This window comes from Neolamprologus multifasciatus, chromosome 9 (genome assembly GCF_963576455.1).
Source record: "Neolamprologus multifasciatus chromosome 9, fNeoMul1.2, whole genome shotgun sequence".
Classification (NCBI taxonomy): Eukaryota; Metazoa; Chordata; class Actinopteri; order Cichliformes; family Cichlidae; genus Neolamprologus; species Neolamprologus multifasciatus.
The window spans coordinates 14,062,286-14,350,643 of NC_140447.1; the positions used below are offsets into that span (position 1 = coordinate 14,062,286).

Below are 288,358 nucleotides of genomic sequence, written 5' to 3' on the forward strand. Positions count from 1 at the left end.
AGCTGTGGCTACAATGTAGCTTGCCATGGCCAGTGTGTGAATGGGTGAATGACTGAATGTTGTGTAAAGCGCTTTGGGGTCCTTAGGGACTGAGTAAAGCGCTATACAAATGCAGGCAATTTACCATAGAGCTGAGAGGGACAAGGAAAGAGAAAAACTTCAGAGGGCGTTTGTAGATATAGTGAAGGGGGGCATGCAGGGGAGATGATCCGCTGTGGTGATCCCTAAGCATTTAGGTAGTCAAATGGCGACCCAATCTCTCCAGAGAAGAGCACACTTTGTAGGTATATTTGCTTTACTTTGACAAGTAATCATGCCACTAATTATTATAGGTTGTAAGTTTTTTGTTATCTTTTATTTTGATTTCATTTTAATGTTGCTTTTCATTCAGTTAGTTTCAGCTAGTTCCCAAAGTAGGTTTGATGGTTTCAGTTCAGTTTTTATTGTTTGGAAAATGTTTAGTTTTAATCTTTTGAAGTATTATTGGTTTTAGAAAATATACACTACAGGAAGGATTTAGAAAAAAATCAGTGTAGATATTATAACATAAACAAAACTTTGTGAAAGCAGTTGACATACAGACATACAGAGTCCCAGTAAACCTGGACATCAATGGCTCATTTTATTATTTTCCAAGTTCATTTCAGGTCGTTTTATTTAGTTCAAAAATCTATTATTGTTGAATTTGATCCTGCTTTTATTTTGAAAACCCCCGCCTCAAGTGCCGACGTGCTTTGCGCAAGCTTTACGCGGATGGAGTGAAAATAATTGACAATAAACACATATCGTATGCCCCCGAAAAAGTGAAGGCGTCTTGTGCAGGAGTCGAAGCTTTCACATCATCAATGATTCATTTCAATCCGGAAGGTGTCGTTTGAAGCTTTGTAGTCGCTGACAGCTGTTTCGACCCGGGGGGGAAAATGGAGCATATCCGAACGCCAAAGGTAGCTAACGTTTCTTGCTAATTGCAAATGGATGGGATACAGTCGGCAGCTGGGCCTTGTCTGTTTGCGATTTTGTTGGAAGGCTCGAGTCAGGCTCCGTTTTCTGGCCATCAGTGTTCAGAGTGAATTTGTGTGAATCGACGTTATAGCGTAACGGCTAGCAGGTGTCGCCAACGACTCCAAATGTCAGCAGACGTGACGAGCATCAATGAGCTGTTTGTTTTTCCCGTTCATCAGGAAGATCGGCTTCCTCTATCTAATTTTACTACTTGCACGCTCTGCTATTTATTGCGACAGATATCCACTGTTAGTACAGCCACTGAATTCAGTATGATTGAAGAAGCAAGGAAAAGCCGGGCCATATCCAGCACAGACTCGCAGGGCTGACTTGGACTATACCTCAAATTGGGCGATCGCAGTTTTATCATAAGCGTAAAACGCCAAAACAGTGAGCTCACTGCCTGGGCTAAATCACTCCCAATAGACCAGATTTAAAGGAAAGCAATCAGCTGAAAAAGGCAAGACTCGAGGAGTGCTGCAGTACGAGTTTAGCCCTGCCAGGCCTGTACTGCCAGGACACACAGCAGTATCTGCAAGAGCTGATCCTTTTAACCCTTAAATCATCGATCCTTTCAAATCTAATCTACAAAACAACCAACAACAGCCAACAGTCCTAGTACATACTTCATAATCTTCATAATTCCTCTTAGTCTGCCATATGGTGGCTCGGTGTGCTTAATTTTATCTAACGTCTCTGTTTTTGATCATATTAGGAAGCAGTATGACACGATTCTTGAGGTTCAATGACAGTTGTGCTATTTGTCAGTGGGAAAAAACAAAGAAATGCTGAGATCTGGCATGTAGACAGACGGGGAACACCCATGCAGAATGGGTGTTCCCCATTTGTCTCCACACCTTTCAGTGGTTTGTCTGGTTTAAAAGTCAGAGATTATTATTTACTGTTATAGTGTTTAAAACGAACAAAGAAAACAAGCTGCTTGTTGTAGCAATCAGGGTAGTTTAAGTTGCATAGGCATGTAACAGGATGAAACACAAATCCTAACATTAACTTCCCTATAAGATGGTATGAGGTCTCTGCCCTCCCTCGGTCTTCCCTTTCTCTCTAACCTGCTCTCGGGCACACACACAAAAACAACTGATTTCCTGTATGTTTCAAGAAGCTGACATATGACAGAGCCGCAACCCGCAGGTTGCCGAGCGACCGAGAGAGGCTTGATCGTTTCATCATATCTCAGCAAACGGAAACAAAGTGGAGGATGTCTGAGTCAACCGGAAACGGCTAATGTGATGAATCATGGATTCGGACAGCTAGTGCTAACAGCACTGCACAGTCCAAAAATCAGTGACTTTCCAAATGCACTTTGGCTATAGAATGAAGGTGACAGGAGCTTTTATTTTGATATGTTTTGCCTCTGCGATGCAGGAGGCAATAAAATAGATGCAACAGTGCAGAGCAAAGTCCAATGGTGATATTATTTGTGTTTGTTTTATATTGTTGTGACATCAGTCTCATAAAGATCTTTAGTAACACTTTAAAAAGATTGTGCTGTATAAAACTGGTTTTATTCATTTATTTATTTTTTCTAGGATGTAAACCAGAAGCACATTAAAGGTTTTTTTAAAACCTGTTATAGCTATTAGACCTAAGCCTTCTTCCTGTGTGAAAACTCGTGACTTGAGTAAATATATTACTCATTATATCTGCTATTCTGTTTGGGCGTTTGCGGTATTAGTGCAAACAGTTGCTACACTTTCACTGTTGCAGCTACTGAATATAAATTTTTGAGAAGGAAGTAAAAACAAAATGAACTGTGTTTGACTTTAAGCTAGATAAGATTGTTTAATTAAGAGGCAGGTGGTTTATTTATTAAGGCAGTGGCAGCAAATGTCACTTGTGACTGCACTTATTAAAATTAAACTGGCAGCTGATAGTGAGGACCAGGTGGCCAGGATTAATTGGTGTGCTAGCCAGAACTGGTGCCAGTAATTTTTCTGTCAGGTGTCAACCCTGCTTGCAAGATGCCATCGTTGTAGACTCAGTGTATCCAGCAAGAGACGCAAAGGGTGCTCCTGATTATTTAGATATTACCACTATGTGCATCTGTTTTTGTAGGTGGAGCAGGTGCGGCTGTTGGATCGCTTCAGCAACAAATCCGTTCACGGCACTCTGTACCTCACAGCCACGCATCTCATCTTTGTGGAGAGCAACTCTAACAACTCGGCCTCTGCTGGACAGGAGGTCTGGGTGAGTAGTTTTGTGCCAACTATGCTGCCCATTAATGCAGGTTTCAGAGTGCTTGCATATGGATGTCACCTCTGTGAATGCACTGTTGTGCAGAGGCATAACTGGAGGATAGCAAGTGCTCACAGAACTTTTACCTCCTGTTGCCAGTTTTCTATAAATTGATGGTGCAGTTTCACGCAAACCAAGTGTGCTCTTTAGACAATTTGGGCCTGTTTTTAGTCTACTAATGAATATTTATTACTCTGCAAATGTTTTTAATACACTCCTGTTACGGCTCCTAGCCTTCGTGCAGGTTTGTTCTGTGTGTGTGGTTTAAAACCCCCCTTTTCTAGGTTTTGTGTCTAGGGGTATGATTCTTGCTGGGGTTCAGATCCTGAACGAGGCCCCTATGTGTGTGACATAATAATAAATTAGGTGAGTCTAAGTCAGTATCAGTGGTGTAAAGTGGTGCATGGATGAGCTGGCAAGTGTATGAGACCTGGTGTGCAAGGAAAAAGCAAGTTAAGATAACCCAACGAAAGAACCAAACGAGGATGCAGATGCATGAAGACAGCACAGGCACCATCACAGGACTGGAGTAAAGCGCCAACAGGAGTGGAGACCGGCAAGACCTAGAGAGGTAGGGTCTTAAATAGCATCTCCTGAATCTCCACCCAGGTAACTCATGGAACCCAAAAACCACACATTTGCAGAGCAAACCCGCATGAAGGCCTGGGGCCATAACAACTCCATCACTGAAGGAACCGGTGCAGTGCAATATTGCCATTGGCTGGTGGCAAAGTGATTCCTGTAGATGCCAAGACCTGGGTGGCATATGTTTTGAGCTCTCAAATCAAAACCAGAGGAATATATGCAAATGAAGGGCAAAACATACAGAAACTGGAAGTTCTGCCACATAAAGAACCATTAATGTGACCACTACAGGGAAGCCTGCAACCAGACAGTTTGTTTGCATGCGATTTGGGAAGGAGAGAAAGATTATGAAAGTTAATGTGTGGTAAGAGGAAGAGATAGAATTTCAAAATGTGCACACGTAGTATTTGTCTGTGTGTGTTTTTCTTCCTGCTCCTGAAAGAGGATCGCTGTCAGTGCACTGTAAGAACTAGGTTAGTAACATCTAGCAGCAGCATTCTGGTTTGCTGATGGACTTATTTGTGCTGCAGTAGCGGCAAAGTGGTGGTGTTGGGTTATGCGAGAATTATGGGCGCGTGTTGCAATGAGCCTAGAGCAGGCACTGAAGATAAGAGGCTATTTAATATTGAGAAATTAGCTGCAACCGTTTAGAGCTCAGGATTTCAACACATGACTTGCAAGATTTTATTTCCCATATTGAGTTGTGATTTGTCAGAATGACTTCATAGCATCAACTAGCCCTGTGTAGTTGGTTTTACATTGTACATTTGGCATATACATACTTGCTGGAATGGTATTACTTCTGAGTGTGCACAATAGTGTTGCACTGTATGAATCCTGTTTTTTTTTTTTTTTGTTTAGTTTTTTTAAGCACTAAGCATTTAGTGACTGGCCTACATGCCTTGTGCAGCAGAATCTGGGCCGTGACCTCTTTCCCACCATCCTTCCTGTTTTATGTGCATTACTTCCCTATGTGTGTCTGGCTCAGCGCTGTGTGTGCTGTAGAGTAATTTCAAAGTAACCGTGTGTGGTGTTTGTGTGTATCATAAAATATTAAACAGCATGTGAGTTACTGCCTTTCTCAACAGCTGGTGAGATCAGCAATTAGCCTGTGTGTGTATGTGCACGTGCGTGCGTGTCCCACTAGTCATTACCAATGCTGATCCATGTGCATCTTTATGATTTCTCTTGGTTGTGATACTCACAATGCACTCATGAATATGGTGATGTGTGGCATCTGACTCTCATGCCCTCTATACTTCTGGGTGATATTAAAATAATTCATGATTGAGCTGAGCTTTTTATAGCGCTCTTCTGTTTAAATGCATGCTCTTGAACCCGATCCCCCCCCCCCCCCCCCCCCAAACTAGATCCCTTTAATAATCCAAATCTTATCTGTTCTTCATTATTTTCATATTGCAGATAACACTCTCACTGTCCACTCGTGTTCAGGTGTTCATTAATGCAAATGTCTAGTCAGCTAATCACAAGGCAGCAGCTCAGTGCATTTTGGCATGTGGGATTGTCAAGGTGGGCTGCTGAAGTTCAGAATGAACATCAGAATGAGGAAGAAAAGTGATTTAACTGACAATGAATGTGGTTGATGTTGCCAGATGGACCGGTCTGAGTATTTCAGAAACTGCTGATCTACTGGGATTTCTCCTCAAAGCCATCTCTAGGGTTTACAGAAAATGGTCAGAAAAAGAGAAAATATCCAGTGAGGAGCAGTTTTCTGGGAGAAAATGCTTTGTTGATGCCAGAGATCCCAGAGGAATGGCCAGGCTGCTTTGAGCTGATAGGAAGGCAACAGTATCTCAAATAACCGCTTGTTACAACCAAGCCGTGCAGGAGGGCATCTCTGAATGCACAACATGCGACTTTAAAGCCACAGCAGCAGAAGACCACACTCCTGTCATCTAAGAACAAATAACTGAAGCTACAATTCACACAAGGCCACCAAAATTGTACAACAGAAGACTGAAAAATGTTGGCAGATCTGATGAGTCTGCAGCATTCAGAGGGTCGAGTCAGAATTTGATGGAAATGACATGAAAACATGAATCCATCCTGCCTTTTATCAGTACTTCAGGCTGGTGGTGTAATATTGTAAGGGATATTTCTTGGCACTTTGGTCCCTTTAATACCAACTGATCTTCATTTAAACTTTGCAAGTCTTTAGTAGTTTATTGAGCCTCTTTAAATATGAAACCATTCTCTAAACTGAGGTTTCTAAAGAGTAAGGCTTTAATTTTGACACACGTGTTTTTTAAAGTGTGCATATACAATGAGTATCCCAGAGTTGAAGAAAAACATTTGTATAACACACACAGAATATATTAGTATATGTGTATGTTTTCTAAAATATATAAACAGCACCAGGCTTTATTAACAATACGCTAATGTCATTGTTGGATAGTGTACTTTGTTTAAATTAGTGTATATCGACCCAGCCACTGTAAATCACCAGCCTCTCTTCTTTTTGCCTCCTCTTTCCTTGTCTGCAGATTTTGCACCATCATATAGCCTCTGTGGAGAAGCTGTCCCTGACCACCTCCGGCTGTCCACTGGTAATTCAGTGTCGCAACTTCAGGGTGGTTCATTTTGTTATACAGAGAGAAAGAGACTGCCACGACGTCTACAGCTCACTGCTTCGTCTTCTACGGCCAGGTCGGCTTCACTTTCTATTCGCTTTGGGCTTTTCTCCTATCCACTTAATGCCTAAACAGAGATACATTGACATATTAAATAGTGCTTTCTCATCTGTCTGTGTTTAATGGGTTTCTCTCTGGTTTTCTTCTCTGCGCAGTATGCTATGAAGAGCTTTATGCTTTCTCCTACAACCCCAAACAAAATGACCAGCAGCGAGAGGAAGGATGGCAGCTCATCGACTTAGGGGCGGAGTTTGAGAGGATGGGCGTCCCCTGTGACCAATGGCAGCTCACTGATGTGAACAGGGACTACAAGGTAGGTAGTAAAATCCAATGAAGTCCTCTGCCCACTATAAACTGTATTTATTTACAGATTCTAAACATTGGTACCATCACTGTGATAGTAGTAGTATTTGTGATAGTATTTATATATTATTTACTATAAGTTGACTTATAGTATTTCTGTGTATTGGTCATTACATGTCTGCATTATGGCTTTAAAAGTGCCAGAAGAACATACTCAGAAAGGGATGTAACTCCAAACTCAAACCACACAGCTGCAAGAGTTAATGTGGAGGCTGAATGTATTTCATCTGAACTGTTATAATAGCAAATACCCAAATGTTTCCTTTAGGAATAATCCAGTTACCGTAAGATCAGGAGCCAAGCAGCCAAGGGCTCACAGGCACAGATATAATATCAAAAATACATAATCGTGAAAATAAGTTATTTTAAGAAATAAGTGGGCCCCTAAAAGAGGTAAACTGAACAGATCTCTACTCAGAAATAATTTAAAAAATAATATCATAATTCAACAAACTCACTGGCCCAAATCAGAGACAGCTCGACCTCTGTAGCGACTGAGTAAACACAAAAGAGGAAACCACTGGGACAATAACTGAATTTATTTAAATGGATAAAAAACATTCCCGCCATGTGGTCACAGCATATGGCAAAGTCCATTAGGCTGGCCTCTGCACTTAAACCAGCTCCACCCTCAGCTTCGTCAGTTGCTCAAACAGGGATAGGCTGGAGTAGCAGATGAAAACAGGAAAAAAAGAATTACTGCAGCTTATACAAGTCACTGACAAAATCATGTAAACCTAAAATGTGCAACATTGTTTAGTCTTTAGCTTTGTGTCATAATGTATTAAAACAAATTAATCCGAAAATTAAACTAATTGATTGTCAAATAACTTAATTGCAAACGAAGTTAATGTGAAAATGAGGTGGGCGTATGAAAGCTTACTCTGTATCTGATTTAAACATATATTACATAATATTACCAGAGTATTTTAGTTGTGTGGTTGTTGACAGCACCGCCACAGTGGTACAGTCTGGATTAGGGCTGTTCGATAGAACATATATATCGGATGACGATATAAAAACGTCTATCGTTTCATTTTACGCTATCGTTTGTTTCGTGGTGTCGCAAAATAAGCTGTTTACGGCAATATTTTTTTTTTTTACCGTTTTGATGGTCACTGTAGTGGCTATATTAATTTCTTAAAGTTCTCTCTTTCTCTTATATTTCATATAACCACACTACAGACGGACAAGCGCCTGTTTTTATGCGTTGTTGTTAGCAACAACGACGGTAACAGCATCGCGTGTCCGCTTGTTTATGTTCGACATAAACCTTTCACAATAAAGCTCAAGATCCTGCTGAGACTTTTCAAAATAAACTGAATCACGTGAAAGATGCAGAGTATTTACGGATGAGAATTAAAAAAGAGCCGCCAGGTGCTAAAAAATAAACATTAGACTCAAACATTAGAACAGGCTTTTCCCCGCAGCTCGCTGTGTAATAAATACCCAGAAAGAAAACGACGGCCGTTACAATTTATGTCTAAAAATGTATAGTTTCATGCATCGGTTAAAACACTCGACTCCAGCTACATGACGCGCAGCTGGAAACACTTCCCGCAAGTCGAGCTGCCCGAGATTCACAGAATTTACAGAAAATGTTACATTTTTGTGATTTATATCGTTATCGGACGATAGAATTCTTATATCTTTTTTGGTCATATCGCACAGCCCTAGTCTGGATTCAGCTGGCATTCAAGTGATATCACACAGGCTGTCATTATTTGGGTTTAATGACAGCCTGTTAACATTATATCCAGGGGTGCACATAAGGGGTCCGCAGGTGCGCATTAGCTGTCAAAATAAAAGACACGCACCAGATAAGAAGTTGCAACGCGCTTTTACGTACATAAGATTTTCTGGAGGAGGACAGACATAAGTTTAGAACTCTAAAAGCTGTCGAAGAAGCAAGCTCCTTTAAGCAATTACTTTGGTGTTCCTCCACCTCCAAAGAAATGTCAGAAGGAGTCCGAACCGCAAAAGAAGCGCGTATTCTCGGAAAAGTGGTTGCAGGAGGTGAGCTGGCTTCAAACAAATGATGAATGCACAGAGATGTGGTGCAGAATATGCCGTGAAAATCCCACTCTAGCGGACAAAAACAGTGCTTTTTATATGTACGAACGCTCGTTGCAACTTCTTATCTGGTGCGCGTCCTTTATTTTGACAGCGAATGCGCACCTGCGGACCACTTATGTGCACCCGTGATTATATCACAGAAACCAGTTCGACGTTACCACATCTTAAACACATTGTGCGCTGTGGTCCAGAAGAGGGTGCTGGAGCTTCACTGTTAGTTAGCTCCAGCCTTAATGTGATGGACTACAGAGTCTTTGAGTCAAAAGTAAGAATTTGTCTGTAAAGAAGAAGAGCAGACCCCGGCTCACAGGCAGACTGTATATCATGTGCCTTTATAGATTGTAACATAGTAGCACGAGGCATTCACAAGGTACTGCTGTCTGAACATGGATATTAGTACATTTTTAATTTTTATTTTAGTTAATGGATTTTGTTTGTGACTCTTTTCAGGTGTGTGAGACATATCCACGGGACCTCTATGTTCCTGTCACCGCCAGTAAGCCTATCATTGTGGGGAGCTCCAAGTTCAGAAGCAAAGGACGCTTTCCTGTCCTCACTTATTTCTACCAAGAGAAGAAGGTACTTTAAAACTGTGATCATTTACATACGCCAATATTTGTCTTTGGTCCAGTTTCGTTATTTAGCTCTCCTTGGTTAGCAAGTTGTTGAGTAGTTATTGAGCAAGATCAGAAGTCCAAATCTTAATATTCCTAAGGCAGTACAAGCAAAATGGAAATGGGATTGCTTAAATTGAAAATAGGGTCAACTCTCTCGGTTATATCAAAGTGCAAATATCATGGGAATGAACCAGTGGGATTATATATTGACACGTGCAAAGTTGAGTTGCTTGGCCAAAGGTGGATTTACAGCAAAGCTCATAAAATGTCTAATATGGAAAGGATTTGTACTCCGCTTAACAAATTTGCATGACATCTGCTCATTCGATTTTTTTTTTTTTTTGGTGTGTTTGTGTATGGATGGAAATTTTGACCTTTCACTGGCATTAGAAGAAACATCACCACGTTACAGAAATAATTAGTAACCAAGGGTCTGTGAAATTTGATGGAATAGCTGCACTTTTTTTTTTTCTTTCTTTAATTTTCTCGAACAAAACGTCAGCATCGCTGATGAACAAACCTTGCTTCCAAAGCAAGCGAGGGAAAGAACTTCCACACCCGAAATGTGCAGCATATTTTGAATTGTGATTTTCAGGTGAAACAACATTTAGGTGAGATGAGAAGTTAATAACCTAACATTCTGGAGAATCTTCTTGTGTCAACTAGAAACACCTGACTTTTAGGGAAACAATGTAACTACTCAATGGCATTAACATCTAAGTAGTTACATTTATGGTGTTAGGTTAACCAAAAAAGTTTATGAGGCTCATGTAGTTGTTCCATTATAGCCAACCATTAGAAGGAAGTAACACAGGCTCAGGTGTCCTGGTTTTAAGGTTATATTTAGATTTTTTTAACTTCTCGTTTTTACCAATGTACTCTCTTTACCCTGACAGGCAGCAGTGTGTCGTTGTAGTCAGCCCCTCTCTGGGTTCAGTGCACGATGCCTCGAGGATGAGAGCATGCTGCAGGCCATCAGCAAAGCCAATCACAACAGCCGATTTCTTTATGTCATGGATACCAGGCCAAAGGTAAGGTGGTGACGGCCAGGCAGTTTCTCAGAATAGCAAGCGTTGTTCATTAACTTTTTTAAAATTTCTTGTACGTGTAAATGTGTTGTTGTTTTTTTCTTTTTTTTCTGTCCTGCAGCTGAACGCGCTCGCTAACAGAGCAGCAGGTAAAGGCTACGAGAATGAGGACAACTACTCCAACATCCGCTTCCAGTTTGTTGGCATTGAAAACATCCACGTGATGCGGAGCAGCCTGCAGAAGTTGCTAGAAGGTTAAACATCTGCTACAGACAGAGGATTTAAAAAAAGAAAGAAAAGATGTTTAAAAAAAGGCTTTTTTTTAAATGAATGTCAGTCAGTGCACAGTTAATCTCAAATTCCTTTGATCTCTTAGTGACTGGGACTCGGTCACTTTCCATGAGTGACTACCTGGTGGGACTAGAGAGTAGTGGCTGGCTTCGGCATATAAAGGCGATAGTAGATGCTGCTGTCTTTCTCACCAGGGTAAATGTTTTCTGGTTATACTTCCTTAACTATATTCTTTCTGCTAATCAGAGGTGGGAGCTGATAAAAAGTCATTGTTGTTTTAAAAACCATATTTCTGTGCCATCTGTCTGTTCTCTTAATCCCAGGCGGTGACAGTTGAAGGAGCCAGTGTTTTGGTTCACTGCTCAGATGGATGGGACAGAACTGCCCAGGTCTGCGCCCTAGGGGCGCTGCTCATGGACCCTTACTATCGTACTATTAAAGGCTTTATGGTACCAGCCACAGACACGTGATGTTGAACATGCAGATACTCAGATGCTCCATGTTCTCTACTCTTCACTCTTTGTTTTTCTTCTAGGTACTGATAGAGAAAGACTGGATCTCTTTCGGTCACAAGTTTGCAGACAGGTGAGGTTTCAACTGGAAAATGTGAAGCACTGCATTTGCTCCAGTTTACAGTCACAAGTTTATATTATTCTATACTTGGATTGTATGCTCTCAGGTGTGACCAACTGGACGGGGATCCGAAAGAAGTGTCTCCTATTTTCACTCAATTCCTCGAGTGCGTTTGGCAGCTGACTGAGCAGTTCCCACAGGTGAGTGGGAGAGTGCGAGCTACGTGAGATTTATATTTATTTCCTATGTTTTTTTTGCTTTTATTTATCCACAACTCTCCGCTTAGGCGTTTGAGTTCAGCGAGTGGTTCCTGCTGCAGATCCACGAACATGTTCACTCCTGTCAATATGGAAACTTCCTTGGTAACAATCAGAGGCAGAGAGAAGAGTTGCAGTAAGTCAAAAACACAGATTTATGTAACCGTCGACGGTTGAAATACTTTCTAATGTCAACTGTGAAATCTATCAATCTGTCAAGACAATCTCTTTAAAAGATCTGTGCGTCACAAAAGCCACACCTGGATTTGTTGTCACTGAGTTTGCAAATAACAAGAAGTGATAAAAGACATATAATGTGTAATCCTTCTTTTTAGTAGAAGACAAATAGATTAATTACTATACTGTGAGCTTCTGTATGTGTGTGTGTGAACCAACCATTGGCCAAACCATTGGACTATGTCGATATGCTCCATGTGTCTAACTGCTGTTCTGGGTTGCAGACTAAGAGAGCGGACTCACTCCCTGTGGGCATTTCTAATGACCGAAAAACGAAACCACCTGAATCCGTTCTACAGCCCTGCGTACTCCGAAGCACATCCTGTGCTCGAGCCCTCCACCCTGCCTTATCATTTCAAGTCAGTACAGCTTGCTCCCCTTTTGGTTGCTGCTTATATCTATAAGTAAACCCTAAAGGATCTTATCTACATGTGTAACATTGTGATCACCAGGTTCTGGAGGAGTATGTACCATCAGTTTGACCGGTCCATGCACCCTCGTCAGTCTATCCTGAAAACCATTTTGACTCTGAAGGAGAACAGCCGCAAGGCAGAGAGCACGCTGCAAGCACTGGAATCTGTGAGCACATTATTGCACATTGTCATATTCCTAAATTTTAAGCTTGATCTTAATTTTGAGTATTTAAATGACTGCATGAGTATTTTTAATATATAGTATTTAGTATTTACAGTATAGTATTTGTATTTGAGTATTTAGATGCACTTTATGTTTGGAATATGTTGTTTTATATACTTAACTGTTGTATCATTCAGAGGCTGCAGCAGCTTGGTGTAGTCCCGGTTGCAACATCCGACCCCCTCGCACCTCCTCCCACAAGAGATCAGCTCTCCAACTCCCACAGCCTCCCGCCACGTCCCGACTCCCTCATTCTGGGAGCGCCCATCAACCACAAAGAAGTGCAGCGTCACGAGGAAGAGGATGAGCAGGAGGAGGTGGGTGAGGAGGCCACTGAGAGCACAGATACAGAGCGGACAGTAGAGGGCAGCAGTGGCACCGAGAGCAGGAAGCAGAGTTATGGAGAACTGGAAGGGACGTATAACAGTGATCTGGTCAAAGAAGAGCCAGCTGTTGTCAGCCTGGAGTTTGGTGTAGCACGTATGACCTGCTAAAACCAAAAAAACAGGGATTGTGGGAGACTGAGGGACATGAGCAACTAAGTAAGAGAGCATACTGAAACTGTGTGTGTGTGTGTGTGTGTGTGTCTGTGTGGGTGTGTGAGAGAGAGAGTGGGAAGCTGTTGCTCTGTGTGGATTATGTGCTGATTTACGCAATGGTCCTGAATGGGCTGAATGGATGAAGTTGTGTGTCTGTATAGTCTAAAATCTCTATGGAAAGCCTCATTATTATGTCATATACTGCACTTACAGTGGGGGAAAAAAAGCTTGTTTTTTTTTTTTTTATTAATGAATGTTGAAAAAGCACTATAAAAAATTAATGAATCGGGTAAGAAAAATAAATGAATCAAAAAACAAAGAAAAAAATGTCGTGTCTTGTAATTTGTACAGTCACGTTGTGCATTTTTGAAATACGTGGCCTTGATATTCTTCACACAAAAATGCAGAAAATCCCAGTTTTGGCTCATGAAATGTTTCATTTCATCCAAAGGCTGAAATCCAGCCTAATCTGATCATGTTGGTGAGCTGACATTCCTCTGGTCTGAGTGATTTAAAAAATAAATAAAATCACAGTGTAGAGAAAAAAACATTTGTTTGAAACTGTTTGCTGACAGAATAGACAGTTTGTTGACGTCGTTTCCAAGGAAATGCACATCAGGTTATGTCGTGGGCAACACCAGAAGGTTTCAGAGGGATTTTCCATTATGACCTACCTACAGAGTAAATTTAACACGGACGTATATGTCACCTGTGCATTTCCGCCTTAACTAGACTGCTATAATTTGTTGCTCTTCTTGGTGCTTCTGCACTTCGGTTGGGAAAAGGATGATGAATCATGTGTGGGGCAAATACCAAACTTGAAGTTGAGTATGTTTACATAAATACAGGAAGAACTCCAGGACAATGAAGCCTCTTTCAAAACACTTTGGTCAAAATCAAGTATCTGCTAGAAAAGCCCCACATCTTGCCAACATCATTTCTAACTCAAACCTGACACTTTAGAAATGATTATTTTAGAAATAATAAATAAGCCCGATGAACAGAAACTGTGTTGCTGTCAAAATAATGTACAATATTGAATATTTAACAACCCCAAAGCTGTTCAGCTGATCAACTACCAGCTGTTGTTCCCATCGATCCTTTAATCCTATTTCTCTTCTCGCATCGATCAGGTGATCTTTCTTACTAATGCTTACTGATGCTGATTCCCAAATCCTACTGGTTGTATCTGCCATGTCAGTGACTTATTATTTATGACAGCTGACCTTGATTAAAGGTCACCGGCACATAATAAACATAGCATGCATGCAAGGTTAAGTTCTGTGGGTTTGGATAGCTAAATACTGTTAAATTCAACAATAACCATAAAACTGATTCCCCTAACTTATTTGTGGTCTTTCTGCTTGAGACGTTTTGAAGCTCAACAAAAACCATGACATAGCAGTTCTCATAAGTAAAAAGAACTTCCTGCATCTGGCAAGTTTAGTTTCTGCCATGAATCTAAATAAAATGATGTGGAATTATTTATTTATTCATCAGAAAAAATGTCCTTGGGGCTGGATGTTGTTCGACTTTGATTTGTTTTGGGTTAGATTCACTGGAGTTGTGGCAATTCAGCACAATTTTTTTAGGCTCAGCTTGTTTTGCCATGAGTCATTACGCTTTTTTTTTCTTTTTCTTTCAAGAACATATTCTATATTAGTTCCTGAATAATCATTATTGGAGCTCAGAAAGGATTTGATCTTGGATTAGATTTAGCATACAAGCAAATGCCCAACCCAATCAGTTTGCTGCACAAGAGCAAGATGTAAAACTTGGTTTAAATGAAGTTACACACAGTTCATGTGTGTATTTGTCTGCCCTGCAAGCTCTTTTCATCCTGCTGTGTTACATCCAGCCAGCTTGCTTCTAAATTCTTTATGGAATTCAGACTAGTAGCTTTTGCAGTGAGCTTGTTCCTTCTTAAACGCCACTCAGTCCACAGCCCTCAGATGCCGTGGGACTAAATGTAGCAATAAATTGAGGTCTGTGTTTACTTTCAGAAGCCAATTAGACAAAGTGAGCACTGGCCCTTAGACAAATCAGTGTCTATGAGCGAATAAAGTCATTATTCAGCTGTAACAACTTGGAATAGAGAGAGGCTGGCAGTGCAACGTGATGTGATGTGTAAACCCACTGTGCCACTTTACTCTAAAGCTCCATAATATATGAACTGAAAAAAGAAAGGGCACAATAACTGACGTGTAAAGTGCCTCTATATGAAGATAACTAAAAACAAAGGGGACTTGATCTACTTTAATTCTCTCTTTTCTTCTCTTCTTAATTTTTGTTCACATTTTCTAACTGATTATTCAAAAAGACCTTAAAGGTGACCAGTTATTTCCATGAATGACTTGAATGTGTAAAAGAAGGACCTTGTTTATGGTTTAAACAAGTAAAAAGTGCAACAACAACAACAAAAAAACCCCCCACTGCATTAGAGCATCAGAGCTTTTATATGACTCGGCCCCTTTTTGGAATGTGGATAAACAGTAAATCATGTTAATCCACAATCAGCTCTAAGTTTTCTCTCTCTCGTGTTAGAATGGTCTTCCTGTAGCCTACTTGTGCATATTACCTTACATTAAACATTGAGAAGTCGCTTCCAGAGACAAGCTGCCGAGGGCTCTCCCAGGGCTGTGAATCATTCAGATGAGTAGCTTATTGCACGGCACTCTGGTAGAACACTTTACTGGACAAGGAGGAAATACTGTACTTACAATCAGGGCCAAATAGTCTACATATCGGCAGAGCATATGCTATATACATGAGCACAGTATGCATGTTGTATGTGCATGTTTTGTTTTTTGGTCTGTGTGGAAAATTGGTTTACGCCATTGCCCTGTATATAACATGTGACTAAAATCTCTGATGATTGTATTACTGTTAGGACATGAATCTATTTTTATGTATCAGGCTGACACACAAGTGCAGTGTTTCGAACAAGGCAGTGGCAGCCCAGAATATATCAACGGCATTTGTAAATTGACTACAGCACTTGGCTATTTATGCCCTTGTGTAATTTATTGTAGCCATTCTCTGTCATATGACACAGCTTCTATGGCCTTTTTCAGCTTTCCAATATAGCCACTGTACATTTCTGTATAATTATTTTGATGAATGCATTTGAAATAGGTATGTTTTACAGTGGGCTGTGGTGGCGCCACACAGCTGTTAGCCGGACAGTGTTATTTACATGGGGGTTGGACAGATACTGATGTCTCCCAGAAAGTTTATACATTTCATTTTTAATCATTTTTATTTACATGTTTTTGTCATAATTTGTAGAGTGTAGAAGTACACTCCAGACCAGGGGTGTCAAACATAAGGCCCCGGGGGGCAGAATCTGCCCAGCAAAGACTTCAATCCGGCTTACTAGATGACTTTGGAAAATGTGAAAGGGAACAGAAATTTTGGACTTTTAATTGTATTTTCACAATTTTTAAAGCTTTTCTGACTGATAAAGACCTCCCATATAGCTACACAGAAGTAATTAAGTTATAGATTTCTGTAGTTTTCTTTTGCACTGATAGATTGCTTTCTGGTGAAATAGAGGTTATTTTTTTTAATATAAGATATCTCTGGGATTACATTTGCACACTGGCAGGAAGGGCAGTTTCACTGGTGCAGCCAACAAAAGATCAAAATAAGCTGTATGTAGCCTGCGATGTAAAGAGTTTGACATCCCTGCTCTAGACCGTCGTTTCTGGTAAGTTTTATTTTGGGTCAAACTGAATGAAATAATAAGGGAATGTGGTATTTGAGTGTTCAGATAAAGTCGGATAGTGCTATGTAGTATTTAACCTCCTAAGACCCAAACTCGTTCGTGGCATGCATTTTTAATTTCTCTTTGCTATTTGGGCTGATTGGGACCTGATGAATGTAAAAACAAAGAATTAACAGATTTTTTTATTTTATCAGATTTTTGTTTCTGAGAAAAATGAGGTGCTCATAAGAAGGCATTTGTTTTAAATTTTGATAGAACAGGCAGTATAATGTCCTCATAAGTGGTATTCAGGCCCTTGTAGAGCAAAATTTTTAGTATTTTGGTCTAGACAACCCAAAATGTGATGTGGACACCAGGTCCTAAGATGATAAGAATCAATTAATTTAGCATTTATATGATGCAACTCCATTTCTATGAGTTTGTGCAAAGTTGCTACTTGTTGTATGTGGTGGCCAGAGGTATAACCACGCTTTAGCCTCAGCCTCTGACAGTAGGACAGCATAAATTATAACGGTAATGAAAATCCCCTCCAGATCTGTCATCTCAGCAAGCCACAGCGACTACAGATCCAGAATAAATGAGTCTAAATGAATAAAAGGAACATTTTTACTCCAAACAGTCGAATAACTTGCCTCAAAAAAGTAATTAATGTACAAACATTTTGACCCTGACATATTCCGAAAAATTGATAATTACTGCATGATTGCATTGCAGGGAACATGTATAACTTTTATATACTTTGGGTTGCTTTTTCTGTGTGATAAAGTTTTTGCAGTGTTTTGAGTGTAAAAGTGTCTGAGCTCTCTGGGTTTAGGCAGCTTAATAACATTTAGTCCTGCTCCCTGTTGATTACCAAAGTAACAAAAGAGCACAAGCAGTAATCCTTGGGGGTTTAATTTTCATTAACACACAAACAGGAACATGTGTGTATGCACACACACAGACACACACTGTAGCTTAGTTTAATCCAGAGCTGGAAGACCCCCTGTGCTGACACAATCTGACCGATAGAACCCCTAATAATGATGATAAAGACTATGTGGTGTGTATGTGTGCCTGTGCCAGGCAGCTAACCACTGATGTATGATCAGCCACACCTGTGTCTTGTGTGTGTTACTAGTCTTTGTTAAACCTCTTGCTTGGATCCTGTTGTGCTGTTTTCACAGATGTGGAACTTGAAAGGAAAGTGGGTAGATTGCTGATTGTATTGTTCTCACATTTGAAAAGATTCCTGTAGTTACTGATATGTACTACGTCTGACTGACAGCTAAAACTATTGTGGTTTGTTATGTGAACCTACAGTCATGACCACATCAGAGCTACTTCTTTGTTGGTGTCCTCTATGATCCGCAGATAACAAAACGCTCAGTGAGATTACTGATAAGATACGTGACTTATTATTATTCAAGTGAGGCAAAGTTCAGACACTCTGTGGGGATATTCTGGTTTCTTTTTCTCCTACATGTGAAACTGAAGCAGGAATCCCATAGATGACTTTCTAAAATAATAAATGTGTTAAAGCAGGAGCCTAAAATAGCATAATGTGTTTTAATGTAATGACCTTTTGCATTCTTTTTATATTTATCACATACCAAGATTAAAAGTCTTAATATGTGACCGATTTAAAAAGACTGACGTGGACTGAACGAAGATGATGTCATGACTGTGACACTATCAGGCAGTTCAAGATGGATAATAAGGATACACGCTCTATTTAATTAGGTTATTTACACCCTGATGTGAAGACACTGAAACTCTTTACAAAATTTAAAGCACTATTTAGCTTTGTTGACAGAAATGCATTTCCTTGAAATGATTTACATCTCTTTCACAACTTCTGCCTGGTAATGGGTGTACACACAATGTAAATTTCACATAACAACACACAGTCTGTTTTTCTTTTCTTAGCAAGACAAATTAGGCATTTAAAAAAAAAGTATTTGCATCCTGAGGCTCTTTCCTCACAGAGGAATGGAAAAAAAAGACATTCAGCTGCTACTTGTGGGCACTGTGCAGTGGAAGCACACTGACGTAAAAGAGGAACCATATTAACAGACAAAACAGTGAGAGACATGAGAGCGAGAAAATGTCCTCCAACTGTCCCACTTAATGCTCAGCTTCGCTCAGGGGGCTGAAATGGGAACCCTTTTTAGAGAGGGTGGGGGCACGGAGTAGGAGGGATAATAGGGTGTGGGCTTCTTGTATTGCATGTGTGAATCTGCCTTAGCCGGTACAAGTGGACTGAAAAGAATAATTAGGTTGCAAGGAGAGCACATGTTGCATTATCCAAGCACCAAACTAACCAAACCAGTTCAATATCCACAAAAGGCTCTGGACAAAAGTTCTTTTACACTTGCATACAAGCCCCATGCTTTTACAAATGGCCTCATATATATGTGAGTGTGTGGGTGTGTATTGCTTTCCTATGTCCTCCATTTAAATGCAGTTATACAAACTGCTCGATAAGTCCGATATGGTCTAATGGTCTCCATTGTGGAATATAGTAACATTGTCGTAACGTGTGCATTTGCTTCAATAATTTACTGATGTTTAAAGCACTGTAATAATGTACACTGCCACTCTAAGAGCTAAGCAAAATCCTTTGTCTCATTATGCGATAACTGAGCTCCCTCATCAGTCTCCACTCATCAATCCACCTGCCATCTGCTGCTTAGACTCAGCTTCAAGTCCATGCAGCAGCCAGCTGACCTGCTAGCACTGCTGTAGGGCATTCTGCTTGAACATCTGATGTACCTGAACACATGCATAGCGGGTGACTGACTGGCAAGTAGACAGGCTGGCTGACTGACTCTTGGGGACATATTATCTTTCTTATTGGTGGTGGTGGTGGTGGGTGGGGGGGGGGAGCATAGGGATGATATGCTTCGACGCTTCACTCTGGGGAAGCCCTCAAAAAGTGTTTGTGTGGGTGTGAGCATGTCTCTAGATTTGTGGTTGTGTGTATTGGGCTCATGAATGCAGACATTGTTTGATAGCAGTGGGATGGAAGAGGAGAGCCTGTGCTCACAGTCACTGTGGAGGAGGAGGAGGAGGAGAGAAAAGGAGAAGGGGAGGGAAGGGAAGGAAGGTTTGTAAGTGGGTCGGGATAACAGGGAGATTCATGGGGGGTTGGGAGCACCCCCAGTGGATTGCACTCAGAAAAAAGGAGAACTGGGTGGATCTACGGTAAATGGTGATTATGTAATTTGTTCAGATATACAAACTGATTGCCATTCTCCAAAAAAACAAACAAACAAACTGAGATGTGGAATAAAAATGATTTCACTCTTTATTATTATAATTTTTTTATTTGAATGTATAATACCCTAATTCATTCACAATTTTACTTATTAGTACAAATGCATTTTGATAATAAAACTGGAACACTTGTGCACTTTGTAAAGACACGACAACAATGAACAAAAGTCAGCAAGTTGATCCACTGCCACAAGGTTTCCTTCTAGTTTGTGAACAGTTAATTGTTCTACATGCCTGCAGAAACTCTGCTGGTTGCCAAGGTATGCTCTAAAACTATAACTAATGTGAAAGGAAAGAGTGTACTGTGGGCTGCATAATTGGTGACACAAAACCACAAACACAAGGAAACTGAGGATGACGTGATGACAGTTATATGTGGCATCACAGGGCTCAGACACCTGGCCCTGTGTGTCCATATGGAAGAGGCCTCAAGGCCATATGGCTTATATGTGTGTCTCAAACTCTGTTGAAGGCTGTGCTATTTGTGTTTGTATGTTTGTCTATTTGTAAGTTGTGAGGGGCCTAAATCTTATTGCAGAGTCACTTGTAAGTCATTTAAGTTGTGGGTGAGAAATTGGTTGTGACTGGGAGGTTAAGACCTCCGTGTCCCTTGAAATAACAAAAGCATGACTGCACTGACATTTCTAAATCCATATCCTGGTCTAAGCCCGCTCATACTGTTGATCAGCAGGTCTTGTTTTTGAGTCCACTAATTTGCACTTGTGATGTGCTTAGTTTCATTTACTTTGAACTTTCCACCCTCACACTCCAATTTAGCCAGTCTAATAAGCCCGGGTGAAGGGAGAAGGCTAATTCTGATCAATTTACAATGTAAAGCTACTGTTTACCCAAAGCTCTGACTTACCTGACAGGAACGATATAACCAGAAATTAATGTCCACACGTGCAAAAGTTCTGTTTTTAGTGGGCAGCATCATTGTCAGTTTTCCCACATCTGTGGTCCATGTCCTACAAACAGCTTGTATAAAGATTAGCCTGTGATCTGTCCTAATAATTGGCTATTCAACCGAGCTGCCATTAAAGAAGCCCTCATAAACATATTGAACTCATGTCTAATCCTTTATAATGCATCAGCAGATCAGTGCTTGCTTCATTGCTACCCTGGAATGGGTTTGTACAAACACAGAGACGTGGACACATGCACACACGGTGCACACACACACTGATGGATGCGGTGAATTTTGGGCTTCGGAAATACTCAATAGTTAAAAGGAAAGACCAACCAGTGCATCGGTGACAGGCAAGGTGGAAGCAGAGAAGAGGAAAAGGGGTTGGGGGAGGGAGTGGAGGAGAGACGCTGGCGCCCCGCCAACGTTGACGAAAGCTGCTTAGCCCACCCAGTTGCCATGGATACAGTGAGGAGCAGCATGTGTGTTTGTGTGTGCGGCTGTGTGAGAGAGAGCTAGAGAGAGAGAGAAAGAGAAAGAGGGAGGGAGGGAGGCAGACAGAGAAAACCAGCAGGCAGGCGTTAAAGCAAGTCAGAGTGGGAGTGAAAGAGCACCAGACAGCAGGGTGGAGGGAGAGAGAGAGAGAGGGTGAATGTGTGTGCGCCAGAAAGAGAGAGGATAAAAAGGTAGCTAAAGAGCTCGAGGGAGACGATAGAGTGGGAGCAATAGAGTACTAGATAATGGAGGTGCACTCAGAGTGTGTGGAGCCTCCTGTGGCCCCTCAGTGTGACCCCCAGCCTACAGGGAAGATCAACAAAGCTGCCTTCAAACTCTTTGGGAAGCGGCGCACTGGATCTGGAATGGCCAGCTTCTTTTCCTTCAGGAACAAAGGGGCTACAAACAGCGGAAACAACGGGAATTCTGACAATGGAAATTCTTTGAATGGAAACAGCTCAGGGGCATCGGCGGAACTTGTGAGGAGCAAAACCCACGATGGACTAACGGGCTCTAATAACGACGCTGATGGACAGAGAGGGGAGGGACTTGCAGGCCTGGAGGTGGGGCCGGTGAGGTCTCTGAGCAAATCGCTGAGTTTCTTCTCTCTTCTCCGACGCGGGAGTTTTAGGTCGAGTGAAAACGGAGGAGCAGGACTTGTCAGAAGAGGAAGGGGCCTGAAAGGATTTTTCAGCAGCATGCGATGGAGACGTAAAGACAAAACAAATGAGGGCGATGGAGAAGAGGCGGAGGCGAAGAAGGACAAGGACGGAGAAGCTGCTGATGCTGAAAAGGTAAAGGACATTACTCTAACCCTTGAACCACCTCCCCATAACCACCAAGCAGACTGTGGGGATGCAGAAGCAGGACCCAACCTCCAAGCACTAGAGACTCCCACCACGAGTGTTACCATGACACCTCCACACTGTGTTGCCATGCCAGGGCCATCTGGTGAGCCAGACTCTCCCTTTCCCTACACGCCCATTGACTCACCACTGCGACCACCCATCCAAAAGCCAAAGCCTCAATTTCCAGTCTCACCCCCTCCCTTGCTACACCCCCTTTGGATCGCTGCAGCACTGGTGACCCACCATCAGAGCCCTCTGTGGACCGACTCTGCTCCCTCCTCTTCACTGACGTCACGTCCCTCAAGAGCTTTGATTCTCTCACAGGCTGTGGTGACATTATTGCAGATGCCGATGAAGAGGGCCCAGTGGGTAATGGGGGCAGTGGTACCAGCAGCAGTAGCAGTGGGGGAGGAGGAGGTAGCGTGGGAGTGGGTATTGGGAGAGTTGTTGGTATCACCAGTAGCATCTCCCCATCTAAACCCCCTTTATCTTCTCAGATGTCCCAGCCCATGTTCTCTGTCTCCCCAAACTCTGCACCTGCCTCCCTCCCTGCCCGGACCAGGGCACAACCTCAACCACAACAGCACCCACCCGGGAGTGGTGTGGTGGCCTACATGGGTGGAGGTGAAGAAATGGCAAGTCCAGAAGGAGTGGACGATGCAGACATGCAGGGACTCTGGCACATGTTGCCTTCCACAGGAGACAACTCCCCTGCATTGCCCCGATCGCATCAACCTTCCTCCTCTACCCCTACTTCCACTTATCCCCCTCGCACCAACCCTGCTAGCAGCTACCTTCCCTCAGCTTCCAGGAGTTCAGATAGAAAGGTACCACAGGTGAAGGCGCTGGGACTCAGTAAGATTCCAGTAGTTGGTGGAGCGGGAAGCCGGGCAGCTAAACCCCCTCTCCCTCACGCACATGGTCGTCACCCTACATCGCCAGGTGAAAAAGAGCTGCTTAGTGACGAGGGCTACTGGGACACACCGTCAGCAACACCTACAGCAACACCTGATGAAAGTGGGCTGCAGCATAACCAGAATATGGCCCTATCACGTGACAGTTGCTCTGGAGACCACCTGTATGACCTCTACAATGATCCTGAAGAAGAAGCAGAGGATCAGGGGGGAGATGAAGATCCAAACAGCTCGCCCTCTCCGTCCACTGAACACAAAACGAGCCCCATCTCCCAAGCAACTCTGCCTTCCTCCTCCTCCTCTTGCTCCTTCCGATCAATGAAAGGCAGCGCCAGCCTTCCTCGAGAATCCAAGATCCCGGTAAGCAGCAAACCAACCACACCCCCTCACTCTGCAAGCCAGTCAGCCCTGTCGTCCATCCTAGAGGCTGAATCAACTCCACCAAAGACGCAACCGCCTCCTCCGGCTCGCACCAGAATCCCAGTATCCAAGGTGCCAGTTCGTCGTTCTGGAAACAAATCTGGCGGCACAGCCAGAGGGACTGCCCACAAGAAGTAGCTTCTGTCACATGGGTGATTTTCCCCTGGACTGGAGTGCACATTGCTATACTGCAGCTTACGTAGAGCCAAATGTTTCCCCAGACAAAGAAAAATGTTGAGCTGTACAGTCAATGGCCTAGGAATTCCTCTCAAATCTTTAAATCTCTCATTCCTTAGGCGTGTTGGCTCACGAACAGCTACATTAGAGTAAGTGCTTTGTTCACCTGAGAAAGTCACTAGGAAACTTGAAAAAGCTAGGTTAACATTTTGCAACCCTCCTTAAACCTTTGGGGGTTGACTGTTGACAATCTGTTAACTATACGACCACCACTTTGACAGAAAACAAAAGCAGAGCACCTTTTTTTCTTTTATGTTTTCCTTTTAGATTTCCACAATTAGTTTAACTCAATCTGATAGTAAGGACCTAATCTAATCAACATTATTATTATTATTATTATTATTATTATTATTATTATTATTATTATTATCTAATCTGTAACACGTACCTCCTAATTCTCTGATTTTAGAGCCAAAGTTTTTGATTTTGTCATAGTTTGGAAAAGTCCCAACAGTTTTCCTCCATTTTTCTTTTGGTTGCTGTAAATGTTTTTTTTAACATGGTCTTTTGCTGACCGCACACTGGTTTTAAAACTATACATGAACTCTGAACTGCTTTTATTACCTACTTTGCAGCTACAAAGCTATCCTGCAGAAGGTCACACTGCATCTCATACTTTTTAAGATCGATTAGCGGATTTCTTTTTTCTTTTTTTAAAATCCATTTGGACTAACTTTGGCTTCAGCCTTTGTACTTGGATCTCGCTCACACCCGAGTGCTTCACTGGAAGTACATTCACAGAATGTTAATCTCTGGGATTTACAAATGTTTAAATACCAATGGAAACCTGCAAAACTATCGCAATACATCAACCTGGAGGGATCCCTTGCACTAAGGCTTCGTTGTCTGCAAACACACACGCACATGCAGAATCATACACACACACACATACACATTTCTTCTCGCTCTCTGCATGTAGTGCCGCATATCAAGGCACAAAGGTCAGGGAACATCATCTAATGCTGAAGGATCTGACACATGCGCACTGCTCAACCTTTGGCACTGTATTTGTAGCTACACTGGATAACTTTCTTCTCTACGAACACATGCACAAACACATTTTTTCTAGCTAGTACTTTCTTCTTCACTGGATTTCGTACTGTTTTTATAGACTTTCCCTTTCTGCAATCATACTGCACGGATCCTTAACTGTGACAGCACCAGCTTTCTAACACTCTGCCTTGTCTTCTTTCTGTTACTCTCTGTTAGCATACTGTATAGGCTAATGTGGATGGATGACAAGTGCCAGTTTAGAGAACTAGGATATTATACATAGCAAAATTTGGGAACTAATGCTAAATGATCGACCTCGCCCCTTCTTCTCCTGGCTATGAATAAAACAAAACAAAACAAAAAACAATGTATAGCCTAATTTCACGAGCCACCACAGCTGCGAGTGAATGTGAATGTAGCTTGACATTGTAATGGATATTTGTGAGAACATAGTTTTCTGTGTTCTACTATCCTCTTTGTCCCTCTTTTGTGGGGGCAAGACAAACTGGATTTGACTCTTTTCTAAGTCCCCTGTGGCTTGCATTGCAAAACGCCGCTTGTTTTAGAAATAAGAGGGTGTGTTGCAGTCCTAGAAGGCCTTTGTTAGTGATACAGTGCAATCAGTTAAAAGGGAGCAGGTTGGTCCCTTATAGGGATTTCCATAGAATTTTCATAGGATATGCCAAGTGTAATGTAATCATTCCCACAGAAGCTATCAGTGACACTTGAGTGTCATTCTCGTTCTTTAAGCCATCTCATCTTGTTTAGAGTCTAATGATTGATCCATGACACTGCTCCGGGTTCAGATATCTTTTCAGCCTCCCTATGGTGTAGTGTAGGCGACCATGGAGTAACCTGATTCCGAGACTGCAGTAGGAACTCTCCTAGCCAAATAAAAGGGCGCCCTAGAGGTCACCTGGGAAGCAGCAAGTGATCATATCGGTTCACATTTTCCCTTTCTTTAGCTTTAGACCTTTAGCTGATTGCTGATTGAGAAAGATGTTTTTTCTAAGTAAAGTATTTTTTTGGTTGATGTTATTGGTTGGCAAGATTTTACTTGGATTCCTTTAACAGTCAGATTCTGTAGAACTGAAAAATGACAGGTCATTATGCAATCAATGTCCACCAGGTTTTGTTTAAATATAGAACATCACTCTATCCAACATGTCACTGTTTCTTAGCTTCATCCAGGTATGACATGGCATGATACAACTGTTGCACTGGGATACACTCTTACTCCTGAGGTCACCATGTTTCCATCATGGGCTCACCAACACCAGACTATTCTTTGCAGGCACACACTTCTCTTTTCTTTTCTGGGCCTTTATGTGATCATTTGCTCTGATGAAAAGCAGATCCCCCCCCCCCCCCCCCCTTTATGTTTCTATCTGTTTATATTGTGAAAACCTCATTACATTTTTAATAAAGAAAACTGTATTTGCGCTGATAGATGAGCCCCTGACTCTTTGTAAGCACATTTACACCATCATAGGAGTTATGTCCTTTTTGTGTTTGGAGAAAAAATAAAATGGAGGTTGAATTCCACTTCTCTCATCCCACCCCTCATGTCCTGGTGTCTTAAATCCCTAAGGATCAGCCTGAGTGAGAAAAGGTGATGCATTGAGTAGAATGTAGCTTTAGTTTTTGGATATTGTTGTGGTCTGGCACTTAGGGAGAGGTCATTCTGGGTTGGGGATTACAGGTTATCAATAAATCCTATTGATTGCTGACATGAAAGCCCGACAGATGTGTCACTAGCTACTGTTGGTGTCTGTTGGGGAAAGAAAGGAGACAGACAGGCACGGTGATGACAAAGAGAGACAACTCATGCATGTGGATATGAGACCCGTGTGTGTCCTGAATAGATGAAAAGTATAGTCGCATTTTTTTCAAGAATGGCTCATGTTGCTAGAAAAAGCTTATATGTTGTGGTTTATCCATGTGAAGTAGGAGGAGGATTTGGTGCAGTGCGAATCCCCTTTGTAATGGTGCAGCAATTCCCCCTCCCTCTTTATCCAGCTCTCTACACTCCGAGGTTTATGTAAAAGCCTTACGTAAGACCATAACACTCACTTGTACCAGCCCACCACATCAAAGCCAGGGATGCTGACAGTAAGAATGGTGCGTAATGTTGCATGTGTGTGTTTGTATATATCTGTGTCAGCTGATCTCATCAGTAATCTGCTGTTTGGCTGCTCGATGTGGACAGTTGTTCTCAGTGTGAGCCATGTTTGTGCTTATTTGTTTTCGGCCATAAATCTGGTAAAAGAGTGCAACAGAGAGCACTGAGTTTCTGATGAACAATGGGGTTCTTATTCAAACCAGTGAGGAAGAGAACAAGGGAAGGACTCATGGTGAAAAGCAAAGAATAAGTGGCAGAATAAGATTTATTGTGAGTATGTGAATGGGTTTGAAGAGCTTCAGTGCTCTTAAATGAAGCTTTTATTTAGCTGGTATAACTTCTGATGATCACCAGCCACAAGTATCCACTTGTCACTGGCCACTTCTACAGCTTGCTAGTAGTCCATGCCAGTCTCCTGTTCCACCACATCCCAAAGGTGCTCTATTGGATTGAGCTCTGGTGACTGTGGCGGACATTTGAGTACAATGAACTCATTGTCTTGTTCAAGAAGCCAGTTTGAGATGATTTGAGCTTCGTGATATGGTGTCTTATCCAACTGGAAGAAGCCATCAGATGACGGGTACACTGTGATCACAAAAAGTAGACATGGTCAGCAACAAGCTGTGCCATTCAAATGACAATCAGCTGGTTCTTAGGAGCCAATATGCAATAAAAATGTGCAATAAAAATATCTCAGACAACACCACCAGCAGCCTGAACTGTTGATACAAGTAGGATGGATCGATGCTTTCAGTTTGTTTACAATAGATTCTGACCCTACCATCCAAATGTTGCAGCAGAAATCATGATTCAGCAATTTTCCCCCCTAATTTTCTACTGTCCAGTTTTGATGAACCCTAAAATTCTTTCCATATATGAGTGGCACCCGGTGTGGCTTTGGTCTTTCGTAGCCCATCTGCTTTAAGGTCTGGTAGTGGATGACCAGTAGTTTTGCTCTAATAGATTTAGACCTACAGTTTGCTTGTAGGCAAAATATTCTAGCACGGGCTGTAGTAAATAACAAATAAGCATTTACTGCTGTCATAGTACTGTAAGTAAAAGTACTACCAGTTGAATATAACAAAAAAGATGAAAATGAAAGACTACACTACCTATCTGGTGGTAAAGAAAAAAAATTCTAGCACAGACAGAGAAAAATGAAGGCCACTAGTATTTACAAAAACACATCTTGATGGTAGGTAGGCTTTCCTGGCCTTGATAAATGTGTGTGAGTGCATGTGTGTACAACGGAGCACCATTCAAAAGCTGTACCCCACATTCTGCATGGCAGCCTCTCCACAGTTGTTCCCATAGTAACTCCACTAGGTCAACCAATAGAAAGAGGGGGCTGGGCAGGAAGGAGGATGGGAGTCTGTTTGGGGGGTGGGTGCTGACACAGTGTGTGAAAGATGTGATTGGAGTTGAAGTGCTGCAGTAAGAAATGCATACAAAGACAATAAAACACCAAGTGAAGCCTTTAGAAAAATGGAAATGCAATAAATTTGAATGTGTGTGACCTTCAGCACACAACACATCTTTGCATCACTGGATTTCAACTTTGCATCCCCATGTGAAGCCTCCTCTCACTACTATTTTTCGCCTCTTCACAGGTGTTAGTGTCATTTTGTCCTCTGTCCCTCTTCACTGTTCAGTCTGCCTTTTGAGTGACACTACAGTTCATCTCAGGGCAAGACTGTGCAATCTTCCTTTTATTAAGAATCCATGAAGCGCAAAGATTTTGACTCTTGAAATGGGCACATCTGTTTGGTACACCGTAAAGACGAGAAGATCCAGTACAGTATGACACTAGTACAGCTGTAACCTTCAGAATGTGTAAGTCTAGTTTATTCCTCAGGACGCCAGACAGTCCTGGATACCAAACAATGTTAAGCATCACATGGTTATGACACCAGTAAGTTCTTTCTAAAAACAGCATGTGCTCGTCTAGAGTGATAAATTCTGTTTTGAAATAAAACGGAAAATGTGATTAACTTGCAAACTGAATATGACCGTGTCAGGCATGAAGCAAAATGATTCAAAATTTAATTATGAATCAGAAGATAAATATTGAGAATATTAAAATGTAAGGTCAGACACAGCAATACAAAGTACAAAGATTTGAAATTTTTACTCAATATTGAATTAAAAATTATACTAAACTGAGTTTATGCTAAAACCTTCCTGAGATTACCATCTTATACTAACTCAATTCTCAAAATAAATTTCCCTAAAAGCATTGATATAATATATAATATAATATACAATATGATGACCACATTAAAATAATCAGTCTAACGTAGTGAATCCATAGATGTATCTAGACATGTATAGCTCTACTTAAGCATTATTGGTATTTTGTGAAGAGCAGGTGTATAAAATCACCCAGACACATAGACTGCTTCTACAAACATCTCTAAGAGGATGGGTCACTCTCAAAAGTTCAGTGAATTCCAGTGTAGTTCTGTGATAGGCTGCCACCTGTACAACAAGTCCAGTCGTGAAATTTCCTCACTAATAAATATTCAGTCAACAGTTAGTGATAATATAACAAAACTGAAGTGATTGGGAACGACAGCAACTCAGCCATGAAGTAGTAGGCCATGTAAAATAGTGGGGTTAGCAGATGCTGAGGCATAAAGTGTGCAGAGGTCGCCAACTTTCTGCAGAGTCAGTCACTGCTGACCAAACTTCATGTGGCCTTCAGATTAGCTCAACAACAGTGCATAGAAAGCAGCCGCATCTGAGCCTTAGCAGTGATGTAAAGCATGTCGTCACTGGACTCTAGAGCAGTGAAGACGTGTTCTCTGGAGTGACGAATCACGCTTCTCCACCTGGCAATCTTATGGACGAGTCTGGGTGTGGCAGTTGCCAGGACACCAGTACTTGTTGGCCAAGAGTCAAGTTTGGTTAAGGAGTGGTAATAGTGCTCCCAAATTTGTAAGAACAGTTTGGGGATGGCCCCTTCCTGTTCCAGCATCACTGCACCAGTGCACAAAGCAAGGTGCTTAAGGCATGGATGAGTTTTTTGTGGAAGAACTTGACTGGCCTGCACAAAGTCCTGACTTCAGCCACGTAGAACACCTTTGGGATGAATCAGTGACCCTTAGCCTGACCTTCTCATCCAACATCAGTGTCTGACCTCACAAATGTGCTTCTGGAAGAATGGTCAGAAATTCCCATAAGCACATGTCTAAACCTGTGGAAAACCTTCCCAGAAGAATTGAAGCTGTTATAGCTGTAAGACGAATGGGATGTCACTCAGGTTTATGTGAACATGTGAAGTTCAAGTCCATGTGAACAGGAGTGGACTGGTAATCTGGTGCACTTTTGGGCTGATGGGTCAATTGAAGGTCCACTGCACTACAAGCACTGGCAGCAGGCCATTTGTTCGCTGTCATGTATATATCTATAGATAGATAGATAGACAGGCATATAAAAAAAATGGGTTCAGTAGGCGCTTAGAGTCAATTTATTGGATACACCTTGGTAGAACCAGGTTGGTTTCCCTGGGCTGGCAACATTCAGAGGTTTTGATCCACAATGACCTTTGCCAACACATTGTTGCAGTAAATTTGTCAGCTGTACAGTAATGATGGAAATCTTCTGTTCAACCACATGCCAAAGGTGCTCTGTTGAATTAGTGCTTGTCGAGGAATGTGAGTACAGAAAATGCATTATCATGCTCAAGAAACTGGTTGGACAGAATCTGAACTGTGTGACATGGTGTGCTATCTTTCTGGGAAATGGGAGGAACCAGGGTTTTAATAGTTTTGCAATTTTCATTAGTTTTTATTTTTATTTAGTTTTGACTTCAGATGTTCAATTTTATATCAGTTTTAATTCGTTTTTACCAATTGTTTGCTAGTTTAGTTTAGTTTTTATTTTTTTTGAAAATCCTTAGTTTCAGTTTAGTTTTGATTAGTTTCAGTTATAGTTTTAGTTGTGTTTGCAATAATTAAGTGTAACAAAATCCCAGTTTCATCATATCAGTCATTCTCTTCTGCTCATCCTTGGGTATGTTGCTATTCCAGCTACCATACCCTGCACCCTGGACAAGTCGCCTGTCTGTCGCAGGGCTAACATGCAGAGACAGACAACTCACATTCCCACCTATGGGTTCTTTAAATGAATAAATAAATAAATAAATAAATAAAGGCAGATGAACAACCATTAATACCAGGCAACTATAAAATGTATATCTTGGCCCCAATGAGACTATTAACTCTTGCAGCACCGGGTGTTCGTAATTTTGGTTAAAGTGAATTGATAAATTTTTTGAAGGCAATTGACTCACACAGTTATATAGATATCCCCGTCCTGTTGTCTCGGGATGCATCACGCTGCCTTGCCTGGGGTTAGCTTCTGTTTTCTGGGGATGAGGGTTGAGTGTGCTCCCTTACCTTCTCAAGGTAAGCTAGGTTAGCCTTCTGGTGTGAGCTTTTCAAGTGCACTTTAAGGTTTGTGGGATTTTTTTCCCTTTAGAAATGTCCCTCATAATTTGTCTCTTTCCACTACAAGACACTTGCTTTATCCAAAACACAGTCATATTCGAAGTAATCCCAAATTGGACTCTGGCTCCCGACTTTTCCTGACATGATTCTGCGCGTGGACGGAGCAGCAACACAGACGACTCGACTAACGTACTTGCCACCTGCTGGCATAATTAGACAGCAAGAAAAAAATCTGGAAACTAAACTTCATTTTCACCCTTGACTATTGTATGACACGCACACATCAATGAAAACTAAACACATTTTTGCTATAAATTCAGTTAATTTTAGTTAGTTTTGTGAACACTCATTATAGTTTTAGTTAGTTTTCCTGCTGAAATTTTTCTTGTCCCTAAGTGTGCTAAGAAAATATCCCACACCATTACACCACCACTAGCTGCCTGTAAAGTTGACACAAGGTCAAATGGATCCATGCTTTTATGTTGTTTATGAATTGAAATTCTGACTCTACCATCTGTCATTTCATTTTATGATGAAAATAAACTCCATAGTATACAGTCTCACTTGTGAAGTAATTGAAATCCAAATGCTCTAAATAGACACTATTAGCACAAACACTGAGCAGACACAGCGGCCATGGCTGCCTCTGTTGGTGCCAAATGGCAACTCCTGAGGCTTAAAAATGAAGCCAGTGTTGGAATTAATCTACTTGTTTATTAGATTTAAATATTAAAAAATATATAAATGATATAATGGGTGCTCTATAACATTGATTTGAACTGAACTGAATTAACTCACTCATTCATTCATTCATCTGAGACAGCAGTTTTAGTGTTCTTATCTTCTCTAAGAATATCTAATATACAGTCCACAGTGTCCCATTTATCATGCTCGTTGATAGGTTCTTAAGCATTAAATTTAAACCTTTTTTTCACCTTCCTTTAGTTACTTTACTTTCTACCTCTTAGATATAGCGCACAGTGATAACACACTTTTAAAAATATGTGTATATGTATATATATGGTATATTTATGCTTATATCCTTACTCTCATTCCCCTTATTGTATCTGTAACATGCAACTTCTGTTGGTGCTGTGCTACTGGAAACTAAATTTCCCGTAGGAACCCACCCGAGGGATTAATAAAGTTTCATCTAATCAAATCTAAACTGGTAGGTTACTTATCAGCTGATCAAACCCAGCCAGAAGACATTACACTTCTTGTTATTTGCTGTTTACAAAACAGCTGAAATCATCACTTATAATTGCTTATACTTTGCACAGTTCAAAAAAAATAAAGTAGAAACAATGGAATTTCCCTGTTTGTCCCAGTGCAGCAAATAAAAAAATGTAAAGAAAATGAGTTGCATGAATATTCAGAACAGTTCTGAGATCAAACACCAATGAATCACTGGCCGCCCAAGAGAGTTAAATTGCATTCAGGCAGATCATTCAGGAGAGCCGATATCTACAGTGATAAAAGTGTACAAGATATCCTTCTCAATGCTCTTTACTGTGTATTTGAGGGAATTGATGCCATCCGCATTCATGGTCCAATGTGTTTGAAACAGTTTATCAGGATTCTTTGGATTTGGGTCATTGTGCGCGTCTCTTTGATGTTTGATCATCCTGTACCTGCCCGTCAGTAAGTCAGGTCGAGAAACCTGCATTCCATGTAAGACTATTCGTTTGTAGATATCATCGTCCTCACCACCCCAACCCCAGTAAGTGTTTGGGAACCCATTAATTTTCAAGTACTGATGTTTGTACAATGAAGCGACCCCACCAAAGAAGGTCTTATAGGGTAAGTCGAAATTAAATTTGTCCATGCCTATAGCCAAGTGTCGTGGATTGTCAAAACATCTGTAGAGGTTACGGTCATCTAGGGGAACCAGGTCTACGTCAGAGAAGAGGAAGCAGTCATAATCATATTCCTTGAGCGCTTCGACATATCCTGCATTCATCAGTTTAGCCCGATTGAAGACTCCCTCTCCATCCTGGTTGATGACATAGACTCCGTAGTCCACAAGCTGTCGCTTCAGTATAGGATGCAAGTAATAAAGCCAGTGCTTCAAATGCTCATGCCGATTCCGGAATGGGATGATGATTGCCACCTAAAGACATGACAATAACTTTTATTTTAACATTTGAAAAATTAGCCCGTGATTCACAAATAATTTGATTTGATTGATTCTAGGGTAGCTTTGCATGATTCAGTATTATCTCATACTAGGTGACAGTTCATCCTCTCTCTAGCTCTGTTTGCCTTCCCTTCAAGACTGCTTTCTTTTGGCTGGGAGCAAACCACAGGTGTGTTTGCTTGAAATGACCATATTAGGGTCACTGGGATCCAACTGTAGAAAGAATTGTCTGAAATGGAATGTTTGTAGCTTTCTGAAGCTTGTGCTTTTAGCTCATGATAATTGTGCGCATACAATGACAGACCTCATTATTTAAATGTGACGTTTAATATTAGCATGTATGTCACATGTTATCCTTAAAGGCTTAAAAAAGCATGACGTTTTTTCTGAGTTTATTTCAAATGATACTGAATCAAATGAAGCCAAATAAAGAAATCTGTGAGTGAGTTAATCATTATATGATATATATGATACCATTTTATCTCTATATATTACCTCTAATTTCTCTTTTGGTTGGGTAAAATCAGGTTTTATTTGATCATTTACACCTGTTTAAGTATTGAAAAAAAATATGAAAAAAGAGTGCCAAAAACATGTAAAAATAAATACACAAACAAATAAATAAATCCTTACATAAATAGTAAATTTAAGGAAACTTTTTCCCTTAAATGCAAGTTGCTATCAGTTGCTGTTTCTTTCTTTCCTCTCTTCTTCTCAAGTAATTCACCTACCTTCTGCTTTGCAACACAGTCTTGTGGCTTGAACCTTCCTCCTTTTTGAAGGAAAGGACTGACTTCCTTTCTCACATGTTCCCAAGTCCTTCCGAAATCAAACTCAACGAGGAGTGGACCTATGAGATCTGGGGGGTTGTCAGGGCAGGGGCCCAAAGTTAAGCTGACATCAGATGGTGTCGGTGCCATCTCACTGCTTTTGTTTGAGGCTTCGATCTTCTTCGCCAACAGCTTCGCGACTTGCTCCTTTACTATCCCTGAAAATGTTTTGTTTCCCAGTGTCAAAATATGTGTCCCAGGAACAATAACCACAAAGCTTCTTCTGGAGTAGAATAAAACCAGCACAAAACATGTGACACTAACAAAAGAAAAAAGTGCTAGAAAATTAAATAATCTTTTGACGTTTCCTGCCATCTTTTATCTTGAGTATACTCAGCGGCTCTAATCTCCCTTGTTACAGCTCAGTTGCCAGCATATCTGTGTGTTTGCAAGTCAAAGGTATTTCAAACAAAGAGCAACCCAACCGGTTTTTGTTTTTGCTGTACGACTTCCTTGTTCACGTCACCTTATCAGGATAGGCCTCGCACCTGTGGTTATTAATTAAACATGACATCTTTTGACTAATTTCTCCAGTGTACAAGACCCTATTGACTGTTTCATACCTAATTTGTTTGTAATGTGAAAGTAGATTACTTCCTGGCTTTCTGAGTAATTCAGTAAGAGAGCACTAGTACATTTTCCTAACATCACTTTCTTTAATGTATATCTTACCTCCAAGCAATTTCAGATGACCAACAAAGTAATGTAGTGACAAGAATTAGTGATTATTATGGGAAAGGTTTAATTAAAATAGTAAGTTCTGTTTGAAAATACGGATATAGTGATATTGGGGGAAAAGAAATCTCTGAAAAGTGGTTAAAGTGTGCCCTCTCCTGGTTTGAATAATAGTGTTTAAGTTTGAGATCTGTCTACATGTGGTAATTTCTGTAATCCTCTGGATTGTTGCTGATAAGTATCCAATGCTCTAGATAACTGTCATCAGAAATTAAGAAACTGTTTCTATATAATTGGTGACAATAGTCATGGAACACTGTCTCATATTGTTTGCAGCAGGAACTCCTTACAGATGAATGATGGGTCCTCTTTAGCAAAGTAATATTGGAACTGTTGGCAGGTTATGTATGTTTAGGATTGTGATTTTATCAGCAAAGCATAAACCAGCCTTTAATGACGTTGTTAGTACACTCGGCTCCTTGTTTTCTGAATGATAACATGAACAAAGTCCAGCTACTGTATATTTACATTTGGACTTACTGACATCAGTAAATAAAGCTTGCCCAGAAAAGAAGAAGTCAGTGTTTAAGTCATGGGACCAACTTAAATAGTGAACAGAGGCCATGCTCATCTGAAAGCATAAAAATATTCCAACTGACTAATAATAAAACATAAACGGATGAAATGCCACAGTGTTGAACTGATCCGATGATTGTCTCAAGAACACAGCTCCGTCCTTCCATCTCAAATCACCACAAGCATTCTGTTTTGTTTTGTTTTTAACTTTTATTGCCAAAAATAACAAGGTAATTCACACCAACAACATGACCTGAGACCAAATCTGCAGCATATAATGGTGAGGGTTATTCAAAAACTTAATTTAAAAGAAAAAACATATATACACATATACATATACATACATACATACAATACCTAAGCACAGATGTAACAATGTTAAGGCTTGAGAGTCCTTTCAAGATATTTTATAATTAGTCTCCATTTTTTCTCAAAGGTTGGCACTTTTAGTTATAGTTGAGCTGTTATCCGTTCCATCGTATAGACATGTCTAGTTTTCAGAAGCCACTGGGCAACTGTGGGTGTTTCTGGTTTGAGCCAGTGAATTGTTATCATTTTTCTTGCAGTCATGAGGAGGAGATGCAGGAGAAAGTGCTGCTCATAGGAGAAACCATCAGGAAAGATATCCAACAAAAAGATCAGAGGATCCATTGGGAGGTTGACTGACAATATGTTTTGTATAATGTTCTTGACATCCATCCAGTACTGTTGTATGTAAACACAGTCCCAAAAAATATGCGTCTGGTCCCCCACAAACCCAGACCCAACATTTATCACTGACACTACTTTTGGATAGAAAGGTTTTCAGTGGAGTTCTAAAAAATCTTAATTTAACCTTCCAGTCAAATTCCTTCCACATTTGATTATCCACCCCTCTATGGCAGCCACAACAGATACTCTCCCATGTGACATCATCCAACATTATATTGAGTTCCATTTTCCATTGTTGTTTTATATTGATGGTATTATCAGACATGTCAATCAGCAGTTTCTGGTAGATCAAAGACACTTGGTTTTTCAATGTACCTGACTTGTCAAGCAGTTTTATAAAATGGTTTTCCAACCCGATTGGTTCTCTTCTAATATTGTCCCAGTCTTTATGCTTTGTAATGTAGTCCCTTAACTGTAAGTAATGGTCCCCTGGGGATAAAGCATATTTAGACCTTAGCTGGGCAAAACTTTTAAGAGTATTCTTTTCAAACAGCTGATTGACTGTAATCAATCCTTTCTCCGCCCGCCTCTCAAAACTCCGATCTGACAACGATGGAAGGAACTCAACATTTCCATTTATGGGAACCGCTCGAGACATGGTCAAATTCCCTTTTAACATTTTTAACACTTGGTAACCCATGGGTCAACTTGGTTGACCCATGAGTTAGTTATTTTAATCTTTTTCCGTGATTGTGGGTTGAGAAATGGGAGACTCCAAAGTGAGATACCTGGTAATGAATACTCTTCCATAGATACCCACTGCATTTCTGAATCATGAATAATCCAGGCAGCCATTGATTTTACTTGAGCTGCCCAATAGTACATTCTGAAGTTAGGCAACTTGAGGCCCCCTTTTTCCTTTCCAGACATTAACATTTTGAGTCTGACCCTTGGTCGTTTATTCTGCCCGATAAATTTAGATGTAATGCGTTCTAATAATTTGAATGCAGACTGTGGGATCAAAATGGGTAGGTGCTGAAATAGGAATAATAGGCGTGGAAGAATATTCATCCTTATACATTCAATCCTCCCCATAAAAATGAGTGGGAGTAGGTTCCATCTGTCCAAGTCCCCCTTAATCTCCTTGAACCACAAGCATTCTACTCGACTTCTACTCGACCATTTTCATATATCATATAATTTCAAAGATTTTTTTTGTGTGTGAAATGGTCCATCCACCCACTTCCAGGCAGCTTTTTGGCACAGTGAAATCTACCGCCATAATCAAACATGAACATGTCAAAAACTATTAAAGATAAAAGCCTGAGAGTTTTACTGCCCTTTCTTACTATCAGAATGAATCAGGATCTGTGATTGTTGCTCAATCTCAAGTTGTACCACCGAAAAACAAACAAATAAATAAATAAAACAAACCAACCCACCACCCCCCTAACCCCCAAATATCTTTAAAGATATTTGGTTGCTTTCTTTTTCTACATTCCTTTTACCAAATGCAGAACAGAAATAGCCCAACTTTTGCATCCTTAATGTAAGCTTTTGGAAGTATCCTTCTACATTTTAAGTTTAATGCATTACTGTTACACACAGGACATATGTTACATGTTTCTGTTTTTTCTCACAGAGTTAACCTCCTAGGTTATGGAATAAAAACAGAGCCCTGACTTGTTAAATGAACTGAATGCTCTCCCCGTGACCCCACTCACTGGCAGTATATTGAAGAGTAACATTGAAAGACTGGAAGAATACGTTTCAATCCAGTTCAAAATCAGCTGAGTGGAAAGACAGGCACTGTTTTGAAATGTAAGCAGATCTCCATTGCAGTAGGCATTCTCTGGTCAGCTGATTTGAAACTGCCACGTCTTAAACAAGCCCACAGACCTTTGGGAAAAAATTTTGCTTCACAGAGTGAAATCAGATACTTGATTCACAATAACAGCACAATTAGCAATCAGTTCTAGTTCAGCAGTTGAAGCTGGAGCTGGCATCATCAAAGAATCCATTATAACCTTTCAGCATATTGTTATTGAAGTGGTCTGAGAGGGAAGTAGACTCTTGCGCCTCATCTGGGGTGAGTTTTTAGGGCTCAGAAGATCTAGCCTATGAGTGAAAACGCTGAGCAGCCACGTCTTTAAAAACAAAACAAAAATGGTAAACAGTGTAAAGTAGTATAAAAACTATCAATGCAGATGTGGTGGCACATCTTTAACCTGCTAAAGTGACTTTTTCAATCCTGTGAAACTAAAACACTGCAGTGACCATTACACCGTAAATGTGTGCTGACCTTCCCGCTCATCTGGTGGGAGGAGCTTAAAACAGAGAGGAGAGAGCTGCAGGAGGGCTGGGCATAGACTGCTAACCTCCTTATTTTGACTTTTTGAACTTGGTTTTTGTTCCTGTTGCAGCTTCAATATAAAAAGATTTTCTTTAATTAAAAGTCGTTGTTTTTCATATTTTGTGCTTCTTGAAAAAATGGCTTTGAACTCTGATTCTTGATGATCGCTTGTCTATAGCATTTTGTTTCAATTTCAACCGGGAAGAATGAGAAGACAACGCAGATGGGCTGATTTTGTTTGACAAAAGCAAATGTTTGCATGACAAAGGCATTCAAATACCGAAAGGCCAGTGGCAAAAACAAATAGGAGCTGCAAGGCGACCAGAGGGCTCCACAAAAATGATCCAAAATACGAAGAAGAAAATATCAGTTTGTCAGCACCATGAACAAATGAATACTTTAACATCAACACGTACTGGTCAATTCAATTGGTCAATTGGAAACAATGTATTTGCAGGGTTCTTTTTTAATCAGTTGATTGTTTTAATACAACTAAACAACATTTTCAGATATGGACAGATATGGACAAAAACCTCCAATATTTTCGCCCAGTTTTGTTGTTTGTGATTTTTGACAAACCTTTATGCAATAAACGTAAACAGTACACGTAATTTATGTATTTCTTTTCCTACTATATGAGGTGTGAAAAGTTATCCTGAACCTAACCGAGTAGTCAAAGAAATCACAAAAAATCAATAAATAAAAATTGGTGAGCCTTTGTGAATTGTGGCCTCATCTTCCTAATCTTGCCCATCAGGAGTGGCACCAGATGCGGTCTTCTTCTGCTGTTGTCCATCTGATTTCAAGGTTTGATGTGTTGTGCATTCAGAGATGCTCTTCTGCATATCTTGGTTGATATTTGAGTTACTGTTGCACTATCAGCGTGAAGCAGTCTGGACATTCTCTGTCACCTAAGTCACTTACGTCACTTTCTTCCGCTTTGATTTGTTTCTTTGATTCTTGATTTTATCTTTATCTTGATCATAACCAAATGCATTCCCTTGCTGACTTTCTGCATTGGCTTACTAGAACTGATGTGTTCCAATGTGGATTTTCCTATTTTTTTAAAAGCAAACACCAATTTTAATTGACAATGCAGATTATTTTGTGGAAAAATTAAATAGCTCCAATAAATGATCATCCAACTAAACCGCATTTTCATTCCCCCCCAGTTCAGTTCAGTTACATTTTATTTATATAGTGCCAATTCACAACAACATATCAGGGCACTTTATCATCATAAGTAAAAGAACTTTAAATGTCATAGATTGAAACCTGATGATATAGCAAGCGTTTTGCTTTTGTGGGAAAAGGGGGGGGGACCTCCCTTTGAACAATAAGAAACCTCCAGCAGAACCACAGTAAGGGCGGCCAGCCAACTGCCTCCACCAGTTATGCTGAATGAAAGGGAGAAAATAAGAGCATAGAAAAACCACAAACAAAGCAAAAATTGAGAGGGAGAGAAGATGAAAAGGTAATGACATACAGTAATTACAAAGACAGCAACAGAGAGGAGTGTAGATCATATCCAGTACTGGTCATCTTACTTCAACTCAATATCCTGGCAGTAATCACATGCCTCTGACTCAGCTTTTGTCTTGGCAGGGAAATAAAATCTTGTCAGGAACAGCAGAAATAAGGGTGGAAAATTTAAATGTCTCAGAATAGCTAGCTATATTATGCTGAATTTAATTAGCCAATTGCCAAAAGTGTATTCTTGACAGCACTAATGGTCTGTGTTCCCAAGACCTTTTGACTATAGTAGATATTAACTTGCAGCTATGAAATTGAGTAAGACTGAAAAAATCTAAACAAAGCACAATGACATTTTTTCTTTCCTTTTTGTTCTTTTCAATTTTTTTTCACCTTACACTGTGCTGCACTCTGCAGTGCTCAGACGTTAACAGCACAGAGATCAGAGTTTAATATGTTTGTGGCAGCTAACACAACACACAACCATCAATGAAACAACAATGATTAGGATGGTTTATTGTCAATAAATGTTCCTGATAAAAAAAATTTCAGGGCAGGAGCAAGCATTTGCTTTAATGACTGCTTTCATTTCAGTTAAACCAAGTTAAACTAAACTCGATTAAAAACGTTGTAAACAGTGACCTCTGGTGGCTGTTATGTACAGATGCCATTCTATAATAGTCAAGACTGTTTCAAACCATAAACTATGTGGCTATTATTGTTGTTTTTAATATTTTACTTATGTTTTTTTTGACATATTATTTTTTGTTTTAATAAAGTCCTTAGTTGTGAATTGAATGCATGCCTCGGGCTCATCTAAATTGTTAATGCTCTGCTGGCTTTTGATTTCTGGCTAGAAATCATATATTTAGCATGATGTGCTGGGCCACACAGCGCAACAAGGGTTTAACCACGTTCATTTAAATGCAAGTGTTGCCCCATGGAAATATCTGTCTTTTTTTAATGCAAAATGAGGCACTGGTTGCCGTGATCACCCTTCTCCACGTGTCTCCAACCTCAAGAACTGTAAAAAAAAAAAAAAAAAAAAAAAAAAAAAGAACACTGATGTTCCTCTATGTTAGCAGTTGATGGGGCTCTAAAAGGGAGTCCGTCTCTATAAAACCCCATCTAAAATTCCCAATTTTACAGTACAAATTTGTAGTGTTATTGTTGTTGTTATTAGTGTTAAGTGTTATTGTCTATGGTTTCAACCAACAACAATTCTAATGTTAACTCTTAAAAGAGGACTCTTTTATTTTGGTAGTCTCCCTCTCTTGCCCAATGCAAGGAATGCATACTCCTTTGCACACACCACAAAACTGATTCACTTATTTATATGCTTTTTTGATTTATTTGCTTCTTTTTTATTGCAGGCTTAAAATGCTTGTAACAGTAGTTTTGTTTAGTTTAGTTTTTTTCAAAAGTACTTTAAATGTGAATAGCAGATATTTAACTACCAACTCTTATTGGTGCTTACTGGTAACTGATGTTCCCTCACTACCCAATTTTCCCAGGACTTAGTGGATGTGCCTTTATACTCTATATTATATATTTACAATGATTCCAGTCATAAATAAAACGTTTTGTTGAAGCTTCAGCTGAACTTGCTGAGCTTTCATATTCAGTCAAAGTCGCTTTAAATGCCTTTTGTTAGATAAAGAATGAGGAGACTCACCTAAACAGCAGGGAATTAAACAAAGGACTCACTTAAAAAAAAAATCCCAGTGTCCTATAAGTGTATATTTACCTAGCTGTGAATTTAATCTTTCTTATTTCTTTGAAAAACTGCAAGTGTTAAGTTTTATGCGGTTGTGACATCACTGGTGCAGACAGTTTCCTTGCACTACAGATGAATATTGAAGCAGGCTCAGACTTCAGAGTTCAACCATTCTTTTTTTTTTCTTTTTGTGTGTGTGAAAACAATAGTGCAAAAAGTACTTAAAGTATGTGCAGTTATGTATATTACCACTAGATGGTACTAATGTACCACCAATAAGGAATAAGCCCATTAGGAACGTTATCCTGTGCCAGTCATGTTTCATTTCAGATAGTGATAAATTGACACACTCCGGCCTTAAACCATTCTTCAGACCTAATTTCAATGATATCAGTTTCTTTTCATTAATAAAAAAAATATAAATGAATTGAAACTACAAAGTAAATACAAGTACATACAACCAAACGGAAATGTGTGCATGCTACTGCATTTTTCTTCTTCTTGTGCAGCTCTGTTTTTAACCACACTTTTGGATAAATGGGCTGTTGTTCACACAGAAACCTGATCCTGAGGCATTTATAGATGGAACCCAGCTTTGGTCTTAATATCTTAATTTTTTTTTCCCAAATACTTCCCACTGGCTGGTCATTTTTGCTGCTACCACCGACTCCAGTTTCAGAATAAGAACGATGCTTACTGAGACACATTTTGATTTTATATTCAGACAAGTGGGCATGTTGGATTTACAGCCAACTCACACTGAGCTAGCAAACTAGTGAACCCCTGTGAATATAACCACACAAGTCTTTTTTCTGGCACCGAGGCATCCCTTTGGAAGTGGGAGGACCTGCTTGTTTTGGACCCAAATTTTACTTAGCATGCATACTTGTGGTGTCAGAGAGGCATTTATGCAAACCTGCATAATCTCTTAATTAAATATTTGGTTATATTTTTTAAGAGAAATACTTTGGAATTTTTGGTTTGAATGTTAAGGTGGTGCCAAACAATTGTTCTTTGGCACCATATAAGTAAAATAACACATTCATCCATTGTTCATTTGCAACACTTCGGGGACTTTCTCACTAAATTTTTATACAGGTCAAACCAAACCAATTGGATGCTAAAATGCTTGCAACATGGACAGGACTGAGCCAAATGTTTCTGAGAACAGAATAAAATATAATGTATGTTGTGGTATATTAGCAAATATACAGATACATATATAACTTTTTAAAAAAAATGTTGCAGCCTGAAATGTCCTAGTGTAACACCTCGCAGAATATCCAGAGCTCAAGAGGCATAACAACATGTCCACATACACCCCCACTATCAGAAAATTTGAATACACTGCATACACAGATTCTCTGCAGTCATAGACACACACACACACACACACACACACGCACACACATACACACACACACACACACACACACACAAACACGCGCACACGCACATTTATACTCAACCACCGCTCTTAAAACAGCCCTAGTTACAGCCTAGAGAACTCAGCAGTTTAGTGAAACATGATGCCCAAACCACAAAAGTGTGTGTTTGTGTGTGTGTGGTTTTGAGTGGTCTCAGCTGTGTGGGGCATACTGCAATGACAGCCAATCAGAGCTAATTCAAAATCAGAGTGGTTTTGACGGCTCCATGGTCTACCCGAGGGAACAAAGCGCTTTATATGTGTGTGTGTGGGTGTGTGGGTGCGTGAGTGTGTATCTGAACACACCTCTTCAACCTTACTCTGCACTCCACCTGCTTCTGATTGCCAAAATGGCCTGATAAAAATCAGTTTTTTGGATGTTTTCAGCATTTGCATTCCACAGCCTTTATTCCAGAGTTGAAAATTTATGGAAACGTATAGAAATCATTTGAATTTGAAATGAAAGCAATCCATTAATATGCTGTAATTTAAAAAAAATAATCCCAGGTACTTATTAAAGCTCATTATCGTGTCTAAAACACAGTTTAGAGTTGCCAGCTACCAATTTTAATTTCCCGTTAACATTTTCCTGATGATAATCTGCTGAATTCTGTGGTTTAAATCAACCTTACCTCCCAGCCAAACCAAAGTTTGAACCTCCTTCCACTTCATTTCTACTTACAATCTACAACTACAGAAAGTTGGGAACACACCACACAGTATTTTTTCCCCTTAATTTGAATTTTCATGTTCTTACCTATATATAATTCGTCTAGTTTAATTCTCAATTAAAAATACTATATAAGCATCAATGTGGGGTGGTCCATGGAGGCAGAGAAGGTTGTCAATTCTACATTTTGAAAGGCAAAAGAAAAAAAATAAAGAAAAAAAAACACTAAAAGTAATAATAATTTAGTTTGGATTGCTTTTTTTAATGGCTAATGCTTTTAATGTTTTTTGCTTTAAAAGAAACAAACTATCAGTTAATTTGCATTTAACATGGGTTAACAGCGACCCCTGCAGGAGAGGCAGGAAAAAAGGGCATTTCCTCTGAAGCTGTGATGGGAAGCAGAAAAGAAATGGCTCAAGCTGTCAAGCTTATTTATTTATTTGTATCACAGTAATCTGTAATTGGCCATAAAGCATATAAATGGTCCCCCAGTAGAGCAATAACCAATCAACAAGAAAAATTTCGAAAACCAAGCCTTTATTTTTACTGTGAAATTATGTACCTTTGTCAAAATTATATTATTTTATGTAAATAAAATATGTAATGTAATAGTTTTTAACACAATATAAACAAATCACGTTTTATTCACTCATTTTCTTTTTATATTGTTACAAGCTGCTTGTTTTAGGCAACCTAGGTTTTGCTGGCAGCCTTGAAAGAATTTTAGGGAACTAAATCCCGGCATGACTGATTAGGAAATGTTTCGATTTGTGACAAAATTTTTACTGACTAGGCTTCCACTAGATTAAAGGATTCAAAGAAGACAGTCACATTTCATTTTAATTTTTATTTTGGTAACTATGCAACAGCAGGACTCACAGCACCAATGAATTTTTGGTGGGTAAAATGCAGAAATCTTTACTATCGAATCAAATATCAATACAGTGGCACCAAATATTGATAAATTTATTGAACAGATTGCCCCTGCAAACCTGTGATCACCCCAAAAAACTGTGAACTCTTATGCTATGGTTGTGTAACCAAATTACAGTTCAAAGAGGATTTTTTCTCCGCTGGTGGTCTAACCTGTGACGACAAAGAAATCCTTGACAAATGCTTGGCAAAGGTGAATTAGTGCATAAATAAGGTGACAGCTATTACTACAATACTTTCATTTTCATTCAGATTAGTAAGGGATGTCACTGAGTTCGATATTTAGGGCTCTATTACGAACATGTGGCTTGTACAAAAACTGCTGCACTATCTGAAAATGATCTTTTAATGCATGCTGACATTCCTGCCAGTACTGCCCAGTGCACTCTGGGACTTGGGTTTTCAGGTGGCATACTTCTGACCAGTCGCTCTTTGTCACAAGTGTGCCACTCTACCACGAACATTTCTATTACAGCCATTTGCAGTGTTTAAGAGAAAGCTGAGTTGGGAACTTCTTTTCTTTAAAAGTTAGAGAAACATCTGCCTTACAGTGAGTCACGGGGGCCGGGTGTGAGGATCTAGTGAAGGAAAAATGACAAGCACCATCCTCTGCTCCTCGTATCATCCGTCGCTCCCGTTTTCTATGTGACAGAAAGCTGGTGTTCTCCCAATAGGCCCAGGGGCGATGTGTCAGTAGCAAGTGCAGAATGAAGGAGAAGCGCTCAATTAGGGCCCATTGACGTATGGTTTTCACACCTACCTGTAACTATCTGCTTCTCCCATCCCTGATTGGTAGCGCTGTGGAGGCTCTCTCGCTCGCTCCCTTGTTTGCTCAGGCACACACTTGCTGCCTCAAACAGCTGTCTCACTCGCTGACACACTTGTTTGCTCATTTCCCTCTTCATTAAGGCTTGTCCCCTCCATCTTAGGTAAGATAGACCTCCAAACTCATTTATTCGCCTGCCACCATTTGGAAACATAGTCCTGCCTATTCTGCCCTGCTCAATGAGAATCTCAATGAGTGTGATGGAAATTGATGTAATGGTTGCAGCAGACTTTATAAAAGGAAAAGAAAAAAAGCAGTAACAAATAAGATTGCTAAAATTCTTTTTAAAAATAAGTCTATTTTTGTATAAAATAAATAAAATAGTTTATTTAAATGTGCTAATTTTATTTCTTGTTAACCTCTTAAGCCCCAACGCCCCCTGATACGGGGGCAAAAAGCAGGAGACCAGGTAGGCTTGGGGCTTAAGAGGTTAAGAGATAGATGAACTACTGTTACATTTGTATGAAAACCAGGCAACTTTTCATACAACCTCCTTCAAATAAAAATAATTCTGGGGCACAAGAGAGACAATGTGATTTGAAGATGTGCAGAGAAGAGATAGTAGATGCTCTGGACAAAAACAAGAAGGAGGAAAACCACAGAGAAGGTTTGTGGATGTAGTGAAGGATGATTGGTGTGACAGAGGAGCATGCTAGGATGGGTGATCCCTAAAGTGAACAGATAGAAGAAGAAGACACCACCCTAAATGCTGATGAGTTTCAAACAGGCCCAAACAGGGCATACATTAACTTAGAGATATATAGTAATCCAATGGTTTGTATTTTAGCTTGTTATCAGAAATGATATCGACTTTATTCTCCTTCTAATTCTTGAAACTGCCAATAATATTTTCCCAAAATATGTCAATCCACTCTTTCTTCTTAACTCTGGAGATTGACCTGGACATTTAATCAAAATCAGACTACTTTATTGATCACAGGATATTCTAATATCGGAAAAGTGAGTGTCTGTGATTAGTTTTGTATCAATTTTGAAACTTTTTGCGTTTTGTATGCCCCCCCCCCCTTCTTTTACTTCCTGCAAGGTTAAAGGCTTTCAAGAGATCATTGCTTCACGTTGCTAGCTGCTTTCATTATGAATGACATGTTTTGGAAAATAAAAGGTTCCAGTGATGGAAGTTATGTTAGATGGTGTCATTAGCTACTTTTTACATTTAGACTTGATTGGCTACAAAGAACATCCTGCTGCAATGAAAAACCAAAGTAAATTACATGTAAGGTAAGGACCTGTGCCTGCTTTCTGCTGTGCTCTATGTAAACTCCACGCGACTCATGGTTAGCTAGATTGTTGCCTTGCTATTTTTGACTTATATATAAGCTACTCTTACGTGTCTTGCATTTGCTATTAAGTACAAATATAATGATGTATTTTCCAGAGGTTTTAGTCTTGAATATATTTCTAGCGGAATAGCTGGACTGTGCCTTAAACGAACGGGCTAATAGCCGCTTTTTTGTGTGTGTGAGAAAATCCTGCAGCGTGGCTCGCTGTGAAAGGTTTTCTGGTGTTTAGTGGATTCTGTCAGTGCGGACTGCTGACCCCCCCCCCCCCCCCCCCCCGCACACACACACACACACACACACACACACACTCACACACTCACACTCGTGTCTGTCTGCACTGAAATTGAATGTTGTCGTCCCAAAACAGCATGTGGCCTATGCAAGTGAGTATAGCACAGATGTTTGTCTTCATGGTGGGTTTATGCACAAATGTGTTGCTTTTTATTAAAATTAAAAATGCAGCTGAAGACAGTGACTGCTGAAAACTGAGAACACTTTTAACTTGAATCCATGCACTATTATACACGCACTGTATGCTTCATTATGTACACCTTGTTTAATACCAGATTGGACTCCTTTTTGTGTTAAGAAATATCATAAATGTTTGTGGCAAACAATTAACAAGTTGCTGGAAACATTCCTCAAATAACTTCATCCGCCTGACACAATGCCACACAGTTGGTGCAGATTTTTTGGCAGCACATCCATGATGTGAATCTCCTATTTCACCACATCCCAAAGGTGCTCTGCCACAGAGAGATGTGGTGTCTGTGGAGGTCAGCAGCAATACTCAGGCAAGTGTCTAAAGGAATCTCAGTTGGTATTAATTGTGCCCAGAAAATATCCTGCACTTCAGATTCTCATTGCATATGACTTGTGAATGTGTTGCCATGAGGAGCTGGCATGATTGTTTGTAATGTGGAAGATGAAAATAGCACAGACATAGCACTGTCTACAAAATACAGTATATAATGAGCGATGTTGGGCAATTAATTATATAGTTACTTCTCAAAAAAATTTACTGAGTTTTGCAAACAACAAAGTTTTTTGCAGCTGTTTACCTAAAAATGCAGCCAAGGCGTTTTTTTAAATAAACATTTTAAACTATTTACAGAACAATCAGCAGTTCTGCATCAAATTTGATGCCACACAAATTATTTGTGCCACTCCAAAAAATAATTTCTGTCCACTATGAGATAAAGGAGAACAACAGCCTGATACCTGCAGGCCTGACAACAGGAGATGTATCAGTGCTGTAACACCTGTAACATTCAGCAGTCGCCTCATTGTTCTGACACACACAACAAAATTATTGACTACACTACACACTAACTACACAATATTTGCGCTAAACGTCTCAAATCTCTCACATCTCAAAACACCGCCGTCACTCCTAAAACTTCCTCCCGTTTCTTAACAACTAAATGCCATGTTGCCATATAATTTTTTGATTGGTCGGCATGGTACATTTTTCGACCAATAGGAAAGGGTGGGGTTTTTTTTTTGGTTTTGTTTTTGCTCAAGAGCGGAGAGTGTTTCGATCGTTTTCCTTATAATACACAGTTTTTACCGTTTCTTCCCGCAGTAAATATAAACAACGATAGCATTCAGGAAGAAAACCAAACATTACATGTAATTTTATCATAACTTTTACGTGGCCTATCAACACAATTTAAAAACTGGTATAAAGTCCACACGTTTTCCGTCAATTGTTCCGTCTGTCCTGCTCACATTTCCAATGGTTGTACACGTTGTCATTAACAAAGCTTCACTCCACATCAGCCACGCCGCTTTGCTAGTTAAAACACCGGTGTCGGCACATAAGGACGCTGGAGAAATGCCAGGAGAATAACCTCCTCCTAAACGTCAGCAAGACTAAGGAGCTGATTGTGGGCTTCACTATAAAGCAGGCGAGGAATTACAAACCCCTCATCATCAGTGGCACGCCAGTGGAGAGAGTGGACAGTTTCCGATACCTGGGTGTCCACATCACTCAGGACCTGTCATGGTCCTGTCACATCAACACCCTGGTTAAGAAAGCCCGTCAGCGTCTCTTCTTCCTCAGAAGACTTAGAGACTTCCATCTGCCACTGAGAGTGCTCAAGAACTTTTACTCCTGCACCATCGAGAGGGTCCTGACGGGAAACATCTGCACCTGGTTTGGGAACAGCATCAAGCAGGACAGACGAGATCTGCAAAGAGTGGTGCGCTCGGCCGAACGCATCATTCAATCAGAGCTCCCTGACTTGCTGTCCATCTACACCAAGCGGTGCAAGACCAAAGCTAGTAAGATTATGATGGACCTCTCCCATCCCAACAATGGACTCTTCTCACTGTTGAGGTCTGGGAAGCGCTTCCGCTCCCTTAAGGCCAAAACAGAGAGAATGAGGAGGAGCTTCTTCCCCCAGGCTATTCGGGCCCTGAACCAGGTGTAGGACTGGACTCTCCCACACACATCACATCACCACACGCACTCTGGTTTTTCTTCATGCACACTTCCTATAATTTATAATCTCTTTCTGCTATTTGCACATTTTTACTGTCAATTACTGTCAAAGTTAAATCTGTAAATGTTGTAATAACCTGTAAATTGTAAATACTGTAAAACCACTATCATCTAATGGTCGGGCATTGCAGAGCTACAAGCATTTCACCTCATGTGAAATGAGGTATATGGTTGTGTATGGTTGTGTGTGTGACACATAAAATTTGAATTTAAATTTGTCATAGCCTGTCAACGACATTGATTAGCTCGGTATATACGAATGTAAATTCTTATATACCGAATTGTTAAAGTTTCAATTTTAATTTCAATTCAGGTTAGATTTTTTTTGTGCGCAGAGACTGTGCCAGCAGTGCGCAATTGCACACGCGCGCAGCTTAAAGGTAACATTGGTGGCTATGTTCCCCAAACTTAGTGTTAAAATAAATTGAGGTTTTGGATGAAGCATTATACCCAAATTTGTTCCTAGTTTGGCCCAAAGACAAAGAAATGTATAAACCCCTTAGTGCTGTCCTATAGTGCACCAAGTATGCACATCTGTATTTGAGGAATCTGTACATCTTAGTTGTCTCTATTCTCTCATAGTCCTGAATTAATTTCAAATAATTACTGAGAAGAGTTTGCACACGTCTTATAAATGTCAGCCTTTAAATCATCTCAGGGTAGAAGACGAAACACAGGCTCTTGGTCTCTTACCTCCTTTATTCCTCCACTTCTCCCCCTGCTTGCATTCGTTCTTCTCCCCTTTCCTTCCTCTTGACATGTGTCATATTTTGGGCTTCTGCTCTCTAGGGATAAATGCCAGATTACATGGTGTAGTATTTTTATCCATAGTACATTAACCGGCAGAGCTTACAGCATCAAAGCCTCATAGTGTACATCACACAAGCATGCACACATATATAGACACACATGCATGCAGGCACACACTCCTATCAGAACTGAAACGGAGGGTGGAAAGTGCTCACTTTGATCACTCTTTCCTTCCTATTCCTAATTACCCTAGTGGCACACATAACATGAAAACACAGAATGCCCCGATGTCCCAGCATATAGTCGCACACACAAACACACATAGATACGCACACAAAGAATTTAAAAACATCATGAATTCTAAATACTTAAAAAAATGTGAATCAGTTGTAAAATATTTAAATGCCAAAACCTGAATAAAAGCAACGTGCATGGCATGTACAGATATATACATTACTTATTGTGAAATTAAGAGGATATTAATGCAAAAACTTATGATAAGATAATGCTCTAAAAACCAGTTATGGCTCATATTTGCCTTCATTTACATGCAAACAGACAAAATAAGTTAGTGTGTGAATAGAAGAGTCTTTAATCCCTCCCTGGGATTCAGATGATTATTTTTTTTAAACGTTTGTTATCAATGATGGATGAGCGCACCTCCAAAATGCGTGCGGAAGGACCAGAAGGCATCAAGAAGTACAGGGAAGAAATTTAGCAACATGTCAGAATATTTAAGGGGTCTGTTTTGTTGGTGGCAGCATAGACTGCACTCTGATATTTTGGTAATTTACTGACCTTGAAATTTGCTTTAACCAGCGTGTGTTTTATTGTTTTCGAGCCAAGCGGAAAGTCAAATGTGCACTAGTGAGAAGATTGAAGCAATCAGGGGGAAGGTTCATTCAGACGAGGCAATACAAAATGAGTTAGTGGTGTTCTGGTGGAAAACATTGTCTTATGCTGACATCTCAAAACTGGAAAAATAGTACTTTGAATCTTCTTTTTCAGTCAATTGATTTGAAGTAGGTGTAACACTACTAACACTGCTCTCTTTTCTCTCTTCTGATGTTTATTTATTGTATTTTGGATTATAGAAGCTCATTAGTCTTCCCCTTCTTCCAACCTTCGTGTTAATAGAAGTAACATTTTGTTTTTTGATCTCGAAATGCGTTATTTTGTGACACACTCTTTGTCTGACTGCAGATTCGGGGTGCTGTGAGATTACGTCGCGTTGCTCTGCCTCCTCCCGTTTGTTGTCCAAGTGTCATTGTGATGGCAGCATCACGAGATCGCAGATGTATTTAGGTAAGAATGAAATAAATTATAATAAATTAATTTTCTTGCATGGTGTGTTGCTGTTGTTTTAGGAACCCAAACAGTAGCAGGAACTTGGGATTCATGCACCCAAGACCTAGCGCTCTCATTTTTAGCAAATCAAGCTGCTCTGGTTTTCTAATATACTTAATTCAAACAGTAATAATAATATTCAATAATATATTTAGTTAAATAGTTTATTTCATAGCTGGTAATATATCATCTAGATAAAACAAATTTTGAATGATAATAAAAAAAACAGGGTCATGGCTTAGCACATAAATCGAATTAGTTGTGAATACATAGTATGCTATAATTTAGTCGAAATCCTCCTGTTACAGGAAAATCTGTTGGTTACTAGAACTCGTTTGTGGCGAAAAACACAAACACTTTTACAAACAAACCAGGCACGAGTCAGAAAAAAATGGAACAAAAGGGAAAAACCTCTCTCTCCAGTGCTTGAAAACTGCTCACCAGCTTTTAGCTAATCTCATTCAAATACACAGAGTTTCTCACCATCTCATCGGTTGCAAACAGGATCTGATGGGGGCCATTCAGCCTGCTGCGAACGCTGCCTTGTTGACCTTTGGGTGCTGTCAAGCGATCAATGAGGGGATATTTTGCTCAGTTTCCACCGCTGTTGGTAGATGTGTGAAGAGCCTCACCCTACTTCACGAGGTCATTTAGGAGAGAGCTTGGAGTGGTGGGGAGAGAGTTTGCGCCGTGTGTACGTGCGCGCGGTGCACTAAAGATCGCAGCTCTGGTGTTTGTGTGTTCACGGTAGGGGTTAGTTGCTCGTAGGGTAGATGTAGCATGAGTGAGTTGTCGAGAGGTTGAATTGGCCCTGCAGTACATACCGTTTAGCTGGAATCAATAAGGATCTATTCATTGAGTGCCTCACCCCAGGCTTGTGCGCCTCATCCAATAACAGGTGAAGAAAGCCTTTTGTGTGTGTGTGTGTGTGTGTGTGTTTGCCAGTGTGTATTTGTGTACTCTGATAAGCTTATAACCCTTGGGAAGAACATTGATCTTCTAGTTGACCTTTCACCCTTTCAGGTTGACTCTGGTATTATTTTAGGCCTAACTTGTAGGCTCTAATGAAACACAGGGCAATGTGTCTATTGCTCAACTGAGGCTTTATATTGTTATTAAAAACTTTATGCTGTCAGATGAAACCTGCACAACTGCAACTCTAATATAATTTTACAGTTAATATATTAGTGTTTGTGCAATTACTTTAAAGGAGTTATTTTGCATCACACTTTTGATGGGGTACAATTACAGAAAGGAGCAAGTGTTAGTTTGCTGCTGTTTATTGCGTGTTTTTTCCATAAATAAGAGGCATTTGAGGTTGAGTGGAGTGTTAATGTCTGTCTCTGTTTCTCCGTGTGGGGTACATACTCCCACCAGGGGTGGTTGACAAGAGATGACTGTGGCTTACCTCACACTGTGAGTGCTGCTCTTCTTTAATCTCTTTCTTTCTGTGTTTCTCTCTCCCCCATCTTAATTTCTCTCAACTCTGACACGTAAAAGCCTTCCCTCCCATCTAAACCACTGCATTAATCCTTCAGCAGGTCTTTGGGGGTATCGTGCTGTTTTTGGGCTCTTCTACTGACACAACGGTTTAGTATCATAATGGCTTGCAAACACCTGTCCAATTAGGCCGGTTATGATGCACCTCAAACTACTAGATGGATCCTGTGGCGTGGCACAGAGATTTAGCATAACGCACTAAATGCTTTTTGCTCTGGAAAGATGTTTTTGCAGTTTTGTGACAAATGTCTTTCTGTAAATCCAGGTTTAGTGAAGGGTAATTGAGGGGACTTCAGGAGTCAGCTGTCAGAGAAGGACAAAAGTCTTTCCGCTAAATTTAAAATGCAATGTCAGTTTGCTCTGTGTTACAAAAGTGGAGAAAATTACAGGCTGCCCAAGGTTTATGGGAGGGTTTTAAAAAAGCATGTTGGATTCAAAAGCATCTAAACTGTGGTTGAGTGGCTTAAAGATTTTTGTTTTATTTGAAAAGCAGCTAGGAGATACCAGACTGCACTACTGCTCAATGTCAGATTTTATACTTTGTATCCATATTGGATCTTCGCTCACGTTCCACTTGCACCTCAGGTGCTTTGAGGCTGAAGGGGATTCAAACTTCTGACAACTACTGGAGGAAGTACATCCCTTATATGTGTATAAAAGTTCTTAGACTTTAGTTTTAAGATTGTTTTTTAATTTCTCCTTTAAAGAAATGGCAATTGGTCCTAATATTAAGTGCTGATTGGTCAAACAATAGCAAGCATCCTTTTTAAAAAGCCTGTGCAAACATCGGCCAAAGTCAAGTCAAAAATACTTCTTAAAAGTGGAATAAAGTACAGAAAAAACAAACCAACAGCAAAGTTTGGGCTTTACTGATCTTGCAGTTATGAATTGTTTTCAGCTATTAACTCATCATCAACATTCCTACTGGAAATGCAAACCTACCAGAGGGGTATGAAGTGTGCCAAGAAATTCCACAACATTACCCCACCACCCGCAGCCTGAATTGTTGACAAAATGAATCCATGCATCCAAATTCTGACTCTATCATCCAAACGCTGCAGCAGAGACTGAAACTCAAAAGAACTTTCATTGTTCAGTTTGGGGAGCCCCCGCCCCCCCTTAGCCAACATTGTCCGGTGTGCTCTGGACAGTGTTGTTCCCTGTCTTGTTTACCTCTGCTATCAGCAAGTCGTTTTTGTCCGGAAAGCCAAATGATTACTTTGTGTAAACCCTAGAGAGTTCATGAAAACACCAGTAGATCACAGGCTAGTCTGGCACTGATAATCTTGTCAGCTGCTGTCCAGGGCCCTATGACAGCTTTTTGGCTTATGGCTGACCTGCTCAGCTTTGTGGGCTATGCTGGCTTTTGCCTTTATTTCCCAATGCTTAATGTGAATTTCAGCAGATCAGCTTGACCATGTCTACATACCTAAATGCTTTGACTTTCTATTGTGAGATTTTCTGATTAGAGATATCATTTAGCAATAACAGCAGTTTAGTGGTTGCATGTAGCTGGTAGGTGACTCTTCTGGATGCAAAAAGAAATCTGACTGTATAGAAGTCTTTAGGAAAACAACCTTAATATAATACAATATCCATTTAATGTATTATTTGATATCACGTGATTTTTATTTTGTAAATTATCAGTGTATGATTTAGATCTTGTACTTCACAGGTTGCAAGTGCATGAGCTAGCAGAGTCTCTCGGTTTCTCAGTCAGATCCATCCCTCAGTTATCACAAGGTTTCAAAGAACAACGATGGCGATGGCCAAAATGCTCAGCTTTAGGCTTCAAAATAAGTGTGACAGCACAATAGCGAAGTCTGTCCTTTATATACAGTTTGTCAGCGAAATACTTTGATTGTTTTGTGATGGCTGATAAGTTGTAAAATCTATGAAATGTGCACGTTTTAGAAGCGTAGCAGTGGAGAACACATGCAGCTAAAAACTCTTACTTAGTCAGTTCTCTCAAAGCTGAATTTATTAAACTGGAGCAGATCAGGAATCTAAAAAGGCTCTGAAAGCTTTACAGGCATTCACTCAGCGGCTGAACTTTATGTAAATGCTGTTTTAATACCAGACTTCCCTTTAAACGAGCCCCAAAACACCACTGTCAGTCTCACTGTAATCTCTTTCCGCTTCTAGCTTCATAAAAACCTTGAACAATCTTTCTTTGAGCTTTGTCCTGGATTAACTCATATTACCCTTTTTATAATTAATGGAATTTTGAAAAAATCTGTTTATTTCATTAGTTTTGTGTTTATGTTTCATGGACATCTACATGCTTGGCATTTTCTTTTTGTAAGCTCCAGTTCAAAGGTGACAGCCCCCTGCTTTTTGTCCTTGTTTCATCGTGTATCATCAAATGTATATTGTATGGCAACTTTCTTGGTTTGCGTTCATTAACAAGCTCTAAGGATTCGAATTGCCTCCACCTATATGTGCGCGTCTGTGCGGTTTCATGGTGCGCGCTGCAGTAAGTGTGGATGTGGTGGAGGCAGGCCGCTGGCACCGGTGCCGGTTTAGGAAGACATCACTCTCCAGGCCAGGCAGATAATGAAGCACAGTGTATGGCGACACAGAAAAGATGACTTATGAACATCTCTCTCTCCTTTTCTCTGACACTCATTTGCTCACTTGGTCATTCCTCCTCTCTCTCTCACTCTACCTCTTCCTCTGTCTCCATCACTTCATTACACACACACGCACGTACAATAGACGCAGACTGTTTCCCCCTTCAGCCAAACACATTCTGGTTTCCTGAGCATGATTAGAAGAAAATAGTTGTCAGGAAAGAGAGAGAGAGGGAGAGAGGGCTAGCGAGCGGGATGAATGGAGACATGAAGGGACATGTCACACCGTTCACAGAGCACTAGGTCTGACAGGAACCCTCAGGACATGGCACTTGTTTCAAGTGGGGACCAAATGGAGGTGGCACCAGGCTGTCAGTGTTCTCTAGTTAATTAGAAGACATTGCCTTTCTGGCTCAGAGAGGGCAGTTGGAAATCAGAGTTAATTACATCCAGGTTAGAACACTAGTTTGGCACCTCGAGTCAGCTTGTCACAGCTTATCTGATGCTGACCATAATGGCTTCATCCTATACATTCACAGTCAATGATGGCGGCGGCATGTCTGCACTCTTAAGTCTAATGCATGTACAAATTGGACATACTGGTTTTCACTGTAGTTAAGCTAAGTGGAAAATTCTAAACAGTTGTTACTTTTTGGATCTAATTAATGAGCTGCAGCTCTATTTATTTTCAAAAATGGCAGCGGTCCTGTTTAAAAGCAGAAAAATAAGCTGCACTAGCCGATATTCAATTTTTATAGAGAGGCCTTTGTTGGGGTTTCTTAATATGTTTTGTGCTTTTTCATTTTTTTAATGCCAAATTTTTGGAATGGGCTCTCAGCCCTGTCCTGAGATCTAAAACAGTCCATTGCAGTAACCCATTCTGACTCACAAAGTAGTATACGCTCAATGTGAGAACACACCCCAGAACGAACAAATACAAAGCCCCGAACACAGGAGAATGATAGTATTTCAGTTGCTTTTAGCTCATTTTGTTTGGCCACATGTTGAAAAATACATGTACAAGTCTCACATTTGGCCTTTTCAAACAAGTTCAGGGAAAATGCTTCTACTCTGTATGCGGAATCTTTCAACAACACCGTCACAGCGAACCACTCAGGGCCTGATCCTCATCTCTAAACACAAAGGAAAATGCCTGTCAAGTCTTGAAAGAAATCGTGTACCTGCATTTGAAAATCCATTAGGCAAGGCGGAAGCTGCAGTAACTGAGAGCAGTAGAAGCAGATGAAAGGGGTGACTCATTTGATGGTGCCACTGTGTGTTTTGAAGATGGAATATGGTCTGTAACTTAGCCGCATGGGTGAAAACAGAAAACTTTATGGACGTACGGTCACGTTTTTGGGTAAGCATGCACAGGCATGAGTGTGTGTGTATACTCTGGGTTGTAGGTACACAGATGCATGCACGTTGCCCCCCGTGGCTCAGACCCTCTGTCGAAACCAAAAAGCTACAGGAATGCGCACCCTGCTTGTAGCCAGGAAGAGAAGTGGAGGAGGGGGTAATCAAACAAGAGAGCACTTAAGGAGAAAACGGCAGGCTGTTATTCTTGAGCTGCTGTACCGCCCTCCCTTAAAAATAAAGGCCTGTTCTTTTCCTCTCTCCATCATCTTCCATTCAGTCTCCCCATCTTTTAGGCAAACCTAATTACCAGAAAAGCTCAGATTGAAAGGAAAGAGCTTATTGTTTTTTATACTGGATCTCCTGCTCTCCCTGTCTCTAGCGCTTTCTTTTCTTCTTTCTTTGCGTAAAACAGAAATATAAGCTCCGGCTTTTCACCATTTGCAGTGACTTGGGAGAGCCTCGCTTGTTTGAGATCACGGCACTTAATATCCATAAGAGGGAAAGGAAATTTTGAGAAACCTGGTTTTTAAGTTGGTCTCATCTGGTGCTACTCTCCTCTCAAAGCCACTCAAAGCCAAATGAAATCACTCAGGGGAAGATAAGTGAAGCTTGCAAATGACCAGAGAGAAGGGAGAGATCATAGTCCTTGCATCCGCTTCATTTCAGTCAGATTCGAGACACACGAATGAATAGGGCGAGTAATTTGGTATCAACAACTCGCAATTCTGTGTTCCATCTTTTTCTTTTATGTTTGTTTTTATGAATTTTCAGTCTTTTCCACAAGTTTGGTTGCACAGTTTACATAATTCTTAGGACAGTCATACATGAACTTTGTGATAGGCTTAAACTTGAGAATCCAAGTAGTAGAATTACACTCCTGGACTCCTCAATTGTCCTCTCATTTTCAGTTCTGACAAGCCGTTCCACAGTGATAGCCTACATATAACAGCTTGCTGTGGACACTAATGAGGCTATGTTTATTTTAATGCGCAATTAGAGGCTCAACTGAACCACATAAACTGAACAACTGGTGTCATTTCCCTAAGGGCGTTTTACACCTACAGTTCGTTTACTCTGCTCCAAATCAGCTAATGAGTTTGTCAACCTGTAGCTTATACTCATGCTTTGGTTTCTTTTCACACAGAGAAGACTCCAAGTGAACTTCAAGCAAACCAAAAATGCATTATTACAGACCACGTGACAACATTCATACCGCTTATTCGCCAGAATTGTTTGTATTGATGTATAGATAGTTTCCAGTACCATTTAAGTACCAGTTAATATTATGCTAAATTATTTATCATTAATAAATTAGCATAATATTAACTGGTACTTAAATGGTACTGGAAACTAAGTCCAGTTAATACATTATTAACTTTTACTGTAGATAGCTGCTAGGGATTTTGCTCTGTCCTAAGACCACATGGTAGTGCGGATAACTGCTGATGTGAGATGTGTCATCCTGCTCATGACTCATATGTTGCATTTGATTGGAACAAATATTCCTTCCTTGTCTTTGGCAGTTCATTAGGCATGCAGAAATAAACGCACAGATGTTGTTCTTTCGCTGATGCCTGGATGTCATTTGAATTTTTTTTCATTCAGTTCTTGATTGTTTTTGCAGGATGTCCAGCTAAGATACACACACACACACACACACACACACACACACACACACACACACACACACACACACACACACACACACAAGCATGCAAATCATTGGCTTGAATACCACGCACACACCCAGACAGTCAGCTGCATTTACATTCTCCCCAACCACATCCACCACATCCACAAAACATAAATTATTTCAGTCATGTTTTACGTTTCTAATTGCTGTAAGTATATATGTCAATGTATGGGACCGAGAAACCCATGTGCAGAAATAGAAATATACGTAGCAGATGCACCATAATAATTTTAATGACGTATTTAGGCCACATTAACTGTCTATGCAGCACTCGCCACTGTAAATGCACATTAGCATATATTATGACTTGGCTATGCAAATAAGCTGCATTAATTAGGGATAAAAAGTAATCTTTCCCTCTCAAGTAAGTTTTCTCAAGGCAAGTGGCACACTTGGCTGTCAACAGGGAATTAACTAAACAAAACCTCAGTGGAAAAGCAACTTTTCCTCATCTGACTAATTCCCAATGTTTTCTCAGTTAATAGTGTCATGATTAGTGCCTCACTCAGTGGTCTGAAAGCTCCGCGGCTGTGGACTCTTGAGCGGCTTCAAACCCGAGCTGAAACGGTAAATGTGATTGGACATTTCTGGGTTGGCTAGATGGCATGTTGGATTAGTTGCTGCATTAATTATGCTCTTAGACAATCAACAGCTAAGACTAAGGCTCTGCTTTGATACTGAGCTTCATTTCTACATTGCAGGAAGTATAAGTCCTTCTTGGATATGCGCTGAAACACCAGCGTTTTTAAATATAGTACTTCTTTTGCATACCAAAGAGACACATAAAACTTGTCAAATTAGTAATATTAGCTTGTGTGACTTATTTTTATTTTTCCAGAAGAACTTCCCCCCCACTCCCACTGTTCAAGCACACATCAGCTTTCAGCAGTAATCAAATGGACCTAATGGTATGTGACTTTATTTTTTACAAATCCCTCAACCTTTAGAAGGTACTATAACAAAAAACATGTTTAACATGTTGGCATTATTTTTTTTCTCCAGACTGTGACATCAGTGTTCCTGGTTGAACTAGTTTTATAGAGTTGTATAAAACTCGACAGGAGAAAAGCAAAAGGGGAGGTCAAGCAACAAGCTTACAAATTATACTGTAACTGTAACCTCAGCCTGAGAAAAAGGAGTAAATATGTCATAATTATGGAGATTACAAAATAAAAGAAGTTAAAAATGATACAAATATCTGCCATAGCAAAACTTGTTATTATTTTTATTTCAATCACCCGTGTTTAGTTTAGGCCAGCTGAATCTGTAATTTCTTTAATATAAGTTAGTAATTAAACATCTCCCCCAAAAAACCTACAGCTGGTGAAATTCTCACCTTGTAGTGATATACAAGTGGCCTCCAGGCTCTGTGACATCACTGCTGGGTTGGGTTACATGTACAACAAAGAACATTTCTAACCAAACAAATTCAGGCATTTTAATAAGGATGGGGATGATCAGATCAAAGATAGACTTGAAACTCTGAAAGAAAAAGGACAATAAAACACTGTTTGTGTTACTCTTTAAAAATCAGACCTTTAAACCTCATCAATGAGCAAATTTCAGCTAAAGATACCCAACCATAGCCTTTCTTCCCAGATGTTCCTCATGGTGCCCAGTGTCAGACATGATGGCAGCTCACCTCAAACTAGAGTGCATTCTTGATTATACAGGGTGCAGGCCGGGCTTTTTATAGAAAACCATTACTACAAGGGTTGGCTACAAGCTGAGTCCAATCCAACTTTACATTTGTGGACTATGCTCATTTGATAGCATGTTATTCTCATCTGTTTGTACATTTAGAGACTGTAAGGTGTTCTTCGTCTGTCTTAAATTGTTGTTAATTTACACCTTCAGCATTTTTCCAGACCTTTCCTGCCTTGAAATAGGCAAAATTTTATTAACATAGTAGGTCTTTTCCGGTCTTAAAGAAGGGCTTCCAATCTGGTATTATATTGTTTTCTTCTTTGTAAAATCAGTTGCTCTACTGCCAGTAGGCTGATCCATGTGATGGTTTGTGATGATGCTAACGCTTCCCCTTTCATGTGAACACGCTTGTAGCTAGATTGTTAAACCCTGTGTTAATTTAAACTGCCTTCATGTGATCTTTCTTGCTGGTATTAGGGTAAGCAAACTACATAATCAAAGGAAAGATATCCTTGCTATGCTGAATTTGCTTTTTAGAAGACGCTGTTATAGTGTTTCCCTACCTGGGCCTTTGTTCAAGCATTTCCTGGTTTGGTCACATGGTCATTATTGATTTTTTTTTTTTGGTCTTCTTTTTTATGCCACTGGCTACTGTGCATCACCTGGGATTAAGGTGGTGTGTGTTTGATTTCATGGAGTTATTATAGAGACACAGGGGGCTTGATGTAGTTTGAGGAGCCTATAGCTTACAAACATACACACACTAGCACATGCTGCTTGGTAGGCGCTGATTGTTTCAGATGATGGATGTCACACTTTCACCCGTCAACACAGCGCCCCTGCTGCCTTTAATTGCCCAATCAGAAGGCTGGAACATTTGTTATTGTAGGGCAGTTAGGGCCAGATGACAAACCATACACACACACAAACACACACACACACTTGCACAGTATCCACGTTTCTTTAATCATTTTTGTTTGATTGGAGGTGAACAATGCCTAAAAGAATACCAGGTGTCTGTACTTTTAGTATACACAGTGTTCCTGACAGTGTCTCGCTGTTGTCATAACACATTAAAATACTATGACACCAGCGAGTACATGTTCTCTTTGTAACGGTCCACTTTAATCTCAGGAACCGCAATCAGCATTTAGCAATGAAATGTAAAAGGGGGGATGTGGTGGTGACACGACTTCCTGACAAAACAACACATTTTGAGACAGATAAAAAGGATCGAAACACAGAGGAAAAAATCAAATCAAACCAAATTTGCTTTGGCTTCACACATTCTTCCTCGGCGATGTCTTGCCTTCACTGTTCAGCTCGCTGCCAAGATCTTTCCTTTGGGAAGTCAATAAACTCAACCAAATGTGATTTATATTGTCAAGCTATGAACTTTTATCAAAGTTATACAAGTTGATGAGATGCGTGGTCCTTGTTTAGCTCGTGTGAGTGGCATTCGTTGCAAAGATGTGGGAAAGAAGGTCTCACCACACAGAGGTATGACTGACTGTCAGCAAATGCTGTTCTCTGCATGAACAATAGAGGGCAGTATAATACTGGTGAAAAATAGATTTATACAATCCGTTGCTTCATATTTCTGTCTGTCTCTCATTTTGCCCCCTTCCTCAGTGCTCCTCACTTGATATCAGTTTTTTTTTCCTCAGCATTCAGTTTCATCTCCTTCTCTTTGTATGTCTGTCTTCCTCTCGCTGTGCACGCGCGCGCGCACACCGTGCAGCAATGCAATAAATATACATGCACACACGGAGGGTGACCCATGCACAAGTGTGAAGTAATCTCCAGTCTGATACACCCCGCTCAATTATGAGCTACAATGCGTGTAATTAGAAAAGAATAAAATGCATTTCAGTTTTCATTAATGAATTTCATTGATTGGTTCTGTCTCTTTTGTTCCTTGTTTTGATGAAGTTAACTTTGAGGGGAATAAACACAACACTTCCAGCGCAATCAGACCAGCTGCGGACGTGCTTGTGCGCTCATGTCTGTGTGTGTGTGTGTTTGCGAGTGCGTGTGTGTGTGTGGCACTGGCTGTGTGTGTTGTCTTTGGCGTGTCTTTTTAATCTGTCCAAGTGGAGAAAATAGAAACGGGCCCCACCACAAAGCATAAAATTGTAACGGAGAGAGGGAGAATTCAAATCAGAAAGAAAGAAGTAATAAATCATGGGACGAGACGGGGGGTGGGGGCGCGAGGGCGGGGGGGGTATAGCGAGAGACAGTGTTTTAAAAACAGCAACGAGTGGCGGTGAGGAGGCTAGAATAGATGAGGTGAGGGGAAAAGACATAATTGGTACTGTGTTTTGGGGACATCTTGCTGCAATACAGTAAAATAAACCACAGAAATATGAGTTGGAATAAGACAGGCTAAAACCAAATTGAGAGCACTCGTGTATATTTCGGACTACAGCAGTGTTAGAGACTCATGTGTTTGTTGGCAGGAGCGAATGCCAACTCTGCATGTATGTGTGTTTTCATGCCAGTGACCGTGCTTGGATGGCTGGGTGCACTTAATGCCCACACCTTTTGTTTTCATGCATTTTATGTTTGCCACAGCGTCTATGTGTGTGTGCTTGTGTGTGTGTGTGCATGCTTCTCAAGCTTTCCCTAGTGTGTGTGTATGTGTGTGTGTGTCTGTGTGTGCACAGTGGAACAGAGGCTCTGTGTCAGCAGTGGTGTGCCCTCAGTGAGCCTGTCTCTAATTACAGTCTAGGGTTTCAGCGTTCCAGCCCGTCCATCTCCCTGTTTAAACCCAGCTAAGGAAGCCAGGCCCCACTGAGCCAAGGTAAACCATACAGCTAATTAGACAGACTAGCTTCCATCTCTGTAGCAGAGGGGGAGGCAGGGGGTGGTGGGAAGGTGGAGTGTGATTCGAGAGAGGAAGACATAGGTGGAAGGACTTGGAAAGAGAAGGCTGGGAGAAAGAACAGAGGGAAAAGGAGGGGTACCGAGGGATGGTTAGATGATTTGGGAAGGAGGGGTGAGTTAATCTAGAGTGATGGAGAAAAGGATAAATGCTGGGAAGAAAGAGTGAAAAAAAATTACTTTATAGAGCATTAACTCCATGTCAGAAGTTAAGGGCAAAACGCTGCAGTATTAATAAGTTTTTGTCGCACAAATACCTCCAAAACACTTCATCAAACAAAATCTCATGCTAAGTTGTTTCTCTTTCATTTGCACATGTTCACTCACATGTGGGAGCATTGCGGGGGCTTGTGGAGAGGGGGGGGGGGCAGTTTAGACTAACACTGTAATGCTGCAAAAGGTGTTTTGACACCCTCCAGCACGTTTTGGAACCCAGCGGTAATTTGCATATTGTAAACAAATGTAAACGGGTGGGGGGTTGGCGTGGGAGGTCATTGGTCAACCTGGGGCAAGCTAATCTGCATAATTGGCTCCGGTGGTTCAAATTATAGCGTGTTGCTGCTTCTGCTGAGAGAGGGGAAGAGAGGGGGAGGAAAAGGAAGGGGTGCAATTATGGTCATATGCACCCAATGAAAAAAAATTATCCTTTTTCAGTTTTTTTTTCCCTTTTCTTCCTTTCCGTGCCTTTGCCTCTCCTCCCTGGCTTACTCTGACCAATAAGAGTGCTCCGCGCTGCCCGACAGCAATCAGAAATTCATCTCGCTCCACGACAGTGAAACCCCACCCCCCTCGCAGGGAGCGGGGGAGAGGGAGAAAGACCAAGAGAGGGAGAAAGCGAGGGCGACGGGAAAACGGATGAATGGAGGAGAAAGAGAAAAAAAAGAAGAAGGAAAGAGCGAAACAGAGAGTGCGAAAGCACGAGATGGCATCTAGACTTGCTAGTCTTGGCGGTGCAAAATGTGAGAGGGGAAGGCGCAGGGAGGGCGAGGATGGGAGAATAAGGGTGAGAGGCAGACGCTGGCTCTAGAGAAGGAGCTAAAATGAGAAGAGGACAGGGAGAGCGGAGAAATGGAGAGGAAAATAAGATGCTACTGCGGTGTGAGATAGGGTGACCGATCTGTTCTCTTCGCACCAAACACCATTTTCTCCTGCCTGTCCTGTCCTGAACGAGGAAAAAAAAAAGAGCCACATTTGCAGATTCTACCTTATCACTGAAATACTAGAAATCATGTGTCCATGTGTGCTGGGAGAGGTTGGATAAGGGCACAGTAAATAAATCATGGGGGGCTCATTTGAAGAAGGTCACCGGCTGGACCCTGCCAGCACACACACACACACACATGCACACACATAACCATGCGTGTTGACAGGCCCCTGCCCCTCATTTCGGGGTGCTCTGGGTGATTCTCCCAGCGTAATGGCTTCTACCCCATTTCCAGTCTCCTGTCTGAAAGAAATCACACACAGACCCTCCAACAGTAGCTCACACACTGACATACACACACCTGGCCAGTCGGGCATTGGGGAAAGGGAACGGATGGAAACAGTCGGGTAAATACATTCTTTTGTAGATATTTGGTGTTTGTCTGCGTCGGCATGCCGTTATACCGCATAGGTTTCTTATTATTTTTCTCGTCCTTCTAAATTGTACACAGTATTATATATTTCCAGTCTTAGCTGTGTGCTTTTGTTAGTTTCTCATTGTAAACCCGCTCTCATTCTTGTGCGTGTTTAAAGAGGCCATTGTGCGAGCTTGGCCCTCCTGAGCATAGGTCTTGTTTCTTCATAGCGCGCTGCTTTGTCAGGACAGAGCCCAGTAAGTACATGCAGAGGTACGGCGGAGATGCAGTTAAATTTAATGCACTGAACAGTGAGGTGAGTTGTGCTGTCAATCGGGATGTTGCAGAAGCAGTTAGATGGATTTTTCAGCACTTACTTGTCACACGTTAAGGCTTGAAGTGGAGGAAAGTTGACACCTTGAGGGATTTAAACTGGCTGCAGTGACTTATTGAAAACTCTCATGGTCCATTGAGTTGATTTATTCATGTATACTGGCCATGTCCTGTAGTCTACGGAGTTGACGTCCAACTTCTCTGGAAGCTAGTCTTCAAAATATCTTTGGCACTTCTGTCATAAATTAGGATGGGGACTGTATTCTAATAATGTACTAATTATAGGGAAGATTGCACATATTTGGATATTTCCAGGGCCAGTTGAGGCCTGCTGTGCATGAGACCTAAGCTCAGGGAGTGTTTCTTGGGTGTTAGTGTTGAATCGAAGCGCTATTAATAGGTTATAACTTGTTGATGAACTAGCATATATATATGTTTTTACTAGTTTGAGTGAGTGGGTGAGACACAGGGAAAGGCGAGCAAGGAGAAAGAGAGATGCATATACCTGTCTGGATTTCTATCTGTCTGTGGAGGGTGGTCAGTGGGAGGGTCTATCAATCATTCCCAATCATTTATATTCAGCAGTTCATATCACTTTACCACGATCGGGAGTGGAAGAGAGTCGGCTCATTTGCATAGGCAAGAGTAACTGTTCCAAAGCTGTGGGAGCAACAGAATGTGTGTCTATGTTGATGTACACGTTTAGTGTTTTTGTTCAGTGTGAGAAGCTTGGAATGAATACGTGTGTATGTGGTGACAGATGCAAACCCACTACCATCCATAAAAACAAGTCTTTTTGACAACTCCAGTGGCTTTTGTTGCATTAGGTTGCCACACAGCTGCTCTGTGACGCCACAGCGTGAATTTTTGAAATTGCAATTTAAAGACAGTCCAAAGTCTAAAATGAAAAATCTGAACTGTTTTCTGATCTTTTTTTTAGATTTCATATAAATGAAATTTGAAAAGAAAGAATAAAAAAAAACAATTAAAATGCCACAAAGTAATGTGGGGGATCTGTTTAATGCTAGATAATTGTTATGAGGCCCGTTATATTCTTTTGATAAGCTGAGGAAAAACAACAAAAAAAGGTCATGTTTTTGGTGCTTTTTGGCTTTTTTGGGGGAAAAAGTTTTACACTTAAGAATGAATGGAAAATGTGAGTTAAATGGGACACAACATAATCTCTTAACATATGTGGTGTAGTTGATTTTTTTGAGGATATAATTAGGAAATCATATAAGAAACATCTGATGAGAATCACGATTTAATAGCATGGACCATAAAACATAAATAACACTTGGATTTTTTTATTATAAGTGTTATTATATCTACAACTGCTTCATTTAATAGTTATGTCTTTATTAATTCTTTACCTATTAATTAGGCAAAGAAATAAGTGACGTCTTCAATCGTTTCGCTTTGTTCAAACAAAAGTAAAAAAATTCAGATGAATTTTTTTTAAATAGTCAAAGAAAAGCCGTAAATCTTTTTCATTTTGAAACAGGAAGCAGAAACCTCTGATTTTATTTCCTTAAATTGAGATAAAAATCATATATTGGTGTTTATTCTGTTTAAGTTGCGCTTATACTTATATATTTCAGAAAATCTCTCAATTTAATACACGTGTGTGACAAAATATGTTTGCCCCACTTCTCGTGGGCCATGCCACATAAGTCCATTTCCTAGAAGAAAAATGACCATGTTCACGATTCATGTTGAACGCATAACTGACACAGGCTTCATGCAGCTTGTAAAATAGCTTTCGCCCTGTCTGTAGTTTCCCAAATGTAACAGAAACGTGCTCTTCCCTGTGTCTTCATTTCTTCATCCCACACTGTCCTCCATTTCTGCCCGTTTCTCCCTGACTTTCTCAGTGTGTGACCTTGTGTTCCTTCTGTGTTAGTGTGTGGAAATTGGGCACACCTAACTGCAGAGGCTTAAGTATAATCATGTATTTAGCTTCAGAAATGTACTGACACACTGTTCCTCCCTGGAAAAAGAAAACTCCCAACATTAATTGAGGGATATTACTGTTGGGATCAATTTCCACGTTTTTTGACAGAGATACTCATTCCCTCAGACCTGAGCAAATATTTATGTCTGGGTGCAAAATAAGGGGAATGACACACACACACACACACACACACACACACACACACACACACACACACACACACACACACACAAAAGAATCAATATGAAATGATTTAGTATTTTTAAGTATATTTAAAAATGTCTGCAAATGAAATAAGTGCACACATATAATCCGTAATCAGTGATTTAAGTGTGATATCTCGATTCTTTGCTTGAATTATTTGGAAATATACGACAATATCATGACCGTGGTGTATAATAAAAACAGATCACACGATCCTGCTTTTGCAAGTTGACTCATTTCAAAAATTTTGAAACAAATAATAAAAAAATAAACAAATAAATCGCTGAACTATTTGGAAAAAATGCAGTTTTTTTACCCCCTCATTTGCATGCATCACTTAGATTTGTTCAAGTGGTAAGACTGCCAATAGGGGCCAGTGTGTAACCAAGTATGGGGCTTTGCTGAGGCTCGCATTCATTGGTGGACGAGAAAGAGAGAGAGGGAGAGAGAGAGAGAGAGAGGGAGAGAGACGGGCTAGGGGGAGCAGGTGGGGAGGATGGGGGCGGCGGGTGGGGGGGTATTGTTGGAGGGGGTTATTGTGAAATAGGAAACGGCAAACAAGGCGGTCTTTAACTCTGCTTATAGAATATGTTAAAGTGATGTCTGTGATGCGCCGTGTGAATTATTTGCCTTATCATAAAGTGCATTTATGACGCACACTCATAAATATGCATCTGGACGAGTGTTTTCAAAATTGAACCTCCCTCCTCCTTTCTCTTTTCCATCCCTCCCTTCATCCCTTTTTTTCGTGCTAACAACAGGAAAACAACATTTTTAAAATGCAACCCACCAGTGGATGTTTTGGAAACATTTCCTCTTCCCTCCCCTCGCCCCCCTCTCCTCCTCCACCTCCTCCTCCTCCTCTCTTCCGGTAAATCTGCTTATTGTATTATAATGTGGGATGATTTAAAAATGTTTGGAAGTCACAAAGTAATTAGGAAATTCCATGAATTGGTACGATTGCGCTTAAAACGGTGGTACTACAAGTACATACATTGACTGCCCCTCTCGCTCGCCCTCCCTCTCTCTTCCCCTCTCATCTTCATCATCAAAATCCTGTTTCTAATTTCTATGGATTTCCTGCCAGGAGCAGCCATGCCAAGAGCTGACCCCCTTAACTTGAACATATAATGTTCTTAATATCCAGATTAATATTTTTTCTTTAAGCTCTTTTCTACATGTGAAATTATTTCTGCAATCAACCACAAAAGCCAACCCCACCCGCACCCTTTGCTCTCAATTGTGGCCTGCCCTCCACAAAACACAACTTCTTATGCAGATGCTCTGAAAGCACCCACCACCCACTCAGCCTCCCGCAGCAGCACGGACACTCACCTCCCCCTGCTCTTGTCTCTTTGCAATTAGAAAGTAAAAGACTGCAATAAAGGTGGCGCTATATAGGAGGGCAGTTAATGAAAGAAAGGATTATGGGTAAAGGCAGCATCAAGGGGAGATTAGGAAAGGACGAACAGGCTTGCTGAGACAAAAGATCCTGCCGACAAGAGCTCTTTGGAGCGCACACTTCTTTTAAAAAAAAAACAAGAAACATAAATGAACACTTTTACACTTTTGCATCCAGGAACTCATATCTACAAACGCATTCATCAAAGCGTCCTCTAATATATATACAAAGTTGAGAGCGCCTCTGAATTCGAGGATTGCTGTCTTATGGAAAACTACATTTCCAGTGACACATTGTGGCATACAGATACCACAGTGAAAGATTAAACCAAGATGTTGTCACATAATCCATGTGAGCTTGGAATTAGAAGACCCCCTCACTGAGTTGAGAAGAGACTCAAGATACAAGGCATGAAACTTTTCACATCCAGAGAGCAGTAGTTGTAGGTGGGGCAGTGCAGAATCATCAACTTTAAGACAAAACAGGTTTAAAAAAACACAAAAAGCATACCTATTTTTTCACTTTACCAGCAGTTCTGTTAAAAAAAGGCCCGACTTTTATTAACATCACCTGGTTTGCGCTTTAAAAAACTACGTTTATGCTAGTGAAGGTGTCTTTTAAGGTTTCCAGAATGAAACCCTTACATGTCCACCAGCACTATGAGACAGGCATACGGTCTCTTTAAGTAGAGTGATAAGCACTTCGGCCTCAATACTGAACAGGGAGCAAATTGAAAGTGAAGATTGCCTTCCCATAGACTTTATCTTTTCCCACTAAAACAGGGAGCGGGCGGCTATGACTACACCTATTGATTTTGCAATTTCAGCAAATTAAGAAGGAGACAGCCAAGCCTATTAGAGATCTGTCTGTGGCAGGGCCTAGCAGGGCCGTTGTGGTCTGTGATGGCGATGCTAAAAGAAGGGGAAAGAAAGAATGTGTACCCGTCTTGGGGGGCGCCTGTCTAATTATGTTTTTTACACCTCTTAGCAGGATGTACATAAATAAGCACATGCCACTCATCTTTTGATTTCATGCTATATAATGTGTTATGAACAGCTGCCACAGCGGGCTGGCTGCCGCATAGATGTGTAAATATAACACAAGGCAATCAGGATGAATGAATTACCCACGCATGTGGCCAGCCTCAGGATTTCAGTAATAAAAGAAGCTAAAGGCCAATCTGTACCGCTCTAATATCCACAGTAATATCCACTGCCATATGAAGAGTGATGAGAGGAATAAAAATTTCTATAAGGGTGAGAGAAAGAGGTGCAATTCAATTATAAACATCAAATAGTGCACGTTCCTATAAGTGGGCTGCTGGTTTGGACATGCTATATATAGGCACGCGGCGATGCTTTGTCAGTGTTTTCGTTGCTACTTTCTCGCTGGGCTTGAACGCAACACGAGAAAGCCCAAGGTTTGTTCACCTTCCGAGAGGTCAACAGATTCAAACCATCCAAGTGCACTAATCCGTGATATACATTTATCGGTAGGAGGTGAATTTTTCTCAATTTTCAATCTGATTGTGTTATCAGCCTATATGACTTCCATATTGGAGTTTTAATATGGGAAATTCAATAGGAGCAGTGATGGATGGTTTCTCTGGTAAGGGCTGCACATTTTTCATACTGATAGGTTTTTGGGTCCTCAAAAAGAAAAAAAAAAGATGAAATATGAGGGTTTTTTTTATTGATCATTAGTCTCGAGCCTGCACCTGCTTCACCAATTTGTTTCCAATCAGAATTGGCATTAAGATTCATATTTGGCATCACGGCAGCAAGATTTTCTCATTATTCATTCAATAACGAGCAGGAATTACGAAGACAAAGAGCAATACGAGACGCCCAATTTGTCCAATTTCCTCCATTGTGATTATTTTTTAACATTTTTTTTTCCTCAGCCTGTTTTACATTGAATTTTAAACTGTTGCCCTCAGGCGTTAGGTGTGCATAGCAGAGGAGAAATGAAATTCTTGACCACTTTGCTTACTAAAGGTGCAAAATGGTTTTACAGTCTGCCTTGGGTTATAAAATAAGCTAATTGGGCAAAGTGTGAATTAATTCCTGTTTTCTGTGCCATGTAGGCGCTTGCTCTATACGTGCTAGGCAGGAACAGAAAAAGTGTCTGAGGAACAAGTGGGAAGGAGCGAGGAGTGTGAACGGGAGGGCTCGGCTGGCAACTCAACATGGGAATCGCAAGCTAATTCATTGATTGCCCCTTGGAAAAGACGGCTGCTAATTGTTAGGTAATTAACATGGCAAGCTGTAATTATGTTCGCCTAAGGACCCGATTAGTGTTTCTGCATGTCTTATGGGCGCTGAGGGGCTGTATCTGTGTGTGCGTGTGTCTAAGCCTATCTGTTGGCTCGGGGACAGATGGCACATTGTCAAAAGCTGACATGTTTTGTTTTCCCTGATGTGTGTGTGTGTGTGTGTGTGTGCGTGTGTGGAGAGAGAGAGAGAGACCTGTGTACAGAGAGACAGAGAGAGGAGACGAGCTGCGCCCAGGGACTTGTCCTTTTGTTTCAGCATCATTAATTAAGTGCTAATTGAGTGTAATTATTTACATCATCACACACGGCGAATGGAGATGTCAAGTGGCAGAGGCACAAAGGCAGTTGGTGGGAGGCTGGCAGCTGAGAGCCTCCAATCTGTTGATGCCTGCATGGTTACAACCCACTGGCAGCAGAGCAGGAACAATTAGCAACAAGCTGAAATCGGTGCTGTAAAATGTTTACACACGAGCGTGGCTTAGACTTGTAAAAGAAATTGTTTAAAATGAAAGCTTTAGAGGCAAAGAGAGAACAGGGGGAGTGATGAAGAGGAAAAGGAAGTGAGGCAGAGAGTGACATTGATCACTCTGGAGGAGAATGAGATGAGGCAGTATGTAGCGTGTTAACACCTACAGCTAATCAACATGACAGAGTTTAGACTTGCCCTAGAAACAACACGTGTACACACAAACACGCGCACTCATTTTCGCAACCTGACTGAGATAATAGCGCATATTTAAGTGTTTTCTTTACATGTGCACTCATTCTGAGTGTGTAGAAATATAAATATGCACTCATTTATGAGCAAGTCTGCATTAAAAAAAATCCCCTTGCTTCCACTCACATCCTCTATATCTTCATCAGAAAATCCCTGAACCTTGAATCGAATTTGGCAGCAGCTGGATTTCCCCTCCTCTGGTTTTGCTAAGACAAATGAACAGCAATGAATCTTGATCATTTGCCACACCTGTCTGCGCGTAAACATTCTAAAGGCCTCAAAAAACCCTGGCAGAGCCTCTATTGGTTTGATGATTGCGCCGAGCATGAAGAACACAGAAAGCTGAACAGCTGCACAGACCTCGGTAACAAAGACAAAGTGCGCCTCAAGACAAGAGAATGAATGTCACTTAAATATGAGTTAACAAAAGGTCACTTAACAACAAGCCCCGAATAAAACAAAACTCAGGCATCTTAGCGGACGTGCATCGTGCGGCGCTCTGGGAACAAAGTGTTTATTTTGAGGCATCGCAGTCAAGTAGCTGTGACATATTGCTGTTTTTAGACGTTAAATGTATTAAGAGGGAGCCAGCCTATATTGATGTTGTAAATCAATATTGCTGGATAGAGGGAACTAATGTTGTGGTATCAAGTGTTCCATTCAAAACTTTTATTTATTTATTTATTTTTAACCACATTTTAACAAGCTTTGTGCTAAAAAGAAACAGCATGCCATCACATAATGGTGTTTTGTTACTTTGTAGCTTTTAGGTTATATAATTCATGCGTGTGCTCTGTCAGGTTGGAGCACCAAATGAGGAAAAAGAAAATGCGTTGCTTAAATGCGCAGTAGTTTTGCCGAATGTTTCAGCTTTGCTGTTTGCTTAGACTTTTGATCAAGACTGAGACCGAATGAGGACTACTCCAAATTCAGCATCAGCCTGTGTGTGCATGTAGCCACTTGAGTTTGCGTGTGTTTGTGTGCGCATGTGCTTGAGCACGTAAGAGCTTAAGTGTGTGTTTATGGGTGTGTGAGTGTGCAGAGGGGGTTAAGCAGAGGGGTATTCTTGCCTCTGGTCAGAGGTGGAATTAATTTTAGCTGGCAGTCCCACGCTGCGGTCATTTGGTTTAAAGGGAGGTGTTATTATCCTGATTTGGCCGTAACGGCAGGGGATTGGACACCCGACTGGCAGCTAGACACTTTTAAAGACAAAGGGGCTGGAGACTGTGTCCTTTTATGAGGTGAGAGATAAATAAATGAGCAGAAAGCCAGCTAAACACGGGAGTATCAGAGAGTTACAGAGCAAGTGCTCGAATTTAAGTTAATCCCAAAATAATATCTGTTTTGACTTTTTCGTTTCCGAATTTGAAAGAATCTCAGCTTAAAAATGAGAGTTTAGTTTTCTGCAGGCCACCCTGCTCAAACGTATTGCAGTTTACATTTTTTCTACATGATCTGTTTAATGATAAATTGCAGCTGACACTGCAGAACAAACTTTGAATAATAAATAACAAAACACATCAATAGCTGCAATCAGATACTGAGCAATTTGGGATTAATGTGATTAATGTCGGTCACCAAGTGTAAACTAAAACGCAGAGTTTACGCCTACAAAGCCATGCGCACGAAGACACGAGCAGGCATGCGCATACATATACAATCCAGCGACAAGTTTAATAAGAGATGCTGGTTATAAAATAATTGCATTGTCTATTTTTCAGAATGAGCCTAAGCCCCCATTTCATTAAATCAAAGATCGATCTCCTGACAGAAATACCCAAATGACCACATTCCTCCCTTTAAATACCAGCCATCTGCCAAGGAGGGCCTTTTCAGCCTCCCAATCATTTGCATAACCAAAAGATTATTATTTTTCCCCTATGAAAGTTGAAATGACTGAATAATTATAATGTAGTGGATTAGAATGTGGAAAAAAAAACATGCCTTGATGTCAGAGAAGATTGCTGAGTAGTCACTATAATCGCTGCTTAGGTTTTTAATCAGAGTGAAATATGGGCCATAAATTATTGCCTTTCATGCAAACTTGTGTTTATGCACCGGCGCATCACAAATCTAATTTTTCAGCATTTTTAAGAGGCTTAAAAGATAGTTATTTTTGTGCAGGAGCTCTGAATTAAAAATCGTTCGAGTATACTTTCACTCGTGGGGATTATGTTCCATACTGTAAGGTTTTTGCCCGAATTACATTATAAACTTGAAATAACCTGCCCTTGCTTCAGCACAACTGCTTGTTTCATACATGCCAGCCAACTGAGATACAAACATAAAATACACGACATGGACCTTTAACTCGAAGCTCACATTGTGTAATACCTGGAAACCTTCATCTTAATATCCTGCAGGAGCGCGCTTTGCTATGCTGAACCTATTGCATCACGCTGAAATCTACAACTCATAAAAGTATGTGCTGTTAAATCTTAGCGCCGATGTTTCGGTACTGTACAGCAGTGTAGTGTCAAAACGAAGAACTCATACATTTATTTAAAATACCTCTCAGCCAGAAAGTGAAAGATAGTTTTAATATTACAAAACACCTCAGGATTCAGCTACTAAGATAAGATGCTCTGAGCCTTGAACAAAAAAACGGCACACATAAGTACAATCGGTTTATCTATGAGCTCCATTCTTGCTGCTCACGCGCTAAACACGGCAAAGTCTATGATGCCTGCACACCCCTTATCCTTAACAAAGCAGCAAAGCCAATGCATTGCGCTCGATCCTTCTGTAACGAATTCATACATCTATATCGACGCACCGGGAAACAAGACACCTGAGGAGAGAGGGATAAAGTTATGGACAGAGAGATGGAGGGATATATTTCTTTTTTTTCTTTTTTGTTTCGTTGGGAGTATTAGCAATCAGAGCCCCCACCCCCCCCCGCTCCCCTCTCATGTTCTTTACAGCTGCAAATTGCTTTGCCACCTCTTCCCCCAGCAGTCTGTCCTGCCAAATCCGCCCATGATGTATCATTATCGCAACTTTGGGTGGAAATCCATAGAATCAATAGGTTTGTCAGGGAAACTCACGCCTGGGATTGCTTACATGCTGTGAGGCTTGTTCATCTACTAGTCAGGCCTATCCTGCCACAGGCAACGAAAAAGGAAAAAAAAAAAAGAAGCCAACAACAAGCACATCGGTATATTCAAGATGTATCCAATCACCACATTCGTACAGAAAAATACGCAGGCCTGCATGCGCGTATGCAAACGATATGATGCGTAGTATCAGTTTCACAAAGGCGCAGATATACCCGCGCAGATATTTATGTTACCATCTATATTTGCCTGTGTATTCATCTGTCTTTGCTTCCCATCTGCCCTCATCTTTCCCCTATCTGTCTGTGCTGTACTTCATTAGTCGAGCTGGTCAGCAGGATCTGGATGGACGTCTCTTCCCATGTAATTACTGTCCGGTAAACAGGTCAGAAGGGTAGAGTCCAGCCACAGCTGCTGCAGCTTTCAGCAACTCACACACATATACACGCGAGTGCATGCACTCATGCACGCACAACCACACATGCAGTGGCTGTGGATCCCGAGCTTTCAGAGTGGTATTGATTGGTTGGGCTGTGACATCTCCTAAGCCATGTCACCCCTGTGAAAGAAGCCTCCAAATTGACCAATAATAAAGTGGTGGAAGTTGTAGTGGCACTCTCCTGGGAGCTGTCCGCGAGGACTGTGTCGCTGTGTTTGTGGGTGAGGCATGTGTCTGTGTATGCGTATGATTGTGTGGGCAGTGGATATACAATATATGTGTGTGCCCTCTTGCCTCGCTGGCTCCAGAGTGACCAAACGCCCTGTACCGCATTTGCACATTTTTGATTATTTGCTAGTGCTGTCGCTCAGATTAACAGCAACTTAAAATAAGAGCAGGAGGTAGCAGTAAGTGTAATCAAGTATTTGTACTGTGTATTTTCCTTTTATAGTATTACAGAAATAAGTTTTATAAATGGAAAAGACAATAAATCAGCTGCCAGAAGCACACTATTTATTATATTTATTACACACCAGAAACAACAGCTCTACGGTGATCATTGCAGCGTGGTATAATCCATATATATTTACCTACACATATGAAGAAAATATTTTTTAAAACTCTATAAATTACCTAATTATAAATGACCTTTTTGTAATGTCAGAAAAAAGACTTAAAATCAGCTTCAAAGTTACTGAATGTTGTGGCTGATAGTCATAGTCAGACAGTTGATGCATTGTCTGAGAGACCCTTACAGAATCTGGTCATCATAGACTTGAGCACTACTCAGATTTACATTCATGCAAATATAATCAAACACTCTGCATTTTGACACAAGCATTTATAATGTATAATGTGTATGTGTTAGCCCCCATAGGGAAATTACTCCTCTGCATTTAACCCATTCACCCAGTGAAGCAGTGGGCAGCCACCAATGTAGCGCCCGGGGAGCAGCGTGTAGAGACGGTACCTTGCTCAGGGTAGCTGTTCAGTGGAGTCGAACCCCCGACCTTCCGATCATGGGGCAACCACTCTACCTACTGAGCTATCCCTGCTAATCTATTATCTTGAATCGTCTCTGGTTGTTGCACTAACTAATGCACACACGACAGCACCGAGCTGCCCACATTATACAAATACACTTCTTTATACTCAGTTGAATGCATTCCTCTTGAAATTTGCAGGTATGAAAGCAATATATATGTGAACTTTCCATTTCCCGTACGATCTTGTTTCCACTCGGCACGTGCGGATAAAATGAGCTAATTTAGTAACTTTACAACCAGTTGCAAGAGTGAGAGCGAGTTTGAAATTTTACTTCAAAATGTGACCATTTGATCCTAAAAAAAGATTTCAGATGATGAAGCAGTCCTTAAATATGCATGATAATATCTGTCTGTGAAGAGTGCTGCTTCACAACTATTGTTATTTTTTAACAAATAGACTTTTTAATTTCATGTCGACTGTTGCAACACACTTTAATAGCCTCTTCACTTACTGACTCATTAATCTTCACTTTGAGAGAGAGAGAGATCAACCTTTATAGAATTTTTATTTACTAAAATTAGTGTCTGCATGTGTGTGTGTGTGTGTGTGTGTGTGTGTGTGTTTGTGTGTGCACAGGCGTTCCAACACCAGCCTCATTATAGCACCGCTTTATGCACAAAGACTGTGGGGTCACATTGATTTGACTCCCTGGAGTATTAGCATGGGATTACAGCAGTCAACAGGCCTTCATCAATGTGTGTGTGTGTGTGTGTGTGTGTGTGTGTGTGTGTGTGTGTGTGTGTGTGTGTGTGTGTGTGTGTGCACACATGTGTTTGAGAGAGTGAATGAGTAAGAGAGATGAGAGAGATGAACCAAGAGTAATTAGCGCACAGAATAGTCCGACATGCTGCGTCTTTGCCGTGGAGACTGTGTTTTCCGTGCGTGTGTGTGTGGCTGTGCGAGCGAGACAGAGGGTGAGTGTATTTGTGTGCCCTCATTAATTCTTTGTACTAATACAACTACCACCCTGCTTGAAGTGTTAGACTCTTAGAGAGCTTCTCATCTTTATGATTTAACACTTTGATCTCAGAGTTTGATTGCGTGTGGGTGGGAGCCAACTTAGTTAATGTTGAAGTCTCTTTGTGTTTGCTTGCCTCGTGTGCCATTAGGCTTGTGTACAATAACCTCTATGAATAAATGCATATCTGTGTTACATCTCCAACCTGTGTGTCACTGTGTGCGCTCTCAGCCGAATGGCAACTCAAAACAACTCACAATCAGTTTATCCACAGACTGTGTGTGTGTGTGTACGTGTCTGTGCGTCCTTGGTGTGTGTGTGCCTGTGTATATAATGACAGCCATTTCAAACACTTGGTGGATTACTCATCATCACAATTTGCATAACTTTGAAGTATTCATAGCATTAGTGAGGCAATTACAATAATTAACATGGGAATCCATGTCAATGGGCCACAGCCACGAGGCAAGTGCAATTACAGTTATGTTAATTAGGGTTTGATTAAGCTTTTAAAGAACAATCAGCTTATTTAACTGAACATATTCAAGAGGCTGTTGAGACATCCCCCCACCCCCCCACACACCCACACTTATGCTATCACACCACCTGATGCACATATGTGATATGCACATAGAACCCCCCCCCCCCCAACACACACACACGGTTTTATGCAGAAGCACCAGGTGTGCAGGGGTGGTGGATGTACACGCAGGACACCTTCGCTGATACTGAAGACAGGCCTGTACACACAGACGCACAAATCCATGCCCTGGCGCATACACACACATGGCTGCACACTCACTGTCCTCCCCCCTCCTCTTCCTCCTCCTTTTGTTTTGTCCGCCAGTCTTTCTGTCCAGACAAGAAGACAGGATGTGTTTTTTTTTTCTTTCATTGAACAAGAACAATTTGCTGTCTGATGTTGGAAGCCTCATTGTAGTGACAGGGCCTAAATTAAAGTGTGGGCTTATTAAAGCTTGTGTGTGAGTGTGTGCGCATGTGCTCCTGACACTGATCCGCCCAATAAACTCACTGTCCGTGACTAAGAGTGCGCTCGCAGCAAGACAGACACAATTGCCTGTTAAGTCAGTGTTGCTTTTATTGGGCCTCCCCGAACAATGCCTTGATGTGTGTCACGGCTCAAACCGAAATCAAGCCAAACTGAGATTATTTTAATGAATTAACATGCCCTCCTCTTCAATGTGAGGGCATTTCCTCATTGCCGATCTATGCGCACCTTTTCCACCTCGCAAATATGCATCGTACGTCTCTATTTTTCCTCTAAATTTGATTTTCACATCATTTTACGGCTCGTTTTAGCTCAAATGGAAAGGGATCTGGATTCTTTCTCTCTGGCTAGAGCCAGGACCTTTGGTCTTTTTAGTTCAGCGTGCCAAGTAGAATAAAACAGTGCTCTAAAACTCAATCCTACTTGACCCAAGTCTGAGGAGAGGTTGCTGAACTTTTTTTCAGAACACAAATGAGTAACTTAATCTTTTATCATGGGTCTGGGGCTCATTAAAATATATTGCTTCTTTTGTCCGGTGGGGACCTGCCAGATACATATCCATGACCTATTTTTTGGTCCAAACTCATAGTTAAGCCAAGTGTTTAAGTGTTTTAAGTGGACTCTTAAAAAATCAGGATTTCATTTTTTAAATGACTACAGTAGAATAGCAGTATATCAAAGCAAAAAACAAAAAAAAAGTCAAACTGTACGTCTTGTGGTTTGACTCAGTCTGGGTCAGCCAGCGGATGAATGTCACTCACTGCCCTGTCAGGGTCACTATAAAGCAAATAAAGTTCTGTTTTGGATGCTTTATAATAACCACTGACAAGAGAAGTACTGTTTATTTGTTATAACACAAACACACAGTCACGAATGCGCTATTACTGTACCCATACAGGCACGCTTAAACTCACATGATAAGCACCTTCATTGAGCTAAAATCCATCTCTGCTCGCAGGTTACCTTTTTAGATCACTTTAGCAAAACTGCATATGTGTGTGTTTGCTCGAGCCAGACTGAGGTATGTGGGTAAATGCTATATTTCCATACGTGTGCGTGGCTGTACATGCATGCATTTGTGTGTGTGTGCGTGTGTGACCGTGCGGTTGCGCAGCTATCATCATTACCCTAGTCAATACCCACATGTCCACGTATTGATCAGTCAATCGATGAGCGATGAAGGATCTCAGGCTGCAGAGAGCTTTGTGGATCTGTTTAGACTTTTACTGAGACCACACAGTGAGATCAGCTCAAGTTCAGTTAAAGATCACCTCCAGGGCAAGATTATTGGCTCTTAGGCAGTTTTACGGGCGGCATTGAATACACATCTGATTATAGCATTTCAAATAAAATACATATTACAGCATGTGTGTGTGTCTGTGTGCATGTTTTTTTTGTTTTTTTTTTAAAATAAAGTAGCTTTTTTAATATCTATTTGTTAGATTTATCCTCTGGAGAGAGATACTTGAGCACATTCCTAATCATTACATGTTATGTTTGCAAGCAAGCTGGTTTAATCTCCCTCTACAGGCTTGCTGATCAAAAATTTGTTGCAGTTGAAAGTGTAAATTATAAATCAGTTGCATGCATTTGTTCATTTTGTTTTGCTATTGAATCATCTTTATAGATTCTCCAAACTGCAGACAGAGAAACTAAATTATACTTAAACTTTTTGTTTACTGACAAAGGAAAGTATTTCATATACTTTAATGATACAGTATGAAATGACCAGATGTGCCTTTAAAAAACAAACAAACCATTGCCCTTTTTTTGACCACAATGACAAGCCACATGGTAAAGTAACAATGCCTGCTAGACTGTAACTTTGCACCAGTTGCCATGAGTTATGCGTGCTATACATAATTACTCCAGTCTTGTGATGCCCTGTAAATGTAAGTTCTCTGAATTGGAGAGGTCATGCTTATGTTACACCAGAGGCTCTTCGTCTTTTTCAGCCCACGCCAAAATTAGAAGTTTAGTCTCTCACCCTGAGGAGAAGGCTCATTAAAACATATTACTGCTCTTGACATGTGGAAACCACCAATGGTCTATTTAACTCTGAAGCCAGAGTTCATGAAACCAGTGGACAGTTTCTGTGCATAATTAATGTATTGAACATGTTGTATCCGTCTCTGTCTGCTTCCTGGTGAGTCTGATAATGTAAAGCACAAACTGTGAGTACATCCACAGGTGTATTTGCTATTATATGTCTCTTTTAATCCTACGCAGTAAATGCAGTCCTTAAAAAGTGGCTTTTTTTGTTCAAAGAACAAGAAAATTGTTGCTATTTGGTCATATGAATATTGTTGAATACATAATATTATGCTTTTAGAAACAAGATTCACAATTTAGGGATGTTATCAACAACCATTAATTAACATGCAAGCGGGATTAGTTTAAATCCTGAGTGAATAGTGCAATCGCCAGAAGCTTGAAAACAAAGCAGAACTACAACAGGAGCAAGTATGAGAATTTGAGTTATTTTCAAAGGGAAAAAAATTCATGTTTGCAACATGTAACTCTGTACTTCTAATGGTAACTGACTAATAAACATGTCAGGTGCCACAGGTGTCAAGTCATAAAAATGTTCCAGTTTTTCCAAAGCCACTGGAATCTTAAATGTCGGTGTTATATAGATATATATGTACAATATACACATACCACACATGTGATATGCGACACGTTGCACTGGACACTGCTAAGCATTGTTCAAGGTATGGGAGACGGACCGTAATTTTTTCAAAAACCTAACAAACAGTGTGGGAAAACAAAGTGAAACAAACTGCAAACACAAACCTTTCAAATATAAGACAAAATACTAACTTTTGATTTTTAAACACTTTTATTTTGGAGATTTTCAGCTGTATGATTGTATAAATAGATGTTCTGCTTCTGTGACTCACAAAAGTTTTGCATCAAATTATTATGGAAATTAAAAATAAGCAGGTCTTGCTGATGTTTTAGCATTTACTTTTTTAGACAAATAATAACTTTGCCTACCTAAATAGTGAGCAGTATTGTTCATGTAAATTATGCTCTACTGAATTCATAACCTGTACATTACTGTAATTAATCCACTTTTGGCAGTTGTGATTAATATAAGCGATCTTCCACCGATTATTTATACAAGATTGTTACTCCTTGCTTTCTTTTGTCTTGATTTTGATTTGATAGTGAGCAGTGACTCATTCTTGGTAGTAGCAAGCTAGCGTTTCCATCCTACACTTTTCTCCTTTTAAATGGCATCAGACACCCCTCAACCCATGCTTTCAGATTGCTTTCAGTTTTAAAACACCTTCTGTACTTGAAGTTTTGTTTCTTACTGATCTAATCCAGATAAAGCCGACCAAATGTCACTGTTTAACAGTTTCAAGTCCAAAAGAGCTCTCTATCAAGTAAATGCTCTTCTGAGGGTTGCTCTTGTTTTATTTTTGGTTTCTATCACTCTCACTCTTCACCTTCTATTCCTTCTCCAACAACAGGTCTCCTTTTTCTTTCACTATTTGTTTTTTTTTTTGTTAGTTTCCGCAGTTTCTCCGCTTGTTCCAGCGTCCACAATTTCAGCTACCTAGGGAAAGCTACTGATCGCTAAAGGGTACAACAAAAACAGCACCGTCTTTCTGATTTTTACCAAGAGATTTTGTATCCAATGGCAAACAGAACTTGTATAGTGAAAGAGAGAGGCTTATCCTTCTAACCATTCATGGTGTCATTATTCTACACACAGCACTCTGTGCAAACAATTTTTAAAATGCAATGTAAAGGAAAACTTCCTGTTTAATTTAATAATACGCAAAACATCACGTTAAGCCGCTAACAGACAGCTTGTCAGCAGCCCTGCAGCGCACACTGCACTCAGTGAACTGGAGTGCAGTGAAAACTGAACAACCCAGTAACATAGAACATGCATAACATTGTAGTCTATAAGCTTTGCTATTGCAACCCTGGGTGAGGTTGGCAGCCGGGACAGAAAAATAAGAATAGAAAATTGTTCTATGTATTTATGTCCATAAAATAACATAGACCACTCCACTGTTTCTATATTTAGTAAAATTATTTAATTCAATTCAATTTTATTGATTTAAGGCCAATTTAGGCCTCAAAATACTTTGTATTCTAAGGCAAAAACCCTCCAAAAATAATAATAGATTATTTTTTCAATAATCTATAGATGTAGAATTTTTATAATAGAAATGCATAAGTGTTGTAGAAATACTAAATGATTATATTTCCCCAGAGAACCAACCCACATTACAAAACTACTGAAAAAGAGTTTTTAAAACAATAAATAAATACACAATGTCCAGTTTTAAACAATTAACAATTTATTTAAAAGTAGATATCGTCATATAAAATTAGAAATTTAAAATCATTGATCTAATTGAGCTGCATTTACACCCCGTATTTTTTTGCGTGTATATATACAAAAGGGACGAGCTCTCCAGACTTTTCCCTAAACAGTTTACACAGAATTATTCGATGTCTGATGTTAACAAAGCATCACAGGGTACATTTCCATGACAGCATTGTACATAATGTGTGTCAACATAGTCAGCTTGTATTAAAAAAAGAAAAAAAGAAAAAAAAAAAGAAGCCTGGAGGCCTCTTATATTTTCTCCCTCTCCACCTTTCAATTTCTGCTCCCCCCAGTCCTCTTCACCATCACTCTCCCTTCTCCCTCCTCCACCCCTGCCCAGTCCCCTCCTCCTCCTCCTACATACCCCCAGGGTGTCCTGAGACCCTTCATTACTGTCGCCATGGTAACACCTCAACCATTTGACAGTGGTCCTGGACACTCCTCCCCACCCACCCATCTTCTTTTCCTGACTCCTTCTCTCCTTCTGTCCTTGTCTTTTACGCTTTTCCTTCATCTCACCCCCCCCTCTGCAAAAGTCCCTCCTGCTCCTCTCAAAACATGGCTTCCGGACAAAAATCACCAAATCACAGCGGCAAGTGGGGCATATGATGATGGGACGACCCCCTGAGGTTTTCCTTCTACCCCAACCACTCCTTAAATGGCTAGAGCAATCATAGCGTCCTAACACTTTGAAGTCAAGTCTCAATTCCACTCCTTTCACTTTCTTCGTCCGTCTGTCCGTCTTCCCGTCTGCCTGTCTCCCTTTTTCTTACACCCTTTCCTCAAGAGTCAAATTGGCCAGCTTGTGGGCCTATATTGCCGTGACAGAGGGATGTCGTGCGGACTATTTCTCAACCAAATCAGTCGGCATCCAATTAAACATGGGAATATTGATCTCACGCCTCATTTCTGAGGATTAGTATTCCCTTTGAAACATGCTCTGTTTGAAACACGGCCGTGATGAAAACGCACATGGACACACACACGGATACACACTCATAATATACATGCTGAGAGACACGGGCGCTGTTGGCTGTCTGCCCTCCAGGTGTGACACGATGATCAGCTGTCATTATGAGTTGCCTTCATGTTTGGACAGTTGACAATGTCAACATTAGGTTTAAGGCCCCTGTTGCTTCTGCGATGCCAAGTTCATGCTCGTACGCATGCATACTGTAGGTTCATATGCATACAAATACACACATGCGTGCACGCACACACACAGACTGGGTCAGATCAGTTCTCTCTGGCCACCTCTGTGCTTTGTAGCAATGTTTTAATCATGATCGGGTTTGTTTGTAATTATAAACACTCTGAGACACCCATATCAAAGAGCTTCATAGAATTCAGGCCTATGGGTATCCTTGGTTGCTTTTGAAAAATGCTTGCACACACACACACACACACACACACGCTTAAACACTTCACTTCAAAAGCAGACCCTTCTTTCTGAGATGTCTGTGCGGCTTTTGCATACACCTTGAAGGCCTCTTGCCCAGAGCCCCAAGGTCAACACAAGTTGTTTGTGCATGTCATATCGAGCCATCCCCTGGGTTCAGCTGCTTCAGAGGCCAGGTCCTGCTTGCTTTTTTTTTTTACACCACAAATGCCCGTCCTTCAAAGTCAACTCCCAACATCTGAGAGAAACGAGACTTTGAAAGCTAAAGTTAGAATCAGCGGAAATTAACAGAGTTTATTTTAAACAGAAAGCGGCTTCTTAATGGAAAGTTGGCAACTTATAGGTTAAGTGCTGGCGTTTCACGGGCATCTCTCGAAAAGAAGTCTCATTACTGTTTCAGATCATATTTAATCCCGCTGTTTACAGACTGACTCCCCAGACAAAATCGTGCAGTCCTCTAAAATGATGATGTTTTATCCGTCATCAGCAAACTCATCAGCAGAATGGCGACCTAAATATAACATCTTTTTGTTAAGATGCAGATGTTAATCTTCAGTTGAACCGATAAATCAAATATAACCATCCCGCCCAGACCTAATGATTATTTCAAACGCAAGCAGAGCACAAGACCAGAAACAAATCCGTTGTGGTATATTGTCTTCATTCATTTCATTCGGTATGTTTTTAAAAACCCTCTACCTACAGTTGCCATTTTATCGTAGTTATATCAATGCTTGCGCAGTGAAATGCAGCTTACTGAGCATTTCCTCAGCATAACCTCGAAATTGCTGTTCCACATCTGTATCCTAAGGTGTATGGAAACATACACAGATTAAAAAAAAGAAAGAAAAATGAAATGAAAAAATCCCCCCCCAAAATGAACGCGTAAGCATAAAATTCCAAGCAAAATGTAGTTTAAATTAAGTCAAAGTTTTCAAAGTGGTAATGTTATGCAATAAATAAATAATAATCTTTTCTATAACCAGGCTGCTACAGGCCATTTTTATAAAACTTTCAGAGAAGATTTTATTGACATGAAATGGATTGTGTGTTTGTGCGTATTTGTGTGTGGATTATGCAACACCGGACTGATCACAGGCAGGATATGATGAGTGTGTGGTGTTGCGTGTGGGTGTTCAACAATAATAAAATTATTGACTGTTGCATAACCCGCATAAGAGTTTTTGTGCTTCTCGTACTGAAGGATGGCGCTCACTCGTTTGATTACTTCGATTACTGTATTTATAGGAAACAGGGGCTCCTAAGACATGAACTGTTTGACCAAAGAAATTTAAATAAAACATTTGCCGAGGCAAAGTTGAAGACCTGCATCAAACTTCAACATGAATTATAAAACCGATGTCTTTGAAAACGACCTTGTACTTTCACTTTACTTTTTTCTCACTCTCGGTAAAGACCATGAAATGAAAGAAATATGTGTTGTTGTTGGGGCAAAGGAGTGCATGGTGTCTCCAGAGTCATTTTCATTCACAGATAAACACACGGCAGCATCGGTAAACAAGATTCACGGGGAAAGAGTGAGACACATTTGATAGTCATAAAGGATTTTTTCCCCTCAACGAGCAAAGATCAAATAAACTCTGTGTGTCTGAGGTGCCGCGTAGCCTCAAGCAGTGAGGCATAAATTTAGAACAAATCTTGTTTCTCTTACAAGGGTATTACTTTAATTTCTATGCTTGGGTAAAAAAGGGAAATGCGGGGGGCAAATTATGAAAAAAATAAATAAAAACAGCAGAAGAGTGCAAGTCGTCTTCCATCCATCCTTCCTGTGCATTAGAAAAATATGCTCTTATCCCAGTTCAAGTTGTCACCTCATATACCACCTGACCCCGCAGCTCCCTTCTAAAATCAGTTTTGGTTCAAAATGAAAAAGCAATTTTCCTTGGGTTTATAATCCTTAGTAATAGTCAACCATCATTTTTAATCTTTAGATGCATTTTAAATCCAAGCCGTAATGTCTTAACTCTCCGCCAAGGTCAAATATCTTAGCAAATAAGGCTTAAGCTTTGTTTTATATGAAAGAATTACATGATTAATACCAAAGAATTAATCACGTACTCTTCAGATCTCCCAGATTGGGTTTGTGCTAAAGGATTATGCTGTCCTACTTTTTCACATGGCACAAATTGACATGGAGGTTTGTTTAGTAAAGTACTGCTAAATACATTCTTTTGAACTATTTGGTTGAACAGAGCATTGATTGCAGACGTGATTGTAACTTTCGGGCCATTCCTCGCCCTTTAAAAGTTCAAATCTTATTACAGGAAAGACTTAAGAACGCCATCATTTGAAATAAAGGCAAATGTTCTTTGATATGTAATTTCTTTGCACATTGGCACATTAACAGTTAAGAAGAAACACACAAAAAGTACTGAGAACGCAAAAGTTGCACTACTGATAATGAACTCTTAGGCTGTCCATATGACTTTTAAAAGGAACATGCCACACTTAGTCACATCATATGACCTTGTAGTTTGTAATGCTCAGCATACAATAACACTCAACTTAACAATAAGTCCAATAAGTCACCTTGTTGTTCTGCTGAACTCTAAAGTGGATTTTTTTGAAAAAGCGGCTCCTGCCATCCGAGACGATCATATTCGAAATTTTCCTTTTAAGCGATGCCAGTAGACAAAACTGTAGCAGCCATTCTCCCTGCTGAATCAGTCATCATTGGAAAACTCCAAACCCAAATCATCAGCTGCCACCTCATGTTTCTCTATTTACGACCACCCAGGAAGGCCTCGCTTATTAATGCACACTTTTATAAACTGGACAGCATTTTCACTCCTCGGCCCCCTCCTCTACGTCCAAACAAACCATGATTTATAATTCCCATGATTTATGATCCATTGGAGTGCCGAAGTACCACCGTCTACTCAGCCATTCGTTTATACATGCACCCACTACAGATAAAGTAAAACTAGATGTAGATGCATTGGATGATTTCATTCAAAACCTGCTCATGTGTTTATTATGCACAATAAATCTAAAACCACTTGGAGTGTCAGAGCAATCTGTTGCCTCTGCTGCACTTTTATTGCCGGGCAAAATGATAAGTTGCTTTGTAAATTGCAGGGATAGCGACACATGCATATTAATGGGAGATTTCGGATGTCCCCGCATTTTGATCAATGCAAAATGAATAATTGCTGAATGTTTTGTGGCAAAACTTGAGTCACAGTTAGGCTATGGATATTTTACTTTCAGGACAAGAACAGACAGATATATTAGAGTCATTGTGCGCCAGCCTAGTTGAGTATCTTTTATTTTGAAGCATTAAACCCCAGACTTTTTAAAGCACCCTGATCGTCCAACTTCTACTTTCATTTTACACTTTCATGAAACATGTGAGATACATTTCAAGCAGTTAGTGTAAGTGCATGTGATTATCATATGAAAGGTTATGTTTGACCCCACGGAGTCGGTTGCATTTAGCATCCATTTGGAGATGCTCTACCCCTTTTGTTCTGGCTTGCCTTGGATATCACCTGGCTGTGACTGTGAGTCTAATGAATGTTGATGTCTCTATATGTGACAGATATTACACAATAAAAATGTTTCAGTAAAACTCGCTATGTGGGGTAATTGGTGCTGTTTAAAAATGCATCAGGTTCGGCATGGCAGCGTAGACACATTGCGCGCATACACGAGCATGCCCGTATACACACGCGCGCACAGTTGCACGCCAGGCACTTTCTGATCTGACCCGTCAAAACTCATTAAGGCTTAAAACATATTTCCAACTGACACCCGAAGTCTCCATTAGAAAACCGCCAATTACCGCTGAAAGATATCCCCCCACCTGCCTGCCACATTTGCATATGATTGGAGCGATCAGTTAAAATGAGAGCATTTTGGCGCTGCTCAAAAATTCACAGTAAGCCGCCAGATCAAGGGAAGAAGGGGGGGGGGGCGCTGGGGGGGCATAGTAATGTGAAGTCAGCGCTTTAACTGCAGGTTTAAAAGTTGCTTGGACTGCGGGGGTGAGAGTGGGGTTACGTCCTCAAAATCGTGGCTACAGATGCAAGTCGGGCAACGGCGCCCCTTCTTTGCGCGGCTCTCTCGGCGATGCACTGTTTTGCCAGCGCAGAGTGGATCTAAACATCTCTCATTTAAATACATTTGAATACAAGGACAAGAAATAATAGGCACTGAACATGTAGCACTATTGTCGTGGGAGTGTAGAGTGCAAGCATTGCAGATTTTCGCAATTGTGAATGTTTTAATGGCAAAGTTGTGCTTGTACAATTTTTTTTAATTTTTTGGACATGGCTTATGAGAGTTTGTCAGTGTGTGTGTGTGTGTGTGTGACGGAGAGAATGAGAAAAAAGAGAGAGAGAGAGAGGGATTTAGGGTGTTTGCATCAAGAAAAAGCAGCACTTATAGCCATTACAATCAAGATCATTCATGTGCAGCTCATATTTTCTGTATCGCTCTCTCCCTCTCTTTCTATCTCCTCTTTATTCTTTTGTCTCTCCCTCTGTCATGTTGATTGTCTGACCATCGCTGCCTTCATAAAGTTGTCTGGAGATGAGAAGTCAAGTCTTCAATCAGCGCGGAAGTAGGCCAATAGATGTGAATCCAAACATATGTCAATCAGAGACATAATCACCAAGCCTCTGGCTGAGGTGGGAACTGTAACAGTGGACCCTATGGATGCACATGTGCAGCCATTCTTTTAGAGTATATGCATTCATGCACAAAAGTATGGACGCAGCCAGAGTCACTTAGGGTCATTTCGATGGTTGATGATACATTTCTGATTAGTCTTATTTGTTTCTTCCAGTGGAATAAACTTTCTCAATACTTATTATATCCAGAAATCAAGTGTTTCAATGATAGTCTACTAATAGTAATGCGATATAATGTGCAGGCCTATGACATCATGCAACTTAAAGGTAAAATTAAAGGAAAACAAGCAACAAAAAAAGATCTGTTAGTGCTGCACAAATTAACCTTTTATGTAACAGGATGCCATATGTTGTAGTTCTGAAATGAAAGATATGAATGGAGACAAGCTCTGAAGAAAAAAAGAAAGGCCACTGAGCCAGCAGCTGCTATCTGGACATCATGTGTAGACTGAACTTAAATGGCTTTGGATGAGGTTGTCAGACTTTGGTAAATGTGAGAATATTCAAATATAAATATAATTGGTTGAGATAATGTGAAACGGGTTATCACCCACCCGTTGAGAAAAAAAAAAAAAAAAAGCTGGTGATGACATTGATTGCAAGGTGTGACACATTTTCTTTATATGCAACAGACAGTAATGACTGTGCCGATGGCAGGACGATCATTATCACTGTAATCATCATTGGTATAATCAGTACTGTTTTTAGTGGGAGATTGCTTTGAGCCTCCTATTGGTTGTTCAGGGTGTGATAGGGAGATGGAGGGACACACAACACGCACACACCCTCCCACCCACACCATACACAGACAGATAAACCCAGCGGCTCTAAACGAGGCTCTTCATTGTTTCCCATGTGATTAAAACTGAGTGCCGTTGAGTCTCTTATATTGTCATCAGCCTGCTTTTGTGATGTGTGCTGTATGTGTGTGTGTCTGTGTGTGTTTGCTCTCCCTGCAGTGGCTCTGCTCTAAATGAATGTCAGCTTGCCTTAGTCCAAGCATGGGCCCCAATGTGGCCGATCGATACTTCATTAGGCCGGGATTGTCTTGTGTCCATGCAACCTTGAAGCTGTTCCTTAATTACCCCGGCATTAAGACCCTGGACATCGCTACAGACCACGCTACACTGAGGATGGTCAGACCCAACAAAGCAGTGACACCCCACCACCACCTCCCCCAAAACCCTTCAACTCCCCCCTGACATCACCCCCCACCACCACCACCACACCATGCTGCATCAGATGCAAAAATGCTCACACATGCACATACATAGAAGAATATATAAGCATGCATCAACCCAGATGTATAGATGCTCCTTCATTCTCGCTTTCCATCTCCCCCCCCCACACACACACACTCACACACATATAGATAACCTTGAGGCTACTTGGAAGTAGGGTTTTTTTTGGGGGGTGGGTGATGTCAGGGGGGAGTTGAAGTTGAAGTGAGGGCAATGAGGAGTACACAGAAACAAAGCAGCGGCAAAAACAAATGCAGAATAATTATATGTTTTCCTGATAGTCACTGCAAACGAAAGAGCAAGGAAGAACACCACAGCACTATTTTCTGACGTTAGCGTTTTGATCAGTAGAAAAAGGTGTCGTTTCGCTTGCCATGCATCACAATATTTTCCCTTTTTTTCCCCCCAGTAGCCCTGGCTGCCTTGAAAAGTGAAAAAGTAATTATCAGTATCGTTTGATTTTAGTGTTTATGGGGGTAACCTACATCACTAACCTCTTTTTCAAGATGTGAAGCAGATGGCACACGAGATAAAATGCTTAAATGTCACCAGGCTTGGCATTTCAGCCGTGCATGTGTGTATGTATGTATTTATTTATATAAAGTGTGTAGGTGTGCGTCTCACGTCTGTGTCTGTCCATTCGAGTTTGCAAGTGTGTGTGTGTGTGTGTTTTGTGCTGAATGCCAGTCTAATCCTTACCATTCACTGAGAACAGAGATTTCTGGGAGGGGGAAGAGGGCGAGGAGTTGGGATTGTGGGGGGGGGGGAGTAGTGGGAGGAGTGAGGAAAAGATGATGTGGAGACAAGGAGGAGAAAGGAAAACATAAATAAATCATATCCCTTTCTTCTTGGGCGCTGAGTCAGAAATGGGTGAAATTTCTTACAAAGTTAGAAATACTGTACCGCTGTTAATGTAAGCAGGTGGAAGTAATATCGGCAAGAGTCGGGCACAGTGAGTGTGCATGAGAGGGAGGATGAAGAGAGATGAGAGGCAGTGGGATGCGTTCAAATAGATCATTACAATGAAAAGAGAAAGGGAAGGAGAGACAGGGAGACGACGAAGGAGGCAGAAGAGGAGGAAGTTGAGGAGCGAGGGAGAGGGTGAGATGTGGAAGAGGAGGCAGATGGGAGGTAGGGGGAGGGAGGAGGTGGGGTGCAGTCAAATGGCACTCATGACAAATGACATCCCCTGTCTCCCAGTCCCCTCTCCTCAGCACCATGATTTGTCATCTCCACTTCTGACATTTTTCATCGCACTATCAAATCACCCTGACAGAATGATATTTTCTAATTCTCCCAGCCTTGGAGCACGCCAAAAATAATGGCCTCCACATGCTATGCACACTCTTTCTCTGTTTCCCCTACCTCTCTCTTTATTTTCCATCCTCTGTCTCTCATAAACATCCGCTGATTCTTTAATAATGAAAATACAGCAGCACAAATGTATTGTAGGCAGGACTAGACTGGAAGCAATTGGCTTCTTAGAGTCATTGGAGTTGTTTTATTTAGGAGGTGGCACGTGTTACTGCTGTTTTCCAAAGGCGTACAGCTAACAGTTCGGATTTGTTGGTTTGCATGTGAGAATGAAAAATGAATATTAAAAAAAATGGAGGCTGTTTTTTTTTTTTCCTACCCAGGAGAAAAGTTAGCATTTTCTATAAGTGAGTAAACGAAAGAATAAAAAAACTTTCAGAATAAAAAGTGAGATATTTCTGCACTTGTAACCTGTTGTCATTTTCCTCAAAAGATATAAGTGAAATTAAATGGACTTTTTTTCTCCAATAGTTCTTTTGTGGTGCACATCGTGATAATCAGCGCGGTAATCCTTAATCTTTCTTCTGTGCTAACAGAACTTAGACAAGTCCCCACCTGCTGAGCCTTTGATTTTCCTGCGTATCACCCTCCATTGTTTTATTGAATATTAATAAGCACAGTGTCATATCTGCCGTGACCCACCTTTCCGATAATCCGGGACATGGCACCGCAAATGAGTTTATGGCTAATTCCGTCTCAGCAGGAGATCACTATCTCTTTAGCCCAAAGGCATACAAAGAAAAATAGGAATGCCTTTAAGTCTTCACATGACTGCTGGCTTTGGATCATAGTGATAATCAAACATTTACCATTTAGCATTATGGTGATCCAGTTTCATCTTAAAGGCAGTTTTTTGGAAGAATCAGAAGATGTGAATGTTGAGAACCAATATAATTTATAGAGATGATCATTTTCTCAAAATAACACATTATCCTTACTTTATTGTTGTCTTTTGAACCATTTACACTGTCAGATGAAACAAAACCATCCACCTATTTTCCACTGCTTTAATCAGTCTCTGTGTGCTTTTCCTGACTTCCCCATGTGCCTCTGTACTAGTTTTACATCAGGGGTAATTATGCTTTATCCTCCAAGGGATCAGCGTCTCGCGCTAAGCAGCACCAGGGTGTTGTTGTTTAATGTAATAAATGTCATGTATGCATGGCTTCACATGCGCTTCGTTAGCAGTTTAATGCTAACGATTAAGCATCACCAGTGCCTCCCAGCCAAATGGCAACATCTGCTGATGACAGAAGTGTTTAGCTGGAATCATCATGTGGAGAAAGATAAACATTGTTTGCGACACCTCAGCCTCTGCAACTGTGAAACTTTGGTTGTTATTTTAAGCTGTTAAGGGGAAATGATTCACATAGTAATATGCCATCTTTGATAAATACAGTTTTATATCAGTTTTATTATTTACTTGAGTCAATCACGACCAACTAGGAGGTGGAGTTTTAAATCATTATAGCTGAGGCCTATTAGGATTGCATGAGGCCTGTAGCTAGCTACAGACACACCACTAGGTAGGATAGGATACTACTATGTAGCTAGGATAAAAGACACACAGTTTTTGCTAGTCTGTGTATTTATTGCAAATTTGTATTGGTTGAAAGAGCATGTGTGTAAATACAGGATGAACAACAGAGGTTGAGAAATAGCTTGGTAGTCTGTTATGCCATGATATGCTAGTTAGCCACATGCTCATGTTGCTTATGTTAGCTAATCATGTGGGGCTTTTACTGTAATGCCTAGTAAAAACAGCATAGTCTGGGGAAAGCTATGTTCCTAAAGCTCATCTTCTCTCTAGAATGATCATAGCGTATATATGTTTGTCTGTATAGGCTATATCCATTCATGTTCGTGCTTCTCCAGTTCAGGGTCACTGGGAAGACTGGTGCCTATCTGAGCTGTCATTGGGCAAAAGGAGTAGACCGTGAATAGGTCACCGGTCTGTCGCAGAGCTGAAAGAGGGAGACAAACAACCCTATTCATTCACAGTCACATACACACCTATGGCCAGTTATTAATCACCGGTTTGCATCTATCTATCTATAAAAATACAAAAGCAGTCTGGCTGTTGGCTAACAGACCTTTGCTCATGAGCACATGAGCACAAAAGGTCACAGGGTCCACTTTACAAACATAAAACATTTAGAGTTAACTTGATTTTTTTTTTTCCTTGTTAGTCAACCCTTCGACTGTGCTGTTGTAATACAAAGTTTTATGCCAGCAACACGCTGAAACTGAGAGAATATTAAAGCAATTTCAACTCTGCCCGCTCCGAGATTGGGCCACAGTCAAAAGTAATACCAAAGCAGAAGAGATCAGTTTTCTATCATCTGAGAATTCTCTAAAGATGAAATAGGCCTCATAAATGAGTCTCAATGATAACTGGTGTATGGTAAATGATAGAGAGAAGATAATATAGGAAATTGGGCGAATAGTGTCTGGAGACTGAATCCATTCATTTCCAAGTAGAGATCTACTGTGGGCCCTGCTATTTTTTTTAAATGTACATTCTGTGCTTTGCTGCAGATTTCATCCCAACTCACACGTCAACCACTTACACACATAGTGTTTATGGTCAAGCACCCAAATATACATACACCGACATAAGGAAACGGAAGAGAGGCAGCGATTATGGTAAAGAGGCATAGCGGATACATCATAGGATGAAAGATCACATCCACCGAGCTATTGATGTGCTCTTGAGCAACACATTGGCAGCTTAGTATTCCGACTCTTTAGGTTGCTGTTGATAAGACCATCTGACTGAGTATAAAATGTTGGGGAGTGGGACACAAGGGGTGTGGGAGATAAGTGGAAGAGGGGGAACGACAGTAGAGTGGATAGATAGGATGGAGGTAAAGGAGGAAAGAGGAGAGAGAAGGAGGAGAGATTGATTTGGCCAGCCAGGAGATGACTGCTGATGAAGGCCTCTCATAGACAGATGGATACAGCGTCAGGTCCCCGCTCCTATAAACCCTCAGCCTAATCCGCCTCAAATTTCCCTCTGATTGCTTCTAAATTGCCTTCTCCCATAGTTTCCTGCTGATTTCTCACCGTGAACTCCTTCCCTCCCTGCCTGCCTCTCTGAACGGGGAATGATGTCTAGCCTGGTGAGCTGCTTCCTTGGGTTTGACCGAAGAATGTGCTACGAGAGCAATTGGGGAGGGTGTGAGGGGTGATGACTCCTGTGCCCTTGTTGTGTGTGTATGTGTATAAAAGTGTGTGTGTGTGCATGTGTCAGTCCCCTCATAAAACCAGTCTCAGGTCTTGTCATTAAAATGCATTATCATCCCACTGTGTCAAGAGAGGAGACAAATAGTCTTTCTCTCGGCCTGCTATCTCTGTCTCATTCTTATTCTCTCTTTCATATACTCCCCGACTCCATCTCTTCAGGGAAGTGTAGAGGTGGTGGCCACGGAGGAGGGTCTCTCTCTTTTTTTTCCTCGTGCATCCCCCCACTTTTTTGTGTCTTGCATTTCCTGTTTTATTTTACTCCCTTTATTCACTTTTTCTTATTGTGTCTTTTTTGCTTAGTTTTTGACTTCTTAGCCTTTCATTCCAGCATTCTCTTCCTCCATTGTCTCCATTTTTGTACAGCGTTTCTCTCTGCGCCCTCGCTTTAATGCAATGCATGGACTCGACAGAAATGTAATTCAGAATTATTCAAAACGGGGACACTGTTTTCTGTCCATGCCATGCGTGCCCCCACCTCAGCAGCGTGGTAATAAAGCTATAGCCTAACGCCCTCTGATTTGTTTGCCATTCGTTTATCATGTGACCTTTCCCTGCTACCATTAATACGGAAGGGGAGGGGGGAGATGGACAGAGATGGACAGGACGGGCAGACTGAAAGACAAAACCAGAATCAAAGAAGCATACATTTAGAGATGCAGAAAGAAAGGTCAAGTAAAGAGACAAACAAGGTAGGAGGGAGCTTTAGAGAGAATAGAGAGAGAGACTGAAGAGTGAGAAGGAATAAAATAGAGAGAGAGAGAGAGAGAGAGAGAGAGATAGCAGGGAAGGAGCAGAGAAGATTGCATTTTAGAATTACTGGCCAACACCTAACAATTTATGCCCTCATGCAGTGCTTGGCAGCAGCTGGAGTCTGCAAAGCCTGCGGTGAGTGTGCACAAGCGTGTGTTTGTGTGTGTGCATGTGTGTGTGTTTGCGTGCATGTGCATGCGTGTGTGTGTGTGTTGGAGAGAGAGAGTAAAGGTAAGCTACAATACTCTGTAGCGGCGAAGTGACATTATCAAGGGGCATTAACGAAAAGGTGTATCACTGCTGCTGTACACCGATATATGGTTTTATATAAGGCTCACATTGTGGCAACAACACTGTCCTGCAGGAAGAGCAGAGCGACAAAAAAAGAACCCAAAAGGGAAGACCTAGGCTATATCATATCAAAAATCTTCTCTGTCTTAACTAACCTTTTGATCCTAAGATGAACTTAACCAGGCACAACAGCCGTGTGGCATGAAAAACAGCTACTACTTGACTAAAACCAGAAACACATATGCTTACTTCCTGATTTGTGAAAAGTATAGTAACATAACAAATACGAAGCCAGATTCAAAGGAAAAAAACATGCAAATGAATGACATTAATTTTGTTTTATTTTGTGTGTGTGTGTGTGTGTGTGTATTTTTTCTGCTTTTTTTGTAAAATGGTGAGGTCACCACCAGACTGTGTGATCAACTCCACAAGGCCTGGCAGACAAAGACCTCAGCCCGGCCAAAACTGCACAACCCTCGGAGAACAGGCGCTAACACAAACCATTTGTAGTGCTGTTTTTTTATGAACAGTTAATCCATTACAGCATGAGATTGTAGTTAAGAAAACTTTGATCCTGTTGGGGGCAAATAAGGATACCGGTTATTTTGTCAGTTTGTTGATGGTTGAAAGGATTAAGATAAAGCGCAGTTCTTGCTCTGGGATGACCCCCGCATTAAAAAAAAAAGGGGGTTAGGAAAAACAGGAGAAACTGTATTAGTCATAACAATGTCTTGTTATACACGTTCATGCACGCACACTACGACGCAAACACACACGTAAACAACAGCCCCCCCCCCCACCCCACCCCCCACCCCCCCAAAGCCTGCTATCTGTCATCAGCCTAGAGTGAGCTTGCAGGTGAAAGACCACAGTGGGCAGTGGAGGTGGCGGTGGTGAGAGCCAAAAAAATTAAACCATCTACAGGGAGCTCCAGTCTGAGAATATGAACAGAAAAATGAAGGTGACATTTGAGAGAGGAGGGAGTGGGGGGGTATACTGGTGAGGCTGGAAGTGGGGGTGGGGGTGGGGGGATTTTAATAGGTCCCTGAGACACGAAGGGTGTGAGATGAGATGATGAAACCAGAGGATAGAGAGGAGGGAGGGCGGGAAGGCAGAGGGAGATTGTGTGTCAAAATGTGGATGTTTGGAGATTGGGCTTCCAACCCTGCCAAATGATTAAAATGTTCCCTCTGACATTCATATTCCCCTATCTAGATTCCTGCCTATGTACGTTGAGCTGCGTTGAATATAAATTGAGAGATGGCCCTATAGAATTTGATCTGAGAAACGTTCATGGCCGGAGATGCAATTTAGCTATGTGGCGTTTTGTGACAGTGTTAGCTTGATGAGAAAAGGGAAAGATAAGATTTTATTTTATTATACTTTCTCTTTTTTTTCTGAAGCCACAGACCAATCAGAGCCTCTTCTGACCATGTGTCTCAGCCTCAAATGATAACGCATTAATTTGGTTTAATTTTAGTAATTCAGACTCAAATGTTACCTGCTCTTTAGAAATACAATAATACAGTAATTTGTATTTATTTATTTTTAATTAGGCTCTGATTTGATCTGGCAGCTTTCTCAAACTTTATTTAGTAATATTTAATTAAATTGCTCGCACTGCACACAGCCACACGTATTTGCACTTATACTTACTCATGGATACACGCACGCACATAAACACACACTTGCGCACAGACAATAAATGCACAACAAAAGAAATCAGGGGGACCTCAGACATCAGAATCTCCCTGAGTCGCCATCCCTTCCCTTCCAACGCTCTAGAGATGAGGGTTGTCATGGTTACGGGGGCAGAAAAATCACCCCATGTCCCACCCCACCCCCCCTGACACACATCCACATATACACATATATACAGACACACACACATACATAAAGACACACCATTTTTCCCTTTTCTGTTTTTTTTCCCCCCCTTTTCCCTTCGGCTGTCCGGACATTGCTGATGTCACCGGTGAAACTATGAATTTAACATACAGGTCAGAGATGCATATCTGGGCCGCAGTAAGCCGTCAGGAGACGTAGAGGAAAAGGAAAAAAAAAATGGAACAAGAGCCTCGTTGGCTGACAGATAGACACAGCGTCCGAACGCCCTTGAAATTTAAAAGAGAAGGTAATAAAAAATGAGAGGAAAATTCTAAATTCAATCTCACCGAGATTTGCTTTGAGGATGCTCGCTTTTTGCTCCGCTTTCTCCTTTTCAGGTGCAATTAGACCTTTTCTCTGTAAGAAAAAAAAAGAAAATAAAGGCAGGCAAAAGGCAAAAATGAGAGAAACAAGGAGAGCTCTACTGAAAGGAGAGATGGATGGTGAAACAAAGCAAAGAGAGTAGAAAGAGGGGAGATTCTTTAAGAGTTGCTTTTGTTTTTGCTTTTGCTCTGTCTGTGGCATTATGAAAAGGACTTCGCTGAGCACTTAGAGGATTACAGTGCACTTGCTCCTGATAAATGTCTTAATTTCGATGTGATTTTTAAGCCATCAGCATAATTATTATTTTTCATTTTTCTTCCCCTTTCCAACTTGTTTTTAATGAAGACCCCTTTTCAATAAACAAATGGATATGCATTAAGGGGGGATGATGGGGCTTTCAAATATAAACCTCTCATGTTTATTAAGTGCTTCCATTACACCACATTTCTTCAGCAGAGCAGTTTTTTTCCCTCTCTTCTGGAAAATAGTGAGGAGGAAGTTTGAGCGGACACGTTGAGGCGCTGCTCATTTTTCATTCTTTGCTTTAACTTAATGCTCATTTGCATAAAGAAATACTTAAATAAATGAAATCAATAAAAGACAGAAGATTAAAGACGTAGATAAAAAAAAATGACTGGGAACAGTGTCGCACATCACGTTTGCTATTTCAGCAGTTTTAATTAATTAAGATCATATAATAATATTAATTGCTGAACAGTCAACATTGTTATCGCTCGCCTGTTAAAGGATATGTTAAATATGGGGATTGACAAAATTTACATCACTAATTAAAAAGCGTATTCCCTTTATTTATCAAATAAATAAAATGTTGAGACATTTAAACCCAGACGTCTAGCTTTTGGACTGTGCTGAGTGAACATACAAGACGATAAATTGATGCAGTCTGTCTGGACATTGTTCTCATATAATTGCAGTTTGATAACTCCGATTGACTATTGATCGGCACTGAGATTTGACCCCGGCAATAAATCCAGACCCCTGGTGGCCAGGACACTGCATCATTGAATCTGAAATATTTTATCCAGGGCTTAAGAGGAATAGCCACTTATTCTCCCCTTACACAGGTTTTTCTTTTTTTATGACAGCAGTGCTCTCATCTTTCCTCTTAAGTTTTACCCTTTTGTGACCTTTTGGAGAGACCAAACGTGTCTGCTTTATATATGGGCTTTCCTGCGATGACGGGGCGGCGAGGGAGGTTATGGACGGGGTGCATTAGCAAGTCCCCCCACCTCCCCAACCCACACCAAGCCAACCCACCATAGCAGAGTCTCCTACCCCAATCCCTACTCCGCTTCACTTCATTCATTTTGTTCGTCCCCTGCGGTCGGCCAGCAAGGCCTCTAAATCCTCCCTTTATTGTACACAGCGCGCACAAAGGCTTGGCCTGCTCTCTCATTTCCTTGATGTGCCTTTGGACAGCAGCGGTGGCTTTGTAGGCGTCGATGCAAGCATTTGCATAAAGGAGCTCCCCGGGACCGTTGAACAATCAACTCAACTGTTTCTGGTCAATCCAGAAGAATTACACATGATGTGTGACCACATGAACTAAATACTGGGGTTGTGGTCTCTGAGATTAAAGTTGTTTGAGATAAGCAGCACAAGGTGGCCAAAGACGTATGATTAGACAAGAGGAGCGAGGCTGACCCTCTTGATCTTTGGTTACGCGAATCGCCACAACCTCAGCTCGCTGTCTCTGCCTCACTCTCTTTCGCCTCACCTTCCTCTTCAAAACTAACAAAAGTGGGATTACCACGAGAGAGTGAAACAGAGAAAGAAAGACTGGGTTGAAAAAGAAAAAAGTCAGCGTGTTTATGGCTAAGTTAAGCTTTTTGAACCAGGGGAGGCGGGCGGGGAGGGCTTCCATCCTAAAATAGGCTCACTTCGGGCTGCGAGGCTGGTAATTATTGACCAGGAGGAGAGAGTGGCAAACAACACACTCATTACACATGGAGATTGCTTGCTCACCACTGAACACCAGAATGGCGATGCAAATTGGTGGCTGCCCCCTTTTTGTGTGGTCAAAAAATCTAGAGGGTCATTAGTATTTTGCTGGGGCCCGTTTAATGTTCCTGAGTTGCATGTGGGAGTCAAGCTGCCTTTGAGGAGGTGGCAGCGGCTAAAGGGAGGGGAGACGGTGGCCCTGGCGTCTGCTTCAAAGCCTTCACTCAATCTTTCATGTCTTTGCTCGAGAGGTGATGAGCATAATACGGGAGAACAGACACAAATATACGTTTCACTGGCGATCACCTCTTTACTGCAATAAATTTGTACTTTTATTTGGTAAGAAAAAAATACTCCGTACTAATGCAGTGTTTTCAGTTTTATTGGGGTTTATTTATTTCTAATAGCATATCTGCACAAGCTGCATATGCACAAACTTTAAAAAGCATGAAAATATACATGCACTTTATGCTATCAGGGTAGAAACGAATAAACATTTCAGACAAAGGTTTATTTTATTCAGAGGTTTGATAGATTATTTTTAGTTTAGTTAGGTGCATATTTTGCATGCAAACTTGAATATAATTAAATGATAACATGATATAGTTCTATCAAATTTTCTTGATCACAATTAATAATCAGTTTGGGTAAATAGAATAAAATAATACATTTTTAGATGATTTATCGAGTTGGTTGCTGGTGATAGACCGCATCATCTTCACCTGACTGTTTTCAATATTTTCTGTTATAATGCATCTTTACATACATTTATTTGGACACATATAGATATTAAAGTGTAATAAAATGTGCTGTTCCACCATATCTGTCACAATGGTTCTTTCATAATATTTGTAGATGTTTGCGTGTGCTCACAATGTAGCGCAGTCTTATATTTAATATGAATTTTGCACACACGCTGTCCTGCGTTTCTTTTCTGCTGGATTTTTTTTTTCTTGTACCTGTGTGGGCTTTCCAAGGATACAAGGAAACAAACACGATTCTCCAACAACAATGCACAGCTCTCTTTTCCTCCCCTTCACGTTGCATTCATTGCTTTTTATGAAAGGAGATTAACATCGCCTCTGCATTTTTTTTTCAATTCCCAAATGTTTATCAGGCAGATGAGAACCACAATAGTTGTAATAGCAAAGTGCCATTATTCATAGTCGATATTAGCTGTGTGACACTGTCGCTTTCGCTGCTGCTTTGGCGCTTGGTTTATTTCTTCCCATCAGGCACTGGGGTGTGACAGGGGGAAGTGTTGTTAGGACTGAGGTCCCTACAATGTCCCCTGATGTGGACAGACATTATAAATGACATCGCCCAATCAGATGCGAGATGGCGACCGGGGATGGTGTGTGTGTGTGTGTGTGGCAGAAAGAGAGAAAAAAGGCATGGTGAGGGAGGAGAAGATGAGAAAACACGGGGAGCCTCATTTGATGCAGTTAATGTGCAGATTTATGTAGAGGGACAGTGGTCAACATTCATAAGATCTTCTTTCCTCCCTCCTAGCCACCCCGCCCCCACCTCCACCTCCTCCCACCCCATTTCTTCCTATCCCACCCCTACTTCCCCCACAGGCTTTCTCTTTTCTCCTCTCCCCCTCATTCTCTCCCACTCTGTCACTCACCATCATTCCTCCCTTCTCTCCCCTGTTTTTCCCTCCTGTCCCTCATCTGTCTCTCCTGACTTCCTTTCCTTTCCTCCCTCCCTCCTTCCGTCTCCCATGAAAGGACTGAGATTGTTGTGGACTGCAGCACTCAGACCAATAGGAGGCATAGGTAGACCACAGAAACACAGACCGCAGCAAAGGCAGGGAGCCTTCGCTAGTTTGTTTCTATGTACAAAGCAGCCAGCATTTCTTTTCAAGACAAAGCAGGATGATGCATTTATCCTGTTTTGTCTGCACACCCCAAGGATGCATATTACAGTATGCAAAGCAGCACCACACAAACGAAGCTGCTTGATTGATAAGGCAATTTGCAGAACTCTTAAAAATAGGGGAAACTGTGAAGCTTAAAAATGCAGCGCTGCAGTCTGCTGCAGGGCTTTTTTTTCAGTGTGAATTGTATTTAAAAAAAAAGAGTCATATTTAACAATCCAGAAAAAAGAAAATCCTAAAATAGTTTGATTTTAATAATTTATTTGTAAATCATGATGGGCATTATATTGGTAAACATACTATTTTAATATTCATGTGAATAAGAATAGGGTCTTTTTTCCTCCTCGTTTTTAAATTAATTTCTTAATTAAAGCTTTTCCGCAGCAGTTAAATGATTATTGTAAGTCAAGATGTTTGCTCATCATCTGAAGAAAGCGTTGCATTTTCTTTTCTATGTGTTTTATAGGTAGCAGTTGCTCAAAGAAAATGCTCTTTTCATCTTCCTCGTCTTTGACAACCTTGACTATTAAACTTTTCTAATTCAGCCAAAGTTTAACTTGATAAAGAAGAAGAAAACAACAAAAACAACCTTTTTTTTTTTTATCCACAAAGGCTATGTAACCTCAATAGGAGTTCATGTAATGTTATTTTTTTATTTACTCTCAATTCCTTCATTTTAAGGGACCACTTTGTTTGTGCATTGCTTTATTTAACTTGAAGCATGTTCAGTTTGAGTTATGAACTATGTTCGAGAGCTACTGCTAAGTGGTTCGTGCTGGTGAAGCAGTTTGTAGGCAGAACTTTATTTTTTAGTTGAAAAACTTTTTGCTCCTGCTGTGATCTGAAGTGAAGTGAAGAAAAAAAAATCCAAAATTTAAAATGTCACAGTATCCCTTAAAGCATTCTGCATTATTTTCATTATAGTAGTGCAGAACCCACGCATGGCTTCATTTAATGATTGAATCAATTTATTTCTGAATTAACCCCACCCCCCCACCCGAAACCCAAACATACACTTACACATACACACCAGCTCCCTCCCTTCTCATCTCTCTGCCCTTCATACAGTATTTTCTCTCTTCTTCTACCTTTTTCTCCTCCCTCCAACTCTTTCTCTCTCTCTCGCTCTCTTTCCCAGTCGACTGAGTTTTCTGGGTAATCCCTCTCAATCATTACAGAGGCCCTTCACTCTTTGTGGAACTTTCTCACCCTCGCTGAGTCTCAGACTTCCATCCATTTTCCTTCTCTCATGTTTCCTCTCTCAAACCTGCCCTTGCACGCCTTCCTTTTCATTTCCAGGGTGGAAATAAACCACGAATCGTTTTTCTAATGCACTTTTTTATTTTAAAAAACTCAAATGGACACATATTACTTTAAGTCTTCCTTAAATGTACATTCTTAAAAATATATATATGCAGTATGAAAGAGTTTGCAAGAATAATATGTAAATTACTAAAAGACTGAGGGTTAAAAAGATGCAGAGACACCCAAAACACTTAATCATCAGATATTCATGCAGCAATGACGATGAAAAAATACTATATATCATATATGCTAAATCTTTACCTTTGTTTGAGGTTATTTCTGCTATATATTCCAGGATGAAGAAAAAAATGCTACCGAAAGCTAATCATACGAGTTCAGTTCCAAAGTGGGTTTCACTTTTATGCTAGCAATCATTTTGTCACACATTTTCAAACAGAGCATATCCTGTTTTGGAAAGAAACTCTTCAAGCTCAGTGTTTCTACCTGCAGCAGCAACCGTCTGTAGTTTTCTCTGTCTGAGAGCCTAAAGCTGTAGCTTTACAAGTGAACCTGCCAGTGTGATCTCAGACTGGCTGCACCCTGGGGCAAGGCAGAGGAGACTATACGTGCGTATGAGTGAATACACTATGCGTGTGTGTGTACAGTGTGTTAGAGCTGGCACAACCACCCCAGAAAAGCGCTCTCAAGACCCTTGATTCCATAGCTCAATATTATGATCTCTGAGATTTCTCTTATGCCAGGGTGGAACTTATGGATTTTGGGCATTCGCCTTGCAGCGCTATTAGCCTGCTATTTCCATACATTGTTCTTTGGCCTCTGGAGGAGAGGGGCTTTTTATTAGCCTTGCTGCTTTTTAGCTTCTCTGTCAAAAGACTGTAAAATTCGGAGAACTCGTTCAGTTTTATTGACGGTGGGCAGGAATATCAGTAACTTTAAATCACAAACTTTGCTAAAACGACTCAATCACACTACTGACTTTATAATGACCTCACATGTTATGGTATTTTTTAATTTCCTATGGCATCACTATCACATTTGTCTGATATCACCACAGGGATGTATTTCTTTGGTGTGAATTCCTCCACAGTCGTTCGTTTTAGCTCAGCCCTCGCTCCCATGTGTCACAACGGGCCTGCGCACATCTATTAAAACTGCGTCCAATGAGGACAATTTTCCGCTAATGCGCTCTTTTAAAAAATGGAATTACACAGGTGATACACTCGGTGAACTCCCACCCTTGCTGTTTACGAGCTTATGAGATGTGGATGTGTCCAGAGTAAAATGTGTCAAAGCTGAAACGTTAGCTGAACTTTTTTTCGCAGGCTACAAACTAATTTCCGCTTGTCCTCTTCTGCACCGCACTTTAGCGGTACTTTTGGAGTGCAGCTTAAAGATGTCATTGCAAAGTAGGAATTTGTGATTTTAAAGTTGACAAAGAGTTCCCTTTTATTCTAGTTAGGGGAATGATGGCTTGATTGACAGAGAAGCACTTGAAGGGCAATACAAAGATAGCTAGCTGGGACGGCTGGAGAGAGCGAGAGAGTTGCGCTTGCTAATTAAAAGAGAAGCAGCTGTCTTTCTTTCAGTTTCTGTTATTCCCTTGTTCCTGGGAGTATTAATGTTTTATTCAGGAGAAACATAACTACAGATGAAATTAATAAAATCAGGCTCTGCCTTTCCCTTGCTATCTCTTGGGGGGGTGGGAAATTCAAACGCTCGTTTCTCCCGGCTTTGAAAGTGCAAACTCAAAGTGCTCCGTGTACTGTAGTTTTCATTTCTTCATTTCCTGCATATTAAGTTCCTTTTCCCCTTTTGTTTCAAAGTGCATTGCCCTGAAAATAAAGATCAATTTTTCAGTGCAAGAGGCTTTGGAATTAGAGCAGTGTTTTCCACACTAGCAGAGTGATTTACTGTAGTTACTGCATTATTTTCACGGGCTGTGTTGTGTTGCGCGTACAAAATCTTTGTATCGCAAATAACAGACTGTGGAGCTTTTAGTCCTGTTTATGCAAGTCTACATGAGATAGAGGGTAAGTGCGATTATATTTCAGCATGCTGTGTCTGTGCAGACGTATTAAGCATGTTCTTGCACTTTTGCGAGTGTGTATGTGTGCATATGAATGTGTTTCATTTGACTATACATCCAGGCTCTGGGAGCATTTGCCTGTCTGATCACCTCATGTGAGTCTAAGAAGGGAAGCCATGCGCGACTAACACGCACTTCAGAGTTGAACTAATTGTGTCATTTTTAACATGAATCTGTGCTTGCCCACATTTTATTCACTCTCTTTCCTCTCCTTTTCCCCTGAGCCACACAATGAATGCAGAGTGTAGCAGGCCCTTGCATCCATCCAACTCTGGAGGAATTTTCAATGCTGCACGCAGGTGCATCATTTATTTCACCGCCCCGACGCTGGTGTTTAGATATGTGTGTGTGCATTAAACCTACCTTTGTGGGGACCAAATAACCTCACGTAATAAGATTAGGTGAAACAGCTAGTATTTGCTGTCAGTGCTTATTGAGGCCAAGTTAATTGTGAGATATTTCTAAAGGTAAAGTTGAGTGCTACGTTTATAGGTTATGGTTAAAATTAAGTTTGCCATTCGGGTTTGGTGTGTGGGGTTTCCCTTTGTGCACGCTAATACAGTTCTGCAGCACAAGTTTTATGTTATGTTATGGTTTTTGAAAGGCAGTAGTGCTCACAGTTTTGCATGTTTTATGTCATTGGGTAAAAAAAAAAAACATATCGCAAACTAGAGTCTGTCAATATTCAACAGCATAACAGAAGTATTCAGATTAGTGTCCTGCATATGGAAGATTCAAGGAAGCCGGGATGTGTGCCATTTGCTGTCAAACTCACAGTACACTGTGAGTGGTGGAAAATAAGAACAAGCAAACAATTCGCCGTTGAGAAATGGATCGTACAATATTGTAGTTTAGCTTCAAAAACAACACTAACGTAGCAATAATTTTCCAAAAAACATGAATTAAATTTGAAACCTACTTCAGATTTCTGTGTTATTCCATCTCTGTTTAAACAAGGTAATCTAGTGCAGTATGAAAGAGTTTAAAAGAGTAATGTTTCTTTAAATTGTCCATGACTCTAATGTCTTCAACCACTAACATATTTGTCAACAGCTATGTGTTTCACAGAATTAAAGCCAGCTGCTAAGAACATCGTGTTTACTCCCGTTACCAGTGAGTTTGGACGCAAGCAAACTTTGTCATTTTGGAAAATCAGAACTCTGTCGTGTTGTCGAGTTGAATGAAGAAGCACTCGTTTCCACTCCATCTACTTTTTCTCCACCTACTACCCCTTGCCAACGCCACTGGCGTAAGTTAAAATGAAGGTTGATGCCGGCTGTATGTGATGGTATTAGAAAATGTATAGACATGTAATTGTTTATGTGCCTGGAAGCTAATATCAGTGAAAGTAGAGTGACAGTAGGCAGCTAGAAAGGCTAGATTCCTGACTTTGGAAGGCTTTACCATATTTTGGGAGTTCACCGCTGAGTATTTATTTAGACAGTGAAAAGGAAAAATACAGAGCTGCGGGTGCACATTTTGTTTCCAGACACAGGGACATAACTGTCCAACTATTTCTTGGCAGTCACGGACACGTTTCAGTAATGCGTGTGTCATCTACACACTCACTAATCCCATTCTAAAAACAGCAACTGACTAACCCTAATATCAGCTAAAAACTCGCTCTTTTGCTTCTGCTGGGATCCTCTTCACTAAGATGTAACTGGTCAGTGGGGGTGGTTGTCTGCAGGGTTGTTTCTGACATTTTCCACTTAAAGTCTAATTTGCAGAAAACATAATTTTCATGTGAACAACAGGTACAATCACAGTTCACGTCAAAGAGTCAGTGAAACAGCTTGGCTGTGTTGCATGTGACAAAGTCCCACATTCATTTTCCCATCACTGTATTAAAAATGCGCACATAATGTTGGCAAGAAGGAGAAAAGGAGCAATAATAGAAGTCCTAGCAAGCACACTGTTTCGCTGTTGTTGAATCTAAGTACATTTGAGTGTTTGAAGCTATTGTTCACACTGCAGTAAGTACCGAGCCTTTTTTAATGGCAGTCTCTGTTTCTTAGCTCTGTGATCTCTCACTCCACTCAGCCAAAGCCAGGGAACCTTAATGGACTTCCTACTACACAAATAATGAGATAAGTTAAGACATTACAAAGAGCAAGACGGACATGTAAAAACAAAGAGAGAGTCGAGTACTCGGAGCTAATTCTGTGCAACTTCAATGCAGATTCTGGCATTTAAGTCCTGGAACAAATAAACAGACGCACAGATGCAGAAACACACGTGCACGTGCACTCGCACACAGACGCTGCTTACACATATTTTTACCTACCGAACAGCAAAGCACACACATGTGCACGATCACACATACACAAGCCAAGGCAGTGCTGTCTGGTTGATCAATAGTTTCCTGTGCTGGGGAGGGGTGATGACTGCAGACAGCAGTCAAAGCCCCGAGGACTAGAGGGTGACACCCCTTATCAACTGAGCAAGGTGAAATGTCAAACACTGGATCTGGAGCTCCCTCCCTCTCTCTGCACATCCCCCCCCCCCCACATTCGCTCGTTTTCTGTGAGATGCTCTTGACTTCCCTCAGTTGTTGCCTCCGATTCTGATTGTCTTTGTGAACTTCTTTCTCTGGATCTCTTTTTCTCAGGGTTTCCTCCAAATTTCTGGCTCATTCTCTTGTTCACCTTATTCTGAATCCCCGTCTCTCACTCTCTTTCATCAGTCTCTCTCACTGCTACTCTCAATAAATCAGTTTTTAACCTTTTTTCTAGCCTGACATATTATGGGATTCTGTTAATAGATTCCCTTCATGGCATCTGTTTCTAATTGTTTTTCTTTTGCATCAACCTTTTGCACCATCCTACAAATGCTCTTACAAAATGTTCCACTTTCCATTTCACTGATACCTCACCAGCTTGCACACAATAACTGCACCACAGCAGAAAAGCCTATTGAAAGGAACACAGTCATAAATATGAATTTGAATATGGCACAAATGTTTGTGGGGGTGTTTCAGTTGTAATCTGGTTTACATGCACTCTGCATGTCTTACTCTGTCCATTTCCATGGCCCTGAGCTTAATAACAACACTGTAGGATTAGTGCAGGGTGACTTCACACAATAACAAAAAAGAGGGGGAAAAACGCCACACTCGGATCCAAACGATGTAGGCAGCTTGAATACAGACACATAATTTTGTGTCAGTGAGGGAAATGATGCATTTTTCAAACTCAAAATCATTTGAATTTAATACAGTAGTAGATAATATGATAAAAGTTTTAAAAGAAGCAAATGACTCTTTAAAAATCATGTTAACGTCCTCCCTTTTCCCCCTGTGATTGGTAAACATTCCACAGTATCTCACCACCACAAACACATCTTCCTGTTCTGACCACTGAACAACATTTGGTTTTAATTCCTCATCTGGCAAAAGGATTATCATCCTCAGATTGGATTTATGATCTCAGTGCTCAGGCAGGTTTACGCAGCAACCATATGTAGAATTATCATTAGAGCCATAATCCCCAGCAGTGCACTCACACACAAAAACACCCCCTCCACAGTTAAATGCCCCATCGTTGATCATGATTGGCAGTTAGTGATTCTGGACTTCTGTGTGTTTTCCCTCAGTCAAAGCAAATTCCCATGCATGCTGTACGGATGGTGTGAAACATAAAAACAATGAGATAAGCAGGGGTGGAAAAAATAATATCCAGATGTTTGTTGTTGGAAGAGATAAAATGGAAAGGGGGTAAGATTATTTCTTTTATATTATTGTTATTGTTATTTTTAGTTCATTATCATTCGCTCAATCTCTCACACATCTATTTAGACTCATTTGCACCAAACTCCCCAATATTTGGCCCGAATATGAGGCCCGGTCATGTCACGAGCTAGGTCAAACTACCTGAATACCCCAGAGATAATTTCAAGGTGGCATAGAATTGATTTCACCTCATACATGTGGTAGTCTGCTTTGCTTTCCCTTTGTATTGTAATATCCACATATAGCCGATTTGGTATAATTTTATTATCATTACTCATTCTGCTACTATCTGTCATTCCAACTAAGAGAACTGAGTTGACCTCAGTGTGTTCAGTATTAACTTTCAGCTTTACTGAAAGTGTTACCTGATCGTGGGTCAGCATTGTTAAGCCACCGAGGTGTGTGACATCATTTGGAGGTCACAAATTAAGTGTAATAGCCGATGATAACATCATAACTGTAATAATCTTTCAAGTGAACTTCGGTCTCCAGCAATACATCTGCGGACTGTGAAACAGATGAGATGAACAGCTGCCGTAAAAAGCAAAGTATAGATTCCTTCCTATAGTATCTGATGAGCATTTACTGAGATTTTGCACAGTTAATTATAGAAATCATTTGGTAGCTCTCTGCACCAATTGCCAGATTATATTGTTGAGCAAACCTGTCACCTGTAAATGTATTTTTTATACGATCCCGTTGTTTTCGCAGTCTCGTTTCAGTGTCAGCATACACCCAGGCTATGGACAGCTCTTTTTGAATGAAGCACACATTATTCTTGGCTTGAGTGTGCGGCAGGTGCACAAAGCCCATGTCTGTCACACCAGAGAGTGATGTTTACATCTGCACACTTGTCTGTGATTAAGACTAGGGAACCAAAGCACTTTGGCAGAGGTCAGGATAAGACTGCGGTATAAGCATGTTGTGTCTCGAATAACTGCAAAGCTTTTCTAAATTATACTTGAACGTAATCCTAACCACAAAAAATCTATGGGCTTTATTCACAATTTTATTCAATCATCACTAATTATTAAACTCTGGCCCTCTTGTATAGTGCTTCTTTTTCTTTCAATGGCAGATTGCTGCCCCTGAGCTTGGTTGTGCCTCTTAAAAGGGAGTTTTTCCTTCCCACTGTCACCAAGTGCTTGCTCACAGGGGGTTATCTGATTGTTGTGTTTTACTTTACAATATAAAGCAAATGTTGACGTGATTAGGTGCCGTATAAATACAGTTGAAATAATTAAAAATATATATTTGATTTATAAGTGGTCACTTCAACTGTATAGCCAGTCAAATATATTTTCAGATGTTTCCAGCATCAGGCTATTTTCAAGTTGTTTATTGTGTTAATTACAATTAATGTTTCCACATTTCTTCACAATTAGATTTTTTTTTAACATTACCTTGGAAACTGATTAGAAACTGAGGATTAAATCAATGCAAGATCAAATGCAAGATCAAGACTTTTACCTCAATTTTAGTGCCCAGCTTGTTTCAAGGAAAGAACACCTGTTCCTAATCTTCCATGCAGTGAGTTCACATTACTGATTCATACTCCTCACCATCCTTCCTGATAAGTCATCATCAAGCCCACCCCCCCCCCCCCCCACAACCCTCACCCCACCTCTCTCTCCCTCTGCGACTCCCGCAGGCTTCGCCATCTCTAATCAAGGCCTAATGAGCCTAATTGGTCGTTAAAACTTGCCAGAGTATGACACAGCGGTACTACAGCGTCTGCCATATGGTCGGGTTTGGCCCGAGGCCCTCAAGCTGCCAACTGTTCCCCCCGTCACTGCCTGAATTTTGCTGCACTGACTGACAGCGGCTGCAATGGGAGTTTCTCTTCTGTTGATGATTCAGCACTCAGAAGACCACTCAGTGCAGCAGTGAGTGGAATATATATACTATACAGAAGTTAACTGTTGACTTCCTCAGCCACCTTCACCACATGGATATTAAACTGGAGCCAGATGAAAGTGCCGGAGATTTGTTTTTTTGTTTTTTTTAAATGGAAGATGGCGCAAAGTACCCACAAACCAAAATCTATGCATGATTGCAAGTAATAATAATTTTGTTGAAATCATTGGCCAGGTTGTCTTGTGGAACTGAAGAAGCAAGCTCAAGGGTGGACGAAAACTAAAAACTGTCGGTTAAATACGGTCACTTCTGGCTCCAGAAAAAAGATGGTGACAAGCATAATGCTAAACTCACTTCTAACAGTAGTTTACAGCGCAGCAGGTGATATCATGGTAGTATTTTGTATCATCCATGGTATGCCAAATATCCAGATTAAACAGAAGAACATGTCACATCATGTCAAAAGATGCAACCACTGAATAATTTAAATTTAGGATTTGTGTAAACACATTAAAAGTAGTTCTTTATTTTTCTTTTTTTTGCAGCAAAAAGCTTAGCCAGAGATCTGACAGCAAGCTTAACATAAATGGGCAATATCCTTTTTTAATTTGATGAATTTTCCATTGTTTTTTACACTTTTACTTTTCCACAACATTCATTCTCCCACCAGTGACCCTTGTTCCAGGGCGGAGAAATGAGTAGTAGCCTAATATTATATTTAGTAATATTTAGACATCCTATTGCCATCAGTGTGATGTGAGCTGCATCAGTAATGTGCTGACTTCACAGTGCTGCATGGCCCACTAATTAATTTGCCTCTGTATGCTAGGAGCTGTGAGGCCTGCTGCCCTCAGCCAATTTACTTGTGACCTTAATATGACCCTAGCACAGCGCTATGTGGCTTGGTTCTAGTGTCTGCGTAGGTGTTCGTGCGTGTGTGTGTGTGTGTGTGTGTGTGTGTGTGTGAATAGGTTAAGCATATTTTACCAAAACAAGGAAGCCCAGCATCTAACAAGAACTGATTATGTAAATGATGTGTTGGCAGCTCCAATACATCTGGGGTTTGAAGTGTGTGCACGTGCATGTGGGTTTGTGCATGGGTGTGTACGTGTTGCAATAAGGTTTGAGCTGATCCCATTTCTCCAACTGGCAGCTCTGCAAGCTTTTGGTCACCATATTGTGAGTGATGGACAGAACATTTATTTATTTAATGCAAGTTTCCAGTTGGAGCAGATATTTCAATTATTCGTGATTGCAGCAAAAGGTTACGCTCAAAGTTTTATTTTAATCATAGATAATAATAGAATAACCTTTTATTCTATTTTATTCTTTTTTATTCTTTTGTGGTGACCAACAAGAGTCATTGTTGGTCAGACGGGTTATAAACAAGCCAGTGGTTCAGCCAGATTGTCAAAACCGCCGCATTTTGCTGCAAGTCCAAAAACTCTTACACACCTGAAGTAAAGTCTTCAAACATTGTGCGCACATGGAAACTGTGCACACAACAGCTGCGGCAACCAGATTGAGATGAAAGCTGATTCTGGAATTTTTTCTGTAAACTGTGGTGGGTGTTTACAACAGAAAGTTTGGGTTATTATTGTGACATTTGGCTTACCAAGAGGTTTGTTTAAAACCTATTACACTGACCAGAATTTTTTTTTTCTTTTAAAGGAAGAAAAAAAATAAGACGAAAGGGAGAGAAATATTTTTTTTTTTTAAGGTGTCCATTACAGGCTCATTTTGTAAAATGTGTCTTGATCTCCTCCTTCTCTAACCCCACCCCCATTCTTCATATTCCCTAACCTCCGTTTCGCCAACTGATGTCTTCATCGGTGATAATTTTGGGTCCATGCAGAGTGCGGCCGATTTCCCTGCCAGTAGATATAACCTGATTGAAAGCAGCCAGCGTCTGTCAATACCGCTTGCTTGTATTTGCCTGCGTCCCGCCTGCCTCCAACCCAGCTGATTATTGGAGACCTCTCATGGCAGTATTGAGCTGCTGTCCCCACTCTTGTTACCTAGCTGATAGTTTCATTGTTTAAATGCAGATGGAGGTGGGCTATTGAACAACCAAGACACTCGGTCCTAATGGTAAACAAACAATCGGAGTGGCGTGCGGAGGGAAAGTGAGGTCAATAGAGTTGATTAATACACGTAAGGGGACACATAATGGACATTGCGATCCATATTTTCCACTGGCCACATCCTCTGTGATGTTCAGATGAAAGTTCTGAAAGATCGATAAATTGTCGGATATAGCAAAGGTGATTATGGATATACATGAAAGGGGGGGACGTTTACCTTCAGATAAGTGTTGAAATCAGTGAAAGTTATATGGAGCTTCTATATTGTATTTTCAATGGACTGTAATTACCCTGTGTTAGATATATCGGCTGTGGTTGGACCGTTATTGGAATTCAAAATGGCAAAACAGTAACTTCATGAGGGGAAAAGTGTAACGTTGCTTTTGAGGTAGCAGTGGATTAAAATAGCTTCTTGGCCTCTGTGCTGTCAGCCTCATCTGTACTTGGTACAGATGTTCATACAGTATATTATAGCTTGTCCATATTCTAAAATCACCATTTCCTTGATTGATATTAGATGTGCTTTCTCTTTACCAATCAGCCTTTAATAATACAATTTCCTTCTCTAGTGATTTTTCTGACATCACTCTCTTCTTCCTGTTTGGCCTTTCTTTCACCCTCCTCCGCTTATAATCTTTTAATTTGATTCATGTGTTTGTGTTCTCATCTAACAATATGACAACGTGAGTCAAGTTTCCCAGAAAAGCACACAGACATCTTTGTGTCAAATTATATGAAGACAACCCAACAATGCCGGCCTACTCAAAACCATATGTCTGGTTGCAAACTTAGACAAAAACGGAATTATGTCCTGTTTTTGATATCTGGCCCTGTCTTACAGAAGTTCAAGCAAATGTGAATGAATGGAGCATGAGTCTCATCTGTGATGTGTGAAGTTTGAAAAACATATACTTCTCTTTTCCACCTTGAAAGGCCTCGGTACAGGCTGACCCATACATCAAAATATATCAAAGGAAATCTTTTGATGGAACTTTAAAGTGAAAGGAGCCTTGTGATTGGGCAAGTGATGTACTGAAACTAAAAAACATAGTTCAAATGATGTTTCAGTGCCTTAGAGTTTAGTCCTCAAAAGCCAGGAAGCTTATGCCTCTAAGCTTATGGCTCGCATAAACCCAATTAACAGCTGTGTATTACCTGTATATGTGTTGGTTCTTTTGTGTGCCGCTTGACTATCTGAGGTCAAAGGTTTGGTTTACACAAAGCTGCAAGGGAACAAGATATAAACGCTGAGACAGAATAAGAAGTCATTTCTAGAAGCTTCCGTTGAAGAAATGGAGTGAGTTGACTAATACAAAATACTTTCTATAAACTGTATCTTAAGTTTACTAGCATTTTTTTTAAATGTCCATGCAAAGCATACTTAGGGCCAATTTGAATAGGATTTATTTCTCTAGGGAAAGTAGTGCGAGCTTAATATTACCACCCTAATCAGTTATTTTATTTCAGTCCAAGGCACGTGTGTGAGTAATTTTTCGCCCACTCCCCAGTAATTATCATAGCCAAAATTAGGTACTATTTTTCAGCAAACTCACCAGTCCTCCTGTAATTTAAATCATTTCTGGAGTGCTATCCCTGCATTTCCAGGTAGAATTAATGATTTTTAAAAATAAATGGTAATATCTGCTTCACTTGTCCTGTATTTTTTCAGCTCAGTGTGAAATTTTGTCTGAGAATTGGGAAAATTGAAAATGATTTTGACAGTCCGATGGAAACATGTTAACATCAGTGTATAGGTCTGTTTGCAAACTAAAGGCACGATGGGAAGAAATTAAAGCTGTCAGGAGAGCTACACCTCATTAAGCTCATTTACGGGCTTTTGCAGTGCCAGCTGCACGTGGGCACTATTTTCTTTCAAGCCATATTTTTTTAGCTTATGTTTCATTACAAACTGATGCAATTTCAAATAATGCCGAATTTCTTTAGTTAAGAAACAAACATCAAAATACATTGATTTGATTTATCTGATTTCTAAAGTGATCTATATGAACAGCCCGTTCTAACTCCTAACGCGTAATATACCGACGATTTGTCAGGTCCCGAGGCGTTCAATGTGAACTACGTGCCTGATTATGGATGAAATCGAATAGAATGACACTCCCACAGTAACACACGTTTCAGCCGTGTATTCCAGCCCTAACCCTAACCTTATACCTAACCTTATGTTAGCGTTTTCCAAAGGGATTTAAGTAAAATAAACGGACATGTGCAGATTGATTCCAAACGGTTCTCATGTTTTCTCATGTTTCCGAACTTGAAATATAGGGACGTGTTGGGTGGCCGAAAGCATAATATACCTACAATTTGTCACCTAGTGTAAAATGCTACACTTTGGAAGTGAAAACGTGTTGATATGAACCGTCTTCACTATTGTCCTTGCCTATTTTTTAAGTTTAATATCCCATGCTGAATAATGATCAGGATATACGCCCATGATGATGACATTGGTGATGTTAATGGTCAGAATTTGAATTTTAAACTATTGTTTTGGTCTTGGCTACCATAAGGTTTAACATAAAATTGAAATGTGGGCAACAATATCAAGATTGTCAGTTTTTCGCATTACACAGAAGAAATATGTAATAGGAATTTGCGCACGTTCGCATTTTTAACTTCTTACTTCACAGTAAGTCTGGGGTTTGAATCCTTTCTGTGTCAAGTTTACATGTTCTCCCCATGTCTGCATGGGTTCTCTCCGGTACTCCGGCTGCCTCCCACAGTCCAAAAATCACATGGGGTTGGGTTAACTGGTGATTCTAAACTGACCGTAGGCGTGAACGAGAGCGTGAATGGTTGTCTCTCTGTGTTAGCCCTGCGACAAATTGGCGACATGTCCAGGGTGTACCCTGCCTCTCACCATACGACAGCTGGGGCTGCAACCCCCCTGCAACCTGAATTAGATAAGCAGAAAAAAAATGGATGGATATTACCTTCTGTGCATGTAGTCTTTAAATTATGAGCATATTTTTTTAAAGTAGTTATTTACAGAGCAAGAATTACTCACCTCAGCCTGTAAATAAAGCACCCAGCAACTCTCCCAGGAATAAAGCTCATGTCTGGTGACCTATTAAAGGTTAAATCCTGTAAAAAGGTTAAACCTTTAAAGAATTATTTTCATTACTTTTTAGCTGTTACAATCACCCTCTTCCCTTATGGGAATCAGTGGATTAGTCTTTAGGTTGTGTGGGGTTTTTTTTCCTTTTACTGCTCTAATATCACCTCATGCTGTTGGGTTTTTTTCACACAGGCAGTTGACTAACAGAGGAAAATGAAGCATGCCGTATCCACAGGCCATCACGGGGATGCATGCAGGGTACAATTAACTTTCGCCGAAGTGATGGAACCACTTAGTGTACAGCAACTTCACATACTGTGCTGCCTTTTAACATTTCAAAGTTAATAACTGTTGCCATTTTAAAGTCTGCGGACAGCTGAGATACTTTTTCCACGCTTTTGCCCTGCCATTCTGTGTGTATCTGTGCGCTAAATAAGGTCAAGATATCAACCACAAAACAATAAATTTTCTTGACAACATAGGGACGGTTCAGAAACCAGTGCTGTGGCCAGAATTCAAATTGTATTCAAACATCAAAGCATGAAAACCCTGAATTGCACTTAAGCCCTTGTCTGCTGAACCTCATTTCAAGCTGAAATGTTTACTGTATGTCATCCATTTTACATCTTTAACCTCGGGCTTACGTCACGGGCGGACCCAAATGACTCTTGATCACATCCCTCTAAGTTCTCTTTTGAGTGTGCTTTGCAAATTTTACATCATAAGCTTTTTTTCCTTGACATTGACATTGCCTTTCAAAGTGCGTACCAACGTGCAACAGCTAATGGAGCCCTCATCTGTTTATTTGTTTGGCAGAGACGCACGAGTCGATTAATTCAAACAATAAAAACACAACCCCCATTTAACTCATTATCCCTCCATAGCCTGTTGTGATGTTCTCAGTGCCACATTTCCGTTTTCATTTGGCTCATTACTGTCTAAGTGGTGCCACAAATGGTCAGAATGATGTCACTGATATGAATGAAGACCATGGGAGTGATTGGTTTAAATGCCTCTGTGTAATTGAATTGTGTTAGCCAGATATGCAATTAAATTATGTTTACTTCACTGAATGGGCTTGTGTACAGAGTGTACTTTGTGTGAGTTGTGTGTGCAGTTGTGTGTGAGTGTGTGTGTGTGCGTGCATATGCTAGTGGAAGAAGAGGAGAGATAGAGCCAAGTTGAGCATCTACCTCAAAACATTACCAGGCAATTAAGCCAAAATAGAGGAGATCAAAGGTTGATTTACTCCAATTATATATATAAAAATGTAAATAAATAAATTTCTCACCCATGTCTAATGACTTCTAAGCATTCAGGTTTCATCTGCCCAGGATATAGGATAATCTGTCTTCATACCGATATTATGGGTGTTAATGGGGTTTTGGAATGATCACAGAAAATAAATACATTAAAAGAAAAATGAGAACATTAAAAGCAAGGTTTGACCATCTTATTAAGATCAGATGATGTAAAACTTTAATTTTAAATCAGCCATTTAGGAGTACAAGCACCATAGATTGGTAATCTGCCTATCTATGACCCATTTTACACTTTTAGGCACCTAATATCACCGGCTCCTGCATGTTTGTCCTTCAGTTTGGGTTACATAAAACTTGTGCTGCAGACATATATACGCATAAGAGACAGGTTGTTGTGCAAGCACTGATTTGCCAGCCCCCTCCACTGTCTCCCTGTCTTGCGCCTACAAGCGCGAGCTCGTACGAATCAGCGCACACGTGCATTGTGTGCTATCTGACTTGGCAGGCCCCTAACCATGACCAATTGGCGAGTGTGGAGCGCGGACAGTCGGATTATCTGAAGACACAAGCTCTGTCTCCCTTGGTTTCCATACTGTTGTTTCAGTCAGTCATTAGAATAACAATGACAACAATACATACGCTGCCATAAGCTGACATCCATCCAGCATGCTGTAGCTGCAGGGATGAAGTCAGGAGACCAAGTTTGTGTATATGTGCGCGTGTGTCTGTTTCTCCAGCAAAGAATGGACAAGATGTTAATCACATCCATCTTTGTCTTTGGAGACTATAATCTTTTATAAGAGCAACAATAGTGTGCGTGTTGGTGTTTGAGTGTGCGCGCGTATGTGTGTGTTGCTGTCTAATGATACAGCGGTGATGATGGCGGCGCGTGGCGTCCCTATCATGTGGCGAAAAATTGATTAGCCAAGGGTCACACACAGCAGAGCCCGAAGTGCGCGTTTGTGTGTGCGTCTCTGTAAATGCGTACTTGCGGGCGTGCTGGTGAGAGTTTTGCGGGTGTGTGCGTAAAATGTGTCGTCAGACCTCCTGAGCTGAATATCGACGTATTGATCAGACGCTTGTGTTGCTTAAAGCCATTTGCTCCGAGGGGAGTCCTTCTAACGTGCGCGTGGTCACAGACAGCCACGCACGCACACATATACCCAGAGCATGGGTATTGACAAGTGTGTCATCTTTTTTTTTTGTGAAGACAATTGCTGACAACCAGCGTTGTTTCTCGTCATATTGTGTCATTGTCTTATCAGACAGAGGCAGTGCGCCGCTACAAAGCACACCTGCCACACGCCCATTCATTGGGATGCTAATGCAAACTCTACAACATAATACCATTATGCAACATAATATCCTCATGGCCCACCTATTGGCCCTATACATGTGCTGCTGTATTGTTATAATGATGGCGTATCCCAGATGTTTCTGTCTCTTTGAGGGTTTAGAGTGAAGTAACAATAAGAGAAGGAGACATCTCAGCAAAAGTGTGAAGGATGAAACAATGAAACGAACCTGGCACGTGGTCGTAGCACATGCTATAGGCTTTTGTTTAAAAACTGATCTCTGGGCTTCAGAAATGACAAGGTGGGAGCGGCAGGTGGTCTTTTAGTTAAGATACCCAGGGGCTTTCCAGGCTCTGAATAGGCTTTTCAGGGTTGGGTACGCATGCAGAAAGCGCAGCCAGTCTTTATATAATAATACTTCTGCAACAGATTTGTTTTTGCCTTTTTCTTCTGTTTCTTTATGAGTTACACAGACAATTAAAGAATGATAAAAAAAACCTTAATGAACTTATAATTTAATGTCGCTGTTAAATTCAAATTAAAGGTTCATTGTTGAATAGCCTGCTATTACGGAGAGCAAGACAAGCAGTTTGAGATCCTTTGTTTTTAGATCGTGTAAAACAACTTTAAAACTGTAACACGTCATAATCATGTCCATTCTTCTATTTTCTTTCACTGTTATTAATGTCTACCACAGCTGTCACGGGGCAGAAGGCAGGGATCACCCAGAACAGGTCACCATTCTTTCTGAAGGCTGCCACAGAGCGCCATGGTCACTTTTCACACCTACTTAAAATCGCCACCTCAAACAGATACAGGGAGAATATTCAAATAATAGATTCAACCTCAGGAACTTCTCGCTGTGACACAACAGTGCTAACTACTGTGTAACCACCGCCACCCTATTTTATAATTTCATAATCATGTGTTAGATCAGATATTAATTATCATATATTTTAACTTCACAAAGAATAAAATATATTGATTAACAGCACTTAATGTAAGCTAAAACATTTATTATTCTATCACCAGGCTTTTGTCCGTTAAACATGTGGCGCATCTGACTGGCAAATGAACTCGATGATTCATGAGGTTACAGAACACAGTGTGACAAGTTATTAGTTATTTTAAAAAGGCTTATTGCTTGGTAGCAATAACAAAAAGAATCCTACAGAGGGATGAGATCACATTTGGGTAACAGAGTGCATGCTGCTACCTCCTGTTCCACTAACTATGAGAAGATACCGTAGGAGGAAGCAGCTACAACAGCCAAAAAACCCAAAGACCTGGGCCTCCTGGTTCTGGACTGTAAAACTAATATTAAATAGTATTATTAAAATCACCAGGAGATTTAACCTGACTGTGGTTTTTCAGTGAAAACATGCAAGCTTAGTTGGCTTAGTGCAACTTGTCTGTGTTAAATATATAAAGGGTAGTTGTGGATGGAAGTTGTGTTAGAGTTTGTGTTATTAATCCCATTTTAGCTGGTGAAACTGCAGCAAAGTATCTGTGGGTGCTCAGTAAACACTCAGCATATGGGGACAAAATAAAATATTACAATAATCAATATATGCAGTTAGCCTTTGAGCAACTTTTAAAAACACCATTCTTATTGCTTATGTCCAGATTTCTGCAAGTCAGGGCTAAACTTCTTTATCTGAACCAAATGTCACCAACATCATAACAATCATTTTTCAGTGACGCAGAGATATGAATGAGAAAATGAGAAAAAAAGATACAGTAAACTTGTTTGGAAACATAGTGTAACTGGACGTAAGGGCTCCTAAGTGAAACTCTCTAGTTTTAATTTGAACTTAACGCGTAGCTGTGAAAGCATCACCCTCTAAATTGCCTGCAGTAATCAAATATCACAGAATAAAAACAGTTAAAAGAAATCAATGGTTTTTAATAAGATCAGAAACAATCTCTTAAAACACAACATCAATCACACTCTGTCATTTCTGCCTCCCTCTGTGTTTACTGTATGCGTGTGTGTGTTCGTGCGTGCGTGTGTGTTTATGTGGACTGCCAGTTGATGAATAACCACCGAACAGTGCAATGATTCAGCATCATATGCACTTTATCAATCAAGCAGTGTCTGAGAAGCACAAATGCAATTAGCTAATGTGTTTGTCTAAACTCATCAGAGGATGCAATTAGCAAGGGGAAACAGATAACCTCACATAATCTATCAGAGAGCTCCAAGCAAAGGCACAGCAGAAAGGAGGAGGTTAGCAAGGGTGAGGGTAAGGAGGCGAGCTGATGGGAAAAGGACACATTTGTAATGTAAAAGAGATCATCTGTAAACAGAACAAAAGAATAAACTTTACTGGGTGGAAAAAGGTCTTATCTATTACACCTCACAATCCATTTCCTCCCCTTGGCCTCCTCCTCCTCCTCTCCCCTAGCCGTCTCTTTTTCTAATTACAACAGATGGCATTGAAGTGGCAGCCAGAGCATATTTCATCGGGAGGGAATAAAAGCAATTAGACATTCAATTTGGAGTGTAATTAATCCTACATCAAAGCCTTCATTAGTGATCGCTCGTTAGTGAAACATGCCTCTCTGAGAGGCCCAATAATAGCCCTCTTCGTCAGGGGATCAGCGCTAAGAGGGAAATCAAACAAGGTTAAACAAAAGCCATTGTTCCATTGGCAGAAAGACGAAGACAAATGAGGTGGTGAGGCTGGGGTTCGACTCACTGTTTTACACACGTTTTCCAACTCAAAGCTGTTTTTCCGGTTAAAGGTCTTAACTGTTAAAACTCTGGCTTAATGTGATTGCCTCCTATGTCAGTGCTTTAGTACTTGAGTTCCCTCTCAGGCCGGGATCACACGTAATGAATGTGAATGTGGTACTCTCTGGTGATAGCTCATTCATTCCGGGTGAGGGAGTCTGCTGCTTCGGCGTCGTTCTTTTGCGACTGCATTGTGTGCACATGATTTCCGTTGTTGTTGCTGTTTTGTATCATTGTATCATCTTAAAAATTGAATCCACATTTTTTGTTTCCCTACCTCTGACAAAAAGCCATGCCTGTCTTGCACACATCCTGGAACAAGCAAGCGATAAAGTCCACAGCCAGTCCTAGGAGCTGTACCTTTGGGGTTTCACTTGTACACAGTTGTGTTTAGATTCGAGTCTGTAGTTGTGCTCCTTTGTGTCGGCCTTGGTTGCTGCTGTCGCTGTTGAAGTAACTTGTCCCTTTCACTCTCTAGGTATTTGAGGTAATCTGTTGCTGCACTTTCAGTTTTATTCGCTATTAAGTGAATTTTTGCAACCTGTATAATATAAGCAACATATTGAAATTAGTGAGTGATATTGTGATACAGTTTGTGTCTATTACTTAAAATGTCTTGATGTATATTTATGTTAATCAGATGAGAAATGGCTAATAATATTAGTGAATTACATATCTTGCAAAAATAAAGTAGTGAATCAATGCCAGTCAGTGTTTGTGATAGCAGACAAATTAATAAATACTGTCATGCAAATTGTAGGAATGATTCAACTTGTCTCTAAGGCCTTTCAGTAATATTGATTGTATTTAAATCATACAGTGAGGTCCATAGTTGGTTGGATTCATACACATCTTTTTGTGGTTTTGCCTCTGTGCACCCCCCCCCCCCCCCCCAGTGTATTTCAAATCAATCAGCATGTGATTGAAGTGCAGATTTTAAGCTTAAATTCGAAGGTTTATCAAAAAATGTGCATGAGCTGTTTAGGAATTATAGCCATTTTTATACATAATCTCCCATCTTTAGGGCCTCAAAATCATTGTTTTTATAGTCACTGACTGCCTGCAGTCTAGAATCCATGAACATCACCAAGCACTGTGTTTCCTCACTTGAGATGCTCTGCCAGGCCTCTACTGCAGCCGTCCTCTCGTAGTGGGTCTGTCTTCGGTAACCAAAAAAACGCATTCTCTCATTTCTTTGCATTGAGAAACTCGAGTTGATTTTACAGTATGCTTTGGGTCATTATTTATTTGTGCTATGAAGCACTGTCTGATCTGTTTTGCAGTATTTGGCTGAATCTGAGCAGAGTATAGCTCTGTACACTTTCGAATTCATCCTCCTACTTCTATCAGCAGTCACCAGCAGTCATAAATGCCCATGCCATAACATTACCTCTACCACATTTGACAGATAATGCAGCATGCTTTGCATCATCCTTTCTTTGTCCATACTTCTCTTCCCATCATTCTGGTATCAGTTAATCTTGTTTCATCTGTCCAAAGAGTGTTTTTTCCCCTTCTTTAAGACATTTCCAGTAAATGTCCAATTAATCTGGCTTTCCTATTCTTGAGTGTAGCCAGTGGTTTTTATTGTTGTAAACCTTCTGTGTTTCCATTCAGGGTGGTGTCTCTAGACATTGACAATATTATGACTACCTCGTCGAGAGTCTTCCTGATTTGGTTCATGCTGCAAATGTTGCGGTCCTTTGTTTTAAGGATGTACCAGGTTGTTGTTTTTTTCTGTCTCTGATAGGTTTCTTTCGTTTTATCAATCTAATGATGGCATCCTTTAGTCCCATGTCTTTTGACTTTACCCTTTATAATTGCAGTGAAAATATGTGAAATGCAAACACTTTGAATCCACTTCTAATATTATATCTGCTTTGTAGGTCATGAAATAACAAGGAAACAGGCCACGAAACAGCTTATGTGTTAATTGTCCTTCTATTTTTGATCTGAAAATGTGAAACTGTATGAAGATGTTTATATTTCTTAAACCACATGACATAAAGCTGCACTTCAATTACATATTATTTTTTTATTTATGTATTTTTTAATTTAAAACCCACTGTGGTAGTGTGTGGAAGAAAGAAATGTGTAATTGTCTACAAATCTAGCTGTAGATATAGTACACGTGAGTGTCAGTGAACATGTTTCACGCTTTAATGGGACTAGTGAACAAAGCAAAGTTACCTTGGTTAATCATTACAACACACCTGAAAGTGCACATCACGTGAAGAAGGTTAAAGTCAAGATTGAACTCCTTTTGCACTCAAAAGCAAAAACACTATTACAACTTAAAGAACGCACCGTTAATCCTACTGTATCTCCTCTGCTACATTTGCTGTAAATTGTTTTCTTGAGCATTTTCACCAGCTTTGGTCAAGGCTGTTGTAGCAAAGCTGCCATTTATAGACTTCCACAGGTAGGAAAAGGAGTTTGTTACAGCCTGTATCTCTCAAACACAGATACTGCCATCATGGCGTGAAGCATCTTAAACGCAAGCTCCCTCTGTGGTTAGGTTGGGGTTACACCTATAAAGACTCTTTAAAAAAAATCATGGTCCAAACATGGTGTCATTGTTTCTAACCCATAAAATGGGTTGATTGATTGATTGATTTGATTTCTTTTCCTAGAAGAATGCTTTTGCTGGTGTGATTAACCAACTGGTTTAAATACGTATAGTTAGGTGGGGGCAATCGTGGCTCAAGAGTTGGGAGTTCGCCTTGTAATCAGAAGGTTGCCGGTTTGAGCCTCGGCTTGGACAGTCTCAGTCGTTGTGTCCTTGGGCAAGACACTTCACCCATTGCCTACTGGTGGTGGTCAGAGCCCGGTGGCGCCAGTGTCCGGCAGCCTCGCCTCTGTCAGTGCACCCCAGGGTGGCTGTTGCTACAATGTAGCTGCCATCACCAATGTGTGAATGTGTGTATGGGTGGATGAAGCGCTTTGGGGTCCTTAGGGACTAGTAAAGCGCTATATAAATACAGGCCATTTACCATTTACCAGTTATTATAATGAAGTACTAACTCGTAGCATTTTATCTAAAAGGTGGAGAAAGAATGAAAAAATACTATTAAAACTAGCTTCTTTTTTTTTTTTTACTTGTAATGTCTTTGTCACCCTTATTTTAATCTTTCATGCCAGTACAATGAAAAACAATCTGAGGTTGCTAAGGCTTAGAGTAATGTTAACTTTCACTGATAACTTGAAGGGTTCTGGTGTACAAATGCAGACACAGAAATACGACCCAAACCGAGCACCCCAAATATGATATTACAGGTGATATGATGAAACTGGGTGAAACATGCTCCAGGTACTGCATCCATTTTCTTGTATGCTGTTGTTTTGCGAGCTGTTTGCTTGCGCGCGACGCCAACAGGGGATTCAAATTCAACTCTGATCGGTGAGGAGATTCAGGTGAAGGGTCGCAACGAGGAAGAGTACCCACATGCAAAATTGACATGAGGAGGTGAGGAATGAGGGAAGAACGATGGGGATGAGAGGATGAATAAAACAAAGTCCATCTCTGGCTGGGGGTACCTTCAATAATTCTAAGGCTTCATTTACTCTAGAGGATGGTTTGTGCATGTGTGTGTGTGTGTGTGAACACTAGTGTATTTTCCCATGCATCTGAGAGTTTTTTGGTGTGTGTTTGTGCTGTCTCTGCACATGAGAGTAATACAATATCCTTACAGAGGGCAGTGCTTGCCGTGCCTGTTGCCCCAGACACACATCCACGATGAGCAGATGAAAAATGAATTAAAGAACAACAGAAGAAAGGCAGAAAGGGAGAATAAACAATGAGAAGGAGCTGTGGCTCCAAATAGTCGTCTAGCTAGTGCATATATGCATGGGTATTTGGATGTGCGTGTGTGTGTGTGTGTGTGTGTGCACGCACATGAGGGATGTCTTTATTTTATGATTTACGCTGTGCCCCACTTCTTAATGTATCGTGAGTGTGTGTGAATGTCTGTGTGTGTGTGTGTGTGTGTCCATTGAATATTTAGTGCTTTTGTCCTGACAGTGGCTATGGGGTGGACTAGTGTCTCACGAAGAGGATTCAGAAGTCTACCGGTAAGAAACTGTCAGGAAGATGTGCAGGATATATCCCTTCTTTATATATTCTTGCTACCTAAATATATAGAAACCAATCAGAACAGGCAATACTTAATAATATTTCAATGCTATAATACCAGCCACTGAAGAAAGACTGAAATCAGAAGATCAATAAGAGATATAGGGATTAAGAACAGATATTGTAATAATGATCGGATTGCAAAAGGCCCATAGACTCTTTCTAGTGAGATTGGTTTTGCAATATGTGACAAAAAAGAGAGTAAAAACTTTCAAGAAGTACCCAGACCTATTTTTTTTTTCATTTGTATTTCTAGAAGATTTTATGGGCACGCTGATGTGAAGAAATGATTGTAAATTATTTATGTGTGGCTGTGTGTAAGTTCTCAAAGCCCACAGTGCAATTAGACTGTAATTAATTTGGGCATGTTAGTTTGAAAGGGCATGTGCCTTAAAAATCATTCGCTTTGTGCGTTTTTGTTTGTTTTCCTCTCTCTTGTTGCCTGTTTGGTAGCAGCCAGGATTTAGGAGGATGCACAGTTTGTCATTTGACCAGTGAGACAGATACTAAGAGTTTTGGCTGTGACTTATTTGAGCTAATGGTCCAGAACATTGTGAGCACCCCCACACCCAGAGGCAATTTCGTAGGAGCACTGGGCCGGTACAAATGGCCTGTGGTATACCTTCGTGGTCAACACACACGGCAGGCCCGTATACGTGCACATGTCAGCGTGCATATACACCTACTCACAGATATACGCACACGCAATGCAGTCAAAAAAAAATCACACGTCTTCCAATGCACGCTATCAACGGAAGCCATACTGTCCAGTGTCAAAAATGTGATAAATTCCTCATATAGTTACATATAAACAAAGGATAGGGTGTAAGAGGAAGGAGAAATAATCAGACTGTCAGACACTGGCAGAGACAGCGTGAGATAGATAAAATGAAAAAAGAATAGGAGAAACATACAGAGAGAGACGGACAAGCATATCAAGAGAAACGAAATGAATACAAAAAGGAAGGTAAGATGAATGCAGCTGCAAGGCAGGTCTGGTGAAGTGGAAGAAACTTCCAGAAGAAGAAACACTGAGTATCTGTGATTAGACTGTCTGACTACATTTCTGCAGTGATTTGGTGGTTGAGAAGCACACTAATTCTCTTTGAAAAGTCCACTCCAGACTAGACACTTCAGCACAACATTTAGAATGTCTGAACTCTCAGCCAGAGACCAGGATGACTGGTCAATTATTTCCTGCTAGGGAGGACATACAAGTCAAGCTTTTACATTTGGTACGCAAAATCAAAGTGACACGAGGGCATGAACGCATACAAACACACGTACGCAGAAGTGTAGGATCTCCTGTTTTGCAAAGGACTGCGCTGCATGTGCAAAAAAATAAATTTGTAGGCATCAGTAAAAAAAGAACAAATATATATATAAATGGGAAACAGGTGCACTGATTTATCTGATGCATGTGCAAGCATACATGTTTAATACAGTATATCAGACAGGTTTCCACTTGAAAGTCAATATTTGGTATGACCATCTTTATTTTTACAAAAGCCTGAACGCTCAAACTTTCTTCTAATCTCTTTACGTAGTCTTCACGACATTTAAAGCTGTTCTTTGGATGTTGGCTGCCTGCTGTTCAGTTCTTTGTTAAGATGATCCCATACTGCTTCAATAATACTGAGGTCCGGGCTGTGGGGAGGCCAGTCCATGACTAATAGTGTCCCATTGTATGTATTTCTATCCAGGTTTGCATTTACTGCGTTGACAGAGTCTGATCATCATTGCTAAAAAATGAAGCAGTTGTCAATCAGATATTTTCCAGATGGTACTGCATGGCGTTCTAACATAAATAACTCATGAATTAACACATTAAACCACTAGTTATATTAAAGAACAGTTTTAGGACTCTCTTTTCTTCCTACCCTGCAATAGACCTGTGAAGTGTCCAGAGTATAGCCTGTCTTTGGCTCTCTGACAGCTCGGAGCGGTTCCGGCTCCCTTGCAGCACTGAATAAGCGGAAGAGCATGGACAGATGATGGATGGATAGATACAATTTTCACTTTCTCATGTTTGATCACACAGTATGTTTTCATATAAAATTCTCAACCCACAGACATTCAGACTTACCTAAAACCAGGATACAGTGATAAAGTGTCTTGCTGTGCCATGACTCAGACACAGCCAATCACCATGGCAGTAAGTGTGTGTGTGTGTGTGTGGATACTTCTCTTTCTTTTCTTTTCTTTTCTTTTAACTATCATCTCTTATATGTACAAATGGAGTAAAAGCCGGGTTTGTGCAATTCAGTAACCACATACTGAGTAGTAGTAGTAATGAAGGGGGCACATGTAGATAATGTTCTGCGAGCTCTGCTTTGTAGCTGCGAGTCTTAAAAACCTTCTAATGATTGAGGCAAATGTAAAACATGGCACACAGTCTAACTGGCTCGATTCGTTCTATCAATGACTTGGTGTTTCAGAAAGACTATTTTTACAAGTAGTAGTTTGTTTTAGATTACTTTAAAAAAAAACACACACACACAACTGTACAGTTACATAATATACACACTTCCCAAAACTCTGGTTATGCTTTCAATTCTCCATCGCTAGCCTCAAGAAACCAATGGAAAAAGTCCAAAGTTTTTTGAGCCTGAAGCGAGAGGCAGGCAAGACAAAAACGTGAAGTCAGTTTAGGTTTGTTGAATTTAACGTGCTTCTAATTTTGTTCTGGCCTGCACATTAGAGAATATAATTAACCAGGATAGGTTCAAATCACTGCAGGGTAAGTCCTTGCAATGGTCAGATCAGAGTCCAATGGACCCAGACTGAGTAGATGCTGTTAATTTTATTCTCATTTATTAGCACATATTTCCTGGAGGTATTTAGACTAACAAGGTTTCAGAGGGACTTGGCTGAGCTATATGTGGCCTGTCATTATTGATTTCACTGAATGCAGGCTGTGATGAGTACAATACACACTGCCGTGTTTTGCTGCTCATGAGAAATTAGTACGCTGTGGTCTTGTTCTGTGCTGGGAAACAATCGCGTTATGAGAGAAACAATGATATTGACTCATCGAAGCAGGTTGTGAAGTGTTTTGAAATTTGACCAGAAGAATGAATGAAGTGTAAATAACAAAAAAAGGCAAGTGCAACTGACACAGCTCCTTTAAAGAAGAATAGGTAATGTTGTAGAAATAGTCTGTTTTAAAATGATTAACTATTCATAAACCTAATCAAGGTGGTTTTTGTCAACAAAACCCGAAAACATGAAGTCAAAATTAAAGTTAAAAAAAGGTGTGCTGGATCTGCCTTTTGCTCTCCGACTTACACAATTACCATCCTTTTTATTAGCTTCAATCAGCTTTTTCATGCAGCAAAATACAATTTGACAACAATGGGAGGCATGAGGAAGAGAACAGATGCTTTATTCACCTTTAGTGGCGACTGGTCAGCTGGATTAAGCTTGCAGGGGCTCATCAGAACTCTTTTTACGGGTCTTTTGGACTTACTTTCAGACGTTTGGGGTCAAATTCTGGTCATCTCTAGTTTATTATGGATTAAGTTCTTGGATGCTTTTATTGCACTTAACAGGAAGGGTAAGTAGCACTATCTTGACTTTACCTGTCTCTCCTCTTTTCTATCATTTATGAACACACGGAGTAGAGAGGAGTGACGTGGACAGGGGAGAAACTAGCACTACTGTAAATGAAAGCAGAGCTGAGTCGAGACTCTCGTGCTGAGCTGAATTACATCAGGACATTCAACATGTTTTACATTTTTCAATGGTTATGCTTTTTTGTGTTTGTCTTGTCTTTGCACAAGGTGCAATAGAGCTGTAGCACGAGCTCTGCTTTAGAATTGCGCCTTCTGCAACTAACACATTGAAAACAAACACAAAAGATACTAAGAGAAAAAGAAAAATATGCTATTCAGGTCTCAAGCTAAAGCCTATTCCGCCTTGAAAGGACTTTCCTGCCATTCTTGTGTCTATTTTGCTTTTTGAATGTTACTTTGAGCAAGAATGCTTTAAATACGTAAAATATTGGCCACAAAGCAGCATTGTTCTGCTTATAGCCAGATTTTCAGCACATTTTTAACCTCTTGCAGTTTAGGGAATAAAAGCTTCTTTATTAAAATATGAGCTTTCTTGTGGCTAAATTACATTTTCCAATATATTTGGAAATTTGTGGCTCTGTAATATTTCCCAACTTTCATTTCTTTATTATTAAAGGGGATCTGCCTAGGGCCGTGAATTAACAACACCATAAGGCAGTCATTCCTGAGGAAACCACTGTACTACAGAAGGAGCACAAAACATTTTCTTTTTTGACAGTCGCACCAGCAGATGAGCATGCAAAGCAGCTTAGTTTCGAATTAAGTCAAGGAGATCTCCTACTTTCACTTGTGAAGAACCTTATCTTATCACGCTGCTATTTTGTCTGCTCTTACATTTACTCCCTTATCATTTATATATGTAACAACCATGTAAGGTAACAATTACTTGCTGGGCTGTCTGTGCAGGGGGGGGGGGATTTCAGGAATTCCCTGACTTTCAAATGCATGTGACAGGACACCAAAAACACAGAGCAATGACATAAAAGAAGTATCTGAAGTTCAGTTTATTCATTAATAACCTAAAGAATCAAACAAAAACTGTTTAAACATTTATTTACATCACTTTACGTTGTTGTTATGCTAGTTTAAACTAGCATGCACTGTGTACATACAGAAACTGAAATTACGTTTCATTACAGATTACATAGGTCAGATGTAGCACAATCAGATTAACGCAAATTAAAGACAAGTAAATAACAATAACACATGGCAAATTAAAGGCTATTTTACAAAAAAAAACCCTCAAATTTGGTTTGCTTTGGATTTCTATGTATTTAACCTACTCATGATACATACTCTGGAGCATCTAGTGTTTACTCTTTCTAACAAATAAATGTTAGCTTCTCTGTAAATGAAGTGAGGCTCCCCATATGTACTTGCCCTTACAAATAAAAACAGTGTATCAGTACTCATGTGACCCTCAGCATTCACAGTCTTGGCAAATTTTTTGTCATAATTGTAGAATATGACAAAAATAAAGACAGAAAGACCCAAGCACAAAGCCACAGTACATAATGCATGTCTGACAGAGTTATTAAAATGGTATCTGCAGAAAGCAGCAAGGAGTGGGCAGGCAGGTAAGTAATTGAGTGTTTCCGGAATAAATCCAATTGGAGCCAAAAAGGGCCGAGAGAATGTTAAGAGTTCAAAAGTCCAAAACTTGGGGTTTCCGATTGAGGGGAGACCGTGAGGGCGAGGAGCAGCAAGAGTGCGCAAAGGCAGCTGAAAACAAAGAGACTGTTAGACTCAGTGAGTGAGCCTAATGTTTCAACTGGAAGCCGCTGAGAAAAAGAGTGAAAGAGAGCAAACAAGTGAGAAGGAGAAAGGGCAGAAGGCGAGGGGAGAGTCCTAGACTTTGAAGACCATGACAATTTTAGCTGTTTACTTAAAGACAGTGGCACACCTCAGTTTCCTCCAAAGACTAAAACATGCATATCAGGTTAACTGGTCATGATAAAACTGGTCAATGGGGTGGATGCGATTGTGAATGGTTGTCTGTATTTCTGCCTTACTCGTGTTACAGAACGGTGACCTCTCCCTTTGCAGTGTCAGCCGCTATATGCTCGAGGCACTCCCTAACCCTGTTTGGTTTAAGAGTTGGGAAAATAAACGGATGGATTGGATGAATTCCAAAAGTTATGTTGCCCAAAACCTCAGATATGTTGCATAATGGTTTCTGTAAACCTGATGAACCAGCATTCACACAGGCTGTTTATTATGACTGCACAGCTGCGCAGGGATGAGCGACGATCTGGATGCTTCTGTTGTTCGCTTTTTTTCCCCCCAGGTGTTTATCAAACATCTGATGGCCTTTTCATGCATATAACCCGATGCAAAATAAATGTTTCCCAGGAGAAATGCCATGCTCTTCCCATATAAAAACAACACTGCGCCTTCCACACTCTCCACACTCTCTTTGACTACTGGCTTCCAATGTAGCTAAACCCAAGTTAAGTTCTGTGGTTGAGTGGCAAGTCTTGCTTTTAAGAGGCAATTTCATCTAATTATCTTATTTTCTACTGTGCATTATTAACACTTGGGACAAATTACTTACTTACTCTTAGTCAACTGTGGTGAAAAATGTGAACAACACAGAAGCCCCCTTTGCATTATGTAAAGTACTCGGGAAGTGGTCACTGATTTCTGTATGGGATCTTGTGGTATTAACACAAAGATCGCTCTTGTCCTCTGACAACTCTTAACAACCAGTGGACTATATTACCCCTTTTCAAAATATAGTTGATTTGCTGTGATGTGAAGTATGTTGTGATGTATTTCTACTCACAATAAGAGATAACTGATTTGGCCTTCAATACTTTTGTCTCTCTTGGGGTAGATTGATGACTGGAAACCATAATTCGATTAGTTCAGCATGGCTGTTTTTGTGGATGGTACCTTGTGTAGCTTGACAGAAGGAACCATCTGTAATATGACAGGCACAAGTTGAAGCTTTGTGATGCGTCACCTTTTACCATGGTTTAGTAGTTATAGAGCTAATATAGCAGTTAGGACAAACCAGACTCCACCTTTGGGTTGTCTACATTTACACATGGACATTAAGTGGACATTTTTAGTCCAAATGGTAAGAAAAAGAAAAAGAAGGAAAAGTAAAAGAAACACACTCACTAGCCTCACCTTACAACTTTCCATTAAAGTGAGCAACTCACTTCTTGTTTCCATCATGTTGGAAATTACTGATACTTTGCCCACACCACAGCGACTGATGGTTCGCAGTCCAACATGCAAACTGGATATAAAAGATGGACATAACCACTGGGTTGGAAGAGTAAAGCTTATGTGGAAATGCCTATGGTCAAATATTAGACCTCAGTGAGAGGTATTTTTCACTACTGAGTGCCACTCACCAGCTTCGCCTTCTCATACAAATATGATCACTTTTTGTTTAAGAAAAACAAGATGGCGAACTGCAAAAGACCAGCCTTGAGGCTTATAAATGGTCGTTCACTTCACTAACCAGTATGTGACATCATAGTGCCTGATTCCACTTGCTATATGTAGTGTACACAGCACTGTGATTATTAGGCCTGTAACCACTGATAGTTTAGATGAACCTCAACTTGAAAAACTCGATTACACCAGTATTCTTCTTTGATAGCAATCATTTTTCAATTGTCACCTATTGTTATGGAAGAATAATCCCTAACATGCTTCCCTTTTGTTGCATTAGAGTGATTGTTGTCTGCATTTTGGGGTTTATCTTTGTGTTTTTTCACCCTCGGCCCCGAAAGGTCATAGTACCTCATCCCGCTGACATTTAGAGCATTGATAATATTCCCTCACATATCAATTTCACCTATTTTCTCATCATTCTCGTTTCCCCCTAGCAGAAAATGGAATCATTTGTGCTTTCAGCAATTTGTTATTGATTGGGAGAGCTCTGGAAATAGAGGGTTGCCATTATGGCAATGCTGCAGCTACAGTTAAATTGAGTTTTAAGCAGGCCTGCAAATGTATCATTTCACAGCCATAACACAAAAGCTTTTAAATCCATGAACGTCAGGATGGATCAAATACCTAAAAATACCAGTATTCTCATCATATTGAGAGCTATTAGAATTTCTGCCGTTGAGAGGTTTTCGGTAATTCTGTACAATGTGACAGTATGTGGCTGCCTTTAACAGAAACTGCAGTTAAGATTGATTCTCTGACTAGCATCAGGCCTGTTGCTGCTGTTGTGCTATTGTGGGTTAAAAAAAACCCAAAACCCTGTGATTTGGCTATTGCTATCTTACTCTTGTTCTGTTCGGTCACTGTAGCTGCACTGAAAGAACATAATGAGTGTTTCCCCTTAGGTTAGGCTTTTACAAGCACAGCGCAACAGAGTACAGCAGAGAAAATTAGTTTTATATATGCATGTAGGGGAGTCATAATAACCACGTATTACCAGTAACCAATAACTGCAATTTTCTAAAACGAAATATCAATATCATGTCAGTAATGCAGTAATAAGTCACCTCTGTACACTTTTAGCAATTTGCCAAAAACGACAGCACACAACAAACAAGGATATGGATGAAACTGACTATTATCATATATATTTTTTAGTTTGTATAGACATTAAAATGATATTGTAACTCAATAAATACATCCGTGTACATATACAGATATACAGATGCTGGTCACAGGGAAGTGATGGACTACTTTCTCCAGCGCTTGACTTCTGCCCCACAGCCCTTCTTCCACTGCACTCAGGGGACAGTGCATCAGGCCTGGGCAGGAGAGACAGTAGGACTGCCTCAGGCTGGGTCTTGAACACATCATCCCAGCTCTGGTGCGGTTAGGATGCCAAAGAATCACAAGCATGCAGCACCTCTTCTTGCCATTCATAAATAATGCCCCTTCTAACAATGAATTAGTAATTACCCCAGATGTTTTATTTTTGTTGACCCAGAAGAAGAGGGGCTCGTAAATTAATAGCACCCCTTCCTTCCCAGGGCATACTCCTACTACTATTAAATCCCTAAAGAAGGGTTGCTAGCTTTTTTTTATGGCCTGTGAAGCTGTGACTGCCCCCCCCACCCCACCCCCCTGCACTTCAGCAGGTCGGGTGGCCCTATAACAATCCATCCCTGCAGCTCTGCAACCACTACCAATGTTCTCACTGTGTGGCATAGACACAAAGTTCTAACATTGAGGTTTTCATCATAGGCAGGCAGACACAATCTGTATTCTCTGCAGTGGCAGGGTTACATATTATGACAGTCATTTTTCAACTCAAGGTCACATGGCCGCCCATTGTTAACCTGCGGTGAGCAGAAATTATATGTCATTAAGTTTTGTTTGTCTAACAGTCCGATTTGTCTTATATGGTGTATCTTATCTTTGTCTTATAAGGGAGTCGTGCCAGGCATGGTGGCTTTGTTGTCATCAAAGCAAGAATGTCCTCGGCTCTGATGCGATCCTCAGTGAATGGCTTGCTAGTTGTTACCATGATACAAAATTGAGTACAGTTGTGATTTCCAATTAGTCTAATTGTATCAACAGGGTTGTTAATTAGGATTACGGCATCCTGAATGCTGGACCTGTTGGAGTGTATCTCTCTGCTCAATTGCACTGTGAACCCACATTGAAAATAATTACTTAAGGAATTAAGAATCTATGTGATTGGGACCAGGCTTTACCCCACCTTTTGCCCTGTGACAGCTGAGATCCAGTAGGATGGATGGATAGATGGATGTCTCCACAAAGACAGGAAATGAGATCTGTAACCAACTAAAAAATCACTGGAAAGACAATTACAGCAGGAGGTACAGAATGAGACTTGTTAGCACTAATTACAGTGGCCATTCTCTCTAAATGGTACCAATAAACGGTGCACTGCTGGCAAGTCCAAAAACATTTAAACAAGTTCTTCAGACTAGATAGTATGGCTGTCTATGAAAATTGCATTTCTGTGACAATTAAGAGAATGCAGCAAGCGTTGCATAGCATCAGCCTCTATTGATGCCTGATGCAAGAAAAAAAGGAAAGAAAACCTTTGTAATGTGAATTATGTGAGAACTAGTATGTAATTACGTACTTGTGCATGTGATTGTGTTTTGCTTTTGGCATGCCACCTTTCATTTAAGTATATCGTGATATCCGTGTATGTGGACCTATATATATGTACGTGTGTGTGTGTGTGTGTGTGTGTGTGTGTGTGTGTGTGTGTGTGTGTGTGTTTGTTGATGAGCAGAACAGTGCATTTCAATCATGGCTGTATCTTACCTAGCCCTTGCAGACCTTGTCTTACTTTCCTTTAAAGGTTAGCAGTGTGTGTTTGGTTGTTGACTGGGAGAAAGAGAGAGAGTAAGTGTGTATGTGTGTGTGTGTGTCAGAGAGAGGGAGAGGGAGAGAGAGAGAGAGAGAGAGAGAATGCCAGACTCTTAATGATCCCTCCAGAGAGGTCTTGCCGTGTGTGTGCAGCGCCGAGGCCCGAACAGGGAAACACGGGGAAATTAGCTATCTCTCTCAATAACCTCTGATGAAAGTCTGCCTCCTACCCAACTACTCTGTCACTGGCTCCTCAAGACAATAAGCCAATTAGACCAAACCCAGCAAAGGGGCAGGGCCTTGTGTGAGTGTGTTTTCATTGTGAAAATCTGTGAGCAAGAAGTCAGAGAAAAATGTAAGAATAAGAATGTCAGATTGTTCATCCTTTTATTTTTTTTAAAGGAGGTTGAAGATTTTAAAGTAAAAGCTGTGGAAAATTTGCTAAGTAGATTTTCATTTCTCCGCCTGCTACAGTGTTTTAATCTGAGTCAAGTTTCAAATCTTCAGTTCTTGGATTCAGACTTTACAAAAACCATGCAAACACCAAGTGGTGATTTCTAGGTTTTCTACTTTATCTACTATAGTTAGGTCCATACTTTGTTGAACAAAGACACAATTTTTGTAGTTTTCACTCGACCACAGTAGATTTTAAAGTAAACGGTCAGTTTCAGCTTAAATTCAAGAGGTTCTACAAAGCCCCTGCTTTTGAGAATTATAGTCAGTTTTATACACGAGCCAACATTTTAATAGATTCAAACCTAATTGGAAAACTGACTGACAAGCAGGCTGATAAAATGAATTCATTAGTGCACTGGTCAGCTCAGCAGTAGCAAAAGGTCTGAAAGACCACAGAAGACAAATAAAATGCATGATGACAGAATTATTTCCATGGTTAATTAAAAGACCTTACCGTATGGTGTATTCTATTAAATATTATATTAAAATATTTTTATATGAATTAGTATCAAGGGAATTAATCATTTAATTACCTCTAACAGTGATATCCAAAAACGGTGATATCTGAACGAAATTAAGTTCAGATAAATTGAACCTCATGCCTAAAGACACCCTCATGAGTTTTTTTGTAAACAACAGGATCATATTATCTCTTACTCACAAAGTTCCATGCTTGCTTGTATCTACAGTATATATTAGTGTAAGTTTACAAGATAAAAGTGGATAGGCTTTTACGACTTATACAAACACACAAATAAACACTGACTCTTTGAGTAATAGAATAAAGATTTGGCTTTTGATTTACTTTTATTTATGTTTAAAGTCGGTATGAAAATCATTAAGTCATTAGGAACAGTCACCGGATAGTGATGGGTGGGGAGGGAACACTGTAAGCAAAGCAGATGTGCAACAAGAGAAGCTCATGCCAAAACCAAGTTCTTGTTAGCTTGCCCCTCTATCCTTCTCTCCAGTAGCTGCTTGCCTAGAGCTTCAGCCATCATCGCCTTTAAAGTTTTATTCATTACTACCGTACCTGTCCTCAACGTGATTGACAAGAAGTTATAGAATCACCGACTGCATGAAAGACAAATATGCTCCTCTTCCTCCCGTGTTTAACTGACAGCAGAATGGATGCCACAGTGACTCCCCCGCTATACACAGCGTTATTATAGTACAAGACAAAGTTATGAATACTGACTGTATTAACTACCTTTGCAACATACCACTAGAAGTTTTATTTATCTACATTCTCTTTTAAATTTTTAAATGTTTAAAAAAATACATTGCACCTATAAAAAGCAAGATAATTACAGCCACGTTCCGAACAAGAAGTCATTTCTCTGCCTTAACAGTTATATTTTTACCTTTCTTGGCCCATTACTTGTTGATAAGTAGGATAGTGTGACACCATTAGTAGGGATGTGTATCATCTCACCATTACTCCACACTGTATTTTGGATCCAAAGAAGCAGATACAGCAGCACTGGCCCACTGAGCAGCAAGGAGATCCCATTGAATAATTACAAGAATAAGAAATATGTCATGGCATTTACAAACCAACATTTTGATTTTGAAACTCCATAATATATGGAGTAATATATTAAACAGGTTTAAGAAAATGACTGAAAATGATTAATCCCTTATAAATCTCTCCTGTTTGGTATTGGGATATGTGGAGTTGTTGATGTTTACTCCAGCAGTAATGCCTAATGTGTGTAATTTAGATAGCAGCATTGAGATTATTTGTCACTTTTTTTTTCAAATTACGCTCTTGCTTTTTCTGTCCCCCCCCCCCTTCCACCCCCTCTTTGACTCTGAGATATTGGCCTGTCTGTTCGTTCCATAACTCATACTTTACTTGTGATGCTCAATTAAACTGCATATATCAGGGGAGTTGATGGGTAGGTAGAACATTTGTAATCAAGCATATTTATTCTCTTTAATCACCCTGGGGACCTGGAGACCTCAGGAAGGCAGACGCACAAGGCTTCATGCAAATGCATATACGCGTATCCACACAGACATATACGCAAATCCTCAAGCAAACACACGTACCAGCGAAACAACACATGCACAACCATTTACACATGCCACAGCGCACGCACACGTACACACGAATATAAATACTTATCAAAAGCCGCTGCTGAACTCAATCAGGCCTCAGCTTGGCAGCCTTGACTCCATCACCCTCGCAACTCCCCCTCTGCGCCCTGGTCTCTCGACCCCAACCCCATATAATGACAGCACACTAGTTTACATATTAATGAATAGCTTCGTTTTTAATATGCTGCTCACTAAATCACGCATGGCAAGCCGACAGGCTATTAGTGCTTTGTACTCCTCTGGTGTATATTAAAAATATATGTGGTGATTTGTATAGGATACGCGCCTGTAGGTGTTTTTTGTGGGTGTATGTCAGCAAATGTTATGTGTATGTATGTCCTTTACAAGCATATTTGTCTTCCAGTGTGTAAAGGTGCACTGCCTGTTGTCGATCATTGTTGAGTTTCAAAACACGAACAGTCCTAGAAGGAGATTTGAGAATGGATGTTTGTGGTCATTTGCAGCTTTTCCGGGAACATATAAAGGGAAATTGCATTCATAAACTTAACATTCACTCTTTCTTTTACCTTGTTAGACCCACATGCAATCCTACATGCATGTTTACAGCAGGAGTTATTATTGTCAACTTAGACAAACAGTAATCGCGTGCAAATACACACCACTGTCAGTTAATCTCCGGTCTCTGTCAGTAATCACATATAGAAGAGTGAAAGGGATGTGAAAGGTAGGAAATAATTAAAAATATTCCCAGTGGCTGCTTTGAGACTGAGACTCGGTGTCACTTCACTTTTAATTAAGACCATGGAAACGATACACCGACGCTCATAAAAGCACACACAAACATCACGTTGTGCATTCACATGGCACCATTTGCGGACAGGCATATACACATTCATGCACACACTATTGCATACTTCCAGAGGGCAACAGGGGAAATAAAGGTTCGGTTTAAAGAGGGTTTAGAGCCATCCATGACCAAGAATAAGCCTATATTCAGTAAAAGTTGTGTGTATGTGCGTTTCTGGGCACACGAAAGATGCAATCTGCTCTTTTGTGACAAATCTATTTGCCTATAAGAAATGGAAGAATATAAGAGCAGGAAAAGCTGTAGAAATAGATATACTTAAACAATTTTTATTACTGCCGCAGACACAAATATGTTTATATAGCAGTAATACCACAATGTCTTGGTTGATGTTAACACAGAGTACACATGGTATGCCTGTAGTCACACATAAATGCATTTTAAAGAGCCGCTATTTTAGGTTTCTTGCCCAATTAAACACCTCGGGCCTTATAAGTGTTTTTGTTTGGATTTAGTGCCCAAAGAATAGTCTTCACATATGCCCACACGTGTAAAGTCCATTCACAGGATCATTATGTATAGGATTCTCCCTCATTTTCCATTGTATGACCACCATTAAGTACCCACTACATTATTGAGCTCCCATCTGCTAATGACAAAATAGACAAAGAGAATAATCAACACCCTTCTTTGCCTCTTCTGCTTTCTTCCTTCTGTCTATTGTGTATCAGCTCTCCCATCTCATTCTCCCCAGTCATTTGGATGAAATCAAGGGATCTTCATAATGTGTGCGTGGAAGCAGAGAGTTGTGTGAGTTGTGCGCTTACATTGTTCAAGAGTATGTATTTTCAAATGTGTTTGCCAGATATCCACCAACGTTTGCCTTTGTGTGTGTGTGCCGGTGTCCCTGCATGTGCATGTGTGTGTGTGTGTGCATGAAGTCCACAGACAAAATGCAATAATTGAAGGCCCTCCTGCCGATTTCACACAATCAACGTGGCCACACTGGAGGTGATGAAAGTGAATCAAAGATTGAAGGGAGAGTTGCTTTTAAAAAAGGCTTTCAGAGCCCCCTCCCCATCCCTCAATTATCCCCACAATGCCTTATTAATACTATACCCACCTTCACTGCATCGCACCCTTTTTATTTCTTTCACTGCTTTCCACATCAGAGCCGCACAGTGTTATGTTCACAGTACTTAGTGCGTTCATATCTTAATATCTGACCAGCTCTCCCTCATTGCTTTTCCTTTTTTCCTTCCTTCCCCCTGAATCCGTCCTCCTCTCCAACCTTGTCCTTCATATTTTTTAAAACCCACTGCCCTTTGCCTTCATATCTGCCCAGATCTCCGTCACTGTCACCCCCCTCTTCTGTTCTCCTTCGCTTCCCTCCCCTTTACTTCGCCCCCTTCCCTCCACCTTTTTTAATCCTTTTTAATGAAACAGAGGACCCTGCTGCCAGTGGAGGTGATCCTCATTCGCCAGTCCCAGTGTGCACTGATTGTCTGTCTGCAGAATGGCTGGGGAGAGGGCTGAATAGGATAGATGAGTCTGTATTGGCCCTGCTGCTGTAATTCTCATAATGCTGCTACCCCTATACCACTGCCACCACTCTCTCAGTCATCCTCTCTCTTCTTTTCCCTCGCGTAAAGAAAGATGAGGCTCGGAGATGTGATCCTGGAGATGAATGCAGCCTTATTACTAAAAAAGCAAGGTGGAAGTGTGCCATTAATTGTTCTGCATTCGGCGTTAGCACAACGTAAGCGTGAAGCTCGGGGCTTGTATCATGGCTACGGTTCAGAAAAGGGGGGCTGGTGAAAAGGAAGGAATAATAGAAGGGAACGAGAGAGGAGGGTTGTGTCTGTTATCATCCACAACACGTTTGCGTTTGATGTCGCCACCGTCATTTTCCTCCGTGCGTCTAGATCTAACCAGAGAGCGGTTTCGGGATCACAGCGACACAGGGGAGAAAATATTGAATCAATGCTTTTGCTGGCTCTTGAAAGCAGGGTTAGCGTTTGATGCTGCGACACTGGGTGAGAGTGAGAGAAAAAGAAAAAATGTGTATGAGGAAACAGTCACCCTCTCCTTCAAACCCTCCCCTTCTTTTATTTTCCTTACCCCTTTGCTTTCTTTCTGTCTTTCTCTCTTGTCTCTCTTCACTGCTTACCGTTGTCATTGTCTCATTTAGCTTGTCTAAAAATATAGTCTTCCTCCCCAGAAGTAAAGAGGGAGAAATTTCGACATGTGTGTGTTACCTTTTTATCTGCGAGGCAGGGAGAGGAATCTTGGGGGAAATCAGGTGTCTTAATGACAGCAGAGTGTGCAGCATGGGTAATGCCGAGCGCTGGCATTTGCAGTACACGCATTAATTATTCACATCAAAAACTCATTGTTTGTTACCTGACAGAGCCGCGGAGAGAGGTGGAAGGATGATGGAAAAGCGCGATGAATTAAACATCAGGAGGATGGAGTGCCTCAGAGAGAGTGAAAGAGAAAGCAAAAGGAGGGGGGAGAGAGACCAAAAGACAGGAAGGTGCATTCAAATGGGATGTTTAGAATCTAAACATGCACTCTTGTCTTTTGAGAGACGAGAGGTAGAGTTGAAAGAATGAGTATGTATTTACATCTGTGATTTTTATGATAGCGTGGAAGACTGTTTATAGTCCCCACCTATTATCTCTGCCACCAATGACAGGCAGCCAGGATGGAAATCAGGAAGTCGAAACAGGAAGTGAAAAATGTAAAATCTTGAGCGTTATAATGAACATATAACCCTTTTTTTGTCTTCTCAGAGAAAAGTAAGTTAAACCAGATCCCTAGTAAAATACTAAAGAATATTAGTCTTGTGTGGGCAGCAACCATGAGTCATTTTGTGTTTTTGTTGGGAGTACTTAACTACTGAAACTACAACAATAAAGTTTCATTTTTTATTTAATCATTTCTTTTGTGTTAGAACACTCGTTGACAAGCACCATCCCTAAGGCAGCAAAAGTAAAAGGTTGGGTGTCACTTAGGCTCCTACATACACAGTCGCAATATGACTATGCATGTAGTCAGTCTCATTGTGGTAAACCTGCTCAAAGAAATGGTTTTTGCTAAGCATTGGCAAATGTTCAGTTTGTGCAGTTTGTTATAAATTTATATCATATGTGCATTCAAGAAGTTTGCATGCGTGGATTCTCTCTGGGTCCCCTGGCTTCTTCCCACAGCCCAAAGACATGCAGTCAGTGGGGTTAGGTTAACTGGTGAATCTGCAAATTGGGTGTGAATATGAGTGCGAATGGTTGTCTGTCTCTTTGTGTTAGTCCTGCGTCATGCTGGTGACCTGTCCAAGGTGAAGCACGCGTCTCGCCCTATGGTAGCTTGGGGTAGGCTCCAGCCCCCCCAACAACCCTGATAAGGATAAGTGGAAGATAACGGATGGATGGATGTGCATTCAATTTTTTTTTTCTGTGACTTTCCTAAGTAGCTTTAGATTTCCCAAAATACCTACTTTTGTTTTTAACCCTCTCAAGGCAGGCGTTGCCGATTTGCAACAGTTAAAAACTAACAACCTGATTACCCCACATACATATTTTACTCAGAAGTGCCACTGCAGGACTTGGTTGTGCATTAGCAACAAAAAGTTTAATTTGAGCCTGAGAGGGTTAAATTAGTAATAAAAATATTAATAAAATACAAATATTGGGTTAAATTCCAGTGGTTTGTATAAAGATGACTTAAGAGACGTTTAGACAACCCTGGGTGGTCTTGGGTAATCTTTAGCCAGCTGATCTGGTACATTTTTGGGAATACCAGATATCAATTCTTTCTGGGCAGAGCTTTATCCAGTGAAAACACTCCAGAGGTTTGCATGATCATCCATAGGAAGGAATCTTTTTCATATATTTTGACACTGATGCTTTAACAAAAATAGCAACTAACATACAAAAAACCTCCCGGACTAAACAGGAAGTCGGCGTAAGCCAGAATTAAGTGCAAAGTTAGGGCTAGTTAACAGCTTTGTGAGAATTGATTTTGATGGGAAAAGACATTAGCAGCAAGTCTAGCAAATTAATGTTTAAGCATTCTTTAAATATGGATTAGATTTAATACTTCATGAAGTACAATGATAATAGCTTGTTTCACAGAAACATAATGTAGCACTTAACAATGTACTGTAATTAATACATTATGCTAAGTTGTATTATGTTAATTTCTGACGGAGAAATTAAAAAATAGATTATACAGCCAGTTTGAGTGTGTATCCTCTTGATTGGGGAGCAGAAAGCAAGCGGGGTAGAGCGAGGGGAAAAAACACATGCATTTATCAAAGGGTGATTAAGTTTAAGGCAATGATTCACTAAATATTTAACAGCTTTGCTTGGTGCAAAGTATATCATGAATTATAGATGGTGAGGATGAGCGTGTCTTGATGTAAGACAGTGTTTAAAGACTTAACCTACAATATGGGAAGAGCAATTACCATTGTAATAAATGAGAGACGAGTGAAAAAAGACCGTCTATTCGTTATTTCTAATTAATTTCTGAGGATGATCACAAGGGGAGGGGTAGGGAGAGGATGGGGCCACGTCCATTAGTCCCTGACACTTTGGGGCCCTTTTTGTCCTTGATAAATGGACTGTATGTGTTTCACCGATGAGATGCTCAAGAGCAGACATGCAAAAAGCTTGAAGACAACACACAACGATCACGCATGATGTTCACATGCACACACAGAAAACATTGCATATATTTTCTTCAATTAATGAGGACACAGCAGAGCCTTTTCCCCTTTAAATCTATTCTAAGTTCATTATTTTTTGAGTATGTATTTCTAGTTTCAGTTCAAAATATCACATATATTATTCTTTCTGCAATATCAGAAAACTCCTGGTTTTTAGCCGAGGATAAAATGGACTATTTCCAATGTCTGTATATTTAATCCAATTGAAATTCACTGAGTGATGGAGTAGGAGCAGCCAATGTGGACAGAACACGTGGAGTTAACTTCAAGGCAGCGAACAAGACCCTGCTGCCTCTATCTTTCTCTCTAAGTGGTCATTTTAGATGTAAATACAGCACAAAACATGGGAATGCTGTTGTCTATATTCATGTTATTGTCAGACAACATTATAGTTGGAACATCAGGATATTATTCGTGCGGCGCAGCATCTTGCTGACTGCTTTGTATGTAAACCTAATGCATTTAGTTTCATTTAATGCTGCATATGTGTTCCTGCTGCTTTAGTGGGAATTCAGCTGTATAAAAACACAGCATATATGAACATAAAAAGTAGCAGAACGGCAAACATCACAGAGCTGACAAAAAGCCAGCTAACTTTAGTTTGCACTGAAGCACAAAGGGGGACACGAAAACGCAGCAACCCACAGCCAGTTTCAATTTATTGGTTTCACGTCAATGTCAAAGTTTACACAATGGGCACATGATCAAAGCCAATGAAAATGTTGGCCTGATTAGCAGTGCAGCCTGCTATGGATATTTCTATTGTTGTAAGGAAACTGAAATGAAATGAAAAATGGAATAATCAACAGGGTCTTCAGCTCCTCAGATGCTAAGAGGACGTAAAATCTCAGTTGACAACAATGCGTTTAGTGTGCTCGACTTGTGGTTGAAACATTTTAGAGTAAGGTTCAGCAGGGAATTAATAGAGTTTGGTGGCTCATTTGGATTTTAAAACTGTGCAGGTGGATGAGTTTGCCCACTTGCTGTGGTGCTTGGCCATTTTTGGTATCACCAGGGCCAACAAATCTGGATGACACATATTCTGATCTCATGCAAGCAATGAAAGACTCATTACAATTCCAAAGATTGTTTTTCTGATCTCTTGTCAAGAAGGTTGATTTTACTACCAATATACTTAAGTAATTATTTGTAACTTTGCATAACTAACATCGTGTGTGTGTGTGTGTGTGTGTGTGTGTGTGTGTGTGTGTGTGTGTGTGTGTGTGTGTGTGCAGTATACGCTTGCGCTACAGATCCGTCTTGACTAATACTTTGCCTGTAGCCACTCTGAAACTACTTCCTGTCATACAAATTCTCTTTATATACCCTATATTTCCTCTATGTTTCCTCCCCTTGATTTTATAAAGGATCCAGCATCTCCCAGCAATTCTTTCACAAATTTCATTAGGTAAGGGGTGAGCGGGGCGGTGCACTGGTTTTTCAACTTTCACTGCGCATTACTTGTTGTCATATCACTAAGGAAGAGAGAAGAGGTCTGCGTACGGGCCTTATATTCAAAGTCACTGGAGCATTCTATGTGTAGTGCTCTGAAATATTGATGAGTTAGCAAAAACACACTGGGTCCTGTCATTTTAAGGAACACAGGCGGATGGAAGTCACAAGGAAGAGGGACGATGCCGCCTCTCCTTTTTTTTCCCAGCCTGTAGCCATTTTAACTGTCAGTGAAGGTAATTCGCTTTTGCACAACTCCAAGACAAGCACAGCGAAAGTCAACTGATAGGCCATTAAGTATAAACCCGCGGATAAACAAAGGTTTAATCAATAAATCACCTATCCATCTATCTATCTGCGAATCTATATGGTTATATGTCTGTGTACTTCAGGCTCATAATATATGCATTTTAATAAGCCGCGATGATCTATCAACATTATTCATTGCATTATTCCATTAGATGCGCTGAATATATTTAACATGCAAGCCAAAGGGAAAAAAAATCACCATCAATTGTGAAGAAACACTTTTTTTTTCCCCAGCACTTGTTTGCATCCAAAGAAACCTTTCTTTTATTCAATCCTCTGCTCTTGTTTAATTGATTATTTGTCTTTTTGCAAATTTTATTTCACCTCCGTTTTCTCGTTCTTTCTTCGCCTGGAGTTGAGAGAGACTGTTTGGTTTCAGTGGCTTGTGGGGCTACACTGATGTTAAGCCTATCTGGTTTGTCTGTGTGTAGTCTTATTGATCCTTGGCTAAGACATTAGATCTGAACGTCATGTCAAGGGTTTGGTGACCTCTAGCAGCCTCTCTCCAAGTGATAGCTTTGATAAGCCTCATCCCTCTCTCTGTTCTATATAGAGCCGTGCCCTAACCTTTAGCCCGACTCTGTGTTTGAGCCTGACCTTTCTTTGATGTGTAATACATACCACGTGCCGTCCCACCACTGAACATACTCATTCAGGCACAAGATATACACACATGTACCCCCCCCCCTCCCCCCAACGCACACTCACACACATACACCCCGTTAGTCAACACCCTGAAGCACCAACTCCCATGGAACCTTATTAAAACCACCTTCAGCGAAAACGGGGGGAAGTTCTCAAAGTCTCTATAACTTGTATAATGTGTTGTATGAATAATGTTTTCTTCTCCTCATTTCCCCCTCTTCAATCGTTAATGCAGAAAAGCAGAGGCATCACTCACACAAAAAGACAAACGCCCAAGTCCGCTTGCCACTGATGGGCATGTCTTATTTACTAAAGGCAACAACCTGGCCTGGCAGGAAGCAAACACACACACCGTGACGTGCATGCGTGGAATACGCAATCACATTTGCACAATCGCATCCCTGCATTCATGTGTACATGCTGTCTTAGATACTCTCATGCACACAGGCCTACACATGCACACACACACACACACAGCATTTCCGTTTGATGTTTGCCAGTCATCCAAGATCCCTTACAGCCTGCCTTGCCTCCTACCAAATAACAGTCTTCATTAATTAAAAAAGAAAAGGCAGTGTTATTATAATTCTCTTTGCTTGGCCCTTGATGTAATGGAGGGGGTGTGTGGTGTTTTGTGGCTCTTCGAGAGTTTGCTTTCATCATCGTCTGAGATTCCCTATGGCTTTGCCTTACTGCCATCAAACTCTCTTTTACTTCTTTTTGTCTTTTCATCCAATGAGATGAAGTTTGGAAAAGTTGCTCCAGCCCAACAGGATCCTTTTTAGCAGTTAATGCCCTTCCCAGCTGGCAGGCAACTAACAGCCCACAAGCAGGCCACCAGCGGCAATGTCGGACAATGTTATTAGCTTTCCAGCTTTTTTCAACTCATAGCTGATGGCTTGAAATTAGTATTGGCTTAAGGCAGCCAAACGCTTGCCGACTGTTTGCTCCGCAGGTCAGCTTTGTTTACGGTTTTCCTTGTGCATACAAGGTTATGGATATTAGATTTGAGCAGCTCAATTTTAAAAAGTAACAAACCAGATCAGGGTGATTTTAAAAAAAACAAAACAAAAAAACATAATTAAAGTTACAGTGCTGGACAGAAACACTTTGTATCTACATTTGGCCACTTTGAGAGGCATGAAACGAGCAGAAGACGAATGGAGGGACAATTAGAAGGACAGACAGGCTAAGAAAACATTACAGAGCAGCGTGACAGACAGACAGGTTCAAAAAGCTGATGAGAAGAGGAAAGAAAATGAGTGAGAAAATGGGGCACGCTGCTGCACTCTGTTTGCAAGGGCTAAACTTATTAGTCCGTTCTTAATGCCTCTCACTGCAGATAGCATTAAGAAATACACGGTAATGATGATTTGTGTTCTCCTCAGCCAACAGAGGAAGAGGAGCCCACTTATTCCACATGAGTGTTATAATTGGCACCTTATTGCATTAGGGTAGAATGCACTGTGTGATTTCCTGGGTGTCATTTTTGACTAATGGATTCTTAAGAATAGTAATCTAATCGCTGTCATTATTTCATCTTTGCTGCTTTCAGAAAAAGCCGTCGTGATTTAGGTGGGGGAAGGAGTTTTAGCCGTGGATGTGTTGGGGCATGTTGCAAATTAATCTGCACACCTTGTAAACAGAAAGAAAGTGAACAGAAATCAATTTGGCTGAGTGAGGAACTCCACTCTCAGGGCTTTTAGCATCTGCATTAAGCCCAAGTTGTTTGGGTTGTAGTTATTTTGCTTCTTTTTTTTTTTGTTTCTGTGTTTGCCTGACAACTTTGTCAAATCAGCCCACTTATGTTACTTGTCAACATGGTATGCTATTTCATGCTTCAATCAAGTCCTGTTTCTAATTGTAAAGCTAAATCATCGGTACAGATATGTTTTCAGCCATTATTAATAGCAGCTGCAGAATGGCATGCTTGTTATTTGCTGGTGTATTTTTCAGCAATCTCCAGCTCCCTATTACTTTGTGTTCAGTAATCACACAGTTTCAATACACACCCTAGCATCTCATAATGCCCAAAAATCCGAAACCTCTGCAGCTCTACCAGTCCCTCTGTTTCCATTTCCACATACCTTGATCCCGGTGTTGTGTCACTAATAGAGGTGATGTACTGTTTATTTTATTGATCATGTGTTTTATCCGAGCATCAATGCTGAGTTCACTCACTGGCATGCACATTCCCTTTATCAAAACAGACACTGGACCTCTGCTTTGAGGTTTTCATCAAGCAAAAACACCCATTATGGTCTCTGACTGGCTGCTCAGAAAAAAAAAATACTGCTGGTGTTCCCCTGACACGCAACATCCCAATTATGCCCACACAGACGAGAATATACACTTACACAGGTCACATAACACAGACACGCACACATACAGACACACAGCTACATAAGCACTCATAATTTTGTTTGAAGCTCTGACACACATTTCGCGTGCGCACAAATATAGACTAGCTGTTTTCTATACAGACATATAGTAGGTCTCTCTCTCTCACTTGCTTTTTTATACATCCTCAGAAATACACACACGTATACACACACATTCATTGAGCCTTTGGTTTTCTTTTCAGACTAAGGAAGTGCAGGAATGTCAGAATGGAGGCTGATCTGATCGTCAGGAGAGTGTCCTCCTGAATAACCCTCGACACACACGTGCACACAAAAACACAGACACACACTCCACAACTGAACATGCACCATAGATTCACACACACACACACACACACACAAACACCCACACACACACACACACACACACACACACACAGACAATGAGACGGTCCACCACACCACACCTTCCCGACATGTCTTATCACCCCTCTACCCCCCTTCCCCGCAGCCTTTTTCCACCATCCCTCCTGTCTGCCCCCCCAACCCACCCTCCTTACCACCACTGTCCTCCACGCTGCCCACCCTCCTCTACACCCCACCACCCCCCCAGCCTCCAGGGAGAAAAGGCTGACTTGCATTCAGCAGCATCTCTCAGGAAAGAAGAAATGAATAAAAGAAAGGAGATGTCCCGTTGACAGTCAATGTCTGCGCTGCCAGGAGCCAAAATAACTGTCAGCAAATGCTCGGAACTGTCCAAAATGCCACAGAGACATTAATAAAACGAAACAAAAAAAATAAAAGGATTGATAAATAAATAAATGCATGAAATTTAACAAAGAAAGAGGGGAAACCTTACTGTCACCTGCGGAAATGAAACAGAATTAGAAGCGAGGTGTAAAATCGGCTAAAAAGAGAAGGAAGCATCGCCAAGCTCGCTACATTGTTCAATCAGTCGTATACGGTTAAGAACCCTGAAAGAGTAGCTGTTGCTATGGTGTTAAGGTAAATAGAGCCCCTAAAAATAAACACATATGCAATACAATAAAACTATTTTGCTCAAGTCAGTGCAGTTAAGAGTCATTTAAAAGCTCCACGTATATTTTATGTGCTTTAAGCAACACAGTGGAAAGCGGTCTATCCAGCTGGGCACCATGCTGATCACTGCTTCAGTGGGGCCACACTTTGGAGGGCATTTCACTTTGCAACAAGCAAACTATGCTGTGCACACTCTTGCCTCGTGTGCAGTCATCACCGCACTTTTGTTCTCATGCAGTGCACCGTCAAAGTATAATTAATGGGACGTATGATTACAACAGCAGCTTATGTGTTACATTATGGTGCCTACGTAGTCATTTGTATAATTTCCAACAGTAATTGCACTACTTTTGTACAAGCCACAGTGCCACTGATTGTGTTCTAGTTTGATTCATGGGCGCACTTTAGTCAAATGCTTTATTTGTTTTAGCACTGTGGAAAAAAAAAATTGTTCTCAGGCACAAGTAATCAGCATTTTCATGTATCTCCTGTTTGACAGTGTAGTCATCTGTCTCTATCTGTTACTACATCCTGAAAGCTGTTGGAATTCCTACTCTATACATTTTTCTCTGTGCTTTTTCTCTAATGATCATTAATTGCAATAGATCTGAGAGGGCCCGGATGACCTTATATGCCAGTATCATACCTAGGACCACTTCTTACGGCAGACATCCTAATCGAGTGCATGTCTAATTTATGGGGCTGGAGTTTGCCATTAAGGGCCTGATCCATGGAATTAAATAACTAGCAGACCTTCGCTGGTCCCGGACGGTGGGCGGAGGAGGAAGGGAGATAGCATGATGAATTGCCCACCCCTCCTCTACCTCATCCTTGACTTTGAAAAATACTGTCTCTGCATTTTAGGTCAGCTTCTGACAACAATTAGGCACAGTGAAATAGATAGACTGTGACCCTACCCCCCCACCCCCTTCTTTTAGTGTTTTTTTTTTTCCTTTCTCCTGCCATATCCTGTGTGTTTGAAAGATAAAAAATAATACAGGAGGTTATAGGAGTAAATATGGGCCGACATGAGCTGTAAAGGAACAGCAAAGTGTTAAGAAAAACAAAGAACCTGTCTAAATACAATTAAATTAAAATACTCATTAATCAGAAATAAATTTATCAATGGGTACCCCTTTCATTAAATATTTATAAAAACAATCTGACTGGATTTCATCATAAAGTAAGCTTTGGTCATAGGTTCACATCAGTACTCTTTATAAAGAGGGAACATTGAAATAATACTATATAAACAGCATATAATGATACGTCTTTATTCACAGGTGCATATTTTCGTTTGTCTTCTTTTTATTTTCCACAGAATATTTTCATGGACATTGCTATTGATCTTGCCATGTGACGGAGGTCGAGCCAGCTAATTCCCTTTTTCATTACAGCAAAGCCCCCCGAATTCTCTTAGTAGAGCTGCCTCTTAGGGGCATCCAATCCCTGGCCTCTCCCAATGACATGAATATAAGCCTGTGCTGATGGGGCCTGGTGTAAATGTATTAGCCCTGCGCCTGTGCCCCTAGCCTAGCCCAGCCATAATTATGTTAGGAACCAATGAGACAGCTGGGAAATCAATATGCTAAGACAGATTGAGTGGAGATGTGTGGCCAGTGGAGTGGGAATAGAGAGCTCTGGCAGCTCCCCGTGGTGCGAAGAGGCTAGAGTCGACGATTAAGCCATAGACTTAGCATTTACTGCTAGGATTCACTGCCTGAATCTAGTTAGCATTTAGGGAAAGATCCCTGCGAGCAGACAATGTTACTATTAGATTGGAGGCTTCACTCGTTAGCTGAGTGGCCTATCATCTTTGGAGGTCGGGTAGTGGCATAAGTGCTTCAACATGCACAGCTTTGAATCCATGGCTCTTGTGGTCTGTGCTCACTTTACCAGTATGTACTGTAGAGTCTTGCTTAAAGAGTAGATTTCAGATGACATTTTGCTATAAGATTGGGCTGCCAAAGGTCATCATATCACTGATGCTGATATTCTGAGCTAGTTTATCAAGTCATTAGAAGTACCTGAGTCTGCAAAGCAGAAAAATGTGGATGGTTTCCTTCAGCACAATTCTTTTTTCCTTTGGGATATGCTTCCTTCTCTTAATTTCAAATGCTGAGAAAGAAAGTATGCCTGCACTGTAGTTCAGCTGTTTCATTTTGTTATAGCTATGGCAGCCATGAGTTGAGAGAAAGACGACTACAAGCACAGGCCTTGGTACGTTACTCTTCTCTGATCTTGATGAGCAGCTGGGAAGGAAATGAATAATTGGTGCAGGGGGCAGGGGTGGTGGTGGAGGGCGGTTGTGGGAGCAGGACAAGTGGAGTTGGGTTAAAGAAGATGGTGGTTCAGTCTTAGCTTTGATGATAGTCCACATAAGCCAAAGCGCTGCTGTAATTTATATTCAATTAAGCAGGGGGGGGGTTACAGATTCAAGACAAAGGCTCCGTGTTAAGGTGGAGTCAAAGGGAGAATTTAGAAGGGAGGGAGGTGTGTGTGTGTGTATGCATGTGTGTTTGGAGGGGGGTGGGGTGGGGGGGGAGAGTTGCATCTGCTCTCAGCCCCAATCAGCGGCCTTGAAGGCACTGTCCCTTAACAATGGACCCCATCAGTGCAGGGAGCGGAGTCACAGGCATAAGTGCACCCAATAAGTGTGCAATTTCTGCCCATATGACCATCCTGACACAATTGCTCTAATTTTCCTCCTTTGAAATGACTGATAAAAGACTTAGGTAATTGCTACGCCACAGAATTTCTTCCATGATCAGGAGGAAGGAGGAGGGAATAACTGAGGGACAGGGAGCAACAGAGAGAGACTGAGGGGTGTGTGTCTGTGTGTGTGCGCGTGTGCGTGTGCGTCTGTGTTTGTGTGATCATGGGTGAGAAGTGACACAGCCCCAGGGCCTGACGATGGGAGACTGGAGTGTCAGTTGTGAAAATCCCAAATTAATACTTGTCGTTTCCTTTCCCCTCTCTGAGTGGTCGTCCTCTGCTTCCACAAGGATCTTATTAAGAGGAGTAATTTGTCCTGACAATTATCGGAATCACTCAAGTCAGATGATTTCTTGGAAAATAATATTCAAAACATTGTGGTGTGGAGTTGAGGTGGCGGCTAATTCTGATGCTTATATGTCTCTCTCCCACTCAGTTTTTCAGTTTCTCTGCAGAAGTGAAACCTAATGGTGAACTTATTAAAGTGACACAATAAATGTCTCTTTTTTTGGAGTCTCCTTCCCACTACAACGCTTATTAGTGATGCTACTGGACCCAGATGTTATCATCAGTCTTCAAAAAAATTCTTGACCGCATTTCTTTTCTGTTTGTGTGTGTGTGTGTGCGCGCGCGTGTGTATACTTTCAGGTGCAATGTGTGCTGCTGAGTCTGAAAGCTTAGCTCCAAACCTGTGTCACTCCTCACTATGACCTTGTCCTTTGTAATCAAGCCTCTTTTATCTGATTCCTCACATGTGTGTGCGGCGTACTCACACCCATCTCATTGAAACACCATGTATTCTGGACTGTGGCCTTACTTGATTGGAGTTCAGTTACAGGGATAGATAGAGAGGTAAAAGATGTGCACTGGGAGTCAGAGGGAAATAGATAAGAGAATAGTAGTTTAGTCGCCTCAGTAACTAACTAACCTGACAGCACACCCAATCAGCTTCTCAAAACTGTGTGTGCGTTTTCTTGTGTACGTGTGTGTGACACGGTGTGACAGACTCCTGAGGTGCTGATTCTAAACACAGTCTCTGCCAGTGCCTGGGTAATGTTGGCTAATAGCTTAATCAATACTTATTATGGCCCTATTGGTTCACTAAAGTGAGAACAGAATCTCACCAAGTGCAGTGCCTCAGTGGAGAGAATGAAAGACGGAGCAAAGGAAGAGCAGAAGAAGTGTCTTGTGCTGATCCAGATGGACAGCCTAACCTCCCTCATAGGGATTTCCTTATTCAGGAATCCAATTTTCCCAATGTGATTGACTCGGATTGGATCACATGGAATAAGGCTAACTCTTTAGCACACCCAATAAAGCACTAATGGGCTTTGTCCCCCATTTTCCAACTTTTCCCTCCTCAACTAGACTGGTCATTCGCATTAGCACTGGCAAGGCAGTGGGTGGTCGAGAAATTAAGTGATGGGTAGAAGGAATGAGAGTAGAGGGGCATGACGAAGAAAGAGAAGAGGTGATTAGGTTACAAATAGCAGTGGGAACAAGCATTTACTGAACACCATGTTCTTAGGGCATCTTTAGAAATATGATCAAATTAAATCGAATGGAGTATACTTACAGTGCACATAAAGCAAGATTAAGTTTGTTAGACTGGTGCCAGACAGCTTAGATTTATATGTTATTAGTGTTACTGTAGTAAAAGCAGGGTTGTTGGAATTGTTGTAATGGCGGTTAGAAGTGGTAATAGTTGTAATCATAGAGGTAATGCACTAACATTGGTGTTCAGACTGAGACTGAGCTGTAAATCTGACTGAATATGCTGTAATATTAAAATGAAGAGCACGGTTGTGATAAACAATGTAAGCAGAGACTTAAATACGCAGTGAAAGGACATGAATCGCATCTTATGTGATGTTTGCAAAAGTGCAAAATTTAATTTACAAGAAAAAATTAGTGTAATTGAAAAAATACAGTCTAAATGCAGCAGTTAATTAGATGTATATACTTGTACAGTCTTCATTAAATCTGAATGCTTCAAATGCAATCAAATTCATTTAGTACTTTATTACGCTCACTTAATGAAAGAATATAAATTGAAAAAATACGATTGGGATAAATTATTATCAAACTGAGCCACTTCTTAGAGAGAAATGATTTATTTCAGCTTTATGGATGTTATTAATTAAATATTTTACACATAGTTGTGGCAGCTTCAATTCAGCTCAGTGTTCAGTGTTGAAGCAAAATCCATTTGTATGCGACTTAGACTGAAAATTTTGCTAATGGAAATATTTGTTGCTAAAGGTATTGGTCATTTATTTTTTTTTAGAATTCAATGTTGTTTTCTCATTATAATATTTATAATTGCCACAGAGTATATATAAAATGCATTTTAGACCAATCCAAGCCAAAAATGCGACGTAACTCTAAGCTGCATTCTTCCTAATGTCCAGCAGGAGGCGACTACTCTGGCTACAAAAAGAAGTCGGGGTGCATGGAGGTCGGTGGGAAAACAACCTGACTAAGCCCTTTCCAGATGAGTTTGTAGTTTTTAGTCTTACTAATGATCTTACTGATGATAAATTATGTTAGAGTCAAAACGGTCAAAAAAATAAACAAACAATTTTTTAGGGCGGGCCTACCTTGTGATTGACAAACCACTAATTTACAGGCATGCAGTGTCAGATCGGCCAGTCACTTGTCATATTGATTTTTATTGTGTTGTCAGCTTAAGGCTTTACAAGGGGACTTCCAGTGGGTGACGGCACACGGCTTCATTCATCGTTTGTATACAGTCTATGGTTATTCTGAATAGCATATAGACCAATGTCATGCTCTTCAAAACCACAACAGATGCTAGTATACTTGGAATTAGCATTAAACATGTGTTTTATTTAGTGTTAGATACTACACATTGGATTTGAGTTGCATTTGATGACTTTCCCATTCGACTTAGCAGGAGAACCGGCCTTTTTGCTACTACACAGTATGCATGTCTTCCAAACAAATCTCCCATTGTGTTTTGTGCATCTTTTGTCATTTCATTTCTGCCAAATGGCTTCAGTAGTCGCAAGTCTTTTCGACGGCCAGCTCTCTCCTGGCTGCCATCATCAGACCAGCTTGCAGTGAAATAGATACGCTATGAAAACTCACTGTTGTGTACGGTGGCCATGTAGAATAAGGAGATTGGATACCACAAAGCAATGTTCTGCATTTCAGCTGTGCTAGACTGGCATTGTGTGGAAAATGTTTAGAATGGGCTCTGATTGCACAAATCAAACACAGATGATGAAAAAGTGACACGCACGCACCAATCTTGCAAGCTCTCGTTTCTGTTCACAGGAACCTTGCAGGGAAAAGAGGAGGACTCACCGCAGGAAATAGAAGCATTGATTGACAGATTAATCATTCTGGTGCTGGGTGTATGTGTGCGCGTATCTCGGAGCGAGTGTATGTGCATGTGCAAACGTGTGTGCGTGTCCCAACCGACCTTGACAGCTCAGTACTAGCGCAGCAGCCACGTCCAAGAGTCAGTCATTCAGACACAGCTGGTGACTCGTAGCTACCAGACTCTGCAGCTAACAGTTAACACTATGTCCACTCTACAATTATCCAGCGAGAGAACACTTATCAACTACTGTGTGCTTTAGAATAGCATTGCATTAATTTCAAATTTTACAAGCTATTTAAACAACCTGAGGTGTAATTAACAGCTTAAGATAATGGGTAATATTATAATGACTTTAATATCTTAAGTAACTAATTATCTTTATTTGATTCTGACTGGTTAGCATGGCTAAATCCATTGTGTTTTGTGTCCTCTGTGGCAAAGCCAATAGCATTATCTGCTGTAGGTGTTTTTTAATTACTTTAGCGTTCGTATCAAAGCATCACAGTTTCTCTTTTTCACACTAACTTGAGTCCTGCCCTACAGTAGCCTGTGCGAACCTTTTTCCCATCCCACGGCTCCCGGGGGCCTGACCCTGAACTCAGTCACCTTTGACAGCTCCTCAATATCATCTCCATCCCCCAAGCCACTGATCTTAGAACAGATATTTTCTTATCCTTCTAATGGTTAAGGTTAGGGAGCTAGTCCAGAGTAATCTGATCCCGAATCTGTGGTGGGAGACAAGTTATTCCTCGGGCATCTCTGCTGCTCAACAAACACTGAGAGCGAGGCGAGCCAGGGGGCAGTATGGGTCTTGCAACCTGCCCTATAGCAAGGTTGATGTTGTGTATTTGTGTGTGTGTGTGTGTGGGTTTACACATAGGCATACACATACATTGCATTTTCTTTGAATTTTGGAGCATGAAATGTGTGCCTGCATATTCTAGCTGAAATTCGAATCGTCTTTAGCTTTTTTGTACAAACGCGTTTGGGAACTCAGGTGTGCCTGTGTGTGTGTTTGTGTAAATGCCGGCATGTCGAACTTGCAGACGCAAGGGAGATGTCATGTTCAGTTTGTGTTTGGCTAACCCTGTGGTCTCCACCCCTAATAGCAGGGTCTATGGGGTGTAGGCACATGCCAATATTCATTGGCAGTTGAATCAAGCCACTTAGATACCATCTGTAAACAGCACTCAGAGGGCCTTGAATTAAACTGAAGACTGGAAACATTGGTGCTCGCTGCAGAGATTACCAGGTTCAACCAGGTTAATGGGCTCTGTGGCCATAGATCAGTTATATAGATATTGGCAGGCATGTGCACAAAACCTCATGTCTTCTATGTTTCTGTGTTAAATTACAAATTATTGTTACTCTTATTTTAAGTATGTGGAGAACTCCATGAACTTGAGATTGCATTCATTACACAGATCTCAGAAAGGCAAAGGTTAAATCAATATTTATCTTAAATGTTGTTCTTTACTTTCAATTATGAGTCAAATTCCTGATTACCTGTATGGCTCAATTATGTTTACGTGATATAAGATTCCCTATTCTTAAGTGACAGTTTGAAACTCAATACATGCAATGCATAATTATTCATTTCCTGGTGATTGTATACTTAACCATGTTGCAAAATTACAAAGGATAATTTACAACTGTCATTCAAAACCAGTATATTTTGGTGAAATGACACCACCATGCATCATTTTGATGTCAACCAATCAGTATTTCCCTCCTCTTCTTCCTCTCTCTGTCTCTCGTTCTCTCTCTCCCTCAGCCCCTCTCTGTCTCCTTACTCCCTTTCGCCACCATGGCGCTCTGTTCACCAACACTGATTCATAATCTATAGCTGTGCCTGGGAGACCAGCAGCTATTGATTTAACGCCTACAGTAATCCAGCGCTGTATCCGCTGCTTGTTAGAGATGCCGAGGCCTAGGAACTGGGGCTTGCAGAGGTAGCCAGACAGAGACTAGGACAGATGTGAAGAATTGTTTGGATTCATTCCTTCACAGACTTTTTTCTTTTTAATTGTCTCAATAAAAGACCAATTTTGGATAACAGACTGCCATCATCTTTATGGAAAATATAAATATATGGGTGTTTGTATTATGTATTACAGGCTAGGTCAAATGGTTTTTTGAAGTAAAGTTTATTTTAAATCAGAATATTTATGCAACATAATTCAACAAAATGCAGATCGCATCAATGGTTCACAGTAGCTAATTGTATGTGGGAACTCCGTCCATCCATCCATCCATCCATCCATCCATCCGTCCATCCGTCCATCCATCCATCCATCCATCCATCCATCCATCCATCCATCCATCCGTCCATTAATTTTCTGTCACTTATCCAGGTGTGGGTTGTGAGGACAACAGCCGAATCCCAGACTTCCCTCTGTCTGCCCACCTCCACCAGCTCTTCTGGGGGAATACCAGGGCATTCCCAAGCCAACAAAAATATATAATCTCTTCGGCATGCTCCCAGCCTTCACCCTGGACTTCCACCTGGTAGGACTTTGCCGAATTATTTTTCTTATTTTTTTGTAATTGTTCACTATCAAAAATATAGAAATACACGTATGTGAACTCCCAGAAGCCCTCTATGAATAAATCTGACTTAGTAAAAACTTGAAAAATGTTTATAGTGTTTGCTACTTCCAAAAAACAAAAAAACAAGCCCCCAATCTTTTGCACTAATTTGGAAATTATTCAACATCAGTATGCTTATTACGTTGTATGCACCATAAGAATGAGCGCTTAAAGTTTAAAGGATAATTGTGTTTTCTTGAACGTGTTTGGCTACACTAACAGACCATCTGAGGAAACAGTGACTAATTTGTTTTCTGTGAACTGATATTTCAAGTAAATGTGAAGATTTACATGAAAAAAAAATGCTCAATTGTGCTCTTCTCGTTTTAAACATTCACCTTGCTTGTAGTCTGACAGGCTATGATTTTAACAATTTGAGATGATTGTTTTGGAATTTAGAAGTGTTATTGCTGTTTTTCTGGATAATTATTAGATCATGTTGCTTGCCCTTTTAGCCTCAATAACACATCTGTTTGTGATTCCTAAAAATCATAGCAAAACACAGATTTGTGTGACATTATGCAAATTTTAAAACTGATCAGAAATCTGAACTATTAATGTCCAGGGATGATACAATATATGTCCTCTGAATGCAATCAGTTCCCTAAGGGGAGGACCCTAGTCTGATGTATCTTTATTAAAAAATAAAAATAAAAAATCACTGTCACACCACGTTCAGTCATGTCACATAAACATATTGTAAATATAAGTTTGGTTTAACACACCTTTAGCCCATAAGCGATTGGACAGATCTTCACAATTTACAGTGGTATGACACTTTATACCCGATATGTAGTAGCTATATGCACGGCACTAGTTTATATATAGCTGCTGTTCTGATTATTAATGTACATATTTACCACTTTATTTTGCCATATGAAAATAATAATTTTTATTTTTTCCACTTTATTTCCACATGGATATCTAATTAGTAATGGAACCTTTCAGTTATAATTGTCCTTCTCTAAACGTCTGACGCTGACAAGAGTCAAGATCTCTTCTGCGTCTGTTACAATAACCCACTGCTCACGCTTACAATGGCCTGCATATGATTTGGAATGAGCGACTGCTAAGGCAGCCACGACATATTCATACAGAATGCTAATCATGCATGATACAAGAATAATAGACAATGTCGCTTTCAGTTCATCAAGCATCCAGGTAAGTGGATATGTAATTTAAGTTATTATCAAATCTACCTAATTTGGTGTGGTCCATCCATCATGATAATAGCACCATTCTGTGCACACACTTTCAAATGTGACAAGCCTGTATATATATGGACAATACCTTTGGCATCAGAGTTCCTTTTCATTATAGATAATTGCAGTCCATGTATTTTAGATCTCTTCCCTGGATTTTCACGACAATGTAGTTCTTTGAATGAGTGACAAGAAAATGGTATGACCAGTAGACACAACCAAAAATCTAGTGGTGAGTTTCATTTAGTGAACAAATGTCTGTTTGAAGAGGGCAATTTTTTTTTTTTACAGCATTTTATAATGAGAATAATATGAGTATCGCCATGGTCCTTGTATTTCCTTTTAAATTGTGCAGTTTAACATTATGACCCTTCAACAGTTCATGTATAGAAAATTGAAGGCATTGAGTGCAAAGAAAAACATGATGTTAAAGAATATATGAAGGTAAAGTATGAGATGTCTTAAATAAAGGTGCACCGTTCAATTCCTTAAGGTCCCTTAATCAAGATGACAAATGACAGGAAGGCTGAAGAGGAGTACTTATCTCAATCAGGTACAGACCATCAGCACAAAGACAGATAAACACGCTGACCTTCATTAGTCTGGCCAAATAATTAGCTGACCTCGTCAAATAAGCACTCGCGCTGCACACACTCAAGCACGTACGCACACATACACACTTTGCGCACAGTGGTTCGTATGTGCCTTTAATGAAAAGAGGACTGACGCACAAAGCTGATTGCTTTGTTCTGATGAGTTTCTGGCTTGAGTAGCCCACTTGATTGATGGATAGTTGAACACAAGGATGGGTGGATGAAGACAGACAGAAAAGGAAAACTCTGGAGGAGATGAGGGCTTTTGTCGGGTAATATCACAGCAGGCAGGAACAAAAAGCTGTCTACTTGTTTTAATGTGCAAAATGTGTTGATCAAATTGTCGCTGCAATATGCAGAAAGAAACATTAAAAAGCATTTAAAATGTATGCATCTTTATAAATCCTGCAAGACAAATTCTCGAGTCTAGTTGCAGCTACCTTGTAGGGAACAATCATACTTGTCCATGCAGTTGGGTCCTGTCATGTACTTTATGCTCACTTCACCATGACCAATACACTAATCTCTGCCATTCTCCTCTGGCTACAATGAGCTGAAGAAGGTTAACTTCACCTTCCAGGGTAAATAGAAAAATGAACAGAATGGCTGTCTGAGATGGGGTTATAAACAGTAGTCATTAACTCAGCTCTGCCACTTGCTGGCACAGAGGGAGATTTGTGAAAGGTCGTACTTTGGAAGTCAGCTTTGCTGAGATGAAAAACAGCAACACACCAAAAAATTAAGAGACAATTTGTTGTTTCAGAGATACATGTGAATGGGACACAGACGCGATCCAGTTTTAGTCTGTGAGGTTTTTTGTTTCTACATGTAAACTGATCTGACTCTAATCCGACATCTGATGTCAGATTCCTACGTTGCCTTCGGAGTCCACTGCAGACTTGGTCTGACACAGTCTCTGTGAGTGTCAAGGATGTAATTTGCATTGGAGTAACTGATACTTTAAGCTGAAGTAAGGGAACTCTTCACAAAAGGATAAATGCAACCACATCACACTGAACATCGTCAGCAGAGAGTTAAACATGTCAGAGACTTGAAGAATAAGTGCCTTCACTTACTCCAGTCCATTTCTAGGTCTTTGGCTTGACAGTTTTAGAACAGCGGTAATATATTCTGGCACCAGGTCTGAAGACAATTATGTGAAATTGCTGCTTTCTCATCTAGATTTGCCTGTCTCCACCATTTTCATCTCAATCCAATCCAATCTGAAACCATTTGAGCAAATAAAATGATATTTACTTCATCTTCTGTTACAAGCTTTCAAAATTACAGGCTTCAGGAAAAATCAATACAAAATGCCAGCTTAGCAGCAGATGTATGCTCTGTGAGAATGCTAACTTTTCCTCTTCATGTGTCTCCCCATCCTCCCACAGAGGTAAGGGGAGGAGACAGGGAGCAGGAAAAGAAGTTCCTCACCAACAACTAGGGGGGTGGATTTTGTGGTGGATGTTTATAAACTACTTGTGCTTGCAGGCCGAATGCACGATTGTCTTGTCCAAGACGCTAACCTTTAGCATCTCGCTGCGCTTCGGCGCATCTTACAAAGTTCACTGCGAGAAGGGAGTCTTGACCCTGCGGATGATTTGGAGGACTGAAATACCACTTTCATTTATTATTTATCCCGGCTGGCCGAGGGGAAGGCAAGCCGTGGCGCTGTCATACCTGACTGGCTAATGTAAGAAGTGGCCATCTCACTGCAACCCTGGGGAATCAAAGCCCATTACTGGTTTGAGAGATTGCCTAATGTCCACTGTGAACACACACCCTGGATCAAAACATTAGGATGAGAGGGAGATGTAGGTACACACAAACGCACTCCATTCAAACAAGACGTTGTGCAGCGGTTGGAGATGAGAGAGGAGTCCTGGAAAACGAGAAGTAAACATTTATAATTCAGATCTGGCCTTGCAAGACTTTTTGTAACTCCAGTACAGCTAGTTCATTAGGATGTATTGTTTATTAGATTTTTTTTTATTCTACAGGTGGAGACAATGCGTATAGCATTTGTATGACAAAGAACTCCTGTTTTTATTTAGTAGTAAGAGGTAAATTTAAGACTGCCCATATTGAAAATCTTACACAATCTTAAAGATAAGGACTATAGCGAGATCAGCAATACCAAAAGGCCCCTAAGAACAGACCGGACAGCTAAAGTTGATGATTGCAGAATTCTTGGTATAAAAAAACTCTTTCCCAACATCTAACCAAGTCCAGGACGCGCCAAAGTAGAGTCGGCCTTTTGTTGTCTGCAATCAAGAGACGCCTTCATGAATGTAAATACAGAGGTTTTACCTCAACCACTGTTAACGCCATTCTTCCAAAATATACTCTCTCATTTGTTATTTTGAGGTTGGTGGTCACGCATCAGTCCAAAATATTGGTCGATAAGTGGATCCAAAGCATATGACTGACATATTTTTATACTTATCAAACCATTCAGTGACCCCTTTGGTGCACTATGAAGAAAAGATATTTCATCACAGAAAGAAAAAGAATAGGTTTGCAGTGACCCTCTCTAAGAGGACCTAAACTGCACCAACAAAGTACCACCCTTCCACATGAGAGAGCTAAACCTCACTGTACTGTTGAAGAGTTCAGGTTTTACAGGTTTTTGTTTAATTTCTCATCCATCTGACTATGTGAGTAAAGCTGTAATTTATTCACTGTCAAAAAGGTGTTTGCATGGGCCAATAACACTTGCTTATTACAGAGACCATGTCTAATGGATAAGGACTACCTTTACACAGTTTCGCAGGTTGAAAAGTGGAATGACCACTTCTTTTTGCGTTCTTGTGTGCATGTGAGTGGGTGTATCTGTGTCGGCGTGTGTAATTGCCAAGATGGAGGCTTAATGACCCTTTGGATCTGCAACCGAGGTGTAGCTAATGAAGCGTATGTGTATGAAGTACAGGCCTCTGCCTTTAATGGGAGATTCCTATCAATACCACAGATCAGATTAATATTTCAAAGTTAATGTTTTTGTTGAGGAATTTGCAAAACAAACATGAGATGAGGCTTCACAGTCGCTTGTGCAGGAAAATGCAATTTTCTCAGACTTAGCCGCTCATCTTTTTAATTACAGACTTAATAGCTTTATAGATTTTTCAAAGATGAATTCTTATTGGCATTTTTATAATTACTGGTCTTTATTGCTTTTTATGAAAATAATCGTCAAGGCTCATTTACCCCACAAACCCTGAGGCCAAACAAATGCGTTTCAATGATGAGTGCAGATAACCTCCAAAACACTGGTTCTCATTTTTCCAACTCTTGAATTCTTTACAAATATCAGCATTATATTTTTCACTTAATGTAAATAAGTGCTTCGCACCCATAAAACCAATTACTAAGTCTTTTTTTTCTTCTTTCAGACAAGTAGTTTCAGTAGTGAATTTGTACAGACAGCAGTTTTATTGTTTAAATATGTTGGCTGGACAGCATGTTCAAACATACCGTGAACTCCAGAGGCAGCTGAAACCAGAACAATGCACATTGGCCTATGGGGGATGCAGAGTTGGCCAGAGTTTCACATGTCAACATACTATCAAATGTGGTGCTAAAATGAATGAACCTTCTCAGCATTAACACATGTACAGAGCTGAAGCGGGCCAAGACAGCTTTAGAGCTCTGACTGTAGAAAAAATATACCTGGACACTTCAGCGAAAACACATTTAGAAGACCTGGCCAAGCTTTTCTCGTGTAGTCTGCAAAGGCCTTCGAGTGCAGCAGCCTTAGACAAACAGTGGCTCTGAGCCATACCCTGCTAAAACTTTGACAATGAATTTGGGCAGCCGGTAGAAATTCAGCCCTATGAATTTGTGGGATAGCAAAGCAGGCAAATAATCTTTTGTGAAATTTATAACCACCAATGGAAGAGGCTCCTCTAATCACTATTTAATTTAGGTTGAGATTCTGTGCGGAGGGATGAGTGTACATTTGGCTAGACTTATCACCACTAAAAGGGAAATATGCATCGATTTAGCCTTGAACTCCCTGTTGAACTTGGCTGGCCTGCTTCGTTGCGGTTTCCCAGTACATTCCCAATTCCTCCTCTCTCTCCAGGACCCAGCGTGGATGCAGACAATAACCGGAAAGAGTATTTAGAAAATTTTGGAATGAAGTGGATGTAAATTTCAGTCCTTTACATTTGCCAGAAGCATCTGTTTTATCTATAAATACTAGCTCCCAAAGAGCCAGAGCTGTGGAATATTTCAACCCATGCTTTATTTAATTGGCTTGGAAGCATAAAAGGAAAGAAAGAAGACTCAAAGTATGACTCTTTTTCCCTTAGACCCCCTGCTAACATGAATGTCTGGCTCTTCTGTATAACTATCCCAATCTGCATTTTCTCATAATAGGGCCAGTGCCAGCTAAACATGTTCACAACACGAGATTGTAAGAACAAGCCATTTGCTTGAATATTGTATATAAATCAGTTGGCAAGACCATTTATGGCACCAGGATTAAAGCAAAAATCAGTTTTGCTTTTGGGGGGAAATTGGGTTTCTCGTGGTGTGAATGAGTGTTGGCGTAGCTTGTCTGGCCTTGGCTGTGTCTGCTGAAACTCTAAAAACAGCCTCTGTTTTGGTTCCAACATTTTCGGTCTCTATGGCGCTGGATCCCGTGTAGTGTAAACTCAGTGTGGTCTGAAGAGCCTCTCTGTATGTCTGCTACACATGTGAATATGCTCGACAGATGTTAACTGGCTTCCAGGCAGACAGGCTCTCCTCCCCCTGGCCTTTTTGGCTCTGGTTGTGACATGGTGACACACAGTAGCATCTGGAGTTCAGACTGGGTCACCCAGGGCAAATATGATACAGAGCGGTACATCACTTGCTTAGACCTCCCACAACTTTGAAAAGGATGATTTTGACAGGGTTTTGGAAAAATGTTGGCATTCCTGCCCGCTCTACATACGGAGGCTGAAATATTTAGGACTGTTTTGACTTATCTGACCAGCTAACTCCTCATATGTTGGCAATGCAAGCAAGTTTTTACTAAACTCAGGATGAGAAGAAGCAGCAACTGGTAAGGCTGTGAGGGTTGTTTTTTCTTAAACTACCACCAGCATCCAATACTCCATTTATGGAGTGAACCCAAAGGAGAAAGAAATCTGCTGTCTTTTACTGATTCTAGATCTAGTGAGAGAAAACTCTCCACGGAAATGCACACGTCTTCATCCTCACACAGGTATAACTGTGATATGATTAGAAATATGTAGCACAGTTAATGAATTGTTATTTGGTGAGTATGCAAGAGATCATACGCAGGGAAAGGCAGATGTTCAAAATATATGAGCTTATATTCAAAAAGCCCAAATAAACTGAAAGTCACAAATAATAAAATTTGATGTCGTTTAGCTTATGGCATATATAAATTCAAATTCAATTAAAGGCCTTCAGTATCTTTAATGCCAAAGCCAGCCAACTTAAATTCAGTCCATATATGCTGCCAAAGGGGATATATTTGAAAACCTCCAGTGAAAAAGATGCCTGGTTGCCTTTTTTGTGTGGATTTCAAATTATCGTCATTTTTCAAATACATTTTGCTGTTTTATGGTGACCCATTTGTCAGGATTTTGCACACTGCCATTTCGTGAAGGCGGCTTTTTGATAGTCAAGATGGGTGTATAGGAGCCGTATACCTATTAAAGCAAACAAACAAACAAACAAACAAAAAACAGCTTTTGTGTCAGACTTGATGTTTGACTATTTGTCTGCATTTCCATTGTTAGCTGACAGTCAACCGTGCTCGCAGACAGTGAAGCGTCAGCTCGTAGCTCATGAAACAAACATTTAGCAAGCACATAACAGCAAAGCTGCCAGTTGACGTGCACCCGTTCAAATCCATCCCGTCATGTAAATAACTTGTTTCAGTGTGCTTTCAATTAAAGCGGAGGACGAAGTGCCATTGCTGCCTTTGATGGATGAGCTTAGATATTGGAGTGTACCGTTGGATGACAAAACGTTCCCCCACTCCACCTCAACTCCTCTTTCCTATTGATTCTCCTGGCGGTTATTCATCAGGGCGGTGGCCACTGTCAGATCAGCTGCTCCTTCTTCTCACAAAACACATTTTCCACAGTTATTGATAAAGCTATTTGACCTTTTATTCAAATGTGTGTGTGTGTGCGCAAGTCTGTGTGTGTGTATAATGTGAACACATCTGTGTTTTCTTTCTCTCTGCTCTTGCCAGAGGCCTGCAGATCACTGCAGTTACATGAATAAAGTCAGGCTGTTTTGATTAACGCCAAATGAGTAGGTCTATTCTTTGCAGATGTGGGTTTTAGCAGTACTGAGTCTTGCTTTCACACAACAAAAATAAACCCCAAACCTGTTTTACAGTTTGGCAAGGGGGAGCGCACATATACAGTACGGAGAGTTTGCACATACATATGCCTGTGTTCATATACGTCAGTGGTCTCGTACATACTGTGATGTGCATGCCTTCATGCATATTATTTCAGTGTTTTGAAAAATTTCGACCCTTTTGTCAAGGTGAAGACAGGCTGCCTTGGCTGCGAGTACAATAGCAAATGTGCCGTGAGTTAGAAAAGCCAAAATTGGAGGGAAGAAAGCTTTGGTTGCACAAAGGTTGATCCACGGAGAGAATAATGATTTTACAAAATCTCTGTGAGATCAGTGGAGGTTATAAATTGTGATCACATACCATATGGCATCAGACTGAGGGTACCGTTTTGACAGAGATGACCAGATCTTGGAATACTATTGGCTTGTTACTGGAGAAGTTAAAGAGGTAGTTAAAAAAGGTAAATAGTATTAATAGTATTTTTTATTTATATTATATTGTACTCTTACTTTCCTCTCACCTCTGCATGTACTTTTTTACACTACAAGCCAAATTCATCCATCTACACACGAATGCAAGCATTGGGGCATTGTAGCTTGCTCAAGGACACTCTGACAAATGCGATGGAGGAGCTAGAGATCAAACCACTGAACTGTTGCCTAGTGGGTGGGGCACATTTTAATTAGGCAAAGTCAATAAAAAGACACAGAGAGAGAGACAAACAGATATAATGTGCAATCTTGTGGAAATTAAACTAGTTACTTTTGTATGTGTTTGTGGGGTTTTTTCAGGATTCAACCCTCAAGAGAAGTGGTTCATTTGTCGACACCGGACGAAGATCATCAATGTGCAAGGTTAGGATACATACAGTCTTTTGCAAAGTTTATAACCTACTAGGATACAAAAAAAGTTAAAAAAAGGAAGCACATACTTATTTGCATTTTCTGTGGCAGAAAGTCAAACGAATTTTCACTTTATTTTAAAATAAATGCAAGACTTTTCCTTCCTACCTACCACACTTGTTAACATACTAAAAGCATAACAAGACCTCTGTTTAATATAATTGGAAACAATTGTGTTTTCAATTTTGATGGTTGGTCAAGATAAGACTCTGTTAAATATGTTAAACATTTTAATGATTTTTGACACGTTCTTGTAGGGAGACGTAGGGAACAGTCTAATCACTGGGAAATACTTAATTAGCAATGAAACAGTTTGATTTAACCAAATAAGAATTTACTCAACATCTGAGCGCCACATTTTGTTTCCCCTGTATTATTCTCAGTGAAGCCACAGATAGAGGAGGAGAGTAACATTTTACACGCTCTAGTATGAAAGCCATTTTCTTGTCCTTCATGGTGGCAAACTGTTCAATTACCATGTCATATAATTTCCCAATAGACCCCAGGTTTTTCACAATAAAGGACTCAAGTCGCTCCAGTCCAGATGTGTAGTGATCAGTTCTGATGTGGCCGTTAGATTTTATCTTAACTTAGCGGTAATTAACGCAGCTGGGGGTTATTGTTGTTTTTCACAAAAATATCTCAGATACATGAAACTGTCGAAACATCTGTACTTCATTGTTTTGAATCCTTTTAAGATCACCGTGTGTGAGTTTATTGTTGTTTATGTACTGTTTATGTAACACGAGCAAAGCATTTTAATGTATATTTAGCCCCTAGACGAAGTTTAGGGAAATTATAGGTCATGACTTGTGTTTTAAACAATTAAGTTCACTTAGTTAAAATGATTATGTCCATGAATTTAACATAGGTGATCTCACAAAACTCTTAACGGTGGAATCCTGAAACTTAAAGAATGAATAGCACAATGAAAACAGAGATTCTCTGTTGGTGTTTTTGTTTATATGATGACTCGCAGCTGTGTTTATATGGTGTATGATTTTAAACCCTGCTGAGATTGAAGCGCAACGGTTTTATCCTATGAAATTTTCGCTCATGTCTTTTCCTTGCTATCAATAATTAAGACTAGATCTTGGAATGAAAAAGTAATTTCCCTTGAAAGAACCGGATAGAATTGACATAAACCCTAGCCCCCAAAACACAGCCCAAGAGGTATCGAAAAGCTCAGTAGGTGCCAATAAAAGTGGAAAAACAGAAATCTTTCTAGCAAAACACAACAACAAGAACAAGTACAAGCCATTGAAGTGGAGAAGTGAAAAACAAGAGCGACTTAAGGTGATTCTCATCTTCAACTCCAAAGCCTTGGTACTCCCCAAAAAAAGTGGGAATGTAATTTCCCAGACTAGGAACATAAGCCAGGAGTAATCTGGCCTGTAATACCTCCTAGTCCTTAAATAAAAGCCCTCCATTTTAAGTCTTCAACCTCGTTTTCCCCCTCCCTCCCTTCCCCACCTTTAATAGGATTTGGTAGAAAATGGCTTTGTGAATCGCTCCTCTCCGTCTTGCTCAAGGAAGAGCGGGCTATTCTCATTGAGAAGTGCTTAATTGCTTCAAATGACTGATGATATATCGAGGGAGAAGGGCCTTGAGCCAGGGGCCACATCCAAACACATAACAGATAGTGCTGCTGGACGATGGAAGGATATGGACTGCAGTGTATATCTGTACGTTTTTGTGCGTGCGGTTATTGCAACAAAGATGAAATGCTGGGGGTAGATGGTTCTCCGTAAGTGTCATAAGTGCATGTTGTGGATGGAACATGCGTAAACATGCAGCTCCCTGCATGCGTGTGTGCTTGGACTTGCATGTGTGTGTGAAAGAGGGTCGCCAGGCAGTGTGCGTCCTATCGACACCCCAGTAACAGACTAAATTAAAGCTGTGATGAATTGTGGCTGTCATGGCAGGAGAGAGGGCAGACTCTGCACTGTATTCTGCCTCTGATTAGGTAGGAATAGAAAGATACAGTATATCATTATCAATATGTAGCACTATATTTTCATTAGATTTTTCTCTCCACAGTGGACAGCTTGATAGGATGATTTTTCATTTCAAAAAAAAGATTAAACATCTTCATGATGTCAGTGAGGAGTTTGGTTAAAACTGTTTTTGGTGTTTCGTGTGTTAGGAACATGTATTATGATCTCAGTGGTGCCAAAATAGCTTTGATGAACTGGATTTTACTAGTTTCGTGTTCATAAAACAATTTAAAAAGCTAGTGAAGGTGCAACATGCGCAATTAAAATGTAAAACGTAGAAAACCTAAAAGCTCTTTCATCATTGTAGGAAGCTCATGGCCATATGAGAGGCAGCGGCCTTGGGCTGTTTACTTAAAGAAGCAGAAAGTCACAGCAGTTCCAGGGATTGAGGGTTATTGCATGTTTGTACACTTTGTCCTTTGAAAGTGACAACCTTTGGGTAGACCACAAGGTTTTTTTTTCTGTCAGCTGAAGTGATATACCTGAGGAAGCAACATGATACGCAAAAACACAAATGTAGCTCCGAAAGTTACAAATGCTCACTGTAGTTTTCAGAACTAATGAGACAAAAGTAGCTCTTTGAGGTTCAAACCAATACATGTCACAAACAGCTGACGTATCCCTATGAAACCCAACAACTGTTACTAAAGCACAAGACAAACATGGCAGCTGTGTAGGGTTAGGCAGCCTTTTAAACTACATTAAAATTGCCAGCTCTCTATCATGGTCTAAACTTGAAACTGAATATACATCTTAGGGCTGGGCGATATGGCCTAAAATTCATATCGCGATATAATTTGAAGCATGTGCGGTAACGATATATATCACGATATATTCTTTTCTTCTGTATAACGTATTTTCCACACTATAAGGCACACTTAAAAGCATTACGCATCAGAGCATTACAGCTGCCGTAGTGAGGAGCTTCGCGGAGTAATCTGGGTCCAAAACTCCGTCTACTTCAGGTCCCAAAGTCAAACGAACACTAAGAGTTAAAAACGGTCTAAATTCTTTCATCTTTAATAAAATCATCAGCATTGCTGCTTTATCGGGTGTAACAATTAAGTTTAACATCCATGAAAACAGAATTTATTACATTTAACTGAGTTAAAGTTAACAAGAAGTTACTCGCTAGTTTACACCTAAACATCTCATACCATGTTCTGACAGAGATTTTTGAAACTAATCAAAACGTACAGCTCTGCTACCACTTCCAACATAAATGAAGACAGAAAACTAAACAACAGTGGCATTTGCAGGGTTACTGAAGTTGGACTACCTGGTATATAATGTTGTGCTACGTGATTGCTAGCAACACAGCTATGTTAGCATAACATTAGCACAGTGAAGCTGGAGGATAAACGACAACTTTTTTTCCACTCGATAAAAGTTAACGTGAGGGATTCTGGTGGTTAGGGACAAATGCAATTGCATAGCAGGATGCTATACACAGGCCAAACTTCAGTTAGGAGAACAACTGAGATTATTCATCTACAATACAGGGTTATTTATTAATATACTGCAACAACACGGGAATAGAACAGCTGCGAGAGAATTCAACATTAATAATGTTACAGAAGTGAACTCTAGCAGACCATTACATGGGGAAACCATTTGAATACAAGCGCGCCGATCCACACAGGTGTGCACATGGGTGTTCACTGTTCGTAGACTTAAATCACACCTTTCTTGGCTGCTACTTCAAAGCACATTGTGCGCTGTCTGTGCTGCACAACAACATTCAATATTTAGTATTTACTGCTGTTTACACTTAGCTAGATTAATGCGATGGTGTTGTGTATAGTATGTTGCTTTGTTTTGGTTTTTTTGCTTGTTTTCTATTCTTTTTCTCTCAACAGGTGATCCCGGAGATATTTTTTCTTCCCCCCTTTTCTCACTGTCCCTCTCCCCTTCTGTTTTTCTTTTCCTTCCTCTTTCTTTCTCCCTTTCCTATCCCTCACTCATGTCTGTCCCGTCTGTAACAACTGAAAATAAAATAAATAATAAAAACAAAGGTCGATCAAATGGACCAATACGGCAATGCCATGATGATCCATTTGGCAAAATAAATCCATTGGGTATCCTTGTTGGTCTTCAGACAACAATTCTGACGGCTAAAGAACCAAATGGGACAGGCGGAAAAAAAAAAAAAAAAAAAAAAAAAAAAAAAAAAAATGTTACAGAAGTGGAGGAAGCGCAATTTTTGGCTTTCCCCATATTTCAAAAGTGCTTCATCTCTTTGCTATGACTGTCGCCTGCCATAATTTGCAGATGATAATGGTTTTAGCCGCTGCGATGCTTTAGACCAAAACAGGCGCAGCTTGATGACATCATCAACATGCTCTATCGCGATAGAGCGATATAGTCGAAATCTCTATCGTTAGCCAAATTTATATCGTTTTTATCGTATATCGTTTATATCGCCCACCCCTAATACATCTCATTGGGAAGTTGCTTAGAGAGAAGAAAGGATTGTGTTGCTTTTCAACAATGTATTTCCAGTGTATGTTATGGAGTTCTGGTCATTTGTTTGTGGAGCTTCCACAGATTTGTACATTTCCTGAGTTTGTGAACCTCCTTATTTTAGTCTATGGTGAGGCAATCAGGTGTGAACAGAGATCGTCAAGCACAATGCGCAGTCATCCGGCGTTATAAGAACTGTTGAGTGTTTTCTGCCTTCCGGTCTTTTCAGCATTTTCCCTTTTGAATCATTTTTTGTTGCTCAACAGTGGCATCGATCACATATATGGAAACAGGAAACATGACGAGGACCGTTTATATACTCTGAGATATTAGGGTTTGAGATTTTCAATGATCTCAATACTTGTACTAAACGGGGGTTGTTGTTTCGTTTTTTGTTTTTTGCATAGCTCAGCTATGAGTATGCATTTGTTTATCAGTGTCCAATACAGTTTTGTTACTGTGGGCACTTGGACTGACCCCATTATTATCTATGTAAACAGAACATTTAGAAGATAATATGACCTTCTCTAAACCTTAAATATTTGTGCAAGGACATGAAAGATGAGATCTATACAATGCTGCTTTAGCTCCGTTTATAGACATGATGTATGGTGGAGAAGGCCTTAGACAAGTACCATCACCTAGTGCAGTAGATAAAAGATAAAGTCACAGCCACACTGCCGCGTGCAGTAGAAAAGAATACCTTACACAATGGGATCTTAATTAATAGTGTACACACATCCACTAAAATCTGATAATATTTTTTATCAATCTGTCTGTTGACTGAGTTAATTTTTTATGTACTTCCTGCTGCCGACAAGAAGATACTTGCTCAGTAATAAAGTAATGTCTTCCCATGTCCTGCTTACATCCTTAGCAAGTCCTTTTTTCCTTCTCTCCCTGTTGTGCATTCGTAATGTAAATGTCAGTAAAGTTGTGGGTGCTGTACTTTAGCAGAGAAGGGAGAATAAACGCAGGAAGTCACAGATGATTTAAAATATAACTTTTCCAAACAGCTCAAAAAATATCAGCAAACACACAAAGTGTTTCTGTACACGTTGGATGACAGTTTGTCTGCTAGCTAAATGTATGGATGCTGTATTTACCCAGAGGTGTAAAAAAAAAAAGTACAAACATTAATGTGTGAGATCTCGGAGATGGAGAAAGATGAAAGAAAGAGGTCAGGAGAGGAAGATCAGAGGTTATTCTCAAAGCCCAGAAAGTTGATTCTGTTCATCTGGATGTTGAGTTCTCAGTGGGAGAACTCAAAGCTGTGATGTCCACACGAACAGATCAGTTTTCTGGGATTTCCTTACCTGCATCCAGACAATATCCTCAAAGGTAAATCTTACATAATTTTGTAGCTCATGCTAGATTTTTGATCTATATGTGATGGTTGTGGGTTTTTGATTTTTTGAATGAATATACAGTTTACAGCAACGAGCTATGTAGACATGGTGTAGGCTGCTGCGTTCAAGGTCCAAGTCACATCACGAGTAGTGTGCATTATTATAATTTAACCTGCTGATTAAGCCACTCACCTAATTCCATTTTTTTATACTAGCTTGATATTCTCTAAGGGTCAGAAAGCAGCTATTATTGCCCATGCAACATTTGCTTATCTCTTGTTGAATTCAGTTAGCCTTATGCATGAAGAGTAGTAAACCTCAGAACAGTAGAGGCAGCACTGTTAACTCAGACCTTCTCAAAGTGTGGGGCCCGCCCCCTAGAGCCATTGTAGGGGGGCGCGGTATGAGAAAGGGAAAAAAACAACAACGCTTGGACACTGCTAGCACGGGGCGCCTCCACAAACGCAAAGCAGGAGATGAAGCATCGCTGAATATGTTTCCAAACCAACTTCACTCTAAGCCAAAGACTAGAAAATATGGTGAAGCCTATCTTCCCTTTGGTTTCACCTGCACAAGTGCGGAGGTAGGTCTCCCCTGCATAATTGGGTTTCCCTTCGTTGGGAGCAGCGCTGGGCTGTTTAAATCACGGACAAACAGTATCCCACATTCTTGATTTTTAGTTCACAAACACTTGTTGTAATGACTAACTACTCCTGACATTTTGGAGATGTTAGCTCTTTATACAGTAAAGTTACAGCGGGATAAAAATAATATCAGGCTGATCCTGCCACAATTTGTTCCCCCTGTCTAAATCACGGACAAACAGTATCCCACAGTTGTTTATGTTTTTGAACCCATTTTGCACAGAGAGGCATTTTTTGAAAAATGTATTGACAGCAATGTTGAATATTATTACACAGGAAAAAAACAACTACATGTAAAATAATCACACCGTTACGCCTCTGCCTTTCTAAATAGAGGGACAGTAACTGCGTGTTTATACTGTATGTAAGCGTGTAAAACCTGCAGATAGAGACAAAATACTGTTAATCTGACTATCTGCCATTTTGCAATTCATCTCATGTAAATAATAACGTGGCGCACAGCGTGACGTGAAAAAAGGCACATACCTTTGACGTTGCATGACGAACTCTGTATTCCTCGTCCACAGGTAAACGCAAAGAAGGAGTTTTGAAAAATCTCCGTTTTCAGTGATTCGAAACGCCGTTTACGTGTGGACGAAACAGCTGCCTTTTCGAAAATAGCCGTGTAGGTGTGGACGTAGCGTAAAAGAGTTAGTAGTTTATTTTCTTACTACCTGTAATTTATTGCAGATTACTTGTATTTGCTCAATTGTTTACTAAATGTTTGAGGGGGGTCTAGCAAAAAAAGTTTGGGAACCACTGCGTTAACTGATCATAGCATGTACACAACCGACTCGAGGTCACAATACAAATTGTGCATCTTATTTCTAAGTGATTATCTTCCCCACACCACACTGCTACACCTGATCCTAAAGCTATTAACTGATTATAACTGTGTATATGATAAAATATGATTATGTAGATCTCAGTGGTCATCCAACTGTGAAACCCCATTTATGTTTTTGTAGCTTTTCTGGTAATAACACTCTAATATCTCACAATGTATGTTTTTGTACTTTTTAAAAACAATACCAGCCACTTAAATAAACTCTGAAGCAAACCACTTATGAAATCAGCCCAGCTCAACATGACTCTACACATTTGAGGTAACACATGGGAAGCTATTTTTGGTGACACAATCCTAGGAATTCAGTGGCAAGTGGAATTCACATATATTCTCTCATGGCGGTAGACTGTCTATGTGTATATACTGTTTTATCAGTGACCCGTATCCTGTTTACCTGATAGAGGCAAAAACTCAGCATTGAAACTCCTTAAAAGTCAAAGCCAAAGGGGCGAGGGGGTGGAGGAGCGCATCCAAACGTATACCACATGTTATCACACACATACACACACTTTCGTACGCACACACACTAACATACACACACACACACACTCCACCAGCCGCAGGGCGCCATGGTTACCTTGGAACTTTAACGTGGACCAGCTGGTGTACTTGGGTTGTGAAATTGCATTGCACTCTCGCGCGCACAGACACACACACACACTTTCAGAGGATCAAAGGGAGTTGGAGCCCTGCACAGCAGCCCTTCTGCTCCTGCCCTTGGCTAAATGGACGACCAAACATTCCAGGCTGTCCAGCCCAGTAATATCTGGCCCGCAGCCTAATGAAGATGGACTGTGTTTATAATTCTCATGTTTGCTCTGATCACTAACATAATCCTTTCTATACACATAACACGGAGATAGAAAACACTGTTTCTGCTTCTTCACATTAAGTCAAAGTGCAGGAGAAGAAGAGACGAATGAAAGAGGTACCTAAAGCTGAAATACAAACCCCTGTTTCAGTAGACTTTGTAGCTCTTTGCATTTTCACACAGGGCATCACATGATCTCAAACAAAAGAGAAGGCACCAAGGGATGTTTTTCTGCCTGCTTGAGACTTTGACACCTGCTTCGCCGCAGCAAATTGGAATGGCTCGCTCTCAAATGAGATTTCTGCCTGCCGCATGAGGAGAGAAAAAAGGTCACCCATTACAACTATTCTACATGATTCACAGAGTTATCACATCTCTGCTCGCCTACCTTCCCTTTAATTAGCTTCGGGGACCTGGGCAAGGTGTATGTGTGTGTGTGTGTGTGTGTGTGCGTGTTTGTGAATGTGACTGTCTGATATATACAGAGGATCTTTTTCTTTCTTGCTTCTTTCTCTCCCTTCATCTGTGTTTGGGCCAAAATTAGAATCCCCATGTTGCTTTTCATGGACATACTATATTTTTCTAACAACAAATGCATTGACCCATGAAATCTGCCCTTATTTAGCTTGCACTGTGAATCAGAGATTACGCTTATCACTAAGATGCATGCTACACTGAGTATGACTGCAGCGATGTGGTGCAGTTTAATGCTGAATGTGAAGGTGGTCTTTTGATTTTTCGTGACTAAATAAATGACAAGTTGCAGTAGACTTCTCCTTATCATTCAAGAGCTCCTACACATGATAAATTCAAGGCGGCATTCTCTGTGTCTCACATATCCCTGTAAACCATTCCCTTCTGAAATCCTGTAAACAGAACATTTGGACAACTGGGGAGGGGAGGGGTAGTAGACTGATAATAAGTTTTATGTTTAGATTTTTGAGACTCTATTTTACTTTGCAATAGCGTATTGGTTTGCTGAGAGTTGTCTAACACTTAAAAGATCCTTATTTGCACAGCAACTCGGACTATTGTAGTTATTCGGTATTGAAGATTCAAAAATATCCAGGAAGAAAATAAACTTGGCGAGATGGGATAAGTGTAGGAGAAGACACTGGAACCTTCTTTTGTGTGTGTTTTTGTGTTTGTTTGTTTGTTTTCAGAAAAGAACTCATCATAACCTTTGAGTTGATTTTGAGGTCATTTTGTCTCAGAGGTTTGAAAAGGAGGAGCATTGATTTGGCGTTCACTTTAAATGATATGGTCAGTTACAGATTTATGTGTTTTATTGGTAATTTAAGAATTTATTGCAGCAAAACGGGCCATATATTGTGTGATCGTGTAAGACATGTGAATTACACCTCAAATGATTAGTGGATAAAGGACGACTTAAATGTAGAAACAAGTGATCTAGATCAATTTTTTTCATATTTAGTGCTGTTTGTTAAATGCAAAGGGTTTCATACGTTCTTTTTCTTACATTACAGTTAACAATCACCTTAGGCTCAAGACATTTAAGCATCTTTTTACTACGTATTACTTTAAGTATTTAAGCATGTATTACTTATTTATTTATTTATTAATAAACCGATTAATCAGTTTATGTAGATATATAATACAGAATTAATAACTAAAATGTTATTTGCAGAATCATATCTTTTTTCTTTTTTTTTAATTTATGGACTCATTTACATAGGTACTACTCTAATACATATTAACATCCAAGCTCATTTCCCTTTAACTTTACTGTCATTTTACCTATTTTTTTTTAAGTCTTGTGAGTCAAATAATAATTGCACCAGTAGTAATAATAAGTAATAAAACTGTATCAAAGCCTGTGAGCTAGTTCAGGCAGGAAACGTGAGCTGCTTCATACACACTGACTTGCCTCACTCTCACCGTGTCACATACCAATCACACTCTTCCAATATGGCGATCTATTTAAGCTACAGAATATCACATTTCTCCCACTTACATCTTGTCGGTGTTGTTACCCTGCATCGCCACGTGCTGTTTCAATCCCTTCACCACCCACCATTCACCTGTTGACTCTAGGTGGATATTTACTCATCACTCCCCAATTTCTATGTGTATCATATTTGCAGGGAGTGATGAGCTTGGAGCCTGGGTGCCAAACTCTAAAGCCACGTACACACTGGAAGCTGTTTGCTCATTGCACATCGGTTTGAAGCTGACGGCTGGTCGCTTGCAGACATTCTAATTGTATTTACTACCAGATCATATTTCAGTCACTGGTATTCTTCACTCTCATTGGGTAGTCTTCTTAGTTAGTCACCTGGAAGTTGTGAAGAGTTTATCGTGAGTTGCTTGAAGTTGCCAAACATCATTCACTTTCTATCGTCTCTCATCGCCGCATCTCTGCGGATCACTTCTGGTGTATACATGTTTTATCACCCTGTGTTGTGATAATAAATCATTTCAAATGTCACTTGCATGAATAAAGTTAAACTATTATTGCTTTATTGTTTAATAATTTCAGTTTTAAGTTAACAAATTGGCCAAAATCTGCTTAAATTCTGCTTCAAGTGTGGCAGCTAATATTAGTTCAGAGAAGAGTGAAGTGAACAGAGACTTTAATTTCTAAACAACTAGTTTAATTAATTAAATGAAAATGGTTAGAAGGTTCAATGAATGCTCCATTTTCAATAAAATGTGAATTTTTAGGCATTAAAGGGATAAGTTGTGGGTTTCCCAAATGCTTTTATCATTGCATGCATGAATATATGTACAGAAACAGGCTTTGGTGTCTCAGCCATATGTGTTGTGCCCCACACTCGCACACACTCATAGACCCAGTTCATCAATACCAAGGGGGTTTAATCAACTCTCAGAGGAAGACATCATTGCATTTAGAATCAAACCTATGGAATCAATACCTGTGTTACACTTAAAATGACAAAGCGCTTAGCTGCTGCTCACGCTGCCACACAGCCCCAGGGTAAGTTTTGAATGTATAGATGGATTTGCAGATCATTTTACGGTTTTGATTTTGGTTGTGTGATAGATCATTGACGACCTGAATCCCTTGGGTAGTTATTTTCACCAGTGAAATAGCTGAGAGCCAACAAATACAAATAGGCCTAATACAATAACTACAGCAAACTACTTTGAAACCATCCGATTGCTCTTTGGAAACAATTAAATCACCAATACCAGGTTTTTGTGCTTGCTGGATTTTAACACCTCAACTTAAAAAAGGTCAATAAGTCACTATAATGCCAGCAAACCTTATATGAATACAGGCTCAACTGGGCCAGTAATGTTCATTTAACTATGTTTAAACACAAAACCAGGCTAGTCAAGACTAATATGTCTTTTCATAACCAATTTTGAGGACGATTTTCATACAAACAATGTAAACACATTGTATTACAGCAAAGCCTTTCTTACTTATCAACAGAGCTGCTGTCGTAATTAACACAAAGATCTTAAGAGTCTTAGAAATCCTCACTTTGGAACGAGTCCCTGCATTTTTAATTGAAAAGAGGAAGCTGAATTATACAAGTAAAGTGTTTTTCTTATACCTTGCTAATCTAATGATGAACTTTTGGAATTTTAAAGGGTTTAAGTGGTGTGTTAGTATGACGTCGGGGGACCTTCACTTTAAGCCAATATGTCAATATCAGCTTAAGTGAAGGGCTGGCTTGAAAGCTAACCACAGAATCAGACTAAGTGTGAATTTCCATTTCTCTCAGATGGTTGGTAATTACAGCTGAGCTCTCTTATCCTCATTCTCTCAAAGTGTCTTTGCCCACAGTGTGTGAGCAAGTACATATGCGCAAGATAGAAAGAGGAGGAGAGAGAGTGCAAGAGAATCAGTCTTATATATTATTTCAGTCACGCTGGCCACATCTGAAAACATTTCACAGGCAGTGCAAGGGAAATGTAAATCTAAGTTTGCTGAATCCAACGCACGCACACACACACATACCCATGCAAAGGAGAGGGAAAAAAAGCCTCGTCTCCCCACTCTCCCTTATACACACATAATGCATTAAAATGGAAAACAGCTCACACTGGCCCCGGCATTGAAGGGGGCCCTAATATTTGTTTTTCCCTCCCCTGTAGTGTCCTCATTGCCAATGACCAAATTTATAATAATCTCTAGCTCAGAGTCCAGCGCTGCTTTCAGAATCCATAATCACCTCTGCAAAGGTTTCTTCAGTGTGGCCATGGCCGTCTACATACCCACTTTCTTTTAGCTCTGCTTCAGTGCTACTGCACTTGGCCCCAACCTCTGCAATCTGCCGGTGGGCATGATTGTCTGTCTCTGCAAGGACAACCCAACCTCAGTGAGGTATTGCATGCAATCATCTGGCTTATCACTGAGTTTTACTCCTGTCACCCAATTAACATCCCTGTGACAAAGACTGCATACTCTGTTTTCATACATGTGAGTAGTTAGTATCCTTGCTTCTGGCCTTTTTGCCAACCTCTTTGCTATGTTATGAGCTCAGAAACTAACTACCTATCAGTGATGCTTACAAACTACTGCTCAATTTTATGTAAATCAGTGTATAACATATATGTATATATATATATATATATATATATATATATATATATATATATATATATATATACAGGGCAACATGGAATATTAAAAACGTAGTACATAGGCTTCACTAAATCCAATAATACTGTTTTCAAAACTTTGAGACGTGTCTTCCTAGGTAAACATGTTTTGGTTGCAAAAATGAAAAACACACAAATTAATTACATGCATCAATAGTCAGGCATCAAAAATGTCTGTGGTTTGTAACTGGGAGAGAGAAAATTCAAGCTTTGTTTTCTTGCATATTTTGTGCTACTGAAAATGAGCAAATCTCTTTAGAGACTTGAAATGTGCAACATTAATATCTTCAATAATCTGGTGAAGTTTAAAATAATTTATGTTGGCCGGCTTGATTTGTGTGTGCTGAAGCTGCCCTCACCCCAGAGTTTAACAACCAATGGGCATTCTAAGCATGTGCACATGGGCCTACACAAAGTTTGGGGGGGGGGCATCCAAAATAGTCTTGAAAACCTTTAGATCTTGAAACTATGTACTACCAAAACAAGAATCTATCCAACCAACCAACCATGGGTTGAATACAGTACAACCCATGGTTGCAGTATAGTATACAGTATAGTACTTCATATTTTTGCTTGCTCCTTCCTCTCTTATTACAGTTAATTTTAAAGTTGCTACCTTTATTGAGAATGCATGCAAGCTTATTTGGAGGTTAGCTATAGCAACAGCAATCACAGTAGGCCCAGAAATTAATGTTGGCTCTAAATGAAGAAGCCAGGCTCTGCTGTAAGTATGCAGAGACAACAGATCAATTGATCATTACTGATTTGTTATCTCTCATGACGAAGATTTTTTATAAAAATGTACACAAGTTAAACCTTCACAGGGAATATTTCTGATTTGCCTGCGTTAGTTCTTGATTTTTTAAAACAGAAAAAAGTATGTATATATTATTGATTAGCTCTCGTCTGGCAGCAATGAATTTTGAACAGATTAAACAGATAGAGGATGAGAAGTAGTACTGGCAGTCTCATGGCAGTTTGTTAAATGGTACAAAAAATCGTTATGAATATGAACTGCTGCAATTTTTTGTGTCCATAAAAACAGATTTTTATGTGATGCATTTCAGTAGGAAAATTTTCACAGAGGGATGCAAAAAAAAAAAGGAATTATTGTTTATCAACACATCGATTAAAGGTTGTGACTATATCATGAACTCTGAGACAGTGTTGTTCTGGCAAAAGGTGCTGAAAGTAGGACAGTGAGACTCCCACAGACAGGAGAGAGACAACAACAGGTGTGTGTGTGTGTGTGTGTGCGCGCGCGTGTGTGTATTTGTGTGTAAAACTTTTACAAAGGGGTATCTTGATGGCTACTTTTGATTTTCCAGTAACACACAGTGCTCTCAATTTAAAACCATTGTACATGTCTATTGCACAAAGCCTGATCATTAAAACAAGTTTGCTGTGGCCCTCAGGGTAAGTTGAAGTGGTGGGTGGGAATCTGTTTTTTTTGTTTTTGTTTTTTCAGGCGTTATTCAGACTTGCTATGTTTGATTTTCTGTGGATCTTTTTGTCAGAATTTTCTCTAAGAATGTGCTTTTTGTACAGTATATTGTACTTTATTAAAACATTTTAAATCCTAAATGTGAAAAAAAGGTTCTTGAAATAACTGTTTACTTGTAAAACCTGGCCTTGTCCCCCTAGTTATAGGTGAAAGATTCAAATTGTGAGGTATAAATCTTGAAAATTGAATTTTCCAAACAAAATAATTGCGTGTTCAGTCTTTCTGGACTTTCTGGAGCAGGAAAAGAGATTCCTGGTAAGATGTAAATGTCTGTGACTCCTGCTACTACAGTATATGGCTTAGCTTTCTAACTAAAGCATTACTTTTATAAGTGTACTTGTTGCATGAATCTTTATTATAAAGTTGTGAAATTTCACTTTTGTGCCTGTAGACTACTTGCACTGTATTAGTACAGTTACTAATCAATCACAGCACCACGGGGATCAAACAACCGCGCTTCAGATAAACCTTGTACCAGTAACTAGTTACAGCCTAAAATTTGAAGTAGGTCTGTAATACTTTTCCTTATTTTTATTTATTATTATTTTCTTATATTAATGATGTTAGGTTTCAAATGATGACGTCCACATATGTTCATGTTGTCACTTTGAGCATGTCTCTCAGGCTTCAGGCTGCTCTGAATGTCAAATTCCAAACTATTTTATTTGCAAGAGGAGATTTCCGCCTGCCTGCTTCAAAAATGCTTTTTTGGTTTTGAAGGTATTTTAATTTGTTTAGCTTCAAAGTAGAGCACACAAGACAGCCGTGGATACTGTATATGTTTAAGGACCAACAACAGCCAAAAGCCAAGGTTTTTGTTCACTCCAGAGGGGGATTAAGAGAGCTGGGCTTAAGGTAAAAAGGCGATCATTTTTCATGTGTAAATGGCCGTGTTGAGGAGTCAGAACCACAAGCTTTAAATAACATTATATAACTGAAACGGTTGTTTTGATAATCAGACCAAATGGCTTCTAGCTAGTTTAGTGTGTATATTTTCATGTACTTAAGCTCCTTCTTAATAAGTCTACCAACTGTTGCAAGTTGTTTTTCTATGTGAAAAAAAGTGTAGAGTTACACTAACCAGTCACTTAGTAACATGAGAATAGCATTTTACATGCTGCCTTACCTGCAGTATTTCCTCATAGCATTTCATCACATTTCTCTCACCTACATCTATTAACAAATCTTGTAATTATGCTGTTATACAGCTTGTAATTCAAACACTTAATCCACTTTTATGTGTCTAAAATATGCATAAAAGTGCAGAATTTTACAGAACAGGTGGCCGACTTACACCTAAACATGTGAGTAGATTTGAGAAAATGCCAACCAATAAAGAATGTGATATTATAGTTTAATAGGTTTACAATTTGTTTTTAGACCCTCGTTTCTGGCACGTGGAGATGTCGCTGGCAAACATCAGATATTTACAGAAACCAGTTGAGGGTCAGCAATTCAGAGGAAGGCTGGTATGAAGGAAAGGTGGCCTTGAAGGGAGTTAAAATGGCAGAAATTTTCAGATAGAGGTTGAACTCAAGGACTTCATTAAAGCCCACACTGTAAGAAATGTACGTAAAAATGACCCTAAATAACTGTAAAATGGCAACGGTAAATTACCATTAAATCAAAAAGAGTAAATGATTGTAATATCTATATTAAATTTCTGTATATTGACAAACTGTTATTTGCTTTTATTTTTACACTGCTAATATGTTGAAAATATATTAATTTACAGTAATATGACACATTGTCTTTGAAAACAACAGGAAAAATCTGTAACATTATCTACAATTAATCACCCTACAATTTACATAATAATTCTGTATGAATGACAAAATTTCCTGCTTTTTTCATTTGAATTTACAATTTACAACTGTATGTTAATTACTCAAAACATACCGTGCTTTTAATTTTATCAAAATGTCAAAACATTAGAATTATTGTGAAAATTACGGTGAAGTTTTTTTTCAATATAACAAGCTCAGACTGTTTGATAAAACAGTATATGTTAACAGTAAATACGAGCAATTACTAAAAATAAAAAATATGTTTATTTCTTTAAGTTCCACAGTCTCACCAAGTAACTTGTGAAGCACTTTGATCGAAACTGTTGTTTTTAAATGTGCTATATAAATAAATTTTGATTTGATATAAGACAGCTATTTATAATGAAAAAAATATTTTGTGGCATAATTAATGGCAAAAGGCCATTTTCTGTAGAACCAATTACCCTAAAAATAACACCGTCTGTGTGCTTTTACAGTGTTTTTTAACGCTTTAATGCACATCATGAGTCACAAGTGATTGTGTTTTAATCTTCCTTATCATTGCAAAAAAAATTACATTCACATTTAGAATCTCAGGGATTCATCAGTTAACTTGGTTTGATCATTAAACATAATTTTTCTTATTAGTTAATTGCTTACTCCTCTCCTCGAACTTCCACCATTCATGTCTATCCGTTTATGACTACTGTGTACCCATCTTCTGATGACTACTTCCAGAATGATGATGCACCATATCACGAAACTGTGATCATGTTAAATTTGGTTCTTAAACATCACAATGACTTCACTGAACTCCATCAACCTCCACATTCACCACATCCCAAAGAGGGCACCTTTGGGATGTGGTGGAAAAAAAATAATGAAATAATGTTAATAAAATAAATGGTGTAGTTTGCAAGGTCAAGAGCAGTCAAAGAATGTATTATAAAAGCTGTAACAATCAGTTTCTTTAAAAAGTCTCATTTATATGCACGTTTTGGAGACATTGCATCCTGTGTCTAAGCCGTTACCTGTGTGTATATATATATATATATATATATATATATATATATATATATATATATATATATATATATATATATGTATATGTGTATATATATATATATATATATATGTATATATATATATATGTATATATATATATATATGTATATATATATATAAAACTTAGACGAGGACGGTACTGTTATTGTCACAGAGAAATAGCTGTCTGACTGTGAGGTACTGCAACAGCAGAGGGCACCAATACTCCTTGGAAGCGTGTAGTCCGCCAAACCATCGAAGAAGAAGATAGCGCCACTTCTAACGGTCCAGACTGACTCCGCTCAGCAAGGGAGGCCAGCAGCACCATGCACTGAACCAACAACCTTCTATTTCAATGTAAGTATATGAGTAGACGTGAAACGCATATCAGCTGTAACCATAGTTTGCTTGGTCAGTTTTCTTGTTGTGTTGAAAGCGTTCCTCTGTCACAGGCTTTGCCTTCAGTCCTGTTTAGTTTTCTTCAAAGTTCATGCTAATGCAGCAGGTTGAAGCTAGCTTTACTGTGAGACAAACACCTGTTTAATTTACCAGAAGCAGCTAAAGACAATGTTCCTTTTTGATTTATTTAGGGTTATGTATTTCATTGCAAACTGCTTCTGCCGTCCTGACCATTGTAGAGGAAATTTAAAAAAATACACGAGTTGGGACAGTCCTATACTCTGAATAAGCTCACTACACTCCTAAAAACTGAAACAACATTATCTGATGAGCTTTGTAAGGCGGTCAAGGTGTCCAGGCTGTTTTCTGCATGTCATAAAGGGCCAGTAATTACAACAAACTCCAGAACACAGACCTTCATACACATGTTTAACTATGTGGAGCCCAAGAAATTTTTTTTTAGAACAAAGTAAGAATAGAACAGATCAGTTTGCATACTATGTACCTCTAAGAGAGACTTTGAAATATTTCTTAGACTCTGATTTGTGGCAGAGATGTGTAACGGGTGAGCAATCAGTCTTCATTAGATGTACTGTGTGACATTAGTGATGGTAAGATATTCAAAAGTAGTACTTTTTTTTGTAACCAAAATCCATTATGTTTCAAACTACTGCTATACCAAGATGCCTTTGAAGTTGTTAATCCTTTAGGTTATGGAAATAAATAGATACAACTGTAGTTAAAGGAACCTTGTTTTGCATGCTGGAGATAATTTGCACTCACATTGCACTGGTGGCTTCTGCTTTAGTTGTACACATAATTTCTGTAGATATTGTTTAATGACACAATCTGTTTTTCAGGGTGGTGATCCAAATCAGTGTGGAGCAGAGTGCACCATAGAGATGTACAACTCTCCTGTTGAACACCTCAAGACTGAAGGTACACCAGATATAGAAGGAGTAAAGTTTGAGTCAGTTTTCAACTGTTTAAAATATTTTCAAGATTTTCTGTCAGCCAGGTTTGCCATTTTGTTTAGGACACAACATTTTTATGGCATTTTGTCATATGATGTTGTGCTGTTTCTTAATTTTTTAATGAAAAAAAAAGAATGGTTCACCTCCATTCTGAATCGGAGCGTTAAACAGTTTAAATACTCTGACTCTGATACCTCTTCAAAGCCATGTGAGGTCAGTCCTCAAACAAACTCTCAGGACAGTTAATGCAAAACTGGAACTTTTTAAGGCTGTTGCCTCTCATAATTGGTGACAGAGTGGAAGATGGAACAGATGATTTTTACCCCACTGCATCCAGACTGCAAATGAATCGCGCATGTGCAAAGCTACTGCTGGCATGTGATGCGCAGCAGCAGAAGAAAAGGACCTGTGAGGCTCAATAACAGATATTTAATTAGAAAAGTACAGATATTTAGTGCCAAAAAATATTATTTTTTTCTGTATCGATACCTACTGAATGTTTTCAGTCAGTACTAAAAAGGTATCATGTTTTGGTACCCAGCCCCACTTGCATTTCAATTCAATTGCAATTTTCATGTCAACGATACAATTCAATATCCCAGTGCATCACGCTAACTTCAATTCAGTTTGTTTGTTTTCATCAACAAATAAAGGAGGTTACATATAAGCTACTTTTTTTATTGCTCAAAACTTGTCTGAACACAGACTACACTTGTTGGTCCACTGTGACGTATGTGGCTGAAGAAAACAAATTGCTGGGGTTTTTTTTTTAGGTTGTACAGTCCTGATTAAAAGTTTAAGACCATTTGAAAAATTAAAAAAAAAAAATCATATTTTGCATGGTTGGATCTTAACAAGGTTCCAAGTAGAGCTTCAACATGCAACAAGAAGAAATGGGAGTGAGGAAAAGCATGAAATTTATTAAAAACAACACTTAAACTGAAACAGACTGTTTTACAGCTGATCAAAAGTTTAGGACCACACCTCCAAAAAACATAGGTAAACCCCCAAAACAGAAAGTTCCAAACTTGAACTGTAATTGCAACTGTAGTAATTAATTGGTTCGCTGTTATTGTTGATCACTTCGTGCAAGCGTTTCCATGAGGTGAGTGGGAACATTTCTCTAAGTGGTGAAGACGGCCACACGAAGGGCGTCTACTGTCTGGAACTGTTGTCCATTCTCAGTTGGATTTAGATCAGGGAAAGACGCAGGATGGTCCAAAAGAGTGATGTTATTCTCCTGGAAGAAGTCCCTTGTCCTATGGGGATTGTGTACTGCAGTGTTGTCTTGTTGAAAAACCCAGTCGTTACCACACAGACGAGGGCCCTCAGTCATGAGGGATGCTCTCTGCATCATCTGGACATAGCCAGCAGCCGTTTGATGCCGCTGCACCTCCTGAAGCTCCATTGTTCCACTGAAGGAAAAAGCACCCCAGACCATTATGGCACCCCCTCCACTGTGGCGCGTAGACAACATCTCAGGTGGGATCTGCTTGTCATGCCAGTAACGTTGGAACCATCAAGTTTACATTTTTTTCTCATCAGAGAATTTGTTTTTGAAGCCCTTCAGTCTCAGGTGCCGTTTGCTGCAGTCGGCGCCACTAATGGCCTTAATTTGGGTTGAGGATTTTTTGGGGTCTTCCACTTGACTTTTTTTGTTCCATAACCCCCAGGATCATTTAAGCAATTCCAAATGACCGTCTTACTGCGTCCCACCTCAGCAGCAATGGCACGCTGTGATAGACCCCGCTTATGCAGTTCAACAAGCCGACCATGTTCAAAAAAAGAGCCTTTTTTTGCTTTTGCCATCAGAACATCCTGACGGTGTGACTACCTGACAGAAAAGAACAATGAATCCAAATGTATGCACAGATTAGGCCTTTTAAAGGCATGTGGTCCTAAACTTTTGATCAGTTGTAAAACAGCCTATCTCAGTTTAAGTTTGTTAAATGTAAGTTAAATGTTGTGTGTCCCTCCCATTTCTACTTGTTGCATGTTGTTGGAACCTTGTTAAGATCCAACCATGCAAAAGATGATTTTTTGCCATTTTTCAAGTTGTCTTAAACTTTTGATCAGGACTGTATTTAATAATCGATTAATTTCTTAATTTCTTCTGATGCTTTATGTCCGCATTGCAATGCATCACAATTGTAAATCATTATACGATTATTTGTGTCAGCTCTATTAAATGTAAAATTGTATATCTCCTTGATACATGTCTATTTGCTTTTGAAATGGGCAGTTTGCTTTATTGTGCTTTGTATTTGCTTTCAGACTGCAAGGAAAGAACGCTAATCTACACCGAGCATCTGAAGGACAACATGCAAGTCCTCAAACACATTGGATCCAAAACCTGTCCCAGTTCCTCAGACACCATCAGAGACTGTTTTGAAAGCCCTCTACTATCAAGTCTGGATAAAAAGAAACTTTGTCAACCACTGCAAGTATCAAGTGTTTTAAATTTTATTTGACTGTTTATTACGTACTTATTTGTTTTTGGTTGTATTAAGTTTGATATTAATTAGATCAGTGCTTTTTTAGTCATTAATTTGATTATTTAATATTAACTGTTTAATTTAATCATTGTCTCTACTGGTTTTTCATTAATGTTTCTAGCAAATTATAACAAAAAGTCATAGAATGTAAATTTTATGCCAGTCAGCCCTATTATGTTTATTGCCTCATTTGTTGGAGCTTAATTTTTTAGACGACATTCTGGCTGCAACAGCTGCCAATAATTTCATGTAAATATGAACTTTTGAATAAAAAAACATGTTTTGTATTATACAGCTCTTCTGTGCTTTGTCAATAGGGGACGGTAATCAAGCTTATTAAAATTGTATTTGAACAGGTTTACATTATATTAGTTTTTTATTTCAATGTAATTATTGTGCAAAAACCAAAGTTCACTGTGAATTTTACATTTCTCAACAAGTATACCGTTATATATTCTACATTATCACTATATTTTCCACGGTGAAATTCTGGCAACCACAGCTGCCAGTAATTTACTGTAATATTTAGTATGATTTTATACAGTTTCACTATATTTAACGAAGTAAGACTGTAATCAGGCTAACGGAATGTCTGTTGTTTTCACATGAATTACCCATAAACAATTTTACAATTTAGGTTTAAATTCATAGTCATTTACTGTGAAATTCATGGTTACCAAACTAGTATACCGTTTTGTCTTTTACATTTACAGTTTAGTTTTCACGGTGAAATTCTGGCAACCACAGCTGCCAGTAATTCACCGTAAATTCTACAACTTTTTTTTTACAGTGCACTATGAGATAAACAAGGATTTTCTGAAGCTGTGACTCATGCAAACCTAGTTCCGTAGTAAAAATATGGACCTGATGAGCCAAAATGAGCATTGTAAGTCCACTTTAGACACTTCTGATATTTAGATCGCTGTGTTCCTGTTTCTTTGATTTATTTACCTTACTAAGCATGCTCCTAGCAGTGCTCATACTGTCACCAGTAGGTTATCCTTATTTGCACCTTCCACACTTCTTCTTAAGCATCTTACAATTCCAGCTAGTAATAGGTATCAAAAGACCTCAACAATTATTGTTGGATGCAGGGCATTCTTCAAGAGGCAGTGGGTCCTGGTCAGGCTAGCTTGAGGGAAATTAATTACTTGTTCAGTGATATTTAAATGCCAAAGCATTGGTAAAATGTATGGCTGACATAAGCAGACATCAGCAGAAGAAAAGACTAGAATCTTTACAATCAGAAAATTGTTTGCAATTAGAATACTGACTTGGTGACGCCCTATACACACACACAATAAACATACATTTTCTTTTGCCAGCCAAGCACATAAACATGTACAGCACCAACAAATATGTCTAGCCTTGATTAAAGAATTGTCTAAATCTGTTACCTCAGGCAAATTGCTCTCTGCATAAATCATAGATCAAACCAATCTAATGACGGCAACAGTGATGGGTCCATCCTCCTCCAGGTCTAATGTTGTTTCCCCTCTGCCAAAATGCATAACGGTAATAATAATAATAATATGCACATTAGCCCAGCTCATGAGAGTTGCTACACGTGCTTAAAAAAAATCTGTTCAAGGTGAGTGTCCTCCCAGCATCTGAGTGCCAGTAACAGAAAAAAGAGAGAGACAAACGCACCTTTCTCCTGAAAAGAGCTGCAAGACCTCTTACATGTATGTTTTGCTCATTTGTATGTGTGATTGCATCCTCTCATTGTGCATGAGTGATGACTCCAAGCAACTGTGACCCCTCACATCACCTCTCCATGCATATAAAAACAGCCTCCTGCTTTTAATATCCTCATTTAATGACTAGCCCCGGTCCAAGACCATTAACGTAATGACATCACACTGGCCATCTCTTTCTCTCTCTCTCTGACACACACACACACACACACACACACACACACACACATGCATGCATGCATACCACCCATCATACTTGGAGTTGTGACATTCTTTTCAACCACAAATAAACAATAAATTAACAGTGGTTGTGAAATTTGTTTCAATATGATGCTCATGTGTGGCCAGCTTTGTCTTGATTTTAATCCTAATAGAAGAGTTTGTGTGTGTGTTGGTAACTGCAGCAGAGTTGGGGGTTGCAGTTTCATCTTATTAATTCAAGGACAGCTCTTAATCATGCAGAGTGAATATACGTAGACATTACAGGAACATACGCATTAACCTCTTGAATATTTACGTCACGCTCGCACACATACACAAATGTGACTACTCGCACGCACGCTGAGTACACACAGGCAATTTGTAATATTGAATAGCTGACACAGTAAGATTTCATAATCTATTGACAGTGTCACAGCACAGTCATGCAAGGTGTTGGAGCTATTGATAAACACAGCACTGGCCTGTCGCCCACGTTCCTTAATCTGGGCCAGCGTAACTCAGTGTGAACGTCAGAATCGAGGCCACTCCTGATGACATCACAGGACACACGGGGGCTGAGAACTCCCCAGAGCAGAGCTTCACTTTGTGGACTGTTTTTATACATTGTCAAATAACTAAAAGATTCTGATCCCCCCCCCCCCCCCCTTTTTTTTTTTTTACCCAAATGGGATATAGATGATAGAGAATACAAGAAAATTTGCATTGTGTTTATTGAATGAACTACATAAAAAAATTACAACACTGACATTAAAGTTTTGGGTTTTTTTTAAGTTTGTGAATATTTATTTATTTTTAAAACACACATTAAAAAATAGAGTAAAAAAACAACTTTGGCCATTAAAGAGCAGTCAAAGGAAACATACCGTCATACATTAAAAATAAACATTAATGGACACATTTACATGTAAAAAAAAACAAAACTTTTTTACAAACCATAACTAAGAGTTGATGCCACATTGAAAATAATAACCAACTCAACACTGTTCTCACAACTTATAATCTCAGTCAACAAGCTAATACAACAGATATACTATACCTGAGAACGCAATTCCCACAAAGCGATCGAGATCAACATCCCACATCACATTCGCAAACCATCCATATAATTTTTGTCCCTCCAATTAGAATTTTTAATATCTTGGTCGCCGTTAATGGAGATTAATGGGCGATCGCCATGGTGAATTCCAATGTCATCTATTATCATTCCAGCCTTGGTCCCAGTCCGCTCTAATTGCATCCTTAAAATGCCCTCTGCTTCGCAACCCCCAGCATCCTAAGAACAATCAATAATTTTAATTTTCGGATGCCCCCAACCCCGCTCGAATCCCTACCCTCATCCTGTGCTCGTGCTCCTTTCTTCCTTTTCTGCGTGTCGATTTGTTTCCAAAGAAAATCAAATGCTTCAGAATAAAGCCGAATGGGGAATTAATTACCCATTTCGTCTATAAGCTCCTTTTGATTCCTTCGTTTGTTTGTCCGTTCGTTGGGTCGTCCGTCCCCCTTGTTTCTCTCGCGTCTGCTGTGTCTTTCCTCGCTCGCCCTCTCTCTGTCTGGCGCTTGGGGGGGCGCTTTCCACTCTCGCCCCCCCCCCATCTTGCCACGTAATTAGCATGCAGATATGCATCGCCTGATTCGCAAGTCAAATCGCCTTGCCATTTCTCCCTCTCTACATCTCTGGCTCCATTTTGATTGTTCTTATTCAAATAGGGTGTTTGATTTGGAGAACCCCCTCCTCCTTCATCTGGTCGACCCAAACACACGCATATGAACACACACACACACACACACAGTATATGATAACATTTCTCTTTATCTGCAGACGACAGAGCTTCGCCAGTCTCCTCCTACACCGTGCCCTGCTGCCAATAACGCAAAGCACGAATCAAGCACAATTTTTATTTGAAAATTCCCATTTTCGTGGCCATTTCAAAACACACTAGTTGTACAGCAACCTGTCTGAGGCTCAGAAGTTCCAAGTATAGCCTGTCTCTGAAATAAAGCACACAGCCATGGCAGGTTACATATGATGCATGTTCTTTTTTTCCACTTTTTTATGAGATCCTCTTACTTTAACGCATTCACCCAGATAAGAATTGAGTATAGTGTGTGTTACTGCCACTGCACAAATACATTTCCCTCCTTCCGCTCTCACTCTCTCGCACACACACAGAGCATGTCTGCTTGTCCAGGAAGATGTTTGCTCAGCACATTTCAATATGAACATCATAATACTCTATCTTGTTGCCATCCGTTTTCTTGTCATAAACCAACAAGAGCCAGCAGTTTTTATTCCTGAATGCTGGGAGACACAAATCACATGAATTTTCCCACAAACTGAAATGGCTTTATGGAGGGATATATATATATATATATATATATATATATAGAGAGAGAGAGAGAGAGAGAGAGAGAGAGAGAGAGTTGGTTTGCACTTTGTAATTTTGATTTTTGTGGAAATAGGAGTCAATATTTGACCTTTGCCACGTTGCATAAATGGAGGTCAAGTTGGAGGCCAGACCTCTATCTTTCACCGTCATTTTGCTTTAGGCTCTCATATGTGCTTGAATATCTCATCCATTGCATGCAGCGGCATATTGAAACACTGCCATTCCTTCACAGATGAAAGAGGGTGGCTGACCATTCAGCAGCTGGTGTGGCACAAGTAAAATTCTGTGTTCCAGCCGGGGAACTGCATGTCCTCACATGTGATCCCAACACACAGCACAGACACAGCAACAAGTGTCAGAGCAGAGTGTAGGGGGAGGTTTCTCTCTGTGCTCATGTCTTGGTATTGTTGGCACAAGGCCAGCTGTGCCGTCTGTCTCCTCTCCCCCTTCCTCTGTCTCTCCTCCTCCAAACCAATCTGCTCTACATTTGCCATCATTACGTGCCTGCCATTCTTATGGCATATCAGAAGGCAGGCGCCCTTTACCCCTCTCTCCCCTCCTCCTTCTAACGCCCCTCTCTTCACGCCCCTATTTCCGCGCCCACTTTGCCACAGAGTTCTCTGAAGGGTCCAGGTGGCATCTTGCCCTGCTTTCCTCTCACAGTGAGGACAGAAGACAAAGAAGCTCAGCGGATAGAACAAAAAACAAAAAAACGACTTGAAAATGAGGATTGAGGATATACTCCCTTCCACATCCTGCTTGGAGCTTGCAGTGCTTCCTGTGCCCACAGGCATGTTGTTGTTGTTCTTGTTGTTGTTGTTATTGTTGATGTTGATTTCCATACCTGTCCTTCATCTGGGTGGCTGTTGCCGTTTTAGCAACAAAAAAAAAGAAAGGCTGAGATGTAAACCCGCGTCAAACCTTGGAACTTTCATGGCTTTTGGCGCTATTGACAGGACCCTGGTACGTCTCATATGCCCACACACTTGCAAAAATACACACACACACATACACAAGCATGCACAAACATGCTGCAGAGTGTTTCTCTCAGAGCTCCCTGCCACCTCGTCTGCCTGCTGCCTCGAAAGAACTGGCAATACAACGGGATCTACCAGAGACTTACTCATACATACACACAGACACACAGCGGATTTAATACGCACGTGCACTCACCGGTCGTTTGAGGCTGCAGGAAAGTGAATAATCAATTAAGTATTGATTTCTTGTAAGATTTTGTAAATTTCAAAGGCAAAGATAAAGAGGGTAGCTTAAGGAGAGTCGCCGCGAGCGTGAGGAGCCGCAAATTAGCCAATAAACACAGACAGTGGAATAAACGAAGGCGAACGAACGAACCGCTCGTCACTGCAATATGCTTCGCTTTTTTTCTTTCTTCTTCTTGTTTCTCTATTGTTTCTTCGTGTCACTCCAGACGAATTAATGCTGAATGCGACAATGGTTTTCTATGGAGATGAAGAGATGGTGAATGGGCGAACGAGGGTTAAAAGCAAAGGCTGCAGGAGGAGAGAGAGAGAGAGAGAGTGACTGGAGGACTTGGTAATTAGGCGGTTTGCAACACACACCTCATTATTATGGGGAATATGCAAATTAAGCGGCTGGCTCTTTTCTTTTTTGTCATGGATCAGAAGGCAAGAGCTGCAAAGAAGAATTAAGAGCCATTATTCTACCCAAGGAGAGGCTGATGTATGCAAATGAGAGAGAGAGGGAGAGAGGGAGCAGGAGGAGACCAAAGAACAGTCTGTAACCACAGAGATATGCATTGGACTCCACTGCAAAGGAGAGTCAAATGCAATCCACAAATACACCCTTATTCTCCCCCCATACCCTGGAAGATTCTTCTACGTTTGCACGGGAAATAACGAAAGCGAAAACGACAATCAGACATGCACCTTTATTCCCTATCATGCCTATCTGCGCATATTGATAGGCTGCTCCGTGGATGATAATTACCTTTTGGAATATTGAATCGCGAAACGAGCCTCGGAACGAAGGAACGAGAAGAAAGGGGAGAAAAAATGAAAAAAGAGCGGAGGTATGCAAAAGGCGCTAATGATATTCAGAGCGCTGACTGTGTGTCATCTGCATGATGACAACGGCCAATTATAATGAACCATTGGCTCTCTGCCACAGATAAGTAGGAGAGAGACAAAATATGGCTGAAGAGGAGGGGTAAGCGAAAAGAACTTCCCTGTTCGCTTTCTTCTTAATTTGCCGACGATATTTGCCGATTCTGCGCCATGTGGATTTACAGTAACCCAGTAATGATGAAATTTGGGGGAAAAGAAGGAAAAAAAGATCATCTTTTCTTTGAAATGTCCCTTAAATGGAATAAAGGCCACAGAAGAAGAGAGCATCCCTCCAGGTTAAATGTATGGCTGCTTGGGTGGTATTCCATTCCATGTTGTTCAACTGGGCTTTGTTTCAGATGGCACTGGCTCCTGTACCCACCATCGCTCTGACAACCCAAAGAATCTGTTGAAAAACACATATATACACACACGCACACGGCGGCATCATTCGCAATGCCGCCCTCTCCCCTTTCTCATCACGCTACAAAATGCTTCCCCATCACAGTCTTGCATATTTGCATGCCGCCCCACCTATCACAAAGGACTAAACAGCGTTATGCAAAACAGTCCGGTATCCCCACTTGCATAGCGATAAGATGAACACTGTGAGAAGGAGGGGGGCAGGAACTGAGTGGGGGGTAAAACAAGATGGGGGGAAGATGGAAGATATGAAGGGGTTGGGGGGGGGGAGGGGTGCGCACAGGGGAGCTTGTTGGCACTAAAAAGGGGGCACGTGCAGTGATACCACTCCTACTGCTTGATGACAGAAAGAGGCGGGCGTGGGAAAAGTGAGGAGTGGAGGGAGGTGGAAGGGAGGGGAAAGGAGGGAGATGGGGGTGGGTGGCGGGGAAGACGAGGGCATGTTGGCACTAACAGGGGGCACGTGTTGCCGTAGGAGGAGGGGCGATGTGGGTGGGCGAGGTGCGGTGGGAGGCGCTGGGAAATGGGGGGTTACACGGGGGCGCGGCAGGGGGTGGCACTAAACACAGACGAGCGTCTAAGGAGGAAGGATTTTCAGATTGCGGGGCCACCTGCATTAAGGAGGAATGTCATACCATTAAAACACAAAACACACAGCAATCGACCCTACACACACACACACTTCTTATCAGATCTCAGGGGAATATGCCAGGGGGTGTGGCTGCCAAGCATGTGATGAAGCACAGCAACTTTACCATGAAATACCCATGTGTGCTTCCACAGACCTGCAGGGGTGCCAGAGACGTGTGTGCAGTCGCACATGCACATACACACTTTTTTCTTTTTTTTTTGCATACGCAGATGTATTGGAAATCTCAGCCTTCACTCCAGATCTGGCACATAGCCGAGGATATACACCGTGTGTGCCACACACACGCATGCACGCATACTTACACATGGCCTTTTGATTTCCGTGTCACTTTGAAGGAACCGTTTTGATTCTTCAGTGAGATTTCACTCTCCTGTCTGTGATGTCTTATTACATTATACAGCAAACTGTTGCAGGAGTGGAATTGGATTGGATTTTCAGCCACTCTTGGAGCCTGTTATTCACGTATCACAGCCTGCATGACGATGCGAAAAAAGAGATTGCGCTTAATAAGCATTAATATATGCGCAACACTTATTTTTACAACTTGGGATTCATGTGCTTTTTAACAGTAATTATATAAAAATAAAGGTTTGCTGTTTGAAATGTTCTGTTTATTTTTGTTTCCAGCTGTAAAAGGTATGCCCAATGACGCCCAATCTATGATGCTCTCCTCACCTGTGGTAACTTTGTACTTTCACTGAGAAACGCCGATTGTTGCCTGTTCTTTTCCATATTTCTCCTTCTTTCTACCAGAGCACGTAAACTCATCTGGAGTTGCCTATTTGGCCTTCCACACTTCCACTCTAGCTGAACTGTGCTTTACTTTTGTAGCTAGACCTTGACCTTGGTGACAAAAACACCCAATTGGTTTGACTGCAGTCAGGAGTTCACGTTTGCCATCTTAAAGTCATCCAGTGGCAAGTCGATTTGATTATTTTCACATTCGCTTCTAGTTTAAGAGCGATAGTAGTTTCACATGTCCTTCTTGAGATGCAAGCCTATAGCTTTTAGGCTCACTAAGTGAATCATCAGTGGCACTATCAAATTACCCTCAACAGAGACCAAAGGTTACTTAAAGGCCTTTTAGTCATCCACGCTGGCATGCCAGCTAATTTACAGCAGACTCATTAGACCGGCATTAAACACAATTTCCTGCCGACAAATTTCATTTGGTCGAAAAATCATTACCATGGCAATAATAAACAAGCCTATACAGTAGTGGCTAATGGCAATTTGAGTAACCTAATGTCGTTAGCAAGCCCCAGAAATAGCAACAGTGGCTCGAACGGCTATGATCAAAGCTCTGCTTAAGATAGATGTTGACATGATGTGTGTTAATATTACTTTGGAGTTTTTATTTCTTTTTGTTTTCTTTCTCTTTTTCTTTCTTAAGCTTTGTCTTGGGCCTGGACAATGACAGTGGAAATATAATGTTTCATAACTGTCAGTGCACAGGGTTGTGTGTAGCCTGGGGTTACTGTGCTGAACAATAAACCATAATTTGATAGATGAGAAATTACAGCGGTCCATCTACTGTGCAGGGCCCTCACCCCAGGCAACGCAATACCGCTTCAGATGATGTGTCACATTTCTCTGAGAAAGGGAGAAAAATGAAATTATTCTTTTATACTTTGTTAATAATGTCTGACTGCATTTTGAATGTAGCATCCTTGTTTGTTTTATGTAGATAAACTAATACAATAGATGGATGTGCGCTCTCTCGGTAACACTGCCAATTATTAAAGGCCCTCTGTCCTTTAAAGCTCCATACGTCGCAGAATAAGAGGTGCTTGGAGGAATGATTCCTCCGAGTCTATATGGTGCATACTGTGTATTGCAGAGCACAGCAACGATTTATATTTAACAGCTGCTAAAAACATACCACCTTCTCTCTCCCACATGTGAAGAATCACTGCTTGATCGGAGATATGCATCATAGCCAGTCCACCTCGGTAAGCCAGTACATTTGCCATTAGCAAATGTATATCTCTTTGAGTGTAGCATGGATTTGCCATGTGAGCAGCTTGGAAATTATGTGTTTTCTGTGACATTGTGGCTGAGAACTACTCAGACCAACCATTAGTACCCCTGGAGCATGCTCCAGTGCTGTATCATTTGTGTCAAGCATACAGGACTGATTTGACTTGGTCCTGTGGTGAGTATATGACAGCCGTGCAAACATAATGGTTGTGATCTGACTGGAAACTTGCGCTTAAGTGTAAATTAGTGGGCAGCGCTAATAGCATGCATAAGAGGGAATGTTTTAAGTGCAAGTATTTAACTGGAAGTGCGCTGCAGTATACTGAGGCGGGTTTGTGGGGCGATGAGCAGCTATTTATCATCTCTGTTGTGTAAGCTGTTGCTTTGTGATTTCACCACTAGGGTCACTGTGAGGCTTGCGTTAACTTTTACCATGCCCACTTCTTCCAAGAAAGAAATCCATTCAAATGTGCCCCAAGCAGAGTCTGTGGCTGTCTGATCATATATATAAACTATGTACCAGGACAGTTATGCTGTTAAGTATATTATATTTTTATTGCATGCATCAAAAGCTCCAGCCAAAAGCATGGAGGCTAATCCCACTCCTTTGTTCTGCTGTGTTGTATGTCTTGTCAGACAACAGCAGCAGTGAAGTCTATGAGGGAAACATTTTGTCCTTAGTTTGAAGCTGCTGAAGCTTACATCCTCTAAAGGTGGTGATGTCATGTGAAATGAATGGCTTTTATTCTTCAGTAATTTTACGATCTTGGCATGAAACCTTATATCCTACCCCGTTCCTATTAAGGAACCCCCTACAACCCCCATTCTTTTTAACAAGAACGATCTGATAGATGTTCAGAAAGAAGGTTTTTTTTTTCTCCCTTCGCCTTTGTTCTGGTCAGTGGGCTCATGCAATGTTTATTAGATTAAAAGTCAGTCACTGCAACAAGAGAAAAGGTGAAAAAAAAATGCAAAACACAAAAGGGAAGCCTATTGTACGCACTGGCAGAGCTTTCTCTGCTGGTCTTTTTATTACAAATTGAGACCAAATCACTGTGGAAGGCACCAGAGAGCGGGGGGTGGAGGGGTAGATTTGCCCGTGATTTAAAGCAGCAGTATGTAGTACAACATTTATGATCAGAACTGTGTCTGTGTCTGACAATTAACGTGACTCCAGTCAGTTTTATGGCCGGATTCAATCCAGGACTGCATTTCAGCGTGATGATAGAAGACAGAGTGGACATAAATAAGAATATACATATGTGAAATCCATAAAGCCTTACCAAATGACTTATATGGAAAGGGGAAGTTTGGGTGGAAGAGTTCATCCTCCACATCTGAATTGTCACAGCAGCTTTTATAATGAACAGCACAGCTGGGGGTTGGCATGTTCTGGTGCTTCATATGTGCCTGGATTGTTCTAGAAACTGAATATGACCAAAAGTCTGTTATTTTTTTAATCCTTCTACTCTGTTAGACTAGATCTATGTAATCAAAGAAACAAATGTGTGCTAATGGAAAGACTTGTTTTTTTTTATTGAAGGTATTAAAACAGCTGGCTCTAAGTGATTGTTTTACTGCGTTCGATAAGCTCGGGATGTCTGTTGCTGTTATTCACCCATAAAATGTCTAATTGTTTGATTGCAGTCTTTATTTCCCTGTTTTCGTGTAATCACATTTCCCAGCTAAAGTTTCAATTAGCTTCCCTGTTTGTGCCTTAAAATAAAATCCTCTTCATATTTGTAATATGATTGTAAACAAGTAAGAACATGCTCACTCTAAGCAGTCACTAACTTGCTACATGAATTTAATTGGTGTGCAAAGGTAAACAGAAGTGAAGTTAATTAAACACTTTGACTTGAGATGACTAGATGACTAGATTCAAGATTCGTCCTATTGTTTTCTCAGTAATGTTTCTTTAATTAGCTTGACATGTTTGGTTTATGCTTTGGAGGCTTTTAATGTAACAACTGTAATTCCTCCCTCTTTGACTGTTAGCATCATGTGTTGTTAAAGCCTAAGTTGATGATATTTTGAATTAGCCAGTCATCCAGAACAGTGGCCCCGAGAGAAACACACTGGAACTTAAGAAGACGTCAGCAAATAGAAAAACACTGCAAAAGCACACAGAACATAATGGAAGGTGAATAAAACAAAACAGAAGTGTCTCGGGGAAGACGATAATGTGATGGGCCATCTGCAACAGCGTAACAGAAACCAAAACGTGAAGGATTACAATGATACACGCTTAAAAGAAGTGGATTTTACAGTGTTGTCAGTTAGAAAAATATTAGAGTTAGGGTGTGTTTTAATTGGATGATTCATGTAATACGCAAGATACATGTTTGTTATTAGCCATTTACTGTTAGCTGGTTCAATCACATTGTCTGCCCCAAAACACTCCCACTTCCACTGGAGTTTCCTTACCTGGATGATTGAGCATGCACCAAGAAATGTGACCGTAGTTTTGATGGCACCTGTTAGCAGTGATGTATTTAAGTGACGTACATTTCCATGGCGTAGCTTAGCTTACAATCAAGCTTAGTTTAGCTTGGCTTACACTTTTAGTGAATGTCACACATAAGCGCTGTTGTGAAAACCACCCCAAGCTTAGAAAGATTAAGTGTAATGTAAGTTTTAACCATGTTAGTGTTATGCCTGTATGCCAAGTGGCCCTGAAATTGTATGTAAAATATCTGTTTTATTACTGTATTTAGCATTCACTCATCTTAAAGACGTAGTTACATGTTTTGTCACATAGTTTGGGTTGGGTGCCACTTTAACTCAGTGGGTGAGCAAGTGACCACATGGTGCCACAGGACTGGAGTACAGTGGCCCTTTGCTGCGTGTCTTCCCCCTCTCTCTTCCCAATTTCTTGTCTATCTTTAAATGCCCAAATAAATCATTCTTTAAGAATTTGTTTAAAAAAAACTTTTGAATAAATATATCAAATCCAAACCAAATGAAGTACACAAAATGGTCTGATAAGTGATTTAAAAGGATTTTGAAAGGAAAAAATAATAACATGGTAGTGTTGATTGGTGTAAAACGACATATGCAACAACAACAACAACTCCCTTTTCTTATATAAATCAGCGTGACTTCTGACTGTGAGAGTCAAAGGACTGGTACAGTAGATAATGTATTGGACAATCAACATCACAGATCTCTGCCTTTCTGTCCCTTCTTCTTTCTTCCCAGCCATCAGCTGCATCATCCACCTTTCATCAGGCCACACCATTGATCCTCCACCCGGCAGGGGGTTCTTTCAGTATGCAGCCTAATGTTCTCATTATGTGTCCTGCATGGTCCCTTTGCTGATGACTGGCTGATTACCATCTCATTAAGAGACATGGCCAGGCAGGGGAGAGAAAGACCTGTCACAGTTTAAGGAGCTCATCAGAGCACAGAAATAATACATGCTGAAGACTTGCTTCATGTCTAATGATACCTGAAGGAATATGATTTCTTTATTGGAGAAAATAGGAAGGAAGAACATTCGCTGTGTAATATAAGCTGGATATGTAGCCTTTTTGTAAATATGGTTTAAGATTGCTGGTTTAGGAACTGAATAATTTTTATGGCAATTTTGCCATTTTTAATAATTTTCTGTTTTATGTATTCACCCCAAAGATGATAATTTATCTCCCACATAACTATTTTATACCAGGAAGTTGCTGTACTGTTTAATACCAGCTTCTAAACAGTTTTATTAGGCTTTATACTCCAATCAGCCACAACACAACCTCTCCTAATACTGTAAAGGCGGAATAGGAAATCCTGCCATGACACAGAATGCTCAGGAATAGTTCAAGGAACACAACAAAAAGGACCGAGGCATTGCCTTATCCTTTATACTCCGCAGATCCCAATCAGGCATTCATAAGTCTGATTCACTGAAGCTGCACCTCACAACCTCTCCAACCCACAAGGACCCAAAGGAATCGCTACCGCTATTCCGATCCCTGATACCACAGGTCAACCTCAAAGGTCGTGTGTGCATGCCCCAACAAGTCAGTGATGTTTTGGCTGCATGAGGGGAACCTACACAACATCAAGTTTTAATGTTATAATGGCTAATTGGTGTATATGAAGTGAAGTGCACACAATGTCTACAAGTCAGGTAGACAAGAACAGCCTTAAACATTCAGATTAACGTAGAAGTTGAAGTCTGAGGTGTACACTGTGAAATATCTAAAGCTTTTTACTACAGAACAAAATTCAGCAACAACTGCATCTCTAATAATCAATGACAGTGCACAATTGCACTCAGAAATAGCATTTTTGTTAACATTATCAGTTACAACTCTGGTTTTATTGGGAAATGTGCTAGTTAATGACGTCCTCATTCGGTTAGCCTCCTTTTTGAGGTAGATTTTCTTCGACAGTTTGCGTGTGCGTCTGTATCTTTATTCCAGCATCCATGTGTGCTGGGGAGGCTGGGATGGGGGGTGACTGAAAATCCCAAGGTAATCTGAGGCACAAAGGCAATGTCATTATAGACATGGGAGGACATTATTCTAAAATGGCAAGTGATGCAGTGCTGAGACAGTAGATAAGGTGAGGAGAAAATGTGAAGGAAAGAGGAGAGGAGAGAGTGAACGCTTAAATTTGTCAGATAAAAACAGGCCAGGCTGGAGGATGTCACGATACAGGGTGTTGTTTTTTTCCCCCTCCCCTTCTTTTTCTTTCTTCCATGCCACCTTCTCCCTCTCTCTCCCTGACTATACCCTCCTCTCTCCTTTTTTTCTGAGGTTTATCTGACATACAATGAATGCAGCAATTTTATCTGAATAGACAAAGCAGCGGTGACATGCAGCCTCACTCTGACGATTGACCTTGAAGGAGACGAAAGAAGGGAAATTTAAAAAAAAGGGAGAAAGGAAGAAAGAAAGAGGGGAATGGCCATGGTTGTTACTGCCTCTGTCTGTCTTTTGCAACTCTCTGGGCTATTTTAATATCTCCCTAATGCTGTGTTTGTGGAGCCGTTTTCTAAACCTTGTTGTCTTGTAATTCTTCTTGTCATTTAACCTGATAGAGCTCTGCTTCTAGTGTGGTTTTGAATGAGTCCTGGACAAGATAAGGTTAAAAATAGAACAGTAAATTGTAAACACAATAATGGAGAACTTAATCTTAAATCAGTAAAATAAACTAATGAGATAACTGAGAGAGTCTGGGTCTGTTTTGTTACTTGGCGTCCTGTTTTTGTTATTGCTGCACGAGCTCCCGGGACCGGGCGTATGGACGATGTGTATGTGCAAAGGCCTGTTCTCACACATTAGCTGATATTTATAAAGAGGTGAGAATGTGCGCACACCCACTCATACTTCAGATCACGTGTGGATGATTTTATTTTTTGCTTTGAGCAGGACAACTCTGATACGGAGAGGTGGAGATGAAAAATAAGGTGATAGAATTTAACTAAAAAAAAACCCCACACAATTTCACAGGGCTTGCATTTCTTATTACGATTTCTTCCCCTGTTCACAGCGATACACAAAAACTAATATTAAAATGTACAACTTAACATTCATAATCTGTCTAGTAAACAATTGTTTATGCACTAAATTGCATTAGCCTTCATATTTGCTTTTATTTAGGTATGTATGTTTTGGGGTTTTTTTTGGAGGGTTCACTGTGAATGCTATAAGCAGTTGCAGCCATGCATAACAGCCCTGGCTGCTGCTCAGGCATACTTGGAGGATCTTGCTGATGTGTCAGTAGTCCCATTGCTTCTTTTTTTTCTTTTACAATTTTATCCGGCCCTTGATATCACAGCTGCAGCAGAGTACAATGCCGCATATTACAAAAACAGTCCTGCAAATGTGAATGAAAGGGCTTCGTTCCAAACGAAACCGGAGAAACCTCAACAAGCTAAAATGTAACAATGATGCAAAACTATATATGTTGCACTGAGAAGTCAAGACTTACTTTTACAGACTTAAGGGAAGAAGAAGCTGTCTTGTTCATACCATTATTGCTTGCACTACACCTACGCGTTCAATCAACAGCTGGATTCAACAAGTTCTCGCATGTTCTCCTGAGTCTTAAAAGTCATCTTGCAAAATTTAAGATGTCACAGTCTGATCTTGAGGTAGGCAAACAAGGTTGTTAGAATGGCAGGCATAATAATAATTTACAGAATTTAATGTCAAAATAAAACCAAGAACCCAAGGTAATGAAATCTGCCTCCCACTTTTTATTTATTTTTTTGGATCTAGTCTTGAAATAGGTTACTTCGCTGGCAGACTCATCTGGATCCATGTGATAATGTTATTGATTTATCTTTTAGTGAAATAAAAGCTGAAATAGTAAGGGAACACCAGCAGATTTAATAGAGTTTCATTTTGTCTAATGCGGTCCTCGGTCCTTGTGCTGCCGATAGGACTCTGTGACTGTGTAGCTGGGAACATTTCTTTCCACTAGCATTTCTCATAGTTACAGTAAAAGTATCTGCTGCCAATATGTACTCATTAATTAGTCAGTTAGTGGCTCTGTGGCTCACCGCCATTACACATTATCACACGCAGACCGCAGTACAATTGATAAACAGCGCACTTAATACCACAGAAAATATTAGCAAGCAGGCTGTTTCTTTCTTTGTTCTTGGTTGTGATTACAAGTTATTCACTTTACTTTCTCCGTTATTAATAATGTTTGTAAGAACAAAACAAAACTCAAACAATGCATGCAGCATCAACCTTTCCAACATCTACGGACTTCTAACCCAGGGTAGCAGCTGCCTGATGTCACCTGGAGTGCGCGTGTTGAGCTTAACACACTTTGGCACACCTAAATTTTGTAGTCAAGGGCTGCACATTGAAGTGGAACAGGGTTATATGTGGCCCACAGCTGGCGTCTTCACTTGTGATGGGATATTACCTGCAGCACAAACCCGGAGTTCTGACCAAGTCAATTAGCAGATGTGTTCTGACATCGTAGCATAAACATCAGGTTTCGCCACACTGAGAACATGGCACGGGCAGATTTGTTGGAAATTTCTAGAACTGCGTGTTAGTAATTTTAAATGTCAGCAACTCCCTGTGTCAGTGATCGCAAATGGAAGCAGGAAAGGAGTCTTTTCACTAATTGGCCCACATTGGATCACAGTGGTGAACATAAAGCAGGGCAACACGGAGTACTGGAGGAAACGTATGTGATGAAAGAAAAAAAAAAGGAATTTACATGCAAAGAAATTAATATACACACTTTTGTTATTTTAGCCATTCTGTCTGTAAACACGAAAGCTCACAAAATTTTGAATGAATTCTGATCAAATTTTGCCAAGGTCAAGGTCAACTTAATGATTTATTGGTCGGGAACTGAAAAAAGTCTTACAACGTAGAACTTACAAGTGTGCTGAGTATTATCAACATATAGACCTGAACTCTATTTATTTTTTTCTTTAACAAACAAACAATATTTATTAATAAACAGTTAAATAAAATGAATCTTACACATGTACTATAGCCACATAAAAACAAGAATAAATAAGAAATAATTACACTCAAACTTAAATAAACTGGGTTTCAGTGGGGCAAATACTAAAAGCCGTCACTTTGCGCTTGTTTTTACTGCACTGCAAACTTCTTAAAGTCCTTAATGTTACTTAATTCATTTGTATTTTTTAAAATTTGATCAGTTTCCTCAGAAACTCAGATAAAGCCCAAGGATTCAAGGAGATAGAGTCATTGTGCATTTAAAGACAGAAGACCAGATGACCCAATTCCAACTGAAAAAAGTAAACAGTCATTGGATGAAACTTATTTTATTGTCAGGAACTAAAAGTACAAAAAGGTTATTGTTTTGGACCATTTTTCCTTGTTTGTCCTGTTATTATTGCTATATGCGCTTTGAGTTTACAGGCTGTACTTGAGCTTTGGAAATGATAGATGTGTTAATTTAGGCACTGCCTTTACAAACCTGATTTGAGTTAGCAGCTTATGTTGCCATGTTCTCCACTAATAACACACGCTGGCACACAAGACCCGAGTCTCACTGTGACACTGTCACCTTTCGAACAGAGAGGAGAAAATATCATTTTTTCTGCAACCTTTATGGAGCTTTTACTACTCCGAGGAGCAAAGTCAGTATGCAAGTATGCAACGGATGCAAACACATATCTTTCTTAGTCCAAAAGTAAACCTTTTCAATATATCCTTTTTCCTGGCTCTTAGGTAAGAGCAAATAGGTTGTTGTATTAACAGATTGCATTGAGAAAGGTTCTTTTGCATATTTTTTAGACCGTTTACTTATTAAACATCTAAAAATTTTGCTCATATTTTGCTACTAAATGTCCTTTTCTATTGGACGTTTAAAAAATAAATACTGTATATAACTACATTTTTTTTCACAACATGTTTGACATCTGCATTTATAGTTTGAGTATGTATCATATTAGCTGATATCTAGAAGTGACCCTTGGTTTAGACAAACAACATCCTGTGACATTAATTGACCAGTCACTAGGCCTCCGTTACAGCAGGTGTGTAACTCGATCCAGACAGTGATCTTTTAATCTGTTAATGTGAAGGGACGAATAATCCCACATCTGGAAGTTTTACTACTCCGTAATTACAGATCTGTTATGAGCAGCCCCCTGAGCCTCGGAGAAAAAGAATGACCTGCATTCAGCTCCCCACCAAGACAGACACGATAACATTTAGAGGGGATGAAATTTGTGTTAATTTCAGACGACTTGCCTTTTCCAAACCAATTTGTGTTTCGCTCTGTTTGTTGACATTGCTTCTAATGTGACGACTGTGACATGTATTTCCACAACAGATGGATTAATGTTTTTCTTTTTCTCCGTCTATTTTTTTTCTCTCTTTTTTCTCCCCCCCCCCCCCCCCCCCCTTTTTTTTTTTTTCCTCTGTCTCTCCCTCGCTCTGTTTCTCTTGCTTGCAGGATTTCATCTAGACAGGTGCTTCCTGTCCGGACTTTGACATAAAATTAAACACAAGTCCAGATGTGAAGTGTGTGTGTCTGCAAGTGTGTGCATGCGTGCACGTGTCTAAGACAGACAGACAGACAGAGGGAGGCCATGTTTCTGGTGCCCGGCCTGGTCATTTCGCTGCAGTTGAAAGAACAAAGAATGAAAAGAAATAAAACAAGGCAGACAGAAGAAGAGGCAGGGCAATAAAGAGAGTAGCCGTGGAGGAAAATTAGTGACAAATGCAGTGAAGAAGTTAACTTTCCACGAACCGATCGCTCGATAAACACACGATAAACGGCCTGCTTTTTGTGTTTTTGCTCCTTAAATTGTTTTAAATTTGACACCCAAAGTTATTTCAGTTGCAAATGTGAATGCTGACATTTAGAATTAAGGAGTTTAAATAGATGTGGCACCGCGTCACTTGTGTCCACTTCCCATGCACATAAAGCCGATTCCTTTTCCTTAATCTCAGTTTCAAGCTGATTCCAGGTTAATGGCATCACAATGCGGCTTTGAAACACTGATTAAATACAGTTGTCTAAAAGATCTGCTTTTCTTTTCTTCTTTTGCTTTTTGCTTTTCTTGTCCTTGTCCTGAATGGAGAGACCGGAGAAGAGGAAAAGAGGGAGAGAAATGGAAAGGTCATGAGTGATGGATGCTTTGTGTGTGTCTGTCATTCCCAATTACTGAACTTTGCCTTTTAAAGCGTCGCTCAGATGCATTTCTCATTTCTGCCTTTCTGACTGATGAAGAGCAGACTCTGACTGGGGGCCACTGTGTGTTTAAAAAAAAACTGCCTCACTAGTCATTCAGTATTTACTTCAGATACAATACACCGCAGCGGCCGCTCCTGCTCTGCAGCGTTCCTCCAAAGCAACTTTTTCTTCATTTGTATTCATTCTCCTGTTCCGTTTTCAAATGTATAGTTTCCCTGTGCTCAGGTCTGTTATGGCGCAATGCAAAGAAAAATTAGATTACATATTTTGTTTTTAAAAAGAGAGAGAAGAAATGTTCAAAGCTGCAAAAATACATCACAGGGAAAAGAGTCTTTAGAGGGAGGTTGCACTTTGATACTGAGCAGAGCAGATGAATAGAATACCCACACTCGGTGCACCCAGCCAGTCTCTTTTAAAGCTTATCGCAGTTATTAATCCCTGAGACAAAATGCTTCCGAACAACCACGAACTTTGGAACGCTCAGAAAAATTACACTTTAGGGTTTTACTTGAAGGAGTACACAGTTTTGAATAACCTTTTACAAACAGCCAGAAAAAACAAAATCACCAACAGGACGCAGACTGTTAAACTTCGTTTCTATGCGATTTGCATTTATCCAAGATTTTTTCTCCCTTTTTTTTTTAAGAGTAGAAAAACATTCCGTATGCTCCCTGTTCCCATGGATTGGCTCCTCTGCTTTCTTTGTGGGCATTTTTCTTTTCAAAATATCTTCTTGATACAAATGTTTAAAAATGTTTCAACTGCCTATAGCCAGGAAAACACGGACTATACAGCCAGCCTTTTGTAGTCTTCTGTGTTATTTTTAACAGGAAAGAAAGAGGAGAGGGACAGGTGCTATGGCAGGCAGCTAGGTTAATCTCCTCTGTGCTCTGTCAGCCTCCTCGCAAAACTTTAAAAAGTGTCATGTTGGCTGGCTGTAATATCGTGACACTCTACAGACATAGGAAGAAGAGGTGGGAGAGAGGAAGGATGCGAGGAAACAGAGACTGAAGACAGAGGAGGAGGAATGAAGAAAGAAAAAACTGTTGAGCGAAAAATAATATATATATATATATATATATATATATATATATATATATATATATATATATATATATATATATATACCACACACAAAAACAACAGAATCCTCCAATACCTTCCTCCTTTGTGATTTTTTTTGTCCCCCACCTACAGACTATATTAAAATCATTCCCTGTTAATACATCTATTTTCTGCTCGTGAAAACCTCCCTATGTGTCACAATAAAGGTGGAGGTGGTTTGTGAGGTCGGCCTGAGGAGAGCTTTACGAGACAAGCTGCACTGATATATGGCTCGCGGAGACTCCATTAAAACCCTGGACCTGCGCCATTTGGGAAAATGGAGGTCACTCATTCTAGGGTCACGTGACATCTATAAAATCAAACTTTTTCTTACTATCTGGTCATATATCAACCCCCCCCCCCCCCCCCCAACACCCCCTTTTTTTTTGCCTTTTTTCCCCCACTAATGCTTGAATCTTAAACAATAGGTCCAGGGTTGAGGATGGTCGTTTTTCAAGAGGTAGAAGGGGAGGCTGCTGTGTGTGTGTGTGTGTGTGTGTGTGTGTGTGTGTGTGTGTGTGTGTGTGTTTTTTTGTGTATGCACTGGAGGGTTGGCAAAAGGGAACAGGGTGTGATGTTCAGTTTTTGATAAATGTACCATATCAGATCTGCAGAGGAGCATAAGTAGAACAATCTGCAGTTGGTAATCTCGGAAAGATGAGAACAGGTGTGCAAAGGAATGGTTGGGAGTCCTTTTTTTTCCTACTCTGTCATCTCTCCTTTCCTCTCCTCCATCACTTTTTTTCTGGTGTTTTTTTCTATTCTCCGTGCTCAGCTTCTCGGTTTCTTCCCTCTCTGCAGGTTACCTAATTAAAGTGACTTCACGCTTTCTCCCTTACTCACCTATTATTGTCTCTGTCTCTTGCACTCTTTCTGACTTTCTGTTTTTCCCACTCTCATTCTTTGTTAGAATCTTAAACTTGTCTTAAACTTATCCCTTTTCCCTTTTCCTTTTACTCCAGCTCCTGTCTCACCTCATACTGTATACCCTTAAAAACCCAAGAAACATGTCATTTGCTATCTCTCCCTCGCTCTTCCTCTCTGGTTCCCCCCTTCCCTTATCTTCATGTCTCTTTAAGCCAGAGTGTGTGTCCTGTCTGTCTACGTGTGGCTCCCGGCTCCCTAGGGCAGCATTTCCAGGCTTCATTTGTTTGAGGGCTTTCTAATCTGGGGACTGGGACAACCTCAGTCCACCGTGCCCTCGTCAATCATCCTCGAAGAAGGAGCAGAGAAGAGGTGAAGAAGGAGTAGAGAGAAGCATGAAGACTGGAGGTGATGGCATGATTAGTTATCTGTCCTCGGTCTTGCCCACCCGCCCCATTGCCAGCGACTACAACTCCCTCCATCTTTCCCATCTCTCGCTCTCTCCCTCCTTCCACCTTTTCCCTGGCTTTCCCCTCACTGTCTCTCAATCCATCTTACCTCCTTATCTCGCTTTCCCTACTCCTCTCTCCTGCATCCTGAGCGCCAGCCTGTAGCGCCAGCAATCGCTCTGTCCGTCGGTCTATTTATCTGTCTGTCTGATTGTCTGACCTCAGCCCCGACGGTGGTCCCTTTTGTATCTCTGGACAAATGAGGATGACCTTTTATTGTAAAACAGACACCTATGGGGAGGGATGAAAGCGCCAGTGTTTAAATTAACAACAGAAAGAAGAGAGGGAGAGGGAGGCCATCTCAAACAGAGAGGGAGTTTGCAGAGATGGAGAGAGAGTGTAAAGTTTTTGAAGTTCTAATAATTATAGAACAGTGTTTGCGTCAAACTGGCATGGACACTGTTCAATAATAAAGTCCCCTACCTGGCTGGCAGCTATTGATGAACAGTGGTGGAACAGTGAGGAGCGGACCTCTTGAACGTGCCCCGGACCCATCAGTATGGGTGCATGAATTATAAATGGCATTGACAGTGGAGGCCATAAGAGTAGACAGAGTATTATTGCACATGAAGGTCCATTCTGATTTTGATTATTTTTATTCCAGGGGGCTCACAAAAGGCCAGGAGACCGTTGGTGAATATTCTAAAAGGGCACGGGGCTGAGATGGGCTTGATGGCAGGCTTTGATTTCTGGCTAATAGCCACTTCAAACAGGCCGGGATGGCTCGGAGACAGGGGAGGAGGATGACACCGGGGCTAAAGGACAGTAGGACATGGGACGCACACAAAGGAAGGCCACACAAACCGCATTCACGGAAGACATGTTGCGTTTTACAGCTTCAACATTTAGCTGACATTCGTATGGTCCAGCTGGACAAATACAATGGGTCACGCGCATGTCTAAAAGCCAAATACACTTATTTAAAGTCATGAAATATGAATCTACAGTAAAAGCAAGTGCTTTTGGTTGCAACAAAGAAGTAACAGTTTAATTTTTTTTTAGCGATCCACTCACGGAGATCTTTTTTCATGGCAACATGACACCAAGCTGTGCACTATACTTCTTCGGTTCTGTTCTCCAAGTTGGCAGATTTCATGAGTCAGAGTATGGACGCACCTAAATGAATACAGGGTAAAATGTAATATCTAAAACCAGAATCAAGTATTCTTCTGAAAGTGTGCAAAATGACCCTTTAAATATAATGCATTTCAAAGTTTACAACTCAAGTCTTCAGAAACCTTCTTTTCCCTTTTCTACAAACACACACACAAGATCACATCATGAGCATGGAATCATTTGGCTGCTTGTGTGATCTGCATGACTAAAATAAAGGCCTCTGGGTAGTGAGACAAAGCCTGGACTATAGGGTGCACTCAATATGGCAAAATGAAGGTAATCCACTGCAACAAACACACAATATAAATCTTCCTTAAGGTCCAATTCCACCCCCTCTTCATCATAACTGCCTCTTATTCATTAAGCACACAAAAATACACCAATTTATACTCTCATCACACACATATACACACCAACCGGGACTGCCACACGACCGAGCGAGCTTCCACACCACAGTCACACCCTCTCTCTTTTTTAATTGCAAAGAATGGGCCTTGGTAGGTCACACAAAACAAATCAATAGCTCTAAAAGAAATATTCAAATGTGACCTAGAAAACAGAGCTCGTGCTCCCATTTTATCATTGATTTTTGATGCAAGGCGATTTAGTTTTGCGAGATTATTTTTTTATTAGTATTATTTTTCTTCTGTCTTTTTTTTTTCCAGCACATAAATATTTACTCCAAAGATAAAGCACAAGTGCGGGAGAATGAATATTGAGTTTGGAGGTAAGCATGTGTGTATGATCCAATATCCATCCAAAGAGAGGCTGTACATTGTCTCAGTCAGAAAGGCAATATAAATATAAGCATATTTGTTAGAGCCAGGGTCAATACCATAAGGTGGATATGGTTTGTGCCTCTGAGGCTGCTTAGCGAGATAGTTTGAAATCAATGGTGTGTCTGGCACCCAGCTCATTGTCTGATTACGGTTTTGTTTCTCACAGCTACCAGATTAATGTAGTTTTTCTGATTCAATCAAGGAAGAATCTCATGTCTTACTTTTTTAACACTAAAACTTTTAAAGCAACTTCTTAATATTTCATTTAAAAAAAAATAAAGACGTTTGCTGTGTATGCGGGCTATTTATTTATTTTTGCTTCACAGATGAGCCGTCACACATTTTCACCTGAGAGCTGCCCAGTACAGCACGGTCTTCATCTGGGACAGGTTTCACGAGAGCAACTGGGAACTGAGAGCTCACCTGGGGGTTAAAACTAACAGCTTTACCAGTTGGCTGGTTCTTCAACCTCTACATTCATTCATTTAAAGCATTACCCCAAACTGTGATGGTTTTCGGAAGGTTTTGAAATAGGCATACAGATTACTTTCTCTATTTTGACAAAGCTGCAAACTCAGCTGTTTGTGATGGGGTTTTTACTCTTACCTGGTCTGTGCAGGTCTCTTTTCTCATATGTTCTGGACTCATCTTTATGTGTGTGCATATTAGTGTGTGTGTGTTGGGTTAGGTTCAGGTATGTGTGCATGTGTGGGTTTTTTTTTTTTTTTTGTTTTTTTTTTGAGTTAGGAGATGAAGAGGATATAAGCCTGGATTAAGTTCAGAGGATGATTTTTATCCTTGCAGGGGGTCTCTAAACGCTAAGAGACTGATGCAAGGTGACCCTGTCTGGACACATACACACACGGGCCTTTAAAGGAAACATGCAATCATCATGCACTTACCAATGAACACATCCATGCACAAACACATAAACTCATCCTTGCAAAAGGCAAGACGCATGGGAGAAAAGAGTCTAAGAAGGAACATGCAATCATCATGTGCACACATGCACGCACGGAGGGCACACATGCACAAACATACAGGTGTGTCATGATCCACAAATAGGGATTATATAGTGCTGATGTTAGAAGTGAAATAAAGAAGGCTCTGCCAAAGCTTACTCTTCATTGTCACGCCGATAACACTATCAGTATTGACAGCGCTTAGAATCGCGCCTTCAATAACTTCCACTTTCTTTTTTTAAAATCCTTTTTTTGTGTTTTCTATTTGAGTGTCCCACTTTTATATGTCTATTAAAGTTGCACTGATTGTGGGAGAGAATGACCTACTGTGTACTCAGCACAGAATAAACACGGAAGCTCAGTTAATTCAGCTCACTTGCACTTCCAGCGGTTTTTCCACCTTTGCCCTCATGTTCAGAAGCAAAGGGAGAAACAAAGGGAGATATGTCACCCTGTCATTTTATCATTTCATTTCCCAAACAAGCGTCAACAGCGTTTCACGGAAAGCTGATTGTGACGGGATTTCTCTTTGTTCTCCGTCATTAGAGCTTAAGATAAGCAGCAAACATGCAACCTGGATCTTGCCTCGCTTATATCTCCTAGTCCTCCTCCTTTTCTCTGACTTCCTCCTCTTTCCAGCCCTGTGTCCACATCTGAAGCGCTGATCAGATTTGGCCGTTGGAAATGAGATTTCGAGAGCTAAGCATGACCTTTGCTTACTCTCTGTCTTGCTGTGTCTTTCTGTCTGTCTTGTGACATTTCTGCCGTATGCGCAAACAGGTGCAGACACCCGTGTTCGCATGTACACAGCGTGTTCCTTTGTGACGCATCAACACACTTTATTAAGAATGAAAACAGCGTAGGAACAGAACAATAAGAGAAACAAAGATGACAGAATGTGGATAAAACAGGCAACATAGTGCAAACTGGGTGTTTGCCTTTACGAGACTGGGGCCTTTGGGTCTTGACTTGGTCTTTGAGGTGGAAGTGTGGGTGTTAGCTCTGATCTAAAGAGCAGGTACAAACTCTGTTTATGTACTATGCTTACATATATTGCAAAACAACACGCTCTGTGGGAACTAAGTCACTTCTTTTTGACAAGAGAAACTCAGCTCAGTGTGAGGCTGTGGCTAGTTTACTGTGTACGGTGTGTTAGTGGTGGGGAGCACCTGCACCTGCATGGGTTTTCCTCTGAAACTTCTCCAGCAGTCCAAAGATTTGTGTGTTTCTAAAGTGGCCATAGCTGTAGATGTAAGCTATTTAAACCAAAAGAAAAAATGCTTAGAATTCAACACAGGAGTGAACTAACCAGTAGAAAAGCTGTACACTCCAAAGCACTTTGTTCTTTAGGATGCTCCTGTTGTCTTTCTGCTTCTGCCTCCATCGTCTGTCCAATTTAGCCCCTTATCTGTAGACAGCATACCCACCCTGACAGTCCTTCCAATGGTCTTTGGGGTAAACCAGTGTTGCATTTAAGTATCCAAAAAGTCAACCTTAACATCTAAAGAAGATGATTAGTACTTCATATGATACCATGATCCGCCACTTAAAAAGAATATGATACAGTAGGTATTAAATGGTGGCTTGCCCCCATATTTTTTTCCCCTTAGCAGCGACATGAAGGGAAATTTAATAATGAATTCACTGTTTTCTGTGGCCACTTGCCCTTTTGCCTCCATGTCGCATTGTGTTTCGCCTTCCCCCCCCCTTCCCTGTCCCTTTGTGTTCTTTTATCTGCTCAGCTGTAAACATAAAAGAATCTGTATCCCACTCCAGCTGTGCTGCTTCACCTTGAAGAAGAACAGCGCCCCACCTCCTTCCTTATACAGATCATTTCAAACAAGTATTTCATTCAGGGATGGTAATCAGACACACACAGTCGGTTTCTCTCTCTCACACACACACACACACACACACACACACACACAAAGTAATGGCAGTAAGTGATTAGGTTCACAGATGAGGGATCATTTTTGTCCATTTTCTGGGAAACAGTGATTGCTCCCAGCATTCATTAACAAATCGCAGAGGTCAAATGATTCAGAGGCAGCAGCCGCTCTTTTAAAAGCCCCTTACACAGTCCAAGATGACTAAAATGACACTGCAAATTAACAGACATGCCGCTAAACTAGTCCAACAGACGAAAAGGACGCAGTGTTACTGCGTCCCCGGTGTGTCTTGGTAGTTTACGGAAATGTGGAAAACGGCAAAACTATGCGTGGTTGTTAATTGTCAACATGAAATAGTTGCGTTTTTAGGAAGGGGGTAAAAAAAATAGCCGTTTGTTGTGCTGGAGCTGCAGAGAACACATCGCACAAAAGGCTATTTGAATGGCACTGTGTGCGAATGTATCATTGAAATGTGTAATCCCCGAGCAGCCGGGGAGCTGTGTGTGATGGAGAGAGCCGGGCTTCATCATAGCCTCCACGGGAGGCTGGAGGAGTCCAGAGTGAGAGAGGCAGACAGAGATGGAGCAAGAGGAGGAGGGGTGGAGGAGAGACACCATACTGACAGTATGAATGATACATCATATGATTGTCTTGGACAGAGCTGTTCTCTCTGAGTGCCTATACTGCACTCTCCAACTGTCCTCCATTTCACAAGCCCTGTTGCACTGATTTATTGCACTCAACAAAACTGCTATAGACTCGACTCTGTGTTGCTGCCCATAAGTTTTCAAACTTTCTCACCGGGAGATATTCCTGGATTATTTATATTTTGTGGTACGCTGTATAGCTTTGTTTTTGTCTTGCTCATGGTGATGGACAATCAACCACGAGCAAGCCTGTGAAGTTTTAAATATCAACGGTGATCCTGTTTATTAATCATTCCTTCGACTCCGTTTCGTCCGTCACCGTGTAACGTTCACGGCTCTTACTTAAGTGCTTTTGATTTTGTGACTGAATTTTTTTATGTGCCTGCCGCTGGACAGATCGATAGAAAACAAATGCAGATGGCAAATTAATTTTGGTTTCGTGTACTATCGAACTGTCAATAACGCTCAATAGTCTTTGAGCTGTGGTGTCTTGCGTTTCCTTTTCTGCTGCAGCTCAACAAGCGAAGGGGCCGGAGTAAACACGTGTCATCGTTCGGATAACAGGAATGGCGTGTTTGCGGGATGTAGGTTACATTTCAGAAGTTTGAAAGGCCAGCGAAAGCTCCCATCTGTAAATTATTGAAGACGTAAGGGATAGGAAGGAGAATATGAGTGAGTAGCATTTAGAGTTCAGGAGAGGGAGAGAGACGCGGCCAGCTCGCGTTACAGTTCTGTGTATGACTACGATGGGAAATCCATACACCCTAACCTTTCTTTGTCTGTAGTTTTATTGAAATTGAGCGGTCAGGGGGACAGTTCCACCAGAACGATGTGGAGCGGATTCAGCCACTTCTGATACCCGACCTGCTTTATTCTTCGACCTACAAAAAGTCTGTTTGCATCACACGTGGACGACGAAGACTCATAATAGGTGAAATTCTCCTTCCCAGTTCTCACGCACAGCCTCTTTTACAGCTGATGGAAACCCACTCTCCTGATAACAAGTGTTTTTGTGCAACTAGTATGCCAGAAAGCCGGCCTTTTATTAAATCTTCACTTTAACAAAATCCTTTTTGTTGCCCTCCTGATGATATTTTTAAACTTAACACAGTCTGCATATTGAAATGTTGCACGGTATGACCACAGGTTCTCAGAAAACTTACGGGGTTACATTTTCTTTGGACGAAAAAAAGATAGGAATTTTCACTGCCGTTTCACACACCATTTTCTAAATTTGCCAATTTGCCATAAATACAGACAATCATCAGAAATGACAACATATAGAATTGCAAAAAGGGATTAGGTATAAGCATCTCCCATATCTCCACTAGCCACCCCGTTGAGGGAGGGCAGGTTGGCAAATAGGTTTTTCACATTTCAGACACCACAATGTCACTCCATCTCATTGCGGCATCCATTACGTGCTACCTTGGGAATGGGGAGAGGTCCATGCTGAGAATCAGGGCAGAAAATGGCCGCCCGCTAGGTGGGGTAAAATGGCCAGCGTTATTATTCTGACTCCCCCCAGGGGGAATTGGCCTGAATATAGATATGCAACATTATAAAACCAGGTTATTATCTGGGTGCACAGTAACGGCCTCTTGCCTATCTCTACCCATTGACGCACACGCGCGCACACTGGCAAACACACATGCGCACATGGCCTGCACACATATTATGAAATCCATGAAATGTAGCATACTGCGATGATTGTACCCTCTCTGATTGAGGGATGTTTACCATTCCTGTTTTTTTCTTTCTGTTTTCATCATGTGTCATTGTTTTTGCCATTATTCTCTTTCTTCTTTCATTTACAGAAAATTAGCATCAAGCCATCTCTGTTTTCTCTCTGCCTCTCCCCCCCACCCCCTCTGTGTACATAATGTCATTTTACGGTGCAATGATATTTCCGATTTCAGTAATGTAGACGGCCGCTTCATATCAGTGAGCATTATTCACTTATGGGATCCTTGATTTAAAAACATATTTTTTCCTTGGTAATAAAATTATTATTTGAGTCAGTATCTCTCTGTTGTTTGTGTGCATGTCTGTGTGTGGAGCACAGGAATCATGGACAGGTTTTGCAGATTATGCATGTTGAGCCATGCTTAAGTGTTCCCTGCCACAATGATCAAGCACTTTTCATAAAGGCGCACATGGACAAATGGACATTTAATGTTATCTCTACATGCAGCACAGGATTGACACAAGCAATTTAAATTAGATGTAAAGCTCCTGGCCAACCCCCCCGTGTGTGTGTGTGTGTCTATATATATATATATATATATATATATATATATATATATATGTGTGTGTGTGTGTGTGTGTGTGTGTGTGTGTCATCTTTTTTCTATTAATGTTCTTATCTTTCTCTCCTCTGTTTCTTCCTTTCTCAGTTCTATCTGTTCTCTCCTTCTTGTTCTAAATTTCCCCCTTTCTGTTGATCCCCACCGATTATGCCTCCCTTCCCTAGTTTTGCCCTTACCTACTGATGTTTTTCATACGATTTAATAGCTCGCTCTCTTCCTCCACCTCTCTCTATCTGTCTATCTGCCTTCTCCAGGTCCACTCTAATTCCCTCCTTTATTCATGAACCTAACCCTGCTGCGTTGTGTCGGTGTGCACGTGTGTGTATTTGGGTGTGCATGCCGCACGAGAGGAGAGGCAGACAGTAAATAGGAATATGAATCTTTAAGGGCCTGCTGCTACTGTGGCTGAAATGACTTTTCAGAGCCGTGGTGATTTTCCAAGAAGGATGTTGATGAGGGGCGGATTGCAGGAGATGCGTAAGTGTGAGTGCCTGTATCAACCATCTTTTTAATTATTCCCACTTTTTTCAACCTCAGAGGATTTGTTTAGTGCTTTGTATTTTTTAAATGTTTCTTGGTCCAATAATAAAGCAAGATTCATAAAACTATTACATATATTTCACTTAACTCTGCGAGTAAGATTGCATTTTTATTAAGTCTGATGAGCTGTTTACTCACCTAGTATTCTCTATATCAATTCATCATCAATCAGAGCAAGTTTTAAAACCCTGCTCTTTATTTTTCAAATCTTAGTTTACAAGCAACCAGCTCCCCTGTGGCAATATAGACAGAGTGCGGGGCCTAAATGACTTTTTGAGCACCAAAGCCATGTGTCTTGAGCCCAAAGTGTCAAGTTGATTACTCACTGCTGACCACGATGAGTCAGCAATAATTCATTAGTGGCTCGAGAGCACGGTTGGGATTGCAGCTGGGGGTCGGGGTTAGGGCCAGAGGTCAGGTGGGAAGGTGCTGCACAGTGAATTCAAATTAGCGGCTAGTCTCAGAGTGTGGGCTATCAAAATATTTGACATTTGGCGGAATTCAGCCGGGACCTTCGATTTGAAATGTCAAAAGAGAAAGCAAAACACTCGTCCAAAAAGATGTAGATAACAAGTAAACAGAACAAAATCGAGAACCGGTGAAACCTTGCGTGAAAAGATTGTTGTTTATTTATTAGCCACGGAAATATTTGAATTTCAATGTGATCTAGCCGAATGCCAACTTTTCCCTCCCAAACATACCCCTATCCTCTTTTTAAGTTAAAAACATACCGTGAATATTAAAATAAAATTTTATAAGGATATCTAATTTGCCTCATACACCTAACCCGGTCGTTGCGATTGGATCTTCTTCCTCGTGATGAATTTGCACTTCTATGCTACGGTATATTACCTCATCTCATGTGTTAATGCTATTTCATTCTCCTTGCATGAAAGTCGACAAAACTAGACGTTCTTCACTTTTAGAATTCGCTTGCTTCCAAAAGGCTCATTGCAAGTTTGCCTTATAGGCTACAACTGTTTTAACATTAGATTAGATTTAGCTCTAGATGGAAACCCTAGAAAGGCCAGTGAGTGACATGTTCCTGCTTCATAAGCTAATCAAACCCAACAACCCCATCAAAAAGGTCCAAGTAACTGCTGACAGCTTCTAAAAAAAATTTTTTGACTGTGTTTGTGTGTGAGAATGTATTTATATGTATCATGTGTGTGCACCGACGACTGTGCCTGCAACTCTTGGCTGTCTGTCACCGGCCTCCATCACATTACCATAGAGCCATGACATCTCTGGCAGCCTTCTGAAGCCTCAAATCTGATAAAAACAGAGATAAATCTGCTCTCTGATCTTCCTGATGAATATGATAAGACCTGCTCCAGGTTAATGGACCTTGACACCTATCAGGGCCCCGAGAACCACTGATCCCAGATCAGAGGTGGAAGAGACAGCGGAGGTGGAGTAAGAGGGAGTAAGACCCAGGGGGGTTTATCGGAAGCTGCCCTAGAGAGGTGCTTCCAGGCTGGGCTTGGATGACAGCCACGGCTGGGTGACGGTCCAAAGCTCCATGCAAATCCCCCACCCTCCCCTCCCTCATTCTCATTCACCCTCACACCTACCCACTCACACGCACAACTTTCGGTTTCGCGTTTCCTGTTTTGACTTCTCCCGTCCTGTCTCCTTTCTCTTCCCTTCTCTCTCTCCCGTAGACTCTCCTTCTATTTCTGTTTTCTTTCACATACACTAACACACAGGGATCTCAGGGATATACAGGGGTGTGGTAAAGCTAGTGATGGGGCTCTGCTTTGATGCCCGGTGGGAGATTACAGGGCCAAGAAGCAGAGATAAAAGTACAACCAAAACACAGGTATCTGCTCTTGCTTATGCCTTACAAACACATTCACGCAAACACACATCCATAACACGTGTTCAGAGTACCCCGAGCATGCTCACACACACAAACACACACCTACATACACACTAACATCTAATGGCTAGTCAGTGACACTGAGGTCTTAGCCCCTGTCTGCCAGTCCTCATTTGTTTCCCAGCCCCTCCTATGTGTGTATAGCAGTAGCACTTGCTACTGGGTGTCTTGTTACTCCTCAGAAGGTCTATTGATTTAACTCTTGCCACAATCTATAACACTATTGTCTTGCCTTAAGTGTCTCATCTGTACAATTCACTGGCAGGAGTCTATACATCAAAAAAAAAAAAAAAAAACCCGCCTGCTTAAGGATATTGGTATTCTGCAACATGCTGGGAATACTTTTTTTTTCTCAGTGAATTTCACATTTCTTGCACACTCAACCTTACTTTTTTAAAAGTGAAGATGCTTGCAGCTAGGCATAAAACAGGCTAGTACAAGTTTATTTTTACTACTGTTGTGTTTATAAAGTCAATATTTTATTTCACAATATCATACAGCGGTATTGTAGAGCAGAAGTTATATTTTAGATTTTTCCATCTATTGGGACACGCATGGAATATTTAACTTTGTTTTGACATTTCCCAAAAAAAGCAAAAAAAAAAAAGATGCATCGCTTGTTGAAGTATACAGGTATGTGGATGCAACGTATTCTCATTTCTAGGGAGTCAAATACTACTATAGTGTCTCAAAGAGATATGCACAAGGTATACTTAGACACCTATTCCAACAGAGCACCAAAGTCTGCACGAGGAGGCTGACTGTTTGACGTCGGTCTAAATCAGATGTCTGCTAACCAAGAGACTTCTGTTTGTATCCCATCTGGCAGCTTTTGCTTTAATTTGCTGTTTGTTGAGCCCCTAAAACTTGGTGTGATTTACCATATGATCATAGTTTTCATAAGAATACATTCCTTCACAACATTCAGACGTGATGTCAACCGAGTATACATTAGGGTTGAGACTCGGCTTGTTGATCTGTTTGCCTAAAAACTTGGATTTTGTCCTCAAAAGGTTTTTTGGTATTTTGATGCCTCTGTTTTTGTTTAAAACTTAAATACTCACATTCATATCAACGCAGGTCTGAGAATACAGATACCGTATGCGTGTTTCAGCGCTTCTACTCAGATCTTTTGATCCTTTTTGCCCATCAGATCCAATACATTTGAAATCAACAAATCACCTCAGTATAAAAAGGCAATCGCCTTTTCTGGTATTTGAGAAATGCTTTCTTACAAGCAGCCTACACAGTCAGATGTCTGTTCTGTGCTGCATTTATACCTTTGTGAAGCAATAGAAATAGAAACTATAAAAAAATATGAGTAGTTGCATAGCTATTCAGTTGAGCTAAATGCAATATTTTACAAGCTTTATCCTACAGTGCACAAATTCCAAGGTTACCTTTCAGAATCTGGAAAGATCTTACCATTGATTATCCTTAAGTGGCACCTCAATACAAATCGTTAACAAGGGACTTTGGCCTCTCCCATGCAGTAATAATTGATCTAGTAAGCTGTATGTTTAGAAAAACAAGGATGAGTGGCTGGGCAGGTGAATAGCACTAAAGATGAATAGCAGAATTCCATGATGTTGTTTCTTTACCTTTGAAGGTATACACGTTTCTTCAAAGATTTACACTTAATTGGAAATTTTCATGGTGTTGAAAGGGTCATTCAACTCCATGAAATACTCAGGAAAAAATAGCCCTTGAAACGCATCTTTAGGGTCCTGCTAGTGTATAGCAAGTGAAACTGAAAGTAAATAACTCATATTGACTAAGAAACCTGGTTTTGGATGCATGGAAACTTTAACTGGAAAAAGTGAAATAAAAGGGGCTTGAAAAAAAGATTAAATGGTGCTCTTTAAATCTTTTGTTTGGACTTATACAGCTAACGAGGATGATTGTGTTTCATATGACTGAGCTGTCAGAAAACTAGCTTTTAAACATTTGGAGATGGTCTTGTTTGTATTTAGTTCACAAGGTCTTTCCTCTGCTCTGTTTTTCTCACAGAAGGAAGCCCGGTGAAAAAGACAGCAGAGGAGATGAGAGAAATGGGGGAAAATGGGAAAGGAAACTCTGATTTGTGTGTTAATGTCCACATCTGTAAGACTGCTAACACATCTGGGAAATTTAAAAAAAAACACCTCTACTGCTAGACTGTAGCTAAACGAAACACTGTTTTACTGGAAAGCAATGTTTCATACATATGTGGCTTGAACCTGCAACTATAACCATACTGCTCTTATAAAATCCCAACTTGAACAACAGCACACTGGTTGAGATTTGTGAATCCACTTGAATTACTGTATTCTAATTATTCTTTTTTTATATTGAATTTTTCTTTATTCTCCATTTATACAATATTTGTTTTTGAGTTAAACTAAATTAGCCAATAGATTTTAACATTTTAATACTTTTGCTTGTGTCTAGCTGTGAGTCTGCCTATATGCCATCAGGTTAAGAACCTGAAGTCACACAGAGATGTGGTTGTCACGGTGAGGGCCTCTGTGACCATGGAGACATCAGCAGTGTAATCTGTGGGAGGCACATGTACTTCATCCTAGTTACTGTCGTCAGGCTTTGCAGGATATGGCACAGGCCCAGCAGGCCGCGGGGGTAGTGATTAAGGTGGGTCTATGGTGAAGATGCCGTTACACTGTGGAATAATCAGACGCGTTCATTATAAACGTCTTTACATGATGCCCTGTAAACAAGCTGGAGTGAAATTACAGTAATATCTATCTATCTATCCATCTGATGCATACATGTTTACAGGTAATTTATTTAGTGTTTGCATTGCTCCAGAATATTCACACTGGGAATCAAATGCTGTTGTTGTTTGCGGTGGAGGCATGAATAAAAAGACGGAGGCGATTTACCGAGGCAAAATAATGTGACACTGACGCCTTTTACTCTGGAGTTCCATTGCCCTAAAATGAGACTGGTCAGATGGGGAGTGATAGCTTTCCGCGATGGTATTATATGGTCGCTACCTACCTGCACGCTTCCCTCAGTTTCTCTTGCGCTCTGTCTCACTCATGCCTCATTTTTAGCCTCACCCCAGTGTCCAAATACTAAAACCAGCCATTTTGGATTCACGTTGCCGTCATTCCATTATGACAGAGGCATGCAAGCTTGCACCCACATGTGCAAGATTACAAATAAAGTAATGTACGCATATGTCCACCACATGTGATCTTGTTTCGAAATGATAAAAAAATAAATAAATAATAATTCATACAAAACAATGTGAAATCAGTTTGTGATCCAAAGATATTGTAGCTACTACATGCTGACAGGTTCTGTTTTTCAGCACAGCCAGAGGGGAACATGGCCCGGTGAATCCTCAGATTACGGCTGTGGTGGCCTAAGTGGGCTGATGTCTTACATAAAAAAAATACACATGGGTACACCTTATAAATATTTTTTTGACTAGGCCACTGGCGCCACAACTGAAATAGATACCTAATTTAACAGGTGCTCACCATCCAAATTATTTTCTGCACTCTGTCATTGCATGGTGTATTAATGGCCTTGCTGTCCTTGAAACACGTCAGTATTTCTTTTATTCTTCTTTGAGCCTTCAATACATATCACACGGCATTTTACATTCCTGCACTTTTTTCATTAGAGTTACTTTATTTATCGTCTCTTTTTTTTGTCTCTGAATAGGCGGCACAATGAGGCAAACTTTTAATGCTGAAAGCCCTGTTGAATGTAGGAAAAAGGTAGCATTGCACGTAAAGGGAACCTGATCCTTGATGATGGCTCTGTTAAGATGTCAGAGAATCTGTCCTTCAGCTTTGAGATGCCTCCCTTCTCACGTGTGGCTATTTCTATAAATATTTCTGGCATTTGTATATATTTTTACATACATTTACATGAGAATAAATCATGCGTGGGCATTTCTTAGTAACGACAAAAACAGCGAGACGCAGCATGTCAGCAACAACAAGTGGAATATGGAGGACTGAACATCTGTATGTATTTGATACTATGTGTAATAACCACACAAAAGAGAAGGACAGTAGCCTATGTTAGAAACACCTTTATTCACATATCTTCACGTATCTGTGTCAGAGCGTGCACGTGTTCAAAGACAGGAGTAAAAAGCAGGGAGAGAAGGGAAACAATAAAAGCCAGGGATCAAGAGAGGGAAAGGATTTGTGGATGGTGTGTACACAGTAAATATTTTCATCCATTCCAGCTCAGGCTACATACCTGCAGAGGAAACAAAAAAAGGAGGGGAAATAGAAAGGACAAAGGTGAAGAGAAAAGAAAAAACAATCACAGGGGCTAATATTTCTTCATTTAAAAAAACATTAAAAAGTTAAAGATTGTATTTCTCTGACACAAGACATTCAAAAAAAATAACATATTTAAATGATTTCCCCAAAAACAACAATGCAGCAATTTAAGCATCCGAGGCCTTGATTCAGTGCAATCATATGCAGTAATTACCATGACACCTTCGCTGATGACAGTGAAAGTTTAAACATCCCGGAACAAGAATGGGGAAAAATGAGCAAAAGGTGAGTTAGACACGACAGCATTCAGTCAAAAACAAAACATCGTTGACACACACGAGCAAACAACACAGTGCACGCTGCCGTTTCATTCCGTGCCCCTGCCTTCCCTCTTGCTTGCATCCAATTTACTCACTTTCTTTCGGTTTTGTGAGACATTTTCCTCCCGCTACAAAGCCGACGTCATGTTCACAGCTTTTCTACATAAGTGTTTCATGTCACTCCTTTTCCTCTAAAACACACTTGCCTATTCCTTGTGTTCCTGGTCTTATATTTGGGTTTGAGAGTGGATAGGTAACATTAAAGAGCTATCACTTTCTCTCTCTGTCATTCCCTTCCTTCATACACCATTTGATCTGAAGCCAGATATGGCTTTTGAGATGTAGACATGGACACACACTCACACACACACACGCACGAGCGTGCATGGATGCAAACACTTGCACTAGCGCAGGCAATTTGCACACACGCTGACTGACAGATAAACAATTTTCGAGAGAACGCACGTGCACGCACTCTCAAACACGTGCATGAACACACCTTTATTTTGCAAGGCTTTTTTGTGTATTTCCTCCTAGCCAAACATCAAAAGGCGAATACCATTTCACATCACACAAACATCAGTATTACAATCCTCGGTGATCCGCAGTGTCATTTTCAAATACCCCACCCTTGACAACTTGTGGAATAGGTTGAAGGAACGGAGCATTCAAACAAACAGGCATAAATACACAACAAATACCACCTACAGCCAATAAAATATGCATGGCAGAGGACGAGCACTTTTTAAAGAGACTACTGTCAGAATTAATAACATGCAACAAAAAGACAGTAGCAGTGGCTGTTTTCCACAGGTGTGTGTGTGTCTGTGGATCTTCATATTGTATTCTTTCCAATGTTCTGTTTTTGTGCGCTGCTTCTGAGCCCAGCCATAACTCAACAGCGTGATGTCAAATGCATGAGAATCTTCTCTTAGATAAGAAAAAAAAGGAAAAGTTATTAGCTCTATTCACATTTTTCATGACACACACACACACACAATTCTAAAATACGTTGAAACAGTTTAGAGTGTAAAACATTAATCACTTCCAAAAAAATAAATAAAAATTGAGCAAAACTTCGGGACTCAGCTCAACTCTCTGAGTTTAAAGTACAAAATCTTCCAAAAGTCAAAATTAATGCAGTCAGATTTTTAGCAGTGTTACGCCTTGATATATTAGATCCCAATAACTCATCTTTTCCTTTACTGCTGCCTTTGTTCACTCTCTTTCTGATCTGTAATTGAAAAAGCATTCCATTTTTATTTTTCTCCTCTATCCAAAGGCTAAATCCAAAACACCAGCCAAGAGGTTAGCCTGGTCACCTGGCACCCACAGGCACTCTCTCTCTCTCTCCCTCTCTCTTTTTCTATTTCACACACATGGACATGTGCATGCACACACACACACACACACACACACCTGACTGCTGTGCTTCAATAAACTGTAAATTCCTCCTCTGCGCCCACCGTACCCAAGCTAACCCTTTAAAAGTCACCCGCCTCCACCTTGTAATGCATGGACACACACCCACAGACACGAACATACATACTTACCCACAGTTACACACAACAGACAAGCCCAAACACACAAAAAAACAATGTGGCTTAGTGGATGGTATCAAATTTAGTGGCCACGGGGATCTGACTGGGGTCATAAATCTATATCTAACATGTGAGAAAATCTCTACATGAATATCTGGAGAGACACAGAGGGAGAGGGGAGATGGAGAGTCAGACAACGGGATACAGATGGAGAGAGACAAAGGGGGGGGGGGGGGGGGGGGGGGGGGAGAAAAGGCAGAAAGCAAAGTAAGAGTCTTGTAGACCGAAGGAGAGCCACAGACAAACAGCATCAGGAGGAGACAGGAGGCTGAGCGAGGTATAGAAAGAAATAAACAAACACATGCAAGACGACGGAAAAACTGAGTGGGAGAGTGGGCGACAAAGCATGGCGGAGGAGAGGAGGAATAAGTAAGGGAGATAAAGATAAACCGGCAGAGGTAGAAATAGAAAGATAGACGGAGCAAGAGAGTCACAGATGGAGACTGTGACAGTGAGAGATATATGGGCGGAGAGACAAAGCGAGCAAGAGAAGGAGGGCAGAGAGAGAAAGCTCGAGACAGACAGACAGACAGAGAGCGAGAGAGATACATGACCCTTCTCGCTCTAACAATGGCTCTTCATGTGGTGCCCAGCTTAGCAGGCGAGCCGTTGGAATCAGGAATGTGGAATGTGGGATTTCAGGCTTGGAAGTGATAGCTACTGTCTGTGTGTAATATTTAGGGCCGACACAGGGAGCCTCTGGCATGCCATGAAACACATGGACGCTGCTGCTTTTTCTGCTGCAAGTCAATTTATGTGTCCTGCATGTGCTTTTATGGGGGGGAAAGTACAGAAACACACTCATATAGATATATGTACAGTATGTAAAATATGACACACGTTTAACAAAGATTACTGCGCTTTACTTAGACTGAAATATCTTCATTTGTATTATATTTCTGTCAATTTGATAATACTGTACTTCCTGGGAATCTAGATAGAAAAACATCTGTTTAAGTAAAAGTTTCAATGCCAAATATGTAAAAATAACAACAAAACACTAATTTCAATTTGCTTCAGGTAAAAAAAAATACTGTTTTTATATTAAAGATGTTAAAAAACTAAAAAATATTTTTTTCATTTAATCTTGTGATATGTAAATATATCATAGGTATATTATTACATTAAAATTACTGATCAGTTGCTGTAAAATTCATTTAAATGTAACTAGACAATTTATTTAATATAGAATTAAACATTTAAAAATATACAAAATCTGTGTACATACCAAACCACTTACCAATGTATTTCTTTTTATCATAAATTTTGAAAATATTAATTAGTGTGACGTGAATTATTTGTAGTGGACTGAATTAAACAATTACCATAATGAATTAGGAGCATAAAGCAGGATGTAAGGTATAAAACCAAAAAGTAAATTGTTTGAATAAACTTACGAATTTACTTTCTACAACTGTACTGTAAATGTGCCGTGATTACGTTTTACATTGTCCCAAACTTAAAAAAAAAAAAAAAGTGCAAACATTGTTGAGGTGAGTTTAATCTCCATGAGCTCCCGGGATAAACTGGAAGTTTGAATGTATACACACGGCTTCTGCATATTGACACTCTTTGTCTCTCCTTCTCTGTCTCTTTTTCTCCCTCTCTCTCACGGAGCTAACGTACACACTGCTGCTAACACAGGAGACAGTTGTTGCTGGCCGCCCCAGTGCCTGTCATGGCTGTCAGGCCAAATCCCACGAATTATGGCTGTTCCAGATGTAAGAGATTTCTAAGCTGCCTCCAACGGCCTGCGGTCTGTGGTGAGAGAGAGAGAGGGGGAGGAAAACAGAGAGAGAAAGAGAGAGAGAGGGAGACAGAGATTTGGGTTTATGCAGTGTCATCCAGAAATCCATCTTCCTTTCCCAATCTCTCATCTTTATTATCTTTTCCTTTTCTATCAGTAGGGGAAAAAAATACTGTCATTACTTAAATAACTTTTTGGACAAGATTATTATTTTATATATCACACATTTGAAATTTCTTAAGAATATGTGACCTACGTCTGCAAGAAAGACTGAGTGCCTGGCATGCTCGTATTTTTAAAAGGCAGCTAGAAAACTGATACTTTTGCAGGAATATATCTTTTCCAGCTGAGCGGCAGTGTTTGTGAAGTGAAATCACGGCATATTCTACATTTATATATCTCTATATATTACCTGCGGGCACAAATTCATGTAAAATATCATATATCATATATCATATCATATTAGCAGCGGGGTTTGTATTAACATTAATTACAACATAAAATATTTAGCATTCGCCGATGTTTTCTTGAAAACAAACAAACAAAAACTATCAGAGTATTGACACATTGATCGTTTCGTCTGACCGGTACATTCGTCGAACTTCCCCGTATGCACGTCGACACTTAAAATTCAACCCCCATCGTTCTCTTACTTCTTTTGGTCTACTCTCACTCTTTCTCTCATTAGTACTTCGTAACCAGACAGTTTATTTGAAATTATGAAAGCATTACACTCTCTGATGTAGCAGTTTAAAAATCAATAGCTGAAACCCTAGCTGCCTCACTTAAGCCCTCTCCTATGGCAAAGGGGATGTCTCTTTCTCCCTCTCTCTTAAATGGTAATTTCATTTGCAGTCACTAAGACCTCACCGATAATTACCAATGCCCTGAGAGAGAAAGAGGTAGTGAAAGAGAGAGCGGAGGGATGGGAGACAGGAGAGATGGATTAAGAAAGGAGAGTGAATGCCAGTCATTAGAAAAGCTTTCCTCTCTCCCTGCTTTGATCAGAGTTAAGAACACATTGCCTTCACTCTATCGCACCCTGACACCAACCTCTGAAAAGAAAAGATGGAGCACAGGAGTATGAGGGAGGCGGGTGAGTGAGTGAGAAAAAGAAAAAAAAAGATCCCTAAAGTCTTAAATAGCGAGCCTTAATTTTGACATTGAACCTGCTCTGTTCTTGGGTTACCGCCGTCCATTTTCAGAGCGCCACCGGCCACCCCCCCACCCTACCTTCTGCATCTCTCAAATGAACTAATCAGAAAGAGGAATATGAAGTGTCCTGCAGGATCCATTTCTCTAGAAGCATATGGCAATGATTGATGGGGGACAACTTTGACTTTCCCAGGTCATCCTGCTTGCACACATCTGGGAGCATGCAATAATTCTCTTAATTTTAGACCTTTTTTCTCGTCCTTCTTTTCCTATCCTCCCTCCCCCCCCCCCCCCCCCCCCCCCCACACTCCCAAAAACTTCAATTTCACTTTGGCCAAAAAAGAACCTCCTCTCTGTCTATCCGCTGTCTTTCCCTCTCACTTTCTCAAGGCTAACACAACCAGTCATTTTGGCTGAAATAAAGGCACTGTAGTGGTTACCAGATGCTTATACGGGCTGTTTGGGCAATCCCCTTGTTTTTTTTATGGCTCCCAAGATTTTTCTTTCCCTCCTAAAAAAAAAAAGAAGAAAAAAACCTTAAGAACCACTTATGTCATATAACTATGCTAGTTGGATTTACCATATGTGCAATAGCGATTTAATATTTCATCATGATAAATACTGTAAAAGACATAAGGAGCAGAAGTTACTTGTGTTTATTGCTTTAAAATAGACTTCAGGCTGAGGCTTCTTTTTTTTACAAAGAGCTGCACATCCTGAGGTTTAATGAGCATCTGTTTTGTTTAGTTACATTTATTTTAATGAAATGGTTGAAAAAGAATAATGATAGCATGGTGATGATAATGATATTCAAAACCATTTGTAACTGCAACAATCCAACTTTTTCAGTGTGTTCGAGCGAGGGAGAGGCAACCATCTCAAACCTCCCCGACAGCAACTGGGCCTTGTTAGCTGTGCATTGAAATCATCTTTGACTCTGGGTTTACAATAACAGAGAAGAACTTCGACCACTAAATGCTTTCGGGAAACCCGCCCGTCCTCCTTCTGCCATGTGATGATCCCACCTCTGAAATATTCAGCAACATTAACATTCCGATGGGTATCATCCCCTTTCAGACACAATTCGCTCTGCTCCTCAGACCTGTGGGCAAGGCAGGGAGAGGCCGGGAGCAGATGTTATCTGTTCTCATTCTTCAAAAGATCCCTCCTCCTCCAAACGCACACTGTAAGTGTTATATGCGGCGTAGAGGAAATGGTGCACAGAAGAAATGGTCCCCTCGCTACTGATCAGTATTGACAGAATCTCTTGTTTTTGTTTTTGTTTTTGTTTTTGTTTTTTTGGGGGGGGGGGGGGGAGAATGTGCTTTTGTTTTTTAAATTTTAAAAAAAAAGGAAAAAATCAATGTAAGACCTAATGTTGCAATATTTCCTTTAGAAAACAACTTTCTGTTTCGTAGAATTATTTGAATTTCATTTAACTAGCATGGAGTTCTGTTTTTAAATTCAGTTTTTAATCACATACATTGAATTTAAAATCAATTTAATTGTGCACAAATTGAATTTGCATCGTCTTGTTTCAGCTTGCCTGCATTTTACCGTTCAGACAGCTATTTAAAGCTGCCTTATCTGATATCTTTAAGTTTGGCACCATCAAGTCTTCCACCGGGTTTATTGGCCAGTAAAGCTTAAATGTGTTTGATCTTAATTGCTAATGATGTGACCATAAGGGTAAATTGTTTTGCCAATCAAACTGTGCGTTCTCTCCTACACTTACAACTGCTTTCATGTTTTCAAGGCTCACAGCTGATTAGCAAGTTGTGTTTCTCTGTCTGTGTATGTGTGTGCGTGCTGTCACTAATAATGTGTGATCGTGTGAGAGACAGAGTGCTACACTTTGAGCACAATTAGCCAGGCATTTAGGCGTCTTAATTGGTGACATTCGATCTCAGGCACTCGTTGATGAACCACTTAGCAGCAGACTTATGGATTAGCAACCGGCAAAGCTCTCTCTTCTCAGATGTAACTAACAGGTCAGGAATTAGTGCTCTTAACACTGCCTTACAAATGAAGACAGTTGTATTGACTAGCACCGAGAACTGCTTTCTCCTCTAGTTTCCCTTGCTAAATTTAGTCTCCTCTTGAAGTCCTACTCCTGTCCTCTCTTCTTATCATCTCGTGTCATGTATTTTTTCTTCTTATCAGCTGAAACAAGCTTTTGTTTAAAATTTTGCTTTGTTCACTCCTGGACAATCTCAACCACGACGTTGGCTGTGGGCCACTCACATTTGGCCTCGACAGTATTTAGTGTTTTGTTGTCATGGCGCTGAAGCTGTCTCAGTTGTCTGGGCAACATGTGCCGGGGCTCATGGGAGCCTCATAAATGTCATGTATCGACGGAACTGCTCGGAAGAGCAGGAAGTCCTTGCCAAAAAGAAGATAGATAGAGCGCCACTGGTGTTGGGGATGCCATGTTGCATTAAATCAATTTTGCAGGGTGCATACAAATACAGTGACACTTGCCAACACTCATATGTGTACAAGATGCTTTGCATGCGGAGATGGCCAGAGATTGAAAATAAACCGATATTACAGCTGTGCAGTTCTGTTCTTTTCTTCTTCGTTCCCTTTTAAACTAACCCGTGTTCAAGGAGCCGATTCAGCAGCCCTTATCCTGCCCTCTGTAGGTGTGTCACAATTTCGCTACACTTTCCCCTCCCCAGGTCACTGTCATGTGCCTGGACCTACTGAGCAGAGGGGCCTTTAAACAGGAGAGACAGCACTTGTCCATTAGATTAGCATGTCCCCAACGTCACATGCCTGTGCCTGCACACGTCACCTCTTGTCTGGAGGTGCCTGTCGGGGTTCATTAGAAAATGGTCAGATTTTTTTTTAAAAGACAAAACAAAAACAGGGATTTTATTTTTCTTTTTTTTTTTCAAAAGGTAGACAAAAAATGTCTGTGCACAGGAACAGGATCCGATGCTTTACTTTGTGTAAATGTCGGCATGACAACACAAACACCTTCATTAATACAATTAATTTTGGAATTTTATAAATAAAATAAAATAAATAATACTAAAATAAATATTCCTGACACCACGTCATTATTATTCAACACAAAACACATATTCTAACCAACAAAGCAACTCCAGTCTGAGGCGAGGGCCAGTCGGCATTTCAAACGCCCCTGAGATTCCAGATATTCTAATACCGTGGGACCTTCTCTCATATTTATTGTGGGAATCAGAATTTATGATGAGTAAATTGGGCTTCTTCATCTGGGTGCCGGGGGGTTGCAACATGCGGCCGAGATGGCTTGACTTATTGATTACAGGGAGCAGTATGCCCCATTTCAAAGGGAAGGAGAGCCCCCACCACGCAACTTCTGAGAATTAATTTGCCCGGCATGGGCCTTCATGAGAAACACATGTCCGTACACACACAAATGCAAGCATAGACACAAACAGGCACACAGAAACCAAAGCCTGCAGGTAAAAGAATTACACCCCCCCCCCCCCCCCAGAAAAAAATAAAATAAATAAATAAATAAACACACCTACACAGGCGGGCAGCCCCCTCTGCCCCCACCAGTGCACACACACACACACACATGCACAGAGAACCAATTTTTACAGCGCTCCAGGTATTGTTGTAACCAAAGACTGTGATTGTACTTGTTGGCACGGGGATACACTCAGAGGCATCTCAAACATTCTCCCACTATCTGACAAAAAATTACACCAATAAAGTTTCTTTTTTTTAAATTTTCGGTAACATTTTTTTCTCTTTGGTATTCACGTTAAAAGTGTGTGCTGGTGGTATTTCTTTATTTCAAATAAATAAAATATTTCTCACAAAAAAATGAAATATAAGAAGAAATAAAAACTGCGTTTCTGAAGAACGCTTAAATAATCTGACAATCTGTCGGATAAAGTACCGTCCGGTGGCGCCGCAGCTGTACTGGAAGCGAATACGACCCTAACGCGGTCCCATCCGAAGTGTTTCTCCAGACCGAATCACAGCTGAACTATCAGTGGTTCATCCCTGGCATTGTCCACTGGATTGCCCTCGACATTCAGACACCAGCTCCTATTTCACCAGCAGCACCCGCGCTAATTTATCATCATGGTCATGACAGACAACACATCTGTGTGTGAATGGATTAAGTGAGGAAAGAGAGGAGGGACAAAAGTGAGAGCGAGGAGGGGCAGAAAGAGGGAAGAGCAGGAGGAAATGTGGTAGCGAGGAGGATACTAGTCACCACATTCGACGCTTTTAAAGGGTCATATCTTGTTTGAAGGGCCCCATACTACCCTTCACTCGACCTCTCGCTATCCCTCCCACCTCCACCTTTGTAACACGCTGTCAGCTAACCCCCCTCAGCAACTGGACAGCTCATTGTCCTGGGTTGTCTTATATTACAGCCCCATATACTGCAAGTGTGAAATGGAAAAGAATTAAAGAGCTTAAAGAGTGAATTGAGAAAGTAGACCTGCAGAAGTTTATATTGCCACATAAAACAGTAGCTTCACGGGCCGTGAAAGGGCATGTCCATGACGACCAGCTTGTCGATGACGGTCCTGCGTGACACCTTTTTTTTTTTTTTTTTTAATATTTATTGGCTGAATGACACCGGTGTGTTTGTCAGCGTGGAGCAGACGCGCAGGCCTTTCCGGCGATGAGATTGATGGGGAGATGTGTTGAAATACGGACGGACGACAGATGAGGAGACACTCGCGTCTTGTGTTCACATGTTCCGCGCTCACATTAATGCCATACTTGTGTGTGGTTGTGCGTACATGCATGCATACATGTCCAGACAGCAGGTGTGCATATACAAGCGTCTTCATGTGTGTGTTCAAGCAAGCATATCTGTTTACTTTTGCTCTCCAAAACCCACTCGCATTTGAATGCAGGAGACAGGACACATCTCTCTGCTCTGTGAGCCGCTAGACAGCGCAGTCAGAATATTTTAGAGTCCACACACATACTACATCCCTGTACACACACATATACACACACGCGCGCACACATATGCCTCCCTGGGGTACCCCATATGCGGTGCCTGGGGAGTGCAAAATGGAACTTTTTAAAAGCCAAAAACACTTCTCTCGAACAAACTAGTCTCACTTAATAATACCACACTCATGTTTCTCTCTTCTCTCGCGCGACAGGCCGTCATTATCTACAAGGGGTGGGTGTTTCGGCTGCATTTTAGGGAAAGGTCGTGGTTGTTGTTTTGGTATCTGAAAGCCTTGCTACATGACAGATGGCAAATAGACTATTTGGAATCTATGCATCAACAAATACATTTTGGTATGGAAATGAAAAAAGGAAGGAGTCTGGGAATTGTGGATTTAGCGTGAAGAAGCAGCAACTTGCAAACTCCTGAGACATTCGATTGACTTGAATTGCATATTTGAGACCCGCAGTACATGCTGCAATATTTTGATGTGCATTACATTGAGGAATCAAGCGAAATCTATGTTGTCGAGCCTTTTTTGTTGTTGTTGTTGTTTTCCATCTTTTTTATACAGCAAGAGAGCAGCAAGGGTCTTTTTTCTTCTGCTGAGGTAAATGAACTTATGTACACACGGACACACAAAAAAGCAAACACACATGCACAGAGTCCGGGCACACAACCAGTATGTATACAGACAAACACGCATGCACCTTCTGCTCTTATGAAGATAAATATGGCAAGGGGTAGATTTTCACCTGCACCCCCTGCAAAGGGACACACGCATTCATCTTTTGGGATGTGTGTGTGTGTGTGCCCGCATGTTCGGGGGGGGGGGGGGGGGGGGGCATATTGGGGATACAGCTGCAAGGGTGTGTGCACCTCACTGCCTTTTCAATGTATGGAAATGTATGTGCATTTTTAAAGTAGGGGGGCTAAATTTATTTCTCTTTCCCCCGTGTACCCTTCGCCCCTTCCTCTCTCTCTCTCTCTCCCCCCTACCTCATTCCTGAAGCTGATAGACCTATGGATGCATGATAGATGGAGAGAGAGGGTGAGGCAGAGAGAGAGACAAATGAAGGGGGTCTCTGCATGGATGCATGCATGCATGCATAGATGTGTATATATATATATATATATATATATATACCCTTTTCTCTCAAACACATGCTACAAAGTCACAAACACACACATGCATGCATACAAACACACACTTCTGACTTCACGATTCATGCACATACCTAGCGTAATCCACAGTTTTACATAATGGGGAGGTGGAGAAAGGGGAAGCAAGTCGACTCCTGTAGCAGGGTGATAAAGATAATATAAATCATCTGACTCTTTTTTCTCTTTTGTATGTATACACATTCACCCAGGGAGATGCTGGTATGCTATAGGGGAATATAATGAGATATGTACAAGGGTCCCCCTCATCGTCAAGAACACATGTGGGTCATATGTGAGCTTTGTGCAATTTTCACAATGTATAAGGATTACGGTTGACGTTATGCAGAGATTTTAAGGAAACTGGTCCAAGTGCAGGTCACATGTGTGCAGAATGGCAACGCTGTTGCGCTCTTCACGTGCTCGTTTTGATATGCAGCGTATGGATTTTTCACACATTTCAGCAGTGGTCTAGAGTTTGTTTGTTGCTAAAAAATTAATTAAGCAAAGAAGTATGCAACACACTCTACATACAAACAAAAAAAGAAGAAGATTCACTGTTAATTATTCAGAGAAAGTTAATTTTTCTGGAATATAATTAAAGGCATTTAACCATCAGGGACAGAGTGAGATCAAAGATGTACATTTGATGTCATGCAGATAGCATTTTTAAATTAGCAAACCCTCTTAACTTTTATAATTATCTTTGGTGGGAGAACTGAGGCAGGAAGTTCTTTTGTGTTAATTCTGGGACTGAAATAGTCTCCTAAGAATTAGATGAAATTAATTAGAAATAATTGCAGATAGGCATGCAGATTGCATTTCCAATGCAAATAAATCTTATCGGAGCAGAACTAAAGTTTATTTTTTGTTGGTATTATTCTAAGAGAGAGAGACTCATATAAATTAGCATTAAATATTAGTCCGAGGTATTAGGATTAAGGATTTGAAAAGGAGTTGCAGCAGGAAGTTGTGTTGATCCGGCGTGTGCTCAAATTAAAAAAGTGATTAAACGTGTCAAATTTAGTGCGATAACATTTCATTGCATTCCTGTTTTCAGGAAAGGAGTTGTGCTTTTTAAACCTCCTCTCCCAGTGTTTCTATTGAAGCTGACATATATACGCGTACACACACAGACACACACATACAGAGTAATGTCCTAACATATAAAAAATGAGAAATAGGCAATGGGCGTGGTATATGTGTATGCCTGTGTGTGGGTGCGCGAGTCAGAGAGAGAGAGAGAGGGAGACAGCGAGAGAGGAAGCCTGAATTTTATCTCGCAGTGTCAGTACCGTCACAGGGAGGAAAAAAATAGAATTGTTTCCTCCATATTAGGAATCAAAGCTAAGCCCAGTGTTATTGTGTCCACCATTTTGACTGCAGTCAACAGACCTTGAGGTAGCAGGTGCATAAGGATGAGCGTCTAGGTGTCAGTATGTTTTATTTATTTTTCTCTTTTTTTATTTTAGTGGGACAAAACGCATCCTCCTGTAAAGCAGCAGAATCATTCATTTTGTGTGTGTGTGTCTGTCTATCTACACGCATACAAATTTAACAATTATATGTACACGTGTATGCATACACACATCTTTCCCCGTGGTGAATTTGAGTGAGAGTGTCCGCATGTCCACGCTTACATGTACACGGGTATGCCTGCAGGTGTCCGTACCTTCAGCATTTATAGTCCCAGGGAACTGCTGACCTCATCCGCCGACCCCCCTCCGCCACCACCCTCTGTGTTTCTAGGGGGATCCTTGAACTTGACCGTGGAGGGAGAGGGGTGATGGGACTGAAGCTGAGACTTGAAACAAACCACTCTGATGGACAACAAAGACAAGTAGGAGGGAGGGGGGATGGCTCGGGCTTGGGGTGTATAAAGGTTGAGATTCCAGGGAAAGGTCCCCAGGGTTTATGTGTGTTTGGGTTGTGAGTCTATATAGGCTAGCTTATCAGGTTTCAGAAATATGCTGCTTCATTAAGCCTTTTCTTCGTAGGATGCTGTTATTGCTATAATAAAACTGCATAGTGGTTATAAAGCTAGTCCCCAACATGTGTGTGCTAGGATAAGACATTATGGTCAAATGTCTTTGCACATTTTTGCATTGTTATATTATCTATGCATTTAATTCCACATGGATGCCCTTATAGAATAATAATAATAATAACAGTTATTTGTAAAGCACTTTTCAAAAACACAGATTTATAAAGTTTGATGTTCCGTTACACAGACCCATAATCAAACACAGGATTACGCATTAATTCCAGCATACACACTTGCATCCATGCAAATAGATGTAAACTGTGGCCCAAAATAAAGGGGGAAATTTTAAGGTGAATCTGACCTATAAAACTATGTTTTCAGCCGTCATTTGAAACAAATCACAGATTTACCCGACCTGATAGGCTGAGGAAGGCTGTTCGTGGAACATGATAATTTAGTGACTCATAACAACAAAGACAAAAAGGCATAACTTAACTTAAGAATATGGACAGCCTTTTTTCTCTCTATAAACTAAGCAAATACTCCTAAACAAAACAAAACAACTAGTGCTTTCAAAACAGTGCAGTCCTCTTGAAAAAAGAGAAAATGTAAGAGAGACTAAAATTCCAAAAAGCATGTTGTAAAGATTGGTTTAAGTTAGAAGCTGCAGGAGAAGATGAAAGGAGTCAGACAAATGGGTTCGGGCAGAGATGGTAGTTTGTGGATGAAGATGATAGGAGAGGACGAAGAGAGGAGAAAATGAATGAGGAGGAGGAAAAGACGAAGAGGGAGAAAAAGGTGGGAGTTACAGAAGTGGACAATTAAATGGAGCGAAAGGGGAGAGGATGGAGAAGTATATGTTTGGGAGGAGGTAAAGAAGAAGAAGAGCTTGGAAGGAGAACTGGTGGAGGAGGAAGGGGATTGAAAGAGGTCAAGGAGCATAGTGTCTTTTGGCAAGGAAAATGAAGGGGCATGTGTGTGTGTGCACATGAGTGTGTGTCTGCCTAATTGTGAGAAGAAGGTGAGGGGTGAGGTCTAGGCACGCTTCTCGAGAAAAAAAAAAAAAAAAAAGCAGATAGAGATGGACAGTCAGAGGCAGCGCTGCAATGCATGTGTGCGCATACGTGTGCACATGTGTACGTATGTGTGTGCGCGATATCTCTGCATGCGTGTGTGTGTGCACCTACGAGTGTGTGTTTTAATAGCCACAGTCAGAGAGCCTCTGTCAGACGGTCAGCTAATTGGCCATCTTACAAGTACAGAGGAGGCTGCTCGCAAATTGGCAAAAAGGGCAACCGGCTTCAATCTGATACCAAACTCCTTTCTGTCACGATGCTGTCCATTAGACAACAGCTTAAGTCAGGGAAATGGAACAAAAATAAAGAAAAACAGAATACAAAACAGGGGGAAAATAGTGGCGTAATTGTGCTTTGGAGACTCGTGTTGTTGCGCTCGACCCGTGTGTAGCGAGACAATGGGGATCATGCCAGACTTAGCGTAAATAAAAATTTGGGGAAACGTTGCCAACTCATCTGGCTGCTGTGTTTTTATATTTGTGTGTATGCACGAATGTGTTTGTGTTTCCTTGTTGCAGAAGCCTCATGTATTTTAATCCATGTAAAGTCCCAACTGGGTTCCAATTAGGAACAGGTTTCCTAACGCCCTGTGGGGAAACTGATAATTATGCTGTTGACTGTGGTTCTGACTTACAGTATTTGTGTATGTGTGTGTGTGTGTGTGGTGCAGGGGGACTTAACACAGCCTATGATATTCTTTTTTATCTTTCTGTCATGTTTACAATGCTGACGTTATTAGCTGTATCAAATGATCCTTCATAATTAGACACAATACAAAATTTCAAATCCTCTTATCTCAGTTGTTTATCATAAGTAGTGTGTGTAGCACACACCCAAGCACGCACTCGAATAATATATTTATACACTAAATCTAAGCTTGAAGGCACAAAGGGCTAATATAGCCGAGCGTAGCTGCTTCTAAACATTTTTTGGGGTCTGACTGTTAATGTTCAAGCGCTTGTGTGCAGTTTAGAATGAGTGCACGGAGAGCAGAGCCTGTTCCTTTTATCTTTCTGTAGTCTTTACACCAGTGATGATCTTAGCTGTACAAAGTGAAAATGATGTGGAGATACAAATCCTTATCTGAGTTGTTTACACACTGCTTTAGGTTTGAATGTAAGCATAAAGGGCCACTAAACCCCAGTTTTACAGGGTCTGGGCGTCTGATTTCGTCTATTAATACATTTTCATAATGAGTCTCTTGTGTTTGCAGCCATGCATCTGGCACTATGTTGAGTGTGACAGGTAGCTACGCCCTAATGCTCTTCCACTGTAACTCCACAGCCACCATCTAACCTTGAAAAAAAAAAGAAAACAAATCTGGATTGACACTGATATAGTGGACAGTGCACCTCTCACATCTAAAACTAAATGCTGAAAAATGTCCCCTCAGATAAAATGGATGACCCAGCTGTAGAATCCGCTGGGAAAAAAAATACATTGTTTTGCAAGGCTGAGCTAACAAGAAAGCAAGAAAATGTTGAATTTTCTCTGGGTGGTTTTCTGCAATTTGAAAAGCTTGCCATAGCGGCACAAAAAGGCAGCCCTGTGTTTATTTTCAGCACTGCAGTGTTTTAGAGATGTAAAGGCCCTCCTCACTGTGTATTCATGAACTCTTATTGTTGTTTCCCCTATTTCCATGCCGTGTCTACGCCAACAAAAAACGAGAAACGCCCCACAGAGAGGAATTGAATGCAAGATATTTACAGCATTTTTCTTAATCCGTACAGATGGCCGTGCTGGGGTATGTACATACCACTGTTGTAGACTTATTCATATCACACGAGATTCTGGGAGGGGGTATGGGGTTAAAATCCAACTCCAATTTACAAATCTGAGATAATTTTCATACTCCCCTCTGAAGATTTTAGAAGTGAAATGAAGGCAGTTGAGGGTTTAGAAGGGCACAAGGAGTCTTTTGAGACTGCAAAACAGCATAATTGTTTTGCTATCCAATCGGGTGTTATACTACACATAATATATGGTTATTTCATACAGCCTCCAGACTGCCAAGATGTTTTCAATTTGGCACGGCCCTGCGATCATGATATCACAGAGAAAAGAGAGAGAGCGAGAGCTTCCAGTCTGGGATGGCCAGAGCAGTGAGAGGGCGATCATTTCGCCAAACTCAAAGGCTTTTTTTTCCCCTCCTCTCTCCCTCTCCCTCTCTCTCTGGGACGAATAATTCCACAGTTGCTGAGGCACTGAAAAAGCAATCTGCGGAATACCCCAGGGTCATGTCTGTGGCCGGATGATTTGTGTGAAATGTCATACATTAAATATAAGTTTAACATTCAGCCCAGTGCACTGTAAAACTGCCCTGTCGTTGCCACAGTCCGCCATTTCCCTCTGTGCAGGGAGGGTTCGGGTTCAGGAAAGCGGTCACAAAGGAGTTGGACACACAAATACACACAGAGACATGGACACACACACACACCACCACCACCCCCTGTGTCTGCCCAATCTTAGAGGGAGTAGAAGGAAAGAGGGGGGGTGCAGACAGCAGGAAGTTGTGAGGCCATTCGATCTACAGCTGCCTTTCATTTATGAATGCGTGAACACTAACTTTTTTTTTCTTGAAAATAGCTATATATATAGTTTTTTTCAATTTCTTCTTGTATTTTTTTTTTCCAAGGAGCTTTTGGCCCAGACAGGAATTGAGAAAAAGAGGGAGGGCGGGGAGAGAGGTAGACAGACAGACGGACACAGAGACGGACGGTCGGTCTCGAGGCAGGTGTTGAATTCGCGTCCAGCTCGAGATGAAAAAAGTAAGAGAAGAGGTGAGGAAGGAAAAAAGGGTTGTAACTAATTCATAAAGTTTCGGGAAAATAGCAGCCACTGAGAGGAAGAGCGCGAGAGAAGAGAAGCGAGAGACAGAGGGAAAAAGGTGTCTCCAGGGACTTCAGTGAAGCAGTCATCCCAGAGAGCGAGAGAGAGGAGATTCTGTCCATCCTAGCAGATGAGAAAGAAATGACAGAGGGGGTACAAAGGATGTCATCTGCCAGATGGACAACTGATGAGTTTCCTCCCTTTTCTCTTTGTCTTTCCTTTTCCCCCCTCATGGCTTGTTTGTTTGTGTGCAGTCTTTGCCTCTAGAAAGTTTCCGTCTGAATGACTACAATAAGATCGTGTGTTTGATATGTAAAGGGAAAACGTGGATATTTCCGAAATGTGAAATTCACTGAAGAAGGCCAACTTTAGCGATGATCAAAGGGCGAACAGTGGATGGTTTGAGTACAGAAAGTATAAAACACTATATCAGCCCTGATTAAGCTGTGCCAGACTCAGGTGGATATTGTTCATGAATGTAATTATATACCTCTGTGCTTTTTCAATATATTCTTATCTACTTGGCACAGTTCAATTTAGTTTTCGCCTGCTGGTGTTTGACAACATTTGCATCTAAAAAAAATCCATGCACCCTTTCTACAAATTCTGCTTATTATTGCCATGAAAGAGCTTACCACCAGATTTATCAATTTCACCTTGAAGGTGTTGTACTTGCTAGTGCATTTGTAAGCAAGCCCGGACTCTTTGAAGACAAACACGGTATCGTACAATCTGTAGCCCCCCTTTCCCACCCTTCTCCTCCCTTCCCACTCCCTACTTCAAAGCAGAAAGGCTGAGATGAAGGTTTGGAAAGAAATGGAAAACAAATTGTTCATTTGTATCTGGGAGGAGACCAGACACTTGAGCAAATGCTCTCTGCATTCTCTCTTTACACGCGCTGCGGTAAAGTTATCTTAAGGTGGGGCGCAGGAGAGCCAGAGAGAGGCGAGGCCCAGGCAATTGCTGTTTTAAAGTCTCAGCCAGACAATCAAATGTGTAAATGAGAGTGAAGCTAGTCAATGACCACCTTCGGGACAAATCTACTGGGATACTTGATGCATACTTGCAACTGCAAGAGAATTTTCAACTGCAAGAGGGATGTTGCTCCGATGCAGTTTTATACTGTGATTGCTAAGGAAATACAAAAAAAAAATAGTTGTAATATTTTTAATAGTATGAGAAAACTATCAAAATCACAGGTATACAGTATATTAAAAGATATGCAACCAACTAGTAAACAAGAGATTAAAGCAATGACAAAGACTCTGTAGCTTGTAACATTTACCTATATGCATGTAAAAGAACCAAGTATGCACCCTTAACGCTTGTGAAAGGCCAATTTTCGCTCAGTGCATTATAGAAAAAGCCCCTGTAGCTTTGATCATGAAGGATAAAATTAAGCTCTTTCATTGACAAAATAAAAGAGGCTTTTTGATGTCAAAGTGCATGCTTGACTTCACTACGAGAGACCATGCAGTGTTAAATAGATGTCTTGTATTTAAAACAAATCTGAGGAGCTTTCAGGTGATATGCATAATATCCTGCTTTATTCTCAAAGGTGCTGCTGGACAGTTTAAAAGACACTTCAAGTCACCTCTGTACCAATTTTTAGTGTCTGTGTTTGAGCGCAAGCTGCAACAAAGGTGTATCTGATGCTTGTTTCTGTTACCAACCATCTAGTTAGGCACCAGTGCAGGACATCTGGGGAATTAACACTTATATGTCTAAGTCGGTGCTATACTACAGACTGACGTATACTTTATATGACAGAACCTATATATACTCCTTACAATATAAGGCAGAGAATGAAGAACTGCAAGCCATAAGGATATATCACACAATATTATATATGTTTTGAGCTTCAGACTGATGATAAGGATAAATGGGTTGATGGGAGAAGGCCAGACTGTGGTTCCTTGGCCATTATCCACAGGCAGGCAAATCAAGCCAGCAAATCAGGAACAATGGAGCCCTCAAAGAGCAGAGTGGGGATCAAAGCAGCGCTAACTGGCCATTGCAATCCAATTGAAATGTTCACTTTGCATCTCTCCAAAGGTAATGGATGTGGAGAGTGGGAGGTGAAAAGAAAGGGCTGCCCGCTCACATTTGTCGTAAAATTATGGAAGCTCAGAAGAGAAAGAAAGGAGGAAAATGCACGTGACAAGTCTGGCCTTCTCAAGTCATCTACTGTAGAAGCTTCATAATGTCCCTTGGTTATTTTGACTTTGAATTTGTGAAGATTTTTTTTTTTTCCGCTCCCTTTTTTAGCTTCCTTTGAACCTTCCAGTGGTAACATTATGATGATATATGAGATGCTATACTATGGCCCTTGTGCATGTGGAGTAGGGTTGAGGCAGGCTATTTCTTAAAGTATCCTCTCACTCGCTCACTCTCTCTCTCTCTTTCGTTTCCTCCGTGCCTCTCGCCCTCTTCCTGTCTTTGTCTCCCCCATCACTTCCTCTCTCCATTGCTCCGTCTCTCCATTTGAATGTGTTGATCACCTGGGGAGATGCTGCATTAATGCTGACGACCAGTAAAAAGCAGAATCTCCTCTTTATTTATCTGCACTAAAATTCCTCCCAATCTTTCCAGCACATTTCACTCAATCACGCAACTCAGGCCATTCCATTAGCCACACAGGGGCGTTTTACCCCATTGAGCACAACACGCCCCGCACTTCTATGAATATAGATTCCCCTAAATTATGTATAATGGGAGTGCTCAGATTTTAGCATTTTTACTAAGAGGGTTTGAGGGTGTATGAGTTGTTTCTGCTGCTTTTTAAGTGAATCTTGAAATTCACAGTGTATGAGAGACTGGAGATGGTGTTTGCATCCTTTGAGTTTGTATATTGTTAATGGAATGAGGATATGGGTGATATTTTAAATTTGTCAGTGTGCGTGACTTTAGATAAATATATATGCATATGTACATTTTTTTCTGCAGTGCAGTCATGTCACCCAATACTAAACTAAATTCAGTAATGACATTACAGTTACTAAGCAAACAAAACTATGTGGTTACTTGCGTTACATAGATTTTAGATTATCTGCATGATGGGTGAAGTGAAAAAGCTAAACAAGCAAAATGGGAAAGCGGTCTATAACTTTTGAGGAATACTTACATGGACATTACTTTTGTTTTCTTTGCATAAAATGACAAGAATGTGACGGTAAAGTCCAAACTGCACCCAGGCAAGAAACAACTATTCACTGCTAACACTCCATCCTCTTATTGCAAGCAGAAGACAGCATGCTAACACAAAGCTAGCTTAAAACAATCCTGGACAAAGAGTGAAGCAAAAGTAGTCAGGTTTATAGCATTGTAGCCTTCATTTCTTCACACATCAACTTAGCTGTCCACTTTGTGCAAATACTCAACATAATTGTCACAATGCTCAACGCAAAGATCTTATGTGCGTGTCTTTGTTAGGAAAGGGATGTGCGTCTGTCTGTGCAGTATATATTGCTAACCTATCATTTCAGGACATGCTATGAGTAATGTAAAAGTACTGTAACAAGTAGTAAAAAAGTGTTAAATAAATGTGTAAAACTTACTTTTTTAATAACAATCCAATTTATTTATTTACCTGATTTAATTTTGGCCACTTTTACGTTCAAGATCATACCCTCCTACACCTCTTTTTCACACTTTTTCCTCTGTGATAAGCACAGGATTTTCTCCTGTGTTAAAATGGCAACCCTTAAAATTGATTGGGGCTTTTGTTTTTGGTTTGTTTTGTGTCGCTCGAAGCCAGCATGAGATGACATGCTGGCCTCAGTTCAAATCATCCTGCTGAATATTCTCCTTCAGAGACCATAGGACGTTACAGTTGAAATCAGTGCTGACATTCCTCAACCAGTGGGACAATCACAGCGCACACCCAGTGAATGTTAAAAAAAAAAAAAAAGATGAGTCTTTTCCCGTTTTCGTGCTGTACATCATTTGCTCTCTTGGAAAGTGTCGACTCTTCCACTAAAAACTGTTGAAAACTCCTCAGTCGTAGTCTGAGACCCAGCTGTCATTACCAGCAGTGATCCTCTAATTGAAATTCGGGTCAGTTTGAAACAGCAGTTGATTTTTGCACTCTGCACGAGTTTATGGCCTGTGGTGAGTGCACAGTATGAATGGTCAGAACAGGACTTCTAGGGAGCGATCTAAAAATAGTGCTTACTCTGGAATCAGTCAGGACATGCCTGAGAAGATACCCCTGAACAGGAAATTGGCCAAGTTTAAATCAGGTTAGGTTTTGGAGCCTTTTTGATCATACGGTACCTCGCATATACTTATATCTATATCTGTACTATATATTTGATTACAGTTAATTACACGACAGCTTATTCATTCTACTCTATGAAAAATATGAACAATTGTTAGCCGCGGCAGTGATTTGATTGCATATTACTGTTGCTTTTATTAGGATACCTCAAGCTGAACCTATCTCATAAGTAACTAATGGCTTAGTCTAGAGGTCTGGATTTGATCTCTTGTTGTGCTGAACATTTTCTGCTCCAAGTGTGAGTAGTATGACTAATTGGATGGTAAGTAACTTTAATTCACATGTTGGCAGTTGGTGTCCATGTAGCTCAGCAGGAGGGAGGGCCACAGCTGAGCTATATCAACAAACAGACCAGCAATTCTATAATCAGAACAAAATCAACATCCTCATTACTGACTCCAAGCTGCTGCCTACATCAAAAAGGGCTTCAAAACTCTCCGTCCTTGTTTTCCGGGAGTGATTATGTTTAGTGTCAGCCAGACATATCAACTTTTTTTTTTTCTTTTTGCACTGAGACATGCTCGCCGGAATGCTAACAACCTAACAGGGGGGTAAAGTTAGAGATATTATAATCGGCTTCCCATTCTGGTAGTTTATCTTATGTAGTGCTGTAATAATGTCACAGCATCTCACTGAAGTAAGACACGCTAATTAAAAAATATTTTTACAGTAGTGCATGTAGAAATCCAGCGTTATTAATGATTACTGATGACAGGCACATTTTGGATGTTGAAGCTACAAATTTATCTTGCTATAAACTCACCAGGACTCGGGGATTAATAATTACCATTGTTCAATCATCAATCATATCCTTTTGTTTAAAATACACGGGCTGTCTGCATCTTCAGCGACAATCTGAACTTGATTTGACTGGGCTTTCCATTTTGTTATCATTATGCTTGCGGGGGTTTTGTTGGCTAACTGTGATCATATACATGAGTAGCAATGCTAATTGTGTAGCGTGCCATGTGCCTTATGAACCCATGCTGTTTGTGTTACCATTGAGCTGCACTGTTTGTGGAGCCTTAGTGTGTCTGTACCTGTGGTCTGTGGTTAGCCTACCTCCACCAGCTTCAGTATTTCTGTCAGCAAAAAAAAAACCCATAAACATCAACACTGAGTGAAAAATACGTCGATGCATACTTTTTTTCCCCCAGTGTGTTCTGCCACTCTTTTACATTTTAATTTTAAACTACCACAATTATACAAAATGTACACTCAAAAATCTATTAAGGATTCTCATCCTACTTTTTCCTCCACTGCTACAAATGCATCCACGCTGCCAGATGCAATGATTAGATCAAGCCACTATCAGATCTGAGATGGACCAGAGCCGGCGCGTTTGGTTATTTGGCAAACTGCAGCTTGGCTGCCCGAGCAGCACTCACTCATCTGTCTTATTCGATCACAGCCTAATAATACCATGTGATATATTCTATATTATCACATGACTGTGCATTTTATTTGCCTGCAGCTCTCCTTTGCAGAAACCAGCGCAAAGTAAAGGCCAATAGGCTGAAGGTTGTTTCATGAATATTGCACCGTGACACCTGCTGAAATTATGCTGTGGAAATCCAAACATGTCCTGAAATCTTTTTTTGAAAAAAAGGAAAACAGGATTCTTGGTGATACAGCAACCGTGGTAGTATGGAGATGAGTGCCAGAGAAAGTGTCAGTGCCTGTCTCAGGTTGAACTAGGCCCGGACGCTGGCTGTCTCTGTTGTTAGAATGTAATGGACATGTCACCCTTGAGGAAAAGCTGCTGGCTGCTTGGGTCACCATGCCCTTCAGCACATGACACTCTCGTCGGCAGGGTGACAGGAACATGCAAAAAGCATACGGACGCCATGGCAACTGAATCTGTATACGCGTGTGAATGTGCTCACAGCTGTGTGTTTATGTGCGCGTATTGATCCGACGTGTTGTCTAAACTGTATTATTGACCTAAATGTTGTTTCTAACATCTAATCTGTTCGAGCTCAGATGTAATTTTATAAAGATTTTAGAAACACTTGTTAGATTCACTTAAGCAATTGTCAGCTGATGGGAATTTATTGTGCCGATTCAGATGGATTGCTTTCATAAAATCTGATGTTGCATTGAGGGAGCCAAATATAGCAAATGGTTCAGTAACTGTATGATGCCTCAACACACACGTACGCACACCCACACCCACACGTACCTACCTACACACACAAATAAACATACGACAAACACTCTAACATATACGGACACAAACGCACACTTGTTATCGATCTACAGCTTAGCTCATGCCAGCAGGTAGTCCAACTCACCAGTTATTCTGAGGAATTGCTTTCAGTGGCTCCATCCACACACACACACGCACACACACACACACACACACACACTACAGGATTGTTTCCAGTGGCTAAATCTACACAATTTGTACACAGCCAACTCTTAAGACACCATCACCTCCTCTTCACAGATCAAGGGCTGAGTTTGTCGATACCACATACACACACACTCACTCGCAAACACTCTTGCAGCCTTATAACTGAACCATGTTAAATGCCGTGAGAGAATCAAGTTGAATGCTGTTGCATAGTCAGTTCACTATCCTGTTCTCTCATCTCTCCACGTCGGTCCTTTCCTCCTCTAAATATTGTTTTTCCTCCTTCTCTATCAAAGTCACGCGTTTTGAATTCTCTTTCTAGACCATAACACACTTTGGGGTGTAAAGGATAAGGGATTACAGCTTTGTGTATGAGCATATGAATGACTTAGAACTGCTTAGGTGCATGTGCATGTCATGTTAATTGTGATCCCAAACAGCCAGGCCCGCCTCTACTGCTCTGTGCCTTTTTTTGAATCTAATTTGAAAATGAGTAAGGGAAGCACAAAGTTCATTTGTGCAAAACCAACATTTGGTACAATAGAATGTTTCTTATTAAAGTCAATCAGCCAGTAGACAACAAAAGAACCTTTCATTGAAGAATATGAAGTGAAAATAAAAAACAGGGCACTGCAATAGCTGGCACCGCTCTGCTTGTAATATGTTATGTGCACAGCCTCCTCCTCTCCCAAAATCGGCCTCTCCCCTTTGAAAGGGATCGAATTAAGATGTTCCAATGATTTTCTTGCTCCTTCTTACTCCTCTGAAAGGTCATAAGTCTAATGCAATTATGGCACATAACTGTGGTAACGGAAACACATGCCAAGAGATGATATGAACATACAAGTTGTAAACTGCAACTTTCTCTTCACTAAGCAGAATGTTGCTTTTTACAACTGAATCAATATCTTTAACTAAGCCTTGTAAAGCGGCCCAGTTAGAGACTTTATTTAGACTTACCTCTGTCTGACCTCCTCATGCTCTGCTTTGACTTTGCCTGCACGAGAACAGCAGGAAGCCTTGCATAAGAACCAGGTGGCACTGAAATTGCACCATCGTGGCAGATTTGCTTTAAAGGCATTTATTACATTTCTTATGATGTATACACTGTTTCTTGATGTGACTGAGCTCCAAACTAGGCTGAAATTGTTGCCATTTTCCACTTTCGCAAACTGGACATGATGTGTAACTTAGAACATTAAAACTGCCTACATACGTTGGGCATTTAAGAGTTATTAAATGTTGGCATTAGAGTCAACGTAATATAAAACAGATTAAAATCCAAGTAAGCTCTCCTCTTAGATATTCATTTTAAGCAATCGAGTTGGTTTCAAGGCAATTTTGTTGTCTCATTTAATAAAAGTGAATAGAATATTGGAGAAAACCTAATAGCTAAGTAAAGAAATATGACATTACAGAAGGTGTAATCAGTTTTTGAAAAGATGGAAAAAGCAAGAAAGAGAATACCAATCTAGATTATTCTATCCAAAAGACCCAAATCAGAGTATTCTTTTGCATCTATGTTCAAGATGCGAAAGGTCAGAGTCATGTGATTGGAGGAGTAGTCAAGCTAAAATTACTGCAGCTTGATATTGTTAAAAAAAACTATCTTATAGACTTATGCATTGTGTTATAGCGCTTCCCTGATTACTTTCAGTAGGCTAGTTTGTGATGGCAAAGAAGCCTACTGATGCTTTTGTCTGACCCTATCCATCATGCGACTCACTCTGAGTATGTGTGTGTGTGTGTGTGAGTTCGTGTGAAAGAGAAAGAAAGAGTTTGAAAGATTGAGATCAAAGAAATCAACAAGTCTAATTTAAATTGTGTATTTTTCCCAAACATGCCAACAAGCATTTTGTATAAACACCCCTAAATTTTTCCATTACTTGACCTCGGTGTTACCTGCTTAATTAAACAATTTTTTAAAACATTTTGAACCAATGTGCCTGCTAAAGTCTCACTTCAGTCGAGACAAATATAATGAGCAAAAACTGGCGGGGAAAAAGAGAAGAAAGCAGAACTTAGAACAATTATAATAATCAGCACTAAAAAAAAACCAAGAAAAGAAAAAAAATGGTTTGTGTATGTGACACGCTGTATGTAAGCATGTGTGTGTGCGTGCTTGTGTGTGTGTGTGTGTGTGTGTGTGTGTGTGTAGGAGGAGGATGGAGGTGGCAGTGTGAGCATGCTCTTTCTACTGTTTACTCGACTGGTAATCAGCCAAACAAGCTACAAGTCTCTTGCTATGATTTGCCCCCCAGTGTGTCTCCAGTCTGAACGCCTGTGAGTAAATCAGTGTTTTTCTATGCAGACATTCATATGCATTTATATAGTATCCAGTCTGTACTGTACATATAGTATGTCTGCTTCTGTCATTGTGTTTGCATGGGACCATGACTGTGCCCGAGTGTACTCTATGGCCATATGTTTCTGTGTGTCTCTCTCAGAATATATATTTGTTTCCTGCGCCTTCCCCCTGCAGAGAGTTTACAGGTTGTGTGTGTGTGTGTGTGTGCAGTCTTACATGTTCCCATATGTGTGTATTTGCCGGATGGGAATACAACTCCTAGGACATTTAATCTAGGGGGAATTTCACGCTAGTTACTACTTGTCATCAAACGTTTCCAGCGTAAAATACTGGAGCAATCTTTTATTGGCGGATGTTCGGGACGAATTCACTGTCAGACCCGAGTGGCCCGCTGCCCTCCAGATAGACTGAAAGCGTCCTTAAGAGTGTGTTCGAGAGCAGAATGAAAGAGAAAGAACGAAACAAATAGCAGGCAAAGTTTGTTGTCTCAATTTTGATGCTTTTCAGCTGTGACAAATGAATCTGAACTTTGAGTGTTTAAGTGTGTATGAGGAGGGCTTATGTTCTAACTTAACTTTATAATGGAAAGATAGGGAGGCATGGAGCCTCTCTCCACATGCAACCTCTCTTTCACTGTCTCCTTCTCTCACTCACACTCACACACACCCACAGATCTGAACCCGAGCTTAGGGGAAGACCGATTCCAGTATATCTGCAGTCGTATGTGTTCACTTAGTAAGCCACAGCTGCTAGCACCATTATTATGATTTCCTGTGTGTGTATGTCTCTCTGTCTATCTGCTCCCTCAGCACACACTCGCACTCACATCTAAGCGTCCTATACAAATGGAGTTTAGCAGGACCCATATTTTACACCCGCCTGAGTCACTCAGATGTTCAGCTGTTTCACTGTAAAATGTAACCTAGGTTGTCTTCTAATGCATGTCACTGCCAGGAATATAAATATATTCCCTCCACCTCATCGGAAAAAAAAATGAAAGGAACTCATAACCTTAACTTTAAAAGCCTGAACAAAGGAAAGGACTAATCCCTTTTGTTGTGTCTCTAAATATTAAAAATTTTCCCTATTTAAGCAGGCAGTTAAAAACAAAGGGCGCATTTGTTTAATAGAGTAATCCTCCGTGTATTTAAGATGACTCCAAAGCTTTCAAATTTGATCCTTAATGTTTCGACAAGCTGTTCAATCAGTTGTTTTTTGAGGACATTGCAAATGGCAGGCTGTCTCTGAAATACGTTTGCTTGTTTTACCTGACCCACTTTTCCTTCACTATGTGTGTGTGCGCGCGCGCGTGTGTGTTTGTATGTGTGTGTGCGCGCTTTCGCTCTGTCCCTCTTTGCTCAGAAGGTTGTAAATGTAATCTTAGACACATGTTACTTCAGCTGATGTTTTTCAGATTGATGTCAGTTGCGATTAGCATATCTCCTGCCAAGACACAGGAGTGCTCTTTAGAGTCTGGCCTCATACACACTCGCTCACACACAAACACATGTATGCAAACCGTTGGGTAAACATAGCTCAGCTGCCATTTTGAATGATTGCACAATGATTATTTGATGCAGTGATTTATTTTGAACACAGCCTGTAAGTAAACTGAAGCAAGAAAAGATGAAAAATCTGACTGACAAGCTCCAAAACAAAATTCTACCCCAAGACAGTCTCCTGACACCCCTTTTCCAGCAACATATTATTACATGCTGGCCCCCCAAACACGTTTTAACACTCCCCGGCCTCCAACTTTAATGTCACCATGTCTGTTTCTTTAAAATGCCGTCTGAAGAACGCAGCCATGTAAATGCAGCTGTGACCAACACATCCCACGCCGAAACTGTTTCATTTGCATTCATCTTCTGCTTGGGAATGGAGAATTCCTCCTCCAGTGTAAGACAGCAGGGGAAAGTGTGCAAAATGAATTTCTCGACCATCTCGGGAGAGCAAACGATATAGGGATTCAGAACACACCCTTCAGACAATGGAAGAGGTGGGGGGGCTTATTTTCTCTTCTCTCTCCCCCCCTCTCTCCCCTGTCTCTCTCCACACCTCCCTGACCCTGCTTCCCCTCAACCTGCCCAGCAGAGTGAGAGAATAAGTGTAGTGCCAACAGGGGGTGGGGGAATTGGAGAGAGACTGAGAGAAAGTCAGATAAAAGTAGTTAAAAGAAGGAGAAACGAAGAGGGGGTGTGTGGAAACAACAGGAGAGTGACTGACCAAATACTCAGCGACAGAATGAGAGAGGAAGACGGATGCAGAGAGGAAAAAAAGAGAGGGGGGGTGAAAAGATGAGAATATATATGCGGTGGCCAGTGTTGTGAGACAAGGCAGGTTGCTGTCACTTTAAAAATGACTGTAATAAAAGTGACCGCCGGAAGATGGATCTGGTGATTTTGGCTTGCTAATCAGTCATCTGTGAAGAGGACCACAGCCCAGATTCAGCGGCTGCCTGACACCTTTTGATTGATGCCTGTGCCCGATAAAAAAAGGCCCATTAACTGTCCTCCTATTAAACTGGGTGAAATGGCAAAAAATGCTCTTCTATCCCACTCCGCTCTTCTGATCTCTCTTTCATTTAAACTATATTTCCTTTTATATGCTCTGCCCTCGTCCTTTCAGCTCTTTCCCAACTGTTAATGTTCCTCTTGGAGTTATTACTGGCACAGTGGGGCAGGTGGGAATAATGTTAATCGTCGAGGCCTACTTGTGTGTGTGCGTGTGTTCACTGAATGCGCATACTGTATTTAAGTTCAGTCCTCCCACTCGAATCGATAGATCAATAGGAGGCCCTAGACGCACTAGTCGAGGCATCAGCCGGTACCTGCATCAACAGTTCTCGTTATGTATGCAAATGAGCCCGTGTAATCAGTGGCGTCACAGAGGGTGTGACTTCAAACCTTCAGAATTTTCGCCACATGCCATTCGTCACAGAAGAAAATAAATAATAATAATGACCCGCGAAGCTGAATCTCATATCTCCTCACATCTCCTTCTCTCTCACAAACACAAACACACACACACACAAAGATTGCCTGCAATAATAATAACCCTACAGACGACAGCTTCGACCCCCTCCTTCCCCATCCCCACATCACCACCTCAACCCCTCCACCACCACCACCACATACAATCAAACAAAGCCTCTCTCTTACCTTGCGCATGACCAATCCTTCCATCTCTCTCTTTTTTTTTCCTCACTCCACCATTCTATCTATGCATGCTCTTCCCCTTTCTGTAAACCCAACCACACCTAACAGCAACACCTTGCACTCTCCCGACCATCCCACAGCCTACAGCGCGGCACTCACACCCCCAATAAATACAACCCTGGTCTGCCGTTTTCCTATCTGTCCCTTTTTCTCTGCCCCAGTCTCTTTCCCCCCCCCCCCCCCTCTCTCTCCCTCTCTCTCTCCCTTTCTCTCTCCCTCTGTCTTTCCCTCTCCCCTCGCTCCTGGCTGGTGCTGGTGAAATATCAGGGCAAACGGATTCCAGCTTTTTTCTCTGGCTCAGAGGGGTTGTTCTGTGCGATTTGGCCCTGGGGTGCATTTCAGCACTTCTGATGTGAGAGAGGGGCGAGAGAGAGAGAGAGAAAAAGAGAGAGACAGAATGAGGGAGAGAGGGCAACGGAGAGAAAGAAAAAAGAAGTGTGTGTCTGGTTGTGTGTGTGTGTGTGAGAGAGAGTGAGCGAGGAGGAGAGCGAGGGAGAAAGGAGACATAGCCTGGGCTTATCCTTTCTTTCTGTGGGGCAGTCAGTGGTTTTAAAATGACAGGCTTTTGACCAGCATCAAACCTGCGACTGGAGGTGTGCATACTCTCGCTAGCTTACGGAGGCCTTGAGGTGATCTCCATACATAATCAGGACAAGATACCTCCATGACAGGTGCGCGGCCATCTTGGAATCTCTCTGTGTCAGTGGACTTCAGCACAGTGTCTGTCTTCTGGGGTATAAATAGGACAGATGAACAACTGCAGCAACAATTTTGTACCTTAACGCTCTTCGCGCAGATATTTTTAACACACAAAGAGTGTACCAAATGTAGTCCGGGGACCCCGAGATAAAAGAATTGTAAACAGTGTGATCATAGTGGTATTATTGTAAAATATAACCTTATTTTTACTTAACAGTCATCAGATATGCAATTATTAAGCAACAGAATGCATTTTTTAAAGTTGAGTTAATATGCATGTTATGCAAAACACATGCATTTCTACTGGAAATTGAACCTTTTATCCAAATTACAGTCTGCATTAGTAATTAGTATTAATTACTAATTATAATTAGTAATTAGCGTTTATGTGCTGTAAATGCAAGTAAACATTATTTGTATTGTCACATGATTAAGTCAACTGAGGTCGTTTTGACCCCAACCTGTGATAAATTTAAACTTCTGCACATTTCAATTTAATTTTTCTTTTAAATACAACACGAGAAAAAAATCTTCTCATTTAACATTTTTAAATGTGTGCCTAATAACTAAAAGGGATGCTGTTCACATACAATTCAGCACACCACACAATGTAGGCGGTTATGGCAAAATCTGTGCTTGCTGCATCTGTGCCTGACTCCTTCAGAATGACTGACAAGGTGCACACCCCACCAGCCCCCGTCCCAGTTTGCTCTATTAAAGCTGGATAGGCAGAATCAGGTGCGTTTGACTTGGGTCCAATACAGTTGGCATTTTAAAAACAGCCGATTAAACGTATACGCAAATCAGCGATTTGAAGTCATTAGGAAAAATGATTGAGACGCAAAATTAGAATGACAGAATAAGATGGGGTATGAAAACAAAGATATAGTAGGTACACCAGCCAGAAATAGTTGAATGTAAAACAAATAATAAGATTAACAAGACTGGGACATTTTTTTTTCAGTATTTTCCAGTATTTTAATTACATTTTCATCTGAGCTGCTACACGTCATCTGCAGATACAGTGACACATGCTTACAGAATATTAATTTAAGTTTCTAAAAATAAAGATTAATGTAACATTTACTGCAGCAGAAAATGTCAAAACAACCTAGGCCAGAGTATTTTAGAAATGCTTACTCAAAATGTATCCACTTGTCAATAAGGTGGATATATGTCTGATATTTTCAGTTTTCAGGTCAGTCATTTCTTCTGAATATTTTTTTTAAAGCACATAATCTTCCATTAGAATTCATTTTGGAAATTCTGCAGCTGATTGTATTTTACCGTTTCCATTCATGTGTGGTGCAGGTGTGTAGTTGCGTGACTTCATGGGCTGGTGTGTATGTGTGTGTATTTATGTTTCATAATCTCACATCTCACTGTGGGGCGTTCTAAAAGGATTTGTCACTCTCAGTTCAGATGGGCTGATTGTGAATTAAATGTATTTTTAGGCACCTTTTTTCTGTCCCTTTGTGAACCCAGTTAGAATTGAGGTCAGGACACACAAACAGACATACACACACATACAAATGCGCACGCCATCTCAGGGAAAGACACATAGCTTTCAGAACAAATCACTGTTGAACTACCCTATGTGGAATGATTCTGACATTTTGTTTGGGAGAAATAGCATTTAATTGAAGGGAGGGGCGATACGGATGGCAGTTATGGAACCAAGGGAAAATGTCTGCGTTTCAACCCAAATTGAAAACATAACAGAGTTTGTGTTTGTGTGTATTCCTGCGTGTGTCTGTTGAGGGGGTTTCAATGCTATCCACACTTTGCTTGCTTGTTTGAGGGTGATTAAGTTCAAGGTATGATGTTTATTCCTTAAAAAAAATGCATTCACTTTGTATTATAATACGAAGTATCTCTTTAAAATCTAAAATTTACCCTGGTTCAAACAAAAAATCTGCAGGTTTGAAATTTACATATATGGTGAGGAAGTGCAAAGCTTTCATATCTCCACAAATTCCCTTTTCTCTTTAATTTTCAATTTAAATAAATTTAATTCTGTACAAATTGTCTTTCTAAAGACGTAATAGGCAGTTAATGGTGGGAATTACAGATGTGTTCATGCATTTTTTATATCCAAGAACAGAACCAGCTATATCATTTTACAAATTAGGTAAAGTTTCACATTCCCCAGAATAATTAGTGACTGCTGTTAAATTGATGTTTCTGTTATAATACATCTTAAAACCTGCTCATTGCTGCACGGAAACCCTGTTTCTGTTGCCCCCAACACAGTAGGGTCAGAGGTCAGAGTCACCTCCAGATCAGGCATCAGGGGCCGGGAGTACCTACCATACCGAAACTTCGGTATGGTAGGTGCTTGCAAAAATGGCTGCTTGAACTCGGGTCATCGGGTTTAATGATGGTCACTTGGAAAGAAGGTTGAAGAGCCCTCATAAGGACTCTTCTAATGTAGTGATGAAGCCAACAAGCGTCTTTCAGGGTCACTGCACACCTCAAAAGATGACGCCTCTCCCTCTCTCTCTTACTCTCTCCCCCTGTAGTTCTTGTCCTTTATTCTCTCTTTCCCTTCAAGCGTTGCCAATTTGTCTGGGCTGCATTCCCTAATCCGTGCGCATTTACGCAGTGGTCATTGCGCCTCCGGTTGACTTGATTGGCTTGTTAGACGATGGCGTCCGGGCAGGAGACTGACTGAATGTTCAAGCCCACAGCTGACAGCAGTGTTAGGTGGTTACTCTTTGTTTTCTAACGTGCTGCAGCACAAAAAATATTTTAAAAATAAATAAAAATGGCGAAACGAACATGTTCAGTGTTTGTTTTTTGAATTCTTATTATTATATTAAATCAAAACAATTACTTTCACGAATGTATTAATTTATTTTAATCGAGCTAATTGAGTTAATAGCATAGCCTTATTATTTTTTAATAAAGCATTTAAAAAATCGAAATCGAAATAAGTTTAAATTATTCAAAAATCCCAGTAATTTGCAACATTACCATTTAATCAGACTGGGGTTTTTTTTAAACACCACATGACACACTTGAGGTTTTTCACTCAGAAAGCTGAAATGTCAATCTGACCACAGAACTGACTTCTTAGTACTGACCGGTTATTTGCCGTGTTGGGGTGGCCCACTGAGTGTCAGAGGAAAGGCGGGGTGTGGGGGTGCGGGGGCACGGATGGATGGATGATGGGGTGGGAAGGTGGAGGGGGTGACAGTCCCCAAGAGAGAGAGAGTAGGGGGTTCCTGGAGCTTTAAAAAGGACCTCTCGGACCACTAAATTGACATGTTCACGCCATGGGTTGTCATGAAGAAAGCACTTTAATAAGCCATGTGATAACGCACAGTATAGCGGTCTTTTTTCCTTAGGCCATTAAATGGCAGGCCTTTACTTTGGATTCCAAACTTTCATTATTATTATTATTATTATTATTAGTAGTAGTAGTAGTAGTAGTAGTTGTTGTATTATAGATCAATAATATTCTAACAAGGTTGATTTTCCCAAATAATGAAATGATCAGTGCTGCATATTTAAATTAATTTGTCAGTAATTTCTTAATATACTCTTTTTTGCCAGAATTCCTCGTGCATTCTTGCAATAGGATATGCAGAATATTTAAATACTGATTGTAGAAATTGTAGTTACATTACTAATCGGGAATCATTGCAGTTATTTTGTTCTATATTGTGAATGCTGTCAGCTGAATTTATTATTATTTTTATTTAATGGAGCATACAGGTGCTTTTGTTCCCATCCACGGCAGCTTTACCGGTGTAAGTCCACGTGGATCTGAGTGATAATCAATAGAATGAAGAGAGTAGTTGTGTGTGTGTGTTTGCGCGTAACGATAAAGCCGTTTTTTGGGGGTGGGTGTGTGTGGAACCGGGAAGTCCCATCCCCCACCACCGTCCGTATGGAGGACACTCACTGGACGCGTGTCTATTAAACAGGGTTCAACAATGAAAAAGATCGGAGGACCAAAGGGCCAAGTGGGAGGAGGGCAGCAGGGCGAGGTGAGACTGAATGGAAACAGCAGTGATGTTGGCTGTGTGTGTTGTGTGAGAGGGTTGCACACGGGGAAGCGGGGAGTGCGTGTGTGCTTCCGAGGGTGTGCGGGCACTTATAGTGTTGCTTTTCCTCTCGTGAGCGACCCGAAATGCGAGCGGCGACGTCTGCCAAGTCACCCTTCTCTCTCTCTCTCTTTCACTCTCCCTCCCTCTCTTCTCTCAGTTCTTCTGCTGCTTCTCCTTCCTCTTTGCCTTCAACACTTGTTCTTGTTCGGGAGCAGTATCACAGCAGACCTTGCCCCGCCTGCATCTGGGTAAAGACTTTACAGTCAAGGGCCATCGATTGCGCTTATCAAATAAACAGAGTGGCACCGGCGAACCCACCACCCACACCTTCACCCCTGTCTTCTCCCTCTGTCTCCTAATCTCATGACCAACCCCTCCCCAATTGCACTCCACCTCTTTCCCTGCCCGAGAGCCCCAACAGCTGTGGTCCCATGTAAATTTTACATGATTGGCACCTCCTTATTTTACCCCTCCGCCTGTCCTAATTCCCCCGTTTCTTGCCACACACACCTCCCATATCACGTTGCATATTAAAGCACAGTTTATGCAATAGCTCATCTGAGAGCGGGCACTTGCTGTCATGTCCATACCTTTTCTTATGTCATTTGCATATGTGATTATAGTGCATAAAGTGCTTGATTGTTGGTGGGTTTAGGTTATGTGATGCTGAAATGTGATATTTGGCATGCAGAGTGGGTTTTGTGGAAAGCAGGGATACTGAAACGATTCCCCTTGACCCTTGAAATGCAGCGTAATCCCGTGTGGCCACGTTTGATTAGGGCATTTTCGTTCTAATTGTTGTCATCAGGACTCGCACTATCACTGTGCATCTGGAAGCACTTTGACATCTAAGTCAGTGGTCCTCAAAAGTCTGGATTCAAGAATCCTCAAAGGCCACGCCGGAGAGGGTCACCCCCGGGAGTAAAGTGCAGAATTGTTTAATTTCACTGTGATTTCATTAAGCCAGAATTACTCCAATTAGAAAGCACGTGTCTGAACAAAGGTTTCACTTGTGTCACCGGCATCACTTAAAACAGGTCTGCGACGCAATTTTAAATCAATAATAACAACAACAACAACTGTATTGGACACCCCAGGGACAAAATCCAATTAAAAGAGGACCCCTTTGTGCAAGGTGTGTCCATTTGGGGGTCCTTGATGTGAAAATGTTGGAGAAGCCCTGATCTAAGTGACTGAGGCAAAGGGCTGCTTTGACAGTCTTTGTTTTTAGCTCAGGCGCTACAAGCTCTCCTTTTCTTCTCTTTTTTTCCCCCTTCTTTGCTTTTTTCATCTCTCTCCCTCCCTCCCGTTCCCTCCCTCTCTCTCCCTTTAAAAGAGAGCGGAAGAATGGGCTGATACCGGTCTCATGTTGCGTATGGATTTTCGTTTATATAATCGATTGAAATGACCCAATACATTGATTTTGGGTTCAGTGTTTTACAAACAAGCGTTTATGGGTCTCGATTTTATGTTAGGCATGATGGCAGTGTGACACCGACGCGCAAAGAAGTCGGAGTTGTTGATTTTTAAATAAATGATCTGAATAGAAACAAATAAATATCTATTGTTTCATGTATAAAAGAATAGAAAAAAGTGTGACTGGGGTGGGGGGGACGGGGGCAAATAAAAAGGGAAAGGAAGACAGAGAAAAAAAGACAATATTGTGCTGCCTCTCTCCTTAATCAAATAAAGTGATGTAAAAAAAAAAAAAACACAACGCAACACACACACGCGCGCGTGCACGCACAAAAGCATTTCCTTCCCTCTGAATTTCTCCTTGAATTATATGCCATCACTAGTGTGTGTGATTGCGGAATATTAAATTAAAGTGGGATAAGTCCGCACCGAGGCGGGCTGCGTCCAATCCGCAACTCATTTCCCCTGTTGTAGCACCGCATCACTGCGCTCCTCTCTTTTCAATGACAATGTGCCAAATCTGGGCATTTTGAAAACACTTTCCATATGCTATTATCGGATCGCTACTGAGCAAGAGAACGACGAAAAGAAGGAAAACGGAATGCTTTATACCAAAGGTACCAAGAGTCTACATTTTTATGTATCTTCTTTTTTCAGTGGCTTATTTTACTTTGTGCTTTTTGTGGGAATTTAAGAAGAGGTAAGAGGAGGTAAATTTGAAGTTTTTCTTTTTTATATATGTATATACCGATTGCATATTTATGGACTGTTGCTGGGTGGCTTTAGGGCTGAGTGTGAAAACGTCGAGAGAGTTTGTGTTGAGCATCTGTGGACAAAAAAACTTCATTTGTTTTTAGTGGTTTTCTCACATTTTCCTATTTTATCACCAAATTTTAAAAAAAATCTGCCCACTTTCCTTTGAGATGTCCTGTCAGTCAAGTAACTGAAGTAAGATTTTCAAAAACATTAATTTCGATTAGATAATTCAGTCTTTTTTTATTTATTTGCAGATTAACTGAGTTTTGCAACTCCACCCCTTGGATTTTATGTAGGCGATGGCTTTGCAAGTGGTTTTGCTTTTAGATTATTTCTGTGTGTTACGTTTATTTTTTATTTTTTATATTTTAATTTTTTGAGGTCAAAATGCATATTGAATGGCTTGGCAGTTTTTTTTGAAAGATCAATTTTCATTTTTTATTTGTTTTTTTGTTCACTTTACTATTCTGGAGACAGTGGCGAAATCTCACATAGGTGCCAAGCGTTGGAAGAGTTACAATTAACTTCTTATTGTCTGTTTTATGGGCCCTTTATGAAGCTTGTTTGTGTATGTGTTTGCTGGACGAGAGTTGGCCAGTGGGTCAGTGTGGCAGGTTGCGGATCAGAGCTATGGGCTTTTGCGTGTTTTTTGTGTGTGTCCTGATGAGGCAGAGGGGTCAACCCTGCAACCCCATGAGGGCGCCGACGCATAGGACAAACAAGGTGGACGTCTCATTGCACATCCAGAAAAAAAAAATCACGATCAGGTGTTCGCAGTAGACATGAAAGACCGGGTTTAAAACTTGCTAAATAAATATTTAAAATAATAATAACATAAAAATCAAGCTGAACATCAACAGAGGTTTCCAGTCTGTCTTCAGGGAATATTGATGAACCAACCATCCCTTAGCATATCCCAGTGTGGTTAGCCAATATGGCAATTTCTCCGGACATTCAAAGTTATTGATGTACTGAAGTGACAGAAGACCACTATGGGTGTTTAATGCCGCCTTTCATATATATCAATGGAGGCTTTAAAATAAAACAAACTCGATTCATTTAATGTTCTATAATTACTCTATAACTCAGAGTTTAATTTCAGTCGACCTGGTGTGAGCTTCTGGTGATGCGAGCAAGACATTTCCCTGTAATTTATTTTCTTTACACACAAATACTCACATGCTCGTGCACACTCACACGCACGGAGACTAACATAAGCACGTACACACACACGCGGAGAGAGAGACACACACAAAAACAGAGAGACACCAACGGAGTTTACAGATAAAAATCTGCAATTAATTGAGGATGCTGCTGATGTGAAAATAGGGCGAAATATTAGTTAACGCGGTCTTGTCAAACGGTCCTCCGGAGAAAGAGCATCGTCTGCTGGGAGAGAGGGAGGGTGGGGACCGGGAGGGGGTGGGGGAGATTTACAAAACGCAGGAGGTTAAGATAAGCGGTAGCCTGTTTGAGGTCTCCAAATCCGCTTTGTAATTTCACGTTTTTTCATCGAAAACCGATGAAATAACAAACGCAACTCCGCCGAAAATGCCAACGGCGCGCGCAAATTTAAGCACACACGTGTAAAATAAGTACATCCCTTCACAGAAATGGAGACGATCATAGAGAAAAATTAAAGAAATGAGGGTTGTATAATCTACAAAAGTCCTCCGTTCTGGCGAATAAAGTCACAGATGGCATATAGGGTCCACTCCGTACTGCTTCTGAAAGATCAGCGCACGGCCCCCGGTGGACTTTTTTACGCGTCCGCTGCTGAAGCGGGTAAAAATCGACTCTCTGAGCCGTCTGTGAGCGACGCCTCCCAGGGCTGACAGGCTAGAAAAACCCCCCTGTAGGACAGGGAGGCAGCTACAGCAGTAGCGCAGCAGCAGGAGCCTTGGATCCGGGTGAAAAGTGACGCCTCTGTTCATCACCTCGACCCACCCACCCCCTTTGTTGGAGACCTCTCTAAACCCAGAATAAACAGCCTCGGGTCGGGTCGGGCTCGGATCTCTTGGCTTCTTAAGGATCCAGTTGGTATGGGTGCAGTCCAGTCAATGTGGCTGCAAAGTAGACCAAGTACTTCACTTGCCAGCAGCAGCCTTATCATCACATCCCAAGCCCCGGCTCATGCAGTTCAATTCACCCCCAGCTTCGATTTTTTTCCACGAAGGCGAACAAGATCTCTTGATTTTCTCCCCGATTGAGACTGTGTAAAGTCTTCCTCTTGCCCAAAAGCCTCTATTAAGAAACCGATGGGGGAAACACGGCAAACTGTTTGCACTGAGATGATATAGGGCTAAAAAGAACGCTGCACTTTGTAAGGACACTAAATGTAAAAGGCAGTGAATTGAGCTTTGAATAGACACGGTGATTTTTGCGTGACCCTGTATTGGATTTTGCAGTTTGATTCTACTGAACCCACACGGGGCCTCAGTAGTCCAGAAAGGGCAGAAATGACTTTCCAACATGTGGTGGATTACTGTGATCCTTTGTGGCTCGATGTGTACCATTATATGCAACAGATCGCATGCACAGTCATCACTTTCAGTAAACAACGAGAATATTTTTACACACACACATAACTACGAATCCACATCCAGCATAAATCACTCACATGTAATTTATGTTGTGTGTGTGTGTGTGTTTTGTTTTTACATATAAAGGTAGGCCTGACACACAGGTCCGTTTTGATGCGCAGCAAAAAGCCGGTTCTGTGGTTTTGAATCTCCTTTCAGGTATTTTTTCCCCCTCTCTTTATGTTTTTACGCACGTTATTGATCAAAAGTGTTATTCGCAAAGAGCAGTTACCGTTTTAAAAATCACATAAAGATTATTTTTTATATTCTACAATTTCTCGGAATCAAAAAAGACATTCTGAGCTTTACATGATTAAAAAAAATCATATTTACCTGTAGTATCATAATCAATAAAAAAAAAAACAAGCTGGTGTAAAGTATACACAAAAAATATGAATCCTATCTTTGTTAAATCACATCTTAAAAGAGATTCTTGTTGGACCATTCTGCGCTGCACCTCAGAAATATTCATCTGCACAACTTGCTTTATTTATGTTTTTTATGGGAAAAGATGACTTCTAAGTGCTTGTAACTAATTCGAAGTCCAGCCTTTTTTTCATTTTGCTGTGGAGGAAGCGGTTGTCCATTGTTCTACGTGTGATTTGGCCCTCGGAGAGAAACCATACAAAAGGATTCTCTGCGCGCATAGACCTCTGCGGCCGCCAGGGCTCCGTGTGCGCGTCATTTGCAATGTGGAGACTGTTGATCAACTCACTAATTACACTTCTCTCCTCTCTCCCTCCCTCTCCGTCTCTCCTTTGCTCCCTCCCTCCCTATCGCTCTCTCTCTCTCATTCGTCCTCTCTCTCTCTGTCTCTCTACCCATTCCCAGAGTGCATATCGGGAAATAGACACACAAAGACATGCGCACTCAACTTAATCAGCCATTTTTTTAAACAGGGCTAAAACGATAATAATTAGCAGAATAAAGACATATCGGATTTTCATTTCCTTTCCTCCGTTTCCCGACCCCCGTCCACAAGAGAAACTGCGAGGCAGCCCGTCGACACGTCTTTTCACCGCCACCGGAACCAAAATAAGGGATAGCTCTCTAAATGCTTGACATTTGTGATTTTACCCCCTTTTCCCAATATAAAGTTGGAGGATTATTGTAATTTTCCCCGTTTTTCCATGTTTTTACTGTCTAATTACGCAAGACGCTGGATGTGACTGTTTTATAAAGCCAAGAGCAAAGAGAGAAGCGGAGGTGACGGTTTTGGAGGGGGAAGAAAGTAAGTTTTTCATTTCCACCTCTCCCTTTAACTTTTATTGAGTAGTTTGGGGTGTGTGTGTTAAATTTAGTGGTCGGGTATCGATTATCTATCTCGTCGGTGGATCCTGGACATCGGGGTTGTTTGGATAACAGGTGCTGGGTGTTTTTTAGTCCAGAATAAAGGCGGATATCGTGATGTTAGTGCAACTCCGGCTTCTTTGGCTACTATAAAACAAGCGACTGACAGGCTTGGAGGCGTTCTTACGCATGTGTCCGTGGCAGTACAGTACGATACCACGTCCGGACCTGCCTTTTGCAAAGTTTATACTAATGTGCAGATTGTGTGGCGGACACATGCGATGGTTGTTCCACCTTTGATACAACGGGACGGGACGAGCGCCTCCTCTGCTTTTGTGGCTTTGCAGTGCGGATATCGTGTTGCCTTTCCAGGAGTCCGATCCCACGGACATGTCCGCTTTGAGTCTAGTCGAGGTGTCCGGCTTGCTGTTTCCCTCCCCACTCAGTGACTCCTCATTTCAGGCTTCAACGATAAGATATTTCATCTGAAGTCATATTTTGGGTGCACTGCAGCGTTTAAGCCAGTTTTTCCGTACACGTCGGGAATCATGCACCTTCCAGGCATTCTCGGCCGAAGTGACACGATCAGTCTCTCGACACGATCCCCTCTCGCCGGAATAAGTGCATATCTTTCAAATTTCCGAAGTAAGGCTTCTTTTAAAAAAAACGAGATGATCGGTACAGAAGTAACGCGAATTTGCTGCCGATAGTCCATACACCTTTACCTGCTGCGCTTAAAAAAGTAGTCTCACTTCACCGAGGCGTGCACAGCTGCGTCGCCCAAGAGAGCGACCGATCGCTGGGCTACCGATAGCACAGAGAGCCCCTTTTAGAGCCAGCCAACTCCGGGATCCCCTGATTTTCCTCAGCGTCGGCATGTTAAGCATCAGCAAAATTACCACTCTATTTTACATTTATTGATATTAACATTTGTTTTATTTAATTTTATTTAAATTCCGCCATTTAAAGTCTGTAAATTCCATTTCTACTCTCGGTCTCCTATACGCGTCAGTGGGCTTAGGCATTAATTTCCTCACATAAATTGTCATGTTATTTCCAAGAGATGCTGGCTGCAAGATTGTCTTTAAGTCGTATATTTGTGTTAGTTTAGATGAACTAGATTACAAAAGTGGGGATTATTAGGTGTGTTTTTACGTCTTTTTTTGGTGCTTTTTAAGTCGGTAGGTAGACTTGGCTGGGTTTGGGACGAAATGCTGGGGGTGAAGGGATGGCGGGGGGGGGGGGGGGGGCATCGATCGCACGGGAGGAAAAAAAAACATAAGGCTAAGGGGCCACTCTTTCTCCAGCCCGGGTACGTAACGGTGTAGTGAGTGTGTGTTGTGTGTGTGTGTGTGTGAAGATTGTATATGCTCTAAGAGAACGATGCGCCGATATAGGATAGGCGACCGTTTTATGCGATTGTCTCTATTCATACACGGCTTTCATTGCTTTTTTGGAGGGGATCGATGTTTAGAAGTCAGTGCGTATTTCTTCCGCAAATAGAGGCTTTTAATTCACTCTTTATAAACTCATTATACTTTAATATTTGTTTGGATTAATAAATGGGTACATGTTTGAAGAACGTACGCCTACATTTTAATCCAAATAGGCCCATTAGATTTTCTGTAGAATCTCAGAGAGGAAAAAATATAACCGCCTTTGCTGCTTTAATAATATCCTTCTATTATTAATAATAATATTGTTATTATTGTTGTTATTATTATTATTATGTAAAATACAATTTTCAAGAATAGATCTAAGATCGTTTTTTCCGGTTCAACTATGAACACTTATGGGTTTTTTTTCCTTCTTCTTCTTTTTTTTTAGAAAGGGAATATCTCCTGTCTTGTCAGATAATTTAATTGCATCTGCATAAAATCATATATTTTAAAACAAAAACATTCAGCCTCGGACCAGTAATAAAAAAACAAAACAAAAATCATTAAAAAGTGAAATTATGAGACATGATGATCCTGTCTAATTGCAGTGAATTTCGTCAGTTAATGACGGTATTGTCTCACTCTAAAATAACAAAATCTCACTGTTATTTTTCTAGCCTTGCAAATGAGGGATTTTTTTTTCTTCTTCTTTTTTTTAGGCGTGTGTTTGCAGAAACCCAGGCCTCCTTGTTTTTTGTTTTTCTGAGCCTGGTGTCTTAGCACTATCAAAGACTGGCTGTGTATAACGCTTCGTGTTAGTTAAGCTGCTTGCAACGTTCATTTTACCCTTAGCAGGAAAAAGGACGGATAAAAGAAAAACACACACACACACATATAAAGTGTGAAAGATGGGCAGACAGCCCTGGGAGGACAATAGCTGTTGGCTTGAAAATGCAGCTTGATTATTAAAAGCTAATGCATTTTTAGTATTGCAGCGTTCATTAAGAGTGAGGATGGATGGGTGGGGGTATGGGGTGGTGATGGGGCGGATGGGTGAGAGGCTACTGGGAGGAGGAGAGGATGGGAGACAGAGAGAGAGAGGGAGACAGGGGCTGAGTCTGTCCTATAACTCCTGGGTCTAAGACACATGCAGCTAGAAGATTGGCTCGGGCCTCTCCTAGGGGTCGACAATGTGTCATTTCCACCCGGCTAGATTGCCCTCTGCCTATCTGATATTAATGTGCAAATCAATATTTCAGGGATTAAATTTCCCTTCTTCATTTTTTATGGTTTCTACCTCAATAAGTCTCCCGTCTAATAGAGGAGGCTGGATGATTTAGAAGCCTTTGCTGCAGAAAGAGAGAAAGAAATAAAGAGGAGCTTTGCAACAAGGCTATCGCTGCATTTTAATGTTCTTCTTCGTGGATCCCCCATAGGCCCTTAGTAAGGAGGGCTATATCGCTGCTTTACAGTGTAAAGACAGCCAATTTGGCTAAAAAGGCAGAAAGGGAAAATATGAGTCCGGTTGAATACTTAAGACGCTGTGGTAATCCGAGTAGCAGGTATTAGTGAAGGGGAGCTTCCAACCCCCCCACCCCACCTCCTCAAAAGAGACACACACAGAGCTACATCCAAACCTGCATTACCAGCCGTCATGGTTGAGCAAGCAGTATAGCTTACTGCACTCCGCACTGCTTTAACAATATATTTTTTCTTCTTTTTCTACTCCATTTTTCACCTTTTTTTTGCATAGAAGGCCATTGACATCCACTGGGGGAGATTTACTCTCCTGTGTAATAACATCTGGCGTATGTGTGCGATAGAAATGAATCACTCTGACACAATGACCTGCGTATGATTATTGGGGAAGGGAGGAGCGTATTACCATAGCCATAATGCTGCATCTCATTGAGAGTCAGCTAAATGAGCTTGGACCCTCTGACTCCCAATAGACATTCATTAAGGGACAGTGCACACAGAGGCGTCCGTCTGCCAATAGGTGTGTGTCTGTGCATGGGTGTTTATTTAATCCTCCTTCCTGTACCATCTGGTGCACGTGTGCATGCGTGTGTGTGTGTGTGTGTCCGGCAGCAGCAGCACAGTATGAATTTCCCTCCACTCCGTCCACCCTGGGCCCCTAAACAGCCCCCCCAAACCCACCCATTCAGCTTTTGCAACAGCATAGTAGACTGTTTTAACATACCCTTGATAGGTAGAGTGTCAGCAATTGAAAACAAGAAAAGAAAGGGAGAAAGACACAGAGGAAGAGGCACAAAAGAACTCTAATTGTAGCACGATCGCTTGGCTTCCTCCCTGATTCACGGCCATTATGATGTGAAAAGCACAACCGCCTGTCCTCCATTATCAAAACGGCAGGCCTACACATACACACACACACACACTCATATCCATGCACGCATACTCACTGGAGGGAATCGTGCAGATTTTGTTGTCTCTCATCTATGAGTCAAATAACGGTGTCATTCCAGTTACCTGCTTTTGGTGGATTCGGTGCTTAACATGGCCAGCATTTTCTTCACATGAAGGGTAAAACGTTGATTCGCCAAAGTAACAGAAATGCTCTATGCATTTATTTAAGGTAAATATTTAGGATCCCATGCTTAAATTTGACTCTCGTGGACCAAGTTGTCTCTTTTTAGATCCTCTTCACTGCACTCCCTTTGATTTTTCATAGATTGCCTTTTATGCAACTTCTGTTATGCAACAGTTTAAAAGCCTGCCGTGTTTGATGCAAAGGGCTATTTACCAATTGCACATATGTGTGTGTGAGGGATGATGGTCTGCAAGTAGTAGCCAAGGTCTCCTGGCCCAGGGAGGCCTGTATAAGGGGGGGGGGGGGGGGGGGGGGGGCAAGAAGCTAAGAAGTTCACTGCAGCTCAGCATTATGTCTCAAAGACCGGGGCTTCCTGTGTCAGCCCTGGGGCACCACCACTAACACACAATTTCTCTCTATCACACACACTGCGCGCGACGCAGAGGAGGGTTAAAGACTTGGAACGAGATCAAGCCTCTCCGTAGCTCCCGGGGAGGGTGCTTGTGAATATGCGAGTTTTAGTGTAATTAGCACTTAATTATATTAACATATGCAAATTGTCAGGCGGAGAGCTTGTACTGCCGGTGGGTATCGGCAGAGATACAAGTGAGTCTATTGTACCACCACGGCAAAAAAAAAAAGAGAGAGAATAATGGGTGTGTGTAAGGCAACCAGCCAGCAGCCAGGAGCGGGCCAGCCCCCCGTGCTACCACGTAACCAGCTAGCTCATTTAAGTCTCCGGCTGGCTGCTTTGCCAAATTTTATTAGTCGCCATGACGACCTTGCTAATTGTGCTGACTAATGTCACTTGTCCCTGACCTGTCTTCAGTTGGGATGGTTGTGCATCCTTCTCCACCTCCCTCGACCCGCACCCCCACACACAAAAAACCCCCCAAAAAACACGAGAGGGGTTAGAAAAGAGAAAGACAGCGAGAAAGCGAGAGGTCCGACTTTCCAGATTAAGGCAGCATACAATGACTCCTATTTACACACGTTCCACTTCTGCGAGCATTTGCATATTCAAAAAAAATACTCTGCCATCTTTCCTTGTCTGCTCAGTGTGCGTGTTTGCATGGCAAGGTTGCGCACATGTGGAAGCAATGTGTCAGGGGGAACAACAACAGTTCATTTGTGTGTCATTCTGTGTGTGTCACATGTTTTAACACACACACGGACTGTGAAGTGGGCCTCGTATGGCCCTGTGTAGCAACATAGCCAAATTTGTTTTTGATTATTATACATGACTGAGATTCGGGAAAAGAAAAGCTCGAGCCAAAATATCCTGAGCGAGGAGTTGTGTCTCTCCAACTTTCGACCCTTCTTTTCATTTCTTCCAAATATCTAATTACAACACTTGTATAGACCCCCCCCCCCCCTCCCACATACACACACCCACCCACCCCACCAAGGCGGCGGGACTTTATTTTATTTTAGGGGGGTAGGATGGACAAGCATTTAATGCTCTGTACTTCCCGATAGCCAAAGGTGGATAGTGATTGGGCCTAGTTGGTGCTACTAGTACTTGCATGCTAATCCTGTTTTTTGACAGGAACGTAAACTGATATAATTGCTTTTCAGAGGCAGGAATGGCGGTTTATACAAGTGTGAAAGCACGGGAAAGGGGATTAGCATTATTTTGCATAATGCTGGGCAGGCGCTGAATGGGGCATTGAACGCTTGACTGGATGACAGAGATGAAAGAGAGATGAAATGCTCTATCCCTCTCTCTCCCTCCCTCACTTACCCTCTCTCCCCCCCAGTCTAAGGCCGCTACCGGTAGAGGACTGTGTTTGCTGGAGAGGACCCCCGGAAACACCAGGGCCAGTGTTTTAGGGTGTTTGTTCAGATGCCAGCACATGGAAGTGGTCATGTGAAGCAATATGTATGATAGCAGAGGAACTGTGGAGACGGGTAAACTCCCAAAGCCTCCATGTATATACTAAACTGCATCCCTAAAGCACTGGAGTGTACAATTATGTAGTGGATGGATGTGGCTCAGGTAGCATTTACATGGACGGAAGGGAGCGGCTTTTGTGGATCAAATGAAACTACACCGCTCTTACATTTTCCTTTATTGAGATGTTTGCTAAGGATTTGATCGGATATCATCTGGGCAGAGGAAACTGTGAAATCTCGAGGCAGGTGTGTTTCATGTGAACTCCTGTCTGTGGGAGTTCTGGTGGTAGGAAGGAGCGTAAGGGTGGGGACGCGGCTCAAAAGTGCCACAGTGGCCCCCGCATGAGCAAATTCAACTTCTTTAAAAGTCATTTATGATCAACCGTCATCATTGCAATTGCATCTGGCGTATGGAAATGATCCGGGAGCTGAGGGAGGGGCTTGAGGTTGGGTGGTGGAAAACATGAACGGCACAAAAGCCGGTGTGGCCTGTTTTTGTTGTCTCTCATTGGACAGGATCCTCTTTCTTTGACCTTTTGCACGCCTTCCCTCGCCTTTCATATGGTAATTCTGGCCAGACCCAAGGAGGAAACGTTGCCGGAGCTGAGTGGAGGAGGACAAAGACTCCCTCTCTTTTTCTCTGCCTGCTTTCCACGCTATATCTCCTCTTTTCTTGCCTCTTCCCCTCTCAAGCAACTTGACAGACTTTGGCATGAAAGGAAGTGAGTGGTTAGTGGTTGAGAAAGGTGGGGATGGCATTCTCGCTGTGACCCGCGCCACCTGTGAGGATCAAGTGTGCTGCAGTGATCCTTGGTTATGTGTGTGTGGAGTTTTATTTTTGAGTGGTCCTTGTAATGTGTCTTGCGGATCTGTAATCGTTTGAGCCACGCCGCCGGTGTAGTGTCACAGCACAGGCCGAGTCGGGCGAAGAGTGATTTGTTGTGTTTCTAGTGTAGCTAGCCGAGTTGTCACGGTGTGCGTATTTCTGCCTTTCTTTCTCAGCTCTGCCGACTTTATCGTCTAACAACCAGTAAAAGTGCTGTCTCTGGCGGGGTAAAAGGATACTAATATAGTTACTACAACCCTCCCCTAACATAATACTCCACTGCACCAGTGTTGAGCATGACGTGGTTTCAAGGCTCCTTTGGCTCTGTTATGGGAAGGGGGCATGTTATCTGTAGGAAATGTAATTTTTGTCCTCATTGAAATCGTTCATTATTGAGCGCGGTTATCTAAATGTTTTTGTTGCTGTTGGTCCAGCGCCAGTGAGGATTGCGTTACCCTCTCACTCACTCTCTCTCTCCCCCTCCCTCTCTCTCACGTCCCTATGTCTGTCTCTCCCCCCTCTCATCTCGCCAAGCCTTCATCAGTCTCTTAAGGGAAAATAGAAAGAGGGGGATTTTTCTCTTCCCTCTGTGCTCCGTCCCGTTCTCAGGCTCTCCTGCCTATTTTGCATCAGCCGTCTCATACAGGATATTAACCATGGAAAAACATGGGTCTGGGTATTTCATTTAGAATAATATGTTTACTCTTTTCATTTCAAAGTGGAAGCAGGGAGAGCTCGTAGGGTGTGGAAAGAACAATCGGGGCCATATGTTTAAGAACTCTCTGTGTTTGATCTGAGGTCCTGCGGGCCCTGGGGGTGGCTGAGATTCTCAGGTCTCGGTCAAATGAAATGCACTGATGAAAAAGACAAGGCTTCTCTTGTGCTCCTCCTGTGTCCTATATTGTATCTCGCCAATTGCTTTCTCTGTGTATCTCCGTTGGCATCTCGGCCTCACATTTCCGGTTGTTTTCCGTCTCATCTGTCATTCGCACCTCTTGACGTCCTGTTGCTTATTGCGGCACATCTATGATAGTACTTATGTTATTTCTGCACATTGGTGGAGATTTGAAGCTGCAGTTACCTTTCAGGGCTGTGACATTGTTTGTCCTCTGCACTCCTTGATGCAGTCACTGTGAAGGACACTTGCTCAGCCCTTCAGGTCCACGCGAGTACCTTACAGTCCTCATCTTACATATTCAACGGAGCATTCAGCAGCCTTTTATTTTAGAAAGGTCTGTCCCTCTTTTACTCTGCAAAAGAAAATAATGTAGAGCACAAAAGGTTATATGCCACATTTTATCGATTGCTCTCAAAAGTATTTTCAGAGCTGTAAAAGCTGGCAAGATAAAAGAAAAAATTAAAAAAAAGAAACCGCAAATACTGCTTCCAAATAGAAGTAAAATAAGAAGCTCCGGGTTAAGATGGGGAAAAAAAGTTGACGAATGACTAAGTTTCTCCAGGTTTGAGAAAAGACACACCACAATAGCACGAGACGTCTCATGACAAATGATACATTCTCTTCCTTGTCGGCAAAAGACAAAGGCAAGGATTGAAAAGGCAGGGAGCGCAGTCACAAGATATGTGCACATTAATAGAGCTTACGGAGAGATGGATAAATAAGAACACACACACGTACTGTATTCAGTGAAATGATCAAATACACTTACATGTGTAAATATATATATATATGTAAATATAAATGCATTGCAACACCTTTACTTTCTTCACAGCATTACATACACAGCTGGTATGTGTGTCAACAGCCGCCTGTGCCTGTGGATTCATGTGCATCGCAGGTATGTGTCGTTTTGTGCTCCTGAAGGCAACATGATGCGGATATCAAGGGCATTGGCAAGGCTCGTCGGGGGATAAGTGGCTGATTAATTATGCATGACTTGTGCTCTTAAACAAACAGTGTAATAAGAGATTAAAACGACTTCACCAAAAGAGTTTGACTCGAATTGCACAGAGACGGCAACTATTACTATTAAAATCTTGTGCGCACAACTTTAAAAACGCACTAAAATGCAGTTAAAAGTTAGTGTGACCGCATAGAAGTAAAAAACATAATTTACCTGTAAACCAGTGGTGTTTTATAGAATTAAGAGAAATATAAATAATATTTTTTTCTTCTCTCTGTGCTGAAATATTTAATGCACCTGCATTAAATATGAATAGCTGTGTCTGGTTATCTGCAGGATTATATTAAAAGTCGCTTTAAAAAATCAGAATGGAGATCTTTCCTTTTTCTAGTGTAGGTCTCAGTCTGATCTAATACAAGCAAGCAAGCGTGTGTCTGTAACTCCCTGATGAGACTTCAGCCAACACTATCCCTCTCAAACCTTGCTGCTCCTTCTTCTTCTTCTACCCTTTTTTCTGGCCTGGCACCAGCTGTGGAATAATCCTTAATTATTTGCTTTTAGAAAGAAAAAAAAAGGTAAACCCCCCCTTTCCTGTGACAGAAAAGAAGAAGAGCAGAGCAGGCACTGGAATGTTCTTGTATATGAAATTGTAGGTAACAGGGCTAGTTTTGTCAGCGGTTTCACTGATGTATCAGCTCCCTGCACCTAGACTAAATAGAGGGGGGAGCTTTGCCTCGTTCCATCCCAGCTTAGATGAGCAGATATAGCTAGGCTTTTGGAGGAACCCTTAAAAAAGCAAAGTACGCTGAAGAATGGACCTCTTCCTTAACACAATACCTAAACATGCGTCATGATGTGGTGATGGATGGTTCGGCGGTCTGTTGAGGTTCTTGGAGACGCTCGCCCCTTTTTTTTCCTCTTTTTTTGTGAATTGAAGGGCAGAAATGTTCTTGAATGCTTTAGTTCCGGGTGATTTTTTTGCACTTAGTAGGATGTGTTACAAATGATTTTAAAATAAGTTACATGTGTTTAGATGTGGTTTTGCTCCGCAGTAAGCACAATCTCTGTGTGTTTAAGAGACTGAAAAAGGAGATGATGCTGACTATGCTCTTCAGCTGTCTTGTCACTCCATGGTCTCCCCGGTTGTGACATAAAGGGCGATTTACAAGCACACACACACACAGATACACACACATATATAAGCATGAATAGACACATGCTATCACATGTGAGGCTTAAATAGGATTTTGTGTAAGTTATATCTAACAGCAGTTATTTCCTAGAGCGAACAGTAAGGTAATGGGTCCATTTTATCTCGGTTCCTTCTCAGCGGGCCGGCCCTAGATTTGTGTGACATGGTGTTTATTTGATAAAGGAATATTGCTGCGTTAATCTAAAACCATGCTAATTACATCTGACAGTTGTTTGTTTGTAGTAAAATCCAATTAAAATGTACACTTTTCAACTCCATTGCTCATTTTTTTTCTTCCTCTCCTCCCCCATTCTCTTTCTCCCCTCCTACAGTAACCAGAAAAAAGAGCCTATGATGGCATAAATAACAACTGTGCTTTCCTTGTGGTTTTTGTGAGAAGAGGGCAAACTCACAACAGCTGTCAGAAAAAGGGGGTTTGTTTAAAAAGCAAATGGCTTTGGTCTAAAGTTCATTTGAAGACCTCTCTAATTAAATAGAGAGCCGAACGCTTAAGTTAATTAGTAATTCCCTGGGTCCAGAAATTAGACCTGTCATGAGCATTCAAGTTCTTGGAAAGCCAAAAGGTATGTGTGTATTGTGTTTTTATGTTTTTTTTCGCCCCCCTCCAAATCCCCTCTGCCTGCTCCCATATCTGTACACGAGCGTGCCTAAATGTGCGTTCATTTGGGCTTTTCCGAATGCAGAGCATTTCTCCTGTTGGAACACTCAACACATTAATGGGCTTTTTGTGGCGTGTCAGAGAAGTGCTCAAGAGATGTTTAAGTGAGGGGCACATAGCTTGTGGCGTCAGTCGGGATACCTGCCCTATGATTATGTTTATGAAGATAATAACAGGGCTAGGGTCCCGCCGAGTACTGTCTTTAGAAAACAGTAGGGGGTTGAACTTTAAACTTTACTGTTACCCCTGGAAAAAGAACAGGAGAAGATGTGGTCTCCGTGCCTGGGAAACCTCCGTACAGTTCAGAAGGTGTCTTTACTCTTAACAGCAAAAACAGATCTCTTCTCATATCTTCTCTTCTCTTCTCTTCTCTTCTCTTCTCTTCTCTTCTCTTCTCTTCTCTTCTCTTCTCTTCTCTTGTAATTGGACAGATAACCACAGGACGAGCAAACATAAATCAGCTGACTTTGACACACTGAAGAAACAAGCTGCCCCTACCTGTTGTGTCGTAATAGAGTGATAACTAAAGACAGCAGCTAACATATATTTATGTACTATCCTGTAACTAACTGTGCTGCCTGCATTCTTTTGGTCACTTGATCCTGATAGACATCTTTTACCAAATAGGGCCACATTTGTGACATTTTTGCTCTCCTAACAAGGAATACATTTTTGGCAACAAGTAGCCAGAGTTGGTGCATTAGCTTGTAAAGTTTAATAATAGCTTTCAGCAGGATCTAGTGCGTTTTCATGACAGAATTCAGTGTAAGAAAAGTGCCTTTTCCCCCTCATTTTAAACCGCTGTGCCAAAGATTCACATGATTTAAATAATAAGTCGTAAAGTTATGTTATTTTGAGACTTAAAAATATTACGCATACAAGTCGTTAAACGTGTTTTGCACTTATCATAGCATAAAATGAGCAGAGAATCAGAGGCTCATGGTAGTTAATACAGTATAACCAGTTGTTTATATTTGCCAGGTGGATATGAAATGCCTGCGTCAGAGACTGCTCTCTGTGTCTGTCTGTGAGTGTGTGCTATCCTTGACTGACGTGGACAGTGTTTGCTTAACCTCTTCTGCGCTGCGCTGCCACGGCCTTGTCAATTTAAGTGTATTTGTGTGTGTGTGTGTGTGTGTGTGTGTGTTTCTGGGAGTGAGAGGGAGTCCGGCAATGGCAGCTTTCATTTTTCATGTTCCCAGCAGTACTTTTTCTAAACAAACCTGCTGAGAAGCAGAGTGAGAGATAGAGGGGTTTGAATCAACACAAATGAGTGATATTTGCAATTTGTTTTTTTCCCTGGACTGGTATATAATTGTGTGTCCACACACACCCCGAGAGAAAACATGCATTTAAGAGATTTTTTTCAGGATTTGTATTTAGCGGGATTAATAATTTCACTTGGCAAATAATCCCACCCTGCCACCCCTTTCACTTTACAGTGTCACTGCAGAGAGGTGTGCGCATGGTCTCATGCTTTTGCCTCATCTGAAAGATAAGGCTGTGATTTATGTAACAGCTAAGCCCTTTCATATTGTGTATGTTGTACCTTACAAGAGCATGATGAGCAGGCTAGATTAATATTTATTTAGCACAGGCAAATCAAGGATTAAGCAGTCATCATTTTAGCTCTAATCCATGTCTCTGGTGAGATGCAGAGACAAAGAGAGGCAGATTACCAAACTCATAACGGCGCAAAACAACAATTAGTTGGCGACTTGCTTTCCTCGGTTGTGCAGGAAAAGCAGTTGACAATAGATTTGCAAACATGCGCAGAAGCAATAATGCACACACGCAAACGTGCGCGCATACAAAAGTTGCGTTTTGCTCCATCATCGCTTGGTTTCTTAATCTATTGTTGTATGCCTCTTCCTGGCTTTTAACTTCTCATTTTCACCCTCCCTCTCTCTTCAAAAGAATCCCTCATTGAAATTAGCAGTGGTTTGTCTGATTCACTCATCTGACGTAAATGTGTCTCATGATCTTTCCACTGTCCGAACACAGATGCACACACACTCACACAGCTCTCAGATACACACAGACTGACACACATGCATGAGCAATGAATACTTCTTTCTTAGCTCCAACCACGTGGGAGAGTGACAGTTTGCGTAAACTGTGCAAGTGTGTGCGTGCTCGCGCGCGCGCGCGTGTGTGTTACAAATTACTTGGAAGTCTGTAAATAAAATTACATTCTTTGCTAATTGAGTTAAACTGCTTTTCTGGAGATGTGGCAAAAAGATGAAAGCTCCCTGTGTATTTTATGTGCTTCCATGCTACAAATCTGCTTGCGTGCCGGTGCGAGTGTGTTGGAAAGTTAACTAGTTTGTTCTGAGGGCTCTTAGGTGCTTAGCGATGCACAAGGTTTGGCTACTTCTGTCCTCAAGCCTAAATATGCAAAAGTTAGCCCCACAAAACAGCTAATCAAGAGCAGGAGCTGGACTTTAAGAAAGCAAAAGGAAAAACACTGTCTCTGTGTGTGTGTGTGTGTGTGTGTGTGTGTGTGTGTGTGTATATGTTTGTGTGTGCGTGTTATCTGTAGGGGGCACCCCTAACATAAGGAGCAACAACAAGTAACAGCGAAGGGGCCAAAAAAGAGCATTGGAGAGCTGCTGCAGTGGGGTTCGTAGGGTGGGGGTGTGGGGGTGGAGTGGTGTGGAAGGGGTGGGGGGTCCAAACCAGATGTGAGGGTGATTGAGAGAACATAAAAAAAGAGAGATAAATAAAAAGAATGAACAGACAAGTCGTGCTGTGATCGAGAAAGACCGGGTGAAGCACACAGAGAAGGAGAATGCCATCCTCAGTTCCCCTTTGCCCTCCTTCCTCTCTCTCACCCAGCCTCTGAATGTTAATGGCTTTCATGCCCCCCCCCCCCCTCGCCTTCTCCCATACACACACACATATATCCCTCCCCATGGACACTAGCGCATTGTTTGCGGCAGTGCTTCTATTCTTTCAAACTTAATTACCTTCTTGCCTTTTGTGGCGTCAGGGGCTGGAAGTTTTGCTCCTTGGCAGTGGAGGTCGTCACACATTCTTCGTCAGTGCATTCCCTTAATCTGGCAAGTGAAGGGGTGGGGGTGGGGGGGGGGATTTTTTGGGGTGGTGTATATAGTTTGGAGTGTGTGGGGGGGGGGGGGGGGGGTTTAGACAGAAAAAAAATGAGAGGAAGTCCTGAGAATGAAGCTTCTACCAGCGTGTGCACTTCTGAGGTGATTTTAGTACCCCAGTGTGCACGTGCACGCATGTGTGCACGGTGATAATAGTCAGGACATAGGCTGCCCTTTGTTTGTGCGGTTCATTTCCAATCAACCCTAATTAACTAGAGAGTGTTTCCAGATTGCCAGAAAAAGAAAAATCCCCACTTTTTTTCGCTCCCCTCGTTCTTTGCTGTTTGGAGTTTGAGCAAAAAGGGAGAGAAAAAAGAAGAAGTGGAGGCATTAGCTATGTAGATTGCCTCGCCTTTGATGCTGGAAAAAAATCTTTAGCAAGGGCAGTAAGTGGTGACTGCGACCCAGCAGTGTCTGACTGTTTATTTTCATGTTTCAGTTTGAGTTAAGTTTGAAATATTGCCTCTTCAAAGGTGTTAGACTTGTGCATATATTTAGACTGGACCGTGTAAGCCCAAAGTCTGTTCGTAAGAATGCAAAATCCTGTCAAAGTTGTCTTTAATCCGTTAAACTTTGTCTCCAACAAGCTGAAGATAAACACGCTGACCCAGGATGCACATGCAGCACAAACTTCTAAAGTGAAATGTATTTAACTGTGCTCGAAAATCAATGGGAAATCCAAGTCTTTGGAGGTTGCCTCTAAGCAGCGACTAGAGGAACAGACGTTAGAATAGAGGCTGGTGTAATCTGACCCTAAATCAGATTTTAGAAGCCATCCGTGACTTGCTGGAAGAGAGGAAAAAGACAAACATGGCCCCTGGGTTTGCTATTTTTCCCACCTGGTCAACATTTTGTTTTTGCATAGCACTCTGTATGCTGTTTGTTTCCTGTTAAATTCTCATTTTGAGTTTTTCTTTTTTCTTTTTTTTTTCACAGTGTTAGCCAGATATGTTTTCTCTAACAATGAAATTTCAGGTAAGGGCCTGAGGGGGAGTTGGGTGTATTGTTACCTGAGCAACCAATGAGACCAATTTACTTGTCATCAACCTGAGGGATAGATCCTGCATACCTGCTCTGCAAAAAGAACGAAAGAACAAAAAAAAAAAGACCACTTCTGTCCTCTACGTTTCACCTTGTTATACTCCTTCTTTCCCCTCCTCTAAACCTTCTTGTCTGTTCTTTTTCCCTCCACCTACAAATCCAAGATCATTGATCATGTGAGACGTAATTTTGATTTTGATTTGCCAAAAGGCATTTTTTTGCAGACTAGGTAATTTGTCGAACAAGATTCCTGTGCTAAATGGAGTGGCGCTTTAGGTGTCTGGGCCTTGCCTTGCAATAATGATAAGGTGTCTTTTGGTAATGAAGGCCTTTGCTCACGAGGGAGACACAGGCAAGAGGACAAGCAGACAGGAATGGGTGTGGAGGAGTGGAGGGGGGGGGGGGGGGGCATCATCAGGGAGATCTACTGCATCCAGTGTCTAATATTACACCCCCAGGCAACAAACAGTGGCTGCATGAAAACCCTTTGTGAGGTTAAGAAGTAAAGGAGACCAAAAAAAAGAAGCCCTCGCCTGCTTATCCCTTTACAATTTTCTCACTCTGTCCTTTAAGACTTTAAACAGAGAGCATTAGTCCCTATTCTGTGATTGTGTGCATATGTGCATAGTGTGTTTGTGCATACGTGCATCAGTGCTCTTTGATGGCTGCCGAGGCCACTCTTCTATTGTGAGGAAGGAGATAATTCCCCTCCTCCTTCATCCACTTCGTTTTCCATCCCTCCGTTTCTGCATGGCAACAAATAAACAGGTCTAATTAGACCAGAGTGGGCCTATTCATGGCACTGACAGTGGGAGATGGATGCAGGGGCTTTCACAGCATCTTTCCCCTTTGTCTTTGGCTAACGCTTGGTGACATTTGATTGAAGATTTGGTGTTGGACCGAGGGGCCACATGCCGGGGGAGAGCGACGACCTTCTAGAAGACCTCAAGGAATGGATACCTAGCAATAGTCTCATGCTGTCTCCCGACTTTGTCGGTGGGATTGTCTTAAAGAATAAGAGTGAATTTCAATTCGACAGTCATCGGGCCCCGCTCAGATGTGCCCCCGAACAGCCTGACAAAAAGAGAGAAAAAGCTCCATTTTAGAACTTGGATGGCCACATCACAAAGCACAGGTCTGTCTAATTTCAGTGTTTACAAATGCTGTAAATAGCCACCACAGTATTAACAGCACTGTCTGCCACTGCATTAAAATGTCAGACACTTAGTACTGAAGAATTTGAACCTAGCAGATCCCTGTGTAAACAAAGACGGCAGTGTGGCGACATTACAATTACAGGTTTGTCATTGAACAGGCAGCAGCTCCGGTTAATGCCTGATACTCTGACAGGAGGACAAAAACAGGAGGAGACTGTGACATCACCAGCACCTGAGGGCCTCCGGTCTGAACTGTGGACATGTTGTAACACTTCTTCTAATATCAGCTGATTTATTGCAACTTTTCGTATATGTACACTACATTGATACTCATAATGTCCCCATTGAAACTTCTTTAACTAGAAGCACTAAACTTGAGTTTATTATCACTCAAGTGTGATAGAAATTGTTTGTTTTTGCAGAAGTCCTTTGGTTCATAGTGCCTCTCTGCCTCTCAGGGAGCTACTGAAAGCAGCTGGAAGGGGTAGGGGAGAGAGAGCCGAGGGGAGGGGGAGAAAAACAATAGGCCGAGGAGTCTCTTAGCCCCTTTCACCCATCAGACCTAGCGGTGTCCAAAGCAGGCATTCCTGGGCTATTATTTGCCTCTCACTGGATCTGATCTGCCACTTTAATTACCTTAGCGTACGTGGGTGTATTTGTGTGTGGGTGTGCGTCTGTGTCCGTGTGCATACGTGTGAAAGCAAGGGGACATGCTTAATTAAAAAAACAGAGGAAGGAGCAGCTCAGGCCATCTCTTTTGTTCTTCCGTTAAAAGAAGGGAACTGTTTCTGCACTCTGGAAAAACCTGGGCTTTAACACTGTTTTTTCTCTTTCCCGTGTATCTGCGTATCGCTCTGTCACAGATGCACAAATGAAAGTAGTCTGGTTGGTTAGCAGTGCAGAGGAAGCCAGTGGGGGACAGAAAGAGGAATGTTTCTTAGCTAGTAGTAATATGATATGCCTTTAAAAAAAGAAAAAGAAAGAAAGAATGAAAAAGCAGAAGCGGGCACTGCTGCCGTGAAAGGTGTGAAACCTTGGGAGTGGAGCAAAACAAAAAAGGAGCGAGGACAGAGAGTGATCACGAGTTATTATATAGATCCTCAGGCTGTGAAGGTTTTGGCATTCAAAATGTTACTTTAAGCTTAGAGAGGTACAAGAGGAAAATATTGGATTCCCTTGACAGTTAGACCAGACATCTCATTACTTCTCTGTCCAGCTATGCTAAATTAACACATGCTGAAGGGATCAGGAAGACTTCAAATGCTTACACCAGACTGTCTTGCATCATATTGCCTTTTCACAAGCGCTTGCAGGATAAATTAAAAGCCAAGACTTTAGCATTTCACTAAAGATCAGGCATCCACTGTTTTGAAAGCAGCTCCTCTTTTGAGTCCCCACACGAGGCCAAATTATTGAGAGACACCAATACTCGGGGGTTAGTGCAGTCGCAAACACTGCGTTCACTTTCTTTCCCACCACACTACTATCAAGCAAACAATTTGCGCTTATTTCGCTTTAAGTGCATTAAGCAGCAGTCTTCTTTGTCAGTTTTCTGTAGGTGGCAAAATTAATGGGATCAATTAGAATCACTACTATAAAAAAAATGGACAGTTATGTTATTGTTGGCAGGCAGTACACATGTAAACAGCTGCTAACCTTTTCACCTATGCCAGTGCCAAGTGCTTATCCATAAGACATAATTCCATACTTAAGGAGATGCATAATTCATAAACTGCAGTGTTTTATGTCCGAGCTACAATTCAAAGGGGGTAAGTCACCAACGAAATGACACCACTGACAAGTAGTAAATCCTGCCGTACGTGTCACATTTACTCTCAAACCCGCTACTTCTGAACAGCTTTGCCCTCAATTACGGTTAACACGAGAGTGTATGTGTTTAACTGCAGGAACATGCACAGTGTGCTGTTTTGGCAATATGTGATAATAATGGATGGTAGAAAGCGGGATAAGCTGTCATTTAAGTGGATGTATTAAAGCCATTATTTGTATATAATTGTTTCCGTCCTGCCAGCTCAATTTTGTTTTATTATTCCGTCACGTAAGTAGCTCGGCTATGTCTAAAATTAACACGAAAGTTGGGGGAGAAAATGACTGTGTGAGTGTAAATAGCTTGAGTCCTTGTGGCATGACAGACGTGTGGTCAGTTTTATCTCCTTGCTTGGTTGTAGCTAATTTAGCTGATGATCATCTCCAAGATTGGTGTCTTCAGTGAAAAAACCCCCCATAAAAAACATACATTGTGTTTTTTGCAGGGTTTTTGTAATTAAACATTCGTAAGTATCTCATGTAGGTTTTTCAAGAGAGATAAATTGTTAGCATCTTGTAAGAAACCTTGAAAATATATATTTTTTAAGTTTGCTCTGAAACTTTTAGTGCAAACTCTTGTGCTGGGAGATGATTTTGTCACGCACATGCCACACATCTACCTCCATCCTCTTGCCACATTCACGCTGAACTGATAAGCACTGAAAATTCATTTTCTGCTCCTTGTGAATTTTTTTTCTTCTTTAATCTCACAAATAGAGAGATACAAAGTGAGAGGCAGAGAGAGAAAACATCATTTCTCTCTTTTAATCTATCACTAGTCCCCATGGAATCATCTCTGGGATATGTCAGATTAGACCTGATTATAGCGCGTGCACACACATGCAACCACAACCGCACTCACACACATGTTTGATTTCATTCCTCACGCTTTTACTGTCCCTCCCACTGGCTTTGTTTAGCCCTGGATTGTTGCGGATTAATCCTCTAATTGCTTTGTAGCTTTATTGTTAGGGAGAGGCAGTGTAGGAAAATAGAGGGAGAATTAAACAGCAGGTGGATTGGGTTAAAGGTTAACATGGCTCTTCAAAGCTTTCTTTTAATGCTAGCTCATTTACACGCAAGCATCTGAAAAGACCTGGTACTGTATCAAGTGAAAAGACACTGGCATCCCCAACTAGTTCCCATTTGTTGCATTTAGCTGAGCAACAAAGTAGGTTCCTTTAAGCAGCAGTGGTTTTCTTTTTCTCCCCTTTATGTTTTTTCTCTCAGTTTGTTCTTCTATTTCTCCTCAGGTGATAACAAATTATGCCTGTGATTACAAAATGAAGCGACTGTGGCATGTTATGGGTGTTTGTGGGATTAAGAGGCTTTCTCGGCATTGTGTGGGGGTTTGTTGGAGCCCTCGAATTTGTGCCTTGTTGTGAAACACCAACGGTTTTAGGTAGTGAAGGGTTGGTGGCAGCCACCCAGGATTGATAACATCTCACAGGAATTCCAAACACCATTCCTCTTGGAAGCTTGTTCTGCTTTTTTTCTCTTACTATCGCTGTTTTTTTCTCCGTGTTGCATTAAATGACAAGTGAAGATTATATTTTTAAAATTCTTGATTTTTCTTACAGTGCTATACAGTGCTCCACCATTCCTCATGGCACAGACACACTCTTGGTTCTACTGTCCAAACAAAGCCTACCACATAATTTCAGGGCATTACTAGCTTAATAGTTGCTGCCCAATTAGAAACTCCGGATTTGTAAGAGTATGCCAAGACTTATTTTCCAATGACTAAGAACCTCTATAATTCACATTATTTCTCATAATGCAACACGCTAACTTGATGGGTCATTACCTCTGTTTGTTAGTTGTTGTGCTACATATGTGGTTTTAAGAAAGTAAAAGAGGAAGAACGAATCCAAGGCCAGTTCATGGCAATATGAAGAAATAATCTTTAAACACAGAAGAGTCCACTAATCAGATGATCAGGTTATTTCTTTAAACTTTCCAGCTGCCAACTGCTGTGCAGCTGCTTTGTTCATAAATCCATTTAATATTGGATTTCTGGAGTGCCATTTGAACAGTATAGTATATATGGTTTGTACTAAACTGCCATATAGGAGGTGTTTTCATCAGTGGGACTTAAAGTTGTTCTTGGTTATTTTGTTGTAGAAAACTCAAAAGCTCTGAATTTTGTTAAAATGGGTTAATTTAAAAACTTTTAGAGAAATCCATCACATATTTAGTACTTGGTTTAAGTCATGTCTTAAATTGACTTATATAGGAGTTACCAGTGGTTCGCAAATTGCCTTTTAAGTCTACTGTTGAATAGTATTTGGTAAATCTCTGATGTTCTTTCTTGATTTCTGTCGTTCTCCAACTCAGGTCCCTGTTGGGCTGGATGAGATGAGATCCCTATGTAGTGGTCGTCATGGCAACTTGTGACTCTCCCCCTATGGTGTCGTCACGGCAGCAGGAACATGGTGGCCAGAGGCTGGATGCGGCTGCTGAGGACAACTCCGTCATCGCCATGGAGACCAGTGTCGCCAACAGCACCAATGCCAACAACAACCAATCGTCACCTGCTGCCATTGGAGAGCCAGAGAATGGCCTTGGAGAATCCGTTGTGAGTCCGCTGAGGTCCACTACTACCCCCACCACTGTCAGTGCAACCACCGACCCTGTAACTGAGCAGAGTCGAAGAGAAAGCTTTACTACCGGTAACAAAGGGAGTGTTACCGGAACTTTACCAGGAGGAGGAGGAGCAGCTTTGGGTTCGGACTGTTCTGCCCCTGCCACATCCCCCGTGGCACCGGCAAAGGAGATCCCCTGCAACGAATGTTCTAATTCCTTCTCCAGTTTACAAAAATACATGGAGCACCACTGCCCCAACGCCCGCCTGCCTACCACTGGAGGTCACGAGGAGGGTGAGGAGGTTGAAGGGATGATAGGGGACGAGAGCGAGGATGAAGGAGACCGTGAGGTGGGTGCTGCAGAAGTGGGGGAAATGAACAGCGAGATTGAGATGGAAGAAGATAGTGATGTGGAGAACCTGTGCGGCGAGATCATCTACCAGCCCGATGGCTCTGCCTTCATCCTGGAGGACTCCAAAGAGCAGCGTGGCAACCAGGGGGAGCTCTCTGGGGCTCTCCAATTCAGGGGCCTGCTGTCCCCCCAGACCTTCCCGAATACCCAGGTCAGCAGTGGTCAAAGTGGCCTGAGCCCAGGGGGGGAACGGTTGGAGCAGCCCGCTGCACCCATGTCCTTCTACCCCCAGATCATAAACACCTTCCACATTGCCTCACCCTTTGGGAGTAAATCCCTAGCGGCTGACCACCCCTCCTTCCCAAATACCTCAGCTGGAGGGCTGGCAGGCGCTGGTCCTGTGTTGCACAGTTTCCGTGTCTATGACCTCCGCCATAAGACCGACAAAGACTATCTAAAGGCGGATGGTGCAGCCAAAAACTCCTGTGTGTCCAAAGATGTCCCCAACAATGTGGACTTGTCCAAGTTTGAGGGCTGTGTGGCGGATGGGCGGCGGAAGCCTGTACTGATGTGTTTCCTGTGCAAGTTGTCTTTTGGCTACAGCCGTTCCTTCGTGACACATGCTGTCCATGACCACCGCATGACCCTGAATGAGCAGGAGCAGAAGCTGCTGAGCAACAAGCACATCTCTGCCATCATTCAGGGCATCGGCAAGGACAAAGAACCTCTTATAAGCTTTCTGGAACCAAAAAAAACCCCAAACTCTGTGCTACCCCACTTTCCCTCACCTGCCAACTTCCTAGGGCCAGACACGGGGCTCCGCGGCTTGTGGAATGCTTTCCACAGTAGTGGGGAGAATGCAGATTCCCTTCAGGCAGGTTTTGCCTTCCTAAAGGGCAGTGCCAGCAGCTCCTCTACTGACCAAACCCCCAGATCCCAAAGCATGCCAAAGGCTGAGACCAACCCAAACCTCGGGGGAGGGGCTGGTGCCCACAGAACCCCCAGCGGGAGTTCTGCTGCTGCTACCACTGGTGGCAGCCTGGAAGGGCGGAACTCTGATCGTGACCGCAAAGGCCACATTAGGGACACTTGCACTTTGCAACCCAATGGGCCAGATCTGAGCCAGTACCCGCCCATTAAGCGGGAGCCCGGTACGGTGGGAGGAGAAAGTCCAGAGCAGGATGAGGATGCTTATTCCAGTGGTGGTGGAGCGGATATGGAGGCAGAAGAGGAGGAGGAACAGGTCATGACGATGACAGGCCAGCGGGCCGACAGCACCAGTAGCAAAGATTTCCCTCTCTTAAACCAAAGTATTTCCCCCCTTTCCAACAGTGTGCTAAAGTTGAATAGTGACAGTAAAGGCCCTGCATCCACTTCCCTTTCCTCCTTACCTGTTAGTGAGAAGCTGGAGATGGAGAAGAGTCGTTTGTCCACTGCCCTGGCAGCTGCCAGAGAGCGGGAGAGCAGCAGTGACTCAACCAATGAAGGCCTGGCAGGACGGGATGGCTTATCACCATCCTCAAACCCCTTGACACGATGACGTTGCGCAGAGATGATGAGAGTCCTGGACCTCTGCATCAACACACCGGAAACCCAAGTACACCTGGAACTCCAGGGACTCCTGGAACCCCAGGCCCTGGTGAAGGGTCACCAGGTAGCGGAGTAGAGTGCCCCAAGTGTGACACGGTCTTGGGATCCTCACGATCTCTGGGAGGGCATATGACGATGATGCATTCAAGGAACTCCTGCAAGACGCTGAAGTGTCCCAAGTGTAACTGGCACTACAAGTACCAGCAGACACTGGACGCTCACATGAAGGAGAAACATCCAGAGTCAGGTGGATCGTGTGTGTACTGCCGCACAGGACAGGCTCACCCTCGTTTAGCCAGAGGAGAAAGCTATACCTGTGGATACAAGCCTTTCCGTTGTGAGGTCTGTCCATCTTATGTTTCATGTCTGTGGAGTTCCATTTCCCTCTATTTTTTTTAATTTTGTGAAATTGTCAAATAAGGAGCATTTCGCTTATGGTTTGTTTTTGTTTTTTGCGTGGATTATATATAAGTTATATTTTATTTTCGATTTACCCAAAATTCCAAAAAGTTTGTATTTCAGCATTAAAAAGGGAAAAGAGGCAGTTGGGTGTTATTTTCTCTTTTCTTCAACATACATTGTAGCTTTAAGGATACATTTTGAATTATAGTGCTGAACAACAAATCAAAAAACAACTATTATTTGTCATGGATGTATTTAATGTTTATCATACATCATTACTATTATTAATATTAATTCCCAGTGTTTGTTTCTCTTATAGGTATGCAACTACTCAACCACCACCAAAGGCAACCTAAGCATCCACATGCAGTCAGACAAGCATCTGAACAACGTGCAAACACTCCAGAATGGTGGAAGTGAAGCACAGTACAACCACAACCATGCCAACCCTGTGCCCAGTGCAAGCCTTGGTGGAGGTTGTGGGGCACCCTCACCATCCAAGCCCAAACAGAAGCCCACTTGGCGCTGTGAGGTAATGAAACAAACAGAGCATCATTGTAGCGCCGTGGCAGCAACATACCAACTTCCTTGTTGCACTGTCCACACAATGAGGCGGTTATTTCCCTATGCGTCACTGTGTCTATTATTTTTCTTGGCCACATCATCTGACCTTCAAATTTAAAATGGAATTTCTTATACATTCTAGTCTTCATCGCCATAACCATGGTAATAAAATGCTTTCATGTCCTGTTTTGTTGTTAGCTGTTGTTTTCATGTAATTCTAAGTGGGGAAAAAGTGCTTTGCTGAAACAATCACGCTGGCAGTTAGACTTCCTAATACACTTATATTGTTCCACTTTTCTTCTAACAGGTTTGCGACTACGAGACCAACGTGGCACGAAACTTGCGAATCCACATGACCAGCGAGAAGCACATGCACAACATGATGCTGCTGCAGCAGAACATGAAGCAGATTCAACACAGCCTCCATCTGGGCCTGGCTCCAGCTGAGGCAGAGCTTTACCAGTACTACCTGGCTCAAAACATGGGCCTTGCGGGTGTAAAACTGGAGAACCCAGCCAGCAGCAGTGGCCCAGACGCTCAGATGATGATCAACCCCTTTCAGCTAGATCCTGCAACCGCTGCCGCTCTCGGATCTGGTCTAGGTGAGTGGTACTAAATTTGAAACAAAGCAAAAACAAAAAAAAAAGAGATGGAAAATGGCAGGGAAAAGGATATTTCTGCTTATGATGTGAGAAAGTTCCTGTTTTGAATTTTTGGCCTCAAGCTTATTCTTTCAGTTTACTTCTGCTCATTTATCACTGGGCCAGTCATTCTGTTTTATCTCATATATCTGATGCTATCTAGGTATTTTTTTTTTATCTCTCTGCATTTTCTTCTTTCTGTTGATTTTTTTATTTATCTTTTTTACGCCTTCTCACCTTCCTTTTTTCTGCTCCCATCTTTAGCCTTGGCCCCATTCCCTTGCCCCCCTTTTCTTTCTCTTTGGCTCTTATCTCTGCTCTCATATTGTCCCTCTGTCATTGTCTCCTTTCTTTGACCGCTCTCACTGATTAAAAAATGATTATGAGATGCCACATGAGAATTATTCTTAATCTTTCATTTGTAATTTTCTTAAGTCAGCTTAATCCCCCACCATACACACCCCACCCCACCTTTGCTCACCCTGGAGAGAACACACACATTAGCACACATGTACACAGACACACACTCGCACACAGTAGGAAGCGGATTCCCGTAGGAGTGAGAGAGATTTAACAATGACCCCGCAGTGTTGCACACCCACTCCCTCCTCTAGTGTGGAGGTCACAGCCCAGCTAGCAGATGTACTCTCAGTGAATTACAGTGATAACAGACAGCTCCCTATAGTGAGCACAGCTGTCCATTGCATACATAGATAGATTTTTAATATATATGTGTCTGTGTGTATAGATAGATACCCAGATAGACACTTATATGCACCTTCTAAATGACAAATAGTGAGATACTTTCACATTATCTCGCGTCCGTATGCTTTTTTAATCCAGTGCACACCCACACATATCACACACATTTGGCCATCCGAATGAATTATGTAGAAAAGATTGAAATGATGTGTAATTGTTAATACCTCTATACACTTAAAAACACAGTATGAGCTTTGGTAACATACATAAAGGGACAATGAAGGGATCAAACGAAAGTGTTAATTACATTTGTATGAATGGCCTTTTTAGGAAAAAAAACTGTGTAAAGCATTGATCAGCTTTTCAAAAATCTGTGCGTATGTGAGAAAAGACTGGAGCCCTGCAGCCGTTGTCCCACCACAGCTGAGACCAGTAATTAAAGCTACCTGATGAGCGAGTTAGCAAGTTGAAAAGGATGATTGTAATTGATCCTGATTCAATCCTATTAAGGTTTTTTATAGACAAGACTTTGTAAGGAGCCCTAGTCCTCTGCAAGGCTTTATTTTATCAAATCCTTTTGTGTGAAAGAGGCCTGCGAAGACTCACTTTGCTTTTCACACTTAATTTCATTTAATAAAAAAAAATCTTTTCCCCTTTTTTTGTACCTCTATCCTTTATCGCTCCACATGCATTCCAGGCTTTCATTTTTACTATAGCGTTGGCTTTTTGTCACATTACTTTGTTTTTAACATTCCTCTTGCTGTGCTTGCTGCCTGCCTCCTGTCTGACATGTTATCGTTGTGTGCTTTCAAGTATTTAATCCTTTTTTGAGGTTTTACCTTTTACACTTCCATCTCAAGTCCTCTCCAACAGTCTAACCTAGATTTTCTCTAATTTTATCCTTAGTGAATAATGACCTATCAGCAGAGTTGCGTCTTACAAGCGGTC

The 288,358-nt window shown here is 40.9% G+C and overlaps 4 protein-coding genes and 2 long non-coding RNA genes across 10 annotated transcripts in view; 5 read left to right on the forward strand and 1 right to left on the reverse strand.

Annotated features, from left to right (window-relative positions):
- The first annotated feature begins 725 nt into the window (after positions 1-725).
- Positions 726-19,636, forward strand: mtmr6 (myotubularin related protein 6). The gene is made up of 15 exons (XM_085172321.1): positions 726-944; positions 3,079-3,210; positions 6,348-6,510; positions 6,650-6,807; positions 9,384-9,512; positions 10,447-10,581; positions 10,700-10,832; positions 10,955-11,064; positions 11,193-11,318; positions 11,405-11,454; positions 11,549-11,642; positions 11,729-11,835; positions 12,161-12,295; positions 12,389-12,515; positions 12,710-19,636. The coding sequence occupies exons 1-15, from the start codon at positions 921-923 to the stop codon at positions 13,064-13,066; spliced, it is 1,980 nt and encodes a 659-aa protein (XP_085028447.1). The 5' UTR covers positions 726-920; the 3' UTR covers positions 13,067-19,636.
- Positions 19,637-19,754: 118 nt separating this feature from the next.
- On the forward strand, positions 19,755-26,150 carry LOC146511250 (APC membrane recruitment protein 2-like). The gene is given in 2 exon segments (XM_085172320.1): positions 19,755-22,512; positions 22,515-26,150. Coding segments are annotated over 2 exon segments (2,073 nt in total). The 5' UTR covers positions 19,755-21,743; the 3' UTR covers positions 23,819-26,150.
- Positions 26,151-26,257: 107 nt separating this feature from the next.
- On the reverse strand, positions 26,258-34,859 carry LOC146511251 (beta-1,4-galactosyltransferase 1-like). Its single transcript, XM_085172322.1, has 2 exons — positions 34,355-34,859; positions 26,258-33,596 (listed from the first exon to the last, which is right to left on the reverse strand). Exons 1-2 carry the CDS (start codon positions 34,766-34,768, stop codon positions 32,931-32,933), a joined length of 1,080 nt encoding a protein of 359 aa, XP_085028448.1. The 5' UTR covers positions 34,769-34,859; the 3' UTR covers positions 26,258-32,930.
- Positions 34,860-46,188: 11,329 nt separating this feature from the next.
- Positions 46,189-207,513, forward strand: LOC146511252 (uncharacterized). Of its 4 annotated transcripts, none has more exons than XR_014876016.1 (7): positions 46,189-46,992; positions 51,514-51,615; positions 157,203-157,356; positions 158,370-158,871; positions 159,133-159,192; positions 166,352-166,414; positions 199,998-207,513. It is a non-coding gene; the product is annotated as an uncharacterized LOC146511252 (long non-coding RNA). The 4 variants fall into 4 exon arrangements; XR_014876015.1 differs by lacking the exon at positions 199,998-207,513 and adding an exon at positions 176,679-179,151; XR_014876018.1 differs by lacking the exons at positions 158,370-158,871; positions 159,133-159,192.
- On the forward strand, positions 183,628-188,904 carry LOC146511253 (uncharacterized). Of its 2 annotated transcripts, XR_014876021.1 has the most exons (3): positions 183,628-183,840; positions 184,743-184,821; positions 187,131-188,904. It is a non-coding gene; the product is annotated as an uncharacterized LOC146511253 (long non-coding RNA). The 2 variants fall into 2 exon arrangements; XR_014876020.1 differs by having other exon boundaries at positions 183,628-184,821.
- A 51,282-nt stretch (positions 207,514-258,795) lies between the features above and the next one.
- Positions 258,796-288,358, forward strand: part of zfhx4 (zinc finger homeobox 4) — an 83,617-nt gene continuing 54,054 nt past the window's right edge. The window contains 6 exon segments of the mRNA XM_085172018.1: positions 258,796-259,040; positions 282,912-285,037; positions 285,040-285,443; positions 285,823-286,035; positions 286,375-286,669; positions 288,317-288,358. The exon segment at positions 288,317-288,358 is cut by the window's right edge and continues 500 nt beyond it. Of these exon segments, the coding sequence (XP_085028144.1) occupies positions 282,958-285,037; positions 285,040-285,443; positions 285,823-286,035; positions 286,375-286,669; positions 288,317-288,358 (3,034 nt within the window). The 5' untranslated portion in view covers positions 258,796-259,040; positions 282,912-282,957.

Coding starts and splice junctions, on each gene's coding strand:
- mtmr6 (XM_085172321.1), top strand. CDS start 921: ATGGAGCATATCCGAACGCCAAAG. Junction 11,065..11,192: donor CTGCTGTCTTTCTCACCAGG/GTAAATGTTTTC, acceptor TCTTAATCCCAG/GCGGTGACAGTTGAAGGAGC. Junction 11,319..11,404: donor GTACTATTAAAGGCTTTATG/GTACCAGCCACA, acceptor TTTTTCTTCTAG/GTACTGATAGAGAAAGACTG.
- LOC146511251 (XM_085172322.1), bottom strand. CDS start 34,768: ATGGCAGGAAACGTCAAAAGATTATTTAATTTTCTAGCACTTTTTTCT. Junction 33,597..34,354: donor ACTGTGTTGCAAAGCAGAAG/GTAGGTGAATTA, acceptor TCATGTCTTTAG/GTGGCAATCATCATCCCATT.